This window comes from Ictalurus furcatus, chromosome 10 (genome assembly GCF_023375685.1).
Source record: "Ictalurus furcatus strain D&B chromosome 10, Billie_1.0, whole genome shotgun sequence".
NCBI lineage: Eukaryota > Metazoa > Chordata > Actinopteri > Siluriformes > Ictaluridae > Ictalurus > Ictalurus furcatus.
In genome coordinates this window covers 16871422-17159779 of record NC_071264.1, presented here as the reverse complement: position 1 = coordinate 17159779, position 288358 = coordinate 16871422, and the positions used below count along the sequence as shown (strand labels likewise).

At 38.4% G+C, this 288358-nt stretch overlaps 11 protein-coding genes across 21 annotated transcripts in view; 6 read left to right on the top strand and 5 right to left on the bottom strand.

Annotated features, from left to right (window-relative positions):
• Window positions 1-43840, top strand: part of impact (impact RWD domain protein) — a 55455-nt gene extending 11615 nt beyond the window's left edge. The window contains exons 6-11 of one of the 3 annotated variants that reach the window (XM_053634294.1): window positions 16474-16608; window positions 16849-16952; window positions 25596-25669; window positions 30247-30337; window positions 33394-33528; window positions 42671-43840. In XM_053634294.1, coding sequence (XP_053490269.1) covers window positions 16474-16608; window positions 16849-16952; window positions 25596-25669; window positions 30247-30337; window positions 33394-33528; window positions 42671-42730 — 599 coding nt within the window. In that variant the 3' untranslated portion in view covers window positions 42731-43840. The remainder of the gene's footprint in view (window positions 1-16473; window positions 16609-16848; window positions 16953-25595; window positions 25670-30246; window positions 30338-33393; window positions 33529-42670) is intronic. The other 2 variants (XM_053634296.1, XM_053634295.1) reach the window with 2 other exon arrangements.
• Window positions 43841-60668: 16828 nt separating this feature from the next.
• Window positions 60669-82447, top strand: LOC128614123 (histamine H3 receptor). Its single transcript, XM_053635423.1, has 3 exons — window positions 60669-60987; window positions 62778-62944; window positions 80578-82447. Exons 1-3 carry the CDS (start codon window positions 60744-60746, stop codon window positions 81445-81447), a joined length of 1281 nt encoding a protein of 426 aa, XP_053491398.1. The 5' UTR covers window positions 60669-60743; the 3' UTR covers window positions 81448-82447.
• Window positions 82448-88051: 5604 nt separating this feature from the next.
• On the bottom strand, window positions 88052-109866 carry lmnb2 (lamin B2). Its single transcript, XM_053634270.1, has 12 exons — window positions 108956-109866; window positions 106404-106540; window positions 102204-102360; window positions 101966-102091; window positions 101503-101673; window positions 101202-101327; window positions 98980-99200; window positions 96811-97039; window positions 95817-95924; window positions 95122-95241; window positions 92517-92615; window positions 88052-91862 (listed from the first exon to the last, which is right to left on the bottom strand). The coding sequence occupies exons 1-12, from the start codon at window positions 109178-109180 to the stop codon at window positions 91821-91823; spliced, it is 1761 nt and encodes a 586-aa protein (XP_053490245.1). The 5' UTR covers window positions 109181-109866; the 3' UTR covers window positions 88052-91820.
• A 275-nt stretch (window positions 109867-110141) lies between these two features.
• Window positions 110142-113191, top strand: rpl36 (ribosomal protein L36). Its single transcript, XM_053634271.1, has 4 exons — window positions 110142-110235; window positions 110830-110924; window positions 112007-112141; window positions 113062-113191. The coding sequence occupies exons 2-4, from the start codon at window positions 110832-110834 to the stop codon at window positions 113149-113151; spliced, it is 318 nt and encodes a 105-aa protein (XP_053490246.1). The 5' UTR covers window positions 110142-110235; window positions 110830-110831; the 3' UTR covers window positions 113152-113191.
• Window positions 113192-114484: 1293 nt separating this feature from the next.
• Window positions 114485-127987, bottom strand: lonp1 (lon peptidase 1, mitochondrial). The gene is made up of 18 exons (XM_053634268.1): window positions 127419-127987; window positions 126226-126314; window positions 126008-126127; window positions 124805-125069; window positions 124371-124432; window positions 123467-123596; window positions 123292-123375; window positions 121818-122038; window positions 120375-120513; window positions 120101-120279; window positions 119939-120026; window positions 119730-119852; window positions 119506-119622; window positions 118824-118964; window positions 118166-118331; window positions 117088-117308; window positions 115680-115844; window positions 114485-114814 (listed from the first exon to the last, which is right to left on the bottom strand). Exons 1-18 carry the CDS (start codon window positions 127974-127976, stop codon window positions 114665-114667), a joined length of 3018 nt encoding a protein of 1005 aa, XP_053490243.1. The 5' UTR covers window positions 127977-127987; the 3' UTR covers window positions 114485-114664.
• Window positions 127988-128832: 845 nt separating this feature from the next.
• Window positions 128833-141578, top strand: ftsj3 (FtsJ RNA 2'-O-methyltransferase 3). Its single transcript, XM_053635164.1, has 21 exons — window positions 128833-129278; window positions 130510-130615; window positions 131371-131417; window positions 131512-131591; window positions 131679-131778; window positions 132749-132943; window positions 133771-133886; window positions 133984-134088; window positions 136111-136211; window positions 136337-136423; window positions 136502-136663; window positions 137295-137430; window positions 137684-137871; window positions 137989-138109; window positions 138998-139088; window positions 139400-139544; window positions 139640-139728; window positions 140035-140137; window positions 140239-140422; window positions 140574-140668; window positions 141136-141578. The coding sequence occupies exons 1-21, from the start codon at window positions 129212-129214 to the stop codon at window positions 141467-141469; spliced, it is 2652 nt and encodes an 883-aa protein (XP_053491139.1). The 5' UTR covers window positions 128833-129211; the 3' UTR covers window positions 141470-141578.
• Window positions 141579-142213: 635 nt separating this feature from the next.
• lim2.2 (lens intrinsic membrane protein 2.2) lies at window positions 142214-149848 on the top strand. Of its 3 annotated transcripts, none has more exons than XM_053635165.1 (4): window positions 142214-143208; window positions 147335-147475; window positions 148360-148494; window positions 149333-149848. In XM_053635165.1, exons 1-4 carry the CDS (start codon window positions 142992-142994, stop codon window positions 149419-149421), a joined length of 582 nt encoding a protein of 193 aa, XP_053491140.1. In that variant the 5' UTR covers window positions 142214-142991; the 3' UTR covers window positions 149422-149848. The 3 variants fall into 3 exon arrangements, with proteins under 3 accessions (XP_053491140.1, XP_053491142.1, XP_053491141.1); XM_053635167.1 differs by lacking the exon at window positions 142214-143208 and adding an exon at window positions 146551-146728; XM_053635166.1 differs by lacking the exons at window positions 142214-143208; window positions 149333-149848 and adding an exon at window positions 146551-146728 and having other exon boundaries at window positions 148360-148728.
• Window positions 149849-153035: 3187 nt separating this feature from the next.
• Window positions 153036-171903, bottom strand: si:zfos-943e10.1 (GRAM domain-containing protein 2B). Of its 4 annotated transcripts, none has more exons than XM_053635147.1 (12): window positions 171675-171903; window positions 160673-160825; window positions 160424-160478; window positions 159842-159914; window positions 159385-159488; window positions 158310-158408; window positions 157814-157954; window positions 157612-157708; window positions 157302-157379; window positions 157112-157211; window positions 156058-156226; window positions 153036-155516 (listed from the first exon to the last, which is right to left on the bottom strand). In XM_053635147.1, the coding sequence occupies exons 1-12, from the start codon at window positions 171764-171766 to the stop codon at window positions 155448-155450; spliced, it is 1230 nt and encodes a 409-aa protein (XP_053491122.1). In that variant the 5' UTR covers window positions 171767-171903; the 3' UTR covers window positions 153036-155447. The 4 variants fall into 4 exon arrangements, with proteins under 4 accessions (XP_053491122.1, XP_053491125.1, XP_053491123.1 ...); XM_053635150.1 differs by having other exon boundaries at window positions 156119-156226; XM_053635148.1 differs by lacking the exon at window positions 171675-171903 and adding an exon at window positions 165915-168457.
• Window positions 171904-178285: 6382 nt separating this feature from the next.
• gipc3 (GIPC PDZ domain containing family, member 3) lies at window positions 178286-194868 on the top strand. Its single transcript, XM_053635525.1, has 6 exons — window positions 178286-179165; window positions 183394-183579; window positions 184572-184752; window positions 190422-190531; window positions 190634-190715; window positions 192197-194868. The coding sequence occupies exons 1-6, from the start codon at window positions 178857-178859 to the stop codon at window positions 192346-192348; spliced, it is 1020 nt and encodes a 339-aa protein (XP_053491500.1). The 5' UTR covers window positions 178286-178856; the 3' UTR covers window positions 192349-194868.
• A 2128-nt stretch (window positions 194869-196996) lies between these two features.
• On the bottom strand, window positions 196997-216048 carry tbxa2r (thromboxane A2 receptor). 2 transcript variants are annotated; one of them, XM_053635020.1, is made up of 4 exons: window positions 215552-216048; window positions 210654-211557; window positions 205493-205626; window positions 200072-200339 (listed from the first exon to the last, which is right to left on the bottom strand). In XM_053635020.1, the coding sequence occupies exons 2-4, from the start codon at window positions 211461-211463 to the stop codon at window positions 200207-200209; spliced, it is 1077 nt and encodes a 358-aa protein (XP_053490995.1). In that variant the 5' UTR covers window positions 211464-211557; window positions 215552-216048; the 3' UTR covers window positions 200072-200206. The 2 variants fall into 2 exon arrangements, with proteins under 2 accessions (XP_053490994.1, XP_053490995.1); XM_053635019.1 differs by lacking the exon at window positions 205493-205626 and having other exon boundaries at window positions 196997-200339; window positions 215552-216041.
• A 26333-nt stretch (window positions 216049-242381) lies between these two features.
• The window catches only part of ptprsa (protein tyrosine phosphatase receptor type Sa), a 269659-nt gene continuing 223682 nt past the window's right edge, over window positions 242382-288358 (bottom strand). For all 3 annotated transcript variants that reach the window (XM_053634470.1, XM_053634471.1, XM_053634472.1), the window contains 13 exons: window positions 282613-282660; window positions 279228-279325; window positions 273562-273685; window positions 269658-269833; window positions 266074-266193; window positions 263626-263780; window positions 261945-262230; window positions 252937-253115; window positions 252234-252360; window positions 251305-251430; window positions 249031-249185; window positions 246973-247108; window positions 242382-245794 (listed from right to left, as the gene is read on the bottom strand). In XM_053634470.1, coding sequence (XP_053490445.1) covers window positions 245726-245794; window positions 246973-247108; window positions 249031-249185; window positions 251305-251430; window positions 252234-252360; window positions 252937-253115; window positions 261945-262230; window positions 263626-263780; window positions 266074-266193; window positions 269658-269833; window positions 273562-273685; window positions 279228-279325; window positions 282613-282660 — 1799 coding nt within the window. In that variant the 3' untranslated portion in view covers window positions 242382-245725. The remainder of the gene's footprint in view (window positions 245795-246972; window positions 247109-249030; window positions 249186-251304; window positions 251431-252233; window positions 252361-252936; window positions 253116-261944; window positions 262231-263625; window positions 263781-266073; window positions 266194-269657; window positions 269834-273561; window positions 273686-279227; window positions 279326-282612; window positions 282661-288358) is intronic.

Here is a 288358-nt window from a genome sequence, read left to right as displayed (position 1 = left end):
GGTCTAAAATATATCAGGGTAGTTCAAACCTGAAATCCACCCCTTTATCTCTGCCTCTGGGTTGCACATGTAGACAATAAGATTTTCAGTTTTCCTACATTGCAATTTTTGCACGTTATATCTGCTTGTATCTGAATTAGTTTCTGTGATATAGATCCTTTAAAATGACATCTAGTACTAGACAACAGTTTCATGCATCTTAGCATGAATAGTTCAAAAGTAATGACTTTTACAGGTAACTTTTTTTTACAGGGCCACACTCCCTTGATAAAACCTCTTTTATCTCAGAAGCTAATGGAGATGCAAGCCTGAATTTCTGCACACTATTTACCTGGAATACTGACAATAATACTGAATATATAAAGCAAATCTGAGATGGGCACTCAGGAACATTTTTTAAAAAACTGGTGAGGTGCGGTGGATTCACCCATTTAACAAAATGCACTGGGAGTTGAAGCCTTTGCCTGAAAGTATCTTAGGGTTCCTGGTGGCATCAGATACAATCATGTGCAGGAAATCAACAATGGGTAAACTGCCAAGCTAAATAGTGGAGTTTATTCAAATGTACTAAAGTCCTTTGGGTCAATTTCTGCAAAACATGACTGAGTCGACAGTCATAATGAGCGTCCTCTGTGAGAAAAATGGAAATGTGATAAATTGAGTCATTTTCATTCTGTCCTTTATTTAAATTAGCAGTGACTGCTGCATATTAATCAAATTATTCAGAAAAGCTGTCATCATTTAGTACACTGACTGGCCTGTAAACTCATCCCCTAAAACGTCACAGCTTTAATTTGAATTTGATTGAACTTTATTCTCAGTATATTTATACACAGTTGTTAATTCTTATGAAATGCTGTGTATTCATTATAATGAAAATAGGGGAAAAACTTTAGGTACGTCTATAAAGTATAAGAAGCAAATCTTATATTTATATTTAAGTCAGAAGAGTTCAGTGATTCAATCAATCAGTAAATATAGTATTAATTTTAAACACAAACACTAAGATTATTTTGATGCTAAAACTTCCAGTACATTATATATCAATCAGATTGGAGAAGGTAATCTTACATTAATGGCTGACATTAAGCTATAGTTTTTTCACTTGGACAGATAGGGACACAGGCCACACCTCCATCATCAGGACTGACAGACATGAAGGCCACATCTGCTTTAGCTTTATTTGCAAGTACACAAGCCATGACTTCTTCACTGGGGCTGACAACCACAGTAGCCACACCTTCACTAGCTTTATTGACAGCTACACAGGCCACACCTCCTTCACTGGGACTGACAGGTACAGAAGTCATAATTTCCTTACTAGGACTGATGTGCACACAGGCAGCACCTCCATCACGTGATTGGCAAGCACAGAGGCCACGCCTTCTTCACTGTAACCCTCACGCAAAAAGGCCAAGCCTCTTAAACTGAGAAAGGCAAGAACATAGGCCACGCCTACTTAACAGTTATTTGATTAATGGGAACAGAGGCTTCATTTCTTTCAGTGTGATTGACAGGCACAAATAAAGTTTACAGGCTGTTTGATGTCTCCAGAGTTGACAGTGGCCTGATGCTTGCTGTTTTCCCTTTGATTCTCGTCCAGTTGTTTTGCGTTACTCTTCCATATGGCCTGCTATAAATTCCACTCATTTGATCCTTCATTCATTAGTCTAAGACTGTGGCAACTGTTGCTATGAATCAGTCTGTTCTAGGCTTATAAAAGTGGCCATAAATGCTCAAAATCTTTTCTTTTTATTTCTCTTTTACTATTTTAGAATTGTTCTGTTTTGATGCTGTTTGTTGGTTATTTATTTTATGTTCTTAATTTGATGTTAAGGTTTGCTTTTATGTACCAACTATAGTTTGATTGGATTGCCATGCATAGGAATACCATGAGTTAAAAAATGGTCAATACAAATTTCTCAAAAAAAAAAAGTCTTAACATGTTTAACATTCAGATCTAAAAAAAATTAAAGTTTTAAATTTAAAATTTATAGAAAATATATTTTTTGTTTGTTTTTTTAAACAAAATATAACAGTTTTCCTGACATATACTAAATATATGCAGTTTAGGACTGTTGCATGATACACCTGTAGTCAGATGTATTTTTTAAAAAGCTAAGACGTTCATAGGAGTCTAATCAAAATATATTTTTTCACTGAATTAGCTATTTTTTTTTTTTTTTAGAACATTTGTAAAGATATGATAGAGCCATGCTGCACTGAGAATGGCAAAGTATCTAGAGAGCAACAGAAATCACGATAATGATTTAAGTTAATTACACTACAGGTCTTGGGTGATTCAAAGGTGGTTAATATCTTATATTTTCTTAAAAAGAGCCTTAAATCGATTGTAAATAAGTGTGGACACTGTGCAAGAAAGGGCTAAAAGGCTTAATATCCTCTATAGAAATTCTCCCTTGCAGTGTACTCAGTCGCAAATAAAATATCCTACTTACGTTAATTAAACAGTGATTTGGATAAAGGTAAACCTCTGACACAAGAGATTTTGTGTTGGGGATTTTATGTAATTGATCTGGGTTTACAGGTCTCTCAGAAAGGATTACAACCTAAGCTGTGTAATAGAGTCAAAGCTCACAAACAAACTGCATGTTTTTTTTTGACCTAGCAAATACATTTTGTATTTTCAAGTCATTATTTTGTAGTGAGGCCTTATTGTTGTTTTCATTAGTATATGTGTGTATAGTAGCAGTTAGTGTGTAAAAACCTATACGAATGAAGAGTGTATATGATACATGTACTCAAAATCTCCACACTTTAGCGTTTTGACTGGCTCATTTGTATTACCTCATGTTTTATCAGATTTTGGTGTTTTTACTTATTCAACTGCTTGAAGCATCTGGTATGTTTATAAACCATGCAGTAATCTCCCAGCTCTCTGAATATTTCACACATTTCCATGTTTATAGCTGAAATCCATATTCTTGGCTCTGTGCCTGGTTTACGACTCATTGAGCCTTATGGTAAAGCTACAATGCACAGGATTTCATTTGTTGAAAAAAAAAAACATAATTAATGAGTCATGAGAGAAAACACTTTATATCATGATGTTTCTGTGCTGAGAGTCTCCCTGACAGTCCTGTTGTCATGTATCAGAGAAGGAACGCTGAACTACAGTTCCCAGTAGCCACTACACCACACCGTCATGTCACATGATCACTTGCACCTGAACTTCATTCATGTTAACGAACACTCGTGTGTATATAGCCACAGTTTGCACTGCACTCCTTCTCTTACGTTTGTCTTTCTTTGCCGTCGTTTCTGTTGCTGTGTTTATGGTCTTTGGTTTATGTTTATTCTTTGCCTTAGTGTTTTTGTCACAAGTACTATAGATACTGTTTTGTTTGTATTGTTATTAAACCTAATCTGCACTTGCATCCGTCTCCGTCCCCAAATCATCCATCCATCTATCCATCTTCTACCGCTTACTCCTTCTTCAGGGTCGCGGGGGAACCTGGAGCCTATCCTAGGGAACATCGGGCACAGGGCGGGGTACACCCTGGACAGGGTGCCAGTTCCCAAATCATGATATCTGTAATAGTACTCCACAGTTAGATCTGTGTAAACAGTGGAACTGGCTGGAAATTTGTATGCATATGTTATATGCCAACTCTGATATGTAAAACATAATCTCTGCCTAATTTCAGACACAAAAGAAGTCTGGATATACAGGGACAGGCAGGAACTGCAGCCAATCATGAGAGAGAAAACATGAGAGTGTGTGAGTGGGAGAGTGAAAGAGTCTGATATTATTCTATAAGAGAAAACAGGATTCAGGACTGATGAAGTTCTCTAGCTCAACACCTTCTCAACTGGGTTCCAATACAAAATTCAACTGAGTATAAATCTATTATCATTCACTAGCTTCCCAACAAATTAGTAAACAGAAAATGAAACTCAAGAAAAAAGTTCAAACTGACTTCTTTTTCTTCTTATATAGTGTAATATCAGACTCTTTCTGTACTAGTATTTTGGAAGATCTGTATTTTACTTAAGTGTTATTAAAATTGAATGCTTGGACTCATGCTCAAGTAAATTTATAAGAGAAAAACATTTATTTCCCTCCTTACATTTTTATTTTGACCTTCAAAGTACTCATTAAAAATCTCAAATTCCATGAGGATTTGCGAATTTTTTTCTATTTTTCTCTTGCCCAACTGTTATCACTTTTTAAATTCAAATTTGCATCAAACTTCAAAATATCAAACTGCTCATAACTGTGCTAATTTGTTTTTGAAGTCCATTTGTATTAACATTTAAAGAACCATGTCTCCACAAAGTTAACTTTAAGTATGGTAAGTTTGTTAACTAGTGTTGTTTTGTTGTTAATGCCAAATTCGCATTCATTCCATCGGTATGGAAATGTAAATGAATTAAAAATTATTTTCTGAATTGTTCATTTTGATCAGTTAAAAAGATTTATTTTTATTCTTGAATACTTGTATGCTTAAATGTCTACTCTCTCACTTTTACTCAAGCAGATTTTTGGCTCCATACTTTTAATTCATTTGTTAGTCGCTTTGGACAAAAGTGTCTGCTAAGTGAATAAATGTAAATGTAATGTAATGAGTGAAATTTATTTTTGACACAGTACCAATACTTCTACTCAATTATAGTTTCTTTGTTTTCTTTCCACCCCTGGTAGTCTGGCATTGTTTGTTACTGAAGTTGTGGCTTGATTTCTTTTGACATATAAGACCTGGCATATGACGTATGCTTACAAATGTCCGGCAAAATCTGATCTGACACCACTGACCGACTGATAAAATACTGGGAATTTATAGTGCATCCATTTGAATGTTTGTCTTTCCAGAAGCATCTGTTTTGATTATTTTCTTTCCTTCCTTGGAACATAGTATTCTTGTATAAAATGATGACCAAGGTTGTGTGGTAAAAGTTGGCGGTACTGCAACAGTTCCATAATTTTTTGCAGTTAGTACTGTATAAACTATATGTGTGAATGTAATCGGTATTTTAATATGCAATATATTAATATATTAATATATCAATTATCAATATATCAATCAATATAAAAATATATAAATTTTTATGGTACAAAACAGCAGTTATGGTGAACAGAGGCAAAGCTGAAAAGGCCTGACATGCTTCAAGCTGCCCTTTTCTACTGACTAACACAGATCTAATCGGGATCGATGAAAGGCCTTGTCAAGAATGGTTAATCTTTTTCAGCCCTCTCAAAGGCTCTGTGATATGGGTGGCAAGTTCAAGATCAATGTGTATCGCTTTACCGCTCTGCTTTCCTCCAACTCCAGACAAAATCCCCCAGTTCTTTTCCACACCAGATTATGATTTGGGTTTTCCTAATCTACATTTTTAATTATCTCACACACTTCGTTAGCAAGTGAGTATAGTAGCACAAGTAAAAAAAAAAAACTCTCACAAATGAAGATTACACGTTAGTGTTTTGTTTTTTTTAACAAACGATAGGTATTGGTAGATTTAATCAAGTTTAATCAAGTCTATGACAGTTAACTATAGTGAGCTAAACTTTATCTTACAAATGCTACGGTGATGCTTTTTGACCATTTTTAGTTACACTTAGTGTTGTGGAATGTCCGCAAGACAGGTTAGTTGTCGTTATCACTTACATCATAACATTTATAAACAGTCGCTCCTTCACCAGCGTTTATTTGTTTCTCTCCCTTGAAGTTAATGAGACAGCTTGTCATGTTACTGAAAAACCAGAAAGTGCTCTGTAATTGCACTATCCTTTCATGACACTGGCAACAACAGAGTCCATAAATGTTCAATAAACATCTCCTTCAACCAAGTCAGTGAATTTTTCTTTGTTAAATATCAACCAATATTTTGAATCATTTTATTGGTCTTAGATTATGGTAATTATATTACCATAAAAGTCCCAGTGAATTAGTTGTTACCGTACAAAATATACTACATTAGAGCAAGCTAAGCTAATGAAGATTGTGGTACTGAGTTAGTTGAGCTTACAAATGCTGTGGTGATAAAACAGCAAGTCTGAGTTGATCTAACAAAGGCTAAGGTACCAACTAAGTGAGCAAAGCCATTAAGATCTATGATGGTAACCAAAGGCTGTCAAAATTAATTTGGATGTTGTTGTGAATTTTTCAGTTCATGTTGTTTCTTAGCGTTTTGGGCATGGTCACCGTTGCAGCTTGTTTTGTCTTAATAATAGGTCATTTTTTTTAAGTCACTTGCTAACAGACTGGTGCTATTACTGTGCAAGATGACTGTATTCATTTGATTTCGATTTCAAAACTTCTCCATGAAATAAGGACCATAATATGCACTTTATTTGTAATATCTCAGCCATTTCACAGATCACCATTTTGTCAACGCCCCCCAGCAACTGTTGACTACCGTTTCATTATCAAATCTTACAGCTACATTTTTTTGCACATTCTTGCTGTGTTATTTGTATTGGTTTTAGCACTTGTTATAACAACCATGTAGAAGACCACCGTCTTTTCTCGTTTATTTCTTTCCTTGCGTGTAGTTAGTGCCATAGAACGACCATATGGGTATGCAGTTGACTTTTAATATGCAGATTTAATTTGCATAAAGTACAAAATGGCAGTTGGATTAAAAGGATGAAAGACAACATTGAAAAGCCTTGAGTTGCATCAAGCTGCTCTATTCATGAACTTGCAGTTTGGATGCCATATATCACCACCTGAGCTGCATTCAAGCACAGGAATTATTTCTTATGACCAAGGTGTGAGAGTGTAGCATCTCTAGCAGCCTATATTAAAATCAAATTAATATGAAAATGATGTTCCTGGGAAGGAGGTGTGAGAAGGAAGAGAGGTGTGAGAATGCTCAGTGTTTATATCCAGCTCTTGCCTTCACTGCTGGATTTTTTTCCTGGCTAGTTACTGCTATATTGTGACAACAGATAATCAAGCAGAAAGAAGCACTATAGTGCCTAAAATGCAGCTGATATTTAACACTACTTCAGATAAAAATGGGTCTCTGCTGGGGTGCACTCTATAAATCTAGGGTATAAAATCTACACACGGGTTCGCAGATGGCTTCGATTTTCAGGTGATTGTATATGACCTAAAGAAATAGCAGCACAGCAGTGGAATTTGTGGAAGCCAGACATTTTCTTATATGAAAAGGAACATGATTGCAGTGCATTATGAGGCCAGCTACTACTTTCCTGTATATCTCCTGTATATCTGATGACCATGGTTACCATTGTTTTTGGAGGTGTGCAAATAAAAATGGTTTAGCCCTAGTTTTACCATGGTTACTGTGGTTTGGATCAGGGGTGTCCAAAGTTCTGCCCCAGGGCCAAATGTGGCTGGTAGACAGATATTAAGTGGCCCGTGGCTTCTCTATTATTGTCTGACTACACCTGCATATATATTTACAAAATGATTATTTAGTCATGGTTACAGACAAAAAACACCTTTAACACTGAGAAGAAGCAGTTTCAAAAGAGCTGGAAACCACTAAGCATGGAAAACCTTTTGTGAAGTCCTTAACTAAAATTGATTTGCAACCAAGTACTAAAATGTCAATTTAATTATGATTATACTTTATTATATATTTTCCAAATACTTTTGGTCCCAAAAAAAGGGGCCCACATGGACTTTTGGACACACCTGTTTTAGCCATTTTTTACATGATTACTATGATATAACTTTGATTTAAACATGGTTATTATGGTTTGACCATAATTTTATCATGGTTACTATGGTTTTATCATGGTTTTACCATAGTTACAACAATATAGTCATGGTTTTAAAGCCATATTTTTTCACACTGATAAAAAATAATCTTGGTAAACATCTTCCCATTTTTTAATTAATAGATTTAATGTTGCTCTGCAGGGTGTTCAAAGTTTGGGATATATAGTTGCAATCAAAATTATTCAACCCCCATTGCAAATCAGGTTTATTGTCAAAATTTACAGACTTTCAGCTGTTTGCAATGAACAAATCAAACAAAAGCAGTTGAAATAGTTCAACACATCGAATGCTTTAAGTGGTTTCCCCAAAATCAACTGAAAATGCAACTTATAATGATTTCAGTATCAAAATTATTCAACCCCTTCATGGTAAGCATCTTTAGTATTTAGCAGAGCACGCTTTTGCTGATATGACCTGCTGCAAACGAGATGCATAGCTTCTGGCAGCATTCCTGAGGAATCTTAGCCCATTCCTCATGAGCAATGGCCTCCAGTTCAGTAATATTCTTGGGTTTGCGTGCTGCAACCGCCTTCTTCAAATCCCACCAGAGATTTTCTATGGGGTAAAAGTCAGGTGACTGTGATGGCCCTGTAGAATCTTCCAGGACTTCTTCTAAAACCAAGCCTTGGTTGAATTTGAGGTATGCTAGGGATCATTGTCCTATTGGAAGGTCCAATGACGCCCAAGCTTCAGCTTCCTCACAGATGGCATGAAGTTTTCTCTTCAATGATTTGATGTTTTGATACTTCTATGAATCCATCTTACCTTCCACACGCTGCAGGTTTCCAGTTCCAGAGGATGCAAAGCAGCCAATTGCTGTCCCCACACTATGTTCCAAATAGTACAGCCTTGTATTAATGGCTTTCAAAAATGCTGACTAGCTAGACAGCCTCATTTCAAATGGAACATGGGGGGAGTGACGGCAAAATGAAGCATCCTTAACAGCAGTGTTTTTCTCAGTAGAAAAACATTGTGTGCCAACACAAGCTGTACAACTACACAGCCAAGGCAGGCATCTGCTTGAAATAATAAAACCAGGTTGGATTAGGTGATGGATTGTGATAAATAAAATGCACTTTTATTAATGAACAGCATTGAGAGTTTTTCATTCACAGACTCTGCACAAAAATCAAGGTCTTCTATGAAAATATAGACAGTACAGACAATCGATCAGAAGATGTCTTTTAAAAATCTTTTTTTTTTTTTTTTTAGAATAGCTAGCAGCAGAAGCAGATCAAAATGCTTTTTAAAGTTATCATTTAAAGCTGCAGCACTGAACTTTTGCCTCTTTGTCGCCATTTCTGTTTAAAACATACAATTGCAAGTTACTTGGGGAGTTTTTGTTTTGTTTTGTTTTTTTAGGTGGGTTGTGCCTCGGTACTGCTCCTCTGCGCAGATTAATCTGATGGTTTGAGGTATACATATGGGCTGTATATTAGCTCTAATACTTGACAACGAAGGTGGTGCAGATACGGTTTTCTTGGGGTAGAGGCAAATTTCTCTCTCTCATAGCTAGCAGAAAATAAGTACAATTTACCACACTGACCAAAGCAAAACAAACGAACACGAAAAACAATAATAAGAAAATTGATACCTAGTTGAATTAAGCGAACAAATGAGCTAATGTAAGCTAGCTACCTACTGAGCCACTGAAATGTCTTACCTGTTCAGCAGAAAAACAGCCATCTCTGCATTAGTCTTCAGATCCTTCAGATCTCTGAGTTTTTGCCAGCTATCAAAAGCCATGTCGATATTTATTCTCATTTTAGCACAGGCTCTGTCACTTTTCATTTTTGACTGCAGGCTCTCCGCAGTTTGAGGCTTCTTGGATTTGACAACAGGTGATTCCCCAGATGTTGTAGCCGGCTCTTCTTCTTTCTGTTTACAGACGTGATGTAACCATGCAAAGATGAATTACGTCAAACTGACAGTTCCTGCAAAAAATCAAACCCGATAGCTCAAATGATAAATCATTATTATAAGCCTACCATTGCGAATTGGGGTAAGGTAAGGAGACAGTTTTGAGCACTGATTTTTTTTATATACTTGCTCAATAAATTATTATTGTTTTTGTTTGTTTTTTAACCAAAAAAGTTCAGTACTGTATATTTAAGCAGTATTCATGCTGTTCATTTCTAAAATTAGTGTTTGTAATAAATTGTGTCTTCTATAATAAAACTCTCACATCCCGTCTTTTCTAAATGAACACGAGCAGCATGAGCCATATAGTGTCACATGTTTGCGTTATTCATGGTGATAAGATCACATTCTTGTATCTTAAATTTACCTACAGAAAGCTACAATCCTGATAATGTGATATCAAGAATGAAAGGAATAAGGAGTAAAACACTTGGAAACATGGTGTTATAGGAAATAATCAAAAGGGTGATGTGTTGTGGCCCCAATTTTTTTTTCCATGAGACACGCTTGATAGACATTTTAAAATTGTGGTGCACTTTTTAATTATGCCTATAGACGCAGGTCATAACATGGAGAAAAAATATCCAGATTAATACATTCTAACATTGGCTAACTATTCTCAAATATCCCATGATATTTGGTGTTTATATAACAGTTTGTCTGCAATGTATTTGGTTCCTATTCATGCTGTGTTACTCTAGAACATGGTTTTAATAATCCATTAAGCTGAGCTGCATTTGGCCTTTTATTCAGTCCACGATATCTAACTATCTTAATATTACCCTTAAGTATCTGACTAGGAACAGGAAGAGCAGATTAGCTGAGCAGTCACTGGTGCAGTATTTAATGTTTTCTTCTTATCCCTGCTTAAATAAATGGCATAATTATGACAATGTCATGAAAAATGGCACCTCACTTTCCATAAAGCAAGCATTATAGTAATGAGATGCCTCTATCAGTGGGCTCTGCAGATCTCCCCAGGAGATCAAAAGGATGGACTCATGAATATTCACTACATAAGGCACTGACAGGATTGGGCAAAGTTGGGCTGGGGAATGGGAGATGGTCGTAGGTTACTGTAGCATGAATGTGACAACCCATCATTAACTATGATTAACTGCAGAAATTGCTTTGCTCCAGCCTGAATTGTATGATTACATCTATTTATTTATTTATTTATTTTGTTTGTGTGATTTTAGTGTTACAAGTGTTTTCTCAATTCATATCGTCTCAGCTCGGCATGCATATTTATTTAATATTTAATTAATACTGCATCTAGTTAATTCATGGCCTCAGTATTATATGGTTTTGATTTGACACTCAGTCTTAACCCAGGTAATATTATGTTCACAAATGATTATCTTTGTATTGGATATACACTATGGATATCTAACAATCCTGCAATATATAAATGAGCATTCATTGAGGTTCCAAACAAGTTTTCTGTGAGTGTTTTGATAAATTGTGTCATTGGTCTGATTAACCCAATTAATTTTGGTTAAATTCATTAATTAATGGGTTCAGCAGATGGTTAAATAAATTTCAAGGATGGAAATCTTTCGGGTATTGAAAATATGATTCTGTTTTGATCCAAGGGCCCACAATGCAACTATAAATCAATTATTAATGCATCTTGCAGCTTTAATGTATCAATTTCTCCATATCCTATAATGTCTATATTTCTTCTAGTATAACCACTTTGTTTTTAATAGATTTAATTTTATTTAATCAAGAAAACTAATGTCATGCTGTTATGCCAGAGCCAATATCATTCAATGTTTGATGAATAAATAAATATTTGAAGGCAAAAACGACCATTTTTTCAGTTTACAAAAATAAAATGGATGCCATTTATGGCAAACTTATACAGTATTTTACTTATAAGGTTTTAATTGAATATAAATAAAGAGCAAAAGTAAACATGTTTCCTAAACATAATATTAGGTTCTATGTCATGAGTTCATTTCACAGAGACATTTTATGTCATGCTTTTCTTGTGCCGAATCTCAGGCAGATTCTATTCAAATGTCATTTTGTTATGTATTATGTAGTGAGCACATACAATTAATCAGTGAACTAATTTGTGTAAAATTGTGTGTGAAAAACATATTTAAAATGGTAGATAAATGAGTTAAATGAGTTTAAATAAGTCCTGGTTTGCCTAAAGAAGCCTAAAATCTAGCTAAATACCAGGTACTGGAAGACATTATTGTGGACAAATAAGTAAAAAGATATCAGAATCTATAGTTTACAGTTTATGATGAAAACATTATTTTGCCTCCAGATTTTCTTTTGCTTTTATGTGACATGAACACAGTTAGCACAAGCCAGTTAATTATTGTAGAATGTTAGAGCTATAGACTATAGTGGTTATTTTCCATCACTTGGGTGGTACTATTGACATTTTGTAGTACTAAGGCGCTAGAAAGTTTAACACTTCTTAATGGTGCACTTTGCAACTGAAGCGCCTCGCAACCAGTCAGAGCTCCCCTTACACATGCTTTTCACAGAACGTAATTGGTCATAGCATGTCTATAAGTTTAACTGCATTTCAAATATTAATTTAGAAGCATCGTTCCCTGTAAATGAAGCAGCTTAAATCAAGAGACCGTAAATACTTGACTTTGTAGCAGAGACAAACACTACGTTGATTTATTTTCTAAGAGCATAATGATTATCTCCGCTAATCAGTCATCAAAATAGTTTAAGAAGTTAGTCACTTGAAGCTGATTTTTCATTTTAGTGTCATCTCATTGGAGCTGTTTATAAGGAATCAGTGTTTAGGGACTTGTAACTTAACCTCTAACTGCATTTTAAAATTAGGTTGCTCATTCAAGTGTGAATCATAATAGAGAACAAGTTGGAGGAGAGTCATACAAGTGTTCTGCTTTGATCGAGTTCGGAGAAATGAATAAAAGCCTTGAATCTTGTTTTCAAATAAAGTGTGATTCTGTCTAATATTCCTCATGTGAAAGTGCAGCAAAAATGGCAACATCTTCATTTCAGTCAAAATGCTGCCAATTAATTTGGACAGACAATGATAAATCATTTGGTTTCTTATATCACATTGCTGTTTGTGGTCCGTTCCATTGTGTCTGATTGATTAGTTGAGTACCTCTTACTGTTCAGAAAGAATATAAAAGGTCAGAAGTTTGTTTTGGTTGGCTCTCAGAAGCAGTTCTACAGTAACTAAGCCTAATGAGATATTAAACCCATGAAAAAGTGTAATTATATCCTGATTGTTTATTGACGCTCATGAGAGAATCGTAAATATAGGAATATAATCACAATATTCTACATTTATCCATATCATGTACTGCTAATTTTACAATCAGAATTTAAAATTTCAACTGTTCAATCTTGTATATTTAAAGCAATCTTAGGTAATTGCCATTCTATCATTTTATTTTTACTAAGGGTTAAAGTGAATCTCAGTTTCCTGCACAGGGTCAAGAGTGGTGTTTTTGGGGCTGATTAGCATGGTTCTGGTGGAATTCAAATCAATCCCTCAGTCTCAACAGGACCCGGGTCTTTGACCTTTCCTGCCTCTTGCTAGTCTCTCTCGATTGTGAGCATTGATTGCATCTATTACATGCTTAATGAAAACTTGGAAGATAATTCTATGTTGAGTTGGGTGGAATTCTGTGTTGTGTTAGCTAATGATAATGAGAGCATTGTTCTGGAGCATGGTGTGTTTCATAAGATGGATGATGCTGCAGCACGACTCTGACGCTGTGTCTGCGTTCAAATTAACCTCCAACAAAACCTCCTGAGATCTATAAGACTGTTGATGGCAAAGTTATTGTAGAGGATGAGTTACTTAATTTTCTTGCTGTAAAAATCAAGACATTAAGCCAGGATGAGACTGTCCTATTGGCTATAAACTGTTTTGAGTGGATTGAGACATCGAAGAAAGTTTTGTTTTAACTTGGCCCTACTTTGTTTTCAACAAAGGGCCACAGGAAGACATTAACAATTTAAAAAGTTGACTTAAAGTGATGAATGAGTGTGGGGATAATACTTCGAGATTTGTTTCTCATTATCTGGATGAGCTGCCGCTAGTAACGTTTACTAATATGGATGTCTCTAGCTTGCTTGGGAGAATGCAGCAGCTGAGTGCTGAGCTTTGTTCCATGAAACATGCAATGCAGCTACAGGCCAGTGTATGTTTTTGGCCATTGTCAGGGAGCCGAGAATGTTGTTGCTAAATCAATTTACTGTCACTCCCAGGCAGAAAAAGAAGTCTGGTAGTGTCATGTCTATTTTTGGCACTGGAGCTATGGGTAACATCAAAGTGGTCAAGACAGAGTTTGCACCAGACTTAGATGCTGGAACTTTATCTGAGTATCTGAAAGATAAACTTGGCCGTGAGGTCATTTGTCAGAAGACTGATACTGTGCACAGGCAATACAGCTCATTTAAAGTATCCGCTAAATGTAATGAGGTTAGTGAAATGTACAATCTGGAGCTCTGGCCAGACACACTGGTACTTTTTAGGCATTATTATGAGCCACACAATGCGGGAGTTATCGGGTCTAATACTGCACATGCTGCTGAGGGAATGAGTGTGCCTGCTGGCAGTGTAAACACTCACTAGTGGAGGTATATGGACATTCATGTCTTGCCATACAATTGTCGCGGGCTGCGTGTGGGCCAATCTGCGGGGGATAAAACACGCCGAATCGTGGTTGATAAGCTCCAGGAGAACTGTGACATTTTATGCTTGCAAGAGACATTTCTTATGAAGGAGGACTTGGAAAAACTGAATTCTGTTAATGATCATTTTCATGGGGCTGGGGAGTCTACGACGGGTAATGGCATGGAAATAGTCAGAGGTAGGATACCAGGGGGTGTGACTATCCTGTGGAATAAAAAGCTTGACAGTTTAATTAATGTGATTAGACTTGATGTCAACTGGTGTATTACAATACAGTTTACTTATAAGGACAAGGAATTTGTCATTTTAAATGTGTATACACCTTACGAATGTCATCAGAATGAGGATGAGTATTTAAATAGACTTGCCTTCGTTAATTCTTTTATTGAAAGTAATACTTCGTCAAGTGTATATTAACTTGGTGATATGAATGCTGACATTTCAGATTATTTGCCAATCTTATTGCTCAGTATTTTCAAGATAATAATTACATATTGTCAAGTGAAGTGCTTTTGCCTGTAGATAGTTATACATACATTAGTGAGGCCTGGAACATGTATGTCATGGCTGGATCATTGTATCAGTACATCTGATGCACATGCCTCACTAGAGGGTATGAGTATTTTATATGGGGCAGCAACGGCTGATTGTATACGTGTTGCTAGGACAATAAATGTTGGGCATTTCACTGCACTATCTAGTAATGATAGCAATGCCAATACAATAAAACTGGACTGGTCAATTCGCACAAAGGAAGACATGTTAGCTTAATATGTTGATACAGACAAGCTCTTGAGCAATATTTATTTACCTAGGGATGCAATAATGTGCAGTGATGTGAACTGTAAAGATGTGAAGCATGGGAGAGATTTCTGCTCTATGTCTAATGATATAGTGTGTGCCCTGGATGATTGTAGTAAGCTCTGCTGTAAGCTTAAAAATAAGTTTCAGAATATCAGGCCAGTCTGGAGTAAGCAAGTAGCTGAGAACCATGCTGAAGCTCGAGAAGCTACTAAATCATGGGTTATGGCAGGTAGACCCAGACAAGGGCCTGCGCTTGAGTACAAGAGTACAAATGCAAGATACAAGTATGCCATTCGTTTCATCTATAAAAAATAAGCAAGCACTGAGGGCTGATTTTATGGCTAAGAAGTTTTTAAATAACAATATTACTGATTTTTGGAAAGAAGTGAGAACTCTGAACAACAGTAGAATATCTATTCCATGTACAGTTGATGGAGTCTCTGGTGCTGATAGTATTGTAGAGTTGATGACAGCATTATTGCAATTTGCACATGAGGTGCACCAAGCTGTAAACAAGCTGTCTAGACCATATCTCTGTTGAACAGCTTAAATATGGAAGTAAGAGGATAGCCCCTCTTTCAGTTATATGTTTTACTGGTTTTAAGATACATGGTTTATTACCAGACTCAATGTTGTCTGTATTGTTAGTGCCAGTTATTAAGGACAAAGTTGGTAAGGTGAGTGGCATAGATAATTATAGGCCCATTGTTTGAGCCAGTATTTTGTCAAAAGTTTTAGAAAAGATTTTGCTGGATAAGATAACAGTCTGAAAAGAATGTTGTGTGCAGGTAAAATATCTTGGACATTTTATTACTTTGAAATTGACGTTGAAAGGCAACGCCGCATGATGTATACACAGGCTAACATACTTTTACACATGTTTAGTGTATGTACAGATGGAGTGAAGATATCTTTGTCTAAAGCATATTGTACACCTCTCTACACTGCAGATTTGTGGTCAAACTATAGGATAGCAAGCTTATAGAGACTTCAAGTAGCTTATAATGATCCAATGAGAATTTTATTAAAGAAACCTAGATGGCATAGTGCGAGGAGTTAATACTTTTTTTCGTGCTGTTTTAAGAAATTTTATTTGTAAGTTCATATGCTGGCTCAACAAGTCTGAAAATGAAATCACTGTGGGCTTATCGAATATAAGGGTCAGTACTATACGATACCAATCCAAGCTGTGGAGACATTGGTACTGTTGTATCTTTGTAACACACCGATTTATATGAATTATAATTTTCTTTTCTTTTTTTTCTTTTTTTATGTATGCTGTTCATTTTATGTATTGTCTTTTATTTTAATTGGACCTTGATTCTGAGTCAATCAAGTTTTGATTTGATCAATTACAAACTTTCTGTTTGTTAGCAGATGGACTGGAGCTATGGCATGCAAAGAAGACAGAAGAACAGCATGACGACTGGGATGAGGCTGAAGTTCCAGATTATGGTGTCCTGAGGCTCAGCACTGAGCAGACGCACCTTGTCTCCGTCTTCTCCTCAGGCAAGTCGGGTCTTCAAACCAGCATTTGCAATTGCAGACTTTCCTTTCCAGCCTGGTCATGCCAAGTATAATCCGATTACCATTTGTATTGTAACAGTTTGATGTAGCTCCAGAGAATTTACATTTAATTACCTTCCTTAGACAGCGCTTAGGTTATGATGTCACTGAGATCATCCTTATAATCTCCTGGCTTGTTATAGTGTACACCTTGAGAGAAAATGTATATGTGTTTGTGTTTAGTAGATTCAGATGAGGAACTCCCAGTGATTAAACATGGCGAGGCAATCACAGACAGACGCAGCACATTCCAGCCTCATTTAGCTCGCATAGTGACACCTAAACAGGTACGGAGTATTTACATTTACCTAACAACCAAAGACTAGTTTAAAATTTATATAATACCATGTCTTAGGATTTACTCAATTAATTATCATGGGAACAAAATATATACGTTTAATGTGTCTCTTTTACCTGGAAAGGTGCATATAGTTTACCTTTATATAGCTTTAGTCAAAATGGTCCAATCATGTACCTTAAATAATTTTTAAAGGCACACTATATCCACGTTTCCAGGTGAAAGATGCACAGACCTGCCAGCATTTACACATTTTGTGCAAGAGCTCTCCTTTTTTTATTGGAGTTTGGTGCAATGAGTTGCCACTCAATAACAGTAAAACAGGAGATGAGCCAATCAATATGTGAATCTGGATTCAGGTGTTTTGAACTCTGCAGTATTAACTGCCCCCTTCTCATCTCTCGTCTAGACACAGACCCCTTGTTTTCCTTCAAAGTAAATAGTGAATGTTCTGATTTCATTAATGTGAAATATGTGTATTTAGTAAACATGTATTTAGTTAACGTCAATTAAATACCGTATATTTATTGGAATGGCAAATGACAAACCCCACTTTGTGCAGTGCCCCAGTATAGTAGTACCCTTTTTTTTCTGCAGTTAGAGATTGTGAAGTTTTTGCATTTAAATGTGCTAATCTGTCAGAGGTTTTATCCAAGCTTAGAGCTGTTAAAAGAGCAAAGACTTAACCAAACGATCCGAAACAAGTGCAAAATAGTTTCAGAGGTTCAGGATTAAAAGTTGCAGAATTTCTACACAACAATCACAAAGCAGTCAGTCAGTGTATAATGACTCGTCTTGATGCATAAAACCCGCTGGTAACAATAATTGAGTAAGATGAGTAACCCTGAGGGCTCTCACCTCACCATATAACAGCATGGCACAAGGGAACACATGTAGATACACACACACACACAAATACAAATGCAGTCCCAAGGGCAGTGCACAGTTTTATATTTTCCTCACTCTAGTACACCTGGCTCAGGTTGAGGGATAGGTAATGAAATGAGGAAAACTTGAAATTGTCAGTGTATATATTAAAGACCCAAGCTAGCTCGTGCTGTATTTTACCAAGGGCAAGGTGAGTTTCTGCCAGCAGAACCCTCCGCTCACTGGATGTTTTTGTTTTTCACACAATTCTGTCTGTGTGAAAATCGCAGGTGGTCAGCAGTTTCTGAAATACTCAAACCAGCTCATCGGTCAGCAGCAACCAAGCCACAGTTAAAGTCACTGAAATTACATTGTTTCCCCATTCTGATGTTTGTTGTTTATGCATGGTGCTGCTGCCACATGATTGGATAATTGGATAATTGGATAAGTGGCCGGTGAGTAAGGACGCAAGGTTTTAAGGGATATGTGTTAAATGGGTTTAAAGCCATCTTTGGATAATGTGGTGGACAAAAATAGTACATAAATAGTATTTATTATTACTATTATTATTATTTATTCTATAAAATTCAATAAATAGTAGGATAATAGATTTTTTTTTTATTACAACGTATTATGCGTTTTATCTTACAATCTGAAAAATGATTGACTTGATCAACAGCAGTTGTACCTGTATTGTCTTACCCTCAGACTTGGTCTCAGGGAACGAAACGTTGTGTGTTCAAATCCCATGACGGCCACTGAGCTACTGTTTCTCCCTTAAACTTCTACTATTAAGTTCTCTCCATGGATTGAAATCTGCTTCACTTATAAATCGCTTTGGAAAAAAGGGCCATGAATAAATGAAGAAAAGGGAATGGAAATATGCAGTCTCTCCACCGGGATTGGGATTGAGATTCACAGTATTCCTAGACTTAAAAGATTGCCAGTGGCCAGTCCCTGCTGACTATTTACGGTTATGTGGAAAACAAGCCTCTAGTGTCTTTAAGGAGTATTTCACACACCTTGCCCGCACTAAGAAAAGTGCTTCATGCTTATTCCTTGTGGATTGAAGTGAGGTGTCAAGCTGTTCAGAAATTCCTCTTGATTCGCTCCAATGTGAGTCTGAACAATTTATGTTTGGGCTTCCCTGAAGCAAAAAAACCCTCTTACCAGATTCTTCCGGATTTATCTATCCAACAGCAGGTAACTTATTGACGCCTGCCCTGTGGATCACTGCTGTTTACCTATATGGATCTGTTCTCAGGTTTCTGTTCATCCTGTCAGAGGAGGAGATGAGTTCCTTACTCAAGAGAAATGTCAGTATTTCTGTCTTGGTTATCATTTGACAGCTTGTTGAGAGAAAAACACCAACCAGAATATATATTTACAGCTTTAGCAAAAAAAAAAAAAAAAGGCCTCCTAATATTTGTTGCATTCTGGATTTGCTAGAGATATCAAAGTTAACAAGCTTGATCTTTCTTAAATCAGTGGGAAGTGGATCGATCAGGGCTGAGCTGTGCTGTTGGGAGTAAAAAAGACAGGTTTGTGCATGTGTATCTAAAATGGTTTGAAATTATTTTTCTTTTGACTAGCATATTTTTTGCAGGAAAAGAAGTGAGGAAAACAAGAATGTGTACACCTTAAATGCCTGGGAAGTGGAACAAATACAAGTCTACTGACTGGCCACCCCCACTTTACATTTACATTTACATTTATTCATTTAGCAGATGCTTTTATCCAAAGCTACTTTCAAATGAGGAAATTAACTTAATGAACTTTATCCGTTGTGCTGGAGAGATTTTGACTGAGTGCTTAGCAACACAAATTGCTAGCTTGGAATTGTACCTAGCTACATATGTAGTTAAATTATATAAGCAGTGTTAACAGAAATATGATTTGCCTCTCAGTTATGATGTGCCTTTCCATACTGTTTTCTCATAGCCTCTTACTGAGCAACCAAAATACTTTTTGCATCCAAGTGACCTTTACTTTTGATCAAAAGAAAATTGGTCGCATTCATTGCATTAATATTGCTGCATAATATATAAATCAAGAGTTGAGGATATTGTTGCATGTCTAATTTTAGCCACAAATGGCATATGGAGCTGAATCCTGAGCTGAATTCTAGATAATGGTCTTTAAACGCTTACAAGTTTACACCATTGCTGGCTATTCTGTCATTCCAACATGGAAATGAGCAACACATGGACATAATGAGGCTCTACAGTATAAGGCAGGATATATTCATTACAAATTACAAATCTGTAGCATAATATTCATACCATAGCTGCTTCTTGTGTTTGTTTGTGTGTCTCCTTTGGTCTTGGAGGCTTCATGTTCCACTGCTGAGGAATAGATGTGTAATTGGTATTCAGCGCACACGTTTGTTCATTGTACGGACAAGACTCGAGGGATGTGAATATTGGGGATGCAGACAGTTATTAGTGCGTTTTTGCCAGGCTGTCTCTGGACATCACTTTGTTTGAGCTGTGTCTTTGGCACAGTGTAGGCGAACGATGCCACAACAAGCCTAATGAGCTGTGTCTCACTATGCGCACCCACTTCTCTTGGGGTTTAAAGACTTCTGGAGCAGAGCATAGATACAGAGTTGCCATTTTATCAGCTACACCTATGATATAGGTCACTTTGTAGGTATTAGGGGTGGGGTCTAACATAATGACACTGTATTTGTTTAGTGCACCAAATATCTGAATTTGTATTAAAACCCGAAGTGGGTGGGTTTCTTTCTTTCTTTTTTTCCTCCTATTAAACATGAACCTTTCTACTATGCCATCAGAAATACCGGAAACACTGAGAAGTGGAAATGGCAGCCATGTCAACATGGTGTGTGAATTCTGGCTCTGACAGTTCCTCAAACTCAGCTAGTGATGTGCAGCAGTCTCAACTAGAGATGTGCACAAGACACATTTTTGTTTGTACCTGCCAACGATATTTTCTAATGACATTTATATGGTTGTGTTTTCCAAATTCTAAACAAATTAGTAGCCTTATTTAAACCACTGCAACAGGAAGTTAATAAACTGTAAGAAATGTAATATTCAACTCATTGTACTATATAAATGCTTATTATTATTGTTGTTGTTGTTGTTGTTGTTGTTGTTCTGTAATCTACCTTTCTAATTGCATAAATACTTGTGTTTCTTTGAAAACAATAGAACAGTAAAACCAGTTCATGCTGCTCTTGTAAACACGCCCTGCTGTATGCACAGGATGTTTTTAATTTCCAGTTTGAAGATGCATTTGGCTGTGAGATTAGAATATTTAGTTTCGTGTTATAATGTTGACAAATTGCATTCTTTAATGCACTGTCTCTTTTGTTACAACAAAATAACATCGGATTATCTCCACTGAGAACAAACAAGCACTTCCACCTCTCATCAAATTGTCTTCACATTCCACTGGCATTTCTTTCTTTCTTTCTTTCTTTCTTTCTTTACTTGTTTGTTTGTTTATTTTGTACATCTCTGTAGGCATTGTTGCTGATTGCGGATATGTAACTGAAACTCTGTTCAGACTGAGTATTGACCTACATCTTGTTTATTTGAAAACCCAGACCACCTTTTGGAGGTGGGCAGGGATGCCTGTTGCCACCTAATATTTGTAGTGTGAACACCATAAATCCTGTATGTCTGATGCACCCTGACAATGAGAGTCAAAATATTTCTTAAGTAAAACACACTGTGCTTTAAGTAAAAGTCATTTTCCAAACTTGAGAGTAAGAGTAGGGAAGTATCTCCTGGGAGAACAAAAGAAACTAATCAAGTAGTACTTGTTACTACTACTATTAGTAGTAGACACTATGTGAGACAGGTAGCATTACACTATGTGTTAATATCACATAAACTATGGAAGGTAAAAATTCTTACAAAAAGAACATCACAAGAAAGCATATATAATAATGTGGTATGTTTCAGATTAGATTTTTATTTGCCAAGAGTAATCTGCCATCTTCTGCTGGTTTTCACACAGGAATATATTTTTTATTAAAGTTACTTGAAGACACTGTTACACTAAATCCCATATGGCTTCCTGTTCACTACGTGTGCTCATTTCATACGGTGTAGCAGAATATCATTCCAGAACTAGCTCACTATATGAAGTACTTTAAAAGAAGATTAAAAGAAAGTTCAGTTTATACAAAGTTACAAAGTTACCAAATTGAAGGTACCAAGGTAAATGAAGCACTGGCCCACAAGGAACACAATCATTCCACTTATCGGCACTTAATGGCCAAAATCATTGGAAGTATGCAGCCCAATTATTGACTATTACTATTTCCACCTCAAATGTTAGGTACCTTTGCATTATCATTTCCCCAAAGTTATCAAAATATCACACGGTTGTTAAAAACAATTGAAAAACGCTGAATAAACTTCTTTTTTCAAAATGAAAATCACCCTTGTAAACATATATTATTAAATATTATTAAACATATAGATATTTCATATCTATATTATGGACTGAGTATTAATAGGAAACACGTACTGATGCACATTTAAAGATTACAAGTTCATACTATTTCAATAATTAGAAGAGAAGCAAGGTTTTGGGGGGAAAGACACGATTTTGAATACAGTTGAAATCCTTCATCATTGACACATACATAATGATATAATATCCCTCCCAATGGAAAAATTGGGAAAAGATTTGGCAATTTGTCACAATCAACCCTTCTAGACATAACTAGCCAACTTTCAATGACAAAAATACAGTGCTGTTAAAAAGTATTTGCCCATCCTGTTTTCTTCTGTTTTTGTGTATATCTAATGCTAAATAGTTGTAGATCTTCAAATGAAATACAACATAAAATAAATTCAACCTGAATAAACACACAATACAGTTTTTATTTTTAATTTTTTAAAGCAAAAACAAATTATCCAACTCCTATCACCCATGTGAAAAACTTATTGCCCCCTTAAACTTAAAATCTGGTTGAGCAGCAACTGCTCCGATAACTGGAGATCAGTCTTTCACTTAATTCTAGGGCTAGGATTTACTCCTGTGTTTTGGATCATTCTCTTGCTGCATAATCCAGTTGAATTATGCAGTTAAAAAAACTGAAGACCGGACATTCTCCTTTAGGATTTATTGGTAGAGAGCAGAATTTATGTTTTCCTCAATTACTGCAAGTTGCCCAGGCCCTGAAGCAGCAAAGCATCCCCACACCATCACACTGCCCGTAGGTATGATGTTCTTTTTGTGGAATTCTGTGTTTGGTTTACGCCAGATGTAATGGGACCCCTGTCTTCCAAACAGTTCCACTTTCAACACATTGATCGACAGGACATTCTCCCTAAAAGTTTGAGGTGTGTTTTGTGTGTGTGTGTGTTTTGGCAAAATTAAGATGAGCCTTAATGTTCTTCTGGGTTAGCAGTGGTTTTCACATTGCCACTCTTCCATGGATGCCATTTTTGCCCAGTGTTTTTCTGATAGTGGAGTCATGAACAGTATCCTTTATTGATGAAAGAGAGGCCTGTAGTTCCTTTGATGTTGTCTGTGGCTCTTTTGTGACTTACTGGATGAGTAGTTGCTGTGCACTTGGAGGAAATTTGGAAGGTTGGCCACTTCTGGGAAGGTTCACTACTGTGCCGAGTTTTTCCATTTTGAGATAATGGCTCTCACTGTGGTTCTTTGGAGTCCCAGAGCCTTTGAAATAGCTTTGTAACCTTTCCCAAATCGATGTATTTCAATCACCTTCTTCCTCATGATTTCTGGAATTTCTTTCCATTTTGGCATAGTGCGTTACTGGGTAAGACCTTTTAACCAACGTCATGCTGCTGAAAAAGTTCTATTTAAGTGTTGATTTGATTGAACAGGGTTTGCAGTATTCAGGCCTGGTTGTGTCTAGTCCAGCTGAACCCCATTATGAATGCAGTTTCATAGATTTGGGAAATTAGTAACTACAGGGGAAATACATTACCACACAGGCCCAATTGGTATTAGATAACTTTTTTGCTTCAATAAATAACATTATCATTTAAAAACTGTATTTTGTGTTTACTCAGATTGCCTTTGTTTTATCTTAGATTTTGTTTTCATTTCTGAAACAATTTAGTATAAGATATACACAAAACCAGAAGAAATGGGGATGGGGCAAATACTTTTTCACAGCACTGTACCAGTTTACATCTAATTCAGTATAAGGTAAATCACAGTTATTAGCCAAGACAAAAATGCATAAAACAGACTTATCAGACACAATCATCTGCATGCACTGCACAAAGAATACACCAGAAACCTATTTCCACACCATCTGGTCATGCGCCGCCACACACTCTCTCAGGAAAACAGTCACTGACCACATTTCACACTGTCTGAACTGTTCCATCGCAGCATCTCCATTACTCTGTGACCTCTCAGTCTTTTCACTCCAACTTTTAACTCTACAGAATGTAACATCATTAAATGTTTTGTTGATCGTTGCCAAGAAAACTTTTCTTTTTAATTAAAACGCAAGTGACTTTGTTGCTAGATTTGGTAACATTTAGATGCCTTTAGTGACACCATTGTTCCCAGTGACCAATCAATGATTACCACTGTTCCCAACAACTAATCACTGATCACATTGTTCCTGATGACCAGTAACTGATGACCATCGTTCACAATGGCCAGTCATCACTATTGTTCCCAATGATGAATCACTGATCACCACAGTTCCCATTGACCAACCACTGATCACCATTGTTTCCAACAACCAATCACTGGTAACCAATGTTCCAGAAAAATGTAAAGGAGGAGAGGTTGGTCTGGGACATTTTTTTTAAAATTAGTAAATAACTAGCTTCTTAAAAAAAATAAAAAAATATAATAATAATAATAATAATAATAATAATAATAATAAATAATGGTATAGTCCGGACTGTTTCATTATGACTTTTTGTTCATGAATGCCAAATAAAATGAAACTTCTAGCTCTTTTAACATCACTGCACAGTTTTTTGGTTGGTGGACTGTTTTTTAATCCTGTAGTGACATTGTGGTGTTTAAAACCCCCAGTATTGGTGCTGTGTGTGATACACTGCACCATATACACTGCACCCAGCATAGAGTTTGAATTGAACTCAGCAGGGTGGTACATATAAAGGTGCTGGGTTGGACGTCCCTGTCCGAATTAACAGTTTGCTGAGTGCACTTTTTTCCCTTATTTTGGTTGGTGTTTTTTTTAATCCTCTTGTACCAAATGTTGAATGTAATGTTTCATGTTGATGTAGGCTACTTAAAGGTTAGGTTTATGCACAGTCCATTATTCTGTTACTGGTTTATACAGGCAAGGCTTTTGTGTGTGCATGGATGGGCATTTTTTAATAAAGTAGTTAGGACTAAAAGTACTTACAAAAAATAGGAATATCTGACAGTTTGGGCCTTGTGAGGACATTTGGCTGGTCAAACCACTTTTTTTTTTTTTTTAAATATTTTTATTTTAAAAACTAAAAGTGCCAAAAGGTTTCCTTTTTGTTACTGAGGTTAAGCATGGGGTTTAGTTTAGGTGTGGAATAGCAATAATTAGGTGCATTAATAATTATGAAGTGGAAGGTCTGCACAAGAATAGTAAGACAAACGTGTGTATGTGCCTGCATGGGGTCATTGCCAAAAAGGTGGTGTTACAGATCATTTCAAAGTGTTTAATTCACAACCACATGAAACATGAGCTTTAAACCTTATTTTGATTTATATGAATAAATTTGACACATTTGAGAAATACCTCTGATTTATTGGACATGTTTTTCTGATGGGATTGTTGCAGGTCCAGAGGGTGCTAGACAAACTGTATGAAAACAAGAAAATTGCAAGTGCCACCCACAACATATACGCATACAGGTATGTATTTGCCCGCATGAATCGTGTAGGTGAGATTGTGTGGGTGTGCAAAGTGTGTGTGTTCTCACATTTCTGTCTTTTTTTTAATTCAAACTCTGTTAGATTTTGCAAACACCAATCACTGAGACAGTTTAAATTTCCATGGTTTTAGTTTGTCAGTTCAGATGTGCTGTTATCGCACTTTCAAACAAAGACACTATTTGAACAAATAATAAATAAAGAAATAAATAAAAATAAATAAAGATGTATCTTTTCTTGTTACTTGTATTGTCAGACGATGCTGTAGTTCCTCCTCTTGATATTTTCACAGAGAAAAGTTTGCAGTCTGCTTTAATTTGATTGTCATTAATTGTGAAGTAGCCAGATCAGCATAATTTTGTGACGTCTATTCATTAGCACAACGATGTACATTGTCACATACTGACATACACTCCGTAATATCATAAGCTATTATCGAGGCTTTTTTTTTTAAATTTACCATTGTATTAGACCGATACCTGTTACCAGTATTGTTATTGATGCATGCCTAATAATAATTATGCCAATGGAAGGTCCTCACAAAGATAGAAAACTGTGTGTGTGTGTATGTGTGTGTGTGTGTGTGAGGGAGAGAATATCTCCTGTGGGGCATTCTGTGAGTATAAACTTAATGATATACTGTAGATAAGAAGCATGTCATCTGGTAGAGATTAACCTACAGGTGATATTGACATTGCGAGTGTTTGTAATACTCAAATTATATTGTGCTGAATAGCTGATGGAGACAGACCGCTGTCCTCGACCCATTTCATTCAGAAAACACTGACACTACAGCTCAGACAACTCAAAGGAAAAATCCACCTCTCGATACTTGTGTTTGCAGAGCCAAGGACAGTTGTAAGGCCTTGATACTAGCATTATTTACTGCATCAGTTAACACTGACAAAGTTCAGGACGAATAAACCAAAAAAAGTTAACAAACTAATCAGTGTTTATATTAGAGCCTAAACAGGCCAGGTCATTAACACCTGCATTATTTTGTTTTATTTCATCCTTAAACTAAAAACAGATCCACAACAACCAATATGAATTAAAGGCATAATTCATGTGCTTATGATGGTTAATTGGTAAAATTCATTAGTGAGGCTGAATGATGGGGGTCAGTAAACATTGGCCTGATTGTCAACATTTAATAATGTTCTTCATTAATTTATTCTAATTTATGTAGATGTAAAATTACAGTATCTCAGTATTAGAGTATTCTCAGGGGAGTATTGTAGAGCTAGAAACAGAATATTACACAGTCACTATGAAAGAATTATTATCTTTTCATTCTGAAGTATTCTCATTCTGTGATGATTAATGTTAACTGGGAAATTAAGCCATTCCTAGTAATGCAGTAGTACGCACAAGGGATATCAATTTTGGATTTAAATTTGATTCAATTTAAATTTAAAAGACTTAGTATTCAAATACAGTCAGAAAGTCTATATAGTCTTTATAGTGCCACAGAGAGAACTCTATGTGCATGTGTTTGTAATGCATAAATCATGCAAGATGAAAATTGTCACTTTCTTAAAGCAGTATTATAATTTTACCAGCAACTTTAATGTTTTCAATCTGCTGTTCTAGGTATATACAGACATATGATGCATAGCCTTAAAGGAAAAACCAACATAGCGTCTTAGTAAGGTTTTATTGGAGCACCACAAACCTCCAGAACAGCTTCAGTGTGCCTTGGCATAAACTCTGTATGTGCCTGTATCTGTGCTTGAGTGATAAACACTGTTATTTCAAAACTCTCAGTTGATATTTTGGTGATGGTGGTGGGAACACTGTATAACACATTGTTCCAAAATCTCTAAGAGGTGTTCAGTTGGTTTGAGATCTGTTGAGTATGAAGGCCATAACATCACTGATCGTTATTTGCATAATAACACTCCTGTAAAATTAGACTAAAATGCCTATCCAAGGCATACCCAAAGTAAAATTAAAGCTGTTCTTTAACCATTTGGCGTACATGCATGGTTTTGGTCTTTGGTCTTCTGATGTTGTCAGAATCACTGTAAGCACTGCTGGTATTGTGTAAAAGAATTTTGAACACACTGGAATAGAAGGGGTTTTTTTGTTTGTTTGTTTGTTTTTGCATACAAATGCCTGCAGATGACTACAGCTGGGAGCTATTAGCCAGAAAACACAAATGGACCACAGCATAGTCCAAGTTCAAATTTGATAACAATACCAAAGCAAATTAATATTTTACACGTTTTTCTAAGGGTATGTCCAGGCGTTTTTTTAACCAAAATCACCTTTTGGAGACTCCGAAGGACCCTTGGTAACCATGGAGACCTTCCTAGAATAAAAACACTACTACTCTTGATTTTTCTCATAATTTTGGACACTAATAAAAGGTGACACTAAGAGCTGTCATATCACATACCGTCTACAAAATGTATATTTATATGTATATTAATAATTGAAACCTTTGCGTGCTTTTACATGCAGAAAAACGAAACATTTGCCACTGGTTACGCAGCTTTACACACAGACTTTTAAATCAAAGTGTTGAAACTCACCCCAAAAGCACATATCATATTTTTCAGAATTTCATTGGCTATACGATGCGCCAGTCATCCACACAATCAGCTGCAATAGGCTCGTGGTTTTCACGAAGGAAAGGGGGAAGGCACTTCCCTTCAGCACTATTATTTCTGAGAATACGTGAAAGATTAGGCACATCTGCCAGCAAGTTGAAATGACGCAGCAACAGTCCGTGAGTATTTATTGATGTAATAATGTGTTTTGAACTAAATATTTTTACATTGATTGGCTCGATTGGCCAATGTAACAAGACTGTTTTTGTCAGGATGTTATGGATCAGTGGACTACTATGAGGCTTCATATGTGAGTTGCCTCAGTTTTGTAAGTGTTTGTTTGCATGTTGGTGGTCTGACACAGACGTTGATTTTAGCTGCTATTGTGATTGTATCTTGAAACGGTTTATATCAGTCGAATTACAAGAATCAGCTTTCCAAAGATATATCGCATGACTACAAAAAGAAGCTGTGTACATATCATAGTTTTGCACTTAACAACGCAGTGGCTGGTGGAATTTTAACAGGATAATTCCTGGGCAGAGTCTTCCTGTACAAGAGACCATGGCTGCATCGGAAACAACGTACTACCCTAGTGCACTGTAGGTGAAAAGCAGTACATCAGAGGGGTAGTATGTCCGAATTCTCAGTAGGTGAGAAACAGTAGGTGAGAAATTACTGGATGGCTTATTGTTTCTGGTGAGATTTTGCAGTATGCAACTGATGGACATTACGTGAGTCAAAAATCCTATAATGCAATGGGACTGGTGCGGACAAGCTCAGAAAAAAATGGCGGAGGACAGCGTGTTGGCTCTTTTTAAGTATTAAACCTTGGTTAAACAGGACTTGTTTAACAATACCCGAATAAATAATATTGAATAAACTTATTGAAGGTTTAAACAAGAAAACAGTTAAAGCTTTTGAAACCTTATTTTGATCTCCTTCATGCTTTAGCCGGCAAAGATAAAGGTAATGAACTGACCTCAGCCTGTTAACACTAACCGCATTAAATTACTAATTCAGTTAACTTTCCTGATGTGCATTTTGCCAGTTGCTTTAATCTGGTGGTCCCTGTAAGATTTTAGTGTTTATGGTGACATCATGACAGTGCCAACATGGCGGATGTAGTATGTCTGGGATTGTATTCATACTACACGCACATACTGAGTAGTACATACTGTTTCAACAGCAGTGCAGTAGGTACTCGATACAGTACACGATATCAGACACAGCCCATGCCTATCAGCATAGAAATGGTTCAAAATAGGATAAAGGTGATCAGTTCGATTTGTAGTGAATCATCAGTCTAAGTGGAACCAAACCAAAATAAATAAATGCTTCCACAGCATAACAGAGCCAACGTTTTTTCCCCTTTGATTTGTCACTTATCTGTATTTGGGTGAACTAGAGCAGACATTTCACAATATTAAATATAACTATAAACAGGGTAAAAAGTATGATATATCATCCTTTAATTAATAAAAAGTTGTAATCGGTGGCAAATTGCTGTGGTGTAAAAGGAATTAAACGTTTTGGTTCATGCTGTTATTGGAAAATAATCAAGTTCTGGATGATAACAGTAACTCCACTTCATCACATCACCCCATAGTTAATGATTTTTTTTTTAATAACAGTACACAAGTGTTTTTTTCCTTGCATAATGCAGTTAATATATATATATATATATATATATATATATATATATATATATATATATATATATATATATATAATCTCTATGAAACTAGAATGATACAGCCATTTACTCGATAGTTCACCACTTTTACCAATCTCCCAGTTGGATATCTGAAATTTAAGGAGCTGTAAAAGAGGATCATTACTTGACCATTAACTCCAGTACAGTTTAATATTGTAGTGAGCAGCGCTGATCAACACTGGCTTATCCATTAAATCGTTGTATGACAGCAAAAGTAGCAAAAGCAGAACTACTCCGACAGCTTCCTGATTGCTTTTTTCTGCACTGTCCACTCTACAATCCAACAGGATATACTGCGAAGACAAAAACACGTTCCTCCAGGATTGTGAGGACGATGGAGAGACGGCTGCTGGTGGGAGACTGCTTCATCTACTGCAGGTGTGTGTATGTGTGAGAGACTTCCAAATTACCATCCTATCTGTGTGCATATGGATTTATTGGACCAGGAGCAGTCAGTCCTGGAAGGTTTCAATGCAAGTCCAATATAACACACCTCCAGCATTTTCAGCAGGGTCAGAAGATAGGAAAGAAATGTGTTAAATTACGGTTGGTGTAAGGTGGTACATATCTTCAAGGGCAGGAAAAAATAAAAATAAATAGGTGAATCAGTGGTGCCAAACACAGAATTTGCTTTAATTAATCATCACTGATTGATGCATAGTGCTTTGTTGCTATTTATGAAAAGCAATTTATCTTTTAATTAGTCGTTCAGATCATTAATAGCAAAAATCTGGTGATGAATTATTCATATTGTGCAGTTCAATAAAAAATACTTGAGATTATTTATATATCTTTCCATCTCAGTTGAATTTTCATATTGTGATAATTACTTCAATGTTTTTTAAATGTCTGCCATCTTCTACTGTGCTGACATTCATTGCACAATACAGGTCAGTGAGAAAAAATGCCTTAAGCTGGCACACTAGGCAATCTAGTGAACACTAACACATCAATGAGGAATTACTCCTCAGTATGACTGACAGTTCTGTCCACCATGTTCACGGAAAGCGTATGTGAATTAAAGGATTGCCTTAAGGGAAAATGCAATGTTGCCTTCAAATTTCCCAAAATTTGGAGTCTTAGAGACTAGTTTCAATTCAGTTCAGTCTTATTTGTATAGCGCTAACAGTGGATATTGTTCCAAAACAGTTTTGCAGAAATATATAAATTCAGGATATAAATTTTAAATGTATGAATTTATTCCTAATGAGCAAGCCATGGGCGACGGTGGCAAGGTAAAAATCTCCCTGAGATGATAAGAAGAAACCTTGAGAGGAACCAGACTCAAAAGGGAACCCATCCTCATCTGGGTAACAACCGATTATTACGGTATTACGATACCATTTATAAATAAATTCCTTCTATAACTGTGTACTACATGGTCAAGTAATGCAATTATGTAACCAGGAACTTCATTACAGTTTTCACATGAAGTCTGTTTTGTTGAGCTTGTCTGCATCAGTGAACAGTGGACTTGAGTGCAAAACTGTTTGTAGTCCTAAAGCTATAATAGCATAACTGTTCATATGAATTATAGTCCAAAGCCATATTCGTGATTTTTAAGTGGTACCATTCTCAGTAACCATGCCTTCAAATCAGAATAGAGTTTATATAAAGAGTACAACTGCTGCCTAAAAATGCTGCCTACTTCTCTGAAATGTAACACAGCCCGAGTGATAATATTGCATGTGTTGATTCTCACCATATATAATCGTGATGTATTCAAATGCAATTTGTGAATTCATGCGTTTGAGTTTCGACACAGGAAGGTGAACACATGATACTCTTGCTGTAAGCGGTTAGAAAACTGTTACTAGGCAACTGGGTAAACTAAACTGAACTGGCTAATTTCTAAGGCTGACACTTTGTGTAGCTGGAACATGGATATTAATATTTTTTAAAAATATAAACAATGTAATGGTAAAGACAGAATGACAGTGAAAACAAGACAGAACCGTCCAGGATATCAACATTTTCCCTCAGATATGTTTGTAAAACATGCAGAAAAGACTTTTGGCTAAAATCACACTGTAATTACCCTTAGCGTTGATCACTAAGTAAAATTTCATATCATCACTCTGAGAAACATCAATATTGCTTCACAACATAATAGTTTTTTAGCTGTTGACTAGTTTTGACTTCTGAAGTAATAAATATTACAAAAGCATTTTGTTAAACATAGTGAAAATATGACCATATTTAGCATGTGGTGTATAGAGCCATAAATTCATTGACAGTTAGCAAACTATTTGGTTATTTCAAGTGGGTTAAGTGTTGAATCAATCTTCTAAACTTGGCTCTGGGTTCTAATGAAATAGCAATGAGCCAAGTCAAGCTCAATTTCCAGTCAGGTTTACAGAATAAAGTGTCTTGACCTCAGGGACCTCTTGGAGACAGCGAATGAATATCTGGCCCTCTCTCTGTGAACCCTCTCTTCAGACGTTGCACATGGGTGCATCGCTCATCCATAAACTCCTGTTTATCACACTTACTCTCTGTGTACTCATCCAAGACCTGCAAGAGAGCGTGTGAAATCGATGTACCATTTTAATCAAAACCCAATTTCACTTTCAATCATGTCGACTTGTGGGAGCTCAACCACTAAAACCTGTGGGCAGTCTGGGAACTTTTCCAGTGGTGCATCATTAGCAGTAGCACATTCCTGTCATTGTTTAGTACATCAGTATCTGTAACGTACTTCACAACAAATTTGTTAGTACATTAGCGCAATAGACTTCACACCTGTGCTCTTTCTCTATTGAGTGCTTCAAGCACATCTATTCTGACATGAAATTCCTCTCACACACTCTCTCTTTTTTATAATTACACACTCTCTATTTAGGGAAATAGATGTGAATTCAAATATAGACAAGTATTAGGCTATGCAGGTGGCGCAGACCCCCCTACCCCTCAGGCAGTTTGCCAAGCGTGCCCCTGAGGAAGCATTCGAAATGTGACTGACAGCTTGAACAGGCAGGTGACAGTTAGCATTTGTCACAAAGAAACATTAGATCTGTTAAATCTTAGGGGATAGTGTGTGTTTTCCCTCAGATAAAAAAAACAAAAACACATGATTCACTTAGATTTAACACCCCTCTCACATCCCTAAGAAATAAATAAATTACTGAACTTGTTTACCGCAACATTATGCGTTGCATAGGTATTACATATTCTGTGTGGCTCTTTGATTGCCCGCAAGTAATAAAATAGAAATGTGTTTGTGCAATGAATTGTCTTTTCACTTGAAATTAATCATTCATCATTCAGTCATTCATAACCATGACTCAGTATACACTTTTGGGCTAGAATCAAAAAAGCAAACAAATGTATGAATATGACAAAGCTGTTTTCTGCAGTTCTCTAATTGACCTGTTTTAATAAAGAATTTATAAGAAACACAGTTTGTATGTATGATGTGTCTTTTGTGTCTGCAGATTCTGGATGTGAGGAACGTGCTAGTGGTGGTGTCCCGATGGTATGGTGGTATCCTGCTCGGCCCTGACCGCTTCAAACACATCAACAACTGCGCTAGGAACATCCTCGTCCAAGAGGGCTACACTGAAATTTCGGTATGGTGCTGTAATTATACTTCAGTCTTCTGTAAGCACTTTATCGTGGTCAGGGTTGAGGTGGATCTGGAGCCTATGACTATTGCTCTGTAGGTTTAAAAAATTGCACAGAGGAGAATTATTAATACATGGGGGGAACCGAAGTCAGAGTCAAACCGAGAATAATTAAACACTCAGGCTTAATGTAAGATACAGAAGATACTGTAATTAAAAACTGGTGCCGTTACAACCTCACACAATGCTCTGTGTAGAATCTGTAGGTTTATTGCTCACATTAATGTGGGTGCCGTGCTGTAAAACTCATTAAGTAAACAGTCTCATGGAATTGCAAGTTAGGAGTTCTAAATTAAATTGTATAAACTGGTAATAATAATAATTAGTAACTCAAACTCTGAAGGCTGGATTTTTACTCTTCACAATATCTGAGTGATGATAAGAAAACGCTACAGGATTCAACTACTGATAATTATTCTTGAGCACACAATCCCAGTCAAACCCAAACACTGGATGAATAACTTAATATAAGTGATCAGAATTTCCTACCTAACTAGGATCCACAGCTAAGGGCACTTTCACACCTAATAGTTTGATTGCTGGATCTGACATTTTATTTATTTTTTTTGCAGCTCTGTAGCAGCTCACATCTACAGATAAATTGTTGCCACAAGCCAAAATACATGATTGGTTTACTTCCTGCCGTTTTGTTGATTTAAAGTTGAATCACTTTCTCACTGCAATCAAACTGCACTAGAGTTTGATAGGAACTCACACCCGCTCACGCCTGAGTGTGATTGCTGTGTTCTCACCTGTCTAAAGAACCACACTGAGGTGGAGAGCACACCAGGGTTCTGTTCAAATGGACTAACACTGTATAAGTGAAAGCAGCCTTAGACTAGACAAAGGAGGAGGGTGCTATACAACGTCCTGCTGGTTTATGAACATGTTTCTGTGACTATATCTGTTCTATATAACCACATTGTATGGAGTGGTCTATTTTGTTTAGTTTAGATGGAGAACACAGTGTAGTGTTGCTGTCTCACAGTTCCAGGGTCCCTGGTTCAGTCCTCAGCTTGGGTTCATGTCTTGTTATCCCCATGTCTGTGTGAGTTTATTCTCCAGTTTCCACCTATCTCCAAAAAAAACGTGCTGGTAGGTGGCTTGGCAATTCTCAATTGCTCTTAGTTCTGAAAGAATGTGTGTATGGTGCCCTGAGATTGACCAGCATCCCATCAAGGGTGTTTTCCTACCTCATGCCTGAGTTTTCCTCGGATAAGCTCTGGATCCACTTTGACCCTGATTAGGATAAAGCGCATACTGACGTGCAAAATTTTGAGAAAATCAGTCTAAGATTTTGATCATTTGATCCCGAATACACTTGCTTCCCTAGGTTCATTCTTCTTCTGATTTTCTGTTTTGTGTGTGACATGAAAAGCACTCAAAATACTTTAGTAGAACCGATCAACGTATGAAAACAGGCCATCGTTCAGTGACTCCAGTTATTTAAACATGAAACATTTGAGGTTTCTGTAGCAGGTCCTCTGTTGTGGCTTATCACATGTAAACTGAATAAATGAATTAATGTAAATTATTTTGTTTAAGGCAGTTCATCAAGAAAGGAAAGCGGTTTCATAGACTTTAATAGATTTTTATTTCATTTACCCACATGGCGTGTTAAAATAGATAATGAAAACAGAATGTTTCAAATGTATAAGTGGTAATGTAAAGCTTAACATAACCACTAATTTATATCCAAATAATCAATTATTGCATGGTAATTTAATTGTAATTGCAAAGATCCATAAATTATAGAAAACCCCTTGCTTACAAAGATCTGAATAAGTGACTAACATGACTAAATGACAAGTTACCTTAAATAATATTTAGCCATTAGTGATTGGTTCATGGTTATAAATTACAGAATTTAAAGTCGATATGTTTTGTTTCATATGATGTTACCATAGACAGAGGAGACATGTTTTAAATTTGACACAGGTAGAATTACCTTGTCGCTTGTCTTTCACAAGTTTAATACCCCTGCTTTAATGTGTCACATTGTCAAGCCTCGTAGCTGGAGGATGTGGAGGGTGAATTAAATTTGAGAAGTATTTCAGATAAGAAGATCAAATGATAAAAGGAAAGACAGCAGAAGAGAGTGTTGAGCGAGAAGATCAAAGAAGCTCGAGTTCCTTCAATCCATTTAATTGAAGATAATTTACAGGGACAAATTCAGTCCTAAACATTAGCGGTAGTAAAGATCACTGAATACAGTGATGAAACGATAAGAGGGAACTGCTGCAGGTAGATGTGGAGTCGTAGTTTGAATTTCATGCACATTTACCAGTGTGTGGAAAAGATTGTAGTTCATGGGCTGATGATCAGAATGATCAGTGCATCCTGGGGTATTAGAAATCCTTCCTGAGCTATTATCAGTCTCTCTCAATCTGCTGGTTGATTTTGTATTAGAGAAGCCATATTTAAATTGCTGACTTAAATTGCTGACGCATATTTAAATTGTGTTGTACAATTGGAATGAATTTGCAGGTGTAAAAGTAATAACTGGGTCATAGTTTAATTGTTTTGGGTTTTTTTTTTGTAAAGCTGAGGTGCAACCAAAGCTGCTGGTTTTCTATTGCTGAGCCACATTAGCGTTGCTTGCCAGAAAGGAAGATCAGTTATTAGACCCTGCTTAGTGACTGCAGGTGGAACCTGTCTTATTTATACCCCTTTCATATCTAGTGTCTGGTGTTCCGTTTGTTACTGAGGTGTGTGGTGTCATCATGCCGAGATCTAAAGAGTTCTAAAGTGTAAGGCCTTCAGAAAAAAGGTTGTAGATGCCTATGAGTCTGGCAAGGGATTAAAATAGATCTGCAAATTATTTGAACTATGTCATTCCACTGTAAGGAAAATCATCTACAAATGGCGCAGATTTCAAATGATTGCCAATTTGTCCAGGACTGGCCGTTCCAGCAAATTCAGCCCAAGCAGACCGTTCCTCTCAAATGGAAGAGCTACTGTAGAACAAATTGCTGAAAAGGTTAATGATGGCTATGATAGAAAGGCGTAAGAACACACAGTGCATTGCAGCTAGCTGCATATGGAGCTGCGTAGCTGAAGACCGGTCAGAGTGCCCATGCTGACCCCTGCCCACCACCAAAAGCACCTACAATGAGCATGTGAGCATCAGAACTGGACTTTTTTTCAAGAAATAGAGATAGATACATATTAATGGTTCATTTCCCTGATTTTTTAAGTTTGCTTTTATTTATTTGTTTGTTCTTATGTATGTTTTTTTTTCTTTTTTCCCTGTCTTTTACAACAGAGTGTCCTTTCTCATTCTGGATGTATTTAAAGAACTGCTCACCTTTGGCTCACCTTTGGAGTGTGTATCACAGATATTAAACCAGTGTGCCCAGTTTTTAGGTCATACATGTCACAAAATTCAAGGATTATGAAGAGGTTTACACAGAGAGGCCAACTTCTGAGATTCATGTGTTGCTTTCTTTCCTTTCATTTCTGTGCAAATAAGGACATGTGAGCAGCTGCAGGATTGCCATGGTTACGAGGGTGACCGGGACCTTCTGGGTTTTCACTGAGGTTCCCTGAGACCTGCACCCTAAGCCCTAAGATTTCTCTGTTTTGTGTGCACTCACAAGTAACACTGTTTAGAAACATGCCCATGCTAATGAGCGGGAATTGCCAAAAACAGTGGCGAGTAGGACTGACCGCCAAATTGGCTTCACCTTTATTTTATTTTATTTATTTAATTTACTTTTCCAAAAAAATCATCATGGAGCTAGAGAGGAAAAGTGAAATCTGTGTAATTTGCATAGTGTCAACAGAGTGAGTGGAGTGCAATTGTTAATCCTACACACTTTTTGAAAAGCATAGCATGTTTAAGTGAATAGAGAGCATTCAGTAATCAAAACATCTTCAGACTGATCTCAATGACTAGTCGCAGTTTTTATGGCAATTCTTTATTTTTGTAAAAGGAAACATTGTATAGTACCATTCAGTACAATCGAGTGAGATTTTAAAAAAAAGAAAATGTTATTACACTTAAATACATTGGGAGAAAATATCAAGTTTACCTAATGTGCAAAAAAGCCTACATAGAGTGCAAATTGCACAGATAGGAGGTTGATTTTACAGATATTTTGGCATTCATCAGAAATTGCATTGATATGCACTGCTGGGTTGCTGTAGGCGTGCTTATGGGCAGTGATCTGCTTTTTTGCCACTTGACCATGAACCTCATTCAGAAATGGATGCTCATTACCAAAAATCACTAGTATTTATTATCATAGAAGTTTTCATATATACTCAATAGAAGAAATTGAAAAAGATCCATACAGTCCCCTCTGAAAGTATAGGAACAGCAAGGCCAATTCTTTTGTTCTTGCTGTACGCTGAAAACATTTGAGTTTGCGATCAAAAGATGACTATGCGATGGCAGATCTGAATTTCAGTTTTATTTCATGATATTTACATAAGTGCTAAACAACTTGGAACACCTTTGGCACCTTTGCAGCTTCTTTCAGTTGTTGTTGGTTTTGAGGCGTTTCTCCCTTCAGTCTCCTCTTCAGGAGGTGAAATGCTGCTCAATTGGGTTAAGGTCTGGTGATTGACTTGACCAATCTAAAACTTTCCACTACCCCCCCGATAAAGTCCTTGTTGAGTTGGCAGTGTGTTTTGGATCATTGTTTTGCTGCATGATGAAGTTCCTCCCAATTAGACTGGATGCAGTTCTCTGTAAATTGGCAGACAAAATGTTTCTGTACACTTCTAAATTAATTCTGCTGCTAATATCATGAGTTACATCATCAATAATGATTAGTGAGTCTGTTCCAGAAGTAGCCATGCAAACCCAAGTCATGACACTACCTCCACCATGCTTGACCATTGAGCTTGTATGTTTTGAATCATGAGCAGATCCTTTTTTTTTTTCTCCACACTTTGGCCTTTCCATCACTTTGGCAGAGGTTCATCTTGGTTTCAGAACTTTTGTGGCTCATGTTTGTATTTCTTTGCTAATTCCAATCTGACTTTCCGATTCATACTGCTCAAGAGTGGTTTGTATCTTGCATCATTTTTTTTTTTTTTTGGGGGGGGGGGGGGGGTTATTGTATTGACTATGCCCAGTGCTTGCAATGGCTCTGACAGATTTTCTGACTCTTTTCACAGGTTCAAAATTACTTGCTTTTCTCCCACAGACAGCTCTCTTTTCTTCATGATGGTTTGTTATTTTTAACAACAAATGCAGTCTGCATAGGTGAAACTCAGGGCTCAAACCAAGCGTAGACATTCAGAGCTATTAAGTGTTTAAACAATCAATTTAACATGGCACACCTGGGCAACAATAACCATGTCAGTCACGTGTTCCAAAATTTTTGATAACTTTAAAATGGGTGTGTTCAAACAAAAGCTGCCATGTTCTAAGTTGTTTAACACATCTAGATGTAAATATTAGGAAATTAATGCTGAAGTTCTGATCTATCATGTCACATTCATCTTGTGATCTCAAACCCAAATGTCTTCAGTGTATGGCAAAAAAAAAATTTTAATTGGCCTTGCTGTTTTCAATACATTCAGAGGGGAGTGTATATATTCAAATGTACAGGTTATCATCTAAGCACGTTTGCACTTGTTTTGAAAGCTAATTTTGAACATCATCCAGGTAACAGACTTCTCCTCCCCTCTGAACATTATTGTTTGAGGTTTGCTTCAAGGAAAGCCAGGTGTAACATGAATAATATAATTAGTTGGTGCTTGGCACTTGGCTTGAGGGTGAAACTTTATATTTTGACAAGTCATCTTCAACCATTTCTGCTGCACAAACGTTTACCTGGAGAGATTCCAGAGGAAGTACAGCTGATCCCCAAATCCCACTTACTCACGAAAATAAACATAAGAGCTGTCTATTGTCTATGTGAGTTATTTATTACCGAAACAAGAAAAAAGAGAAATTGTGGAGGAAATATTGGTTGTGGAGACATTTCCAGCAGACCTACAAGGATTGTCTCTTGTGCAAACAGAACTGAAGGTATAGTGAAAAAAAACAGCTATTTTTATACAAGTGATCATGTAGTGTTTGTTTTTGTTTTTGCATTTTTTTATGACATGGCAAATAATTTCTTATAGAAGCATTATTTTTGGGCTTACGTTTTTGCCCTCACACGCCCACACAAATGGATGATAAACTGACTTGTCGTACATGTGCGCATAGTAAAAAATCGCAGAGAATTTCAAACATGCTCGAATATATTGGTGCATCTGCGACAACTTGCAGACTGGAGAAAATGACAAAATCAGGTCACATTTTTATTATTATTTTTTAAAAGTATAATTGTTGTTGTTACTGTTAGTATTACTATTATTATTATTAATATTGTTGTTGTCACATCTGAATTATGGTGGCAGGATTATTAATACACTGAATGATGATTATGATGACTGACGATGACTGATAATGACTGATGAGGATGATGAAGATGATGACAGCAGTCTGCCAGCATGCATGTTTTGTTCCATATGTATGCAGGAAGTGTTCTTCCTATGAAATGCACAGATGCTGAATATCATTGCTACCCCACTGTGCAAATTAACTGAGTCACTCATTTTCCCAAATATGACAGAAGTCTGCTTAACAAACAAGTCAGCCCTTCTTTGAAAACAGGCTGCTGATGGAATTCACTGGGACTTCATTAGTCTAAAAAGGGGAAATGTTTTAAAAGGCCAGCTTGGGAAGACATTTTGGTGACTGTTATGCTGCTATTAGCCATCTTTGCCCTCCTGGCCACAATATTTTCTACTGACTGTAATAGGGTGTCGTTTCAGGTCATTTTGAAGTAGGGTTAGGGTTAGTTAATGCCAACAAACAGCCTTACATATAAGGTCTGAGTTGCTAGTTTACTGGGTGCACTTATGGGTTAAAATGACACGGAAAGATTCTAAACGGTGTTACGGCACCCTCAGGAGCTAGGAGGGGTTAAAAAAAATTTGTAACTTGTATATGCAGTGTTTTCAAGATTTATTTTCAAGATAATTGAACTGTTGATTTTCATGGATATTTTCCAAGCTGTATATTTTACACTTCTAAAATACTAATTCATTATGACATATTGTAATTAAATTGTGTGTGTGAGTGATATCAAATATAAATCTCATTATTAGAAATATGAAGATATAAAATGTTGTCTTTATGAACAGCCCAAAAGCACAAATTAGAACGGGGCAAAGCGATCCCATGGTCCCGAGCAGCTTCAGCAACAGCTGTGCTGCAAACCAGTTTTTCTATATGTGGTTTGAGACCTCTTCCCCAATCACTATCAGAGTTCAGCCTCCTTTCAAATTTCACTTAAACCTCTAGATATGCCTATTCAGTAACTGCATTTTGTAAATGTAACACCGTTTAGAATCTTTCCGTGTCATTTTAACCCATAAGTTATTGAGCATAGCCCATCTTGCTAGACTCAGTTTCTATACACAGTATGCTATACACCCCATGTGCTACACTGGTGAGTCTACAAGGTACAGCACTAACATATCACTAACATAATGTACCTAGCTAGTTACCTAGCTAATGTTCAGAAACAACTACTACTTAATGTTCATAATAATAGCTAACTTCTTACCAAATCATACTGTACATTAGCTACTGTATCTAAGAAAATGCAAGCTTACCTAACTATTATATTCCTACAAATATAGCTAGCTAACTATCATAGCTAACATTGTTGACCAACATTGTAATGTTAGCTTCCATTCTCCATGCCAGAAGATAGTAATTAGATAAGCTTGCATGTTCATGATGATAGCTAACTTGTTAACATATCAAAGTCCCTTAGCTGTTGTATCTAAGAACATGCAATCTTCTTTAACCGCTATATTCGTAGCTAGCTATATAGTTAGCTAGCTAACTATCATAGCATAACTTTGCTGACTAACAAGGTAATGTTAGTTTCCATTCTCCCTGCCAGTGCTAAATACATAACTAGTACCTAGTAACATTTGTTAGCTGTACAAAAGTACAAGATGATAATAATTATATTTCAGTAAGAAGAATGAGAACAAAAATGTTTTGGCCCCTTTAAATGGATGAAGGTTGATCATGTTTAAACACCAAAATATTATTATAAGAAATAATATTATTGCTATTTATTTTAATTACATTACAGTGTTGAACACTAAATGCACTGTTATTTCTACTACTGGTAAAGCTGTTATAGCTGAAGCAAATTGCAATTGTAATAAAAGAAAAGAAACAAAACGTGCTGTTAATATGATAAAAAAAATGTTTCAAGTTAACATTTTAACACCATGGAAAAGGTTTTTGTTTTCTGCGTGGCGAGGTCAGGAATAACATGCCTAAATGTTTGGGGAAAAAAATGTACCTAGTGTATCTGATATTTATGAGTCTGTGTTGCTATGATAAAGGGGTCTGAGGATTTATTTTTACATTGGAAGTGGTCCCTAGCTCTGAACACTTTGAGGTCCCCTGCCTTACCATGATTGCAGGGCTGGCTATGTAGATATCTTAAGCTGAAATAAAATCACTACCACAGGCATCTCTGCATATTGCTTGCCAGCAGAGATGACTTCTGTTAGTCTGAAAAAGGAAAACGTGGGGGAAGGTGGTTCAAAACTGTTTTTGAACATTCATCTAATGACCTGCAGTACTAAAGCACAGCACCATATTTATACCAGAGAAATACAAGCAAATATCTGTTATTTCTTAGTAATTGTTCTTATTGCATTATTCTTTCTCTTCCTTTATATTTCACTGTATTTTTATTTATTCTGTTGTAAGGTGCTTTGAGATGCAACGCTATAGAAATTTTTTTTTATTATTATTATTATACTCCATTTATTGCTTTACATTCTGGGAACTGGTTTGCGCATCTGACGTCGAGTTTCTTTGTGACATCAGTACCGTCACAGGAGGATTGCGTAGTTTCATTGTACAAACGATCAGCACTGAAAGAAAGAGATCTGGTTTTATTGCTGTCTGTCATATCAAATGTTCATGTGTCAAGTTGTTTTGCTACTCAGGCTTCATGTTTGAAGTAAGTGGATTTCCGCTCACACACCTTGTATTCTCTCACCTTTTCTCTTTTCTCTTTCTCTTACCTTTTTTCCTCCACAGGACGAAGCATCAAAATCAGGGGGAAAGAGCAAGAAGCCCAAAAGCAAGAAGATGAAGTGAAGTCGTGTGTATGTGTGTACCTCAGTGTTTAGTGTCTCAGGGATGTGTGTGTCACCAGGCAGGTGTGAGTGGATAAGGAGATAAACCTTTAAAACAGCAGAAGAAAAAAAAGCCTTGATTGAAGTATGACAACAAGGACATTGACAGTTTTGTATAACATAAATTTGTCAAATGTGTCAACATTAAAATATTGTATGTGAAAACTGAATTTACATCATTTGTCTTTTAGAATTAAAACTGCCCAAGGACATTCCTGCAAGCTTCATGAGTCTATGAGTTGGGATTTGCATAGTGATTTGCAAATCAAGGCATAATTGTCTTTTATGTGTGTTTGTTAGCATGAAGCATTGTCTCCCGTGTGTGTGCGTTTGTGTGTGTGTTTGCAGGGGTGTTAATGCTGGCAGCAAGGTGATGTGTCAAAGCCTCTGTTTCTCACCATCCTTTTGTAACAGATAGATAGTCGCCGTCATTAGAACATTTTCAGCGAGCTTTGATGACAGCCCTTCCATTGTTTTCAGTTGCTCAACTATGTATTCAAATGCTTAATCACAGACACTTTTAATCTCCTGTGCCCCTAAAAGTTGTTTTAATCCGAATTGAAAAGGTTGCTTTGACCTCCATCTCTGAACACTGGCGTGCTTCTGTTAGTAATAACAGAGGAGATAACATCAAATACCAGACTGAGAAGACTTAGATACGACTATTACACAGAAATGTTTATGATGTTCTATTATTTTTTGCTTGATTTGGTGTGACTTGTAAATGACCTTAATTAAAAAAAACAAGGACACCAATCTTTGAGATTTAAAACATGCAGGAACTCTGTGTGAATATTCATGTGATTACAGACAGTCCACCACACACACTTTGGAGATATAAAATAAGGAATAAAAATCTTGGGGATATGCTGTTATAGGAAAATAAGCAATGACAGGGTGGTGTGAAGCGGCCTGATTCAAAGCATCTGTTAACACCCTGAAATTTATTCTTTTTTCAATAAGAGCAAATCCTGAAGTTTTTTACTCTTTTTATATCACAGCAATTTGCCAATGATTATAATGTTATATTTATCACATATTTTTTATCCATTTATAGTTACATTAAATATTGAAAAATGTCCATAAACAAATTCCTTACATGATCCCTAACGTAATTCCTCACTTATGTTGTAGCCGCTTTAAACCGTTGTTCCCTCACTTTTTAAGAAAAAAATGGGAAGGAAAATGTAGCTTTTTACTGAGAAACCATAATGTCCTCCATCCTGAAGACATGGCTGTGGCAGAAAACTCAAAGTGGTACAAAGTGGTAATACTGGACTCTCCTTTGATAAAATATTATATAAACATCTCCTTGCAGAAAACTTCACCATATGAACTATTATACACTTTTCTTTGTTCTTAGCTTATGTGGAGCATCCATCATACAAGTCTCTATGTGAGCTGCTGCCAGAAACGATAATGTATTAGAATGAGCACATTAATATACAACTGCTGCTGTTATAAAAAACATTGTAAACACCTTCTGAATCAGAATCGAGAATTCAACAGCACTGTGGTATTTCTCAGATTTGGGACATCATAAAAAAAGTTCACATTGTGAAATGAATAACTAATCTTACTTAAGAGCATGTATAATTGTTGTTTTGATTCACTTCTGGACAGTTGGCCTTTTGCTGTGTCTCCCTTTACTCTTAAGTGAACACGTTTCTTGATGAGCTTCACAATTATAATTCCATTCCCTTTATGCTTCCCTGTTCTCAACCCCTCTCCCTCTGTCTCTCTGTCCAATGAATATTAATGCACCTTTTGACTGTTGCCACGACCCTTTCTGATTAAATTCTAGATGTCTTCCTCTCAAGGGGCATTGCTAAATATTATCATAGACCGTCATGTCAGGTGCTTCCTCATGTGAAAAGACAAACATGATCTGCATAGGAAAACACTCAACCTTACTTGTTCAAGGACATTGTGTCAAAACAAAGGACGCACGAGTGCAAACAATGTACTTGAAGTTGATTTAACACAAAAAAATTAATGTGTTCAATCATTTTCAAAAGCTTTTTTTGTTTGTTAGATATACAGTTCCATGGTGGCCAAGGTGCCTCAGAAATCTAAATAAGCTCACCGGCCACTTTATTAGGAACACCGGTACCCCTGCTCATTTGTGTAATTGTCCAGCCAATTATCAACCAATCGTGGATGACATGAACATTAAGCTCTTGACCTCTATCTGCATGATTTTATGCACTAATCATGCAGATAGAGGTCAAGAACTTAATGTTCATGTCAAACATCAAAATATAGAAAAAACACAATCATAGTGACTTTGACCATGGCATGATTGTTGGGCTGGTTTGGTTCAAATACAATAGTCTCTAGAGTTTACACAGAATGGTGCGGAAAACATCCTATGAGTGGCGAGCCTGATGGTAGAAACGCCTTGTTGATGTGAGAAGTCTGTCACGAGTTCCCCTTTAAGCAGCGCGCTGTGGAGCATGTGAGCGTGCGTGCACGAGCAGGTGCGCGAGCACTAGCTTTTCCCTTGTTGACAATCGTGACATTTCGACTCGTGCATTTGTTTATGTTTCTGTTATGTCTCCTCCCCGTTCTGTCATTGGTTGTTGTTTCATATGTGTCTGAATTGCCCTCAGCCGTCAGCCATTACGAGGCTGATTATGTTTGTATATATACCGCGTGCCTCCCAGCACACGGCGAGGAATATTGAGTTAGAATAGATAAGAAATTATGATAGATAACCACAGTCACAGGTTTCATGGTTCAAGTCATAGTCATAGTCATAGTCATAGTCATAGTTCATGTTTAGGTTCGTTAGTTTAGTTCACGCTGGTTTCTCCGCTACCAGTCCGTCGCTGTAGGTTATGTTTCATGTTTTGTATCTCGACCCTATTCTCCGTGACCACGACCTTGATTCCTGCCTAGCCCTGTGTATGCCTGTTTGCCGATCGCCTGACGTTTTGCCTGTTTTTGGATTACGTTTTGGATCACGTTTTGGATTTGTCTGCCTGTCTCTCTCCTAAATAAAACCTGTTCATACTGCGCTTGCATCCGTCTGAACTTCCTCACGTCACGAAACGTGACAGAATATTCTGCCCATCATGGATGCAGCAGGAGAACGGAGAGGACGCAGAACCCGGAAGTCCACGCCAATCATGCCCTCCTTGGACTCGATACAGTTTCCACAAGAGACTTTTGTGGACCTTCCCAATCGGTATGATGGGTTCTTTGGCTACCCGGACTATTTTTTGGTAGACTGTCAGTTCTATTTCTCCAGCCTGTTTGACCCGAAGCCAGAGGAGAAGCAATGGATAAGGTTCATGGTGTGCCGGTTTTTTGGCCCAGCTTGCAATTGGGCGCAGCGATTAGCAGCCATGAGATCCCGGGAACTGGAGAACAGTAGGCAATTTATGAACCTGTTTTTGAAGGAGTTTGGAGAACCAGGGCAGAGCTACAACCTGGATAAGCTGTTGAAGGGAGTCAATGTGGCGAACAAGGCTGACCTGCCGTTCCACATGCGTTATGAGTCGGTGAACCACCAAGTGTATGTTATCACGGACAACCAAGCTCTGCTCACGCCCCAGTCTACTGACCCAGTTGACCAAGTACCGCTCATGTCCAAGCCTGCTGACCCGGCCGACCAAGTTCTGTTCATGTCCAAGCCTGCTGACCCGGCCGACCAAGTTCCACTCACGTCCAAGCCTGCCGACCCGGCCGACCAAGTTCCGCTCACGTCCAAGTCTACAGACACGGCCAATCAAGTTCTGCCCACGCCCAAGTCTACCGACACGGCCGACCGAGGTCTGCCCACGCCCAAGTCTACCGACACGGCCGACCAAGCTCTGCTCACGCCCAAGTCTACCGACACGGCCGACCAAGCTCTGCTCACGCCCAAGTCTACCGACACGGCCGACCAAGCTCTGCTCACGCCCAAGTCTACCGACCCAGCCGCCCAAGCTCTGCTCACACCCAAGTCTACCGTCACGGCCAACCAAGTTCTGCTCATGCCCAAGTCTGCCGCCACGGCCGACCAAGCTCCGCTCAAGCCCAAGTCTACCGACACGGCCGACCAAGATCCGCTCAAGCCTGAGGTTAACCTGGTGACCTCAGTGCCCCCGTATGAGGTCATCTCCCACCCTCCCTCCCCTGTAATGGATCTCGTTCGGTCTGCCCGCTCTGCTGAGGATGCTGCTCGGCACTCCTGTTGAGGTCATCTCCCACCCTCCCTCCCCTGTAATGGATCTCGTTCGGTCTGCCCGCTCTGCTGAGGATGCTGCTCGGCACTCCTGTTCAGCCAAGAGCGTCGCTCAGCACTCCTGCACCACTGGGTACGGCGCTCTGTTTCCCTGCTCGGCTGAGGTCGTCGCTCTGCCTTCCTGCTCGGCTGAGGTCGTCGCTCTGCCTTCCTGCTCGGCTGAGGTCGTCTCTATGCCATCCTGCTTCGCAGAGGACGTTGCTCTGCCTCTATGCCTCTAGCTCCGCTGAAGACGTCGTTCCTCTTTGTTGCTGCACGCCGTGTGTCACTCCCCCTTCCTGCTCCACGGAGAGCTTCGTCCCTCCCTTTGGCCTCGCAGAGACCCACGCTCCTCTCCCTGGCTTCGCGGAGACCCACGCTCCTCTCCCTGGCCTCGCAGGGGACCTCGCTTCGCTTTCTTGCACCGCTGAGTACAGCGCTCTGTTTCCCTGCTCTGCTGAGGACTTCGCTCGGCCTGCCTGCTCGGTTGTGGTCGTCGCTCTGCCTTCCTGTTTCGTCAGGGACGTCGCTCCGCTTTCCTGTTCCGCCACGGACGTCACTATGCTTTCATGCTCCGCCGAGGATGTTGCTCTGCTTTCCTGCTCCGATGAGGATGTCGCTCTGCTTCCCTGCTCTGCCGTGTACGTCGCTCTGCTTTTTTTTTTTTGCCAAGAACGCCGTGCGGTCTCCTGGCTCAGCTTGGGACATTCTGCCCAGGGGGCCAGGGCCGCCAATGGAGATGGATGTTTCATGGCACTCCGGGAGGAGTGCCTTTGGGGGGGGTTCTGTCACGAGTTCCCCTTTAAGCAGCGCACTGTGGAGCATGTGAGCGCGTGCACGAGTAGGTGCGCGAGCAGCTGCTTTTCCCTTGTTGACAATCGTGACATTTCGACTCGTGCATTTGTTTGTTTCTATGTCTCCTCCCCGTTCTGTCATTGGTTGTTTCACGTGTGTCTGAATTGCCCTCAGCCGTCAGCCATTACGAGGCTGATTATGTTTGTATATATACCGCGCGCCTCCCAGCACACGGCGCGGAATATTGAGTTAGAATAGATAAGAAATTACGATAGATAACCACAGTCACAGTTCATAGTTTCATGTTTCATGTTTAAATTCATAGTCATAGTCATAGTTCATGTCATGTTTCATGTTTAGGTTCATTAGTTTAGTTCACGATGGTTTCTCCGCTACCAGTCCCTCGCTGTAGCTTATGTTTCATGTTTTGTATCTCGACCCTATTTTCCATGACCACGACCTTGATTCCTGCCTAGCCCTGTGTATGCCTGTTTGCAGATCGCCTGACCTTTTGCCTGTTTTTGGATTACGTTTTGGATTTGTCTGCCTGTCTCTCTCCTAAATAAAACCTGTTTGTACTGCGCTTGCATCCGTCTGAACTTCCTCACGTCACGAAACGTGACAAAGTCCATGGAGAATAACCACTCTTTACAACTGTGGTCATCAGAAAATGCGTAGTTTATATTAAATAAACTCTAATGCTTCCAACTAACTAATATGCTTATAATCAAAAACACTCATATCAGATAAGTCATATCTTCATATCTGCTTGGTTACAAAGAGAGATGACTGCAACACATGTTGCATCATGAATCTCGGCAGTCGTCCAGATTAATGCCGCCTTTATAACAGAGAAAGACGAAAGTTTTTGTTTTTTTTTAAATAACATGCCAGGGTTCCATAGTGGCACAACAATAAAGCCTTCACCCTATCATTGGGATGATGCCATAACCGTCTGTAGCAAGGAGTCGAAGAGAGCATAATTAGTCCTCCCTTTTTCCCTGTCAGTGTGAGAAATTGTAGCCAATCGTGAGCAGTGAGGATAGAACAGTTATGTCTCTGCTCTATGCTCAGTTAATGCTCCCATAATTTCACACGAGCATCAGTTTGGAGGAAGCATGTGTCACCCTTTGTCCTCTCTGGTTAGCGAGAGCTGTTATGCGATAAAGGGGACCTATCTAGTGGGTGGGAAATGACCATGAGTAACCTGGGAAGAAAAATGGAGTAAAACTGCATGTTATAATAAGTGTCCTTAAGCGATTAATATTTGTACAAATAGTGATACTAATGGAATAGAAATGTGGCCAGCATTAATTTCTTTACATTAGAATGCCATAATTGCAAAGTAATTTTGTGTGAAAAAAAGTAGAGAAAAATACATTGAGCTGATTCATCTCTGCCATTTTGGAAATTATACCTTGAATGAGATACTTAAACAGCACCACAAGTTACAGTTTAAATGCCATAGTAACCTTCTAGGTAGTCTCGTAAGCCACGTGTTAGTAGTAATATAGCCAAGAACTACCAGATTTCTCCGAAATTTGAGTGATATTGAGTGAAATATGACCATCAACAGTCCTTCTTCATCATTCTGTGAGTAAATGTGTGAGATTCTTGGTTTTACTCACCACTATTTGCTTTAAACAAAACACTTTAATAAACTTTAAGAATAGGATTATGTGATTTATTTTCAGTCCAGAGACTATATCTTGCTCTGAAAATCTGTCATGTTATTAAAACTTATGTGTGCTGGTTTTCAGCAGGAAAACATACACAGAAAAGTACACAAAGCCAATCAGATTGTAAGCGTCATAATTCTGAAGCTTGTGGCCAGAAAAGTGTACAAACTCTGAGGCTATCTCACATTAATGCCTTGTAAATTCAAAGGATGCTATTTGTACTGTGGTGTTTCAGAAGCACCTAATATATATTGCACAAACAAGTTAATTCGGCAGCTTGAGAGCAAAGTATAGTTTCCTGGCAAACACAGTAAGCCCAGATCTTTTCATTTGTAAACAAATGTTGACACACTGGCATTAGCATTGCATGAAGGTATTAATTTGCATTGTTGCTGAGGATGGTATTAACTGAATAAAATTAATTGGAGAAATCAAATCAGCCAATTAAACGTGCCCCGGTGGGGCCTTGGGGTAAAAGGAAAGCAGGGAGCAATGGTAATGCATGCTGTTTTTTTCTATCTGAAGTGGGTCTCTTAGATGGCTACTGTTGTTTACTCAAACAAGGGTCCAGGCCCTTCATCTGAGGAGATCAAACATCACAGGGCTGCTGCAGAAAGCAACTGTCTCTTATCCTTTTTTGAAGGAGGTGGACCACACTGGGACAAAAGGTTTCAGTCTGTCACACTAGGCCATTTCTTATTCACCCCCAGCTGCTGCAGTCACAAAAAATGTATAGAAATGCTTTGGAAGTAGGCCCTCACAGGTTTTCCCTTGCAGTTTTTTTTTTCTGCACATGTGGAAGGTCAGAATGATTATGTGAAAACATGGCTAATGCAGACTAATAGTCAGACCTGACATCCTGAATGGACCATGTTTGACCCCCCCATGCATAGACAGTAATATTAGAGAACAAGTCGTATATGAAAAATTACAATAAATGATCACCCACATTTTGTCAGTATTTCCGTTGTCAAGTGAGACTGCTAATTAAGTTCCCATGCTCAATTTGGTGACCATTATTGGCAAAAAAGACATACACCATTCAGCCATAACATTAAAACCACCTGCCTCATATTGTGTAGGTCCCCCTTGTGCCGCCAAAACAGCTCAGACCCATTGAGGCATGGACTCCACAAGACCTCTGAAGGTGTGCTGTGGTATCTAGCACCAATAAGTTAGCAGTAGATCATTTAAGTCCTGTAAGGTGGGGTCTCCAAGGATTAGACTTGTTTGTCCAGTATATCCCACAGATGCCTGATCAGATTGAGATCTGGGGAATTTGGAAGTCAACACCTTGAACTCTTTGTCATGTTCTTCAAACCATTCCTGAACAGGAACAGGCATTATCCTACTGAAAGAGGCCACTGCCATTAGGGAATACTGTTGCCATGAAGGGGTGTACTTGATCTGCAGCAATGTTTAGGTAGGTGGTACATGTCAAAGTAACATCCACATGAATGCCAGGACCCAGTGTTTCCCAGCTGACCACATGATGTAAAAGAAAATGTTACTCATCAGACCAGGTCACCTTCTTCCTTTGCTCCATGGTCCAGTTATGATGCTCACATGCTTATTGTAGGCACTCTGACCGGCCTGCCACTATGCAGCAAGCAGCGATGCACTGTGTGTCCTGGCACCTTTATCTCATAGCCACCATTAACTTTTTCAGCAATTTGTGTTACGGTAGCTCTTCTGTGGGATCACACCAGACCGGCAGGCCTTCGCTCCCTATGCACATCAGTGAGCCTTGGATACACATGACCCAGTTGCCAGTTCACCAGTCGTTCTTTCTCGGACCACATTTGGTACTTAATAACCACTGCATACCGGGAACACCCCACATGACCTGCTGTTTTGGAGATGCCATGACCCAGTCGTCTAGCCATCACAATTTGGCCCTTGTCAAAGTCACTCAGATCCTTATGTTTGCCCATTTTTCCTCCTTCCAACACATCAACTTTGAGAACTGACTATTCACTTGCTGCCTAATATATTCCACCCCTTGACAGGTGCCATTGCAATGAGATTATCACTTCACCTGTCTGTGGTTTTAATGTTAAGGCTGATCTGTGTATATCATTAATTGACTATTTATTTATTTATTTATTTATTTATTTATATATCTGAACCTGGGTATTGGATTGGTGCCACTGTTTTCTTGTCAAATGGCTTTCTATTTACTATACTTATTCCATAGGGTATATCATAATTGTGTTTTAGAACATATGTAGTGCAAAATGTATGTAGGATATAATTCATGACTCTTTGTAATTATATTGCTTTTTAAAGTTATATTGTAGTATTCATTTAACATTTTCACTCAACATGGTCACATGTCTTTGTACTTTCATGGTTACAATTACTGTATAGTTCTGGATTTGGTCCAGTGGAAACTGTTTTGTGTTTTTTTGGCTCTGCTAGGTTAGCACCAACTCTGAACCGTCTTTGAATCTCATTAACTCTTCAAAAAGGCTGAACAGTTGGCAAAAGATGAGCCACATTTGGTGGGGCAAAAGGACCATGACACAAAGAGAGTAACAGCAGATGTGCCCACTACACCTCCTAGGTATGTCTGTAATCCATAACCAACAATCTTCTAGTATTTTTTTATCTGCTGTCTCAAACATAAAAAATCACTAATGTTTCCTTGGATTTGTAGATGTATGTGCTGGGATTAGTACAATTAAATTTGGATAAGTAACTTACTTTGAATTTCAGGTATGTTACCCCTGCAGCACTCTATATATGCCATAAAAAATCCCATAGTGCCAGTGGTCTCAATGTTAACGGCCTTCAGAACAAAATTGTACAACCCCAATTCCAGACAAGTTGGGATGCTGTGTAAAACATAAATAAAAACAGAATGCAATGATTTTCCAAATCTCATAAACCCTTATGTTATTCACAATAGAACATAGAAACATATCAAATGTTTAAACTGAGTAAATGTGCCATTTTAAGAAAAAAATAAAGTAATTTTGAATTTGATGGCCATAACCCATCTCAAAAAAGTTGGGACGGGGCAACAAAAGGTTAGTAAAAGAAAGTGTTACTAAAAAGAAACACCTGGAGGGACATTTTGTAACTAATTAGGTTAATTGGCAACAGATCAGTAACATGACTGGGTATAAAAGATCTTAGAGGGGCAGAGTCTCTCAGAAGTAAAGATGGGATGGAATCTAGATGGAAGCCTATGTTACTCTAAAACCTGTATATACCTTTCAGTATTGATAGTGCCTTTCCAGATGTGCAAGCTGCCCATACCATAGGGCACATGCACCACAAAACCATCAGACCCTTGCCTCTTTAGTCCTCTTTAGTTTAGAGTACGTGGCTTCCATGGTTTCCAAAAAGTGTTTAAAATTTCGATTCGTCTGACCACAGAACAGTTTTCCACTTTGCCTCAGTCCATTTTAAATTAGCTTTGGCCCAGAGAAGACTGCAGGGTGCATGTTCACATATGGCTTCTTCTTTGCATGATAGAGTTTTAACCAGCATTTGTGTATGGCACGGCGAACTGTGCTCACAGATAATGAGTTCTGGAGGTGTTTCTGAGCCCATGCAGGAATTTCCATTACAGAATCATGCCTGTTTTTAATGCAGTACCGCCTGAGGGCCCGAAGATCACGGGCATGCAATATTGATTTTCACCCGTGTCCTTTGCACACAGAGATTTCTCCAGATTCTCAGAATATTATGTACTGTAGATGATGAGATATTCATAGTCTTCACAATTTGACATTGAGGAACATTATTATGAAATTGCTCCACAAATTGTAGATGCAGTGTTTTCACAGATTTGTGAACTTCTGCCCATCTTTACTTCTGAGAGACTCTGCCTCTCTAAGATACTCTTTTTATACCCAATCATGTAACTGACCTGAGCTGTTTCTTTTTAGTCACATTTACTTTTCAAGTTTAAACATTTGATATGTTTTCTATGTTCTATTGTGAATAAAATATGGGTTTATGATATTTGCAAATCATTAAATTCTGTTTTTATTTACATTTTACACAGCATCCCAACTTTTTTGGAATTGGGATTATAATAATTGAAAATTATTGACAAAGGGTTATTTATCCCTGCTGAAAAAACAATAGAAACCATCACAGAAATGCCAATGGGTTCCACAGCAAATGCCATTAAAACCATTGCTATTACCATTATTGTTCCTTAATGGTATCCACTAGACATAACATGCCACCAACAGAAGGCAACAAATTACCTTCTTGGGGTGGCTGTGGTACCCCAGATGGTAGAGCAGGTTGTCCACTAATCATAGGGTTGGTGGTTCAATTCCCGGCCCATGTGACTCCACATACCAAAGTGTCCTTGGGCAAGACACTGAACCCCTAGTTGCTCCCGATGTTAGCGCCTTGCATGGCAGCTCTGCAACCATTAGTGTGTGAGTGTGTGTGTGTGTGAATAGGTGAATGAGATACAGTGAAAAGCGCTTTGGATAAAAGTACTATATAAGTGCAGACCATTTACCAGTAGAGACCCACAGGGACCATTACAGTTTCTAGTAAAACCAATACAATTCCCATTATAACCATTACAAATTCTATGGATATTCCAAGGATAAGCATTTAAAATTCCTTATAAACCTGTGTTTGGCATGTCAGTCTGTGATATAAATATTTTGAATATGAATATGCATTAGCTAGCTATTTGTTTGGTGCAGCAGGGATCTGTTTTTGAAAAAAAAAATGAAACAAAAAAGTCTGCCATCGATCACAGAGTTTTCTCTGTCTCGTTGCACATAGACTTCAACCAATGAATATATACAAATTTTTATAAAACATGGCTGGCAATGTCATTTTTAACAAAAACAAAAAAATGTGCCAGCTTGGTCCCTTGTAATGTTGCTTAGAATGGGAGAATATTTGCACCAACTGTGAAACTATAGCAAGGTGTTTTTGTCTCACATTTACATGTAATGGGGAGCTGGCACATCACATGCTTTCCCCTGGTGTTCCTGGCAGCCGTGCCTTCTGGCCATTCTCTCTGTGAAGACTCAGTTTGAATAGAAAGAGAGGGGACAAGGAAGAAATCCGGACAGAAAGGGGTTTTTCCAGTGGTGTCACAGTGAGTCATCCGACTAGAGTTTCTTCGTTTAAAAATAATGAAGCTTCTGAAATACACCCAGCTTGACTATGACCCTTCACAAAGGATTAGTATTCTGGAAGAATGACAGGTTTTAATGAACTTCATCCAACCACTTCACATCTACCTAATAAATCTACGCAAGGATGCAAAACACAAAACCTCTTTTATCTTTAGGAGGTGTGGGAGGATAAAATTGACATTTTGCATTATATTCTTTCAGACTTGCTTTGAACTGAAAGCACAAATGTTGGTGACATCCAGTGTCCAGTTACCATGATGTTTAAATCCTCACTTTTTTTTATTATCCCCCAATTTTCACCTGCCAATTCCCAACCACCAGCCAGCTCTCCACATCACATGACAGCTGCCAACCGGGGAGAGTGAATGCTTCCTCCAAGACTTCTCATACTGCATCACAAGATGGCATAACACATTTGGAGGAAAGGGCTATCTGCCCTCTTCTGCATGAACTCACAGACACACACGATTGACTAGTGTCACTGTGATTGACAGGGGAGAGAGAATTTGCCATCTCGCCTACCTGAAGTGTACAGCCAGTTCAGGCTATCTGCCAGTTCAGGCTATCTGCCCTCTTCTGCATGAACTCACAGACACACACGATTGACTAGTGTCACTGTGATTGACAGGGGAGAGAGAGTTTACCACCTCCCCTACCTAAAGTGTACAGCCAGTTCAGTTCTCTAGGACTCCCGGCCACAGCATCGTTGGGATTCCAACTTGCGATCTCCCAATTAGGTAGGACACTTTTCTCTTTTGCCACTTGGAACCAGAAACCCTCACATCGTCCATCATACACTTAACACTCAGAAATAAAGGTACTTTTCCTTGTCACTGTGATGATGTAATTAAAACAGTACATTGTTTTTATGTGTAGTAAGTTGCGGTATTTTTTATTGGAAACAGGAATATAGTATAGTATATTAGACCTTAATAGCCTCTGAGATAGGTTAATGTTTTGCACCTTCTCAAGTAAAAGATACATACTAAAGGCACAAAAGATGTACCCTTGTTGGTTCCACCCCAGTGACAAGCAAACACACAGTGTGGTACCTTCCTTTTTTGATAGTCCATTGGCAGCATTTGACTTGTTGCTCCAGAGCCTGTTTAGCTACACAAACTCATATCCCTATGATATTGGTCAAACAATTTATGTTTATAAATGTTATATGTGTGCTCTCAAGGATCAAGCAAGCAACTATTAGGAAGATAAGACTTATTTGTCAGATAGCCTGTTAAATGGTGGAGCAGAACTGATATATTCTGCATATAAGAACATGGGGCTAACGGTCTAAGCTTGCCAAAGGAGACATTTTGGGGAGCTTCCTTGGACCCCAAAACACATCAAACATTTTCTTCTTTTTGTACCAGAGAGGAAGTGAGCCACTCTATAATAGAATACTCAACCTGTTATAATTATACAAGCTCATCTTTATCAAGATGACATGGAGACAAGTGATCATTTCCTAAAATAGAACAGTGAAATGTAGTTTCATATCTGAGAGTTTTTGCATTTAATACCATGTTGAATTCTCGAATCTGATTGGTTAGCAGGTGTTGATTAATTTTCTCTGACAATGGTGTCGGCTGTAATTCAAATAATTCACTGGGACTTGTATGACAGATGAAAGGTACGTAATATAAAGCTAATAAAACAGATTAAATAAAAAATATTTTAACATACAAAACAAAAATGTCTCCAGCATTAGTGTTTTGTAATGGTCAGTAAGTTTTCCACTGTGGGAAAGTCTTCAGGGCAGACCCCAATTTTATTATTCCTTACAATATTCCTAGTGTGACGCAAAATTGACACTCATTGACAGCAGTATTTAACACAAATGACCATGATAAATACTTCAACCTCTTAGAATGTTCCTTAAGGGTTGGTTAATAATTCTACCTTTCTAAAAGGAACTTGGAACCTCTGGTAAAAGTGAAATCCTCCATTTCAGAGTTAACCACGCCTTAAGTAAATAGATTAAACCATTTTTTCTACAAATGAATACACAGTTAACAGCCTACTTTATTATGCAGATAGATTACTGGAGACAAATCATTGTCTTGTTATCCGGGGATTCACATCTAACAGTGCTCTTAACCTTTTCTTACCAATGTAGATATTGGACCTGACGCAGAAAGCTTAAGTGCATGGGTAATTAACACTTCCCAATTACTTGAAAATGAGATTCTAAAAGACAGAAAACAGTTGGAATAAAACCTGAAGACGCAAATAAATTAAGAACAAATGTAGTTCCCTACCTATGATATTGACCTAATTCTTCAGATCAGTCCACACTGAGTTATAGGAGTTTTAAATAGATTTGTTCATACTTATGATAGGCAGTGTACCAACTGCACAGTGTGCCTAGGACTTGTATGCCATGTATAATGGTGCATCATTTCTTCTCTATTGTTTCAAATTGCTCTTTTTTCAGCAAGGAAGCGAGTCTCACCTGCTGACAGCGTATAATTACGCAAGTTCTTTATCAAGATAGTACGAGACTGTGTGCATAATGCATACATTAATTTCCTACACTATGACACTCAATTGTACTTTCATATCTCAGAGCAAGAAAATATAGGTAGATAGTGATCTTTTAATACCATGGGATTTTGCTGCGTGCCGTATGGACATCTGTCTAGTAATTTCTGCCATAGAGTGACTGCATGAACCTCTGCTGTGGTGTATAAAGATTAGAATCATACAGCAGGAATCATGTTTTCAATCTCTTTCTTTATAATGTGGCATGCTTTTTCTTGGCACTGATCCCAAATCATGTTTTGAATCTTTTTCCTTTCTTGCAGTCTATGGCACTGATCCTAAATGAGGCAATTCATCAACACAACATCTCCTGCAGGTGGAATGAGTGAATTTTTTCCTTGCCAAAACCATATATAAACAAAGAATCCAGGACTAATTGAGTATAATTTGGTTACAATTTACTTACACAGATTTTTAAACAAATGGAACTATAACCAAACATTTACCTGGGTTGAACACAACAAACTTAATAAAAGTTGTATCTTGGTTGATACACTGGTGTATTTTTCTTTTCCTTAGTATAAAGTAAAGACACCCTCAAAGGTATAGCAGTGGTCTTTAGGATCCAAATACGTATCCTGTTGTAGAAAAATAAGTAATGCTATATTGCTATTTATACAACAGTTAGTTCTGGTCCACTAATATAATTTGATAAGTGACATGCCAAGACTGCTGATATTTAGTATAACAGCACTGGTACATGTCACTCTTTGTATCACTCTGCTTATTTATGTTACTACATAAAATTTCATTTCTAGTAATAGTTCATTACACTGAAACCGTTACTACACTTACTATGGGCTGTCAGACAGTCTGCGTGCTGCATGGCAACATACAATGCTCAATCAAGCTGTGGCTTTTTTTGTTGACGAAGCAAAAATAAACAAAATGTTTGGAGATATTGTGCCTGAAATGTCAGTTATTCTATATTAATTTCTTGTTCATAGAACTGTTGTATAAAAACAATATCACACTCTCAATTTTGCTGTTGTATTGAAAATCAGCACGGCTGTGATTCGGCCATAGACTCCAGGGGTTTATCATTTGAGAAAACATACAATTCACTTAAGTATTGGATCATAAATGTATTGTGTCATTCAATGCATTAGTTATGAACCTGATGTGATATCCTGTTTGGTTTTGAAGAACATCATCACATGGTTTGGGCTCCATTTTAGCTGTCGTACAAGTAAAGTCGAACTGCTGATCTTCATTTGCCAAAATGACTTTTGTGACTGGACAGGATTCAAAAAGCCAATAGTAAATAAAAAAGTTGATGTTCTGGATAAACCAGGAACTCTTTTTCTAACAGAGCAAACATGTATAGCCTAAACATTGCTGTGGATGCAAATTCAAAGATAAAACCCTGAAATCATAAAAGATCATAAAAACCCTTGTGCTCATAATGTACATACTTTCAACAGACTCAGTACTGTTTGGCCTTATAATATATACACTATATGGCCCAATGTGGATACCTGACACTCATATGTGCTTTTTGAAGATCCCGTTCCACATTTAATTTGCTGTTATTCTAACCTCTGCTCTTCTGGGAAGGCTTTCCACTAGATTCTGGAGCATGGCTGTGGGGATTTGCCCATTCATCCACAAGAGCATTAATGAGGTTAGGCACTGATGTCAAGCGATGAGGCCTGGGGCACAGTCAGCATTCCAGTTCATCCCAAATGTGTTCAGTGGGGTTGAGGTCATGGCTCTATGCTGGCCACTCAAGTTCTTCCACACCAACTTTGGCAAAGCATTTCTTCATAGACCTTGCTATAACCCTGTGCACAGGGGTATTGTCATGCTGGAACAGATTCGGGCCTCTTAGTTCCAGTGAAGAGAAAGCTTAAAGCTACAGCACACAAAGACATTCTGTGCATTTGTGCACTTCCAACTTTGTGGCAACAGTTTGGGGGAGACCCACATACGGGTGTGATGGTCAGGTATCCACATATTTTTGGCCATGTAATGTTGGTTATGGAAGAGTAAGGACTTAAAATCGCATTTTAACCTGGCGTCACCCAGAAGAGGATGGGTTCCCTCTTGAGTCTGATTCCTCTCAAAGTTTCTTTGTCATGTCATCTTAGGGAGGTTTTTCCTCTTCACTGTCGCCTCTGGCTTGCTCATTAATGATCTAAATATACTCATCAACACTCTAGATTTCTGTAAAGCTCCATTGTTTAAAATGTCCAATGTCCATAATATCACTATATGCATTTTTAAAATTGAATTAAATTGTGTATTGTGCTCCCATAGGTGATCATAAATCTGATTTGGTATTAACTGATTTTGAAAATCACCACATAGTTCGATATAGAAGTGAGTCGACATATGTGGTCTTCACTGTTGTTTTAAGATCAGCACATTTTAATTGGTTTCCAGGGGTGTGGCCAGATATTTACAGTGGTAAATGGCTTTATTGGGGTGGCAATCTAAGGTGGGATCAACTTCTGTGTTAGCTAACTAAACTAGCTTGCTCCTTGCCAGTGAACAAAATAAAATGAACTTTCTAATTTTCCAGATATATTCCAGAATTGTTGCAGTAGGCATTCCATTATTATTCAAGCTAGCTTATCATAGCGAGACTTACCACGTCATTCAGTTTAGCATTCGTAACCGCACTCACCACCACCACCAACTATTATTATTATTACTATTATGATTATGATGATGATATTGATGATGATTATTATGTCTAACTAGTGCTCCCTGACGTGTGGCCATACTTCACGCTGGGCTGGCACTGGCCACCTCTTAGCTATGCCCATGCTGGTTTCTAAATAAAAATGACATTATCTTTATTCACTTTATTCACACAAATAAAATGGGTGGCTTGGCAAACCCAAATAATAGGGTGTTGGTTTCAAAAAGTTTTTTTTTTTTTTTTTTAATTCTGGAATAATTTTTAACTAAGTATGGGTTTTTTTCCCCCCTCCACACAGGTAACCTTCACACTTCAGAATTGTGCTTTATTTCTTTCTCAGAATCCGCGTTCCAAATCCCATTCTAGTGTACTTAACACAATGTTACTATAAGCACGTCTTGACAGTAGGTTACCATAGTTACCAATCTGGAGGCGTTCTACGTAAAGGGATAGTACGCAGGTTTGGGACGCAGCCTTTGGTGCCTTCGGGAGGGTGGCGCGAAGAATTTTACTCACGCGCTGTCCAAGCGCGAGCTCAGTGGTCGAGCTGTTGGTTTATCACCTCAGCTCTCCCGTCACATCACCTCTTCAAAAATCGAAAAAGGTGTTATTTCTTATATATAATCATTTTCCAATACATATTCATATATATATATATATATATATAATTCTCGAATGGAGTTCTGCGCAGGGAATAAACGCTTCTCGATACTTTACCACTAGGAAAATGAATTATTTGTCTACATTTTCTAACATTCTGACTTTTTTGCGACAGTAAACTATATTAGCATGTACTGGTGAACTTTTTTTAATTTTTTTTTTTTTAACGGTAGCGATAAACAACATTTAAAAATAAATTCGGAAGCTTCATCCTCTTCGGTGAAAGGAAGAAAGGACACTTCGACGTGTTTAAAACAAGAACAACAAGAACAACAAGAACAACAACGAACAATGTGTGTAAAGTCGCCTCATCTATGTGGGTTAACGGCAGCACGGAGTTGACCATGCTAACCTGCTTCTCTGGACACAGTAACTCCAGTGCTGGACATGCGGGTATCGGCGGCGCTACCGTGCTCCTGGCCGCCTTAATGATGACCCTGGTGGTCGTGGTGGTCGTGGGAAACGCGCTGGTCATCTTTGCCTTTGTCGTGGACAAGAGCCTCCGAAATCAGAGCAACTACTTCTTCCTTAACTTGGCCATATCTGATTTCCTGGTCGGTAGGTAGTCCGTTTGGTTTTGGGTGCCTGTGCGTTATTACAATTATAGACACTTTACATAATTGTGTAAACTAAACCCCAAGGATTATTATTTACTAACAACCTGGACATTCTTCTTCTTCTTCTTCTTCTTCTTCTTCTTCTTCTTCTTCTTCTTATTATTATTAATAAGATATTACATTGTAAGAGGGAGAACAAGTGCAGGGAATCGTTCAAGTACAAAACTCCACTTATTTCACGTCTTTGCTTAACCTAGTGTTTTTAAACTGACCATATGCATTTACAGTACTGTCAAAGCATACTAGATAAGACAAAAACCGAAAAACAAACACATGTAGTTATGTCGGTGTGCATATAGAGGATAATAAATGTCCTGCTATTGCCATTCATTTTTTTTTGTGATGCTCTGTGATTCCCATTGGACAGTCCGGTTCTCCAGTGCAATTTCTATCACTAGGACTGTTCGACTGAGCTGAGGACGTTTCTTCTCCACCTCTCCACTGCGATCTTCAAAGCTATGCGAAGACTCATTTGCCTACGATTACATGGTCATTGTTGTATTGTCACTTGTGCATCACTGCCTCCCACACAAACGCCTGAGTGTTCTGTCTAACTCTGAGACTAAATATTCTGTCTTGTCGCCTCAATGATCCAGTTTATTCCTCCTTGCAATCAGAGCACTGAAAGTGATAGAACAAACAACCGAAACTGGTTTTGTTCTGCTAAAAACACTCCAGAATAGCCATTCCTATCATCTTCTCACAGCACACACACACACACACACACACACACACACACACGCACACACACACACAGACACACACGCACACACACATGCACACGCAGACGCGCACACAGACACACACACATGCGCAGGCACACACACGCACACACATACACTGACAGGTGCATCATGAGTGGTTTGTGCAAAAGCCTATAGTTATAACTCTTAGCGTTTTTTTTGTATTCTCTCTATTCTTTATAAATGGCTTTGATTTTTTTAGCAGCTGACACTTAGGTTTGAATCCTCGTGGATGATGAGAAATGGATGTTAGTAGCATGCTTTCCAATGGGTTTTGGTACTGTCACATCGTATTAGTTATCATGAGCACGAGTGAAAGCCTGTCATTGATTTTATTTGAAGTCTTGCAAGTGTCTTACTGAAGTGCCGATTTGGGCATTTGAAATCTTGCCTGTGTTAGACATTGAAACATTCTGTTTAATAGCTGTCAGAGCTGTGGAAGAGTTGCTCAAAGTGGCCGATTCACACACTGAAGAGAATTTAGACTGAGACAGAGTTAAAGCTCTGACTGGTTGGTGATCGCTTAAAGAATTCTTACAGAGATACAAAATGGCAGGGGATGATGAGTTTTCCTTTGTCCTGAAATTGCCCCCTCACCCTCACCCCCTCAATAAGCCTACCTAGGGGTGAATGCCAGCGCATCCTCCAAGGATGAGGACTTAATGAGGTTTTTTGTATTCAGTTGTGAAAGAGCACTCTCAAATACACAAGCTGTGCGACTCATTTTCATCTGCTGTGGAAGCAGTTGTGGGACATGTCACTTTCTTTTCTTCTCGATGTGATATGTTTGACTGCAGAGATGAGAGATGCTTTGTGCCTTTGAACAGCTTCTGCTCTGTATTGAAAGCCATGCTTCAGATGATCTCTAGGAAATAGATGAAAAGCGTTCATTATTTGAATGTGAGAATGAAATGCTGAAGACTGAATCATTTAGACTCTTCATTATTTCAAGTAATTGTGTTATGTATTGTCATTATTGTTTGTTCAGGAGCATTCTGTATCCCCGTGTACATGCCCTACATCTTGACAGGCCGATGGATGCTGGGCCGTGGTCTCTGCAAGCTGTGGCTCGTGATGGACTATCTACTCTGTACTGCCTCCGTCTTCAACATAGTGTTAATCAGCTACGACCGCTTCCTGTCTGTCACCAGAGCTGTACGTACTAATTTCAACCACATACACATCGCAGTAATTTCCCGAGTCACAGTTCTTTCCACCACGATTTTAAAAACAAAATCATTTTGGCGAAGTAACTGTTTCTATTTTCCCTATGTTAAATATTGCAGGTTTGGACAAATCCCTGTTAGTTTTTTATTCCTAATTGCCTGATCGAAATAGGTTTGGTATTTGTGTAGTTAAGAGTTGGATAATAATAGGTTTTTGAGAAAGCAATTACCAGCCTCTTTTCTCCTATTCAGTGACCTGACAAAGAAAAAAAAACACCCTATTGACTTTTGGAGTCAATATTGACCCTATTGGAACATGGTGGCTTAGTGGTTAGCACGTTCGCCTCCAGGGTCTGGGGTTCGAGTCCTGCTGGGGCCATGTGTGTGCGGAGTTTGCGTGTTCTCCCTGTGCTGCGGGGGGTTTCCTCCAGATACTCCGGTTTCCAAAGACATGTGTGGTAGGCTGATTGGCATGTCCAAAGTGTCCATAGTGTATGAATGGGTGTGTGAGTGTGTATGTGATTGTGCCCTGCGATGGACTGACACCCTGTACCCCGCCTTGTTCCCGATGCTCCCTGGGATAGGCTCCAGATTTCCCTGTGACCCTGAGAAGGAGCAAGCGGTAGAAGATGGATGGATGGATATTCACACATATACACACATAGTGTCTTTTTACTTTCTACTTATAAACCCGAACAAAAAAGTATTCATAAGCATAAACAAACATATGTTTAAAAAAACCTAATTTCATATGGAAGAAAGTATTTGGATATCACAAATGGCCAATATTAGTACTTTGTTGCAAAGCTGTTATTGGCATTTTCAGCTTTGAGATGTCTACAGTAAGAATACATTTTTTGCTTTTTGCAGCATTGTGGTTCAATTTTGGCCCACTCCTCTTGGCAAACCAATTACCCAAGGTTATGAGGATCTCTCTGATGCACTTGCAATTTCAAAATCCTCTATAAATTTTCAGTGGGATTCAAGTCAGGAGATGCAAGGCATTCTTCGTTGTTTTGGCTGTATGTTTGGGGTCATTGTCTTGTTAAAATGTCAATCTTCTCCTCAGATTCAGTTTCTTGGCCGATGATATTAAATCCTCCTCTGATATGTCCAGGTACATTGCTCCATTCATGTTTCCTTCCATGTTATTGCCGTGTAATAATGTTGTACCATTTGCAGAGAAGCAACCCCATATTGTGACACTCCCACCCCTGTACTTAATTGTGGCTATGGTGTTTTTGGACCCTTCTTTCTCCAAATATGACAAGCTGAATGTTTCTGTAAACTGAATTCTGCTGTGCCAGAAGCAGCCATGCAAGCCCAAGCCATGACACTACCTCCACTATGCTTGACTGATGAGCTTGTATGTTTTGGATCATGAGCAGATCTTTTCTTTCTCCTCACTTTGGCCTTTCCATCACTTTGGTAGAGGTTAATCTTGCTTCCAGAACTTTTGTGGCTCATCTCTGTATTTCTGTGCAAATTCCAATCTGGCTGTCTGATATTTACTGCTGATGAGTGGGCTGCATCTTGTGGTGTGGCCTCTATATTTCTGCTGTCAAAGTCTTCTTCAAACAATGGATTGTGACACCTTCACCCCTGCCCTGTGTTAGTTGTTGGTGATTTCACTGACTGTTGTTTTTGGGTTTTTCTCATAATGTTTCTGTCATCAGCTGTTGTTGTATTTCTTGACCGACCCATTCGGTGTCTGTTGCTCAGTGGTTTCTTTCTTTTTCAGGACATTCCAAATCATTGTATTGGCTATGCCCAATGTTTTTGCAATACCTCTGACTGAGTGTCCTGCTTTTTTCCCATAGACAGCTCTCTAATCCTCATTTTGGTTTATCCTTTTTAACAACAAATGCAGTCTTCACAGGTGAAACCCAAGGCTAAAACCAAGAGTAGATGTTCAGCACTATTTATTGTTTAAAAAAATCAATCTAACAGGCCACACCAGGGTAACAAGAAACACTTGTCAGTCACATGCTGCAGTATTTATGCCCGCCTACAGATTGGGTGGTCTGATACAAAATGTGCCATGTTCTATGTTGTTGAACAAATCTACATATATAAACCAGGAAATCAGAGCTGAAATACTAAACTCTCTTCTCATATTCATCTTTTGATCTCAAAACTAAATGTCTTCAGTCTACAGCAAAAGCAAATGAATTTGTCTTGCCGTTCCAATAGATTTGTAAGGGACTGTATATTAAATAACAAAAACAGAAGTGTCTGAATAGTTGTTTCCCCTCACTGTATGTTTAAATGTAACACATTCTAAGTACTTAATGTTTCATGGCAGAAAGACACGATTCTTAAAAGAACTTACAGACCACAAAGTAACAACCTGGACAGCAGCCATGATAAACTAAGGCCTAGCACAATTTGCATGTGCAGAATGACCCTGTGGTATCAGTGTTTTCAAAAATCTATGTTTTTCCAGTCTACTGTGAAAACAGTATTTTAAAATTTGTCCTTCAACAAAAAGCTTTCTTTTCAGTGACCCAAAACAGCGTCTTTGAGTGGACTAGATGCCAAAACGCATAGAAAAAAACAAAGTTTTCAAAAATATCCATATACGTGTGAACAGGGCCTCAGATTTGTCCATCCCTGTAGTGAGATGTGTTGTGTTACCAGTGATTGATTACATGCATATTAAAAACCTGCTTTTTGTCCACTTTCAAACAACACAAAATGTTGCATGCTGTTGCTTTAGGTAGAGTATTTCCTAGCATCATTATTAAAAAAAAACTAATAATTTCCATAAATTTTCACTTCATCTACAGAATAATTGTTACAGACATTTTATCACTCTGCATGTGATTCAACACAAAATGCCAACACAATGTTAAAAAATGAATAAATGAATAAATTGTTCAGTATAACACAAGAGAAAGGGGCAGCTTTTATTCTGTGCACCCCAAAGTGTTTATTTGGTTTATGATGTTTTTTGTCTGAAACTGTTGAGAGAATACAGATTGCACAAACATAAAAATAGCACAGTTTTCATACATGACACATCACAGTAACAAGCCGGTCCCCTCTCACTGACCTTTCCATCCTGCTTGTGTTTGTTGAGCGTGGATTCTCATGCTAACCCCAAATCTAAAAGTCATGGCTAAATGAAGAAAACTAAGTGATGTATTTTCACAGAGTATAGTTTTAAACTCCCTAATATGTAGTAAAATGAGGCTGGATGTAAGTGAGCCCTTATGTAACATTCTTCACCATCATGAAAAAGGCCCATACCAAAAATAAGCACACCAAACAAGATGGGAGCAATGATACAAAGTGACAAGGAAATATTACCGAGGGAAAAATTAGTGATCAAAACAGGAAATAGTATGTTACAGCTGCTTTTCACTCATGTTTTTAAATAGAGTACTCAACAAATACTGTTTTCCTGTGATTATTAGGGGCATGGTATAACACAGGAATAACTAGAAAAGAGACATGGTCTTAGGTACGTAGAAATGAATAATGTAACAAGGTGTGGGGTACAGCGCATAAAAGGATTGACACTGGCATTCATATTTGAAAAGAGCAAAATTTTTTACCATCTCAACCTCATCTGAATGCTGAAGTTCAGAGGATCGTCTTTCTCCATGTAGTTGCAGCTGACGTAGACATTTACTGATAATTACTGATAGATAATATTGCATCCATACATTAGCCTCAGAGTCCAGCTGACACAATAACTTTAATACATTGATAAGATATTTTTTTTCTCTACTCAATCACTGCATTGGATATGATTGAAAAACAAGGAAGGTATTCACAGGGTTCGTACAATGTGCTTGAAGTGCTTGAAGTACTTGAATTTGGCTTTTTAAAATTTAAGTACTGGAAAACTAGCCTAGTTTTAACCTTTTTTTTGTCTAGTGGTGCTTAAAAAGTGCTTGAATTATAAAAAGTCAATTAATACAAAATCACTAAAAACTTTAAACTGTTTATTTTTAGACAAACCTTAGCTACTTTCCGTAGAAGAGAGCCGCCAGTATTGGCCGCGTGTGCAAGGTCTTGCTTTACCACCGCAGGTGCACCTCTCTCTGCGGCTACTCTGTTCAGTGAGGGGCAGAGAGGAGCAGCACATTCAGTGTGAAAGAAAAAATAAGAAAGACATTCTGTTGCTTCTAACTTTCTCTCTGAGTGATTACTTTACATGTAAATATAGCCGACATAACAGCACAGGCATTGTCTTTAACTCTTTACTGCATGGTGTTGCCATATGGCAACAATTCATTTATCTCCAATTATTGATAGGCAATAATACAAAATTACTATTTTCCTATGTAAATGGAAAAACGGGGCTTTAACTTTGACATAACAAAAAAGAACGTGCCATGTCATACATTTTGTGTTATTTCTGTGTTATTTATATGCTATGCTATTTATATATATGTATATATATATATATATATATATATATATATATATATATATATATATATATATATATATATATAATTTCCACCATTGCACATTTACCAGATACCCCACCTAAACATTTTTTTTCAAAATGTTTTTATATATTTATATTACTTAAACTAATTCAAGTAATACAAATACATAAAAACATATATTTATATTATGAAGATGTAATAACTCATGCAGTAGAGGGGAACTTATATGTATGGTGATTTAGTCAGACGATGTCCCGGTTATAAAATCAGGATTTCAGCAGTGCAGAGCAGCAGATTGGAAGTGGCTTGTAAGTGACTGCTGGTTAACATGTGGTTTTAATGCACTACGTTTCTATTTCATACTCATTCCATTGTCTGACAACAGAAAAATCGGCTGTGATCGGCTTTGTTAAATACAGTATGTGAGCACATAGAGTTTTAAAAGAATTTAAAAAGAAGAAATAAAGAATGTTTGAATGACAGCTCATGAAAAAAATAAAAGTGCTTGAAAACTCCTTGAAAGTCCCGGAATTTTATTTTATTTTATGAAGCATCTGTACGAACCCTATATTCAAACAAGAGCCATTTCTCAATATGCTTTCTTATGCGAACTTGTGCCCTTGTGAGATCATCATTTCAATTCCAATATTCAAGAACACAAGTACCGGGGGCACATGAAATTACGCGGATGTGTTCTTGATATAGAGGATACATCGGATACAGACTTGAGTGCACTGTACCCGCTTGAAGTCCCAGAAGTTATTGCGGCAAAACAATGACTGATGATAGAAGCCTGAGCCTAATGACTAAATTTTAACGTCTTTTTAACAACAAAAATCTAAATATGCATCTAAAAAGAATATATGATTTAGATTGAAATATATATGAGGTTGTTGAAAATTCAAATTAATCCCTAATTTAAACTATGCTAGCTTTAGGTAACGGTAAACTCGTTAGCTTAGTTTTTAGTTAACATGAGGTCGCAGGTGTAATATAGAGCTTATTACTTATTACTGGTTAATCAGCCATTTAACAGTAAATCTGTTTACCAGCTGAATCATATTACTTTGGGAGTACCGAAGAGATGATGGCCCTATCCTGCTACTAGAAATGTAGTGGGACGGCCCATTGCGCACCAGGAAGATCGCAGAATATCTCAGTTCTCGCAAAGATGTGTTCTATGTCCTCCTGTCCTTCCGAGTTTGTTCTTCCAAGATAGCCTGTCAAGACTGGTCTTCACGAGAACGCAAGTCGGTTCTTTGAATTCTTCCACTGCACAACCGAGAGATTAATCTATTATTGTAAAATCAATTATACCCATTGTTAAGTAGTGAACAGTTCTTCCATTGCTAACAGTGAACAGTTCATCCAATGCTAACAGTGAACATTTAATTCATTACTTATAGTGAACATTAGTTATAGTTAACAGTACAATCATTGTTAAGTAGTGAACAGTTCATCCATTACTTACAGTGAACAGTACAGCCATTGCTAAGTAGCAAAGACAAGGGCAAGTAATATCTATCATTAGGTTTATCAAATGAAATTCACATACTTCAGAAAGGAGAGAATCAAATTTGTCTGAAAATTATTTGTCAAAGAAAGTGAACAGAATAGACATCTTGACTTAGATATGATTGCTAGCTGTTTAATTAGCTAGCTAAAACCACTTCCTAAGGTGCTTACTGCTGGTAAGGGCAGAACTTTCTGCTTATAGGCCAGCAATGGGAGCCAGCAAGATAACAGAATAATTCATTCTGCACTAAATTCTTACAGGAGACTATTTATGCATGATGATAAGCATTTTCAAAAGCTCTTTGGGGAGTTTGTAGTAGAGAGTTAAAAATGTTTCATATCAATCAAAACCTCTAGTGATAATACAGTGTCACTTCTGAATAAATATGGATATTAGATATAAAAATGATAGTGTCTAAAAGGCATAGTAAGTAATACACCAGGGAAGCTTGAATACTTGTTGAATGTACTTTCATTAAAAAGGCAAATGAGTAAAAAGTGGTTCTGGAAGTCTGTAACAATACAGCTGTGAGCTGGATGAATATAATTTAGGAAGTTCTTTTATTCACTATTATTGCAAAGTCCATTGAACCCAAGTGAACGGGCTCACCCTGAATATCTCTCTAGAGTGCTGTGGAAGTCATCTGAGGCATGGGATGCATATCTAATAATTTCCTGTTAAGCTGAAATCCATCCTGTTTAAGAGGAAGTGAAGCCCAGCTGTGAGCCAGTAAAGTAAAGCAATGCAATCTTTTTAAACAGCATTCAGATTTGAAAAGCCTGAATGATTCCTTGCCATCAGAAAGGTTTGAAATAATTCAGCCAATATTCATCAAGCTGTCAGTAGCTGCAAAAGGAGCAAGCAAAATACCTGAAGTGTCCTAGATGCTAAACGTTCACTGAAATCTCAACATTGTATTACAATTCACCCAGTGACTTACCCAACTCAAATACATGTCATATTCAGTCATTCATCATCATGGGGAAGATTAGAGAATACACAAATGCAATAACAAAAGTATGCTGACCTTCCTAAATCAGGCAGTAGCTATAATAAATAGTTACACGTCTGCTTTTAAAAAAATATATTTTTAATCAGGGTCTTTTATTTATTTATTTATTTATTATTTTTTTTAGAATAAATATTTACTTCAATTAAATGTTAGATTTCTTTCATATTTTTGTGTGAGATTACACTAACCACAAAAACATTTTATCATAACATTTTTACCCCTTTACTTTTGATACCATATTGACAGCCTATTAGGGGGCCAAGCACAGAAGGTGCAAACCACCTATTGTTTTTCTATGGATTCTATTTATTAGAATCGATAAATAGCCTGCATCTTTTGATCTAAGTAGGCGTGGCGGATCATATAAAACCAAAAGGTCGCTTAGATATTGTGGCGCGAGACTGTTTAGTGCTTTATAGGTTAATAAAAGTATTTTATAGTTAATGCGAGATTTTACTGGGAGCCAATGCAGTATTGATAATATTGGTGTGATATGGTCGTATCTTCTAGTTCTAGTTAGGACTCTAGCAGCTGCATTCTGGACTAACTGGAGCTTATTTATATTCCTACTGGAACATCCAGACAGTAAGGCATTACAGTAATCTAATCTAGAGGTGACGAATGCATGAACTAGTATTTCCGCATCATGTAGTGACAATATGTTTCTTATCTTAGAAATATTTCTGAGATGAAAGAAAGCTGTCCTAGTAATATTATCTACATGAGCATCAAATGATAGGCTGGAGTCAATAATCACTCCAAGGTATTTAACTGCTGTACATGATGAAACAGAAAGACCATCCAGAGTAACCATGTGATCAGAAAGATTACTTCTAGCTACACGTGGGCCTAATAAAAGTATTTCTGTTTTATCAGAATTAAGTAAAAGGAAGTTAGTTAACATCCATTGTCTAATGTCCTTTACACAATCCTCAACTTTACTAAGCTTCTGTCTGTCCTCTGGCTTCGCTGAAACATACAACTGTGTATCATCAGCATAACAGTGGAAGCTAATTCCATGTTTATGAATAATTTGTCCTAGGGGTAGCATATATAAAGTAAAGAGCAGTGGGCCTAAAACAGAACCCTGTGGAACTCCAAAAGTAAGATCAGTACGCATGGAGAAATCACCATTTACATCTACGAACTGATAACGATCGGTCAGATAAGACCTGAGCCAGGAGAGGACTGTTCCCTTAATGCCAACAACATTTTCTAATCTATCAAGGAGAATAGTGTGATCTATAGTATCAAAAGCTGCACTAAGGTCGAGTAACACAAGCAGCGAGACACAACCCTGATCAGAGGTCAGTAGAAGGTCATTTATTACTTTAACTAACGCTGTCTCTGTGCTATGATGAGGTCTAAATCCTGACTGATACATTTCATGAATGTTATTCCTATCTAAGTACAAGCATAACTGCTTTGCTACAACCTTTTCTAAAATCTTAGAGATGAAGGGGAGATTTGATATTGGTCTATAGCTGGACAGTTGAGACGGGTCAAGGTCAGAAATGGCTAGGGTGTCTATGGCAGCCCATAGAACAGTCTGGTAAAAAGTCATTTCTGTTATTACCACTGCCATGACCTGGTATAACCATTTATTTTGTTTTAGGCAGGCACAGAATGTTGTACGTAGATATCAGACCTGCAAAGCTGCACATTTAAACATCACTGCTACAAGTTATCACCCAAAAATTCATTTTCTTTATTTAGCAAATATTGCAATATTAACTGACATCCTGGAAGCCTTGTCCCCTTCCCCACCACACATTAGTCAGTAATCTGTGTTCAAGTGCAACTTTTCAGGAGGCTATCATCAGTAAGGTGTATTTGTGCCCTCTGATTGTTGTTTGAGCTTCCAAATGAAAGTGTTGCTAAAACAGTTTCAAATAATCAAACTTATGTAACTCAACTAAAACTAACTAGTTTGAATTAATAATAATAATTATGTAAAATAATCTTCACCATAATTTTTATGTTGCTTGCTCAAATCTGATATCTATCTGCATAAAATATCTCAAGTTACAATTTACTTCCTTTTTTTGACATTTCAAGGATTCAGTTATTTTATTAGAAAATTAAACTAGAAAAAAATAAAGTATGTGGTCAGTTAGATTTATACTATGTATAGATATCAAAACGTGATTTAATTGCCTATACTAAATTTAATTTAAATAAGAATCCAATCTACTAGTTTGAATTTTGTGAGTGTTATTAATTAATTTAGTTTAATGTGATCCTGTTATGTTATAAAATCTCGGGGATGTTGGGGACGTAATGTTGCTGCCTCCTGATGTTATGCTCCTGGGATGATCCTGCGCTTGAGTGACTGTGTGGAGTTTGATTTTATTCCAGGGCTTTGAATATACATGATCAGATCATGTTGGATGTGCAAAAACAAATTGAGTAAATACAGCTCAACTTATTCACGTGGAACCAAGGTACACATTTGAATTAAGTAAATTCTGAACTTTTTTCCCCAGTGTATGCTAGAATATTTTTAAATGGATCACTTGGATCACTTTCCTTTCAGACCTATGCATAAATAGTTGTTGGGAATAAGTAGCTCATCCTGCTTTAAATATATTGTAACATATTTCAAGAGATGTGCACACCTAGAAGTAACATTAACCTTCTAGCATTTTTATTTCCAGATTTCCTTATCATAGTACACAGTATTACTTATTTGCTCTATCACACTGTGGCCATATTGCATAAATGACTACCCATCTGGATAAAAACACAATTTGCTCAGTGCAGTCTTGCCCTAGCAGATTGTCAAGAACCATAAAATGTCTGTGAGAAAAGCTGCTCATGTAATTGCTTATAATGACTTTGCTCAGCTTCACATACTGCTCACAGAATGGAAGAAATAAATTTGTGTCTCTATGGCCGTCTATGGTTTTAAGAGAAATGTACAAAATCCTACTCTGAGATGGTAATATCTTTATTCCTAGAAAGAAGTTTTTATAATTATTTGGAACAACGCTACTACTTTTTTTTACTTGTTCACCAGCAGAGCAAAGTGTTAATGATTTCCAAAAATAATTACCCACCCACAGGAAGCAGTTCTGTTGCTAATTGCTATTGTTAGATTAAGCCTCATTTAATGAGATGCAGAGATAAAGAAATAATTAATGTATTTCTTTCCTTCACTGTGTTGTCAGACATTTAAATATTATTTAATAAAATACTATGTAATCTATATTTTTTAACATAGAAGTAGTGGTGGAGGTGGTTGTGGTGGTATCCTGTATTTTGCCTGTCATCTTCATTCTCAGGAACTGTCTCTAAAAAACTGTTTCTAAGAAAATTTGAAAAAAAGGGGTTGACAGTTAAAATATACTTTTGGAGATATACCATTCGTATTTTAATAGCACTTTCTCCATTGCTGCTCACTGTTTAGACATTATAAGAGAACATAAGTATAAAAGTGATTGCATACACCACATCTTAAATATTTGATTTACGATTCAGCTGTTTGATAATGGTCTAGTACTCAATGTACAGTACAAATATTCAGGAGTGTCTTTCCAGATCTCTTGTGCTGATTACAACATAGCACCACATCAGAGCAGTTCCAGTATTGAAGTCAATCACAATTTCACATTGAACTGTTCCTGTACAATTTGTACAAATGTGGTCAGTGAGCTCAAAATTATTTTTGCGCTTCCAACACCGGGAGGTGGCATACAGTTTTAAGAAATGACCTCCTTTATTCAGAAGGTTGGGGGTTCAAGCCCAAGCCCTGCCAAGTTGCCACTGTTGGGCCCTTGAGCAAGGCCCTTAACCCTCCCTGCTCATGGCTGACCCTACGCTCTGACCCTGCGCTCTGACCCCAACATCCTAACAAGCTGGGATATGCACAGAAAAGACTTTCACTGTGCTATAACGTATATATGACAAATAAAGGCTTCTTCTTTTTCTTCTTCTAATTCTCCATGGAGGAAAAAACCCTGATCGCTAAGCATCTTTGCCTTTTATAAAACGGAGGGCAGAGTGGCGTCCTGTTTTTCTAAAAGCAAATACACACTTGCAGCTATTACAGTATCAAAAGCATATTCTGCCATTTGATACATAATGAGTTTTTTGTGTGAGTCCTGAATAGATATTTAATCCAGTTTTCTTAAAGAACATTACTGCATCCAGTTTATCACATCAATAGTTATTTATTTCTTTAATTCCTTTTAAAAGAGCAAGTGTGTTCCATCAGTCATTAATCAACTATTAGTGTAAACCTTTAACATTTCAGAAGAGTTGAGCCTCAAAAGAAGTGTTCCTTGTATGTTGAATGTTTCTCTGACATTTCTAGGGAAATACTGAACAAGTGGAGAGTTGAACTGACATGAACACAGGGTTTCATCATGCTACCTTTTGTATAAAATAGCATTTGAACCTTTCAGCCATTGAACTTGCATAAAAGAGACATAGGCAAAACGCATCCTGTCAGAACTGGAATGAAAAAAGAAATGTGTAAATTTGCAAACAAACCAAGGTTTTATGTGATCTCTGAATTCACAGCTGTGAGGCGTGAAATGCTCTAATAAAAGTTAGGAAGAGCTGTGGGCCAGAACACTCATGCCACTTTCCCCCGAGGCAACTTTTATTTCCAGTTGTAGTGAAAGAAAAATATATCGCGAAAATACACCTTAAAGACTTGCACTTGTACACTGCCAAACAGAAGCAGTTGATTGCTTTTCACTGCCTCAGTCTCGTTTGTCATCTTTTGAAAAGGAAGAAGCCATTGCACTTTCTCTCTGGCTGGACCCGGGAGCATTACCTACTGTAAGCTCGCACAGTAACACCACTGCCATCCATCACTAGATGAAAGGTGCCTTCACTACTCTAGGATCTACAAAACCAGGAGTATTGGAGCAAAACAAAAATATAGAACTTGATTTTCATTTATAGCCATTTCATGGGTTTGAAGTGCTACAATTGCATACAATGCTAAAAATGATTACATGACAAAAACGTCCACTAATTTTACTGCAAGATGATTAACGCTACTTCATAAGTAAGGAATAAAACAAGACGGAGCATGCTGTTATAAAAAATAATGCATGATGGGGTGGTTTGATGTCTGAAGTTGTGAGATGTTTTATTCATCTTATACCACAGTAATTTGCCACTTATTTTATTTATTAATGAACACATCATACATTTTAACCATTTATAGTTACATTTAATGTTGTCAAATGTCCATGAAACAAGTTACAGTAAAATCATAAAGCACCAACACTTCTGTCCTATAGACTTTCTCGTGTTAAAAGGTCTCCTTATAGAAGATTTCACAATATCAACGATTATGTGTTAAATAACAGCACATTTTTAACATGTATATTATGAGACTTTGTGTACTTTATTATGTAGCTCTTCTGCTTTACATGTGATACAAACCTATGATGTGAATGACCCTAAGTCGTTCATGTTGTTTGCAGATGTGGGAGTGGAGCAAGTGCTACTGGTATCGCTCGTGGGGGTGTACGGTCCGTCCAGCGTTTTTTAACTCTAATATTTTAATAAAGTGAAACAAGTGTGGAAAATTTGTTATTTGATGTACATTACATGTCAGGCTTCATATTATTAGCTTCATTAGCAGTACAGTCTTACTGTACTAGCTACATGCACTCAACAGTGGCACCAACCGCATACCTATATATATATATATATATTTATATCTTCTTGTAACTAGTAAAACACAAATTATGTACTAATTGGTGTGAAAACTTGTTGATTTACACGTTATGTGCCAAACATGATATTAGCTATTAGCAGCACAAGTTAACTGTTCTAGCTAGTAGCTACAAACATTCTCCAGGAAAACACTCATGCTTTCTGCTATTTTCTCCCAAGCTTTATTTTTCTTTTTAATATTTTGATACACATTTAATATTTTGATACACATTTAATGAGATGTTGTATATGACAGGATAAGAGGAAGCTACAGTTTATTCCATTTTCTTTCTTGAGTTAAGCAGTACATAGAAACTAATTGCAAGTAAGACCTAAAGTTGTGAGAAGGGGAATGAAAAAATGCTATATGACAACTGCCAAAAAAATTGGTCTATGGAATTAATCGAGACAGTTATTTGGATTTGTCACTTTACTGCATCGTAACCTAGTTTACATAAAGTTGAGAATATCTCAATTCTCATGTCACACTGTTGCTGAAATCGAGGCATTGTGATATGCGTATACTCAGAAAATGAATGGTTGCCTGTCGCTCGCTAGTGTGAACGTAACTTTTACAGCTTGAATTACTGCTAGCTGCTGTTATAGAATATTAATCAACACCTACAGACAGATACAAGAATTCAATAGCAATTCTGTGGTAGAAATGACAATCATATTATAACTAGTACACATATTCTCCACATAGACACCGGCTCTCACTCTCAGACCCGGGCATTTCTAATGTTCAGATGATCAGACCCTGTGTGATCTGACTCAGGTGTTAACATTAGGGGAAATGTAAAATGTGCAGAAACTTATAATATCAAGGATTTCTTAAAACTGCTTGACATAGATGTTTGTTTTAGCGTTCATTTCAGTTAATAGTTTTAAAAGTGCTATTTAATTGTGTCACTAAATTTTTAGTAGCTGGTCACAGATAAATATAAAAAAAATATAACAGACCTGGTTCTGGTTTCTCTCCGACCCATCAGTCACAGGAGTGTCCGTCCCCAGTCTGTGCCTTACATTTTGAGAAAGCCTAACAAGGGGTGTATTATCTGAAACTAGAGGATACAGTTACTCTGTATTGGCTACCGGTTTCATTTCACATTAAATATAAAATAATCCTGCTCACATTTAAATCACTTCACAGTTTGGCACTTTTCTATCATAGTGCACTGCTTCTCCCCTACAACCCGACCCGCTCTCTCAGGTCCTCTGGACTCGGACTTCTCTCTGTCCCTAGATCTCGTCTCTCAGCCATGGGTGGAAGGTCTTTCAGTGTTGTAGCACATAAAATCTGTAATTCTCTCCCTCTCACTCTTCACAGCATCACATCCATCTCTGAGTTCAAATAACAATTAAATTAATCTGTTTTCTCAGTGTTATCTGTCCCAATTGGTTATAGTGCATTTTCTCAGTGACTGTACTGTGTATTTCTTTTCTGTGTTTGGTTGCAATTTGGTTATGTATCATTGCATTGTAAAGCGTCCTTGAGCTCTGGAAAGGCGCTATATAAATTAAACATATTATTATTACTCTACTGTTGTCTACACTTAGGTACCGGCTGTAAAGCAAAGCTGCATACACAGCAATAAACTGTGTTAAAGCAGAGGACATTCCCAACAGTTCAATTAAACAAGCAATTTTACACACACACACACACACACAAACACACACACACACACACACAGGAGGTGCATTAAATCGGTTTGATTAATATCTCAAGGAAACCCAAGACAGATTCATAAAGTAATGCTGTGGTAACTTATTGTCACTGCAAATATTAAATATGTAGGGGTGTACCAGGGGTTATTTATTGTATGTCACAACCCCCTACTTCGGTTAAAGAACAAATTGTAGAGAACAAAGGGCTCTTGTGTGTTGTTCAGTTGCTGGTGATTGATTCTGGGGGCAAAGAGAGCAAAGAACTGGAATACTGCTCTTAATAAGTTGATACTTTCCTATGTACTTTTATTTGCCAAACAAACATGCAGTTGAAGACATTTAATTTATAACATGATAGCACAAGTTGGTTTCTCAGACGTTTCTTCATTAACTCACAGAACTACATGGTCAAGTGCAGACTTGTATAGTCAACACGTCACATAATTTGGTGAGGTTTTCTGTGAGGTGATGTTTTATTCAGATTTATGAAAGGCGTCAGGGTCAGTGCTTTGTAACAGCCAGAGCCATGGGAAAGTCTGCCACGTGAAAACAGACCATTTTCCCATTTCTCTGCAACATGAATTATTGCATTTTTGTCTTATTAACTTCAAGAGAAAGAAAAAAAAGAGAGGCTGGTGAGGGAACAATTGTTTATAGTTGCTATAACGTAAGTGATAACAGGAACTAACCTGTTTTGAGGATGATCCACAATGTTAAATGTAACTATATATAGATAAAAGTATACATTGTTCGATAAATAAATAAATAATTGGAACCATTGGTAAAATGCTGTGGTATAAGAAAGAACAAACACATTAGAGTGGGTATTCTTTTATAGGAAAATAATCAACTTCAGGGTGGTAACTGTTGCTGATTATTTTCCTGTCACAGCACACCCCCAAGTGTTTTCATTCTTACATATTGAAACAATTTAGATGATCATAGTTGATCTTTTTCTGAGTGTCATCTAAATATTATAGAACTTTTATTCTCTGATCAAAATGTGCTCATTTTTTATCTTTTCAAACCATTGTCTTGATTTTAATGTTTGAATTGGGTTGTTTAGCATTTACATTTCTTGGGATTATTTATTTATTTATTTATTTATTTATTATAGCTGTATGACTTGTGAAATAGATGTATATTTCACCTACAAACCATGGAGTATTCAAACCTCCACACTCATGTGTACCAGCAAGGCAGAATCTAATCCAAGTGTAAAGCCCAGAGCAGTTGACGGATAAGATCATTGCTCAAGGGCCCAATGGTGTCAGTCCAGTCCTTCTAGTCATTAGCACAGAACTTAAACTGCTGCACTAACAGGCCATTTGAGAGAACTGCACAGAACCATGTAACGGTGTGGCTCACAGATAACATCATTATCCCAGTGAACCTTCTACTTCTCTTATTTTTACACTGAGCAATATTATGCTACAGACTTGGGACCTATTCCCAAAACATTTTAATTTGGTGAAAATAGCAGACTTTTGTTAAGCACAACATAATCAATATCAATAGACCACTGTATCAAACCATTTACATTAGTTAATTTAATGAAAATAAACATTTTGCAAACACCCACAAAATGACTTTACTGGCTACAAGAAAAAAAGCATAAACCTTAAGGCTGTGCAGTGAACATATTACAGCAAGATATAAGCAGTCGGGCCAGTTTCTTTGTGTCTTTATACGAGATGGCTTGATATTAGGGGTGTAACAATCGGATGATTTGGAATAAATGAATCAATTTAAAAGGTAAAGACTAAAATTATTCAATGGAGCAATCATATTTAGATGATCAATTCTAATTGATTATAAATAATTTTTTTTAAAAAGACAACTGATGTTTAAAAATATTTTTTTAATGATGTCTGAATAATTAACATTCGTATTGTATTTAAACTAACACATTTAAAAAACTACATAATAAAGTAGGCTATTTGTCATTAAAATTTCACTTACAGTCCCATCTGAGACTATTAGAACGGCAAGGCCAATTCATTTGCTTTTGCTGTAGACTGAAAACATTTGGGTTCGAGATCAAAAGATGAATATGAGAAAAGAGTTTAGCTTTTATTTCCTGGTTAATGTAGATTTGTTAAATGACACAGAACATGGCGCATTTTGTTTCAGACCACCCAGGTGAGCAAAAATATTGGAACATGTGACTGACAGGTGTTTCTTGTTACCCAGGTGTGATTGATTGTTTAAACAATAAATAGCTCTGAACATCTACTCTTGGTTTTAGCCTTGAGTTTCACCTGTGAAAACTGAATTTGTCGTTAAAAAGGATAAGCCAAAATGAAGATGAGCGAGCTGTCTATGGGGAAAAAAGCAGGAAAAGCATTGCATAATCATTGGGCATAGCCAATACAACAATTTGGAATGTCCTGAAAAAGAAAGAAACCACTGAGACAAAGACACCGAATGGGTCGGCCAAGAAAAACAACAGCTGATGACAGAAACATTATGAGAGCTGTGAAGAAAAACTTAAAAACATCAAAATTAATCGAGAGGAACATTATCATGCAGAAAGACAATGACCCAAAACACACTGCCAACTCAACAAAAGACTTTATCAGGGGCAAAAAGTGGAAGGTTTTAGACTGACCAAGTCAATCACCAGACTTTAACCCAATTGAGTTGCATTTCACCTCCTGAAGAGGAGACTGAAGGGAGAAACGCCTCAAAACCAACAACAACTGAAAGAGGCTCCAGTAAAAGCATCAAAAAAGAAGACCCCAACAATTTGATGACGTCAGTGAGACACAGGCTTGATGCAGTTATTTGTAAGCCAGGGATACGCAACCGAATATTAAGTGTTCTTTACTTTCATTTACTCAACTAAAAATTGGGTGGTCTCATACAAAAGCTTCTATGTTTTATGTTGTTTTCTGTCTAGATGTAAGTTGCAAAGATTGAGAAAAAGAAGAAAAAAAGCGTCTCCCATTTCCAATGCCTATATTGCTTGGCCTTCGTGTGTGTTTTTGAGAAGTAGTTGAGTTGGGAATTTTGTGAGACCTAGCAACCCTGCACACCAGTGAAAGCTGGGCCAGAGAGCAAATGTTTAATTAGCCATGTTTGATTGTGTTATATTCTAATTCACAGCTTTTGGTTTGTTATATGCTGGTAAGGGTCCGAATGAACCCCACAAACTTTCTCATTATTAAGGTTTAATTATTGCGAAATAACAAAATTACTATGACAATGCTTTCCATATTCAGGTGCATTTGTTTGCTGTATGGAAAATACATTGTATAGAAACAATATTGTATCAAATAAAAATTTTGTGTATCGTTACAACCCTACTGATTATACCTCTTGTCTACTTGATTTCCCAGGTGAGGTACAGAGCACAGCAGGGAATGACTCGGCACGCTGTGGGAAAGATGCTGGCAGTGTGGCTGCTGGCTTTTCTCCTCTACGGCCCGGCCATTATCTTTTGGGAGGATGTAGCTGGCGAGAGCATCGTTCCAGCCGACGAGTGCTTTGCAGAGTTCTACTGCACATGGTACTTCCTGCTTAGTGCATCTACCTTTGAGTTCTTCTCACCATTCATCTCAGTGACCTTCTTCAACCTCAGCATCTACCTCAACATCCAGCGGCGGAACAAGAGCCGCGCAGCTCACCGCGGTGCAGAGAAAGAGGATGGCTGGAGGGTGGTGGACGGTGGTGCGTCACCCTCATCCGCAGTGTTCTTTGTCAGGACACGCAAAGTCTCCTCCAGTGAACCAGCAGCTGTTTCGGCTGTGATCGAGGGAGACCTGGAGATTTCTCCGTCCTCCAGCGGAGACCCCAGCTGCAGCCACTCGGTCTCTCTCTCTCTGAAGACGGTCAATAAGAAGAAAGGAGCATTGAGCTGTTGGTTAAAGACACGCATGATCCAGTCACAGGCACCCATGAGGAATGGGGAGCATTCGCGCCTTTCGCGGGACAAGAAGATCGCCAAATCTTTGGCAGTAATAGTGTGTGTTTTCGGCGTGTGCTGGGCTCCGTACACCTTGCTCATGATCATTCGTGCAGTCTGTAGCGGCACATGTATAGAACATCACTGGTACGAAGTCACATTCTGGCTTCTCTGGCTCAATTCAGCAATCAACCCTTTCCTGTACCCACTGTGTCACAGCAGCTTTCGCAGGGCCTTTGCTAAGATCCTTTGCTCGAAACGGCAATCTGTCAGGCCGCACGAGGACACCCCATCCTGCCAGTGACAGCAGATAAGATTTCACACAGTCTGCAATTGTGAGTGGGGATTATGTGTGAATGTTGAGGCAGCAGCCTGTAAGATGCTCGTGTCTGAGAAAATCAATGAGAACACAGGTAGCTTAATTGCGCGGAGTGAAAGCGGTTTTTAAATGTCCCATAGAGAAAACATTTTCATTTTGGATTGCCCGTTTTCGTTTTTCAGAAATCCACATTGACCATGAACGATAACGATGTTAGCTGGTGAATTTTTTTAATGCATGAGCATGTATAGTCCATTCCTTCATCCTCTGATTATCCTCTATAACAGTGATGTGCATTCAGCTAGACAGCATTTAGGGTGTAATAATGCCAAGGAAAGCAGAGAAGAAAAAAAACAAAAAACAAAACAGTTTTCTGGAGACTTTCTCTGCGTCTCTTTGCAGCACTCTGAATGTAGTCTGGTGTTGTTTCTGAATGTGAGATAAACTGGTGTTAGGTTTTTTTTCCCGTGTTTTCACAGGTTTGATTTATAATTTGGAATGACAGCAGAACTTGAGCAACTGTTCTGTTGTTTTAATCTGTCGTATTAACAAATAATGACAAATGGGATCTCAATTCGAGTGTGTGTGGATGTCTGGACCCACACATGGTGTGTGATTGTATTGTTGGCACTTAAATAATGAATTGTGACTTAGTCAAAAAAAAAAAAAAAAAAAAAAAAAAAAAAGAAGTTTTTAGAAACAATCAAAGGGTGATTTTTAAAAAAAAAATAATCCTTGTACATAGTTATATTTCCTCTGCTTCTCAATTGATTTGTTGTTTGCATAAAATAAACTTGACATTTGTGACCACTTTAAAATGCCATGCAGTAACAAACGCACTACAGGTGTCCGTTATAAGCAATTAGCCCTAATGTCTAGTTATCTTTAGTACTACCTGAAACAATGACTAGACCTTTATCCAACTGCAAAATGCGAACACAATTTTCTGAGCAAACAGAATGTCTCATAAATGTCATGTAACTGTCCCTTCTGTCTCGCACAGAAATTTATTTGATTTATTTGTCCAATGCAGTGCAAATCTCATATTACGACTTGGATCCAGTGCAGAGTGCTACAGTGAACTGCTCCATTCCACTCCACACTTTAAAAAGTAAAAGCTATTTTTCCTGATATGCTCAAGAGCACTCGTGTCTTAATAGGTCAGATTCAAGCAAAGGCTAATTAAACATCACTAGCATCCTCTGCAAACCTAAGGTCTGTTAAAACAGCCATTTCATCAATGTTATGTGTTAAAGAAAACAGCAAATTAAGCTGAATGAGGTAAAATAAATAAATAAATAAATAAAGGCAAAGGAGTGAAAGGTATGGGACATTTTCATAGATGTAAAAAGCATTTTGATTGGTGAATAATATTTTTTTCTGAAAATAAAAGGCATGGAGTTTCATTATATTCACATACAACATAAGTGTTCTACACAAATCAGTATTCAAACTAAGTTCCTCGTATTCACTGACTGTTTTAATGAGATTTCTCTCATAGGTAATGGAGAAAATATATGGGCCAAAATCTGTGGATGTGTCATTAATTCCACTGACAACATGGCATAAAACTCGGTGAAGTATAGTGTATTGGAAATATCTTTTATATGTGGAGAATATTAATTAGGCCAGATTCCTGAAGTTATCTTGTGACTACACGTCTTGATGAAACAGGAAATCAGGTCAAAAATCCTCAAAACCTTCACCACATTTGTCACTGCCACAGTACTGCGTTAAGAGCGCTGCTCTAATGTGTGATCTCTCTTTTTCATTTCCAAATGCACTTTTCCTTTTTGGACTCGATTATGATGTAGGCCTACTACCAATAGCCTATCCTCATAACGTAGCTAGAAATCAAACAGCTATTGCACGTCTTCACAGCCACCTTTAATATTCTCTTGTTAGATTGTGGGTGAAGACAAAACAGAAAGAGACTCATTAAAGAGCTGGGAACAGCGTCAACACACTTCCACTTTAGGCTGCGCTGCAGTTTAAATCGTGGCAGAATGATCCAGTGCCCAAGGGCAAAGCCGATGTGGAAGGCAGGCACAAACTCATTTAAGAGTGTTATCTCATCCACGCTGCAGCTCCAGTAGCCTGAGAGCTTAATGAACTGCTTTACACACTCATACACATGTTGTGCCTCACACAGCTGCTGATAATGCTCATATCGATCGCTGGCTTGTAGTTTACAAGGAACCCGAGCATGAGATTAATCCAGTCCCAATTAATCGTTAGACCTCTTGAGAGATGATTTGTTTTGGATGGTGGGTTTTTATTAACGCGTGTATTAAAACTAGGGATGCACCGATAGTTTTTTAGAACGTGTACGAGATCATGTTTTGTGAGTACTTATTATTACACAATCAGGGGAGCGTCGAGGAACGTTTTATTTAGCTCTGTGTTGATTGTGGCCACGTAGCAGTGAACTCCATGTGCGTTATGTTTGAGATGTTGTGGTGTTTAAACAGTGTCTTTAATAGCAAGCACGGGGACAGCAGACCTGAGCAGACTGAGCAGCATCAGTGAGCGTAGTCGTTCAAATGGAGTGCCGTAAATTGGATCTTGAAAAGGAAAGGAAGTGCCTGTGGCTCAGTTCTCACAGAAGTGATGTGCTCTCTCTCTCATGCAACATTTCTCAGCACACTTGCTCACTGCTCCTCCCTCGAATACCTTCGTGAGCACAATTCATGGCATGTTGCTTTCATATTTCACGCCTTGTGATACTGCTCTGCAGGTTCATGTCTTCCGTCCTTGTGCCCTCTAAAAATTAGCCACACAAACCACATGATGCTTATGTCGCATAGTACTGCCTGGTCCTGGAGCATCTTTATGAACATCAGATTGATGCATCCCTATTAAAAATCTGCTCATGGTATTTACTCTTTCACTACTAGTAAACAAAACATCTAAGAGAAGCTTTGAACTCTTTCAGAACCGGATGCAGAAACGGTCTAAACAATTATCATCATGAGCATGTTACCGACCCTATAGGGCAATGAGGCTGAAGAGAAGAGCCTGTGGAAATAGTGATGTGAGTTTTGTCTGCACACACACTAGATGAAAGCGGGTGGTGGGTGAGGACGGTGCTGGCAGATGGTCAGTGGGTGGATGTTGTACATTTGCATTGTTGTGACAAAAGCAAGATAATAAATGAGCCCCACTGTACCGAATGCTGCTGCCACCACAACCATTTTTCTTCAAAAACATTTTGGACTTTGAACAAGAATAGAAGGGGAAACAACAAGCTAGAAAATACAGCTGTACATTTTAAAACAGAACCCAAGATGATGTTCCAAGCACAGAATCACATCCCATTCAGATGCTGACTGACTTGGAAAAGCGAACACTGCAAACTGATTATAATGAAGGATAATAGGTACTGCAACCTGCATGATGCAACTGATGATGTTTAGTTGAGACTCAGAGACAGAGATCCGTACCTGCCAAGGTATTCCAAAAGGAAAGTCAGGCATCGAGAGTCGGCTGGCAGCTGGTCAAACCGCATGAACAGAATTCGAATGGCTGAGAAGAAGAGCACATGCAATATGCATGGCTCGACCAGAGGAAACAATGAATGTTTGCAAGACTCAAGTGTGAGAGGAAAGTGATGGCGCTGTAATAAGTCTGATTTGGCAGTTAGACGACTAGATGAGAGGAGGCAGCGAAGTCCAATAACAAAATGGTGTAGCAAGACGAGTTTTTGTTTGTCCGAGAGAGACATTTTTAAAGCAAAGCCTGTGCCGCTGCAAGAATGTTCAATTTTCCCATGATAACAGGTTGGGGTCTGATGTGTTAAAACTACCAAAACAATTCAACACTGCAGTCTTGAAGAGCTTCAACTCAGGAACAAGCAATTTTCATCATGTAAACAAGCGCACACACACACACAAATACAACTTATAAGCCATCTGTTACATTTATCTTGAGAGAAGCACTGTAGATTAACCTTCATAAATACCTGACAAACAAATTCCCTACACAAATACCCAAACTCACCCTGACAATCTGTGCTACCAATAACTTGTCATGATTTCTTCTAAATATCTTCACTGCCTGCTACATACCATTTGGAGGGAGACTCTACGTATACATTTTTTTTTTTTTTTTTTTTTTTAATTGTTTGCTTTTTGTAGGAGATAAATGTCTTCCCATTGGAAGGAACAATTCAAGCACAGTATTGCACATGTTCTTATTGGAGAATCTTAAAATTTCACATCACATTCTCCATGGTTTATTAATATCACAATGCTGTATTGTAAGGATTCAGTCTGCCAAATCTCAATGTGCTGAACAGAATGTTATCATGAGACCATGAATAATCCATGCACTTATTATCCAGGGATGTGCATGCAGGATTAAAAAAAAAAAAAGTCACAATCTTTATTTGAGACCAGTGATAGAGTGATGTACAGTCCCCCCCCGAAACTATTTATATAATATATATATTTATATATTTTATATATTTATATAATATATAATTTATGTGTTTGTGCTATACACCAAAGGCATTTGGGTTTGAGATCAAATGATGGATACAAGTTTTATGTTAAACAACATAAAACATGAAACAGAACTTGTGTATCAGACCACCCAAATTTTAGTCGAGCCAAAGTATAGGAACAGATCAGTCTTGAAGTAAATTAAAGTAAATAACACTTAATATTTGGTTGCCTATCCCTTGCTTGCAATAACTGCATCAAGCCTGTGACTCACGGACATCACCAAACTGTTGCTTTCTTCTTTTGTGTTGCTTTTCCAGGCTTTTACTGCAGCATCTTTCAGTTGTCGTTGATTTCGGAGGTATGGGGGGGGGGGGTATGTTTCTCTCTTCAGTGTGTTTTGGACCATTGTCTTGCTGAATGATAAAGCTCCTCCTGATTAATTTGGATGCATTACTCTGCAAATTGGCAGAGAAACCACCATGCTTGGATGAGGAGCTTGTATGTTTTGGATCATGAGCAGATCCTTTCTTTCTCCTCACTTTGGCCTTTCTATCACTTGGTTAAAGGTTAATCTTGCTTCCAGAACTTTTGTGGCTCATCTCTGTATTTCTTTGCAAATTCTAATCTGGCTTTCTGATATTTACTGCTGATGAGTGGGCTGCATCTTGTGGTGTGGCCTCTATATTTCTGCTGTCAAAAGTCTTCTTCAAACAATGGATTGTGACACCTTCACCCCTGCCCTGTGGAAGTTGTTGGTGATTTCACTGACTGTTGTTTTTGGGTTTTGCTTCACAGCTCTCACAATGCACAATGTTTGTAATCAGCTGCTGTTGTTTTCCTTGGCTGACCCATTCGGTCTGTTTCTCAGTACATCAGTGGTTTATTTCTTTTTCAGGACATTCCGAATTGTTGTATTACCTCTGATTTTTCCTGCTTTTCTCCCATAGACAGCTCTCTAATCCTCATTTTGGCTTATCCTTTAATAACAACAAATGCAGTCTTCATAGGTGAAACCCAAGAATAGATGTTCAGAGCTATTTATTGTTTAAACAATCAATCAATCAAACAGGCCACACCAGGGTAACAAACACTCGTCAGTCACATGTTCCAGTATTTTTGCTCGCCTACAGATTGGGTGGTCTGATACAAAATGTGCCATGTTCTGTCGTTTAACACATCTACATAAATAAACCAGGAAACAAAAGCTGAAATACTAAACTCTCTTCTCATATTCATTTTTTGATCTCAAACCCAAATGTATTCCGTCAACAGCAAAAAAAAAAAAAAAAAATTATTTGGCCTTGCCATCCTCAGAGGACTGTAGCTGTAGCCAGAAATTCCACAGATACAGATACAGATATTTGGAGCATTTAACAGATACAGCAGCATGTTACTCTGCTATTAATAATAAAGTCCAAACAAAACTAGTTACTGTTTGTACTTGTGATCACCACCTCATCACCACAATGGATTGTGTTCATGTGGGTTTCCCATCACTTCCTGAATACAGAGAAGTAGGTGGATTGGCTAAGATAACTTGATCCTAGGTGTGAATGTGTGTGTGCATGCACTGTGCCCATGGTGCATAGGCATCCAATCCAGAGTGCAATCCCACCTCATGGACAGTGTTCCTAGGATAGGCTCCAAATCTATGATGATACTGACCAGAATAAAGCTCTTAGTGAAAGTGATTGAGTGAGAAAGATCAAGAAATCTGATAATACTATGCAAAACATTTATTGTATTATGCATACAAAACAATTCAAATCACACAAGTAAAAAGTTGTGAGAAATTGGGCCTGCTTGCTCTGCGTTCATTCCTCAGATGATCTCGATACTTCCCCCTACCCCGCCCTGGTCAATTCAAATTTCATTCCTTTCACATTTTAAATGGCTCAAACTTACCCGATGAGTGTGTAGCTCATCATTGCTATTTAAGATCAGCTTTACAGTAGATTATTACTGTATCTAATATCCTGCACTGTTGCTCAGAAAACACAGGAAGTGCTTGTCATCTGTTACACATCACAGTCATGTCTATTAAAACCTGAAGAAGAAAAAAAAAAAGAAATCTCTGGCCAACAGTGTTAAGTTCTACAAAATAAGCTCAGATTTCTATTCACAGATGTGGAGTGTTTTTAAAAAAAAAAAAAAAAAAAAAAAAAAAAAAAAAAAAAACCTTAAAAAGTGATGATTTTATTAGTTCAGAGGACCTGCAGCAAATGCATACATGTTCACTCATCCTAATGAAATCTGTACAGTGAGTTAAATCAGTGATCTTAGCTCATGATCACGTATTCAATTTAAAAGGAAAATACACATTGTAAAATAAAAATGTAAACCTGATTTCCAAACTCCCATTAAAATGATCCAATATGCAAAGTGCTCTACTGAGCAGCCTAATGATAATAATAAAACCAGCTCCCCTGGCCAATATTAGAATGATAAAAGGTTGCATCTGATATCACCTGCAGCTAATAGTTTACGCCATGTTTAATAATTCATCTTGCATTCAAATGCATATGAAGTCCACCTCAGCACCGCTGGGATTCCCCTCCTGTGCACAGGGGATGAATTCAGAGGGTTATAACTGTCCTGGGAAACTTCTAAAATGACTAGAGGTGCAACGGACCACAAATCTCACGGTTCGGATCACATGATGGTTTTTGTGTCACGGAGCGGATCAGCAAAAAAATAAAAAATTACATTTCTGCCTCTAATGGCAGCTTTGACATCTCTAGTAATGGTGCTGTCCTCCTCATTTGCAGCCATGGATTGTAGAATCCTGGTTTTCAGAGGTTATGGACACAGAGAGTGCATTTTCAGTGCTCAATAGGGTTGTGACTGTTTTGAGAGGTTTCAGCAGCTGCAGGACCTCCTCTGCCACTTTCACATCATCAGCAGACAAGGTGATAATGTCTCTGAAATTTTTTTTCCAGTGTCTTCTCTGTCAGTGCAGAGTACATAGCTGCCTGCTGCTCCAGATAGTGCTCCAACGTGCCATAAGTGGATTTCCATCTTGTTGTGACATCATGTATGAGCTTGTGGGCTGGTAATTGTAGTATTTCTTGCTTGGTCTTAAGCACATGCAGTCCATCTAGTTCACGGAGATTCCCCTTTGGGATGCTAAATTTATCACATGTGCAAAGCAAGCGATCTGTGGTCCCAGTCCAGCTTCTATCACTGCATTACTTGGCTCTTGGCATTATCTGTAGTCACTGGTATATTGCTACATATATTGTGCCTCTTTAACTTCCACTCTGTTACTTCTATCAGTACCTGCGCTAGAGTTGTGCTTGTGTCACTCTCATAGAAGGGGCATGTCTGTAGCACCAGACTTCAAATCTCCCACTCTACTGTGATGTAGTGAGCAGTCACAGTTACGTAGCTTTCTGTAGCCCTTGATATCCACCTGTCTGTGGTGATCGCAATAGAGAATGCATCAGATAAGTCCGCGATCATTTTGATTTTTTCCTGTTCATAAAGGTCTGATTCTGCTGTAAAGGGCTGCTTAAGTGCAGTGGTGAGAAGCTGCTGTGTTTTGAATCCTGTCATTGGCACACCAGGGTGATGTCACTTCAGATGTGTGGCCATACTCGATGTATTGCCACTTTAATATGGCTCTCTCATGCCACAGTGCCTACATACTATAACAGTTTTGTCCACCACCCTTCTTTAGTAATCATTCTGTTTTACAGGGAAGTCAAAATGCTCCTGTACATGCGATTTGAATGATCCAGGAGGCTTTTCAAGTTCTTCTGCTCCTCCACTAGCCATTGCTGACTGATTAACCTGCCACGTTCACGTGAACACGTGACTGCTCTGTATAGTTTCACTGCAACTCGGCATCGAGTTTTAAGAAAGAAATTACTTAAAAAGCATAGGTAGTAAAACGGTCCTTTGCTCTGCGGTCGTTATACAATTAGGATTAATCTGCGCAATTAATCCGCAGGTCTCGTGTGTGCCGAACCGTGGGTCGTGATCCATATGGATCGTGGATCATCTGCGATCTGTTGCACCCATAAAAATGACAATTTTTAAAAAATTTGCTGCTGGTGGACATTTGGCTAATTTCAGCCTCCCTCAATGTTGCCAGTGCACAACAGCTGGTGCTGAGAGCGGTTGGTTTATTTGCAGCCCCATACCCTTGGATTAAAACTGTAGAAAAATATTAACAGGTGTCCTAATTGTTTGAAAAACCTCATTTTAACATTTACAATAATGTAAAAAATTATATATAACAGAGCTTTTACAAATCATAATGTATAACAGCTGCATTTGAATGAACAGGGTGGAAAAGTACCAACATTTAATATTTGGCAGTGGCTTAAAATCTGAACTATACCTTAAGCAATGACATAAAAATCTAACCATCGCTTAAAAACTGTTTGGCAGATTTCATAACATCTTAGGGAAAGAATTTTTGCATTATACTACATGGGTTTTGACTGATCAAATCTGACTGGTCAGACGGTGTCAATTTACTTTCTCTAGCAGCAGCTCTGGTAGTTTTCTCTGGTCACAAATTACACAGGGATTTGTATGGTGGACACTCCATGAATTTACAATTAAAAAACAAATCACTGACTTTGTTTACTGTAAGATGTTTCATTTAACATCTATGGAAGGAGTCTCCATTGTCAATACTTTGTAAAAGTCAGTTTTCCACCATGGGCCAGAGGAGTTTACACTTTGTGGCTTTGGTTTAAGAGGAATAAAGCACTTAAGGGTGTGCTGTTTTAGGAAAATCAATTCAGGATGGTAACAGATCATTGATCATTTTCTCATAACAGCATACCCTGCTGTATCAGATTCCATATGTAAACGTTTGTTCATTTGTAAGTCGCTTTGGATAAAAGCGTCTGCTAAGTGAATAAACGTAAATGTTTGCTTGAAAATCACTGTAAACTGGAGTGCATTATAATTAAAATGTGTGGTCTGGATGTTATAATCAAGATTCAGCTCAATATTAATATCAATTCAGAACTTTCTGAACACTTCTCACCCATCAGCTCAGTTTCAGCTGTGATGTCATGAATCGTAACATCTTTTATCTGCTCTAATCAGTCCCTGAAGCCCAGTCCTACTGAGATTCCCAATCTCTGCAGCACAAAAGCGGATTAGTTTGCATGATTTCAGAGGATGCTTAGGAAAAAAAGAAGCCAGGTACCCAGTTACATGATAAAAAAACCTCCACCAAAACTAAACACCCTATTAGACTATGGAGATCCCTAAAATGCCCAAAAGTTTCAATTATTCACTTTCAATGATCAGTGTCACATGATTTTGCTCATCATTATTTAAGAAAGAAAAAAACCCCACCAAAATGGTGTTTAGTCATCATTTCTGTGAATCTCCCATCATTCCTTTTCCACCCTGTTTATCCATACAACGATGCAGTAAACGAAAAATACACAAGCTAAGCAGCAGCTGTCAGTTTCAACAGAGTAAACTGCATGATGAAGCGAAGCGTCTCAAAACATTTCTCATCCTACCTAACAAACCATCTGGTGACACACATTACTGTATCACCATGCAGGATCTTTTACCTTCTACTACACTTCTATTTTTTTTTTTTTTAATACATCAAGTCATGTCCTGCTGTTATATTGTGAAGACCTCTATTATGGGGAGGTGAGGCATGTATTTGGAAGCTGTCCAACTTCCATTTGATGCTTATCAAAAAGATAAAAAGAAAAACATTTTAGACTGCAATTTAAAAAACAACAACATTCTTTGATACACAGTTCATGGTTATCTGGCTTTAAAAAACGAGGTCTGTAAAAACTGTATGCCAGCAACACTCTGGCAGTAAGGGAGGGAACTATTTTAAGGATTTGTGATTGAAGAATATGAAAATTAGTGGCTCTGAGGGAACAATCAGGGGAAAATACTGGGGTGAATGAAGCTTCCTCACATGACGGCACATTCTCTGGATCGGGTCTTCGGATCTCCCTGAAAAAGAAACAATTTGGGGGGAAGAAAAATAATTATTTATTTTATATATATATATATATATATATATATATATATATATATATATATATATATATATATATATATATATATTTTTAAATCATCAAAAGGTACAGTCAAGTAACTCCAATAAAATATAATAATGAAACAAATACTGCTTATAACTAGCACATACAGTCACTGTCCACTTTGAAAGGAACACCTGTACATTCATACAGTTATCTAAAATCAGCCAATAATGTGGCAGCAGAGCAATGCAATTCATGCAGATAGAAGTCAAGAGCTTCAATTGATGTTCACTTCAAACATCAGAATGAAGAAAAAGTGTGCTCTCTGTGACTTTAACTGTGGAATGGATGTTGGTACCAGATGGGCTGGTTTGAGTATCAACAGTCTCTAGAGTTTACACAGAATGCTGTGAAAAACAAACAAACAAAAAACCATCATGTGAGCAGAGGGTCTGCAGGATGAAACGCCTTGTTGATGAGAGAGATCAGAGGAGAATCACCAGACTGGTCTGAGCTGACAGGAAGTCTACAGTAACTGTATAGCCACATGATTGTCTGATTGGATAAATGAGCAGGTATGCAGGTGTTCCTATTAAAGTGTTCAGTGAGTGTAAATGCAGCTCACCTGCTGGTGAAAAAGATCTTCATTTCCAAAATCTCCATTCTCATCATCTCCATTCTCCATCTCTACCACACTTTTGGTGACCATTCGCTTTGCCACCTCCTGCAGAACCAGACATGATTTTAATCCGTGGCAGTTCCTACCTCATGAATAAACTATGTAGCCATTTCATTCTGGATTTAAATGAATTTTAATAAGTCTGTCAAGTAAATAGGCTTGGGAGGACCCGTGCTATTTATTTCTCCAAGAGAAGGTTAAATGTTTAACTTCAGTCCTGAAGCACTTACTAGCTAAATCCAGAGCTCTTCATTTCAGGTGTTTAAAATAAATAAATAAATAAATAAATAAATAAATAATCCCAGTAAGCACTTCACTATGGTAGTACTTCAGGACTGGGAAAAACAATGAACTACACAGCTGTGAGCATGTAGAACAGGGCTTTTCAACCTGTGTGAGGAGGCATGAGTGCTTCTCAAGGGTTGCATGAGATTGCACAAGATTACACAATAAAGTCAAGGCACATGAGTACAGTAATCATTAACAATTCATTATTCATCCAGAGGGGGTTCAGCTGTCACACTAATAACCTCCCGGGGCTCTACAGTGTGACCATTTCAGTCGCAAAAGTACTTTGTGCAACCATGAAAAAATATTTATTCGCACCAGTGCGAGTGACCTGTTTGAAGTATATAATACAATCAGAATAAAAACTGCAACTCCAAAATGCATCTACACCACACAACAGTTACTTTCACACCGCTTTTCATCACCCGAGACTGAACATTGAGGTTTATTGTATTTGTTTACAAGGTGGAACAGGTTAGTAGTTGGTTTTTGTATACATTCTGTAAAATTAACTGAAAATATTAAATTTAGTTTATCAGAAGGTAAATTAATTTGACAAGGCTCACACAATGTTCCTAAATTCTGTCATAATTGACAAGCTCATGCCTACTTGTGTTATATTGTAGCACATTAACGTTACCACCTCTTTTTAAAAAAAAAAACAACAAAAAAAACCCCAAAAAAACCCCACACTAAACTTCAACTGTGCTCCTAAATTTTTGTGATTATTAACACAAGTGCTCCTAAAAAGAGTCCCATCACCCTGAATAAGCAATACACTTGTTTACATGAGACACAAAAGCATAAAGCGCCATTTCTCCATAAAGCTTTACATTTGCTTTTCTGAACATTATGGTTAGGTTTATTTGATCAGCGTTCATGGGCACCCAGGATCCCTGAAGTACGATCATAACCACACCCCCGAGTATTATGCTGTGTTGAACTTGATTCCCAACCTCCGACCAGCAAGGTTCAACTCAACTCAAAAATCCTACTCATGAACTCAGGGCAGACTTCTCAATTATGAGTTCAGCGAGTGACGTCACATCAACACGGCTGCTTACAACATCAAAAGTAAACAAAGTAGTACTTCATTAAATGTGCTATGCTGTATGTACACAACAGTAGTATTTGCTTTAGATCAGTCAACATACATACAGACATAATAGCTTGCTACATATTTTACACTGACTTAAAGAGTTTACTCTTTTGAGGAGGTAAATATACATCACTCATCACAGTTAACTGGCTAGACTGTTGCTAACAAAAGATGAACACAGAGGCATCCATGATCTCCCCCCTGACTTTGTACGTCAAATACAAGGAGAAAAGAAAGAAAGAAGGAAGAAAAAAACCCCCATAATTCCAAGCTCAGACTTCTCACTTCTGAGATAAGCTGAAGGCTGCACGAGTGTTAAGGTTTGAAATTTTAACAGCATGATACCCTAGTCTAAAAATCATGGTATTAATTAATTTAAAGAAATATTTATTACAAGAGCTTTGTTTAAAAGTCTTAAAGTGTATGAAAGTGCTGATCGTGGTCTCTGCTGCACATATAACAAAAACTAAAAGGAAACAAAATCAAATCCCCTAACTGTTCTTTCATTAGTAGGTCACATGAAAATAGAATGACTGTAAGCTGTACCTGTACTAGGACTGAATAAGTCACCTAAAACCCCCGGAAGCGTCGCTTCTCAGACACACTGTCTATATTTTATTGTTCCGGATTTAAAACCTGATCAGAACTGAACAGAAAAAGGTGCAAAAATCTTTTCCCCAGAGGATATGAGATTCTTTACTAAACGATATTTTTGAAAATGACATTTCCACAAAATCTCCTACACTGTCAGTATTTATTAATGTCATTACAAGATGAAAAGGAAAGAGGCATGCTAAGCCAATAAATGCATTTTAATGATTGACTAGCTGTGACACCACAAACACTCTCGAGCATTTACATCTCTGTGGAGCACAATTCCTGTACACTCCTTTATGGAAATCCAATTGAAAGTCTCTGTTTTCTGTCATGCGTTAAGCATTTAACTCTTAAAAAAAGACTTGTTTTTCACCAAAAACATCAACCGAAATATGATCAGTTAAACAAAACAAAAAACATTTTGCTTTTCAGTGTGATGTGCTATATTACGAGATGGAGAATGAGGGTGGGGCGATGAAAAAATTCCTGAAGGCATTTCAAGAAAACACGATATGTAACAAGATGTACAGTTTTTTTCTGAATTATGAAGCACTTGGTGGTGTGTACCTCTCCATCTGAATTGACCAGCAGAGTAACTGTTTCATCTCCACTGCCCCAGTTGCTCTGACTCTTCCACAACAAGTCTGAGGGAGGACTGTGAGCCACGCCCGCATCTGCAGCCCACACCTGTGCGCAACAACAAAACCAAACTTCAACCAAGGTAACCAACACAACGCTCTCAATGTGAGGATATCAAAGAAACAGATACTGTGTGTGTGTGTGTGTGTATATATCGACATATATATAAATTTCATGGCTGAAAGGTCTTTGCTTAAACAGCGGAGCATCTGTGAAGCATCATCTCTCAGTTCACCTCTTTTCTAGGTGCTACCAGTCTGCCATCAGTAACTAAACAGATCCTCTCCTTCTATAGACTCTCTAAGAAACTATTTACTGAAACCAATATAAAACAGTGAGATCTTAATCACTTTTAATTAAACCCTTGTAGCACACAGTAGTCTTACAGTTAATACCAACACTATTCACATTTATTCATTCTTTTATCTACAACTGGTTTACCCCCAAATGAACCTGCCTTTTATAAAAAACACTTTAAAAAAATATTTAGTTATTTGTTGGATTACTTGATTTACTCCTTGCTGAATTGCCAATCCGAATGGCACTAATGGTGATTTAATAAAATATACAACACACAACAACAAAAAAAGGCAGTTGGAAAAAATGAAGAGAAAAATCCTTACTGTAACAGTCTGTCCTGCTTTAAGGACAAACTTAGGGCTGAATTTGTAGGCTCTCTCATCTCCCTCTCCAACTCGCCTCTTTAGCCTCCAACTACCCAGAGACTGATCCTGAAAGAGAAGACATGAAAACACTGCTCAATAAAATATTCAGATGAACATCATGCAATGCTAGACATAGCCATCATTATCCTCAAATTCTAATTTTCCATGCCTCAACATGTAAGTGAGATATTAAGATTCAAAATTAGATTAAAGTTTAAACAAGAGTTATCTGTGAATTCAAGAGGTCATAAAACAGGCTTTCAGTTTCAAAGGCTTCTAACGCTCTATGCTACATATATCATAATAAACAGTATTGCAGAGTTATATTAGTAGTGTCTCATTAACATTATTTAATAAGGAACAATAGAGGAAAACTAAACCAAGCAACTCGTAAAGTCAGCCATTTGTTCATGTGATTAATAATGAAGTTGGTTTCTTGGAGTTGGACATTGAGTCTCCGTAAAGTCTATAGTGACATCATCAATATCATCTGAAGCTTTTTAAGCTTTAATATCCAGATGCAGACGCTTTAAACATTCAATGTCTACAGTAACTGCATTCCTACCCCACAAAATCAGGCACCTATTTACTATGAGGTTGAGTCAAATTAAAACATTAATGCTTATTTTTTCTTTTTCATTTGCATTGTCAATTACAAATAGGGGTCACAAAAGTGCATCAGGTTTAAGGTAGCAGTAGGAGGGAATATCGAGAAACTGGATCAGTAGTACATTTTTACTGCAACTACAAATTTAATGTACTGTTTCTATAATTTATGTTGCACTTTTAAGTTTACATTTGAGACACCCTCATACATGTGTGGCTGCCTCAGAAAACCCTTTACACACATATATGTACACACACATTTAGCCTTGCTTCTATACACATTATATAGTTGCTTTCTAAAACTCAAGTCTGCTTTACGAAATGGAAAGTGTGAGAAGTATGGCACCTTATTGGAGTTATTTTTGAGGGTAACACTCTTGCCCTCGAGGTCAAGCTCCTCAATACTGATTGAGCCTGTTGCCTCAGCTTGCTGGCTGACACGAAAACTGGGAGCGCTCGCCGTCTCGTCTTCCACCTCCACACGCTTCCTCTTAGCACGGGAGGAGCGGGAGGAGCTGCTGCTAGCGACCACACTTCGGGTGACCCGAGAGGGGGGGCTGGGGGACAGCTTCAGCCTGTGTAGGAACACACACACATACACTTGATTTGAAACAAATACAGTTTAGAGTTGTCTTTTCACTTTAAAATTCATGTTGTAAACTAAACCCTTTTCATGATTCATGGTTGCATAGGTGCAATTGCAATTACAATAAAAAAACAAAAACACTGTTTTGGGAGACCCTGGGGCTAATTCTGCACCAACACAATGTGGTGACGAACACTGCCATCTAGGGACGCCATTAAACATGCTTCACTTGCACCCACTACACAGGAGAATCTTACACACCACAAATGATACATGTAGATTATATAATACTGGAATTGAATTAAGCAGGTACATTCCCTACCTCGGGAATGTGGTTGTTGCTTAATCACCAATTATTCACATTTTATGAAGCATATGATGAGCCCATAAAACTAAATCAATATGACACAATCACAGATTTAGGTTTCTTTTCAGGTTTAAGCCACATGAACAATTATATAAATCTATAAGGGAAAAATTGTTTTAGAAGGACGCGAGTGCATCATATAACCGTGTAGCTCTAAAGTCCAGATGATACAATGTGCTGTGATTTTGTACAGTGGTGTCTGTTCTTTCCTTCCTTCATTTCAATTCTGACTGATCTACTGGTCTGTAGCCTCGAGTGAGGTGAGGTGAGCTGATTACCTCTTTCATCATTTCCAGCAGCTCTGCAGCCTAAAGTCATCTGCAATTTCCCTCACTCCCTAGTCTTTCAGTACTCTGCTCAAGCATAAAGGACAACAATCAACTACTCTGACACACTGCTATCATCTGGCTCACATGAGAGGAAAAAACACACACAAGTATGGCTGCATATGAGGAAAGCAAACTGACATCCTGTGAAACCAATGAACTAGAAACATATTAATCAAGACTTGTTTCATTCCCATAAACATGACTTGGGAAATGTGTTCATGCTTACATAACTGACAGATAGTCATGCTTAATTTAGTCTGAATGTGCACAAATAAGCTCAAATGTCTGGAATGATTTGAACCACATGCTCTCATCCTGGATAAGAACTTCATTCTTTCGAGTGATTACAACCATTACAGACAGCATACCTACTCCTTCTTCTGCAGATCTGCTACACAGTAGAGTTTAATGCTAAACTCTTATGCATTTAACCTAAAAAAACAAATGAAATACCCAGTACTGGCAGATTTTGGATCGGATATATTGTTTTGTTGTTGCAAGTACAATACAAGGACAAGTAGGTTGAACAACCAGAGCAAGAAAACTAAAAAACCCTACTCCTTATTGACTTTCACAAAATAAAAGGTTTTGATATGGTATGCAGGCTATGTCTAAATGAAAAGCACTTCGCAGTGATAAGCCTCGATGCTGCAACTATTGCGTACACGACACATTGAGAGTCTAAATGCTGCACTACACACATGAGCCAAGGCATGACCTGGATGACTGTAGAACGATTGGTACTAGATGGATTAATTAACATGCACACATGACAGAATCTTTTCAGAGTCAAGAACATGCAGGTATGTAAGAACCAGGGGGGGGGGGTCCAATCCTATCTAATCCTAAATCTAAATCCTACCGAAAACCTGTGGAATGACTTGAAGGGGACTGAGCACAGGAGATTCCCTCATAATGACAGATCTGGAGCATTTTTGCAAGGAAGAGTGGAATATAATTGACTAATTAAGCTGTGCCAAGTTGGAAGACTCTTACCCAAAAAGACTGAGTGCTATATTACGAGCAAACGGTGCTTTAACAAACTATTAGTTAAAGGGTCCACACAGCAGGTTAAGTTTGTTCTTTTTTTCCCCCTAAAATGTTTATCATCGGAATTCTGTTGGCTGCTTGATCACATTAAAGGTGACATGATTCTTTTACATCACAAATTTAAAAAACCTGCAATTTTAACAGAAGTGTGTAGACTTTGTATATCCAGTGTATTTTGCTCACCTGTCCTCCTCTCCCTCCAGCAGCTTCCTGTAGGCATGGATCTCCATGTCCAAGGCCAGCTTTACATCCAGCAGCTCTTGGTACTCGTTGAGCTGCATCTGCATGCGGTCCCTCATCTCGGCCATCTCCCGATCCTTGCCATCCACTATTCTGCGGTGTTTATCACGCTCGCTGTTCAGCATGTCCTCCAGCTCACGCATGCGCTCCTCTGCTGCTGCTGCCTGCAAGGTGCAGTGTACACAAACATCGTTTTGCACTGAAGAGGGAAAAGTGAAGATAAAGAAAGTGACCAACAAAGTGTACACAAGAGACCATGAGTCTCAAGTGAGGCGTCTGATGTTTAAGCAAGAGACCTGCAATTTATCATGTCAAGTTTTTTGAGCAAGAGAATGGTTCTTCATGATTGATTAATGGTCTTCAATTGAACTGCCTTTGACACAGAGCCTGACCAAATCATTTAAATCTTAATTTAAAAAAAAGAAAAGTGAGAAGCGTTTAAGACATTAGGCTACTGAAGCTGCTAATGTTGGGCTTTGAGCAAAACTACTGACTACTCTTAAATCCTGTCTAAATTGTAAGTTGCTTTGGATAAAAGCGTCTGCCAAATGAACAAATGTAAAATGTTATGCCTCCACCCTTTATCCAGATGTTTCACATGTTTTTTGCTGTCCCAATTCCCTACTAGGGATGGGTGATATCTTATCGTTTGTGATATACCGGTAGAAATTCTCCCCACAATAAGAATTAGTCTTCCCGTGATAACGATAAAGCCTAGTTGATGACGCTTTTCTGTGTGCGACAGTCTGCGACTCATTTGCAGCTCACGTGCAGAGTGAAAACAAGTACGGCAGAAAGTGGACGTGAAGCTGAGGAGTTTATCGCTAAATGAGGAGCTACCTCTACAATCTGGAACTAGTTTTATTACAGAAAATCAGTTTTACTTTTAAATCAATGTTTGTGTTTCTGAGCCTCTCAAGATCACAGCTATGACTTGTAGCCAAAAACAGTGGTGCATGGAACTAAATTTATATAATCACTGATATTGTTATCACAATAAATACCAGAAAATATCATGATATAGTTTTAAGTCATATCGCCCATCCCTATACCCTAATAGGGCTGCACGATTATGGCCAAAATGATAATCCCGATTATTTTGATCAATATTGAGATCTCAATTATTCATTGATTTTAGGGACAACATATTTTTATTGCACTTTCACTTTTAAATAAACAGACCACTGCTTTCACCTCCATGTTTTGCTACATTCCTGCTAATATACAAATCTTTGCATCAAATTAGACTGGTCCTTAAAGTGTATCATCTCGTAGAAGCAAAATATAAATAAAATTGCAAAGTTTTTTCCTGTTCGGCGTGATGAGGTTTAATGTCCCAGACATCCTCTGTAGTGCCATTTAGCATCATGATTTCCCCTCGCGCAAGCACTGGAGCTCGCAGCGAAACTGACTGCTCGAGCGCTAAAATGCCAAACCCGTTTCCGGGCTTGGCATTACAAAATGACGTCATCCCTGTGCCGCTCTATGTGATTGGCTGTAAGTTTAGAAAGCGCTTGATTTGATCTGCAGCGGAGTTTTCTATGAGCGGAGGACGAACTTTAAACGTCAATATCGCAGTCCATCATATTTATGTAATCGTGGGCAGTCAAAATCATAATCGCGATCGATATTAATTGTGCAGCCCTATACCCTACCCAACAAAACCAAGTAATCAAGAACTTATATTTAGTGTTCAGGTGTTGGGGATGTCAGGAGCAAACAGGTGTCCACCTCTGCAAGCCCCTGACGACTAGGTTAAAAAATCTTCTCATGTAGTGATTACCATCAGCTTTTTCAACATTGCCAGATCAGGCAATATTCCCAACCTTTGTGCTATTCTTGATCATCCTGAGTCAAGAAAAAGGCCCTCAGCTGGTAGTTGTAACTTGTCAACATTGAAAATGCAAGGATATTTACTCACACATTATCCTTTCATCTTGTCACACTCAATACAGGGTATGTGCATGGTTTTAAATTAAGCGTGATTCAAAATCATAAATAAAATGCAAGACACAATTAATTTGTGCAACTGTAATGGTCTAATGTTCTGAAATTAGGTTAAGGACAAAATTTTTATTACTGTACCTGACAGGTTGCAAACTAAGGACAGGATGAAGCTGTCACAAGCTGCTAAACAGATAGCAGGTGTGAGAGGGAAGGTCTACCTGTTTCTGGAGTGCAGAGAGCTGATAAGTCAGTCCCTCGATACGGACACGAGCCTCCTGCAGCTCTTCCCGTGCTGTGTTCACTGCCTTATCATTGACGTCAGAGGACACCTTGGCATTCTCCAGCTACACAGAGGGACAGAAAAAAGGAACTCTGTATCTGATTAAACATCCTAGAGCAGCCTCGAAACAGGGTCGACATGTCCAGCTATGACAATTACAAAAATTCCATACAGCCAACGAGCATTTTTCTACTTCGAGAGTAATATTAATGAGACCATGAAAAAAAATAATGTAGTACCTTGGCCTGGAAGGTTTGCTCAAGCTCAGTCTTGTAGAAGTTGACCTGCTCCTCATGTTCCTTGCGTAGGTCTTGCAGAGCCTGGGCCAGTTTGTATTCATACTCCATCTTACCTCCACTGTCCACCTCCACCATCCGCTTCTCATGGCGCTTCCTCGTCCCACGCACCTCCTACATAAAGCACACAGAAGGTAAGTGCTCGAACTTAGGTTATCGCCACAATATCTTTTAGACTAACTTAAGAAACGTGTTAGTATTGTCTTAGATGTAACTGATATAAAATGCAAAAGCAGAACAATTCATTGTTTTCCCCCAAACCACTACATCAGGGGTTTGGGGGGGGGACACAATGAATTGTTCTGCTTTTGCATTTTACATCAGTCTTTTCAATGTTTAAATGGGCTCTAAAAACACAGACTGCCCCTATTACCTACTAACACAAAGAAGGAAAGATAAAACCCACTTCCTCGAACATGCTCTTCCTAAACTCAAGTTCCTCAGACAGGCTTTGACAGCGGTTCTCCACATCCACTCGGATCAGTGTTTCGGTCTCCAGCTGCTTTTTAGCAACAGCATGAGCATCCTCAGCCTGAAAGGGACCAACTTCTCAGTGAAAGTCAACCTTAAACATTCTTCGCTAAAGGAACGAACTTGTTGTACAAGTAAAAGTAAAGTAAGTGAAATGAAGTAAGAAGACCAACCTTAGCGAGCTGGTTCTTCAGGTCAGTGATCTCTGCACAGAGAGCTGTGTTCTCACTGAGAGCTGTAGCGAGTGATGCTTCGCTCTGGTTATACTGAGACTCCAGCTCCTTGATACGGGCCTGAGCTAAAGCCAGGTCACCATCCCTCTTCTTAAAGCTGCAAAACACAACAAAACAGCTACCTGTGTAAATCAGCTACCCAATACCAACAGAAAAGACCACTAGGACAAACTGAGAAACACTGTGGTAGCCTAGTCATATTATGTACAGTGTACACATAGTTGACATACAGTATTGTAGAAGAGCAGGATTACTTCCAAAAATGAAAATCAGTCCCTCCAGGATTTTGCAATCGCAGAAATCACACAAACTCTGTAATATTCGGAGAAGCTTGCAATTTTTTTAAATTACCTGAGATTTTCCACAGATTTGGGCCAAGGTGCATCATGTGATATCACAACGCACAAAATTTGCTGTGAAAGACTGTGCAAAACAATTTCATGCAAGTGCAATTTCAACAATTCAAGTAAATTGCATCGCAAAATTTGAAAAAAGCCGCAGCAAAATTTTTTGGCCTCAACAATCACAAACAAAATTTTGCGAAAACCTGTATGGACTGGAAAATACTGGCCAGGAAACACAGACAAAAATTTTACTCTACTGTTGGCCATGTAAAATGCAGTCTAGAAAACAATCGGTCCAGTAAAAGAACAAAAAAAGAAGAAGAAGAAGAAGAAAAAAGGAACGCATGTTGAAGAGTAAAATAGACAAATGGCATTTCCGTTGTGGTCAAAGCATCATGAAAGTGTTCATAGGCACAAAGCCACAGACTTCCTGTTCCCTTGTGTTAACTAGCAACGAGAGTAAACCAAAGAAAACAAGAGACCCAAAGGGGGTGGGGGTGGAGAAATCAGGCAAGTGAAATGAACTGGTTTCTAAAAATGACAGGTGGCAGTAGTGCTGGGCAATTTTCATGATTAATTCAAATTAACGTTTTAACACGATTTTCTCAAATTGTTCAAATCGAGATGCATGTACAGTGCTGTGGAAAAAGTATTTGTCCCATCCTGATTTCTTCTGTTTTTGTGTATACCTCAAATAGTTTTAGAACTTCAAACCAAATACAACATAAAACAAAAGCAACCTGATTAAACATGCAATACAGTTTTTATTGTAATACCCATCACCAATGTGGAAAAAGCCCTTAAACTTCATCTGTTTGTGCCACCTTTAGCAGCAATAACTGCAACCAAACGCTTCGGATAACTGGAGATCAGATCACTTACTTCTAGGACTTACTCCTATGCTTTGGATCATTGTCTTGCTGCATAATCCAGCTGCGCTTGAGTTTCAACTTACGGACTGATTTTCTAGTAGAGAGCACAATTAATGTTTCCCTCAATTACTGCAAGTTTCCTAGGCCCTGAAGTTGCAAAGCATCCCCACACCATTAAATTTCCACCACCATTCCTGACCGTAGGTATGATGTTCTTTTTGTGGAATTCTGTAGTTGGTTTATGCCAGATGTACTTGTCTTCCAAACAATTCCACTTTCAACTCAACAATCCACAGAACATTATCCCAGAAGGTTTGAGGATGTTTTGGCATAATTCAGACGAGCCTTAATGTTCTACTGGGTTAGCAGTGGTTTTCACCTCTCCACTCTTCCATGGATGCCATTTTTGCCCAGTGTCTTTCTGATAGTGGAGTCATGAACAGTGTCCTTTATTGATGCAAGAGAGGCCTGTAGGTCCTTTGATGTTGTCTGTGGCTCTTTTGTGACTTACTGGATGAGTAGTTGCTGTGCACTTGGAGGAATTGTAGAAAGTTGGACACTTCTGGGAAGGTTCACTACTGTGCTGAGTTTTTCCATTTGGAGATAATGGCTCTCACTGTGGTCCTTTGGAGTCCCAGAGCCTTTGAAATAGCTTTGTAACCCTTCCCAGTCTGAATTATTTCAATCACCTTCTTCGTGATTTCTGGAATTTCTTTCAATTTTGGCATAGTGTATTACTGTGTGAGACCTTTTAACCAACTTCATGCTGTTGAAAAAGTTCGATTTAAGTGTTAATTTGATTGAACAGGGTTTGCAGTAATCAGGCATGGTTGTGTCTAGTCCAGCTGAACCTCATTATGAATGCAGTTTCATAGATTTGGGGAATTAGTAACTACAAGGGCAAATACATTTTCACACAGTTGGTATTGGATAACTTTTTTTGCTTCAATAAATAACTATCATTTAAAAAACTGTATTTTAATGTATTTTGTGTTTACTCAGGTTGCCTTTGTTTTAATTTCTGATACAATTTAGTGTGAGATGTACACAAAAACGGAAGAAATCTTTCACAGCACTGAATGTTAACATATACACATTAAATTTTTTTTAAATGTATAAATGCTCAACATTTTAAACCAGCATGAAGCAAAAACAGCCTTCTTAACATGATAAATACATGTAGCTATAAACACTGTATAGCAAACAAAAGATAGAAATACCACTTCAGAGATATGATAAAGTTCATGTAAAATATAATACTATGTTCTACTTACCTCACAAGTGGTAATTCACCACTAAACAGCTAAAGCATATAAAAGTTGCACTGTAGGTGCTGACCTTTGATCTAACATGCCCAGTGGACACTACACAACTTTCAAAAGCTCTGAATCACTTGTACCACTCACACTCTTATGACTTTGTTGTTTTGTGGACTTAGGGGTGTGCACACAAGCTACATGAGCATCCACATAGGAGGCTTGCACGTCAAACATACATCTTTCACCTGGAAAGATCCCTGACAAAGTATGCCTGATCCCCAAATCCTGCTTTGGATCAAGAGCTGTCAATCATGTGACACTGCAAAAATGGAGCCTGAGCTGGTTGATGCCGATACCCAAAATTAGACTTAGGCAATTAAAATTTAAATTAGGCAAAGAACTCCGGGCTGAAATCGTGTAGTATGAATTTGGCATAAGCAGTTTCATACCTCACTCATTCATACAGCGCAGGCAATGACATTTCTTTATCCTGAATCAGGTCTAAAACTGCTTGGATGGAACAAAACCACCGCTGCGCTCATCCACCATCTTTTTTCACATCGCAGAGATTCATATGGAGAGCATGAGATTGAAGGGAAGAGACAAATCCTAGCAACTGCAGTTTAAACCTTCAATACACTCTGCAAATTCTGAGAGGTTATGAAAAGACTGGGAATGACACCCTCCTTTTTTTTTTTTGGTAAATGGTGACTGAAAATTCATGAAGCACACACTAAATGACTGGTGATCACACTTTACCACAGTGAATTCAAACAAAACAAAAAAAATAAAAATACACCTTCCCATCACTAGGAGATGGTGATAAACACGGGGGTGTCTGCAGCTGCTACAGCAAAAAGCAAAACACACGTGATCAAGTTGTGAGTAGAGATTTTTTTCTCTTCAATTTATGTTGCACAAAATGTAGTCTATCCTTCATCGGGGAGAGCTGATGCATTTGTTAGTGTCAGCTGGTCATCTAATGCATTTATTTATTTATTTTTTACTCTGGATTTTCATTGTCTATTGATATTGGTTCAGAATTAACATTGTAGACCATCATATACACGAAAGTGCCAAAATTACTAACAAGGAAATCCTGGCAGATAGAATTTTACCACAAAAAAGAAAATAATAATAATAATAATAATAATGTGCTGGTGGAAAAGGCGGCTGTTTTTACAGATATGCACCAAGGAACAGTAAGAAATCAGTGAGAAAATAATACTAAATAATAAGTATCTCCTCCATTTGTTTTTTAACCAAAGAGCCCACAGTTCAATAGTTTTCTGGATCTTAAGATGAAGGCTTTTGAAAGCAAATGTGCATTTTTCATGTTCCGTGTCTTTTTCCTTTCAGTGAACTGACTTTTCAACCAGGTGACTTTTATTCATGCATGATCTGACCTCTGCTTTAAAAGCAGAAAAGCATAGTTTTCAGGTGTCTCCTACTACTAGATTCAGAGGCAAGAAAGAATCCTTCACATATTTCTTTTATTTCCATGTGAATTGTTGAAACCCAACAAAATGTGCAGTACCAGCACAGAATTATAAATGACTGCTTCAGTTAGAGTAAAAGTTGTATAAAGTACAGTGTATACAGTCATTTAAACACACACTTGTATCTGTTTGACGGTGTTGTTTTTCCTAAATCATTATAACTTACCTCTTCGTGACCTCCTCTAGCTCAGAGTTGACCTTGCCCAGATCGATCTGGAGTTTTGCTCTCTCTCTTGCAGTCTCATCAAGGACACGTCTGGCATCCGCCAGTTCTGCCTCATACAGAGATTTAATCCCGGTCACCTTACAGAAGATACACAGACATGGTTAGAGACAAAAACACAGACACATGACTGCTATTATGATATCATAACAGTTTCTGTCTTTTAATAATTACAAACTAATTCAAAGTTTGTAATTTTATAAAATTTTCTGTGAATCAATAGAACGCTCTAAACCTATTGGATATTTCCCCACACACTGCTGTATGAAGACATGGTCAAAAAGTAAAAGCTGATCAGACACAGGCAAAGACAAATGCATTATGATAGACGATTAGAGAAAAACAGGAATTTGGGCTTTAAATGGCAAGTTTTATTTACTTATTTAAGTTATCTTTAACTGTTTCATAACTGAAATAATAATAAATAAACTAAGAATGAGAATCTAGCCTCAGTCATACTGATGACATTAGCATTTATTAGTAATCTGTATTCAACGCTCTCATTTTTAAATAACACTGTAGTGAGAAAATCGTTTTGCATTAATAATGCACCCTTGCTAGTGGAATGACATACAAGAAAGTCCATAGTCTGATCCACTTTAGTTTAATATTAACTAATTTGCTTGAAAGGGTTCTTTTGTTATTTATTCATGCCCATGCTTTTGGGAATTTTTTTTTTAAACAAAAATTAACATTTGTATATATCCATTTGATTTTATTTTAATGGGAAATAATTCATATGAAATTAACGTAGATTTTTTAACTGAAGGTTTTTTTTAGTGATGCTCTTTTTTAACGTATGCATGCTTTGTTACATCTTAATGGATTTTATTATTTATCATAATTTCCCAGTCTTATTGAAACCGCTCCAAACTTTGTATTAGTTTCATTTGTTATTTACACGCAGAAACGCTGTGAACAATACAAAAGAGAAAATGAAAGTTAAAAAAACAACTCTTTGTTCCTTAGTCCCTTTGTTGAAAACAGCACAGTGTAGATGGTTAAAACATGATGTGTGGGGAAAATCCTTTAACTTAGGATCTTAAAACAATAAATTATTAAAATCAAACACACAAAAACCTAGAATTTAAATAATAATAATAATAATAATAAAAAAGAGTTTAATTGAATTAAAATAGAGTTTTAATACAAGGCATTTTAAGTGTTTTTGTTCAGTACTTCCTTTTTTAAGTACAGGCAGAAATTTGTCATGTTAATTATGTCTACATAATGTACATCTATAACATGTTTTCTCAAACTGAAGTAAAACAAATATGAAAACATTGTTTTGTCCACTCACAATCACATTATCTGAAACATGGCAACTTTCATGAATGATTTGTGTCATTATGATAACTAACCAGAATAGAAATACACAAAATAAGATTGTATTACAACTGTTAAAACCATGTTTCCCCAAAAATATATTTTATTCGAGAGCCAGATAAATATAGCTCAGTTTCTAGATGATTTGCATTCATGAAATGTTACATGTTCATTCCTATTTCCAATTGGAAGGATACTGCGGATGAATTTCCCATCATTTATTATTGGATTTAAGTTCAATTTTATACTGAATATTAAAAGGTATTTAAAAAAAAAACTATATTCCATGAACTTTTCTGTAAGAGTAGTGTAATGCCTTGCCTTAAGGAACATGGATTAAAAGTGTGATACAATACAATCATGTTACAAACCACAACGGCTACTGAACTACCATGAACAGAACAAGACAAAAAAGACCCAAGAACTATAAATACGCCTGAAAGTACCTTTTTTATTGAGAAGCTTGACATTTGTATGGAATTGCCCTTAAGCAAAATGACTTAAGCAAAAGGACTATTCACTATTCAACCTGCTGGGTTCTAGTGCATTAACATAAAGCTGTGTTGGAGTTTGTTGAGAGCTGGACGTTGGGAATAAGAGAAAGGCGTGCTCGGCCACTCCCATGTTTCAGTTAGGAGGGAGCGGGAGATTTTACACATCTGTTTGTAAACATTCAAAATACACGTTTTGTCTTTCATGCAGCAACTGAATATTAATTTTATCTCTCAGTATTAAAAAAAAATACTTCTACATCTGGCTGCCATCTGTACTGCTTTATTTGTCGTGCAAAAATATTTCTATGCATGCGGCACGCCTGTTTATTTAATTTAATGATACGGTGACAGCGCAACGTGTTTTAATATATATACACAATTGGCTAACGTTGCTAAGAAACAAGAATTGACCCCAGTTGTATAAGTAGTCAGACAACTCGCTAATTAATGTACTCAGAATGCAATTTGTTATGCTAATGACAGCGCTACTACCACAACTACTAACCAGATGAAAACTAATATAAATCCGACTTTCTGATCAAGTTGATGATTAAAGACACCACGTGGCCTTTATTCCAAGCTACATCTAAATATTTACACTACTAGTTAGTTAGCATGAGCTTGCGCTAAATTGTTAGCTAGTATGCTAACACTAAAACAAACATTCAAATTTACCTCTCTGGTTGTGACCTCCTCCTTCTCCGAGACCTTCAGCGAGAGCCTGTCGTTCTCCAGTTCCAAAGACCGGACGCGATCGATATACACGGCCAGTCTGTCGTTCAGGTGCCGCAGGTCCTCTTTCTCCTGTAAGCGGGAGATGCGGGTCGGGGAGAGCGGCGTCGAGGCAGCAGTCGCCCGGCTAGATTCGGCGGCAGCGCGGCTTGGGGTTTGGGTCGCCATATCTTCACGCGAGAGACCGCAACTTATTTGTGCTTTTTGTCCCCAAGCGGTTCTGTTTCAATCCTATAACAGAACAAACCGGTGAAAGTTGTTAAGTAAATCCAAACGTAAAATATACTACCTTCCGGAATTACTCGCTGACGTTTTGAATGAAAAGTCTGGCACAATTGTTCGTGTTTGAACCCGTAGCTGGTTGGCTAGCTTTGAAAGAATTGTAAAAAAAAAAAAAAAAAAATGGCCGACGCTAACGTAAAAACCCGCCAAAAGCTGCCTGACTGAGGAGATGATACCGGGAGTTGTAGTTTTTTAACATTACATTGTAATTGTAGTTCTTTTTAACGTTCCATTGGTTCTCTCTCTCTCTCTCTCCAAAATATCAGTGGTGTACTCCACTTCCGGTAGATTTTACTTTTCTATCAGTTCAACCATGTTTCCATGTTAAAGTTATGTTTTAAATCCACAAGCTAATTTCGTGCTATTTTTGTTTATATAAAGAAGGAGGTAGCTTATATTAAAAAAAAAATTAAGCAGGTTTGTAATATATGAATGCCCTCGTTTGTTTGATATTACTGACTTATCCTCCTGAATGTGTGGAATTTTACTTATTAGACTAATGTAAACCTCAACTTAATCAACTTCAAATAATACAAGATATTTCTAACATGACAATGAACTCTTTAAGGATTACATTATACCTTTAGTTGCCCTTTCATAATTTGTGAGCTATAGCGCTTTTTGTGTTTAACTAACAATTAGATTATGAAAAATACTTAGGCAACTTAATTAATTTCCCACAACCTTGCATATTTCATATAAATAAATGACACTGGTATTTTGTATATGCACTTACAACTGAACTGAATGAAATGAACGTCCAACAAAATGTTGAGTTTGTAGGAAAATTGCTAATAATTAAAAAAAAAATGCTTTATTAAAAGTGACCGGAAGATGACGCTGTGTTTATTTCAGGTAGATTTTCACGCGATCGGAACTTTGAAAGTTCTACTTCCGCTCTGTAACAGTCCTTCCGGTTTGGACGCCATTAGAAAACGCAGGTAGGAATCATTTGAGCGTAATAGTATTTGTAATCTTTAAAATATCGTTGCCATCTTAACGTTAATAATAATATTTATTGCTCCTTCTACAGTTGAAATACACATAGAACAGAGTCGTGTCTCCATTGTGGTTAGTTTGAAAGGCTTTTTGAGTTTAGATGGTTGTTGAAGGAACACGGAGTGTACACCACTTAAGTGGATATGTTTGAACAGAGTTCGTAATTCAGTTGAGATTAAAGCACGTTTAAGGACCGAACACTACAAAAAAAAGTGTGAAATACTGATACATCTTATAAATAACCAGAGTTGGGTAAAAAGCGTGGTTTAGGAACTGGAACAAAACCCTTCATCAATCTCCAGTAATGTTAAACACCGCCTGTGTCCCAATTCCTCACACACTGACTTGTACACACTACACTGTGAGTTTTTCTAGGGAATAGGATGTCATTGGTGTTCAGCCAGTGTCTGCAATTGTTATGTGTGATTTATTTAGGTTGCTTTCCCCCTTCAAATCAAAACCATTCAGTATTATCTTGAAAATGTGTGCCTCAGACTTCTGTATCTGATTCATAAAAACTTTTTTGTTCTCCACAGAAATGGCTATTCGGTATCCAATGGCAGTTGGCCTTAAAAAGGGCCACCCTGTCACCAAGAACGTGGCGAAGCCCAAGCACAGCCGCAGGAGAGGGGTAAGAATGTGTTGGAAAATACTGGCGATATATATATATTTTAAAGTGCTGTATTCTGCATGACACTTTGAGTTGTTTTGTAAAGGTTGGCTGTACCATGATATTTCGAGGCTTTACTATGATGCATGTTATGTATCATGTTAAATAGGTTTGGGAACCAACTGTCAAACTCGTCTATAGTGTGTACAATAAGCAAATGCTTTTCAAATGAAAAGCATAAGGATATCTCAGTGTATTGTGACACAGTTCATCATGAGATCAATTTTATATCATGTTGCCCAACCCTTGTTGCTTGGACCTGCACCCACATTAGGTCCTCCACACACACACAGTCAGGCACTTTTTGGTCATTGTTTTCTGTTTTAACACACCTGATTATCAAGAAATCACCAAACTTCTGAACTGCATAGACACGATTGGCTCCTGATATGTAGACTGTTGAACTGTTTTAGGATCATTGGACTGATCAAGTCATCATTGGATTTAAAAACTTGAACTTCATGCACAATAACTTCAGTGTGTTCATTGTTGTATTATTTTTACAGTGCATATGTGCAAAATATTTAGGGTTGCTATCAGAAGAGGAGTTTTACATTTAATCATTTTAAAAAGAGGATTTTTATGTTGCCTACACAAGTGCACATGATCAGCAACTTGTAACTAGAGACAACACTAGTCTGATACCAATTTTAAAAAAAAACATCTAGAGGATTGGATATCAGATCCTTTAACAAAAGATTGGTCTTGAATTTGGAAAATAAATTTTTACTTTGAAGTTTGTTAACAAAAAAACTATTTTTTAAAGAACATTTTGAGTATTGACTGATTTTCAAGATTTCCATATCTGAAAAGATAAGTGGTATTGTACCATCTCTAGTTGTATTAAGATTAATGTATTTGATAGTAGAGAAGTATATTGCAGTATAACGTAGTGTCATGTTCGTAGCATATTGTCATATTGCCCACCCCGTTGGTAATGAGAACCGTGTAAGAGGTTCCCACAGTAGTATGAAATTCAAATGTGTGCCGATGGGGACTGTTTTTGGACCATTTCAGATCATCTGTGTCTTTTCTGTCCCCAGCGTTTGACCAAGCACAGCAAGTTTGTGCGCGACATGATCCGCGAGGTGTGTGGCTTCGCCCCCTATGAAAGGCGTGCTATGGAGTTGCTGAAGGTGTCCAAAGACAAGCGTGCCCTCAAGTTCATTAAGAAAAGGGTAAGTCTTGATTTATACCTCGCTTTAAATGTTCAAGTCAGTTGTTAGAAATAATCAGTGGTTGTGTGTTGGTAGTTGTTGTTGATTTCCTGCTCAATCAGATTAGTACTAATTATATTTTGCAAAGGAAGTAACCTTGGTCTAATGTAGTCGGGTTACAGTTTAGTTTAAGTTTGTGAAATGTCACTGCATCACAGAAGTGCAGGAATTTTTGGCATCCTCGCTAACTGTCATGGTAAATGGCAATAATTTATTAATTAATATGAAGTAATATCTATTAACACGTTTCCCTTGGCTGACATTAGACAAGTATATAGTGCACAGTGGTTGAGTATATATATTAGGCATGTCACTAAACTTTCAGTCAAAATGCCGATTTTTTTTTTTTTCTGGCCAGAAGAGATAAATGGCAGTTTTACAGAAAATCTTATTCTGCACTTTGGATTTGGCAGGTCTGCATGTGTGTAAATTTAGAGATTTAGCTCAGTGGTTAAGGGTGTGTACAACAGACCAGCAGGTTGTAATTTTAAATGGAAAATTTACCAAAGTAGCAACTGGTCCTTTAGTCCTCAACTGCTCAGGTCTTATGAGATAAAATTCATCCTGCTTGAATAAATGCTTTACACAAAATACAACAGTTGATGGTGAAGTACACTGACATTATTAATTCCCACTCATAGTCTCTAGTGTGTGTGCAAAACCTGAAAAGTCTGAGCTGCAGATGTTTTTGAACCACTGTTTATTTGTCCTGTTTAAGTGATTGAGCATATCTCTACTTTCAATGTAATAAATCTGTTAAATACAGCATTTATGTTTACAGAATTTGGCTGCATGAACAGTGTAGTACGAGTTCATTGAGCTACAAGTGTGCTATAGGTTTATTGTATTACCGTAAGCACTGATGTGTTTGTGTTCTCCAGGTGGGAACTCACATCCGTGCCAAGAGAAAGAGGGAAGAGCTCAGCAACATTTTGGCTGCAATGAGAAAGGCTGCTGCCAAGAAGGAGTAACCTGTATTATTGGACAAATAAATTTGTATTCACAAATCTACAGTTTTGCCTGTGTTTTCTTTACAATTTTTATCACTGCATGTCAGGCTTTTCTGATTAGTGATGCTGACAGCAGTCAGTTCATTTAGTGATGGTGCCTTTTTTTTTTCTGAGATGTTATTAATGGTAGTTAATTATTACAATTCTGGTTTACATGACTGGAGCTTGGAAAAAATGTAATAAATATGCAGCCCGGTTCAAAGAAGCTGCATGTGAGCATGCCGACCCAAACCAGCTCTTAGTTTACACAGTAATACTGGGCTTGAAGAGGAAGAAGAGAATGGACCTGAGCAGGGGTGTTGGACATGAGGCTTGTGTCACTCCAAAATTAAAGTCTCTCTCATCAGTCACTGGTACTCTGGCACATTTTAAAGGTGAGCTGGTATGTCTTAAAGGTGGTGACATCTGATTTCCTAGTCACAGACTGAAGGATGTAGAAGACAGATGTAGGCATCAATCATTACTACAGCATTGGGATTTGAGCATACTGGATATTCTCCACAACTATGAATACAAATTCAGCAACTGAACTTATTTAACCGTCTGTCATTAAGAAATGAACACTGGGTGGTAGGTTTAAAAATGATTAATGAAGTTACTAATAGGCAATGGGTTATGTAATAGGTAACATGATGCCTTCATGTAAATGCCACAATCTGATTGCCAATTCAGATTAAAACAATATTTTGATTCCCACCCCTGGAATATGCCCATTTTAATCAGAAATCTGTTGCATGTAAAACACCTTACTCAGAAAATCCAATGAAAGGAGATGTGTGCATACTTTGCAAGGAATTGTGGGTGCTAACAGATGTTTAACAGTAGGCTAGGTATTTATGGACGGAAACTCGGGCAATTAAAGGGTATTTAATGTACATATGAAAGTAGTGATCGTGGAAAATGCTCAAAGGTCATATCGGCGATCTTGCTCTATCCTCAAATTTCAACTCCTTGGTTCTGTGCTCAGAGCGGATTCTACTTTACTTTGGATTACAATCACAAGTTCCCAAGTCTGGTCCTGGAGAACATCCTGTCCTGCTAATTAGGTATGGGAATTTCTACCAGCAAGAAAAGGAAAAAAAAATGGGGAACCTGTGGATTAAATGATCTGAGAGATGGATAAATGTTAATTAATTTAATAAAACTACTTTAAGGAAAAAAAGAAACATTGCAGGTTGAGATATATTTTTTTCTTCCATTACAATAGAACATGGGACAAAACAAGGTGGTTTAATGGCTGCGTAGCAGCAATAACGCAATCCCAGTGTCTTGTAGTACATATTTGGAATTTACGGATAGGTCAGTGTTCAGTTGCCACCATTCTGACACCGAAGACGAGAATGTGAAGTCTACATCAGGCACACTGCTGGTAGAACAAACCTTGGTGGGCATCAGTGTGCCACTGCACTCTGAAGATGGTGGACAAATATCAGGAACTTAATTATAGCGGATTCAATAACAGTTCAGATGTTCTTCATTGGCCTGTGAACACAATCTTGTAGATTTCTTGGTAATGTTCAACAAAGTGCACCTCCAGGCCCTCTGTGATGTACTCGGCCAGGTCTGAGAAATCTTTCTTGTTTTCAGCAGGGAGGATGATGCAATCCACTCCAGCTCTCTTTGCCTGTTGGAAAATATAATAAGGGATTACAGGAAGTACTGTATTGTCTGGACTAACAGGTTATAAGGTTAACTTATACAACAAAGGCATGTACATCACTCTATCCATCTATTTTCTGTACCACTTATCCTACACAGGGTCGCAGGGAGACTGGAGCCTATTCCAGGGGACTCGGGGCACAAGGCGGGGGACACCCTGGATGGGGTGCCAACCCAACACAGCACACACACACTCATGCACCCATTCACAATTTGGAAATGCCAATCAGCCCACACAGGGTGGAATCAAATCCCCAACCCCGGAGATGTGAAGCAAACATGCTAGCCACTAAGCCACTATGCCCTTCAATTAACCTAAATGTAAGCATAGCTAGGCTATGAAAAATGTGACAATCTTAACAACTTAAGGCATGAGTATATAATTCAATTATTTATAATTATACCACAGTTTTATTTTAGTCTTGAATCTGATTGGTCAGAAGGTGTTAGTTCTTTTTCTACAGCATTTATATAATAACAGCTCATTCATACCGACTGGTTTGTCAGAAAATGTGCCCTCTGTGGTGCTTTTATAGAAAAAACAAATTAATGCCCACCAGGTGCCCTTTTATATTTTCTGCCCCTGCCCCTCAAACAGCCTGTGTCCACCCTTAAATGAAATACTTGGGGACATGCTTTTATTGGAAAATAATCAATTTCAGAGTGGTAACAAGAGCTTCACTTTCAGCTGCATCATACCATCCTGTCACTGATTATTTTACCATGGTCCTAAAGTGTCTTACTCTTTATGCATATTATTCTGTAGCTTTTGTAGCATGGGTACTAAATGTCTGTCTATAAAAATTCCCCCTTTAATCCTTGAAACTCACAGCAATAGTTTTTTCCTTGATTCCTCCGACAGGAAGGATCTTCCCAGTCAGGGACACTTCTCCTGTCATGGCCACATTCTGCCGCACCGGCGTGTTGGTGGCCAAGGACAGCAGAGCTGTGATTATAGTGCAGCCTGCACTGGGTCCGTCTTTAGGAGTGGCACCCTGAACACAACCAGAAGAATCAGACATGAAATACAACATACACTGAGACAAAATTCATCAATAAAATAGCTGAATTGTAGCAACAATAATCAACATTTCTTTACATTAATTCATCTAGCATCTTTACATCGTTTTTATGTTTCAAAACTGAGGAGTGCTGAATCTAAAATAACCACAGACCTAACAGAGTTAAAGTTAAATCATGAGACAATTCAATCAAATTTACATGACATACTCTAAATATAGTCAAGTCAATATGCTAAGACACAGTTCCTAACCCTGGTCCTTGAGAACCTTCTGTCCTGCACATTTTAGTGTTTTCCCCACTCTAACACACCTGATCCAAGTAATCAGCTCATTAACAGCACTTCTTGAGTTGGTGTTGTTAGAGCAGGAAAAACACTAAAGGTGTAGGACAACAGGTTCTCCAGGAGCAAGTTTGGGACACGACATAGAGCTATGAGGTAAATATAGTTTACCATCTTCTATACTGCTTATCCTTCTTCATTGTCACAGGGAAACCTGGAGCCTATCCCAGGAAGCATCGGGCACAAGGTGGGGTACACCCTGGACAGGGTGCCAATCCATCGCAGGGCACAATCACATACACATTCACACACCCATTCATACACTACGGACACTTTGGACATGCCAATCAGCCTACCATGCATGTCTTTGGACTGGGGGAGGAAACCGGAGTACCCGGAGGGAACCCCGGCAGCACGGGGAGAACATGCAAACTCCACATACACAGGGCCACAGTGGGAATCGAACCCCCGACCCTGGAGGTGTGAGGCGAACGTGCTAACCACTAAGCGCCCTATATTATATTATATTACACATATGTCTGAAAGAGGTTTGTTCCTGTCTCCTCAGCAATATATCAGAATTTAATTTGGTTATTTATTAAAGAATGACACTTTTCCAGTGCTGACACTGAAGACTACTTCCATAAATGCTATATAAACATCTCTTCAAAGAACATTGTGGAACGTCTGCCATACAAGTCCCTGTGTAAGTTGTTACTATAGAAACGATAACATTTTAGAATAAGTATATTAATATAAACCTGTGACTTACCTTGCTACTTTCTGACCAGTTAGAACTGAGAATTCAACAGGGCTGTAGTATCCATTAAATCAGGTAACTTATATATAAATAATTACTTAACACATGGATCAAACAAATCTGAAAACAGAAGTGATGAGAATTTGACATCTTTATTTTAATGTTATCGTCTCACTTCTGGCACATGCAGGTGGAGGTGGGAGCCCACGAGGAAGTCGTTCTCCGGCTGTTGCCTCATGAGGAAGGAGCGAGCGAAGGTGTAGGCAATTTTAGCGCTCTCCTTCATCACGTCTCCCAGCAGCCCCGTCACCTCTAGAGAGCCTTCTGCAGGTGCGTCTTTTTCCTTTGCGGTCTTCGGACGCCTCAAAGATGTCTCGATGAACAGCGTGGAGCCACCTTGAGCGGTTAGGGTGAAAAAAGTCAATGTCACGTTTAGGGGAGTAATAATAACTATTAAGAACTGTTAAGAATCTGTTTTGAAAATTCATCTCGTGCTAATACAAAAAAAGATATGTCACACAAAATGTGAAGGAGCAAATAAATGAAGGAAAATAAAAAAAGGTTTTCTTTGACAAATGTATAAACAAGTTCAAGTTGTGTTGAGGTTTTAGGAAGAAGGACAGAAATCTGGCAACAATCCATATGCTAAAAGAGAAATCCACAATCAATCTAATCTGTATAATTCACAAATTGCATATTAGAATTCAAATCTTGCAGTTCACAGATAGTTGAGTTAGAAATGTTCAAAAACTTGCCAATATTATAATACTGCATAACTGAGATTATACTTCTAATTTGAATTTTATTCACTTTCAATGACAACTGCACCAGTTGATGCTTTAGACCTATGAAAGTTACTAGACTGTGTTTATCAGGTGCACAATTAAGTTTGCTTTTTTCCCCCCTCAAGCCATGTGTAACAGAAAAGCTTTCACAATTCATCTACAGATTGCAAGTTCAAATCCCAACAATGCCACAGCCATTCATGTGGCTCTCTCCCTGGTCACTACCAGCGACACTAGCCAATCATGGGTGTCAATTTACCAATTTAACTGTAAAAAATATAAACTGAGATAAAACTATAGAAGTATTATCTCAGTTCTGCAATATTTTAACACCAACAACTGAGTTAAATCATGAGCTTTGCTAAAATGAAAATATCCTGCAAGAGTGATCATGGATTACCAAAAATATTTCAAATGTAAAGAAAAACTTTCAATCATGTTGTTTTGTGTAATATTGCATATTCTCACCCATGGCTGTCCATGCCAGGCCCATGACCACCCCTGGGGGTGTGACATCATACATTCGGTCTACAGTGAACAGGGGTTTTCCGACGTAATCCTGCAGATTGTCAGCCGTCACGCTGACTGCAGCGTTCTCGCCATTAACAATACGGAATGCAGCTTTCCTGAAAACCTGGAAAAATTCAGAGGATGCATCGTAAAAATAAGGGAAAAGGTGATATCTACTAAGAGAACAACTAAACTGTTTCATAGACATTCCACAACATGAAATATAACTATAAATGGATAAAACATATGGCATGTCATTCTTTAATAAATAAAAAAATTGTAATCATTGGCAAATTGCTGTTGTGTAGGAGGAATAAAAACTTCAGGACATGCACACCGTCCTATTGTTGAGTATTTTTTTATAACAGCACAAACCCAGATGTGCATATAGTTAACATTTTATGTATTTATTGGCAGTTATTTAATTTCTAACTACATACACCTCGCACGCCTAAAGGCCACACCCCCTTCCCTAGCATGGACTTTAGTCCAAATTGAAACAGCATCGATATTGAGACCGGTGCATCTTCACGGACGAAAAGGAATTTATAGACCCAAAATATTTTCTCTTATTTCAGCATAATTCTTCTCAGTGTGACTTTAGAACCTGTCTCACCTTCTCCACCTGTTTCTGCAGGTTCCTGACACCACTCTCTCTGCAGTACTGTCTGATAAGAACGTTCAGAGCCTCCGAGGAGATGCTGGCCTTCTGCTCATCCAAACCACAAAGAGTCCGCAACTGGGGCACCAGATACCTCTGCAGGTCCAGAACAGGACGTTACTAACCAACATGTTACACAGTATCAAAGAAAAATACACGATACTGCAATGTTTCTGTTATGCGCGTTTATAGCATAAAAATTTACCTCAGAGAAACAGATAGACGGACATATCACAAAAACATAATTCCTCCACCACTCAGTGGCGGAGGCATAAAAAGTAAATATAGTATTTTAACGTACATCTTACTCTGCTGTGACTTACAGTCTAAAAAAATACAGTAATTTAGTAAACAGTAAGAGTGGTGTGTACAAGATGTTGCTGGAGACACAAAAAACCCCAACACACTAAATGTCTTACTGAAAATGAAAATCTTTAATTTGTTCTAAAGGGATGCAAACTTTTGCATTAAAGTGTATACATTTATTTATTTATTCTTACGTAAGACTTAACTTGGACAGTTTTTAGATGGGTGCATTGTACTCTGCTGTGGTGTATATTACAGAAAATACGGTCATTGAAAAGTGTTATTATGGTAAACAGTAAAAGTGTGTATACAGTATGTTGCTGAATGTTACCTCTGCAATGGCTAGTTTCTCCTGCGCCACATAGCCAGACACATTGATCATTTCCATTCGGTCTCTCAGAGGTTCGGGAATGGTGTCGATCACATTGGCGGTACAAATAAAAAGAACCTGTTCAGAAACCAAAGAATGACAAAAGTGTGATTACATTACAAAGATCACATTTTAATAGATATAAAAGAAAAGACTGAATGAATGAACCCAGCCACACAGTCAACCTTAGACAGATCCACAGGAACATCCAGGTAGTGATCCAGGAAGTTTGCGTTCTGCTCAGGGTCTAAAAGCTCCAGCAGGGCAGAAGATGGATCCCCCTGGTAGCCTCTACCTATTTTATCCACCTGGTTAAAATGCACATGAAGAAAATGCTAGAAGTTTCCTAACCAAATGAGATATTCATTATAAAATCAGCTGTTCACGTGCAAACCTCGTCAATGAGAACTAGCGGGTTTTCTGTTTTCGTCTTCTTCAGACACTGGATGATTTTTCCCGGCATCGCTCCAACATACGTCCTCCTACAACGTACAAAACATGTATTAAAATAAAAATCACAGAAATCCTGCTCATTGCTTAACTCCACATTACCCACCTGTGGCCTTTGATTTCGGCTACGTCGGTCATGCCGCCCACACTGAAGCGGAAGTACTCTCGGTTTAGGGCTCTAGCGATGGAGCGGGCGATGCTGGTCTTTCCCACACCGGGTGGTCCGTAAAAACACAGGATCTTCCCCTGTGTGCTGCCTCTCAGCTGGCTAACTGCAATAAACTCCTGCATGACATAAAAGAAACCTGAATTAGCATAAATTCCTCATGAACCAATCCTCATGAATCAGTCTTATGTTTCTAAACTGAGGGTCAGCTTACGAGAATGCGCTTTTTCACATCCTCCATGCCATAATGATCTTCTTCCAGCACCACGTTGGCTTGAGACAGCTCCAGGTTCTCCACGCTGTTGGTGCCCCATGGCATCGAGGTCAACCAGTCCAAGTAGTTTCTTGTAACACTAGGAGAAAAAGACACAAATGAGCAAGGAACATTATTGATGGCACCTAAAAACGCCGTAAGTACAGATTATAGTCTTATTATACTGCTATATTATTGTAGTAACCTGATCTCACATTGACTATCAGTAACTGAACCATACACCTCTGAAACGTTAGACTGGAATTAAATCAGCCCTCTGACAATTTTTTTAAACATGCCATGAACCTATGTGATGTTAAATAACACTGATTTTCTTCATTACAAACCTTTTAGACAGCTTTTCTAATTATTCGGGGAGTACCAAATCATTTAAAAATGGAATCTGTGCAACCTTTATAGTCACACATTGACTAATAAGTATATGATATAAGCACAGAATAAATCACTTTAGTGTGTGCCGCTACTAGAAAATAATCAATAACTGGGTGTTTTAATCTTCCTATACCATAGCAACTTGCAGATTCCAATTTTGATTAATTAAATAATGAAATATCATACATTTTTATCCATTTATAGTTACAGTTAATGTTGCGGAACATCAACAAAACAAGTTACTTCCTGTTATCACTTATAGAAAAGAAAGAAAACATACTGATTGTTACTAAGTGCTGACACTGAACACTCCTTGCGTAAACATTAAACAAACGTCTCCTGAAATCTTCACCATATCAACAAGTGTAATTTTTTTTGTGAATGAGCTGTTACTATAGAAATGATAACATACTAGTAGGAGTGCATTAATATAAACCTGGGTTTTGCAGCTGGAATTACGGTCAAAGTTTCTGTAATAGAAAATAAATCAATACCATTTGTCCAATCATAATAGAGAATTCAACAGCTTGATCATGTAGATAAAATAAAAAAGATGGAACAATTTTTTTTTGTTATACATGTTATTATGTCCAGCCTAATATCATGCTTTTATTATCTGCTTAAAATTTTACATTTTTAACCAAGATGACATTAAATGCCATGTCATTCTCTGACTGTAGTGCGAGTGTTTAACATTCAGTTGGTGAACCTGCTAGAACTTTCTTTGAAGCAGACTGTTCTTAGACTGTATTACTTTTTAAACAATGTAGAATCTTTTTTTAAACCTCTTCTAAAAGATTTTCATGTCACAGAAGTACCATACTTCATTACACCCCAAATAATAATTCCTAAATTGTTATGTAATATATTAGACATGCTCTCTCATGCTGCCAGCGCCATTACATCATTTTAATTATTATCTGTAATAATTATCATGCTACAGTATGATGCAGTGACACAGTATGATGCAGTGACACAGTATGATGCAGTGACGTATCTCACAGAACTCACTTGAACTCCGAGGAGTGATTATCCAGAAGACTGAGCTTGTTCAGCTCCTCATTAATGACCTCCATGATGTGTTGGGGTACAATGCGCTCCTTCAGTCTCTCTCTGAACTTCTCCTCGATAGCATCCTTATCCTCCTTCTCCAGGCCCAGCTCTTTCTTGATGATCTTCAGCTGTTCCTGCAGGAGGTACTTCCTGTGCGTCTGTTTGATTTTCTCCTCCACCTACAGCAGGAACATGCACGGTTAAACGATTCCACAGTTACACTGACCACTGTGACGTGGAGAATAATATGATGGATACAAATGAATTTATTAATGAATTATTTCCAGGACCATTTATATGAAAATGAAAATTTCATTCATCAAACAATCGGATACTGAAAGAGCTCCTGAGTTCGTATAAACCTATGTGTAAATAGACTCACTAATGTAAACCCAGATTAATCGCCTTCAAATCCTGTAATTACTGCAATTTTATTTACATATTACGCTTATTTATTTAATTTGCACCCACAAATTAAAGGAATATTTTGAAATTCAGCTGTTTCATATTAATGACTTGAAAGAAAGCAACACAAATGCATATATTTAGACAATTAAAACAAGCCATTCAGTTAGGGCAAAATTAATGGCACCCTATTTAAAAATAAAAAAATAAAAAAAAGGGAAGATTTAGTACATGTCTATGGTAGCCGATGCTCTGCAATAGCTGAACTGCATTACTGGAAGATTTAGCGCAAACATATTTAAGAGGCACTATTTTACCGTTTAGTCGCCATTTTGTTGTTTTCAGCTCTGAGTCCCAAGCTTTGCCTTTCCTAAGTATTTTTATGGTGTCGCTAAATGTAAATCAGCTGTCCTGTGAATTCGCTTGGTAATTTATGACAAGACTTCTTGGCATTTATGGACATACACATGTGAGTACAAAGAAAATCACTTTTGTAAATCTAGTGGGAAATTTTTGTTTGGTTTGACAAATGAAATCATTTACATGCAACTTTAATAAAAGATTGATTAAGGAGATGCTTTATGTGTGTATGAAATTTTAGGACTATTTATGATCGTGCTATGTATTTCCTTGAAGTGCTTTCATTGTGCCTTTGAATTGTCAATAGAGAGTCTACTTTAGAGGCACTCATTTTCAAGCAGTTTTTATTTCCAATTCACTTAATTATTATACATGTGAATTAAACAATTAACAATCTACCAAAAAAGGAGGGCTATGAAGACGATTAAGAATGTTCAAAAATAAAGATAAACTCTTGTCCTGTAGAGCAAAAAAAAAAGGAGTTTGATTAACATTTTTATTTCAGCTGGATTTTTGCACACATGTATAGAAAGGGAAAAGTAAAAGTTTTGAATTAACATTTTAATCTTAACTGTGGCGGAAAAGACCGCCCACAACATTGAATACATTTTGATGGGAGTTGTACATGTATACGTTTGAATACATGGTGTTATCAGACGGTACTCACCTCCCTGCCGAGGCGCTGCTGCAGTTTACTCAACTCGTACTCCTTCTTCAGCAGAGACAGAGCCTTGTACAACCGTTTGGGGATCTGCAAAATCAAAATGCATGTCAAACATCATCAGAAAGCTAACAAAAAATATTATATGTATTGATAGATTTTTTTTCGATTGGAGACCCACACTGGTTTCCTCCAGAATGTCCTGTAGCTCGTGTGACTCTGCGCCGGTCAGAGCAGCGCCCATGTCACTCAGGTAAATGGGGTTGTCGACTACTCTCTGTCCTGCCTGCATCATCTGCAGAACTGATTCTCTACACAACAAAACACAACACACACTCAGTAAAATCATTCAGTCATGGATTGAAAGAAAAAGATACAAAATAAGTGATGTGCTGAACAACTAAATGTCCATTTATTTTTTATGTATAAAGATATTTCATGCATGACAATCAATAAATTGATCACGACTGTTTATGTTCAATATCACACAATAAAATCATGGTTAATTATCACTATTCTTCAGCTGATTTCATTAAAAATGATTTATTATTACATATTTAAAATTACAACATAATAATCCAATACTCTATATCAAACTATATAAATATATATATTTAATCAAAATAAGACAGATCACATTAACTAAGCATTTCTTTGAAAGCTGAATATGAACAACAATTTAACTAAAAATAATAATGTTAAATATGCCACCACAATATGATACAAACTATTTAATGGGGTCAAACAAAAAAATTAGGTAAATATTAACTCGTTATTATTATTATATATCATAATTCTTAACCCATTATGATTCAGGTTATGCTGTTTTAGGTAAATGAACTATGCCTCTAATACCACTGTAATTTTCCAATTTCTATTTTTTTATTTTATTAATGAAAAACATGTCATGATTTTTATCCATTTATAGCTACATTTAATGCTGTGAAACATCTGCGAGACAAGGTAGCTCCTGTTATCCTGTTTTTCACACATACACTATAGATACAGTACAAAACAGCTTTAATGTTAAACACTCCAACAAGAATAGGCTTATTTTCTATAAAAAGGAAAATTAGGAAAATTACCTGTAAAGAGGGTTCAGGGCAATGATGTCACGGATGGTCTTAACAATCTCAGCTGTCAGAGCCTAAACCCAAACAGCTGATTAAATTCAAACTCATACCATGTGCAGCAAATGATTTTTAAGACCAAGTATAAAAATGTAATATAAAAGATATAAACGATAGATGTCAGAAAAGATATGAACTACATGTAGAATAAAGTGCAGATATATGCAGTTACTGTATATGTGCAATACAATGCTGTGCAACATCGTGCTGAGGTAGCTGCAGTGAAAAAGCTAGCAATATAATAAGTATTTATGAATATCTGAAATGCTGTGTATATTAGCAGGAATGTAGGGTTTGTATTTATATGTCTATGTTTAAATAGTTCTAGGTTAATCTTAAACACAAGGAAGACAAGAGTAACTACAGCAGAGCAAGGAAAGAGTCAGTACCTTAACCTCCTCTGTGACCTGGAACTCCTCGTGTATGACGTTGTCGACCTCCACCATGAGTACCTCATTGCTCTTCGGTAAAGCAACAGCCTCCACCACAAACTCTGTTTCCTTCACTCTCTCCACCATCTCCTCAGCCAGAGACGCAGGGTCCTTCCGAACACGTTTATTTTTTCTCCGCTGAGCTTTGGACTGCTCTGCATCTGACTCCAGTGCGGAGAACGCTTCCTCGGCCTCAACTTCCAGCTGGTTATTGATCCGAATCCTGATTGTTCAAATACAAAAGAAAGAGATGGTAAATTACAGACTGCTCCAGATAATGTCCAGCATTCTCCATTCTGAACACGTTCTTTACAGAACAGGAGTTTAAGATCTCTTTACAGAAATCTTCACCATATCACCGGTCATACACTATGCTTCATTAAATAATACAAAATTGTTTAATTTGTTTATTATGAGATTTTGATTATGTTCAGTGTCATGTACATGTCTCTGTAAATGAGCTGTTACTATAGAAACAATAGCGTATTAGAATGAACACATTAATACATACTAGTGTTAGATTTGATACCGAGAGTCTGAGGCGTGATTCGAGTACGCAGATGAAATTCCACTGAGGCTTGTATCATTTTCAGAGAATCAGGTAATCATGACGCTTCCCGTCCAATCAAATACCCATTTCGTTTTGTGTGTCCGAAGGTTCAAACCTCACCTTACTTCAGGGGATGTAGACCAGCAACTTGGAAAGTTCGAGTGCCGGGACTTTGAAATTTTGCTGAGCTGTACCACTAGTTAAACATTATTTTATCACATTGGCAATGATATTGACTCATTTACTATTTATTGCCACACTAGTAAGTAAGTAAAAGACCTTATCAGAAGATGCTTCTATTTGTGCACATTGGACTGAAAGCCTACATCAAACAGTCTTGAGTTTATCATTGTTGTAGTTGTTACAAACCACAAGATGTCGCTGTTTTTGATACGCCGAGCATTCAGAGCATTTCCCAGCACAACCAGGGAAAAAGCCTCAAACCTTTGCAAAGCTTCATGCACCCAACCCTAATATAGACCCGTCATTTGCATCTGCACTACTGTCAGAGATGCTGTTATAGAAAATTAATCAGAATCGAGAATTCAGCAGTGCTGTGCTATAAACTAAACCACTGAATTTGAAATGAAATGAGAAAAACCTTGTGTTACCTTCGGTGTCCCATCACGATCATGCGCAGTTTGTCTCCGAGATCTTGCATCTCATGGATCTGAACAAAAGTCCCCGTGTTGTAAACAGCATCCAAACTTTCCACAACATCCGACTCGTCACTGAAAAAATACAGAAAGCAAGAGTGCTCAAACACACACACACACACACACACACACGAGAACAGCGACTTTATCTAAAACCTTGATTTAATCCTTACTTATCATCCTTCTTGAGGAAGACGCCAGCGTAGGGCTGAGCAAGTCGCACTTTTCTCCTCAGCAGATCCATCAGCTGCTTATTCTTCACCTGGAGACAGATGAAATTACAGCTGTCTTTAGTCTCATTTTAGACTGTTTTCAGATGTTTAAATGGGGTTCAAATACTTTTACAATTTTTAAATCTTAGTTGTGTAATGTTTTACTTATAGTTTAGTTTATAATGTTTCACTGATAGTTGCTTTCTAATTGGTGCATAAAAACACTGTTACTTAACTCATGGAAATGGACAATACCACTAAGTGTTGGGAGGAGGGAGCATAATAAAGACGAAAGGCAAATAAAACAGAAAATTGTAACATGTATGCAACTTCAACATCAGTATGTATAATTTAAATGGTTTTATAAACCATTTAAATTCTATTTTAGAGAAATGTTTACATTACTGGTCAATAGTATGTGAAGGTCATAGAAAGGAGGGAGGGGGGCAGACATTTAGAAAGGGCTACAGGGATGATAAAATCTCCAGTAACAACTAATGTAAATACATTCATTCTTTAATTTGTATTGATATATATTTATTAATCTTACCTATGAATCTACAGTATTGCTTAAGTAGAAAAACAGAACATGTTACATATTGACTGTGATACGCTCATAAACAAATATTCTGTAAAAGATCATATTTCTTTAATTAACAATGTAAGGAATAAAACACTTGGAGGTGTGCTGTTATAGGAAAATAAAGGAGAATATTCCACAACTGGGTGGTGTGGTGAAGCAGAGTTAATGTTACCACCATGTAGTGAATTATTCTCCTTTAATAGCATGTCTCAAAGTGTTTTATTCCTTTTATACCACAGCAATTTCCAAACAATAACAATTTTTCATTTATGAATGAACATGTAAAGCTTTTTAATCCATTTATAGTTATAAATGAGATCAGTCGCTCATTCTCCATTTTCTCTCTCTCTCTCTCTCTCTCTCAACTCGTTTTTCTGTTAAATATCAGTGCATCTTTGCTTCTTATTAGACACAGATTATGTGGCGCGAATGAACTGTTTGAATGAACTTATTGGAAAGAGCGCATAAATATACACCTTGCAGCCGGAACTACTGTCAACACCTTCTGACCAATCAGATTCGAGAATTCAACGGCGCTGTAATATAATGACTTACAAAACAACATTACTACCTCGATGATCTTGATGAAGCGTGGGAAAACCGGGTTTCTGGTCACGGCGATGAGCGGCACGTTGGGAAACACTTCCGGCACCATCATTGGAGTGAGAGCGGTGATGTGCGGGGGAGCAGACCCGGACTCAGCTCCATCTCCACCAGGGTCATCGTCATTAGGACTACTGCTTTCAGCTCCATCCTCTCCCGGGAGGCCGCTGCCCCTGTTGCCGAACAGGTATCTCCTCTGGTCGTGGTTCATAAACAAGCCAGGTCCTACACTTCCCCTGCCAGGTGGAAAAACACCGGCGATTCTGGCCCATTTTCTCAGATCTGTCACGCGCGCAGATCCTGTCACTGATGTAATAGTGCCGAAGGTGCCACTACATAACGGTGACTTTTTACACGAAATATAAGAATGTGATTGGTTTGCAGTGAATCCGCTCCGGCAGAGAGACTCTCCCTGATCAAATCCATTAATCTCAGCACCAAACTTTTTAGTGTACTTGCTACAGAAGACGGTCCCGTTTTTATACGCCTGCCTGTATCTACTCCACATCCTCACGTACGCAGCCATGTTACTCTCGAGTGTTCTACGAACAGCCTCCCCACTTCCGGCCATCTGTGATGACGACATTTTGTATTTTTTTTTATTTCGTTTATTTTACACGTTTTATGTATTTGTAAGAATGTTGTCAATGTATTTATTTTATTTAACATTGTGGCTTTTTTTTGTTTGTATTTTTGCATTTTTTTTAATATTGAAAATGACATTTCTTAAGAAAGGTTTATACGCGTTCTACATTGTTTTTGCCAATAGCGGAATATTCATGTAAAACTTAGTTTGGAAAAATTTACATTTACAGTTTTACAGTATTTTGTAACTTGGAATTTTTGTACTTTTTTTTTGCTTTTTGAAAAGTAAAAATAGCTATAAGATTCTTTCTACAATATCTGACACTTTTTATTGTGGAATTAGTGTGCTTGGTTTTTTTTTTTCCTCTTCTAATTGTGATATTGATCGCTTATAAACTTTCATTAAAGCACATATAATAAGAAGAAAATACTACAGTATTTAAACTCTGTTCATTACTCTTATGTTGTTACACTGTATTTAAAAATAATTGCAAAAAAGTACAGGATCCATACATTCAGCATAAGCAATAACTAAAAAAATAAGAAAACGAATTAAAGAAAAAAAAACTCGTCTATAATATAGCAGTATGATATGGTGATAAGATATCATTTATAATCCATGCTTTGCATACATTGCTAAAATTGCATACTTTTGAATTTAAATGCAACATAAGTCAATTCACAAACAGATAACAAGTTATGGCTATCAAAAAGGAAAAAGGCATAGCAGAAATGCAATCTAATCTATATTTATAAAAGAAGGGGAAAATAATGATGTGACATTTATAATAGCTTCAAATTTTAACAGCTCTTTAGACCTAACATTTAAAGGCACTTGTCAAACAATACATTTCAAAATAAAAAGAAAAGGTCGTTTCAATGTTCTGTACAATAAAACATGACGAGAAAAGAGGCAAAAACAAGCCAAATGAGAAATATATTTTGGCACCAAATTAAACAACAAAAGGAGCAACTGACATCAAAATCCTTTAAAATTTTCTGGAAAAAAACAACCTTTACATGGATAGTATCGATGAATGATTTCATATTGGCTGACATTGTATACGCCGAGTGGTGATGTCATATGTCTGCGCCGCAATAGTGCACGTGTGGGAAGTCGGACCTGTTTAGAAGTGCTGCGCATTTATCTCTTAGCTAACACATAATCTATCCAAAATGGGGAAAAAGTTGAAAGTCGGAAAGACTCGTAAAGATAAATTTTATCATTTGGCAAAGGAAACAGGTGAGTCAGTTTATTTTTTATCTCTTTGTTTGTTTTGCTGCATGCAAGTTAGCTAGTTCATAGCGGTAGCTAACAGCCCATATGATGCGTGGATTCATTTTAAAATGGCTTCCACTATATTGTATAAGTGCAGTTCATAGAAGGTAAAATAGGCAGTCTTACATCATGTGTGTTCATCATGTATAACTATATGTACAGTAAAGACTGCTGACACTTTTTAAATGTTTAATTAGCGACAAACGTGTTGTGGGGTAGAAAGAAGAAAATTATAGCGTGTGTGTGTGTCACTAGTAAGAAGCTTTTGTGTAATGTAACTGTGTGACATTTAATCAATGTTACCAAGCCTTTTCAGGGGAAAGTAGCTAATCCATGCTCAAAAACTCACTAGAAGTCGCCAGATGGAGTCATGAGCTAATTTGCATATTCATAGAATCGTCATGATCTATAGTGTCATTTATATTTATTTGTTTGACATGTTTATCTAAAAGCGATTTACAGTTGAACTGGGCAGTTGAGGGTTAAGGTTTTTGCTCGAGGTTGGGAATACTGGAATATGATTTAACACCCTTCTAATCTAATCTAGATTATAATCTAATCTCCACTGCCTCTCAAACACAAGAGCTTCACACTGTATCACTCAAAATCATGGCTTCAGTCCATGCTTATAGAACACCATTTACATTTTACTCATTGGCTGACAGCGTTTCGTCCTTCCGATCAGTAGCTCAAAGCCTTAACCACCAAGTTACACCATTACATTTATGGCATTTGGCAGATGCCCTTATTCAGTGCGAGTTATATTGATATCATTTATACATTTGAGCAGTTTAGGGTCAAGGCCCAGCAGTGGCAGCTTGGTGGTGCTTGGATTTAAACTCCCGACCGTCCGGTCAGAAGTCCGACCTCTTAACAATTGAACTACCACAATGCCAGCTCATTTGCATATCTCAATGTGACAGTATAGAATAAAATACAAAAGAGTAAAGTTTGATCAGAATAGAACATTTTAGATTATAGCTTCTTTGTTATTGAAAGAAGTCGTCTCTGGTCACAGTGCCACATGCCAAATGTTTACTTGTTTGTTTCCCAAAATTCCATAATTTCTATCAAATTGAAGCAGCTGTAGTGAAGAGTCAGCAAGTAGACTCAAAGGAAATGGTTACAGATGAAATAAATATTAAAAGCAGCTTTGGTGTGAAGTGAACCTCGTTGTTGTTGTTGTTGTTTTCAGGCTACAGATCCCGTTCGTCGTTTAAGCTAATCCAGCTGAATCGTAAGTTCCAGTTTTTGCAGAAGGCCCGGGCTCTGCTGGACCTGTGTGCTGCTCCAGGAGGATGGTAAGTTTCTGCAGCATCTGTCCTGACACGTGAGCATTTGTGCAGTTTAACTCTACATTCACACTAGCAAGCAAAAAGACAAAAAGGTGTTTTGTCTCTTGTAGGCATGACCCGTCCAGCATTTTTAATTTTTTTTAGTTCTGATGAGAAGCGATATATATGAGATATATACCGGTTCTAAATCTAAGTATTAAACAATGAAATAATGCACTAATTAGTGTGAAGATTTGTAGTTTGATTAATATGGTGTGTTTTTTTTGTACTGATTTTTTGTTGCAAGATTAGCAGCAAAGAAATCTAACAGTACTAGCTATGTACACTCACCAGAGACACCAATGATCACTGCTACTTCAAACCAAGCTTTATTTTTCTTCATAATCCCTATATATACATTTATATATGACAGAATAAGATTAAATCACTGTTATTGCTGGTAGGAATGTAAGTTGCGAGTGGGGAACTGGAGAAAAGACAGACCATCCGCACCATAGGATTGCTCTGAGGAATCCGTTCATTTGTCAGTTCATCACATTGTATTTAATTTGTATAGAATTGAAGAAAAAAAAACCTCAATTCAGATGTTGTCATGGTGTCACTTTGTTACTATCTGCTGTGACTGAAATCCAAGCTCTGTGTTGCACACGTATGTAAAAAATTGAGTGTTTGTATGTCACTTTGTCACTTCCTATTGTGAAAGTACAGTAATCGCTTCTTAGTGCCATCCCACATTTACATAACCTTTTCACCCCATACAGGTTACAAGTAGCATCCAAGTTCATGCCCGTGTCCAGTCTGATCATCGGTGAGTCCAGGTTTCATGTTCGAGTCATTATGATGTTTCAGTGTTGTTTCTTTGTACCATACTTTCTTACTCTTCACCCTCTCCTCATGATCAGGAGTGGACCTGGTGCCCATCAGACCCATCCCCAACGTAGTCACCCTGCAGGAGGACATCACCACGGACAAGTGCAGACAGGTCTCTGTGGTGTTCGATACACACAGTGGGCTTCTAGACTTTTTACATTAACGGCGTGTTGGTCATTGACCCGTCTCTCTGTTCCAGGCTCTCAAGAAAGAGCTGCAGATGTGGAAAGTGGACGTGGTGCTGAATGACGGTGCCCCAAACGTCGGAGCTAACTGGCAGCATGACGCTTTCTCACAGGGTTTGTACCAAAATAAATATAAAAAAAACCCATAGACATCAGTGAGGGACAGCAACGCACAGGGTTCAGTATTATAACCTCAGCTGAATTCATTATTATTCAGCTTTAATTAGCCAAAGAGTAAAATGATGATAAAATAGCTGTTCATCCATCTAGGAGTCTTACAGCTAAGCTGTCTGTTAAAGTTTACATCAGATACATCAAATTTCCAAATCCAACAAAACAAAAGATGGGGAAAAGGCGCTTTTGCTCCTCCCTCCCTTATGATTGCATTTTCCTTACTTACTTCCTTACCTGCTTGCATTATATCTCACACTATCCCCCTTCTTTTTCTCCACTCTCTTTATTTTTCTTTTATTTAATCTTCCTCTCATTCTCTTCCCTCCTTCCTTCTTCCATATTTCTTTCCTTCCTTCCTTCACTCAATAAACTAGAATTTGAATGGCTGTGTATTTTAATTTAATATCCGTTTAAAAACACTTCTTTTTACTCTGAACATCAGTTGGTCAGCACGTTTGCCTTGCACCTCCGGGGTTGGGGGTTCGAATCCCACCTCTACCTTGTGTGTGCGGAGTTTGCATGTTCTCCTCGTGCTTTGGGGGTTTCCTCCAGGTATTCTGGTTTCCTCCCCCAGTCCAAAGACATGCGTTGTAAGCTGATTGGCATCTCTAAAATGTCCATAGTGTGTGAGATTGTACCCTGTGAGGGATTGGCACCCTGTCCAGGGTGTCCCCTGTTTTTTGCCCCAAGTCCCCCGGGATAGGTTCCTCCAGGTTCCCCGTGACCCAGTAAGGATACGCGATACAGAAAATGGATGAATGGATAATTCTAGTCTGTTTGCGTTTCATTAAATTATTGTATTGGTTTAAATAATTGTTAGCTGAACACTAACAGCACTGTAATGAAACAAAGGTAATGTGTAGTAATGAAACTGTAACGAGACACATGAGTTTGTGTTTCTCGTCCTCAGCTCACTTGACCCTGATGGCTCTGAGGCTCGCCTGTGAGTTTCTCAACAAAGGAGGAACTTTCATCACCAAAGTTTTTCGCTCCAAAGACTACCAGCCGCTCATGTGGATCTTCCAGCAGTTCTTTAAGAAAGTGCAGGCCACCAAACCACAGGCATCCCGTAACGAGTCCGCTGAAATCTTTGTCGTCTGCCAAGGTAACAGCTTTGGGTCTGTTAGCTTATTAACGGAGTCTGACTTTTGAGTAATGTCATTGTGATAGTTGTGGGTGGGATTAAAAAAAAAAGTAACCAGTCAGCAAAGATGTATTGAGATACCAGTTGTAATAAGCAAGTCCTGACAAGCAAATATGCCTCTTTACTCAGACATCACTTCAGGTTGCAAAAAGGAAAACATGTTTGATTTTCCATTTCACATCATCTTTAAGGTTGTTTTCACAGAGAACTCCATTACTAAACTAGTCTGAATGAGTACTGTGCAGTTCCTGGAATTCACCATGTTTCAGAAATCTTCTGAATTCCAGAAATATTTTGAATTAGAACTGCACATTTCCTGAAATTTAAAATGTTCCCTAACGTTCTCAATTCTCAAACTATTGTGAATAGGAATTACACATTTCCTGTAATTCTGATGGTTCTGAAACCGTCTGAATTCCAGAACTATTCTGAATGAGAAGTCTACAGTTCCTGACCCAGCAACACAATAATCATGGAGGAGATTTATACTGAAATAGTGTGTTGTTTGTGTCTTTTTATTTATTTATTTATTTATTTAACTGTGTTATGCAGATGTGATGTTGCCCCGAGACATGTACACAATGCAATTGTAATGTTTTTGACATTTTTGAGATTCAGATCAAGAAGCTTCACCCCTGTAGTTACTGCAGCGCATGAGCTAAAAATCATTCCTCGTTGACTCGGTGGAAATGCATCTAAAATTCCTGCATTCCTGAAGAAGAGAAATGCATTTGAATGACCAAATCTCCCATACACTTATTTTTGAACTCTCTTTTCTTGCTTACCAGGTTTTCTGGCCCCTGACAAAATCGATAACAAATTTTTCGACCCTAAGCATGCCTTCAAAGAGGTGGAGGTCCAAGTAAAGACAGTAAAGGAGTTAACCACGTCGAAGAAGCCTAAAGTAAGTGATTAAAACTGAGTGTATGCTGGAGTCCAGGATCCCATGGCTTGTTGTTTTTGTTTTTTGAATTGTGTGCATGTGTATGTGTGTTTAATAGGCAGAAGGCTACGCTGATGGGGACCTGATCCAGTATCACACATTCTCAGTTACTGCATTTTTACGAGCTGAGAACCCAGTGGACTTCCTGAGCAAAGCTAGCGAGGTAAGAATTTCTTCATATTAATCATTCCTGTGTTTTATAATAATTGTTAGAAGAGGATCATCTGAGGCTGAGACTATTGCTTTTGTAGTCCAGAGCAGTTTTTAATTCCTCTGTCAAGCCTGGAAAATATCTCTTTTTATATCCATCCTTTTAATGAAGCCAGTATAGTAACTGGTAGATACTGGGTCCTGTAACTGGTAGAGTATCACAACTTACTTGTGTAAAAACACAAGTTGGGACAAACTTGATATCTATTTATCTGTAAAGTGCATCATGTATTATTGCATTTTATACGTCAGCATCATTCAATTCTTAAATCTGTTTAGTCAGACGATGCGGATTCATTTTCTGTAACAGCAGTGTGTGATAGAAATCAGATCAACTCTAATGTGTTGTCATTCCTATAGTAGCAACTTATTCACAGTTACTTGTGTGGTGGATGCTCTGTGTAATCTGAGGATAATAATAATAATCAAGTTTTTAAAATGTGTTGCGATGAGCAAACACAATTAAGTGAAATGCATAATCGTTGATATGTTAATTTTCTGTAAAGAGATTTTTAATGCTTAAAGTTGGGGTTTTGTGGTTTCTTTGTAGTAAGACCTGCTACATTATTTCCTATTAACTTTGAGAAAAAGAAAGAGGGAAAAAAGTGTTATTACACTATATGTGGCCAAAGGTATGTGAACACCGACCATAATACCCATATGTGGGTCTTCCCCAAACTGTTGCCACAAACAAAGGTCCATGAAGACATGGTTTGCCAACGTTGGAGTGGAAGAACTTGAATGGCCTGCACAGCCCCCTGAACTCAATCTTTCTGAACACCTTTTGGGATGAACTGCACCCCAGGTCTCCTCACTTGACATCAGTGCCTGACCTTACTCATGCTCTTCTAGTTGAATGAGCAAATTCACGCTCCAAAATCTAGTGGAAAGCCTTCCCAGAAGAGTGGAGACTCTATAGCAGCAAAGTGGGGACTGACTTTGGAGTGGGATGTTTAATAGGCACATATGGGTGTGATGGTGGGGTGTCCCCACACTTTTGGCCATATAGTGTAGTTGCTATAACATAAGTGATTACAGGAACTAACACTGGGCAAAGTGTTGACATTAGAGGAATGAAAGTAGAGATCGACCGATATAGATTTTTTAAAAAAAAATAACCGATACCAATTTTTTGCATGTTTATGTGCCCGATAACCGATATGCGGAACTGATATTTATTTATTTATTTATTTATTTATTTATTGTTTTACTTCTGTTTTTGACACAATGATACCACCACCACTGAACTGAACAAACTGTTGTATTTAGCACAATTTCACTTCCTCCTTGCATACAAAACAAAACTCTTACGCATACACCAATAAATAGATGATTCTGAAAGAGTGCAAAAAATAGTGACTGACTTTTTAAATTTTTTTAAAGTAAAAGCTTCGATGAGGTAAACTGTGACTTTCTCTCTTTCTTAGCGCCAAGCTGCTTAAACAACATATCAAGCATTTATGTAGCACATCTAATTTGTACATTAATGGCTGTTATGTGTACGTTTATTAATTAAAGCAAAGCAAGTATACTTTACCTGTGCACACCGTTGTTCACTGGTCTTCCTTAGATTTAGCGCTGCAATACCGCTCCTGTGCGCAATTCTCAAAACGCCCACAAGATGGCGCCATCTTTCTCTTTTATATTTCAGTTATTCCTAAATTACAAAACCGATTATGGACAAATGCTTAAATATCGGGTGAAATAACGGTAAAACTGATCATCGGTCGATCTCTACATAGAACAATTCAGGGATTGTGTTGATGGAAAATAATCAACAGCAGGATGGTAACAGTAAACCCCCGTGTCATCACACCTCTCGTTTTTTATTATTTTCACATCCCTCAAGTGTTTTATTCCTTACTTACATGTGCAAATAAAAACTGAATAATGATCCCATCGAATGACATCTATACAGTGCTATAATAACAAAGTACTAATCTAATCCCATTTTTTAATTCCTGTTGTCGCTCAGATCACTTTTGATGATCCAGTGATGGAGTTACACACAGCCACATCTTCTGAAATTAAAGAATGCTGTAAAGATATCAAGGTTCTTGGAAGAAAAGAACTGCGGTAGGTCACACATTACACTGTTTACACTACGATTTTGAGTAACGTGTTTGATTTTGATTCATTTAGTGTATATGATTCATATGTTTTATTTAATAGTGGCTAAAGAGTTTATTTCTGTGTTTCAGTCTCTTGCTGTCATGGAGATCCAAGCTGAGGAAGTATTTAGCCAGAAAGCTGAAAGAAGAAGCAAAGCACTTGGACCAAGAGATCAGGTACTAGGTGTTTGCATTGTGACAGGAATATGCTCAGCTTTTCTGTCATGCAGTCACTAATCTGTCTCTTCGGTTCAGTCTGAGCTCTAGTGATGATGAAATCGATGCAGAGAAACCCAGCAAGAAGAAGGAGGTGGTGGATAAGAAAGAAGATGATGAGGCTGAAGATGAGGACGAGGACGAGGAGATGGAGAAGCAGCTGGCTGAGGTGAAGGCAGAGGAGATTGCGGAGCTGAAACGGTACGTTATCAACACGCTGAGTTTTGGTGTGATGTTACACTATATAGTCAAGTGTAAAAATTTGTATGCCCTAGCATCACCACATTTTATGCATTTGTTTCTGAAATGTAAATGAGAAGTGTTTTTTGGTTTCCCTGCAGCATGCACTGAAACAGGAAATTATTATTTTGAAAGTAAATTGTTGACTGGTTTTAATTGTTTTGACATTTTTAACCAGACGAGGTTTAGAAATCAAATATTCATGAACCAAAATATGAAAAAATGCCACTGTAGTTCATTTCAGAGAGAACTGAGTCAACCAGGAAGTAAAGTCAGCTATTCTACAGTCTGTTCTCTGGTTAAGATGAGATATAATCACTATAATCAGTGCACAGTATTGATATAATTCAATAGAAACCTGAGAAAAGTCTGACTCCTTCTGCCCTTTATTCTTATTGGAACACATTGGAAGGTTCCATTTTGGTTAAAGAAGTACATGTTTTTAAAGAAACACTTCAGCCAAGTTCTACAGATGGGTGACCACTAAATGTCTTCCAAGCATTAACTAAAAAAAAATTGGATCTTAATGCTGCAAAGCTAGATGCTAAATTTGGCTTTTGTCCGGGTTTTTTTTTTTTTTTGGTGCTTACAGGAAAAAGAAGAAGCTCCTGAAAGAGCGACGGAAGCAGAGAGAGCGAGTGGAGATGAAGATGGACCTGCCTGGAGTTTCCATCGCTGACGCCGGAGACTCGAGCATGTTCTCCCTTAGCACCATCAGTAAAGCCAAGGTAGCATCAATCACACCTGATTGGAGAACATTAGGAACGTGCTTAGAGGAGAGCGAATACATTCCTAATTTACTAACTTTTGAGAGTGCTTTGTTTTGTTTTAACTCAAATGTATTTGATCATACAAAACCTGTTGGGTGATAAAATCGAAGTTTTCTTTTCTTGAAATTTAAGGTTGCCAGATTGTTAATTAAATGTCATACAACACTGCAGCGGATTTAAATCTCTCTTTGTCTCTGTGCTTTTCCTCCAGGACCTGAATAAGCTTACATTGGGTGATATGACTGGAGCAGACGCCTTGGTGGATGAGGGGGGAGAGGAGGACGTGTACATTTCCGAATCAGAGAGCGACCTCGTCTCTCTGGCATCAGACCTGGATGACGATGACCTCGCTGAGATTGAGGAGAAAGAGAAGCAGCTGAAGAAGCTTCCCAAGAAAAAGTGTGTAGCACAGACTGCTACCTTTTATTTAATAAAGTTCTTTTTGGTATAAATTTTCTAGAAGGCCAGATAGCTGAACTATTTCTGCACTTTATTTCTGTGTTCTGTTTTCTCCAGGGTTTCCTTCGCTACAGTGGAGGAGGATGAGGATGAAGAGGAGCAAGGGAACAAACTGCTGGTGGATTTGGAAGGAAAGAATGAAAAGCAAGACCGACAGACCAGCATGTGGTTTAGCAAGGTGGGTGTAAATGTCAAACCGCTCATCTCTCAACTAAAGTCTCCCTCATATAGAATCGTGGTGTTGATGTGCTTGGAGCCTGAATCACAAGTTCAAATGACCCCAGATAAACACAAGCACAGTGTTTCTCTCTCTCTCTCTCTCTCTGTTTCTTTTCATGGAAGGTGAAAAGTCATCCACTTGGACATATCATCTTAATGGGTTGTAATTCCAAGGTCTCTATTTCCTTCCGGGATAATATGATACACATCCCTCCGTACATGGTGAACAATTTTACGCCGCCTTCTCAGAGGCTAGACCTCCTTCAATGGGAAACACTAATGGTGTGTTCACAGCATGTTGGTATAATATTAATGACCCGTTTCTCTAATTTCTGTAAAAATGGCCATGGCTTCCAAAGTTTCTTCAGTGAGGGCTGTAATATCAGGATGTGTATCACCATGTTCATGAATTTTTTTTTGTATTATTGACTATGTAATAAGTAGTACTACAAATCTCTGTATATCTACAGATCGGTGAAAAACTTAAGTTCTTCTAAGCTTCGACAGGACAAAAAAAAATCAAGTTTGAAGACATGCACAGCTCTGAGAATATCCATCTTGTTTGTCCAGTTACTGTCAGCTAATTTTACGTGAATGCAATTTTGAGCCCCACGCCTCTTTCCCTTGGACTGACCGGTACCGAGGCCACGCCTCCTGCACTGGGACTGACCAGCACCGAGGCCACGCCTCCTGCACTGGGACTGACCGGCACCGAGGCCACTCTTCCTTCACTACTAGTGTTTACTAATCTTGAACTGAGGGCCTGAACTCAGGGATCTAAAGATAATGTTCTGTGACCGTGACGAAGATTATAATTATTATAATGATTAAATGTATGTGCTGTCAGGATATCTTCTCGGAGCTGGACCTCGAGGGAGACGAAGACACACTGAGGGAACTCGAACAGACCCAGTTCCTGCACAGCAAACAGACTGCAGGTAACTCTTCTCCTGCAGGGTGTGTTTATGTATAGCCAGTTCCAGAATTATCTGCCCCCTTGGTCGGGGAAAAATGTTATGAGAAAATGTTTGTGGTTACTTAGCTTCATCCTACTGAAAATGAGAGAAAAACAAACTTTAACTGAAGTAAATGTATTAAGAAACTTAGAAAAATTTTAAAAAGCCCTTATCAAAAACTTCTTTAAGAGAATCACCTATCTGTGCCACGGTGCTAATTATTTTGGAGCTGATCATAAGGGTGTGTGTATTGTACTGGAAGAATGTGGTTTACTAATCACTCTCCTTTTCAGGAAAGGGCAAAAAGAGGAAGGCTGAAGAGGAGCCTGCTCAGGAGGAGGAGGAGGCAACCACGCCCTCTCAGGAAGCAGTAGAGGCAGCAGGAGGTGAGGAGGACAGCGATGATGACTCGGACAGTGACAGCAGCGATGATGAGGAGTAATGACTTCTTCCTCGTGGTCCATTGTACACTGACCTAATAATTGTTCTGTTAGAAATTCTATTTATCGTTACAATTATTTTTTTGTGCACAGAGAAATAGCAAGGATGAAGAAGACCTCTGGGTCTAGTGAATTAGCTGGAGATGATGACGACTTTCAAGAAGTTCCTGTAGAGAGCACAAGTACGTAGTGAGGCATCTGGGGTCCAGGGGGAGCAGTGGTTCTGTGCAAGAAGACATGTATGGTGTCTGAGATTTTCTTACTTAGTTTTGTACTGGAAGCTAATGTTGCTATATAGCCACCAGTTTAGCAGTGTGCAAACTAAAAGTGTTTCTCAGTATGATTTGAAATTAATGTGTGATGATTTAGGCATGCTGTCTACACAATGCTAAACCAGTAGCTGTAAGATTTGCTTAATTACTTGTTCTATTACTTGACTATTTAAAGTTTTGGTTGTAATGTTAAAAAGTGGTGGTGTTTTGTTTCAGGTAAGCGTGCTCGGATCTTGGACGCTGAGGGTCTGGCTCTCGGTGCTCAGATTGCCACGTCCAAGAAGAGACGCAGGGACCTGATAAATGAGTCCTTCCACAGGTCAGCCGTTCTGCCGTGATACCACACATTAGCTTTTTTTGTTTAGTAGAACCTCTTTATTGCAGAGGATAACTCGGCGCTGTGCTTGGTTCTTCATCTAGGTTCTCCAGTTCTCAGGAGACTGGCGAGATTCCAGTGTGGTTCTTAGACGACGAAAGGAAGCACAGGAAGAAACCCATCCCGCTCACGCAAGAGATGGTGGAGGAGTACAAGCAGAAGTGGAAGGAGATCAACGCACGTCCAATTAAGAGACTAGCAGAGGCCAAAGCTCGCAAGAAGAGAAGGGTGAGGGAGATAGAGACTGAAGGGGAGAGACGGAGGGAGGGAGGGAGAGAGAGAAAGAGAGAGAGACATGCAGGGAGGGGATGGATGGAAGGAAGAATCTGATGACGTATGTGAAGGCAAGACACGTGACACTTTGTGTGTATTGTTGTAGATGCTGAAGAAGATGGAGCAGGCCAAGAAGAAGGCTGAAGCTGTGGTCAACACAGTGGACATCTCAGAGAGAGAGAAGATGGCACAGCTCCGAGGGTCAGAGTTTACATCAGCTCACACACTCACTCTCCCACTCTGTCTGAGTGTGTCTCTCTGTCTCTGTTTCTCTGTCTGCCTTTCTGCCTGTCTTTTTCTTGGTCTTTATCTGTTTCTCATTCTTTCTCTGTCTATTTCTCTTTCTCTCTCTCTCTTTCTCTCTCTCTCTCTCTCTCTCTCTCTCTCTCTCTCTCTCTCTCTCTCAAGATTTAGAGAAACCAAACACAAATAGGAACTTGTAGTACTAAACGAAGATCAAGAAAACTGCCAAATGATTGGTCTGTGGAATTGACTGGAGTTTGATTTTTAAGTGGTTTGAAGTCCCTAAATAAAAATGAGAATTTCTGTTGCTCATCAGTGAAATTCCACTTCATCACTTATACACTTTTTATTTTTATTTTTTGTTATTGACTGAAGTGTATGTGGTTTTTTTTTTTTTTTTTTTTTCTTTTTTGTTTCTTCTCCAGCATCTACAAGAAGGCTGGTGTGGGTAAGGAGAAGAGGGAAGTGACCTACGTCGTGGCCAAAAAGGGTGCTGGGCGTAAAATCCGCCGTCCCCCAGGAGTGAAGGGTGTCTTCCGCGTGGTGGACGGACGGATGAAGAAAGATCTCCGTGGCAAGCAGAACAAGGATCAAAGAGACAAGGGGAAAGGGGGCAGGAAGGGAGGGAAGGGCGGAAGAGGGGGAATGGCAGGGAAGGGCGGAAGAGGGGGAATGGCAGGGAAGGGCGGAAGAGGGGGAATGGCAGGGAAGGGTGGAAGAGGGGGAAAGGCAGGTAAGGGGCGTCCAAACAGGAAGTGAGGGAGTGAAACATGACCATGAACTTCTCATCACACTCAGCTGGGACTGCTGTTAAAGAGCTGAGCTGTGCTAACTCCAGGCTACATGGACTTAGTGGACAGGATGATACCACACATGCCTGGATTTACTGTGTATGTGGTGATGTCATCACAGAATATGCATTTTGTGCTGATCATTGGTCAGTTTTGTGTTTTCTCTAATGAGTGACTGTTTCCCAATCAAAACCCTTAATCCGGCTGAACTGCACATTTTAATGTTTTCCTGCTTGACCACTCCTGATCATTTTGTCATTATAGGTACCTGTCATATGGGAACATGGGCCAACATTTACGGAATAGCCGTAGCATTTCATTTTTTTATAGATTTATTGTTAAATTATGTCAGAATTTATGATTGTGTAATATCTGCAGAGGTGCTATCATTTACGGTTTAGCTGTAGTATTTAGGGTTTAGCTGATACAGTAGATAGACAACTTTTCTGCTTTTTCAGTTAAAATAGCCATCGCAAATCATTATTGCAGGAAAACATGAAAATGTGCTTCAGCTGATTTAAAGACACATTGGTAATAATAAATAATTTTTTTTTCCCCACCTGATGCCTCGAAGCCTCCTGATTGGAGGACTATTGATTGTTGTATAATATTTTGTCTAAAATGTATTTTGGGTTTTTGAGTCATTTGAACTGTACATTCAGTTTCATGTTAATATTTTCAATTAAATAAAGTATTATTCGTATAATTTTTATACAACAGTTCTGTTGTATAAACTGAAAGGTGATTAGTTTCCTATAATAGTAGCTCTGACTGTAGTTTTACTCAAATGGTTTGTTAATGTGCATTCTAATACGTTATTGTTTCTATAATAACCTGTTCGCAGGGATTTATGTATGGTGGACAGTCCACATAATCTAAGTGTAAGATCTTTAGAAAATGTTTTCTTTAATGAACGACATCATGTAACTCTTGATTTGGTCCAGTTTCTTCCTAAGGAACTCCCTGATGTATTGTATGTATGATCAATAATGCATTTTGACATCTGAGGAAAAATAAGTTGTGATCTAATGAATGTTATCTTCAGATGAAAGAGAAAAAAATAACTCCTGGCCTTTCTGGACTTTTGTAAATGACTGTTTATAACTGCTATAATGTCTGTAATAACAGGAAGTAACTTCTCATGGCCGTTCCATAATTGTAAACGTAACTGTAAGTGGCTAAAATACGTGTCATTAATTGTTGCGGATGTTAGAGGAATAAAACACTATATAGGAAAATGATCACCTTCAGGGTGTGACCACATCACACCACTCTTCATTCTGAATTGTGAAATGTCCAGGGTAAGGTTTTCTTTCCTAAAAAATATTTTGTATTCTTGATCTTGAATACATGTGAGTGGTTGCAGCTGGGATTTTTCCTCAGCCAAACATGATATTGAAGGAGTGGGAGAGAAATGTTCGTCAGAGAAAGACATGGCACGTCAGTGAAGCAGAGGCAATAGACTGGCGTGATTGTGCATGAGACGCTGAATGACCGAGTGTGCGAGAGAGGGGTATTATCTCAGATCTCACATGTTGCTCTGGATCATTCCCTCCTTTGTGGCTGAAACAATGACGGCTGAGGGTAGAAGGCTTAAAACGGTGAGGACGGGACTCAAACGCAACCACACAGCACTGGGACGCACAACACTCTTCCAAAAAAGTGTTTTGATATCAGTAAAGGAAAGAGGTGGACATTACAGACACAGTGAGTACTGACTTTATCCTGCAGTAGTGATGATGCTGAGTATGGAATTAGACATCAGTGTGTGCTGTTATAGGAAACTAAAAGAATGACTGAGTGGTGTCATGCCAAACATGAAGTGAATTTACTGTTAGTACTCTAGATTTTATTATTTTCCTGTAAAAGCATGTCCTGAAGTGTTTTGCTCACAGCAATGTGCCAACAATTATGAGTTTTAATCTATTAATGAACAATGCTGCTTTTTCATGACAAAAAGACACCAGTTGTCATTTTAGTGAGAGTGCAGTCATATATCCGATCAGAGCTGCTGTTATAGAATATCGATGAACACCTTCTGACCAATCAGAATCAAGAATTCAACAGCGCTGTGGCATAATGTGACTAAAGTTTGTTTATTCAGTTTTGCACCTGAATTACACAGCTTGTGAAGCTAAGTGATAAGGCTAGCTTATTGTTTATTAGCACTTCATGAGTTTGCAAGTCTAAATTATCACAACACACGATATTGGACTCAGTCACACCACTTGTGCATAAACTGTTTCGTAAAAAGTAGATATAATAATTAAATAAAATAGAAGTGTTTTATTGTAGAAATGGTGTTACTGAGCCAGACAGACAGTGTGTTGTGATGATGGTGTAATATGATTTGCAAAATGATGAACTGGTTAAAAAAAAAAAAAAAAAAGTAGTAGTTAGCTTCATAGGCCATGTAATTAGGGTGTTAAACTTAAGAAGCAAACTTTAGTCACGAAGCACATCTTCTTATTGACTTCTTTTGTATTAAATTCTAAGTCATTTCTTGCTAAACTACTTCTTTAGCTATATAAGAATCCTTATGTTCTGGAAAAGTTTGAAAACTATAGTTTAAAGATGCTAGGTTGTTTATTAGACATGAAAGAAAAAAAAACAGAATATCCAGGTCCATTTGTCTTTTTGGAAAAAGTATGGATGATATACATTTTGATTTCTGTTGTAAGAAAACAACACCATGGTTGTAAATCTGCTGTCGTATAATTATGTTCTCTATTTTCTATAATACAGTTAATGACCTTTAAAAATAAGCTTGACAACACAACATGGACACTTTCAGTAAGCAATCTGGGAGAAAAGTTTTTTAAATGATGTTATACAAGATAAAGGCACGAATCTTGATGCACTTCTCCCTTTAAAGTTTGGGCTTTACCCGAGCCAGAAGCTGGCGTGGAGTGACACCAAGCTGGCACACACATCCTGAGGAGGAAAGTGATTTGAATTTAAGATGTAGTTACATCTCTTTAACTCTGATGGGTTTTCTTTTGTTCATTTCTATGCATAACCGTGTGTGTGTGTGTCAGAAATAACATCAAGACTGAGACGATGAACAACTCGAGGTCCGGTGTATGACTAAAATTAAGATCAGATTTGCAGCAGCGTTTGACATAATGCCATAAAAGTGTGTGTCATTCAGGCACAAAGGCCCGATTTATCCCCTTTGCACTTGCACCCTTTTGTGACGACTTTCTCTGAGCTTCTACATGAATAGACCTGTTATTTTACAGAAGAATGTTGAATTGTAATATTCAGTACAGTGGTTGTGACGTACACGACTATTTGCTGTGTGTGTGAGCGAGTGAGTCCAGTATTTGGGTGTTAAAATGTGCTGAGTGAGAGTGTGCTGTGTAGACAGCTCACATTCACTGGCACTATCTGCATTTAAAAAAGATTGAATGCACCAGCTGATCAGATTAAATGCTGACTGAACAGCTCGGGTTCGCCTTGGGTTGAGCTCTGGCGCATCTGAGTTACAGTACTTTATACCACAGGACTGCTGAAATCTCAGTCTGACTGGTCAGAAATATATTGATTCATTTTCTATAACAGCTGCTCTGACAATAATGCAAATCACAGGTTTGTGCAGTTGCTCTAATGCGTTATTGTTTCTATAGTAATAGTTCATTCTCAGGGACTTGTATACTGGACGATTCACATAAACCAATTTTAAAGAAATCATTGATGTGATGAAGTTGTCTGTGAGCAGACGTTTTTATCTAACATTTATGGAAGCAGTCTCCAGTGTCAGAGGTGCAGCTATAACTTTGTTTTCCGACACGTGAAACTCGCCAGGACAGAGGAGTTTGCGGAGTTTTTGTTTCATTAACTTTAATTAACTAAAAGAGAGGCTGGTGATGGAACGACCGTTTATAGCTGCTATAAGATAAGTGATAACTAACCTGTTTTGTGGACGTTTCAACAATGCAGGATGTACAGTTATAGGAAAAGAATCAACATCGGGATGTAAGGAGTAACTCCGCTTCACATCACTTCACTGCGATGTTGATTATTTTCCTATAACAGAACCACTCCAAATGTTTTATTCCCTCTGTGGAATTCAGTGCATAGCCCATCTGTTGTTAAGGACAATGTGTTGTCCCCCCTTTCTGCCCCCTTTCTGTCTGGACACTGATGAAAGCACAACTGCTGATGGATTATCACACAGTGTGTATGTTTAGTCTCTAACACGTCAACTACAAGGTATTAAAGCGCAGTGAATATTCCACAATATTTAAAAGCTCAAAAACACTGCTGTAGCTGGTCCACTTATAACAGCACCACACACACTACATTCTTACGTTTCCTCTGTGGAAAGCCTAAAATCTTCTATGTATAAACATACAGAGTATAAACAAAGTGTTTTCCTTTCAGAAAGGAGTAGAGGATTTTAACCATATGCTAAGGTAGTCCAGCTAAATGTTCTAGGTATTAAGAAGAAAATATTTACCATTAATTTGGAGTTTGTACCACTCCTATCCAATTAATACATACGGTATATTCTTATAAATTAAGGGTTCATTGGTTAATTTAGGGTTCATAGCTTTCAAATCAGGGTTCCACTTGGAATCTGTTCTAAAAGAAAACCCTTTGTTGAATTTTTAAAGGTGTACCATGTCAGTGTCGCTGTTGTTCTGAGAATAAACCACCATCCATATAATCTCTGCTCAGTGGTAGGCCCTTTTCATAGACAGGTGGGCTACAGGAAGTAATTATATACCTATGAAGCAGTGATTTACTGCTTACGTCTTTTCCTCTGAGTTTGGCTTTATAATTTTCCATAAACTAAAGCATCTGGTTTTATACTTCGCACCACATGGTGGTTTCACCAGCCGTCATTCACTTAGTAACTGGATGATCTGAAACCTTGGCATTAATCAGTGGCTCCATATGAAAATAAGACAGAAATATTGAACTTTTGAAGAGACCATTAATATGTGTCATGAAAACAGAAGAATAAAGCTATCTTGTCCTGCAGGAGGATTGTGTGTGTGTTTTCTCAGAGTGTGTTAGGACTCTGTCCTGGGCCCATCCTCCATGCTTTACACGCTGGCAGGAGGAGGCATGCTGAGTGGCGCCGCTGCCCTCGTGCTCCTTATCGTTTCCACAGCCACTGACTTCTGGATGCAGTATCGCTACTCAGGAAACTTTGCCAATCAGGGCCTCTGGAGGTTCTGCATCAACAAGAAGTGCCATGCTCACACGCTCACTGTGGGTAAGCGACACATTCTGATGACAAACTCTTAAAGGTTTTTGTCAAATTCAATAGAATCGTGTTTTTCCAGTTTTCCAATTAATAGAATCAGGATTTCTTGATGAAGGTTTGTTTCTCCATCGAATGGAACTGCCACGTTAAGCAATTTATTGTTCTGTATAGAACAAATTAGATTTTATGGTAACTTTAAAATTCTCCTGATTAATTCTTTCTTTCTTTCAAGATGAGGATTAGATCTAAGTGAATTAAAGTTGTATAAACTGTATTCATCCCAAACAAGCAACTGATTTCGGAGCATATCAACTATCAACAAAGTAGAAAAGACAAAATCAGCATCAGACATCAGGGAAAATAAAGCAGCAGTAATGTGAATAAAGAGAAAGTGGTGGAGAGAAAATAAAATAAATTACATGATAATAAAAGACACGTGCAAATTCTCATAAAATACATATATATTATAGATCCATGTCCATGTAAAGCCACTAGGTGCTGCTTTACATATCTCAGTGAGTACTAGTAAGAGATGATTAATGAATGTTAATCTATTCGTGTAGCAGTGTATCAGATGAGCTGAGTTTTGTGAAATGTGTTTGTTGTGTACCACAGCCTTCTGGGATGCCACGCGAGCCTTCATGCTGCTGTCTGTGCTGAGCTGCTTCGCTGGTGTGGTGCTGGGCCTCAGTGCCTTCTCCAACAGAACCAAAAACACGAGGGTGAGAACTGCAGGAATCACTCTACTGCTGTCTGGTGGGATATCTCTCTCTCTCTCTCTCTCACACACACACACACACACACACACACACACACACACACACACACACACACACACACACACACACACACACACACACACACAATCCTACAGTGATATTTCTGTGTTTTCACTGCTCTAACCTCATACCAGTCACTGGTTGGAATTTATCCACGACATGATGGATGCATCACCAGTTTCTGTTTTTAAAGCATGAAAAACCCTAGGCTTACTGTATTAGCATGAGCATTTCTCTTATGTTTGAATATCTGGTTAAGTAAGGAATAATTGACAGTGTGGTGTGATGTGGCCTGATGAAAAACAAGGTGTTACTGTAACCACACAGAAGTGTGCAAAAGACTGCAATTTTTTTTTATTTATTAAAGAATGACACGTCATTGTGGAATGTCCATGAAAAAAAGTTTTTTTTAGTTACTTAGACAAAAATCACACCTTGTTATGTTACTGAGAAACTTAAAATTTTCTTCATGCTGAAGACTTTCCCATGTCAGGAAATGTAAGGTTTGAGCTTTACCCCTGACAGTTACAAAACACTGCCACAGAAGACTCCTTCCATAAAAGAAACTTTTCCTCACAGAAAACTGCACCATATCACCCTGTACACACATTTTCAATCTGTTTATGTGGAGCGTCCACCATACAAGTCCATTACTAGCCATTACTATTGGAACAATAACATATTAGTACAGGCATGTTAATGCAACTATTGTCAGAGCAGCTGTTAGATAAAATTAAGCAACACCACCTGTCCAATCAGAAACCAAAATTCAGTGGCATTATAGTATAAAATTTATAATCTGTTCTCATTTTTCTTCTTCTTCTTGTCCTCCCTGGTTTTAATCCCAGTTTTATGTTGTAGGTTTCTTTGCTCTGTTAGCTTTGGCAATCTACACTGGTGTGACTGTGAACTTCTTTGGCAAGCGCTACATTGAGTGGAGGTTCTCATGGTCCTACATCCTTGGCTGGGTCGGCATCATTCTGACTATAACAGCTGGTAACTATCTCACTCTCTCTCACACACACACACACACACACACACACACACTCACTCACTCACTCACTCACTTTCTCTCTCTCTCTCTCATCTCTGTAATAGGGTTTTAAACCAGAGAGCAGCCAGTGCTGTTAGGTGGTGTTATGCACTTTTTTGAACCATGAGTCTGTGTAAGGTGTACTTAGATTCTATTGATGGATGTAACTAGCTATGAGGACATGTAATCACCAGGCACTTGAGGGGAAAAATCTACCACTCATCTGTTCAATCCAGCTTTACATTTTTAAATAGTGTAAATCAGTGGTCCTCAATTTTTTTCAGCGTGAAGCCTGTCTTGTGTAGGGCGCATCCCTTTGTGGCCCCCTAGAATTGTCTAATTTTCACAATTTAGTTTTTTTTCGCAATAGGCCCTTCTGTATTAACTTTCTCATCTAAGAGACTACATCCTCTATCTAAAAACATATCCATTTTAAATAGTCTTAGGCTTTATCAGCATATGCCTAACAGCACTGCACACTAGTATATCAATGGATGTCTCTGTTTGGTGACGTTTCAGCTTTGTGTGCTGTGTATAATTGATTTATTAATATTTAAAATTTTTATGTACATCTTAGTTCAAAGGTTGACAATCCCGACTTACATATAGGTAAAATACATTTTAAAGGATAATTTCTATGCGGCCCCCCAGTTTGAGAACTGTAAATATATAAAAAATAATGAAGATGAACTTGATTTCACTAAGTGTGTAAAATCAAGAAAGATATTAATCTAAATGAAATACAGGACTATGTTTTAGTTCTGGTTGTATATTAAGCAGCATATACTGTGAACATTTCAGGCATCCTCCAAATTTGTGGCTACAAGAGGAGCACTGCTGAACCAGCGCCTCAAAATCCTACAGACAGCTGGATTTCTCCTGACCAGTAACCTTTAGGCTGAGTTTCAACTATTGCAAGATGACTCTTTAAAACATTCACATTCTTGCAATAGCAACATATGATCTGGTTGAAATAAAGTATTTTTTTTTTTGCACTATTCGGATGCTAAGTTAATTCAGTTGTGTGTGTTGGTGGATTGTTTGGTGGCATAATATCCTCATAGCGTGCTCTTAACACACTGTGTGTAGTCCAGCAGAGGGCAGCAGTGAGAATCCCGGGTCACGTAAGAGATTATAAACGTACTACGTCCACAGCACAGAACTACACACAGGCACATAAAAATATATAAAATAATAGTGATGGGGAATTCGGATCATTTTACTGACCCGGATCTTTGAATCTCGTTCAGCAAAATGAGCGAATCTTTTTTCGAGTCATTTCGTTAATTTCAGCAGAATATAATTAAAATATTACATGTTAAATTCACATCTAGTACTTATTAAACTATATATATATATATATATATATATATATATATATATATATATATATATATATATATATATATATATATATAACTCTATAGATTAATGCAACCAATGCCGAATTATGATAAACGGAAATTATTAATTAATAGTTTAGCTGGTGTTTGCAGGACTTTAGGCGAGGCAGTCTGTTCGCTCACCTCCCGATCCGAGTCGATCGTTCTTCTCGTTTCCGGTATTGCATGGTTACTCTGGTAACCGCCGCATAGGCGATGTACCATGCAATACCGGAAACGAGAAGAACGAACGACTCGAACCTGAAGCTTGAGAGGTGAGCTAATCATTTCTGTTTCCGGTACAGAACCTATGAATATGTTTTAGCGCATGCGCGGTCAAATATGGACGAATCATTCTCTGAGACAACTCGTTGTTCCCGAGTCATATTAAAGATTCGTTCAAAATGAACGACACATCACTAGTACATAGACATTTTGTCTTGCTAGCCGTAAGAATGCGCAGTACCATGGATGTGAAGCCCTTGGACAGATGTTAACAGGCCCTCGATTTCTGGTTTAGAATATTAATAGGTGGCATGCAGGCAACACATTGCAATTTTTCCTTTCACCTGACAGTGGCAGCAGACTGTATATAATACGGTTAGTTACATCGCAAGAGCCATTTTTTCTCTGACTACACCTGCGAAATTAATTCATGGAACAGTATTTAGTCATTTAGTAGTGTACAGTGAGTACAGCTCACTGCAAAAAAAAGGTTAAAGAGGTCAGGAATTCTTGAAAGAGTCCTGAACTAAAGTGGATTTGCATCCAAGTTTTAAAAATGACAATTTATGATTGTTAGTTTATCCAGTTCCCCGAAAGCGTCATGAAACACTAAACTACATTTTCTGAGATTTTATCAGAGGCGTTCGTGTCGCACATCATAAAAGACAATGTTAGCATCCGTTCATTTTAATTGTATAAACCAAACTGGTTCATTTAGAGCTTATTTCCCGCTATTTTCGTCTTCCGGGTTTAAAATCTACATCGTGTCAAACGTCACATCCAGTGACGTAGAAATGTACGCACGTGATGTCATGGTAGGCGGAACTCGCCGCGGTCACGCCCACTGAGTGGCAAAAAGACTGAGCGGCAGCATTAATGTAGCCTACAGCATGAATTCCCCGAAAACACAGGAAAAACGCATGTAAAATGGGTAAAAGCTGTTGTGTGATCGACTGTGCTAACAGATTCAACAAGAATTCTGACCTATCTTTTACATAGTGCCAAAAAACCATTCAGACCTTTATTTACTAAGTGGAGCAGTGTAAGTTGTTTTGGCATGTGGTATTCATGTTGTACAATGATGAAACATTTGCTACATATTTCTTTGTAAACGCTGCCTATTTCCATTGATGAATAACAGGGGCTCATTCATTCTCTGACTGTGTTTTACCAATATTTTGTCTAATTAAATTCAAAAGAGAGAGAGAGAGAAGAAAGGTTAGCAAGGGAACAGTTTTTATAGCTGCTATAATGCAAGCGAGATCATGAACTAACTTGTTTCACAACTTTAAATGTACATCCATGCCGCAGGTGTCTTATGAGTCTTATTCATGAGACTGCATGTTCTTATCCTATGAGAAGACGCTGTCTCTTAATTATTCATGAGAGTACTTGGTGCTTGGGTACACTGGTAAGGCAGAGGAGGAGGTGTTGTCCTGTATGTAAATAAAGGTTGGTGTACAGACACTGTCCTTACTGAGACACTTTGCTCTGTTAATGTTGAGTACCTCATTATTAAGTGTAGACCCTCCTATCTACCACATGAGTTTACATGCACCATAATCACTGCTGTGCTAAAGCTAATCTAGCCATGAAAGATCTCTGGGCTACAAACAGATCATCCAGACAGTGCCGTTATTATTGCTGGCGATTTCAATTACGTTAACCTAAGGATTACACTTACCACATTTTCCCCCCAAAATGTCTCCTGTCCCACAAGAGTTGACAGTACTTTGGATCATGTCTACATTAATGTTACTGAAGCGTATAAAGTCATCATCCTCCCCCACCTTCGTCAGTCTGATCACTTATCCCTGCTGCTACTCCTGAAGTATACCATCATCATGAAACGTGTTAAAACATAATTTATAGTGTGTATATAAAAATGTATACATTAATAATAATCATAATAAGTATATGTACATTTATATGTATACAATTATACAAAATTATGATTAAGCTAATATATGTAACCGGGCATTCAGTTATTTTTAAGGGAAAAAATGTATTGCATTGGACTTTCCTTTGCCAGCTATAAAAATCTTAATTCCTCACACTTTACCTCTGATTTTTAGTGGGAGTCGGCATGGGCCACTGACATGACAGCTGCTCGCCCCCCTATTCCCCCCTGCCTTGCAACGCCCCCTCCCCCCTCCCTTTTTTCTCACAGCTATCCACATTGCATTTTTCAAAAAGATTGTGAGGTGGACTTGAGCTGAAAGGGGGGGGTTATATGATCCTTTAAATTAGGGGGACCTCATATAAAAAGTGCTGTAATTATGTAGTTCCAAAATAATATATTGGTGACCGACCCTTGGGTATTTTGACGCAGTCTAATCTGGCTTCCTTTAAAAAAAAAGTTTGGACACCCCTGTTTTGGAAATGTCCACAAGTTTGTTAGTTCTTCTCACTCTTGAATAAGACAAAATTGCAGCTCGTCATGTTACAGAGAACGTTACGGAGTCCTTAAGATGTCAAAATGCTAAATAAACATCTTACAGAAAACATCATAATGTTTTTTCCTTGTTAAATTATACATTAAAATTTGTTTATTATTAGTCTAGTCCATCATACAAGGCTCTTTGTTAAGTAGCTGTTACCACAGAAACGATTATGTATAAGATCAAGCATATTAATAAAAACATATCATTTGAATTATAGCCAAAATACTGTCAGATATGCTGTTAGAAAAAATACAACCAACACCAGATTTGAGAGTTGTGGTATAATTAAGTAACTGCTACTAGCATACGCAGTCCAGTGAGCTGAACTTGAACACACATTTGAACTGATGATCACCGGATAGATGAGCCAGTAAGTCATCTCACCTGATAACACATCCAATAAAACTAACCGTAATTACCCTTACTCATTTGACAAATACAAATGACACCACATGCACTTATCTTTTGATTTATTCAAATATCAAAGCCGGTCTCACAGAGATCACTTTGCCTTACAGAAAACGCAATAAATAAATCAGTGGGGACTCGTTTAAAGACAAATCAATACAAAATAATATTTACATGCCCTTCAATAGTGCACACAGAAATGATACACTCATTGAATTCCTGCATTGTTGTTATTGAAAGTGAATTAGAGCTCAGAGTGAGTCAAGTACAATACCTTTAGTCTCTGTGCAACACTTCTTTCCTTGTTACTAGATGAAAATAAAATGATCCAGTCAGGAAATCATAATGAACTGATTGGAGCCTGAAATACCCCAGCGGGATGATCAACATGCACCTTGTATTGGGGGTATAGATAGATAGATTTTAAATAAATAGAAACAGACCATCCTGGTGTTACACAGACATTGTAATTAGTAATCAACACAACTGGAGTTAGCGTTGTGCTACTCTGATAAAGGAACAGCAGATGAGAGAGGTTGGAGAGGAAATCCCAGAGATGAAGTCAACATGTTCTTTCCATGCTATAACACACTTTACTTAAATTATTAGCTAATTCTTTATGAGCTGAGCTGCGAACGCGCAGATGTACACTGTAAGGGATTGCAAGAAACAGGGCGCTGAGTGCGAGAAGCCCTGAGTAAAAGACTCTTTAGCACCATCTGGAGCCGGCATTGTACTCCGTTTCAGCTACACGCACCGTTATCTGTGTGCAAGATGGCTGACCTTTGCTTGTGGACTTCCACAGGATGCACGGCTGACATTAAGCAGTGTAGCGAGCTTATGATAAACTAGTCTACAAAATGACGCCGTAACAACCATATCTGCATGATGATATTCAAGTTGCTCTGGCTGGTGTGAACTCGCCAACATTTTACAGGTCAACTGTAAAATGTAAACCTGTCAACCAGAGATGAGCTCAAATCTACCCCCCTTTAGTGGCTAGAGATTGAAAGACAAAGTGCACCAGAGTGTCCACACATCTGAGACTACTTATAGTACAAATCCAAGGCCAAAGTCTAATATGTCCAAGAGCTTAGGCTATTCCAAATCGGGCATGATTGACTTAGTTTTCTCATGTGAATCGGTTTTGAAAATATTTGATACTGGATAATACCAGGGTCACTTGTACCAGACGAGTGTGTTAAATCAAGGTCAGTGTTAGCTTCCTACTATTGGGCTAGGATTTGGGGAAATGGAAATTCAATAATTTTCATTCTTGCCGCTTAAAACATCTGTCCGAATATAGAGAACAAAAAAATAGCATATTAAAGCTTTAAACGCACTAACACGTTTAGTCTTTTTCTTAACGCAAAATACATATAATTCAAGTATGTTCCTTATGTGCAAATGTTTTAATATTTTCTATATATATATAACAGTTGTCTGAAACATTGTAACTAGAATGTAAAAGTGTATACCTGTGGACACCCTGACACACAGTAAAGCACAAGTATGTGCAGGTGGAATGAAGCATAATGCCGGAATATTACTCCAGATCCGGATGATGATAGCAGACTTCCTCGTTGTACAGTTTGATGCCTGTGTACTATCCACACACATTAAAGTGCACTGATTCACTTCAAGTCTCTTATTCTACAATCGTATGTACACTCACACCAACCATGCATATATTGGACCTTGTCAAAGGTTTGTCAGGTTTTGAAATGTGACAAGTATGTGTCTCTCTCTCTTTTTTTCTTTGGCAGTTTCGCTCAGAGTCTTTTTGTGTGGTGAATCTCAAAAACTTCCCGTCTGGGCTGCACAGTGCCTCTAGATCTTTTTAACAGTTCATCTGATTAGAAACGGCCATCGACTACTTTGTTCTACCAAAGTACAAAACAGACAGACAAACAAAAGAGGCTAAAAATACCTGATCGGGAGATTTTGTGCATAGAAGATGCATACATCCATAAATTACGGAGAGAAAAAAAAACAGAGAAGGGAAAAGATAGGCCACTGAGCAAGAAATGTTCATGAATTTCTGAATCATGCCAAAGCAAGGTAGAATACTGCCACCTGGTGATTCGAAAGAGAGAAAAATCATCTTCACTAGAGGAGCTTGAACAGAAAGGATGAGAGCCTCAATCATCAATCAAGTTGAGAGGAAAAGGAGGAAAAGCCTGAAACAAAGTGTAAACGGGTTACACTAGCAGACAGCCATTCTTTGGAAACTGCTTGGTTTCTGTTTTCGCTGTCGTTAGAGCGCCGCCCTGCCGTCCGGCTCAGAGCAGAGTCTTTGGTTCGTCGGGAGGAAAAACGTCACAAGACTCCTGGTAGGATGCGGAGTCACAGAGCGCTTTGGTTTTCTTCTTGCTGAGAGTGAATAATACTCACAGCACTTTGGCTCTACTGGGGTCTGAGAAATGCTGAAATATGGACAGACACCATCAGAAACCGTCAATCCTCCTCACGGTCATCAGATAAATAAGTCTCTCCTTTCACCGGCATGTTTATGTGTCCTTGTACCTGTAGGCATGAGAGACAGAGGAATTTGGTTAGAAAAATCGAGTAGCTGTGGCATTTTCCAGGGCACAGGACACACCTGATGCAATGACTAATACCTTGTCAGTGTTTTTGTGACAGATGTGCAACTCAAACCAGTAAAAGATGGTTATGGGATGCTGCACGTTCGATACACTACTCTGAATGTAACATAGCCTTGCTAGCAAAAAATAGTATGATCATACCAGCAACGCTTTGGAAAAACACAAATTTCAGCACTAAAGTGCTGTATAACGACTTCTCACAGGCCAGACAGATTAAAAGTGCAGTCCGTAATGTTTAAAAAGTGAACCTATTTAATTTGTACAAGTTTTAAATATTTTGTAGATACTTCAGAAAATCTGTGATTCATAATATTGCAACTCAATAGCTGAAATAGATTTCAGGCTGCTGTTTACATTTTTCCAGCCTGGAAATTTAACCAGAAAATGTCCAAATTCATTAAAAAGGTTGTACAGGAGGTAGGTTTGGTTTGGAGAAAACAGGAAGACATTGCAAGACAAACCTTTGAGATAAGACCTAGGTGTGTCTTATACCCCAGAGAACAGGGTCTGAGTGCATCGTACCCGCTGTGTAGGGTGAATTCAGGCAAGGCTCCTAGAGTGGTCAGCTGTTCCTCCAGAGCCACAATACGCAGGCCGATATACCCAGAGGACAACACAAGCAGCACCACCCTACACACACACACACACACACACACACACACACACACACACACACACGTTATAACATTGCATCACACACAGCTGCAAACAGTCTTGATGAACCAAAAGTAATTTGTCAACACGCAATAAATCACTTTCATTCCAAACCCCTTGCAAATTAAGTTCACTTGAAATGAAGCACAATCCTGAAAAACAGCATACCAGCTGTTTGATGCATATATACACTGGTGAATTTTGTATACGATTGCTCTCCCTTCAGAATGTTTCATTTTAGCAGCAAGAAAACTGGTTTGTTGTCAAAAGTGGAATGTTAGTTGCGCCACCCATGTTAAAATGGCAACCAGCAGTAGGAATGCCTACCTGCGACTTCATAGTACAGAGACTGGCGACTTGCAGCGATAAATTCGCTGTGTGTGTGATGTACCGTAATACTGGCACTGGGCATACCTGACCAGTTATTTAGTCAATTTGGGTGTAAATATTTGCATAGGCCAAACCAGTTGTGCCTGCATGATTTTCAAGTTTTGCTGAAATTAATTTTCTTCACACTCGCGTGCATAGTTTGGCAAATGCCAATCATTAATTACCAAGTGTGTTCACGGAACAGCTGAGTAACTTTAGTGACTGTCACAAAACCCCATAGAGTGATGAAAGCAACAAAACTGTGACTAAACGATAAAAGAGCATCCCTTTAATGTGGTGTTTGCTAAATCTTCCAGTATTGCAGCTCAGACAGTGCAGGGAGTAGACAAAAACAGACACACACACCATCTCTTCCTCCTTTTATAGGTAGTCATTCATTTTGTCCTAACTGAATGGCTAATCTTATTCATTGTAATTTATAGATTTGTTTGGACACAGCTAGATAACTTTGTTCCACTGTGTGTAACTTACAGCATTAAGTAAATGAGCAGCAGGGTGTTGAAGTTGGTGGCTCCTCTCTGGATGAGCAGTGATCTGGCTCCGTCAGTCACACTCCAGATCCATGAGCCCCCTACACACACACATACACACACTTACATTAATATCCAGTCCAATAACCATCCATATGTGTCTGTATGTGTATAATATGTATGTGCTTTACCTGTGTGCTCCTCTGTCGGACTCTCATCATCTCTGCGAGGACTTCTTAAATTTGAAGGACTTCCATTCGAGATTGGGGCTATGAACAAAACACACACTTGATTCAAAAACTATACACTACACATTTTGTTTTTACACATATGAATCCATTTTGTTTGCTTTGTATTCTATGAAGAGGATTTCTTCATGCGGATAATTATATGATAGGGTAATTGGACATGGACACACAGGGGTGGGCGATATGACAAAATATCACATCATGATTCTCAAAGGAATATATAACGATATGTAATGCATAATGTGTGTCTTACCTCCGTGAAGTATAGTAGGAGAAGGTTGCAGTAAGAGTCCAGAAACTGTTCCATCAAGCTCCTCGCAGGCATCAGTCAGGCTCGACTGGCTTGAATTCTGCAAACACACACATACTCATGCACTCAGCCACTAACAAACACAGAGAAACTAAAGCAGAGTGTGTGTGTGTGTGTGTATGTGTGTGACGGCTGATCTACTCACCACCAGTTTGCCCTGATCGAAGCTGTTCTCGGCGGACGAGAAAAGAGGGCTGCTGTTGGGGCTGCCATCCTCCAGATGTAAGCAAACAGCGCGCAGCAGCCTGTAGCAGCCTTCGCGGTTCCGCAGAGACACGAACAAATACTACAATACACACACAAAAAAAAGCAGCACTGAAATCTTCACATCACACTAAAGTTACATTTATGTTAAAAAAAATTATATTTTGAAAAAAAAAAAAATAGAATAATAAATTGCTCCACACAGATGTCAGCACAAAAGCACCTTTTTTTTTGCATAATTAGGAAATTCAGAAAATTTTATGAATACTTTAATTAGAAACATCCACATGCCAAACTAAAGCAGTGTTTTGTTTAATTCATGCACTTTTTAACTCATTTTCCAGGCATTTGTCACTCAAACATGTTCCAAATCTCAGAAAGATGACCTTAAATACTTTAAGCAAACCCTGTATAATGTACACAAGTTTGAGGCTGACCTTTTCTCCCAGGTTGCTGCGGATGGACAGAGCGTTTGGCACCAGCAGCGCTGTGTTCTGCTTCTTCAGCACAGTGATATTAGACACGGGGATCACCACCTGTTCCACCCACACAGAAACACTTAGAATTAATATAATACAGCTGATCCCACTGAACTATTAAACACACAGTACTGCTAATATTACTTATATACAGTTGAACACACAAGTGCTTTATTTATTTATTTTTTTTGCAAAGTATTATTAAGTGTCAAATTCTAATGATTCCTCTGATCAATTATATTGCGTAGTCATGCTTCAAATGTTTAGTTCCTAATTGCTTTTGGTTTGTAAGAACCTCATTTTCAACTGAAATGGCCTGGATTACAGTAAAACGAATGTTATGGAGTACCGGTTTCAGTATGAATAATAAACAATAGAAAGCAGTCAAGCAAGCTTCATTGTTACTAACTAAAAGCTTCACAATGTGCCATACAGCTGAATGAAAATGGTTGCATGCCTTATGGTTTCCGGGTGGGGAAATAAAAGAAATTCACTTTTATTTAATTTATCAGCTGAAACGGTTTAAAAAGAAGGTTTGGTATGACCTGAATTTCTTGTGTTGAAAAAATGCTACAAAGCACTGGAGATAAATACAAATCTACTCAGAGAAAATGTCACCATATCAAAGATTAGTAACTTCTTAGTAATCGTGTTAGTAACGTAATACAAGCGCATATAACCATGCGGTCTGCAGCAGCACTACTATCAGAGCTGCTGTCATAGAAAATGAATCAACAGCTTCGGACTAACCAGAATCAAGAATTTTATAGCACTGTGGTCTAAATGTACATTATTTGACCATTTTTAAAATTTGTGATAATGACAAAATGGTGACTGTATATCTGTCCATCTAAAGAGATTTCGGTTTAAAGATGCAGAAATAGGAAATGTGTTCAGGCTTATCATGAATCACAACCAGAAAGGACAAGTTGCATGAAGGCAGGGTTAAGTGAGGAGCTGTGTTAAAGGTATAAGTGTTTTCTTGTAGCTAAGTTTGACTGGTTTACAGTCTCAAAGGTCAGTTCTATATTACCTTGGTGGCCTTGAGAAGCACAGAGGAGTGAAAGCACACGTTGTTTTCTGTGATATAGAGACGACCATGGTATGGTACCTCTCTCTGCAGAGCACAGATGTAGGCTGTAGAAAAACAAACACACACACACACACACACACAAAAGCGTTACACAGCAGTCCTGGAAGTGTGCCGTCACTACATTTTACAAGCTTCCCATCAGCAGCTGCTTTGCTTGACCCCTCCTTTTCAGTTTCAAAGCTTCAGACGATTAAGCTAAAGGTCGGTACCACCTCAGCAAACAAACCCGAGAATACGAGCAGTGCGATGTCTGCGTATTGTTCAGATAAGTAATGACAGACGTAAACGCATATGCACAGGAAAGTCAATATTGCATGACAGCAAAGATATATGACCACGATATGATACAAGTTAAAGTAAATATTGCATTATATGCAATATGCATTATATCTCTCACCGTGTAATAAGTCTTCGCTCTCAGGGATGTCTGGAAAGAGTTTGTGGAAAGTTTTGTTGTGCTTCATGAAGCTCTGTGAGGGGGAACAGAAAGAAGATTTAATTTATTTAGTTTATAGCGGTAGATCTCTTAACTAGTTAGGTTTTTGCAGCAAAGGGACCCTTCAAGTATAAACATGGATGTCTTTGGTCTAGATTCATTTCAGGAACATAATTTAAATGTGTACAATAATATTTTGTCCATCTATTAGAGAGACTTCAAATTGTTCAGAAGGTTTGGATTAAACCCATTGAATTAAACAAACCAGTCAAATAGGAAAATAACTATCAGAACCCAATAATAAAGATAACAACTTTGATAATGGTGGGTTGTGATTATACACACTGTAACTAAATTAAGAAATCACAAACCGAAAATGGGATTAACCATTAGCTAAAATAACTCAAAATAATAAAAATAAATAAATAAATAAGTACTACATTCTGAATTGGATAAATTATTGTGCTGTATATAAATAACCATTTTGATTTCATCTACAGTGCAGCTTTTATCATGCAGCTAGTGATGACAAAGTACACATACACTTCTTGAGTTCATGCTGTCGTTCCTTTCCAAAGGTCCTCCGATTGTCTGAGACCTGAGAAAATAAATTGCACAATTGTAAAAACATTTAAAAAATGTTTAAGCAGACTCGCAGCAATGCTCTCTCATAAATAACTTATAGCACTCATGCCTTCGTGGTATGTGCTTCAGGATTAGGTGGTGACTCAGAAGTGCCTTGACGGGAAACGGGAAGTAAGCAAAAAATTTTTACAGTAAAAGGTGCTGTACCTGGGCAGGGCCGGCCTGCTCTGGCACTTGCTCTGCTGCTCCATCTCGAGCTGAGCTTCCTCCAGACTGAAGGCTTTCTTTTGTTCCAGCTTCTTTTTCACCATCTTCTCCTTCTTGGCTTTCATGAGGAGAGTCCCGCTCTCCACTGGGTAGCTGCATGAGGTAAAACAAAAAGAAAGAGGGAGGTTAAGAAAGTGAAATGTAGCATTGTATGTAGCAAAGGCTATGCAATCGTCAGACAGCTTTGAAATCCGGTAAAAAGAAATAGGAGGCAGACATATTGCACAACTTTACAGGAGATTAATCTGGAGCTTGTGATTGTTGTCCTCATCACTCACATGTTTTTACTTGTATCTTTTTCCACAATTGCTCAGACTTTAATGAGATGGGAAGATCAGATATCTACGCCTTAATCAAGACTAATCCACCAGAAATGAACATGTCTAACTTTATAAGCTGTATAAAGAATCCTTCAGATTCACAATGAGAACAAAGCCATGAGACATTTACAACGTTCAAAAGGCCCCCCCCCCCCAGTCATGTAGTCTGTGGCCAAGGGTGACAATAATAAACGATAAACCTGCCAATTTCTGATATAATCAACAGCACTTCTTTTATTACATGTACAATTCCAGGAAACTTAACTGTATTTATAGTCTTGGTTATTACATTTCTGTCCATATTATTAGCCACTGTTCTTAACATTAACAAAAATCTTTTTAAAAAATATATAAAAATAAATATTTGATTATTATTTTAAAAAAAATAGTTCAATGCTGAGCTGTACCCTTATTTCTAATCCTACTTACCTGTAATCATGTAGTACTTTGGATAATCTCAAACTGAGAGATCTATGCATCATAATCGTTTCAAGTAGTAACCAAATCCGTAGTTTCAAGCCATTCCTTTGTAAATTACACTAATTTGGTATAATCCATAAAAAACCCCAGATGCATCTAGTAATCAAAAAAAGCAACAACCCAAAAACCCAACACTGTGTATTGTCACAACACAAAAACAGAGTGCACGATCTAAGCCAGCTCCTCTCAGTGAACACAAATTCTTAAAAGAGGTGGGTCCTGGCCAAAAAAGGTGCAACACCCCATCGCGCGATGAAATGAACCACCTCCAACATTGCACACAATGCAGCATACGCAAGCATGCAGGTACACACTTGCCTGGATCAGACAGGAATCCACCCTAATTGTTCCTAGTTCCTTCTTCAGAACGAAACTCAAAACTCTGTCACTCTAACCACGCTCAGAGCAGTTTCAGAAAATAAATACTTTAACTATAAAGAGCTTTGAAATGAAAGTACACAGATTGTCAAAGAATGTGCCTGGGAGTAAAATTACTAAGAGACAGAATGCAAGGAGTAGGAGTCCACGTCAGCTTGCTGAGTCGGTTCTTATTTGTGTGGAAGCCCTCAATTCTGTGTGTGATGGTGAAGATGTTAAGACTTCCTGATTTATGATTTTCCCTTCAGCATCACAAGTACAGGTTTAAGGGGCATTTCCTTAAAACACAAGGTCTGGTTTCCTTACAGCATGACATAAATTGCACATTATGCAAAGTGGGAAGGAAAATTGTAGTGGCAGATGCACCATGATGATTAACTTAACCCATTTAATCCCCCATTTCCATCTCTGTAAGTACATGAATTTTAGTCCTTCTGGTAAAGTGTGTCCACTCGGTGACCATCTTTGCGATTTTTTTTTTTAGCTAAAAATTGTAGTAGGAGGGTACAATCCTTTACATCATTCCAAACTTTTAAAGTGGCTTATCAATATTTTAAATAAATGCTAATTAGCATTTAAACAGCCAATTATCTATTCACAATGAACCTACTGTGATTCATGTTTGTCTCTTTTGAAGGTGATAAATTTTAGGGAAAACATTTATTTTAAAACCTTTAAAAGATTATATTATACCAACTATAGTGCTTGTGTCTATATTATATTTTACCTAGTTCCTCTTAAATCTTTTTTACTTGGTTGAAAGAAATTGTGTTTCCATTCCAGTGTTGTTTTGGCTGAAGGTCATTGTTGTGTTTAAAGGTGAACTGTCGCCCCAGTCTGAGTTTACATGTGCTCTGGAGGAGGTTTTCTTCAAGGATGTTCCTGTCTTTGGCTGCATTCATCTATTCATCAAATTGTTACCAGGCTTGCTGTCCCTGCCGCTGAGAAACACCTCCACAGCATGATGCTGACAACACCATGTTTCACCAGAGGGATGGTATTAGCCAGGTGATGTGTAAAGCCTGTTTTTTTGCCATGGTGCTTGCTGTCCTGCCCAAAGAGTTAAATTTTCACTTCATTGGACCAGAAAATCATTTTTCACATGTTGCCAGAATCCTTTATCTGGTCATATGCCTTTTACTCAATAGTGGCTTCAGTCTTGCTACTCTGCCATGAAGAACTGATTTATGGAGTGCTACAGAGATAGTTGTCCATCCAACAGATTCTCCCATCACTGCACAGGACTTTTGGAGCTCTTTTAGAGTGACTGTTGGATTCTTTCTTACATCCCTGACCAAGGCCCTTCTTTCCTGGATGCCCAATTTGGCTGGACGGCCAACTCTAGGAAGGTTCAAGGTTGTGCCAATCTTCTTCCATTTCAAAATTATTGAGGCCACTGTGGTCCTGGGACCACTTGAAGCCTTAGAAATTGTTTTATATCCTTTTCTTGATCTATGCCTTGCCACAATTTGATCTCAGAGATCCACAGACCAGTTTCATGGACTTCATAGCTTGGTTTTTGTCCTGACAATGTAGTGTGAGTTGTGGGCCCTTATAGACCCTGGTGTGTGCCATTCCAAACTATGTCCAATCAATTCCAATTGCAACAGGTGTACTCCAATTAAGTTCTATATACAACAAGGATAATTAAAGCAAACAGGATGCACACGAGCACAATTTGGAGTATCACAGTAAAGAGTCTGAATACTTTTGTGAATAAGAGATTTGAGTTTTTAATTTTCTAATTCATTTTTGGAAGTCTCTAAAAATATGTTTTCACTTCGTCATTATGGACAATCATGTGTAGATTGATAGGTAAAATATCCATCCACAACACAAGTATGCAACAAGTAAAGGGGTCTGAATCCACTGTATATATGTGCGTGTGTGTGCGCTCAGCTGTATTTATAGACTGTGTTCTTCCTCATTAAAGTGTCTGTGAAGCCCATGCTCTGATTACATCACTATGCTGATGTCTCTTCCTGCTGCTACTGGAAGTCCCAGTTGTCTGATAATCCTTAAAAGGTCCCCAACTGTGTGTCTTTTCCATCTAGGGAGCACTGTGAAGCAGTGTGTGTACGAGTTTGTGCCAGCTGCATTGACTGCTCTCATTCAGAATCTGTAAATGGATAAAACAACTAGGAAGCCAGTCCAATCCTAAGTGTATTGGGAGTGAGCCTTTGTTTAACCCACAGACCAGTTAGGAAGTAGCAGGAATCAGATTACTTCATGTCCATAGGTGCGTTTCAAATCAGCACAGAATCAGGCCATGGCTGTTTACTTTTGAAGGATTACTGGAAGGAGGTGCCTCATTGCACAGAAGAAATGCTGTACACATACAGTACATTTCTAAAATGGCTAGGACATCCAAGCAAAACATGATAGCGCTGGGCTGTTCCCATTTCAACTTGCTGCTGTTTGAACTTGGCAAGAAATTGGATGAGGAGTTGTCAGGAACAAGTGTGGGAAAATAAAGTCATCTCTGCAGCCTGGCCAATCGCACAATGATAACCCTGGGTTAAGTGAGCACATCAGGCTTCAGATTATTTTCTGTGCATATGAGTGAACAATAAGAAACTTGCTCATTAATTGCCCGGTAGTGACAGTGCTCACATGAATATGCTGATTTCAAAAACAGCATGCCCGATGGAGGCTTTAGGAACTGGTGCATGACCACAATGTACCAAACAGAATATGACAGCCAACTCAAGCCATTACTGTCCGTACTTGGCAAGAGTTAAAGAGAACAGATACGTTTCTCTGCCACTACTAAACGTTTACAGGAAACTAGGTCGCTGTGGCTTTCAGCGCTGTAGCCTAGCCACATTCAGAACAAAATGCTAACCACAACAGTAGCGTGAGTATGAGAGACTGAGAATGTGCCAACTCTGAGTATAAACGCTACAGTTCACAGGAAGAAATGTTTTAATTTTCATAAAGTTCTGCTGAAGACCAGCAGGAAGTGTACAGTGTATGTGTGAAGGACAAATTTAACTTGATGTGGTAATGCAATACAAACTAATATAGTTAGCCATAAAATGACTCAATCCTACAACTACATTAAGCCATGTCTGATAAAAGCTAAACAGGTGATCTAAATCTACGATCTCATATCCTGTTAAAAACAAAAAAAAAACGAAATGAGGGGGGAAAAAATCCACATTTTCTACATAGCAATTCTACATTTAAAATAAATAAATAAAATAAAAATAAAAAAGATGCCATGATATCCACAATATCTCAAAGCGTATCGTGGAATCATTTATCCAGCAATAGATATTGTATCATCCTATAGCCTGGATTATATCTGCTTTAAAAGGCGCATTTCGTCCTTCAGTGATGAAGAGTCAGCCATTTTGATACCTAATCAAAATGTGGCACACTAATCTGATTTCTGCTGCACAAAACGGCTTATAAGGACATGCACAGCAAAACAGCCAGAACATGATTGCTGATCGAAGCTTCCTCTTCTTTTTGTTTTTTTTACATTTTCATAAATAAGTCATCAAATGAAAAACCAGTGTACCCAGCTGTATCAAGATTGCTACGGGTAATGTCTTCTGCGTTGATGCAAATCAGGAAGAATTTCTTTTTATCATCACATTAAGCAAGTCCTTGAACTTTTGTCTTCTATCTGGGGCATGGTTCACTTGATGTCGTGAATCTTTTCAGCAATTCCAGAAGGAGCAGAAGATATGCAGAAGCGTTGGTGTTCAAAACAATACGGACCAAAACATTTAAATTCCTTTGTATAAATGTTTGACAATCATTAAATCCTCTTTTACAGTCACTGAATCTTTTATTTTCTTAATGACACACCATAGAAAATTCACCCGAACACTGCATTTTTATTTGTATTAAACTACACATAGAACAATTTCCAACACCAATTCACCACAATAAATATTCTAAGCCTACCAACTGTTCCTCGTCAATTCCCAGAGCGACTCAACACCGACGACCAAAGCTGTGAAAACCAAACAGTGACGTGAAAGCTACCCTACCTCACCACGTCTTCTCCCTCCACAGCATCGGCTCTCTCCAAAAGGCTTGGGCGCTTTTCACGCTCCATGATGAACAGAGATTGTGAGTCCTTGTTAGTTTAGACTGAAGAAGAAACCTCGACCTGTTACCTCACATTCAGACATTGAGATACGACGTTGGGTCTAAAGGTCTCTTTTTATAGCCGCTGCTCTTGCACAAACAAATCTATAGCTTTCCAGTGAGAGAAAGAGAGGGAGGAATTTTTACCCATAAGGCACTACCTCCAACTGTGCAGTTTCCTTGGCAACAAGGGGGCTGCGCTGTGATTGGTGGGTGGTGGAAAACGATGCAGTGTCGTTCCGCTTTCTCCTTTAAATTCCACCAAAGACAAAGTGGTGGAATGAAAGGTGCACATGGCTGGAGCAGAGCGAGACAATGGGAAGCCTTACAAAAGGGCCTGGTAAAGCTCAGAGTACTCTCAAAAGAAAACATAACAGGGCTCTGGGTTATTCCAAACAACATGACTGCCTGGATTGAAGGTCCTAAAATAATCGGTCCTGACTGAACTGTATATTACACAGGGTATTGAGATAATGGTTAACCTGTAGCACTACAATGTCTAGAGATACTGAACTAGTGGTTTTCATTTGTGTAGCGCTGCACAGAAAAATCTTATTAAAATTGTTATCGCAAATGTCCTAGCTATAGTATTACATAATTATATATAGGCTCAGTGGTTAAGACGTTGGACTACTGATCAGAAGGTCGTCAGTTCAAATACCAACACTGCCAAGCTTCCACTTAACCCTCAAATGCTCAGTTGTATAAATGAAAGTCACTCTGGATAAGGGCTTCTGCCAAATGCAGTAAATGTAAGACTCATGATCTCAACTCTAAGCCAAAATAAACATGAGTAATATTTAACTAATAGTGTAGCTCCAGTAGTATCCCATCATGATGTTTGTGGCAGTCACTGCTACAATCATCCTGATACTTCTTATTAGTGTGGTTCTCACTGTTCAGCAGACTTCATACTTGTCCCACCTCTTGCCTCTAACAAGGTGTTTTTACAGACCGTTTCCTCTACAGAATGCTGTCACTCTTGCTGCTCTGTTGTAACCCAGTAGGTTTACAACATTTGGGATTTGGGGCTTGATGACATAATGGTGGAAAATTATGCTACATAGGATTACCCATGTCACTACTGAGATAAACAGTTTAATCAATCCAGTACAAGCCAAACCAGCCTGCACTGTTTTCTGATCAGAGGCTAGACCGTGCGAGATACAGCTCTGATGAGTAAGCCAGTCCAGGAACCAATCGTTCTTTCTGGTGCTTTTCTAATGATGTTGTATAATCCGCTCAGGTGTTACGCAACCCGGGCATCTCCTCCTTTATAACGTATATTAATGAAACGCGAGTACAGCAGGGCCTGAAATGAGCAACAGGAAGCCAGGAATAAAATACTGAGTACTATTCAAGATTGAAGGAGGGAACAGAAGTAGCACTGATTTCTTTATTTTTGTTTGATCAGATTTGATTAAATACATTAAGGAAGCAAAGTCTGGATTGTAGGGCAGGGAGATCTGTAGCTATGCTACTGACAGTTTAGTGAAAGCTATAAAAAAAGAAAACATAACCATGTTTTAATTAATGGAAAATGTTTAATCGATTGAAAATTGAAACCTAAGACACATATACTTGTGTATATTATTGAGACACTACTGTATCCTATTGCATCAGAAGAATATTCAGCTCAGGAGCTGAGGATTTAATGCACCAACAAATGTCAATATAAAAAAATTAAATATATAAAATCTAATTTCTGTTAAATAATTTAAAAAAAAAAACCTGCCTTCAATTACCACCTAATGGTATGGACTGTCCAGTCCGATCTCTCACTAGATAAAGTTCCAAAAAATAATAAATTTTCTGCACTGCGTCCCACACATTTCTGATGAAATAAAATATTGTCATAGTATTGCTATTTCAACATTAGATACTATGTGTACTATCTAAAAGATGGAAAAGTGAGCCTGAAAGCGAGTTAACTTCTAGAGGCCATATGCAGAAGAACCAACAGTTCAGTCACGAGCCAATGAGTAAATGCCACTGTGCTGGGCTGTGCTTTAACCCAGTGCAGTGGTCAGATCAGCCTGAACGCCAATCGCCGAGATGCCACACAACAATGGGCTGCTTGTGAGTGGGCCCAACGCCTCAGTGTTGGAGTCATGTGGCTCGATCCATCACACGGACTTCCTCTGACTGACTTGCCACACAGAGGAAGCCTTTCTAACTACTGGTCAACACGACTGGCAAAGTACTGCATAGAAAACCCGCCTGAGACTCACATGATTCTGAAATGGTGCAGCTGATGGGAAATCAGGGTGGGACGAAATGGAGCATGACAATCAAACTGGCAAATATCATGTGCCACATTGTTACTGTAATAAAAAAATATTTAATAAAAGAAACAAAAGAATATTGTCGATATCATTGGTACTTTTATCATTGGTACTATTATACTCGTTTATTCCTCATTTACTCGCAATAACATCTGAAGCATTCGAGGAAGTTAAAATCCTTTTTTTGCTGTTGAGAACATACAGTTTTCCACTGAGACATTTGTGATACGTGGTGTGATATGTGTATCTGTCATACTGCACATCACTGACATATCAATAACACTAGCTGTCAAGGTGATCAAGTATTTGCTTAGATAATCTGATAGATTTATTTTTTATGAACTCCAAGTCCATGTTTTTACAACATTGTTGTACATTTCAAAGGAAATGTCACACATCATGACATAATAGTGATAATTTTCATTACTGAGATCTATAACTGTGACAATGTCACTACTAAATAGTTTAGATTATCTGATACAAGGCCAAACCAGTGGATCACACACTTAATGTAGAAGAAGCATGGAAATGGGTGGCTGGTGTGCAATTTTGTGTTTCTCAGAAGCAACCAACACAAAGAATGTGAGAAAAACAAAAATGTGACAAAGGCGAGCTTCTCAAATGACTTGTGTGGTATTTACTGAGATCAATAAACGATGTCTCGGCTCAGCACCCTGGAGAGAACTTGTTAACGTGTCTCTGAGAAGCAAAGTCAAGGTGTGTCCACATGTGGCCCTTTAAAGTCACGCATATACGTAGGTCTGTAATTTTGGTGTCATTATGTAATTACGGTTGGCTTTCCTCCTCTCTCTCTAGCCAGCTGGGCTGCAAGTAGACATGTCTACTATACATGACTTGCATCATGATTTATAGGTTTGCTCACAAGCTGCCAGCAACACTGTAGTTAACTTAAATTATATGATCATTTTGCAGACAGTAGAAATGTTATCAAAATCGTCTTCCGGAATCATTATCAGTGACATCCCAGATAAGTGCATCATGATAATTTGCCATAATATCGAAACTATAATTGCCACATTGCCCAGCTCTAGCTGTGAGAACACTTGGTTTGAGATCTGAGCTTTTGCTTTATACACTCACTGCTGTACGATGTCATCATAACAACCCACATCCACCCCATGGCACATGCTCCCACAGGGGGACTATGGAAAGCACAAGCTATCAGCTCATCAGCTTCTTTTCTGAGTACTGGAGATTGGATTGTGACTTCTTTTGGAAGCAGCATTAGCTCAGACAGGCTGTGAAGAACTCAACTCTTGGCACAGCACCTATAACTGACCTACACATGGCGGGTAAAAATAGCACGACAAACACCAAACAAATGGCCTACACACCAAATACAGCAATCGCGTGAATGCGTACCTGTTAATCAAAAAGCTTACTGCACATTAAACTACTTCAAATTGGGAGACTGAAATGATCATGGCAAACAATTTGTTTTCCTGCAAATACACCCCCCCCCAAAAAAAATACAGTTAAAAATGCATATAGTTTGGAAAATGATTGAAAAATTTAAAATTGTGATTGCATAACTACTCACATCTGTTGTAAAATCCTTAAATCAGGTCTGGTGCAACTGGTTACCATCAGAAGTCAGATAATTAGTTGAAATGAGTCAACCGGTGTGTGATTAAAGTGTCACATGATTTCGGCTATGAATACACCTGTTCCTGGAAAAGCTTGCACTGTCAAAGATTTTTGCCCCAATTTCTAACATAAATCATACACAGTAAAAGATTTCTTGAGATTGTTGGTCTTAGAAACAAATAATAAAAATCTCAAAGTTTGAGCGCTGCTAAAAGGCTCATCTAAAAGCCGTAAACGACTACAAATATGGTAATGGAAAAACAAAGGAAATATGCTATCGCACAGAAAAAATACCCCCAACCAATGTAGCAATTTTCTTTAATTGCAGGTATATCATTAGACGACCTTCATTGTATAAAACGACATGGAGAAGGCGTTTTGAGACAGGATTTTTTAGGATCATTTACAGTGTGATAAATAGGAATAATAATCTTAAAAACGCGTGTAAATGAACAGTGAAAAACCAGCGGAAGGGTCCAGAGTTTGTTAGAGAACACACCCAAACAAACAGCACCATGAAGACCGATGAGCTTACAAAGCAAGAGTGGGACAAAGTTCTGGAAAACAGAGTTGGTATTGTCATTTTTCTTTATGAATGTCCCAAACATCCTATTGTGCACCATTAGATTAATTATGCAGTGCCTGGTGTAATCAGACTAAAGGCAACGATTTGGGGTAAGTGTCGTTTAAAACAGACAATTGAGTCATGCTTGGTGAATAGATAACCATTTGCACGAGTACAACTCAAAGCACAACAGACAACTGGCTTTAATTAGTACTTGACACCTTTAATGGTCAGGAATTCCCACCTTTTGGGTGATTACTCAGTGATAAACACAACATCCTTCAGCTTGATATCTGATATCTTGAATGTTCACTTGTGGATTAATAGCACCAATGTGACGATATGATGATATTTTGTAAATGAAGCATTTTCCATGGCTTAAAATAAGCACCGGAAAGCATACAGCATGTAATATAAAACAACTTGAACACAAGCCAAAGCTAAATGTAGTGGCTATAAATCCCCAAGGTGAGAAGATTACAATGAAGGGAAGGCCACACTGCCATGAAACAAACGCAACAGCTCAGGAACAATCAATATTTGTGTGTGTGTGTATGTATATATATATATATATATATATATATATATATATATATATATATATAATTATGCTCTATACTAGAAATCAGTGCATCCAGTTCATCGTTTGGGGAAATGCCAGCTGATCCGCCCATGACAGGGTAATGATAGGGTGGATTATAACGTTTACAACCAAAACATCAATATTTTGATGGTCAACTTTTACTGTTTCAATAAATTAAACAAATTTTTGAAGAAAATACTTTTTAAAAAACACACATATATGCATCAGGTCCCATAAGTTAACGAACCTAGTAATTACAATATAATAAAATAACAGATGTGAGGAATGAACAGAGAAAGCTAATGCAACTAAGTAAAATAACAATTAAGGTTTAAGTAAAGTCGCATTTTGTATTTGATATCCAAAAAACAAATAAAAATATTAAATTGATTCACTGGTTAATGCTTCTGATAAAAGTAGATATACACAATATATTATCATATATAATTAAAATATTAACGCTCTAAAGATTATAAAGAAGTAATACATAATATATGTGAGATATATTCGAAATTTATAAATAATAAAATCCACATCAATATGTTTAGAATGAATATTTCTGAATGAACTGTTCGCCGGTGCTAGCTTTAAAAACTAGCGGCTTAGCTAACGGACTCACCTTTCCTTCATTAAATGCTTGATTCCGAAGATAGCTTTCTCGTCAATTTTTCTCAAAAACGTTTTCAGTCTCTCTCTTTTATTTTCAAGCATCCTTTCTCCCGACCGGTGCCGAATTCTAACACCCTTTTCCTTCCCGAGTTTTAACTCCGCTCCGCTGTTCCTCCACGGATGTGCTGAAACGAATCTCCCTTTCCGCTAAGCCATTCAGTCAGATATACGCCATTCCCCTTCTCAACACTATGTGGCACACAAACCCCGCCTTCTGTGCCAGGATTGGCTAAGAGCTCACACCACGCGGAACACTGTCCAATCAAAACTGGAGTTACTTTCACGCGCCGCTACCCAATCCTTGTACGCGAGGCGGAATACAACTAGCCAATCAGACCGTACAAAGGCGGAACCCTCAGCCAATCCTTGTAAAATAGCGGGATGAACCGGATATGTAGGTGGGGAAAAACAACACCTCCCCCATATATGCTAATTAAATGATACAAAATCGAACCAAAGGGTTTTGACCAATGAAATCAAGCGCGTGTTAAAAAAATAATCGCATGTCATGATTAACTACCAATAAGACTGCAGCTCTCACGTTCTGGCTCCACCCACACCCTTTTACGGACACTAGCGTGGCGATTTGGGAGGGGAATGTGAAATATAGGTCTTGTTTTGTAGAGTTGAGAGGTTTTTGGTGAATACATTACGGTGCACTTGTGTTTTTCCCCCCACTCACATGGTCTGTTACGATAACATCTTATGATTCGTGTGGTACATTTTATTATTGTATTGTCACGCTGTCTTCGACAGCCTACGTGCTTATTTATGACCTTGGAGAGTCAGGAGAAATGACACACTCATATAGTGAATGGAATTTATTTATCCATCTATCCATCCATCCATCGATCCATTTTCTGTACCGCTTATCCTTACTGGGTTTCGGGGAACCTGGAGCAAAGAAGGCTGTGAATTTTTATTTTTAATGTTTAACCTTTTGATCTTTTGTTAAAATAAATCACAAAAATACTCTGCTCTCATGGATATCAAACAGTTGCAATCACAACACTGGTTTATCACATAAAAACAATTATTGGCACCCCGTTGAATTAATATGAGAAAAATATATTTGAAGTATATTCCCATTGATATTTTACATTTTGTTAGTACAGCTGGGTGACTAGGAACAGGAAATTATTCAACCATGACTACCTGTTTCACAGGGGTATAAATATGAGGTAACACGTAAGCCAAGGAATATAGCTGTGATGTGCGGCAAAAGGTTGTTGAGCTTCAGAAAATGGGAAGTGGCTATAAGAAAATAGCATAAGCATTGAAAATGCCCATTTCCACCATCAGGGCAATAATTAAGAAGTTCCAGTCAACTGGAAATGTTATGAATCAACCTGGAATAAGATATGAGTCTATATTGTCTCAACGCACTGATGCAGTAACTCGTGCAAAAGTAGCCCTGACCAAGTCTTGAGTGCATAAATTAACATATTTTTCAGATACATACATTTCTGTATTATAAATTCTTTATTCTAATATTTTGAGATACTGGATTTTTGATTTTCACGAGCTGTAAGTTGTAATCATCAAGATTAAAACAAAAAAAGGCTTGAAATATTTCACTTTATGTGTAATGAATCTAGAATACATGAAAGTTCAACTTTTTGAATTCAATTACAGAAAAAAAAGAACTTTTCAACATTTTAAACATTTTTTTAGATGCACACGTATGGCTGTGCCATATCGTTCAACAGTATTGCCACCATGAATTAGTTAATGAACATAACAATTAATATTTGTCAAAATGAAGCTTCCCATGTAGAGAATAAAAGTACTGCTTTGTGTAATGTTTAACAAGGTTGTAGTGGATTTTGGACAATTCCTGTATACAGAAAATCTTTTAAGCTCCTTTACATATTCCGGTTTGCACAAAAGGTTTTTTTAGTTTGTTTTTTATCAATAAGTTAAAATAAGTAAAAAATCTAAAAACTAAGATTGTCATTGTATATTTAACATGGAATAAAATATGACAAAAAGTGCTGTTATAGGAAGATAATCAATAACAGGGTTGTGAGTTATGGTGAAGTGTAGTTACTGCTATCACACCGAAATTTATTATGTTCTTATAACAGCATGTCCTGAAGTGTTTTATTCCTCTTATAGCACAGTAATTTGTTAACGAGTACAATTTTTAATTTGTTAATGAACGTCATGCTTTTTATCAATTTAGACATATATTTAGCCTAATATTGTGTAATATCCATGAAACAATCCTGCCCTCACCAGTCTGTTATATAAGGAATACCACACAACAACCTGTGCTATTATACAAAAATAATGCTCGCTGGTGTGTTGAGGTGGAAGCCGAGTGCGACTACCCCCCTGTCATTTCTCATCCTGCACTGCGGCCTACGAACATGGCCGCCATGGACCGCACTTCCCTGAACACTCAGCTTCATTCTAATTATGCACACCTGCATCCAATTCACAGCACAATCACAACCACAGTTTAAAAGGACTTTCAATGCATTCACTCTTTGTGAAGTTTTATGATAGTTTCTGTTTACCAAGCCGGTGGTCATCGTGTTTTGTGTCCACGTTTCTCGATTCTTGGTTTGCCTAGATTGTGCATGTTGGCAATCGCCTGATCCATTGCCTGTTTTTTGACCACGCTACTGTCTCATGATTTGGATTTTTATGCCTGTCTCTCTTTACTAAAAGCTGTTATCTACACTTGCATCCGTCCTAACCTCCAGAATGTGACACCCTCGAAGTTATGTTCAACATAAGCCCAAATGTTTACCTGTTTCAGAAAATCATGATCGGAATGATTTCACTTTCCAGGAAATGTGCATAATCTTCCCCAAATTATCCAAAAAAGGTAAATAATTTTGTGTAATGTTTATTTTATACTGAGGGGCATGATGGCTTAGTGGTTAGCTGTTTTGCCTCACACCTTCAGGGTTCAATTCCTGCCGGGAATTGTTTGTGAATATGTGAATATTGCTGCTTGCATAGCAGTTGCGTGCGCTTATGTACACATGGTGAGAATGTTGCTTGTATTATTCTATGTCAAACAGTGAACTCTGGAAAGATGCTATTAAGCTAATTCTGATTTTTTACTATTAATGTGTATTATCCACTTATAAGATGTTGTTGCTGCCTGTCAAATATATAGAGCTGGACCATAAGGGCAATTAGCATTAGTTAGATAGCAGTATAACAGCACTGGAACAGGATATTTCCATCATTAACTGCTTATGTAGCATTATAGGGCAGGTACTCACACTTTGGCCCTGGTTTATTAAAGATTAACGTGTATAAAACACGTGCAAACGTGATAACATCCACAAAAACTTGCAAGCTGATTTTCTAATAGAGTCTATGGAGTATTTCAAATTAACAAAATAACTTGTGAGGCGAAGTGGATGGCATTGCGGCTTTACAGTTCCAGGTTTCGCAGTTCAATCCTAAACCTGGGTTACTGTCTGTATGGAGTTTTGCATGTTCTCCTGGATTTCCTCCATTTTCCCCAGTTTGCGCCCACCTCCCAAAAATGTGCCAGAAGGTGTATTTTACTATATTCTAAATTGCCCCTAGGTGTTAATGAGTGTAGGAATGTGTGAGTACCTGCAGTGGACTGGTGTACCCACCTCATATCCCACACCCGGTCCTCCTGGGGTATGCTTTGGATGTGCTATGATCCTGACCATACAGTATGTTGTCACTTGCATGTTTGCTTTAATGAAAATGCAATTTGGGGCATTTCTACCACTTTGGGAGGGGAAGCATGACTTTATACACTACCATTCAAACGTTAAGACACACTCATTCATTATTTTTATTTTTTCCCCACATTTTAGAATTATAATGAAGTTATCAAAACCTCTCAAATAACACATCAAACTATGGGAATTATATTGTGACAAAAAAAATCCAAAATAAATCAAAATAATTTAGTATTTTCGCATCTTCAATGTAGACACCCTTTTTGCCTAGAATTTCCAGAAATGTATTCTTGGCATTTTCTCAACCAATATCTTGAGGAATCCCTCTGAGATGATTTTTAAACAGTATTAAAGGAATTCCCACCTATGCTGGACACTTATTGGCTGCTTTTCTGAATATTTCACTCCAAGTAATCCATTTAAAAAAAAAAGTTTTTGTAAATAAAATGTTCGTTTTCGAATGAAATAAATTAATATGTTGGCACAATTATATTTTTGTCAACAACACAGATTTCAAACATTTAATCATACACCTTCAGATCAAAAGATTTTTAAGATCATGAGAAACATTTCAGACTTTTGACCGGTAGTGTATATGAAAATTAATACACACGTAGAGCATGTATTAAATTTGTGTGTATTAAGTTTTACCACTCACAAGGTTATAATAATAATAATAATTATTATTATTATAATAATACAGTAAGGTCTCAAATGATTAAAAAAGTTTCTTAAAATAATGCCAATATAACCGCTGCAAAGTTTTTTTTTTTCACATTAGATATTCACCAAACATTTACATGATGTAACTCATGCGATTATTCACCTGCAATATGTCCAATTTTTTCTCTCGTGATTTATCTCTTTGTACATGCAAATTAGAATGTGTTATTTGGGATATTAGTACATCAGGACCTAACGGCCCTATTCTGTATGCATGAGCTAGAGTCACAACTACATGACATCTGACCTGAATCTCTAAAGCTAAAAGTAATGCAAAGTGTCTTTATATGTGTTTTATGTCCAGTATATGAATTTTAATAGTTAAATATAAAATTGTGTTGAACAGCAGGATAAAACATGAAGCAGAGTTGTTGTAAAAAGTCATTGCTGATTACACATTAAAGTTACAGCCATATTTTATGGCTCAGTGTCCTTTACAGGTGTGTTCAAGGCTGTCAAATGTGATAATGTGTCTCATTCAGGGTTTCTTAGGCACTATCTGACTCACCTTGATGACAGCTTTACAGAACGGATACCTTGAACAGGATTCGTTGAGCTTGTTTGATTAAAAAAAAGAGAAAATGCAACATTTAAGTAAAAAGGCATCATTTATATCTTTTAAAATAGTATATCCCACTGGTAATATGCATTATGTGCATATCCATAATGTGCAATATACTGTATGCACTCACACACACTAATGTAGGTGATATTAAATATAGTTGAATTCCCACAAACTAACTGATTTGTAAAATCTTTTACATTGAAGGATTACAAATCTTCATGTTGAAATCTTTGTTGGAAATTGCAAAAAATAATACATTTTAGACAGTCATATTTGCATGTTTCTAGACACTGAAATAAATGCCACTTTGTTATAGCCTTAAGCTCTGCTTGTTATGCATTTATCACTGACTAGGTAAAGATACAGCCCACAGGGATGGAGTCTGTTCTATCAGTTCAGGGTCAAACCAGGAGATAAAATCAATTCATAAGGTGAAGAGATTAATGAATTATCTGGAAATATCTGTTAACAAAGATATCATTAACAATTCCAAGCAACACCTTCAAAGAAAACACACAGAATACCTGAAAATAGTTTTAAAAAAAGGGAATTGGAAAATTTAGATATTTCTTCTAATTTTTCTGAACCTTTGAGTGGCAAACGAGTATTTGTGTTTGTGATGTGCAGACATTATTCACTTCAAAACCCTTTCTGACTCTCAATCTTTGCTATATATATTACAGTAGAAATTGCTCTGAGTGTCATAGACATACTGATGCACTTACACTTTGGCATTTAGTGGAAAAATGTTTATATTTATTCAGATTATGTGTTAGAAAATAAGAGTTTTATAGCCATGGAGTATTTTAAATTATTTCAGTCTGGCAACTCTGTAATTTACTTTCGTGTCTACTCCTCCTCCTCTGCCTGAAATTGTTCCTAGAGCGAGCATGGGACAGGAAAAATCTTGCATTTTGTTAGCATTTGTTGCAGTTCCCATTTTTGACCACTAGGTATAATTATAACCGTATGGAAGTGTGGCTACCATGTGTTCTGCCACACAACATCTAGAAATGTGAGCAAATCAATGGAAAATCGGCTTATATCTTTCAAATGACAACTTTTTTAAATTGTTGGTGAATCAAAAGAGGTAATTAGTATTTCAATGAAATCAGGGCTTTTTGAACATTAATATTTGTTGAATGTCTGATATAAATGCCCCTATAGACGTGCCACCATGGATTATACATGAAATTAGCTGATATTTGTCACTTAAGGCTGACTTGGAGTGAATAGGAACTAACCCCTTGAAGCCAACTTGGAATCATTTGGAACTGGATAAGTGGGCTTGGAGTGATTTAAAATTTACCTCTTAAAACCAACTTGGAGTGATTCAGAACTGGCCCATTGCAATTCACTTGGAGTGGATTGGAAATGGTCCCTTGAAGAGGACTTGGACAGAGCTCATTGACATTGACTTGGAGTGATTTGAAACTAGCCCCTTGAAACTGACTTGCAACAAATTGTACCTCGACCTGGCTTGGAAAGAATTGGAAATGGACCTTTGAAGCTGATGATGAGTCAGTTGTTAATGGCCTCTTGAAGATGATTTGGAGAAAAATAGAACTAAACCTGTGAAGTTGCCTTGGAGTGAATTAAAACTGGGCCTTGATGATTTAGAGTAAATTTTTATTGGACCCTTGAAGCTGACTTGAAATCAATTTGAATTGGCCAATTGAAGCTGACTTGGAATGAATTGAAACAAGCCCCTTGAAGTTGACTTGAGGAAAACTGGAAATGGTCCCTTGAAGCTGAATTGGAGTAAATTGCAACTGGCCCCTTGAAGTTGACTTGGAATGAACTGAAATTCAACTCTTAAAACAAATTTTTTCTTCATATTGGAGTAATCTGTGAAAACTGTCTTTTTTCCACTAACCACCAACTTCCTCCTTGCTTTTTTCTTCTCTCTTCCCAGGTGTAAACACCTTCTCTTCTGCCACATGGGAATAATGACAGTCAGACTCAGTATTCTCTAGGTGCGTGGCTGGTTGTTGTGAGTTTGTTGTCCTGCTCTCGTCTCCTATATCAATAATAAGAGCCTTTGGCTGAAGTGGTGTCACGTTTCTCTTTAGCCAAGCAAATAGCACTCACCTGTTCCTGTTACCTGGTTACCCTCATCACTAATTCAACATCAGACCCAGTACTGGGCAGCTGTGTGTGTATGTTCAGACCAGACAGCATGCAGAGGGGCTTGGGGAAAAAGTGTGAAGACAAACTGATGCAGGACGGAGACGCCATGAGCCCACAAACGCAGGACTCCAAGAGCTCTACTGGGGAGGACGAAAGCAGTGTGGTGCCCTCTGCACCACCATTACCTACTTCACCTCCTTCTCCACCGTGCCAGAGACCGAAATTGATATTTCACACTCAGCTTGCTCATGGAAGTCCTACAGGCCGCATTCATGGCTTCACCAATGTTAAAGAGCTCTATGCCAAGATCGCAGAGGTTTTCAACATTTCTCCCTCTGAGGTAAGCCACAGTTTAATAGAAATGAGCAAAACATGTACCTTTGAGGCCACATGAGACAGAATGGTGTTATTCATAATGGACCAAAACCAACATAGGCCTACTAATTATAATAAGGTCAGTGTGAGATTAAATGGTCTATTAGTCAAGTAGTAAGGGTGATATTAAGAATCATTCCTTATATCTGCAATCCCAGTATTTGCTATACATGCCTTCTATTTAAAGGTGCAGTTTGTATCTAAACCTATAACAAATGCATTGTTTCAAACATACAGTACTGTGCAAAAGTTTTAGGCACATGCAAAGAAATGCTGTAGAGCAAAGATGCCTTCAAAATAAAGAAATGTTAAATGTTTCTACATTTTAACAAAATACTGTAAAGAGCAGTAAACAGTAGTAAATGAAACAAAGTCAATATTTGGTGTGACAAAAAAATAAAAACAAAAATTAAAAGAGTAGTTTCCGGTACAATTTGTGCAGTTTTATAAGGAAATGAGATGTAAGTTTTATTGAGCATCTTGCAGAACCAGCCACAGTTCTTCTGGAGACTTTGACTGTCACACTTGATTCTTATTTTTGCAGCAAAACCCAGCAGCCTTCATTGTGTTTTTTTGTCTGAACAGTGGTCTCTCATGTAATATGCTGCTTTCTTAAATGACCTACAAAGATTTTTCTGTAACATTTAATTTTGTGCTAGAAAACTAATGTTTGGGAATCTAAAATGTTTTTTGTACTGACTTGATAATGTAAAAGTACAAAGTTTGTACAAAAAAAAAAAAAGGGTACCTAAAACGTTTGTACAGTACTGTACATCAGAAAAATGCAGTGTACAGCACTGACATGCGATACACTTAACTAGTCACTATATTCCAGGTTTTTCTATAAATTCCCCAGCCAAAATAAGAACCAGAACATACAAATAATAAAATCAAAATAGGTTCACCTACAGGGTGAAAATGTAGAGTATTATAATTGTAACTATCAACATGCATGTATGTACATACTAATTATATATAAAGAACAATACAAAGTTTTGCAGTGACCCTATTGACCCTACCTGTCTGTTATATAGTTTTATCAAAGTCATAAAAGTTACTTTAGAAAAATCAAAAAAGTTATGAAAAGTGATTTAAAAAAGCACAAAAACACAAAAGCAAAAAATATCTATCTATCTATCTATCTATCTATCGAAAACAGATTATAGAGTGTATATATATATAATGATAGGGGAGGCGGGGGGGCTTTAGTTACAAAAGGTTGAGAACCTCTGGTCTAAATGTATAAAGCTATACTGTAATTTTAATATATGTACATACATTTGTCCACATAAGTGATTTTGTCCTAAAACAGACCTGCAGAAATACCATGCATAACAAAGAACAGTGTCTGTACAACTGACATAATTAATGTCCAAGCTCATGTAACAAACCTGTTGACTTCACAAAACACAATAAAACTGCACATGTCCTTGAAAAGATCTCTTATCTACAGTCCTTTCTAACTATCCTAGTTAAGTTTCCATGCCAGGAAATGTGTTTATCTCCTCCAGGTCCAAGTGCTAATGTGTAGACTCAAGCCAGAGTGTTTTCAGGAAAAGCACAAATATGTTCAAGTATAAATGGACACATAGGCTGAAATATTTTTGGTATTTAGGTCACTCCACTGGTATCTATAAGTTAGGAATAAAAGACAGTGTGCTGTTATAGGAAAATATGGGTGCTGTCATGAAGCAGACAGTATGATCATCCAACAGCTGATAATTTTCCAATAACAGCATGCTCCAAAGTGTTTTATTGCTCTTATACTACAACAGTTTGCCAATGATTACACTATTTAATTTATTAATCAATGAGTCATGCTTTTATCTGTATATAGTTACATTTAATGTTATAGAACATCTGCAAGACAAGTTATCACTTTTCTCTCTTTTTTGATGTTTGTCCGGTTACCACGAAAACAGAAAGTGCAATCTCTTCTGTCTTGACCACGACACTGGAGACTACTTCCATAAATGTTAAATAAACAACTCCTTGCAGAAAGTTTCACCATATCAATAATTATACACGAAAACACAAATCCCTGTAAATGAGTTGTTACCTTAGCAACAATATAATGTATTAGAACAAAACTGCATAGTGTTTTGAAGACTGATGCATGTAACACGTTGGGTCAGAAGCAATTTAGGACTGATAGCGTTGTGACAAGTTGAAATAAGAAGGTGATGTGAAACAGGTGAAGCAATCGTCTAATCCTAGTATTTAAGGAGCCTAAAAAAAAGGCTTAGTCCTTCAAGAGCAATGTTGGGTCGAGGCTCATCAGACACTTCTGTGTGAAGTATCTAGGGTGGGGCCCTCGAGAGGTCTGACTGTGCGCATTGGGAACGCCATACAATTAGGCAGCTCCGCTCGCGGCTCGCTCTCTTCTCGGCCGAAGGGAGTTGGGTTTCAGAACCTCGCGGATCCGAGGCAGACCGCCGGCTCAGGTCATGTGCAGATCTCATATGAATGTGGAAGAGGAACCGGAGACGAGCGCTGCTCTATCTCTTGCTCTGTCTTCCGGGTCCAGCTCTTCGTCGGATTTTGGAGCTCGCGTCGCGACTCCTACTTCCGCTATGGAAAGCCAAAAAATAAAAATCCTCTCTGACTCCAAGGAACCAGAAAGGTGTGCCAAAAACGTAGAGCAGCTTTCAAGCATATAAAGAGCTGCTTGAAGTGATTACTAAGGCTGGATGAGCTTTTTTCTCCCAAGCGAAAATAAATCTCCCTCACACCACAGAAAACTCCCTTTCTTGGGAAAACCATATGTAAACCCTGTTTATAACCCCGCGATGTCAGATAATTCGTCCATTGTGGGGAATGAACGGCATGGCTATTTAGCTATGCTGAAGGTGGAGGAGACGCTTGCGAGCTACCTCTCTCCATAAGGTAATTTAGGGTGGCCGGCTTTGTCATCCAAGTCATGTAAGGCCAACTTGGTGCTGGTGAGCAAGGCCTATGCGGCAGTGCGTCACTACATACAATGGCAGTGTTGCAGGCCTACCAAGCACACCTGTTGAGTGAGCTTGACATATGGCAGTATTCAGCCCTGTAGTGTTGAGTTCTCACGGGCATCCACGAGTTGAGCAGCCTGCTAATAGGGCTGATCAGAGAATGGTTATAAAGGCCAAGCAGACAAATGAGGAACCATACTCTTCAGACATACAGGTTCAAGATGCTGACACTCAAACTTATCGTTCCACATATTCAGTTTGAGGACTGGTTCATGACGATAGATCTAAAAGATTCATATTTCCACATAGAACTATCGCCCTGTCACAGGAAGTTCCTGAGGTTCACGTTTGGAGGCAACGCGTACCAATATTCGGTTCTTCCCATCAGGCTAGCTTTATCCCCTTGCACCTTCAAGAAGTGCATGGATGCTGTTCTGGCTCCCTTGCGACTCCAGGGCATCTGTGTACTAAACTACCTGGATGACTGGTTAATTCTAACACGATCCAAAGAACTGGCGATTAAACACTGAGATGTTGTTCTCCCCACTTGAAGAGCTTGGGGCTCAGGTTGAACCTCAAGAAAAGTATGCTTTCTCCAGTGCAGAGGACATCTTTTCTAGCGGTTATATGGGTTTCTACTATGATAAGGGTGTTTCTATCTCCAACATGCGTAGGGTAAATCCTATCAACATTGAGCAAGATAAAGCTGGATCTGGGCATCCTCCCCAGTCTCTATGAGAGACTGTTGGGGCATATGGCAGCAGCAGCCAATGTCATACCATTTGGGACTATTGCACATGACACCATTTCAGTGGTGGCTGAAAAGTCGGGGGTTCAGTGCTTGGACGAAACCTCTGAGAGTAATCAGCATCATGCGGCGATGCCTACGTACTCTGAGAATTTGGAGGTGACCCTGGTTTCTAACCTTGGGTCACACTCTAGGGTCGTCTCCTTATCGCAACAATGTAATACATTTTATTACACATTTTGATATTGAACATTTTGATTTCAAATGATGCCATTTTATGGCAGAAATCTCACAAACTAATATGTATTACAAGTATTACTTTGAGTATATAGAGTATAAGTATTATAACGTAATAATGAGTACTGTACTCTAGTAGTCCATGGACACACACTGCTCACTACTCTGCTCTCTACAGTTTCTCTATGCTCTTTACTCTCTCTCTCTCTCTCTTTCTCTTTCTCACCCCTCCCCATTATCTCTCCCCATTTACCCAGATCCTCTTCTGTACTTTAAACTCACACAAAGTGGACATGCAGAAGTTGTTGGGGGGGCAGATCGGCCTTGAGGACTTCATCTTTGCTCACGTCCGAGGAGAAACCAAAGAGGTGGAGGTCACTAAAACGGAGGACGCCCTTGGCTTGACCATCACTGATAATGGCGCAGGATACGCTTTCATTAAGGTCACACACACACACACACACACACGTACACACACGCACAGGTTTCATTGACTTCTGTGTTACAGTAACTAAAGAAGGCCATGTCTACCCCTACCTCTAACCTCATTAAGTAAGGAGATAGGTGGATGGATGGAGGAGAGACAGACAGACAAATAGAAGGACAGACAGATAGGAATATAGACATAGGTGAAGGAATGGAGGACAGACAGACAGACAGTTAGGTGGATGGATAGAGGATAGACAGACAGTTAGGTGGATGGACAGGTGATAGACAGACAGACATGTGGACAAATGGAGGACAGCCAGCCAGCCAGCTAGCTGGATAGACGGAGGACCAACAGACATATATCAGGACAGAAGGACAGACAGACAGAAATTAAATGGACAGAGGACAGACAGGCAGACAGAAAGTGGATGGATGGAGGACAGGCAAACAGATACAATTGTGTGCATAATGTGCAGGACCTGGAGGATTTATTTTTTGAAGAACAGTGGGCAGTTTAACTGCTCAGGACAAACAAGGGACTCATGAACAATTATCACAAAACATAAAACCAGTCATTGATCATCCAGGTAACAACACACAGTATTAAGAATCAAGCATATTTAAACTTTTGAACTGGATCATTTCTGTAAATTAAATTATTATTTTGTCTTGAAGACTATATGTAAACATCTGTTATGTAAAATAGTTTATTCAGTGCAGTGCTATATAAAAAACAGAATGCAATTTTTATGATTTCTCTTATCTTTAAAAAATTAGTAGCATTTTGCAGATTCTGCTATGGGTATGTAAATTTATGAACAGAACTGTAGATGGACAGAGGACAGACAGATAAGTGGAAATATATATATATATATATATATATATATATATATATATATATATATATATATATATATATATATATATATATATATATAATATAGCGATAGATAGATAGATAGATGTTAGAATTTATCCAGTTACTTAACATTGTCCTTCCTGATAGAGGATAAAGGAGGGCAGTACCATTGACCGGCTGAAAAATGTGTGTGTTGGTGATCACATTGAGGCTATTAATGACCAGAGCATTGTGGGATGTCGTCATTATGAAGTGGCCAAGATGCTGAAGGAGCAACCGCGAGGAGAGCCGTTCACTCTCAGACTGGTGGGACCAAAAAAAGCATTTGGTGAGTCATCATCTCCTCCATGTTTTTCATCGTTGTCACCTCTGTGTGTGTGTGTGTGTCTGTCTGTCTGTCATCATCATCATCACCATGCTGCACTACTCTCATCATTCAGTGCTTGGCTTTTACTCATGAACAAACATAAATCTTTTAATTGTCGCATTTATACATGAATTTATACATAAATTTTGGCTGTGAAATTCTTTTCTTTTTGTTTTATTACATGAGCTTATTACTTTTAGGTAACGTTGTAGTTTTGATTTTAAAATTGTATTTGATAAATTTATCAAATAAAGGTAAGCCATACTGATACTACTGTTTCATTGGAGCATTGCATATTATCTACTATAAATAAAATAATATAGCCAATTAAATCACAATCAATGCCATATAAACAGATTGTGTAAAAAAAAAACAAAAAAACTTATGTGTAAGAGAAAACACATGCACAAATAAATAAATAAATATATATATATAATATTATATTAGTTTAACGTAGAATTAAATTAAATAAATGAAACAAAGAAATGTAATTAAAATATTAAATGTAGAGGTATTAAAAGAAATAAATTAAATAGTTAATTTAAAAATATCCCTGCTACAAATAGTAAAGACTATTATTGTTATAGGCCGAGTGAAAATAATTGAATGACTAAATGATTAACGAGCATAATTCAAAAAGCTGAGAATCCTTTCATTTCCTCTATAAAGATAGAAAGACACAAATGAAGTCATTCAGCACGAATCTGTTTGAAGACGGAGAAACACTGCCACCATGTGGTCAGATCTCGTATTAGCATCAACTCCATCATGTTTCACACACACACACACGCGTCATTGTGTCATTACGTTTACAAAATTATTATTTTTATTATTAATGCAGATAATTACTACTATGCTACACCTAACCCTAACCTTCACCCCACTAACCAAAAGGAAATTTTCTGGCTCTTTTAATTTTCTAAAGTTTTCTATTTTTTCTCAAATAAAAATCAGATATTCCTATCCTTGACACGAAAACATTTCTCACACACTGGTACATAGGAATAAACACACATACCCTGTACAGTTCAACGTTCCAGTGAGTTACTCATATTTGCGTGCTTATACAAAGTAAATCCTTGTCTTGAAGTGGGCCAGGGAGGAAACTAACACTTCAGTCTCATGTACAAAGAGCTGGGAATCGTGCAGTTTGGAGTGTTTTGTGTTTTGAAAGGTAATGAAAGTCTGTCATATAAGAATGGAGAAATATTTCCATTACAAGTGGATCATACAGTGGATTAGTGTGGAAGAAGGAAAAGGAAGTTCACTTCTAATGGAAATATCCTGTTAATGAGGTATTGCACTGATGAAACCAAGATAAATCATATCAGATTTCCCTCCACCTTTAATGTGATATAGCAACCAACAAAATACCAGTGAAAAACAAAGATTTTAGGGGAAAAACATCTTTTATATATATATATATATATATATATATATATATATATATATATATATATATATATATATATACATCTTGGTTCCATCCGACTGTTGAAGCTATGGTCTGCAAAGAGTTTACAAATTACAAATTATGTATCAAAAGCAATTTGACCGATCTGGAACATTTTTGCAAAGAAGAATGGAATAAAATGACCAAAAACCTGCAGTTTTACAAGTGATGTATAGACTTTTAAGATCAACAAGATAGATAAATGATGAGGCCACTTTGAAATAACAACCCTGTTACCCAAATTATAGATTGAAAAGAAATTATTAATACCATTTTAGTAAATCATTAAAGTGTCCTTAACGTTCTTATGCCATTTTCATGGATGCTAATTAACCACATTTTGTGTATTTGCTAATTCTATGCTTAAAAACTTAAAATACAGCCTGTCAGCAAAGAAACCTCACAAAAATGAGATACTCTTGCCGGAGATGGGTTAAGATGTTTTTGTTCAAACGCATGCTGAAAAATGGATTAACAAAATGTTACAAGGGCTAAATGGCCCCGTAATTGTAATGTACTATCTCTTAAATACTAAGCTGGAGCTAGATTAGCTTTCTAGCTCAACTGCAAGACAATAATCTTTTAATCGCAACCTTCTTTAATGATAGTGATACATAAAGTGCAGTCAGTAATGATAATGATCTGGCTATTTATAATTTCAGGGGTTAAAGACACGAATGCTATTGAGATGGAACAGCTCTAATCTCTTTTAGCATGGAAATCATTCGGCTGTAGTGTGGAGACTAAGCAAGTGCAGAATTAGTTTTAATATGCATACGGTGAAAATGAGTATGCCTATTCCCCCTCTCCCTCTCCGACAGAAAATTACTGTTAATAATTGAAGGGCCTTTGATTATCATTATACCATTAGCTAAATGGATGTTTGAAAATGATGGATTACCATTCATGGGCACAATGCATGTAATTACGCTTATCTTACAGTATGCAACAAGTGAGAAGCACAAGCACAGCTAAGCCAGATGGGACAAAATGGCCACCATACACTTCCACTCAGACTAAACTGATGTCTTATTTAGCAGGGATTGAGCCACATTGTCCCTTACAGACTCAATACAGGGACTTGATATGGCTCTGCTCAGTTAGTGGCATTAATAATGAAACAAACCAAAGTAGATGTTTTATTATATTAACAATTATGGAAAAATACAATATGAACGCACAGGGCTGTGTTCCCTTTGTCAGATCCCCTCAATAAAAAGCCTTAAAGAGGCTGATAATGAGTGAGACAGGCCTCCCAGGTCCCTGACAACATTGCACATATCAGCTTCTCAGTCTGAAACATTCTTCTAAACCACATAGCATTGTTTATTCCTGACGTGACACTGGTTATTAGTCATAAGAGTCACAAGTCATAAAGATGGACTGAGTTCATAACTAGGTCCTTGAGCAAAGGCCTCAAGCTCTTAAGGAGTCCAGGAGCACTTAAAAAGTGCTGACTCTGTACTCTCACCTGTACTTGCTTTTGTGTGAGATGCTAGATATAAAGCTACTCAAGGTCATAATACAAAATCTAGTATATCATGCATTTTTCTTATTTTCACTGTAAAACTCACTGTATAGGTTCCTGAGTAGTGCAACAGAAAAGTGTTCACCCTATCGTTGGGATATCACAATTGTAAATCCTGACAAAACTACTTTCCCCAGCTCTCTGGGTGGGAGGGATGGCATACTCTCTCTCACCTGTCAATCACAGTGACACTAGCCAATAATGGATGTATGCGAGGTCAAGTATGCATCCTATAACTGCCCGGTGACATAGCTTGAACCCTCATATGCTTCAGTTGTAAGTCACTTTGGATAAAAGCATCACACAATTGAGTAAAGTGAGCAAGGATAGTGGATTATATTTTATTTTATATTGTACATTTTACTTTGTATACCCTAATTATATGTACAAGTATTTAATATGGTAAATACACTCTACTGCCATTAAATTTCTATAAAATCATCTGGAAATATACAGTGATATACTGTAAAAAGCACAGTAATTACCTATAAATATATTACAGTACTTACCTCTAAACCATTTACAGTTCTGCTCCCGGTATCTTACTGTTTGTTGTTTATGTTTGTTGTCATGGTTATATAGTATCAGGAGCACTGATGTAGAACTGTGATTGAATTTTTGATGTACAATACAGGTGTGCTGATAAAAGAAGGGTCATTCTATCTCAAGTGGTCCAATGGAGGTTGTTTGACTATTTTTAATTTTGACAGTTTGTTTTTGAGTGAATACATCTATGTATTGGCATTGCAAGCACACCAATTATTTAGTTTTATTTTACTTTGTTTAACTACAACGGCCATCTTTGTGTCATGGCACACAACAAATATTGGTTATGCAGTTGTTTACGGAAACTTCAATATCTTGGCTTATGATGGTCCTAGCTCCCTGGAACACATTACAAGGTGGAAGTACATATATAAACATTTTGAACATTCTTGTTCCTTAGACTTAGAATTTAAGTCCAAATGTAATGCTCAAGATTGCTCACAGTTCCACATTTAGGGTCACTTTATCATGGCAAGGGTTCGAGTCTCAGTTCTTCTCTTATATTTTTTTATGGGGGTGAGAAAGTGCATTAAAAACGCCACTCACTTTCAGGTTGAATATCTTTGGTGGAGGACAAGATACGAACCTGAAATTTTCACAGAAATAAGTCCCCTCTAGTAGCATTCTGTTTTAAAAATTGTGAGTTTGAGTTTGGAGGTAAACTCTGCTAGAGAGTGGACTTCGCCGGCCAGATTTGAAGAACCAGCCTGATCTATCATGTTGGTACAGGTATACAGTTGTTATTCATGAATAGAATTAATCCATATATGAAATTACAGTGTTCAGTTGGGTGTTTAATAAATGAACAGTGTCATAAACAGAGTTGTGGTGTTGTTTCTCCTCTGATAAAAGCAGTAAGTGAATTCTGAGCTGTAGTTAACTGTAGTACTGTGTGTTGTAACTCTGAATGTTTGAATCCATAGAAATGGCTTGTTGGTTATTTAAATAGATAAGTAAAACAGCAACTAAAATGGCTGTGTTTGTAAAATCTATCTTCCAAGGATGAAGGATGAAATTAGTTCATTTTCATTATGTGATGTAGCATCTAAATCTAACCTTAACCAGTAACCAAAATGAAACCTTTTGGGTCTTTTGGTAAAACCACAGAAGTATAAATTAAGTGCAATCTTAAGTCTTGTGGTATAAAACTCACTCAAAGGGATTTTATATACAATTCCGGAAAAGGAAACATTAGGAGTTTTAGGAGTAATGTAACTGCTTGTGAGGTCCATAATTTCAAATGTGATACATGAAGAATTTACTACAATAACAAAATAATTTTTTTTTGTCAAATAATAAACATATAAACTTTGTTGTTTTTATAATTGGGATCAAAGACCTTAGTCATGCTGTTAAGAAGAAAATAAAAAGCAGACATGTGAAAGTTCAGCATGACAATGTCCTTGATTAGATTATGTACATTTTTTCAGAGTAGTGTAATTGTGTTGCAATGCCAAAAAAAGAAACAGTGAAGAAATGTGTTCTTTTCTGAGTAGCATTTAATGAAAAGAATTGTCTTTTCAGAATTGTTTATTTAGATTTATTTCAATATTTATTATAAGCCAATCATCTTCTTTTATCAGAAGAATGACACATTTGATTTTTTTTTTAATTTCCCCATAATCTTATTAAATCTTTCTAATTATGATTTACAGTGATTTTGGACAGCAGGACATAAATCTGTGAGATCATCCCCACTGAGCTGAATTATAAAAAGTCATTCAATTTCACACACATTGTTCCTCTTTTTAATTGGGAGATTTTTTTTTTTAAAATAAGCTAATTAAACAGTAGTACAAGTACACAAGCCTTTGTGTAAATGTACATTTCTTTTATCTTTATCTGAGATAAATGGAAGATTTTATGAAGAAAGCTCCCAACTTTTTAAGCACTCATCCTCATGTCATTAGCTGGCATTAATTTTTGAAAGAATTGGTTTTAAACAGTTCTGTCCTCTGTGATCTGTATGATCATTTATGCTATTGATCCCAGAGCAGGTGGTAATATGATTACTTCATCAGTTAATTCTGCATTTTTTTTACTTGAGAAAACTTATAATTGCATAGAAATTTGATCCAAGTCTGTTTGTGCATCTCCATTGAGACATGATTGGTCAGAGGACACGAGCACCAAAATGCAGTGAGGGCAAAATGGTCAGTGGGAAAGAAACTCTGCGTCTGCGCTCGAAAGGAACGGCAACCGTTCAGGAAGTGGTGAGTTACTGATCAAGTTGCCATGGTGATGTGAAAACACGCTGAATGCCTTAAACCCAAGTCATTCCTCTCTTGTATCTCTTCCTCCTTTCTTCCCATCAGCCCAGTGAATATGAAGAGAAGGCCATCAAGATGGTTGATGATCTTCTCGAGAGCTACATGGGCATACGGGATCCTGAACTTGGTGAGATGTGGTTTTGCTTGAATATGTCATATCCTCTCTAAAAAATTCCCTAAAGCAGTTGATATTGCGTAAGTCAAGCCTCAGCGCATCAATAATAAACACAGAACACATTCCAGTTTCCGTCAGCGGTACGGAAAATGGATGGATAATTAAATTGAATGAGGGAAGGAGATCATTAAGTTGTGGCTACTACTAAGTAGTACTACGAGGTCATGTGATCCACGTGTTAATAGGGTGTGATTATTGTTATGCGCTCCCAACAGATGTGTGTGTGTGTGTGTGTGTGTGTGTGTGTGTGTGTGTGTGTGTGTATATATATATATATATATATATATATATATATATATATATATATATACAGGGTTTTTACGGAAACTACCACATGCTTTGGAAAACAAGCATCTGTTTTGGTTAAGATATAGAGACTAGAAAGGTTTACATGCACAATTGATTTTTATTTACTGAACTTTTTTTTCTTTCTAGAATCAAACTAGAATATTTCTAGTAGGATATTCATTTTGCACAAGTTTCTTCAAATAAAGCAACCAATGTTTATAATACACAAAACAATGAATGTCTCAGTTCTATAATTTGCAAGTAGATAAAATAGACAATATCATAATGGTAAGAGTTATAGTCTTATGTTTAATAATATTTAGTTAGGGTTAGTTCACTGTGACAATTCCAAAAACGAAGCAAGTAAAAATAAAATCTTTACTAAAGATACTGTATGTCTTCAGTTTTAATGTTGATAAAAAGTTAAGTTTCAATAAAATTTCAATATTAAAATTCCAATGGCATAGAGCTCTTATCATTACTACATCTTCTATTTTATCTAGTTATTGCAAATTATAGAATGGAGATGTTCAGTTGTAGGGATGTCACCAGCAGTGCTCATTAAAAGCAGAGTTTATAATAAGATCTAATAGTCATAATTGAGATTAGACAAAAAATAAGTGGAACTGCATTTTGCCTTTATATAGCAGTATACAGCACAGCATAGTGACCCATAGTGACTACTTCTACCATTAATGTCCTTTTACACTCAGTTATCTTGAGCTTTGGGAATAGAACAAATTCCAATATGTCAGAATCTTGGTTTAAATGTGGAGCATTCTCAGGAAATTCATTTTACAGTGGGAACAAGTTTCAATCTCTTGAGTCTAACCAGGCCCTTGATGATGTCTTGTTACACAGACATTGTGAAGAGTGTGAGTATATGTTCTTCACAGTTCTTTGCAGACTGAACAATAGAACTGTGGGTCAAAACGTAGTACAATATTATGCAAATCCCTTAGAAATGCATGGAAACATGCAGATTGATACAGTGCAGATGCGTTTGTGACACATGGTTGTAAACTGACATTATTTAACCTCAATTTAAGTTTAATATACCTTTTAGAAAACATAATGTTTTGTTCCAGAGAGATACAGTGTCATTTTGTTCTTCTAAAACAGTTCAACTTTGTGTTTCTTTGCAGCAACCACCATTGTAGAAGCTGCCAAAGACAAGCAAAATCCAGATGATTTTGCTGAGGCTCTAGACTCTGTTCTAGGGGATTTTGCCTTCCCTGACGTATTTCTGTTTGACATCTGGGGAGCTCTAGGGGATGTAAAAAATGGCAGAGTTTAGGCCAATGGCCAATTTTTCAATCTGGCTGTGTCTCCCGGTATTCTTACACTCAGATTTTGGTATTATCACAGTATTCTCGTGTCAGATGTAGCTGCTTTTAAAAAAAAAATTCTTGGCTGCAACTGGCTGTCCATTATTCAACAAGAGATTTAGAGCTGTCACTTCAATTTCACATGTATATTATTATACTCTGACAGTTCACAACCTTAGCTGCAGAGCTCTCACGGCCCCAGCAAACCCCTGAGTGCAAAGACCAGAAGTGTGCCGTGTCATTAACCCGTTTTTGAAGCAAAAAATCTCAGAAGACCTCATCACGGAAAGCAGTGATTGTGAGATTATAAAAAATATATATAAGTTTTGTATCTAATATTTGCTACTTTATCAAAGATTGAAAATTTCATTGATTTGTTAAGCCATATATAAAATCAATTGGTAATTATAATAAAACACAACTAGCTCTAAACATAGTTGGTGCAACTCACCCTTACATTTGAAAATAATTACTATTCCTTTTACTTTACAGAACTGTTTATTGGAAAGTGAAATCACAAAAGCTTAATCTAATTTGAGGTTATATACTGTATGAAAAAGATTTTGGGTGAGATTTATATGTCCTGGCACAACTATTTGGGCCAAGTGTAAACCTATTTTCACGGATATATTAATTTTGATTTAATAATCAGCAAATGTACACCATGTGTTCAGTGTAAAACACTGAATGCTTAAAAAACAAAATGCATTATTTAAAGTTCAGCATCTGGAAGTGTTTTTCAGACCTGACTGAAACTAATTATTACTAAATAGCTTTTCGGAACATATTTGAGTCATAACATGATGCACATGCTCCAAATATTCAGTTACTGTTTATCTTTATTTGTCTTGAAAGAGCATTTGCTGATGAACACACTATTTATACTGTGGTATCTGCCCATGTAAAGGTCACTTCATTATATGTCATAAAAGATCAGGTCACTTTATAACCACAGCTTTATGGGAGCTGACCTGAATTGGGAAGCCTTGACATGATACTCTTCAGTTTGAGCTTTTGGCCTATGATGTCTCTCATACTATCTAATGTTTGCTTACAAATGAAGGTCTTCTTTTCATGTGCAGATATTTATTGTGGTGTGTATATATGAAATATGACATGAACTACTGCAGTAATGTTTATCTGCATTAAAGACTCATTGTAGTACACAGAGGCCTGGACTTCTTCAAATGTTTTAAAGGGGAACAGTCATGTCTGGTTATTTTAAAGAGTGGAAAATACTGGGCTACTCATAGATTTAAAAAGGAACCATGATATATACCATTAAAGCCATTTTACTGAAATAAGTCATTGGACTCAACTCCCAAGAAGAAATACATGTCATGGCATACATGGTGGCATATTAATATTGCTTATTATATAAAAAGTGGTAATACAAACCTGAAATATAGAACATAGTTGCTATATCTATCTGTGTTCGGAATGGCATAGAGCTATAATGCAATGTCACTGTCTGTATCTGTTTTGTGCTCCAAATATCCATAACTTTATTGGGATTTAAACCCTAGATGGGTGTGGCCTAAACCAGAAGACTTAGTCCACTGTCAGCATAGTCATGTGGCTGTGACAGTTCCTCAACCTCACCTACATGACCCCAGTTCAAAATTGGTCTCAACTAGCGATGACATTTTTTTAAAATTCAGCTCATGCAGTTATTATTTTTAAATGCAAGAATTCTCACAGAAATGAAAATTACCTTATACTGTTTCACTGTTATACTTTTTATAATATCCCTGGAAATTCCCTACACAGTAGCATTGTGTAATACTTATGTGGGGCTTAGTATAAGTACTATGCAAGTACACCCAAAGAAATCTGGAATAAAATAATAAAACAATTCTGTATTTGTAAATCTATATTTCAAAATGTCATATGATTTTTAACAAATATTTCCTCAAAATTGGTGTAGTTGGACTTGATCACATCACTGTTTGACTGAGTGACTGTTCCCGTTCAAATGTAATTTGGATCATGTATACTGCATCTTGGAAATCACCTTAATTTCCTTACCATATATTTATCACAAACAATTGTGTAGATGTGTATGTGATTGTGACCTGCGATGGATTGGCACCCCTTCCAGGCTATACCCCACCATGTGCCCCATGCTCCCTAGATTATTCTCAAGGCTCCCTGTGACCCTGTAGGATAAGTGGTATAGAAAATGGATGGATGGATGGATGAAATTGTGTAGATTTGTCTTATCGTGTTGTATTTATACACTGTGTGGACAGCTTGTATTATTTTCAAAGTGAAGACCTGACAATGTATAGCATCTTGGAAATTTATTTCATGAAGTTACCAATAAAACCTTGTATGCACTACTTTTTAAACTGTTTAGTTATTATAATAAGTGTGTAATTGGGACTTTAGTTGAGGGTCTCTTGTATTTTCAGTGCTTTATTCAACATTATACCACAGCACTGTTGAATTCTCGAATCTGGTTTTTGATTCATTTTCTACAGCAGCTCTGAGAGGTGTTCCAGCTGTGCTTCAAATCACAGGGACTTGTATGGTGAACACACAACATGATAAACAGATTGAAAATGTCATTGTTATTTACCAAAGAAAAACATACATTTTTGGAATGAGTCTCTTTGGAACAGTTAGAAAGTCTTCTGGACAGATGTGTTTGAGCTTTCTGGGTTCTCAGTAACATGACAAGCTGCATTTTTAAAAATTAACTTCAATAATCCATTCTTATATCATGTAAATGATAACAGAGCTAACAGAGTGTCATGGAAATTACAAAAAATTACATGCAAATATAAACTGATAAAAAATATGAATTTTTGTTCATAAATTAAAAATAATAATTCTTGACAAATTGCTGTGGTATAAGAGGAACAAAACTTTAGGATGTGCTGTTATAGGAAAATAATTAATAACACCCTTGATTATTTTTCTACAACCACACACCCCAGAGTGTTTTACACCTTATGTAGAAAAAAAAAACCTTTCAAAAATAAGATCTGTAGGTGTCAGATCTTCCTCAATCCTTTGACGCAGTTGGTCCAAAGCAGTCATGAAACATCTTCAGTTTTTTTTTACAGAAGTACTGAGAAGGTCTGGTTTCTCTCAGGTTTTTTTTAAATCTAAAGTTACAATACTTTAAAAAAGCTTTTAAAACTGTTAAATATGAGTCAATGATTCTTTACTGGACTACGAAATGAGTATGGAACTACTTGAGGACAGTGACGGAAATCAGGACGTTCATTCTTTCCAGAAAGACACAGGACACAGTGTGTCCAAAGCCATTCAAACAGGAGGATTGTTCCACAGCAGGCTGATATTTGGCTGAACAGGCATGGTGATATGTACACATATTTATATTATATATAAATATATGACAAAGAACGACCATTTGTTCTCAGTGTGTTTACCACCAATGCTAAACAGCAAAATGTCACACTATTCAGAGTTCAGAGAGAGCTGGATTTGTTTTTATATTAAAAAAACTTGCCATTTACTTTTGTGCCAGTAGGCATGTGGAGTGTTTTCAGTCCTGGGATCAAAGCCACAGTTGTGTACCAATAGGACTGACATGGCAGAGACCACCATGGAGATATTTTGTGCCAGAAACATCATGCTAAATTCTAAGACCAGCAAGTAGTCATTTAGTACAGCATTCAGTGTTCAGTAGTTTATGCTTTAAGAAGGTTTCATGTCTATAAAATGCATATGCCAAGCACAAAACGAATCCCTTGTGCATATTTAGTCAGTGACGGCTGGTGGTGATGTTAGATGGGAGACTAAAATGTAATATTTTATTAATAACTCAACTATTAGTAATTATAAAGACTGAGCAATGCAGTATTCCACAGTTTCTCATTGATGGTATAATAAGAATGACATGGGGCTAACTATTACACACATTTAAAGGCTGATAAAGACAGCTACATTCATGATTCTTTTTCAGTGTTTGAAGTTCATGATCCAGGTCCAGATTCAGAGTGATCCAGATTGGCCTTGTCCAGTTAGATCTTCATTTGTCTCCAATACAACAAAAATCACAAACTTTTCTTAGTTCAGTTATATCTATTTCTTATTTTAGATTTTCTAATTTTAGAGCATGGCTTCTCAAAATAAAAAAAGACCCCTTTTCTGTAAAATAAATCCCATGGATTTCCTCAGTACAGATTTATTTTACAAACATAATTCAGTTAGGCTCATTATTTACTTGTGTAAGTAATAACATTATAGGCTATTTTTTTTTTTTAGCTATAAAGCTTTTTATTCCTGAACATTTCACTCACAGAACACATTTCTATTTTATTTGTAAAGGTGACATTAAACAATAGGGATTATTGACATATATTCCATTATTTGTATTTGTTTAATCATTGAATTTTTGTGAGGGTACATCAAATGAAAGTAATAATAATAAAAATATTTTGCTTTGTTTTTTTGTAACTAGGTGTCACAAAGTGTTATCAGGTTTAAGGTAGCAGTAGAAGGGGCTACTGAGACCAATGGATCAGTAGTATATTTTTACTTACAACTACAAATTGAATGTACTGTTTCTCTAATTTATTTGACATTTTTAAGGTTTTAATTTGAGTCACCTTCATATGAAATATTTACATGACCAGTCAAACAGAATAAAAAGTGTATGTGTGTGTGTGTGTGTGTGTGTGTGTGTATATATATATATACACATACACTCCTGTGGAATTACATTTTATTTATACTTTATTTTAATTGTGTGCACCTAGACATGTGTTAATTTGAGTTTTGCATCAAACATTTTAATCATCATCATGATTTTACTTTTGCGTATAAGAAGACTGTTAATGAATTTCCGTTTCTAGCTTTTCCCCAAATAGTTCACTGCAGCAAACTCTCTCTCTCTCACACACACAACATAATTGTTACCTATTTCCACCACTGTAACAATACTTTAAAATATCTATTTCTTATTTTAGCATTTTGAAGCATTTAACTTCAACTCTTCAGTTTCACCAAAAATGTTAATAGAGTGTGAAAATTTTTAACTGCCAGTGTATAAAATGTTTTCATTTTCTCATGGATTTTCATTCCACATCTCAAAACAGCAGAAACTCATCTGATAAGTAAAACAAGCATTTCTCATATACGCTCACTCTCAGTGTGACGTCCATTAGAAAACATCTGCAGTTCTCATTATTTTTTAAGAAATAAGGTCACAACATGCTTTTAAAAAAAATCCATTTATAGCTATTGATGTTGTGGAAAGTCTGCAAAACAAGTTCCTACTGTACTACTTCCCTCAAAGCAGTTATAAACATATATTCCCTCACCAGTCTCTATTTTTCTCTCTCTTGTTAGGAAATGACAAAAAGACAAAATTTGCTGACACTGGAGACTCCTTCAGAAAATAGTGAATAAAAGCATCTGTGCAGAAGACTTCATGACAGCAACAATTATATGTTTTTCTTTGTTAAATAATAACACTTTTTTTTCAAATTTTTTTTGTTTATTATTAGTCTTAGATTAAGTGGCATGTCCACCATACAAGTCCCATGAATGAGCTGTAACTATAGAAACAATAACGTATTAAAACATGTGCATTAATATACAATTCTTAAAAAAAAATTAAGCAGCTGCTATAGAATATAAATCAACACATTCTGGCCAGGGTGCATGGTGGCTTAGTGGTTAGCCTCACACCACCAGGGTTGGGGGTTCGATTCCCCCGCTGCCCTGTGTGTGCGGAGTTTGCATGTTCTCCCCGTGCTGCGGGGGTTTTCTCCGGGTACTCCGGTTTCCTCCCCCAAAGACATGCATGGAAGGCTGATTGGCATGTCCAAAGTGTCCGTAGTGTATGAATGTGTGAATATGTATGTGAGTGTGTGCCCTGTGATGGATTGGCACCCTGTCTAGGGTGTACCCTGCCTTGTGCCCCATGCTCCCTGGGATAGGCTCCAGGTTTCCCCGCGACCCTGAAAAAGGATAAGCGGTATAGAAGATGGAATCTAATCTAATATAATGTTGTATGAAACAAAAGAAATAGCGTTTATGGGAACAAATCCAACAGAACAAAAGGCTCAAAACTGCGGCCAAAAAACACAAACAAGACTGAAATGAGTGAATAAATACATATGCTAATTAACTACAGCTGTGTGAGATTAGCAAACCTGTGAATCTGAATGAAGCTGAGTGAAAGAGATTGGGGAAGTGAGAATGGATGGATGCTGGGAGATGAATTGATATTAAATATGATTAAATATGATCAATTTTTGTGCTTTAATTTTTCCAAGGGTAACGTGAGAATAACCAACACATTTTCGTGGAATTTTTTTTAATGAATATGTTAAAATAATGTTATGCAAAAAAGGCTATTTTCAGTTTCTGTCCTCTTGGGTGTTTTTGTTCAAGAGTGCAGCAGAAGAGGTTGTTTCATGATAAACACTATAACGCATACAGTTTATCAGGAAAATATCTAACAACATCCTTTGTGCCATCATTTTGGAATTGTAAACTTAGACTATTTTACTAAATTATCCTATCAACACACTACACCTGTAGTCTCATTTAAAATGCCAAGAACTATGAATATACAGCTCTGAAAAAAAATTATCTGCAAAATTATCAGTTTCTTTGGGTTTAATATTTATAGGTATGTGTTTTGGTAAAATGAACATTTTTGTTTTATTCTATAAACTACTGAAAACATTTCTCACAAATTGCTTACAAAAATATTGTCATTTAGAGAATTTATTTACAGAAAATGACAACTGGTCAAAATAACAACAAAAAAGTGTTTTCAGACACAAAATAATGACAAATAATGCAAAAAGTTTTTTTTTTTTAAAAATGTACTTTTCCTGGTTAAATAAAATTTGGTTTAAGTTTTCAGTGCCTCGTTAAGTAGAATGAGGCATGTTTGTGTTGGAATTCAACAGATACTGGAATGGAATGGCTGCCATACATGTAGGGATGCTGATTTAAGAAAAATTTGGAGTGATCTCTTAATTTTTTCCAGAGCTATACACAAATATGCAAATTAAAATCCTGCTTAATGTCCTTCTGCCATTTCGAATAGACTATCATCAACATTAGATGTATTAGGTAGCAGAAAACTAGCTCACATTTATCACAGATCGACACGAGTATGGTTTCACTATCGAGTCTTGATTTCTCCATTTTCACAATGATTTATTTAACAGCCAAACTTGTCAGAATATACTCATGGCAACAAACAGCACTTTGTTTTTCATCGCTAACATTGGCTAACCTAGCTAGTTGGCTAGTTAACTGTTAGGAAACTAGCCTACATTGGTCACAGAATCACAAAATCACAAGTCACTTTTCTGTAGAAACACAGAGAAAGATTGGTTTCTCTCAAGCTTTCTTTCTCATGTCACCTCAGGGATTACTTCCTTGCCAAGGATTTGGATCTACATGTGAATTTCTGTAAAGCTGCGTTACATAAAATTAAATGGCACTAAATGAAAAGTCTCTGTTGGAAAAGGGAATGTTAACAAAAGTGACCCAAATATTAATGTATGCAGTTTTTTCATCCATGAAAGAAGAATAAACCATTTTAAAAATCATGTTATTAGGTTTTGGAGTATGTTAACAAAATAGACTTTTCATAAACATAAATGACTGACCAAATCGTTAAACTGAAGGTGCCGAATGTTGATTAAGAAGGAGGAGAGACACTCCGCATTGACATTAATTCATGTTCCTGCTTTGGTTCATCGGAGATTTGCTCCCTGAGACTGACAGGGCGCCCTATAGAGGAATGAGTGAGTCTGCGCATAGAGGTTGAGTAGAGGCTGGCGATGGAGCCACGAGACCAGTCCATGCGAGGATAAATACGTTTCAGTATGGAACGACGGAAGAGGATGTAGACCCAGGGATCCAGGATCTGGTTCCAGGTGGCAAAGCGAATGTAGAGCAACAGTTTGGGGATGTCCAGCTTTGATGCAGACAATACTGTCTGTGCAATAAACACCTACATACATAGAGACACAGGTAAAGCAAAAAGGGAGAAAGAGATAATGAAAGTTAGATTACACAATTACAATTAAAACAGAATACACTCCTATACAGTCTTTAAGTACATTCATGCAGACTAACTACACAAAAATAAACATACATGCATGCATACAAATCAATACAGCAAACACACATGCACACTCTGTTGCACCTAAAACTCTCTCCACACACATCATTCAGGTTGAGATATGATTTTCCTTAAACTGTGCTTGCTATGTAATTCCTGACAGCAGACAGCTGCTATCCACAGCATGAAATAACAAGGACACACTTGCAGTCATGGGAACATGTTTACCACATTCAAGTTGAAGGATAAATCTTAGCTGCTCTTTAATAAGCTTTCTTAGACACCACGACCATATGATGCTTCTCATGTAGTGAATAAGGAGCTGCATGGCCATCAGGTATTCAGACACACTTATTCACATCTAGGCACAATTTTGAGTAACCAGTCCTCATACTGGCATGATTTTTGAAAGTGGAAGGGGAACCTGAGTACCTGGAGGAAACCCATGCAGACACATGCAGAATATGTGAATAACCCAAGCTCAGGATCAAACCAGGGACCCTGGAGCTGTGAGCCACCAATGCTACCTGCTGTACCTTTGTGCTGCCCTTCATTTTTATATAAAGGATTGAAATTTCAAAGTGGTAGTATGTTAATTGTCCACATCACTTTCTGCGATAACTGAACCTTTAGACTTTGGGAGGCGGGGTTTAGGGGGTGGAACGATACTAGGAAGGAAAAATGCCGGATTTGTTACAGCTACACAGGGATTTGATTTATGTATAAGGCGTTCCTCACCGATAGGAAAACGCTATCGCAAGGGATTCACAAAAAATAATGTTTCATAGCGTGTTGTGTTTTGTGTGACGGTGACACTGGAGAGCTAGCAGTCTAGTTAACGAAAACATGTAGAACAAAACTAAAAAGGTGGTCACTTTGAGTGGGTGTAGTTTCATTATTAGTGTTCTCTTTGTATTTTTCTACCTGTGTAGAATGGTGCGGGAGGAGTGAGGGCAAACCACAGCAGGCAGTGTGTTGTCTCCTCGGAGGCGAACACATCCACTTCCACTTGGCAGAACCTCCGCCATATGGCATCCACCACTTGGTGGAGCCTCCAACCCCCGGGCCTCAGCCCCTGCCTTGACAGGATGTCTGCACCTACATTCCGGCTGCCCGCAATGTACATTGCACTCACTGACAAGAACCTTCCCTCTGCCCAGAGAAGAATTAGTTGTGCCTGCCTGAACAAGGGGCGTGAATGTAACCCTCCCTAGTGGTTGATATATGAGACCACCGCTGTGTTGTCTGTCACAACTAACACATGGTGACCTCTTAATTGAGGAAGAAAGAACTTCAGTGCTAGAAATACGGCCCGCATCTCAAGGCAATTTATATGACACTCCAGATGAGGGCCGCTCCAAAGACCATGAGCTGGACAGCCATCTAAGACCGCACCCCAGCCCATGGGGGAGGCATCTGTCATTACTGTCTTGCGATAAGGAGACGACCCTAGAGTGTGACCTGAGGCTAGAAACTGGGGACACCTCCAAATACTCAGAGCACATAGGCATCGCCGAGTGACACTGATTACTCGCAGAGGTTTCATCCTCGGACGAAACCCCCGACTTTTCAGTCACCACTGAAACGGTCTCATGTGCAAAAGGCCCAACGGTATGATGTTGGCTGCTGCTGCCATAAGCCCCAACAGTCTCTCGTATAGACTGGAGGGGATGCCCAGACCCACCTTTATCTTGCTCAATGTTGATAGGTTCGATCCTGCGCATGTTAGGGATAGAAACGCCCTCATCGTAGTAGAATCCCATATAACCTCTAGAAAAGTTGTTCTCTGCACTGGAGAAAGCATACTTTTCTTGAGGTTCAACCTGAGACCCAAGCTCCTCATGTGGGCGAGCACAACATCTCAGTGTTGAAGTACGAGTTCCCTGGATTGTGCTAGAATTAACTAGTCATCCAGGAAGTTTAGTACATGGATGCTCTGGACTCGCAAGGGAGCCAGAACAGCATCCATGCACTTTGTGAAGATGTGAGGGGATAGAGCTAACCCGAAGGGAAGAACCTGATATTGGTATGCGTTGTCTCTGAATTTCCTGTGCCTGGGCAATATTCGTATGTGGAAATAAGCATCTTTCAGATCTATCGTCACAAACCAGTCCTCGAACTGAATCTGTGGCACGATAAGTTTGAGCGTCAGGATCTTGAACCTGTATGTCCGAAGAGTATGGTTCAGATGACGGAGATCTTAAATACGCCGCATACTCCCATCTTTTTCACGGACCAGGAAATAACGGCTGTAAAAATCTCCCTCCCTTAGGGAACGGGGTACATGTTCTATGGCCCCTTTTTCCAAGAGGGATCTTACTTCCTGTGCTAACGTTGAGCTCTGCTCTGTGCTGAATACTGCGGTGAGTACACCTCTGAACCGGGGGGGTCGAGCTCTGAACTGGAGCCGGTAACTCTTTTCTATGGTAGACACATTTGGCAGTAGTTTCCATGCTGCCAGATGGTCTTTTAGTGATGTTAACTTTTCCACATTCTGTTGGAGGGAGAGCATCAGATTTTCATTGCCCTGTGACAGCTCACTGACCAGAGAACGATGAAAACTTGGGACAGCCTTGGCTAAGGAAGGCCCTACAGTAGCACTGGGGGCTATCTGCCCTAACAACCTCGTGTCCCCTGATATGTCCCTCCGTGGCCCATCAGGACCACTCCTTCCTTGCCTGCTTGGCTTTTATGATCATTCTTAAATCAGACCTATTAGCAGGCTGTGGCTGTGGCCACCCGGTCCCCGTGGCTCTCAGCGGGTGGAGGTGGGCCGCCATACACTTGCTTTCTGTGCCTCCCCCGCACTAGCGCTGGCCCGGGCTCCACTCATGGATGCCTGGGTGAACTCCACATGATGGGGATGGAATTGGCTGAACGCTGCCGTTTGCTCTTTTGCCTCGCAAAACCTGTCGGCGATGGCATTAACCGCGCCCCCAAACAGGCCAGAAGGTTTAACAGGGGCATCCAGCAAGGAGACCTTATCTCCCATCCCTGAGAGGGAAAGCCATAGGTGCCTTTTTGCCAGAACCAAGCTACACGTTGAACGGCTGATATGACAGGCCATTTGCTTGGTCGCCCGGAGAACGCAGCTCTGCCACTGCCTTGGGCCCAATTCCCTCCTGAGTGCCGAGCTCACTCAGCAGGTCTGCTTGGTAGGCCTGCAACACTGCCATTGTATGCAGTGACCCACAAGCAAGAGCTGCTGCCGCATAGGCTTTGCCCAACAACACCGAAGTGGGCATACATGGCTTGGAAGGCAAAGCTGGCCCCCCTAAATTACCTGCCATCGATGGAGAGAGGTGGCTCGCAAGTGCCTCCTCCACCTTCAGCATAGCTAAATAGACGTGCTGCTCACTCCCCATGATGGCTGAGTAATCAAACGTTGCGGGGTTATAAACACGGCTAGTGTATGGTTTTCCCCAGAAGCGTGATATTTCATCATGCACTTCTGGAAAAAAGGGGAGTTTTCTGTGGTGTGAGGGAGATTTATTTTCACTGGAGAGGAAGCGCTCATCCAGCCTGCTACGAGCCACTTCCTCTTCCCCAGGCCAGTCTATATTCAGCTTTCCAACTGCCCTAGTAGTCACCTCAAGCAGCTCTTTATATGCTTGAGAGCTGCTCTTGGTTTGTGGTGCAATGGCAAAGTGGGTGTTTTGGCTTTCCATAGAGAAAGGAGGAGTCGCAACGCGAGCTCCAAAGTCAGGCAGAGAGCTGGACCCAGAAGACAAAGCAAGAGATATAGCTGTGCTCTTTCACATCAAGATCAATATGAAATCCCAGGACCTGAGCCGGCTGGCTGCCACGGCAGTGGCTGGCCCAGATCCGCGAGGCTTCCTTCGGCCGAGAAGAGAGCTAGTCACGAGCGGAGCTGCCTAATTGTAAAGCATTCACAATGCTCACAGTCAGACCCCTTGAGGGCTACTGTGGCATGCTCAACCCCTAAACACTTCACACAGAAAGTGTGTCCGTCTCCCCCCGTGATGAAACGGGAGCAAGGTGTAACACACTTTCTGAAATCTCTCTCGCTCATTCTTTTTTTTTTGCTTCTCTTTTTTTTTTAAAGGGATGGAAAAGTCCAGAGATTTTGAGAAAAGATAGAGAGGAAATTAAGCGTCTTTTTTGTTTTGTTATAGAAACGACCGACATGCAGTGTCTCTGAAGATAATAAGGCTGACGGCACGGTGCCATATATATATCAGGCGGCATGCTTAATTGCCACGTCACCTGATCACGGCAGGCATATAAATAGGCATGCTGTTACACAAGCTTCAGATGCCGGTCGCGCGAGAGGGCGCTCCCACAGCATTATGCTAAATGCAACGTGGAGTTCCGTTTGAAAAGGAACTTCCCTGCAACATTAAGGACTAGATCTGATTTTTTTGTGCTGAGGTCAATTTAAACTGTTTGCTACATTAACCTTGTAGTTCTAGTACAAATCTAAAGAAGCAAACTTCAGACTCCAAACATGTTTCACCTGAATGCATTTGATGTAAATTATTATTTTTTTTTGTCACAGATTTCTTTTATCATTGTAAACCAGTGAGTCACTCTACCTAAAAGAGCTGATTTCCTGAACAGCACACACACACACACACACACACACACACACACACACACACACAAAAGCATTATGAGTTATAAAAATGAGTTATGAAGTATTGTATGAGATGCTTTCAGAAACTTTTTAAGCCATGGAAGCTCAAGTGCACAATCTACTATGAGGCACTACAGCCTAGCCAAGGGGTCTTCATTGTTCTCCACAAAGGGCCGGTGTGGCTGCAGGTTTTCATTCCAACCGAGTAGGAGCCACACCTGATTCCACTTGTTTAATCAGGTCATCTTGGTCTCCAAGCAACTATCAATTGTACTTCCTATTTGGCTGGTATGAAAACCTGCAGCCATACTGGGGATTTGAAGACCCTTGGCCTAGCCAGCTAGCAAGGGAGCCATTGTGATTTGCCTCAGTGCGTTTTATCTCAGTCCAGTCATTTACTCAGGAATCAGTGCTAGTTGTTGTTAATCTGGATTAATCTACTCGCCTCAGTCTAGACTCTTGACAGAGGATGTAAATCCAGGGGTCGCATATCTGATTGATGGTGGCCATTCGAAGGCAGAACAGAATAAAATGGTTGTCGACAGCATCAGTGGATAAAACAGTCTTCAGAATGTAGATCTGTCCGGGGGAAACATGGTTAGTCAATGCCAGGAAAATCCCCACATGGGGTTTGGACTCTTGGACACATTTCCTGATGTCCTGATGTAAAGGTTACAGACAGCTTTCTTTCAGTCAGCAGTTTTAACCACAACACGTACAAAAAGGTGAAAGGACATCAGTGTGATGAAAATGAGTTGGATCAGAATACAATATTTTTATATTATACTGTGTAATTATAATAAGACAAATTTGTGAAACATTTGTGATGTGCGCAGAAATCTCCTGAAAACACACTGGTGAAGCCCTGAGGTGAAAAATTTGTCATTATTTTAACTAAAATTATTTCCATTTGTTGGATCATTTTAATGCTGTGATTCATCCAAACACACAGATGTGGCTGATTTATTTACTGTATAATAAACAAATAAAGACAAAACTGAAATTGTAACTTATGAAAACAGTAAAAAGAAAAATTCACAAGGGGGAAATTCACATTTTCACCTTCCAGTGGCTGTGTAAAATGATATATTTTTTAATATTCAAATGCATATTAATATTCAAATGCATTTTAAGTAGTTGCAGTTCAAATGCATTAAAGACTTTGACAACACTAATTTGGATAAATTATTAATAAAACAATTAGCTGTTAGTTCGTAGACTGATTTATATAGCAGTGCCATAACTACAACCATTTTGTAATGTTTAACAAACAGGATGTACTGAGCAGCTCCACTCCTCTATCCCCATATTTATTTTAGAATTTTGCCTTTTATATTCAATGGAATACATTTATATGAAGATAATTATTTGATTACAGATTTGATTACCAATTTTAGTCCTACACATTTTAAATACATTTAGACGATTTGACATGTAGCATGAGAGCTGCATATATAGGGATTACAGAGGACGACTTCCTGTGCCACCGGACATGATTCTTCCAGAGGTGGCTTATCAGCATGCAACACGGTTATGTCACAGAGCACAGTGCATTTCCTGAAAACTGCCTTCTCACAAAGTGCTGCTCGAGGAGAACCTAAGGAGCCAAAACCACTCCAAACTTAATTTAAAGCAATCATCATTGTGTTGATTTATGTGAAATATCCTTGTATTGTACACAGTTTAAATGATTAAGAAACACACAGTTTACACCATTGTTGCACCGTGGATGCAAATACAAATTCCTGACTGAAAAAAGATATTTTAGTCTTTCCTCAGGTCCAAATCAAGAATGTGCCCACAGTAAACTGTGAATAAAAAAGTATTTGTACAACAGTGTGAAGCCTCTGAATCTAATCAATGAAATATTATAAAGTACAACCAAAATCCAACAAAAAACTTTCTTCTCCCAGGTTGCATTGTATTTCAGAGTATACCCTTATCATAATCTAATTATTACAGTAAATCAATTTCATGGCAAACCCCCCCCAAAAACTACACAATTTCACCCTCACCCCAAATGTAGCTGGTCAGGTGGTATCTTCTTATTTTTGCACTGGAGCTAATACACTAATATAGCTAACACATAAGTCATTCTCACCCCCAAAAAATCTAATTTATCAACAACAACCTGTGAAGCTGAATGATGTAGCATTATAGTGTGGCCATCTTGGACAATAGAAATCACTTTTGTCCTCAGTGAAATTTGGTCGAAGTCTGCCCACTTTCCACAGGCTCTGCCTTCTGAAGTTTGATGATTCAATGATGCCGATTCCACTTTGACATTAAATTTGAAATATGGACTTGCATACTCCTAGGGAAATTGGAGATACTACAATATGTACTTTTAAGGGAAAACAAACTAATATTTGTTACTAATATTGTAACAGTTTTAATAAGTTGGTACGCAAGCATTAATCTATTAATTACCATAGAATAATAGACCAAACACAATGATACAGCATAGCAATTAAACAAGGAAAGTAAATCTTTGTGGAACTTATTAACTGCTTGTTCTCAGATCCTAAAGGGAGTGTAAATGATTGCTTTTTTATTTGGACTTTCTCCCTGATTTAGTCTTGGCCAAGTACTACCCACAAGCCAACTCTCCCATAACATGACAGTGACTAGCCAGGGACAGGAAACTTCTGAAGCCAGCTGACTGCATCTTTTTGCTGTGGTGTAACATCGCTCCTAACATCTTGGACTCCCAGTCACAGATGGCTGCAGTATCAGATTTGAACTCATGATCTCTGAAGGATGGGGCAAAAACATTTTTGTTGCACCACTCAGGAGCCCAATGACTGCTTTATAAAAATTTAAATTCTTGTAGCTCCAGTGTAAAAATAATGAAGCAAACCTCAAATGTGTTTTCTCATCAACTGCATTTGGAGTAAAAAGAAATTGGGCACACTGAGCCTTTAGTTATGAATCTTTTACTAAAGTTGTGTATAAATGTTTGTGTAAGACTAAAAAAAAATCTGCTGGATTTATGAAAGTTTTGGAAATGCCGATCTTTTTAGTACCTGTGCATGTATATTGCACCCTTGAAGTGCAGGGTACGTTCCCAACACACCTTATTTGCATGTGGTAACACCCAGAAAACTCCATAAAAGTTCAAGTGCACAGACAGCTGTGAGCACGAAATGAACGATGAAAGTAAAGGCTGACGTGCAAGTTATTTTGACCAGAAATGAACGATGAAGGTAAACGGTGAAAGGAAGAAGTGGAAGTTATTTTGACACACTTCTATGCCAATTAACTAATTTAATATTGAATAATATATAATATTATTAATAATAAGTGAGGATTAAATCTTCCATCAGATGAGGCATTTGTTTATGGCTTTGCGCAGACAAACCTGCCTGTCCTCCTTTTGTAAAGAGGCATTTCTTTCCTCATAATTAAAAGATTAGTTTTATATAGCATTTGTTTTGGCTTGCTTTCTGTATTTTTCATATTCTTTAATGCCAATAAAAAAATGTCCAGTTTTCATAAAACTTTCTTAGTCTCTGACCTAATGAACTAGAATGAGGATGATGTATAGTGCCCTCCACTAATATTGGCACCCTTGGTAAATATGAGCAAAGAAGGCTCTGAAAAATCGTCTTTATTGTTTAACCTTTTGATATTTTGTTAAAAAAAATCACAAAAATACTCTCTCATCTATATCAAACAATTGCAAACACAACACGGGTTTATATAAAAAAAATCGTTGTTAAATATATATGTGCAACAATTATTGGCACCCCTATGAATTCATATGAGAAAAATATCTTTGAAGTATATTCTCATTGATATTTTACATATTTTAGTATACCTGGGTGACTAGGAACAGGAAATTGTTCAAGCATGACTTCCTATTTCACAGGGGTACAAACATGAGGTAACACATATTGGCCAAATTCCCATAGTCATTCATAACAATGGGTAAGACCAAGGAATATAACTGTGATGTGCGGCAAAAGGTTGTTGAGCTTCACAAAATGGGAAGTGGCTATAAGAAAACAGCAGATGCATTGAAAATGCCCATTTCCACCATCAGGGCAATAATTAAGAAGTTCCGGTCAACTGGAAATGTTATGAATCAACCTGGAATAGGACACGAGTCTATATTGTCTCAACATACTGTGAAGAGGATGGTTCGAGTAGCCAAAAAATTTCCAAGTATCACAGCTGGAGAATTACAGAAAATAGTTGCGTCTTGGGGTCAGAAATTCTCCAAAACTACAATCCGAAGTCACCGACATCACCACAAGTTGTTTGGAAGGGTTTCAAGAAAAAAGCCTCTACTCTCATCCAAAAACAAACTTAAGCATCTTCAGTTTGCCAGACACTACTGGATCTTCAAATGGGATTGGGTTCTAGGGTCAGATGAAACCAAAATAAACACCTTTTTGGCAATAAACACCAGAGGTGGTTTTGGTGCACACAGAGAGATAGCCATATGAAAAAGTACCTCTCACCCACGGTTAAATATGGTGGTGGCTCTTTAATGTTTTGGGGCTGTTTTTCTGCCAGAGGACCTGGACATTTTGTTAGGATACATGGCATCATGGACTATCAAATATCAACAGATATTAAATGAAAACCTGACTGTCTGTTGGATCTTCCAGCAGGACAATGATCCAAAACATAAAACAAAATCAACACAAAAATGTTTTACTGACCACAAAATCAAGGTGCTGCCATGACCATCCCAGTCCCCTGACTTGAAAGCCATGGAAAACCTGTGGGGTGAACTGAAGAGGAGAGTCCACCAGCGTGGACCTCGAAATATGATGGATCTGGAGAGATTCTGTATGGAGGAATGGTCTCAGATCACTTGCCATCTATTCTCCAACTTCATCAGCCATTATAGGAGAAGATTCAGAGCTGTTATCTTGGCAAAGGGAGGTAGCACAAAGTATTGACTAAAAGGGTGCCAATAATTGTTGCACACCTATATTTAACAATTGTTTTGATAAATTTGACAATTTGTTTGTGCTTAAGATTTTTTTTTACAAACCTGTGTTTAGTTTACAATTGTTTGATATCCATGAGAGAGAGTATTTTTGTGAATTATTTGAACAAAAGATCAAAAGGTTAAACAATAAAGACAATTTTTACCAAGGGTGCCAATATTAGTTGAGGGCACTGTAATTTGAAGTTGATCAGGTTGAGGTTTATATTAGTTAGTGTTCTTATGTGTAAATTTCCACACACTCAAGAGCAGGATATGAAGAAGATATGTTTTACCTGAATTTAGGGGATTTTCATGAATACCAAATTTCTTGTGCAAATACTTATATTTACGAATAAATTCAGCATAATAAATGAAGCCAATTGCGTTGATTTTTTACTGAACCCTTACTATGAGACAGCACTGTATACATTACAAATTACCCTTGAGATATCCCAATTTATTTTTTATGAACTGGGGCCTCACTAGTTATATTTAAGTCACTTCTTTGAGAAATTCATGGGATTCCTCTGATTCCCCAACAATCACTCCTCTCCTATTTCCTGTCCAACACCAGAGACAGTTTTAGTTCTTGTGCATAATGGAAAACTTTATTTGATAAACCAAGACTCCACATATTCATATTACATAGCCACACACTTACCAGCAGTGGATACCAGCAGATGGATGCAATGACCATGATAAGGATGAGCTGCACCATCATCTCCACCTCATAGTCTCTCCGGCGCTGGGTGGAGTCCTGTCCACAGCAGACCCTCAGCAAAGTGACCACGCTCACTGTGTTCAAGATGAAGGACACGGCCAGAGACGTCAGCCCGACCAGTGAGAACACCAGGCAGAAGGCCATATCCAGGGGCATAGAGCTGATGTTCAGGAAGCACCACGAACCTGGGATCTGGAGGTGGTAGCTACCCAGACCGAACAGAGGCAACAGGCTGATACACCCAGCCGCCACCCACACGCTGGCCATTATGGTGCACACTCGGCTCTTTGACATGTTTGTGGAGCGGGCAAAAGGCCGGGTGATGCCTACAAATCGTTCCACAGCCATTGTAGCACCCAAAAGAAGTGGGCACAGGCCATAGAAAACCATGGACATGCCCATGAAGTTGCAGAAGTGACAGTAGGGGTCCAGTTTCATCCAGTTGAAATGTGTGATGTGGAAAGTGACCACGATGGCTCCAGTGACCAGCAGGCCCATGAAGTCAGTCACCACCAGGCCGCATAGGAAGAGAAGAAAGGATGAGCGAGAGCGGCTGTGTGTTTGCTTGAAGGACTTGACCAGCACCACAAATGCAAACAGGTTGGAGCTGAGGCCCAGCACACAGAACACAACCGAGAAATAGGCTGAGGCGATGGTGTGGCTGATTTGGAATGGGGGTTTGTTGATGGAAAAGCAGAAGGACTGATTTAATGCCTCTTGGCTTGTGTTGTTTGAGTGAAATGGCATCATGGTGGCACACTTGCTTTATTTGATTTTTCTTCAAATTAGTCCTTTTGGTTGGGTAATAGGGTCATCCTGTGGGCCTCACTCCAGATCTGCCAAACTAATCAAAACACATAATAATAATAAAAAAGTGCTTATATATGACCAGCTGCTTAACAGGTCTATATTCACTCATTGGCCACTTCATTAGGGAACCCTGTACACCTGATCATTCATGCAATAATCCAATCAGCCAGTCATGTGGCAGCAATACAATGCATCAAATTAGCTTAACATCATATCAGAATGGGGAAAAAAAATTGTGATTTCAGTGACTTTGAATGAGGCATAGTTGTTGGTGTCAGATGGGCTGGTTTAAGTAGACTGGAAGACCTGATGAAGTATTTCCAATCTTCTAACTGCCCAATTTCGGTGAGCCTGTGCCCATTGTATGTTCAGTATTCTGTTCTTGGCTGGCAGGAATCTGATGTTGTTCCACATCAGGTGTTCCTATTTAAATGGCCAATGAGAGTAGGGCTGCAACAACTAATTCGATAAAATCGATAATTAAAATAATCAACAACGAATTTCATTATGGATTATTTGGGTCTGTGACGTCACTGTGGATAACCCCGTCAGAGACGTCACTTCGCAATGGTGAAAAACGCATTTCTATGAATAAAACACCTCTGAAAAAACAGTGGAGTTCACAGAGTGAGCTGCTGCGGGAAAAGTGCACGATCCAGGTCGTCCAAGACATGAGAATGTTTTATATTAAGCGCTTCAAACAAACTTGTAAGTGTATTAACGTGGCTTGTTGTGACAGATAGGTTTCTTCAGACATGTTTTCTTCAGCGCAGAAATGACATTTTTACCTTTATATCCTTATCTGTAAATGTTAGAAATTCACGCCAGTATTTCCATTTTACATAAAGTCTCGTCCTTACAGCAGGCAAGTCTCCATTAAACTTCACTGAATGAGCACGAATCCGCGCATGCACATCAATCAAACAGCATGCAATAGAAAGGAAGCGCAATAACTCTGTCTAAAATATACATTTTGATCAAACATGTTGTTTGATGCTATATTTAGCGATATTTAGAAACAAAAGTAATTGTGTTTTTTATGAGAGCGGTAACTGTAATGGGGCTATAAAATGTAATTGTATATAAATGTAAGTGTCATACATTTACAGAATAAAGTATCCTTACAGTGTTCAAATGAGTGAATATGTGTGTTACTGCAGAACATTCAACCTCTTACCAGTTAACACTTAGTTTGTGCTTTTGTTTTTCTTTTTTTAGTATTTTAATATAGTGATTTAACTTCTGCTTTAAAGCTTGTGGACAATCAGTTGATTTTTTTTGTTTTCAAACTATAATGTTAATATTGAAAAAAAAATCCTTTGCACAATGTATAGCATAACCCACATAGATACATTTAATACATTTTTCATTGCCTTCAATTTGCACAATGTTTGAACACAACATCGGGCCGAATGTGAAATAACATGTTTTTTCGAAGAAAAAAAAATACAGATAATAAGACATCTTTTAATCCAACTAATCGATTAATCGAAGAAATAATAAACAGATTAATCGAATATCAAAATAATCATTAGCTGCAGCCCTAAATGAGAATATGTTGTATGCTACAAGGGCCTAATGGGCTACTTGCACAAACACATTACATTATATAAAAAAACTGCACTTTTGTTTCCAGCTTGTCTGCTATAATGAATATAGTGCTATTTCACGCCAGATGTCTGCAGGAGCTATGTAAAATAAACGTCAGTGACGTTCATCATACAGTATATGTAAGAACACTTGCAAAGCTAATTTTAGAAAGCTGCAGAAAGGTGTCAGACTGTATGCTTCATCCTACATAAACTATGAAGGTAAGAAACTACCCATAGAAACAAACACCCAAGCTAAATTTAGCCCAATACTATGACTTTATTATAAGACTGAATGTTAGATGTTGCTGTCTCACTGTATTGCTGAATGTAAACAGTGCTAATGGAGACACGAGATTTGTGCTATTTCAAAAAGCAAATATGCTATAGCTTTGAGTGCAAATATCCGATTAGAATGAACCAGATCAGACTCTTCCACTTACATTAAAATTTTTCTTTTAATCACAAACATTTCTCAGTTCACTTATATATAATATCTTACTTACTGATATACTGTATATAAATAAATAAATAAATACTGAAAAAAATTCAACTATACAATAAAGGAAGGAAGTTCCATTAAAGTATCGAACCCTTTGATTCAACATGAAGCAGAGCAGCTTAAGTATATGTCCAAATATCTATGGCTTTGAGAAAAATTTGGGGTCATTGAAACTTTTTTAAAAAATCAAAAACTTTCCTGGAAATGCGTCTCACTATGAGTGTGTATTTGTGATTTGCTGCAATAGTCTGGTTTACTTTACACACTAAACAAAAACAGTGTAGAGACTTATTGGAATAGTTTGACCAAAAAGTAAATGCACACACTAATACTTCTTAGTAAAATTAGTATCATGGCTCCATGATATTAGAAAGGCAAATGACACACTCCCAATATGTCACGGCTCACGGACTGCACAAAAGTTAGAGGAAATTATTCAAAATATTGGTAGAGTGACTGGAATAAGGAATGGAATGACTATCATTTGTAATGTTTATTTGGAATTAAATATTTATTATTAAGATTTTTTTCCTTTTTTGGGTAACTCTCTCCACAAGATCGAGAACCTTCTCTGTTTACAGGACATAAATGGATTTTGGCACCAGGCAGCCCTTTTAATGACTGATCTTTTTGTCAAAACAGCATGCTCAGAATAAAGACTTGCAAAAACAAATGAGTCAAAGACAAAAATGGAGCTCATGTTTGATCAGATTCAAGCCAGTTCCTAAACAGATGATGATTGAAGTGTCTTGGCCATAATTCAGCATCGTATAGCTGCATTGCATTCTGAGATGTTGAGTCCAGCATTTGAGCCAACATCTCTACTGCCTCTATATTGGATATATACATATATGTATATATATGGATATATATATATATATATATATATATATATATATATATATATATATATATATATATATATATAATTATTACTGCACATATATATATATATAATGTGTATATATATATATATATATAATTATTACTGCACATATATATATATAATGTGTATATATATATATATATATATATATATATATATACACACATATATATTTATATATATATACACATACATACACACACACACATACATACACATACATATATGTGTGTGTGTGTGTGTGTATACACACACATATATGTATGTGTATGTATGTATATATATGCAGTAATAAAATACATGGCAATATTTATATATGATTTAATAGCTTATTTTGTTAAATATCAAAAATCTAAAACGTGTGCATTATAGCTGACACCTAGATGAACACTTTACAGTTGGTTATATGACTGTAAGTCATTCCCTTCAAATGCTATTGAAGTTAGAAACGTGTTTAACAAAGTCGTATATAACTTTAGAGACGTTCCTTAAATTTCCGCATATCTGCGAATGTCGACCGTCCCACGTCCAACCAACTTTATTACAGTTTACAACCAACTTTACTACAAACTTATGGGCGCAGAAAGCCATTTGGTACACAGTCTGACATCAATAGAAAAGGAAAACTCAAAACTGAAAGTAATTATATAGAACATTTTTGTGACTTAGATTTCAAGAAACACTTATAAACTATGAGCTAAACACTACAAAAAATGTTTTCATCGTGTGATTTCATCTGTTCTTCAGCCGTCACAACTGTTTTTTGATGCCCAACATAACGCAGCTTCTTTAGTTCACTTTTATAGACTGTTTCAATAAAGCCTATCATTTATTTTTATTCTTGAGTACATATTCATATAACATGTGTGTATCCTAGCTCTTTTTTACGCAGAAAGTTGAAATACAACAGGAATATTTAGGACCAAATGTATTAAATTACAATAGGAAAAACTATTCCTTCGTTCAGAAACACTTCAGCCAGTAGGGTTTTGCAGATCCGTAAATATTAAAATTAAATAGCTAAATAAGAGTGCATCAGGATCATTATTACCTTACGGATGTTTCTTCATACTTCCAGAGTATTAGTTTGGTGGCTCGTTTCTCCTCATGTTGTCTATAAAGTGTCTACCGTGTCCCAGTTTGGGCGTCTCACATGAGGGATCTGTATGGAAGGCCAACAGTATCATAGACACAGCAAATATTTACTAACCCAGCTAACACGGAACAAGTTCTCTCAAAGTGATTTAAAAAACGTTTTTGCAGTAACGTTAGTAGGATGTTTTTTTTTTTCAAAGTTACATGTTTTTGGTAAACGTTCTTAAAACATTAGCATAAAACGTTATTCTTACATTGTGTTAAAATCATTACTACATAAAAAAAAATGTCTTGACAAAATTAGTCATAGTATTAGAAAATTTGTAAAAAAAAAAAACCAAACAAACAAACAAAAAACAACAACAACAACAACAACAAAAAACACCCAGATGTATAGTAGAGTAATGCAATTGATTAATAAATAAATAAAACAAAAATCACAGTTAGTTATTATTGTATACTTATTTGTACATTATGTAAAAACATAAACAAGGCTATAGGAAAATTTAAAAAAATTAGGGGCTTTAAAAAAATCTGTTAAAAAACATCAGTATAATAACATTTGCGATCACAGTGAATGAGTAAATACACAATGTAAAGTGGAGTCTTTTTTTTTTAATCATCCCTACATCCCTATTCGAATTCATTTCTACAGTTTAGCACAGGGGTGGGCCCTGAAAGGGCCGGTGTGGGTGCAGGTTTTCATTCCAACCAAGCAGAAGCCACACCTGAGTCTACTGAAAGCCAAGATCAACTGATTAAAACAGGTGGAATCAGGTGTGGGTCCTGCTTGGTTGGAATGAAAACCTGCACCCACACCGGCCCTTTCCAGTTCAGATTGGACACCCCTGGTTTAGCATAATCAGTTGTGTGTGGTTTTGGGGTGCGCTTGCGCGCCAATCAAACACAGTGGAACGGGTCGACCATTGACAAACTCACTCAGCGAGACAGCAGCTTTCAGGTAAGTTGAGTGACTTTTGTTGGTAGTATGAATAAAATACTTTTATAATCACAATGCTGATTAGCTTAAATTTGCAGCAGATGCTTATTTTTATTAGTATCCTCTAGTTCTCTCTTTCAATGTAGCAAAAATGATTTTCATGAGAACGCCTTTGTAGAACTGAGATTCACTTCAAGTAAATCGGCTGGCTAGATTAGCTTGGAATGTCTCGTGCCCGCGCAGTTTTACCTCCAGTTTTCTGCTTGATGTGTTGGTCAGTCCGTCACAATGAAATCCATATTTAAAAATTTGTCTTGTCAGTCGACCACAGTGATTGCAATTTTTACATGTTAGACAAGCTCCTTTTGAAAGTGGATATCACGGTGATAGATCCTGCGGCTCATCTCAAATTTGCTGTTTATGACAACAGTCATATGACAGTGAGAAATAATTCTGCTACAGTTCCTATGAATAAAAACTAAAGAGTCTCAAACTCTTTTTTATGAGTTCCATCAGAGTTCGTACAAGGAGCTTAAAGTACTTGAATTTGGCTCTTTGAAATGTAAGTACTGGAAAACCTTGAAAAAATGTTATCCAGAGGTGCTTAAAAAGTGCTTGAGTCATAAAAAGTCAATAAATGCAAAATCATTAAATATTTTTAAAGTGCTTATTTTTTGATAGAAGACGAATACAATCCTTTCACTCAATATATGACTCCCCGCTGCAGCCCTTCCCTCTCCTCCCGCTATGCACTCACTCATTTCAATAGAAACAGTTCCAGTCCACTTCTCAGCCCTGTGAGTGCAAGGTCCTGCTTTCCCCCAGGAGCCACACCTCTCTCTGCGGCTACTCTGTTGAGTGAGGGACAGAGAGGAGCAGCACATTCAGTGTGAGAGAAAAAATAAGAAAGATATTCTGTCGCTTCTAACTTTCTCTCTGAGTGATCGTTTTACAATCGTTTACAACCGTTGTGTTTAACTTATTTGTATAGTGATTTTGTCAGATGACATTGTGGCTACAAATCAAGAGTTTAGCAGTGCAGAGCAGCAGCTTAGAAACGGCTTGTACTGTAAGTGACAGCTGGTTGACATGTAGTCTTAATGCGCCACGTTTCAGTCACTAACCATAGATCTCTAGTGAATTTGTACAAATGTTATTTAAAAAATAAATTCTTAATAGATATTTACATAATTAAAAGAAATTGAAATTAATGTTATAAGTTATATAGAAATGTTATATAGATTATAATTTCAAATTAATTTTGTCAAGTAAAGTGGACGAGCTTTCCTGTGACAGACCCTTCAAACTGAGAGATCACATACAGTAGTTGAGATACTCGTTCCCGAGTCGAGGTGTTTCCTGGTGTAAAGGCCCATTCACTCTAGAGTTTGAGAGTTGGCTTTCCCCAAGGTCATCGTTCCTGTGTAGTGATTGCATTTCTGCATGGTATAAATTCTCTTCCATAGACACAAGTCTTTGAAACAAATGCAATCCTTCCATATTGTGTGTAACTGGTAGACTCCTTGAGTATAACCAATCAAACGGCTTCTATTTGTCAGTAAATGTCGCAAAATAACAGTCTTAAAAGTTATTAAAAATGCAACAGCATGTTCATATATTATTGATGTAGAGTAGAGATGAAAATTGCTGTGCATTTATTTGTGCTATCACAGGATATGTGTGGATCAGAAGACATTGTTGTGTTGTCTCCCCTCTACCCCCTCCACTCAGCAGATTACCACCTACTTTTCTAGCATTTTTCAAAACTGTGATGAGAACTAACCGGTGCTGAATAGGGCACTTATGTTGTAGATGGATGTAAGATTAGATTTGAGTAATATTGGCACAATAATCTGTTTATTAAAAAACATTATTCCATTATTTGCTTGATTTTCTAGACTAGTGTTATAAAAGAACAAAATTATTTTGAATTTGAAGAAGGTACTATCCATTTGTTATGATTGTGTGGTCTCTTGAGTGCATCTGAGATGCTTGGCTTTGATGTTCTGTGCAAACAGAAGTACTGTCTACAATAAGCTGAGAGGTAAAAGGTATAAGCTAAGACAAAGATTTTATTAAACTGTGACTAAATGTTTTTCTCGCCAGTGCAACTTAATTATATGAATAGAGCATATCATTCTATCGCTGGATATGTTATTGTACCAAAATCGCACACAGTGAACCCACGGTACGATAAGTGAACAAACTGTTCTTGTTAACATTCATTGTTTTAGTCATGAAGGATTCAGTGTTTTAACTAATCAGCTTGAGTCGATGATTCAGCGACTTGCTCACAACATGAAAGACATTTGGATATTTGACATTTTGGACATTGTCATTTGTGCCACCACCTACTAATTTAAATATCTAATCTCCAGAAATTGTCACTAGACAATTGGATGAACAAAATTGTATGAACAAAGTAATGAATCAAAATCCCCACCATTTGGAAACCATAAACATTTGACAGTTTTTATACTTATTCTATTTTATGTAAAACTCACCACACTTTAACACAACACAGTCTTCTTTTCTCACTGCAGTCTCTCCCCAGATCCTCTCAAATTTCTCTCCAGCCTGATGGCCCAGTATCTGAATCTGACATATTACAGAGAGGCATAATAGACCCCAGCATTTAAAAAGATTGTATTTATAACCAGTAATGTGAAAAATTAAGTAAACCCCATGGAAAATGTTGCCTTTTTTGACATACTCTTCCATGCAATATTCTTTCAGTTGGAAGATGTTTGAGGGTTTTCTTGCATGTACTGCCCTTTTCAAAATACCCCCCCCCCCCCCCAACATTTCAATGGGATTCAAATTCGGGCTTTGACTAGGCCATTAGGCCACAGATCATTATCCTGTAGAAAAGTCCACTTTCGGTTCAACTTCAACTTTTGGACAGATGGCCTCACATTATCTTCAAGCACTCTTTGATATGATGCAGAATTAATCAATGAAATCCATGAAAGGTATCTTGGGTCTGCACCAACCATGTCTGCTGTTACTGTGGCCAAACAACTCTATCTTTGATTCGTCTTTCCAAAGCACATTATTCCAAAAGGCCTGGTCTTTGCCTATATGGTCATAGGCAAATGGTAGACAGCAAATGCTTTTTCCTGACACTCTGCCCATGCAGGTCAAATTTGTGCAATCTCTTTCTGATTGTAGAAGCATGCATTTTGACACCAACAATTTCAAGACTTACTAGCAGATCCTGTGATGAAATGCTGGGGTTCTTGGTGACTTCTTTTTGCATCAGACGGTCTGCTCTTGGGCTGAATTTGCTGGTCCTGGACTAATTGGCAATTGTTGGAAATCAGTGCCATTTGTAGATTATTTTCCTTACAGTGGTATGATGTATTTCAAATAATTTGGAGATCTTTTTGAATCCCTTGCCAGACTCATAGGCATCCACAACCTTTTTTCTGAAGGCCTTACAGAACTCTTTAGATCTTGGCATGATGACACCACACACCTCAATAGCCAAGGGAACACCAGACACTAGATATGAGAGAGGTATAAATAACACAGGTTCCACCTGCACTCCCTAAGCAGGGTCTAATCATTGGCACCCAATCTTGAATACCTTGAATACCTTTTATGTGTCGTTTGATAGAGTTTACCAACTTTATTAATAGGCACTGTGACCAAATGTTTTCTTAAATACAGTGCCCTCCACGAATATTGGCACCCTTGATAAATATGAGCAAAGAAGGCTGTGAAAAATTTTCTTTATTGTTTAACATTTTGATCTTTTGTTAAACAAATTCACAAAAATACTCTGCTCTCTACTCTAGTCAGGTGTCCACAAACATTTGGCCAAGTGTACATACAGACTAACTTTAATTGTTTTCATTTATGGATTTGTTTTGGATTGCTTTTCCTTCAAGTCATTAACATGAAACAAATGAAAATATTTTAATATTTTATATAAATAAAAAATATTTACTAAATTGGTGTTTGCAGTTGAAATAAATAAATGATTTAAACTTGTCAGCATAATCCATATATAAAAATGCAGTAACTGATCACCAATTATATTATTTGAATCCGAACAATCGAGATTCAAATTAGTGAGTTTCCTTATACATAAATTTACAAAACCTTATGAATAAATGTATTCATATCCAGTTTGATTAATGTAGCCCACTGTTAGGCTAAAAAAATTACTAAATTACTTCAATCTGTTCTCTGAGTTTAGGCCACGCCTCCTCTCTGTGTCTGACACCAAACTATGTGCTGAGGATGAATGTGATTCAACTTCATGACTATTTTTCTAGCTATTGGTGTGAGTCCAGAAAGTAATTAAATTGAAAAAGATTTGAAATTGCAATTGTAAACTCAACACTGAGCTGTTAAATTAATATCTTAACATTTACAAACCAATGGCAACATAAATATAACAAAAATACCATTATTACATCTTGCCATGGCCATTTAATATTTTTATTTCATGTCATTGGCCTCAACTAGTTTCCTATCAAAAAATGGTTTAAAAAAATGGATATAGCGGTAGAACTTAATTATATTACAAGTATATGAAAATACAAATGAACCTGTTGTGTTACTGTATCACACTATATTGTGTCCTCCATTTCGAGTTGACATTTCAGTGATTTGATGCGTCTCCCCCACAGTTATGTAGGCTGAGAGAGACCGAGAGAGAGAGAGAGAGAGAGAGAAAGAGAGAGAGAGAGAGAGAGAGAGAGAGAGTACAGAGTAGAGTTACATTTAGCAGCATGTCATAACCTAAAGAATCATGCTTTATTACTGCTTTGAATCTGTCTATGAATGACAACAAACTCATTTCTGAACACAGCATTGTTCTTGTAACTTTTTTCATTTTAATTCCTAAAATGAAAAATAAAAATCCCTATCAGTGCGGTTTATGATATTTACTATATTAAGAAGAACATTTCACATTTTCCGTGAAATTCAAGACTGGAATCACCAAATGCTAATGTTTAGGGGTGGGCAATATGACTACAATCTTATTTCACAATAACAATATGTTTTCTCAGGTAGGTCTATCAGTAGTATTCAAGTAAGAAATGCTATGGAAATTGAACAAAGCATTTAAATGTCAAATAAAATAGACATATTAGACTTATTACTTAAATAGACTTGATCCTTATTAAATTTACAGAAGTTATTCAGTCAAATGAGTGAGTGAGTGATTTTCTCTTAGTCTTTTGATGTTTGATTAACATTAATGACATAGACAGCAGTAGGTTTATTAGACTGCTGTCATTTTAAGACCTAATGCACAGATCCAATCTACTGTATTGACACACATCCGATTTTCCCCCAACTGTTTACATTCACTTTAAGATATAATTGACTGTGTTTGCATGAATACAAACATTGCCCAGACCTGCCCAGACCTGCATTTTGACATGATGTGTGTGTATTTATTTGACTGTCTAAGCATTATTAGCTGCTAAAGAAAACTCAATTCAGCACTCCCACGATGAGGCGGCCCCCTGGTCAGGCAGGGAGACATTCATTAACTTCATGTTATCTTACTTTTATGTTATTATTTATTTTTTATCTTTCTTTTCATGTTACACATGACGCGGACTCGACTGTACTCTGAAACATTTCAGAGTCCAAAATGTCAGAGTCCATGTCAAGTTCGAGTACAAATTTAACCGAGTGCGTTACAAGTCCAAGTTTGTTCATAATTGGAATCAAGTACGATCCCGAGTCCGAGATCGTGTATCCCGACTCTACTTTTTAGCATCACTGGCCTAAATGTTTCAGTGCTATAGTGCAAATCAAAAAAGATGCTGATCCTATCTTGGCTATAAACAGAGAGGAGGTGGAGAGTGTTAATGACATTAAGATCCAGAGTCTACATAACAAAAGATCTCACATGTTCTGTCAATACCTCCTACTTGGTGAAGAAAGCACAACAAAGGCTATTCTTCTTGCGGAAACTTAAGCAGGCCAGACTTCCTGCCAGCTCTTAGTGAACTACAACTGCAGCACCATAGAAAGCATACTCACCTATGGTATCACAGTGTGGTATGCTGGCTGCACTGGGGAAAACTGCACAGATTTGTTCCGGATAGTTAAAACAGCACAGTGGATTATAGGCTCTGACCTCCCGAACTTGGATGTTGTGTATGCTAGCCGATTACACACAAAGGCTAGCAACATCATCAAAGACTCCACCAACCCAGAACACAGAATGTTTTTCCCCTTGCCATTGGGGAAGACGTACAGGGTCAGCAAGTCCCACAGAAAAGTGCAGTTTCTTCCCCAGAGCTGTAGCTGCCATCACCCTCAGTACCTGCCCAATCCCCTATGGCTGTTAAGGACTGAGGGCTACTTCAAACCTATCTTAAAAACACTGTGCTATAAAAACATAAATGCATTACAATACACTCTTTCACTTCTTATCAACGTGCAATATACCTCCAATGGTTTTATATCAATGTGCAATATATAAATTTCAATAATCAAGTGCAATATACTCATGTGCAATATTTGTATATATTTTACAGTGTACTTCATTTTACTTATTCTTAAGTCACTATTTTTAAAACCCATTCATTTTAAGTGTAATGTTTAAGAGTCCTTTGTTGCTCTCTGAGAGTTGCCACACTAAATATCATTGTATTGTATACAATGACAATAAACTATCATACTCAGTCTTACATTAGATCACTATTCCTTTAAGACTGATTAGTCTCCTGCAGCACTAGATTTGAGACAGTAATTAACTCTGGTACTTTGGAAAATACAAAAGTGAATGCTGCCAATTGGCATGTCAATAAAACCCAACAACTGTAGCTCACCACAGCCATGGCAGTCATCCAAACTGAGTTTCTCGAGGTCTACAGCAGCAGCCATTTTGTTGCTTCACCCATGAGTGTTATGTATGTGAAGAGGCGATCCTATCCTGTTCAGCATTTGCTAACTGCACATATAGACTGTGTACGTTCTCCTTCACTCTCAAACACATCCTTATAAGGGGCTCTGCTTTTCCCCTTGAGGCAAGCTACTGAATGTCTTCAAAGAGATTCCACTTCTGGAAAGAATTAATGGGATATAATAAAGCTGCGTATTCTTAACATCTCAAGCACAGCAAGGAGCTTTAAGGTTTTAAGAAGCCCTCCATTGCTGTCATGAATATTTCTGATTTATTAACTGAGATCAATGCAAAACCAGAGATGTGCAGGATCTATCCTCAACACTAAGTCTCTCTCTCTCTCTCTCTCTCTCTCTCTCTCTGTCTCACACACACACACACACACATTCCTGTGGAAGGTCTGCACAGATGGCTTATCACCATAAGGAATTTGGTCTTTAGGTAGAACCCATATGACACATATATACTGTAGATGCAAGAATGACAATACTGAAATTTTCCCCAAGGGTATTTTTTTATGGATATAATCCATGTTTTCAAAATTATGCATGTTAAGGAAATACAAAAGAAAGTCTGATAATTGAAGTTCTAGCCACTGGTTTTCAGTTTATACTACAGTGCTGTTGAATTCTCGATTCTGATTGCTCAGATGGTGTTGATTATTTTTCTACAACAGGTTTCTCAGGTTTATATTAATGAGCTCATTCTAATACTTTGTTTCCTTAGTAACAATGTACACATAAAGTAATTAAAAAGTATATGTAATTGTTGCTCTGATGATGTTTCCTGTGAGGTGGTTTATTTAAACTTTGTGGAAGGAGGCTCCAGTCTCAGCTGGTTGTAACAGTGAGCGGTAAAGCTGTAACTTTGCGTTTTCTGACATGGGAAAATCTTCAGTGTCACAATCAATTAAACAGTTGCAGTTCAATGTTTTGTTTTGTTTTTACTGGAGATTGTCAAAATATCTTGTAAAGTAGCAGTAGTATATACAATATATTATGAAGTAGCACAACTCCCTGCCAAGGAATGTTCTCTCCTGGCAAACGTGTTTGAACTCTTTCTCTGTCGCAGTACCCAGATAAAGCCTGACAGAGACCCTGTACGCATTCTGCCACTGCTTTCCAGTAGTTCAGTTTTATTTATTTGTTTTTACCCATAAACACACCATAATCATCTTTGAGAGAGTCATTCAAGAAAATTTGCCTGTACTTCCTTTGGGAGTGCAGGCTGTAAACATACTGTGCCAACATGTTCTAATGCTATTTTTCTAATTCTATTGCATCAAATCATTAAATTTATCCAATAAACCATCACATCAGTGATCTTTGATTAGCAAAGGATGACTATCAGCCCAAAATATCTAATATACCCAAAATATATACATAAAAAAAGACCATATTTTTATTATATGTATTGAAGGAAAAAAGGAACAAAGAGATTCAAGGTTTTTACATCAAAGATGAAATGGTTACTGAAGCTGAATTAATAATGGTAATTAAATTAGTAATAAATTATATAAGTTAAAATCTGTTAAATTAGTTTTTTTTAAAACAATTCCTGGTAATGTCCATCCATCCATCCATCCACCCTAATTCTATACCGCTTATCCTTTTCAGGGTCACGGGAACCTGGACCCTATCCCAGGGAGCATCGGGCACAAGGCGGGGTACACCCTGAACAGGGTCCTGGTAATGAATATAGTTGTTTAATCCATATTTAGTTGATATACGATTAAAAAAAAAAACCCAAAATATTTAACGTATGATGTACAATGGCAATAATATTTTCTTTTATGTTTATTCAGTGTATAATGACCCCATGGTGTGTATAGGCAGTAAATCATGAAAATTATCCAATAAATAAACACATCACTGATCCGAGATCAGCAGGGGGTGACCATCAGTCCAAATGTAAATAAGTACAAGGGTATATTTTCAAAACTCATTGATGCTTCCTTGTTTTATACCATGGCCTGGAAATTGATGAACGTCCACCATCTTCTGTCACTTGAAAGTAGCAAAGAACAAAGGTATTGGATGCTTCTAGATCAAGGATACAGAGGCTCTTCCTAAAAGTTTTTTTTTTTTTTTTTTTTTTACTGTAGCCTATGATAATGACACCATAGTGCATATATGCAGTAGTGCTGTAGTCAAGACAAGTCCAAAACCAACTAGCTGAGTCCAGATCTTTTTCAAGGCCAAGACTTTTACTTCAATTAATTTCATTTGTACATTTCTAGAAGAAGGAACTATTTCTCAACAAACTTTGTGCATGAAAAAAGAAAATACAACAAAACACAAACTTTTTCCACACCCGCTGCTTTGCCTCTTCGGGCCTGTCGGTACCTTACAATTGCTTCCGGAGTCCTCCAGGATAACACATCCCAAAATGCTTCCTTCTTCAGTCGGACGGCTTCCCTGACCACCGGTGTCCACCAGGATGTTCGAGGATTACCGCCCTTTGAGGCACCTAAGACCTTGAGACCACAGCTCTCCGCCGCAGCTTCAGCAATGGAGGCTTTGAACATTGCCCACTCAGGTTCAATGCCCCCAACCTCCACAGGGGTGCCAGAAAAACTCCGCCGGAGGTGTGAGTTGAAGATCTTGCGGACAGGGGCCTCCTCCAGACGTTCCCAGTTCACCAGCACTACCCGTTTGGGCTTTCCAGGTCTGTCCAGAGTCCTCCCCGACCCCTTGACCCAACTCACCACCAGATGGTGATCAGTTGACAACTCTGCCCCTCTCTTCACCTGAGTGTCCAGAACATGCGGCCTCAGATCAGATGATACGATTTCAAAATCGATCATCGACCTTCGGCCTAGGGTGCTCTGGTACCACGTACACTTATGAGCCTTCTTATGTTCGAACATGGTATTTGTTATAGACAGTCCATGACTAGCACAGAAGTCCAACAACAAACGCCCGCTTGGGTTTAGGTCAGGGAGGCCGTTCCTCCCAATCACGCCTCTCCAGGTATCTCCATCATTGCCCACGTGTGCGTTGAAGTCTCCCAGAAGAACTATGGAGTCCCCTGCTGGTGCTCCATACAGGTCTCCGTGCAGGGTCTCCAAGAAGGCCGAGTACTCTGAACTGGTGTTCGGTGCATATGCACAGACAACAGTCAGAGTTTCCCCCCCCACAACCCGTAGGCGTAAGGAGGCGACCCTCTCATCCACCGGTGTAAACTCCAACGTAATGGCGCTCAACCGGGGACTTGTGAGTATCCCCACACCCGCCGGGCACCTCACACCCTGGTCAACTCCAGAGTAGGACAGAGTCCATCTCCTATCCAGGAGTACGGTTCCAGAACTGAGACTGTGTGTAGAGGTAAGCCCCACCAGATCTAACTGGTAGCGCTCCACCTCCCGCACAAGTTCCAGTTCCTTCCCCCACAGAGAGGTAACGTTCCATGTCCCCAGAGCCAGCCTCTGCCGCCCAAGTCTGGTCTGTTGAGGCCCATGACCTTCACTGCCACCCTTGTAGCAACACACCCGACCCCCATGGTTCACCCCACGAGTGGTGGGCCCATAGGATGGAGAGGGGGGTGCCACGTTGCTTTCTCAGGCTATGCCCGGCTGGGCTCCGTGGCAAACCCAGCCACCAGGCGCTTGCAGTCGGGCCCTCCCTCTGGGCCTGGCTCCAGACGGGGGCCCCGGGCTTTCTCTGGGCAGGGTAACTCCTCCTCTCTTTGTTTTCTTCATGAGGGTGTCTTTGAATTATATATATATATATATATATATATATATATATATATATATATATATATATATATATATATATATATATATATATTTTACTAGTGGTTGTCTTTGGGAAATAGACGTATGAGTGCTGCTAGCATTGCTGCAGAGGTTGAATGGGTGTGGGCTCAGCCTGTCAGTGCTCACACCATACACCGCACACTGCATCAAATTGGTCTGCATGGCAGTCGTCCCAGAAGGAAGCCTCTTCTAAAGATGATGCACAAGAAAGCCTGCAAACAGTTTGCTGAAGACAAGCAGACTAAGGACATGCATTACTGGAACCATGTCCTGTGGTCTGATGAGACCAAGATAAACTTATTTGGTTCAGATGGTGTAAAGCGTGTGTGGTGGCAACCAGGTGAGGAGTACAAAGACAAGTATGTCTTGCCTACAGTCAAGCATGGTGGTGGGAGTGTCATGGTCTGGGGCTACATGAGTGCTGCCGGCTCTGGGGAGCTACAGTTCATTGAGGGAACCATGAGTGCCAACATGTACTGTGACATACTGAAGCAGAGCATGATCAGTATGCAGTATTCCAGCATGATAACGACCCCAAACACACCTCTAAGACAACCACTGCCTTGCTAAAGAAGCTGAGGATGAAGGTGATGGACTGGCCAAGACTTAAACCCTATTGAGCATCTGCGGGGCATCCTCAAATGGAAGGTGGACGAGCACAAGGTCTCTAACATCCACCAGCTCCATGATGTCCTCATGGAGGAGTGGAAGAGTACTCCAGTGGCAACCTGTGAAGCTCTGGTGAACTCCATGCCCAAGAGGGTTAAGCCGGTGCTGGAAAATAATGGTGGCCACAAAAAATATTGACACTTTGGGCCCAATTTGGACATTTTCACTTAGGGGTGTACTCACTTTTGTTGCCAGTGGTTTAGACATTAATGGCTGTGTGTTGAGTTATTTTGAGGGGACAGCAAATTTACACTGTTACACAAGTTGTACACTCACTACTTTACATTATAGAAAAGTGTCATTTCTTCAGTGTTGTCACATGAAAAGATATAATCAAATATATTCAAAAATGTGAGGGGTGTACTCACTTTTGTGAGATACTGTATCTATTCCTTTATTCAAGTTATCTTAATTTTCTAAGATTTTTTGCAGGGTCAAGTCCAACAGGCCTAATATGCAGATTCATTATGCATCAGTGTTATGCAACAGTGACTGAGGACATCTGAGAAATAGGTTTGCTGTCAATTCTATCAGTCTGCCTTCCCATGTCTCGCTTCCTCAGTAGCTAAGAACCAAGGAAAGGAAACGTGGTGGTGCAATCAGCGAAGCAAGAAACCCATAGTTATGATAACAGTAAATTCCAAATCTCCCAAGAGAGGAACAATAGCTGGTAACAACAAACAAACTGAAGATTAAGATATCATGTTGAGAGATCTGGAATAAGACAGAAACCATATGCAAAAGACACGTTTAGCCGCAACACAGAGAGTATGTGTAAACAAATAGAGTGGTAAAGTTTTTTTTCACTACTCCAGCACTGGCGCCAAAACAGGAAGAACCACTTTTCCGGGCCGTGATTGTGCTCCATATGCAGAGATTGTTATTTTTGTAGGCAGTAAGAAATGAAACACAAGAGAATGAATTGATACACTAAATTCAATGTTGTGACACCAGTAACACAATATAGGCTGCTGAAATGCTCATCTAAAAGCCGCAATTCTAAATAAATAAATAAAGCTTATGAGGTTCCTTTTTTATGAGGTTATTTTTGACTAAAATCTAGACAGAGCTGTATAATACTTAGGTCACCATTTGCATGTTGAATAAATGAGCCAAATGCATTGTCAAACTATAATAATAACAATAAAGCATTAAATTGAATTAGAGTTATTGCAGTTACACTAAAACAACAAAACAGAAATGAGCTGAAAAGAAACAGCACTGTGAGTCTGGTGGCCTTTTGCAGAGAACAGCACACTGGTTCTGGTTCATTTAACCTCAAGTCAGTGACTGTGTGTAATTGAATTAAGAGGCTGTCAGTCGAGGCTGCTGGGCCGCTTGTCATATTGTCTGATTAACTGGCAGCAGGCACATGTAGTGTGAATGCCAACACCTCAGTGCCCATGTGGCTTTCCTAACACACAACACTAAGTCAAGGATGAGTTATAATTTATTTCCACGTCTATTTGTGGCATTGGATAGTCACTCAAAGTGTGTATCATCTTCATCACATTAGCACTCTTTTTTTAACACAATGAGGGAGGTTGTAGCAGGGATGGATTTTTATATACATGTACTTAAAAGAACAAAGTAGTTGGAAGAAGCAGTGCATTCCTCTTTTCAGTCATTCCTCTTTTTAGTTACCTATCTATCTTGCCAACTAGCTAACATAATAAAATAACTATATTGTTAACATACAGTTGCAATCAAAATTATTCAACCCCCATTGCAATCAGGTTTATTGTCAAAATTGATTTGATTTGCAGTGAACAAATCAAACAAAAGCAATTGAAATATTTCAACACAACAAATGCTTCAAGTGGTTTCCCCAAATTCAACTGAAAATGCAAATTATAATGACTTCTCCAGTTTCAGAATGATTCAACCCCCTGAATAGAATCTCTCACAACAGCACAAATATGCAAAACAGGTGTTGTCTCAATTACACCTGATACAACTAATCAAGGGCTTCGTTAGTTGCACACATGAAATACCTGAACTGGCTATGGGCAGAAAATACTTGAAATAATATTACTGAACTATAATTTGTAATGACAATTGTTGTATAATTTTTTTTTTTTTTAAATGAATGCAAAATACACGAATTTTAACTAGTGTCCTCAGACTTTTGGACCCCACTTAATAGTACATGAACAGGATATGAATGTTATAACCGAGGAAGGATATCTAGAATTTGGTGAGGGGTTCCCTGGTGGTGTGCAGGTGAAACATACTTGACGAATGTGACAATTAAAGGGGTCATATGATGATTTTAAAAGTTTATTATTTTGTTTATTGGGTGTAATAGAATAGGTTAACATGCTTTAACGTTCAAAAAGCACATTATTTTTCATACACTGCACATTATTACAGTACCTATATTCCTAGTCTGCCTGAAATGCTCTGATTGAGGTCAGGTTTCTCCAAAGCCCCTCCTTCCAAAAAGCCCAGAGTGCTCTGATTGGCCATCTGACCCATTGCATTGTGATTGGCCAGAAACCTCAAGTGTGTGTCGGAAATTTGACGCCCCTTACAATAATTGCGAGGTTCAGCATCCAAGGCTTCTAAAGCAATTATAAACACAGTTAATAATGCCGTCGGATTTAACGTATCAGTTCGAGCCCGAGTCAGATTCTGAAAATGCAGATGATCAAGCAGCTCATTCGGAACCACCTTTGCAAGCACGACTTGTGCAGAACGTTTCACAGTGGTAAGTTTTTATTTTATAACTCTCTTAACTTTCAGATACTATGTTAAAATGGTTTAATTTGTCTTCTTCACTGTAACAACTTTATATCCTGAAGTGACAACACAAAATACAGATTAAAAAAATAAAATTAAATAAATTGAAAAAAAAATTATGGTGGCATTATGCTGATATTTCAAATTATGACCTAGATATTTGTGGAAGTAATATCTGGGCTTCGATTGAGGCGTTTTAGGCAGGTCTGGAGCAGTGTTCTCTCTTACATAGAATAAATCCCTTTGTGGGAGACTATGAGCTTTGTAACTTTGCAGATCTTATACAAGCACAAACAGATACATTACAGACTAAATGAAAAGGAAAACATTAAAAAGCATCATATGACCCTTTTAAGGCTTGATTATACTTGTCAGTATATTCTTATTCAAATATTCTTGTCATACTTGTGCATGCTTGCACATGCAGAAGCAGTGGCAATGTGAGTGGCATTGTTCACACACTCACCTTATGCACTGCAGGAGAATTAAAAGTGACATCAACTAGATGGCATGTCAAAACCACAACATCCCCTGTTATACTGGTTTAGCGACTTCATGCACAGTGATTTTAAATGGACGGTTAAGCGCTATCTCTTTTTTCTTTCAGCCTTTACACTTAGGTTCAACAGGGTGTCAATGAACAACAGGTTCATTGACAAAATTTCTGCAGCTTTTTTCACTTTCTTCAGGGGATTTATATTAAAAAGCTATATTAGTGTTGCAACACAACTGTAGCCTGAACCCCTTTGATATTTTCCTTGTTGCTGCTTTTGTCACATGATGTAATGATGCCACCATCATGCAGCTCATGTAATTTCTAACAGGAACTCAACCAGGAGAATTATAGTTCTCATACAGGAGAGCTCCCCCAAAGTTAACATGCTTATACCAAACACATCATAGCATTCCTAGTTTCTCCAGACAGAAACCTGTGCTAAAGCAGTCAACCTTATTCACACCTCAGTATAGTTAAATGTGAAAGATTTTCATAATTTGGAAGGCGGCACTGCCCCGTGTTTGAACTCTCACGGTAGCCGAGACTCGTTATTGAACCACACACTCACCCTGACACTGACACTCTGAGACAGGATCACTAACACCTGTCTGAGTCCATGTAAACATGTGCCCTTGACACATCACACCACAGAGCAGTGATGGAAAAACAGATGGCACTTCTGTAATTCACTCTAAAATTAAAAAGACATGATAGAGATATAGATATGCAAGGAATTATCTTTTCAGCTTAAATATATGGGACGCACTGTATACACTTATTTAAAGACAATGTTCTTTAATAAAACATTTACAATAAATTATGAACATTTATTTTTATTTTATTTTATTATTTTTATTATTTATTTTAAACTTTAAATATAGTTTTCCACTTAAATTTTGTTGGTAGGTGATAAATTTGAAAAAAGACATGATTTATCTTGGTTTCATTAATTTTTTATTTATTTATTTATTTTTTTACAAGACTTCTTTTTGTATCAGATGGCCTGGACTAATTGGTAGTCATTGGAAATCTGTGCCATTTGTAGATGATTTACCTTACTGTGGAATGATGTATTTCAAATAATTTGTAGCTCTTTTTAAATCTCTTTAAAAAAAATTCTGAAGGCCTTACAGAACTCTTTAGATCTTGAAACACCTCAATAACAAAGGGAACACCAGACACTAGATATGAGAGGGGTATAAATAAGACAGGTTTCACCTGCACTCACTAAGCAGGTTCTAATCACTGGCACCCCATCTTCAACACCTGATTCTAATTTTATGGATTTGAAGGTGTGATAAATATAGGGGTGTACTTATTCAATATGGCTTATCTGTTTTTTTGTTCATATAAATTGTGAAAATGACTACAAAATGTCAATTTTATGAGTCATTTGATAATAGAGATGATCACCTTCATTAATAGGCATTGTTTCAAAGATGATCAAATGTTTGCTTGACCAAATATGTTATTTGTATTTGCCCTCAGGAGGGTACACAATTTTATTTTACTTTATATATTTCATTTTCGGGGTCGATTTAAAGGAAGTGTTTTATCTTCGGCCATAAGAGGGCAGCAGAGACATTCAGATTTACGACAACCTGAGCCTGAGCCTCGTCTCTATTCACAGCACATGGGGCTGAATAATTACCTCCATTTGAATAAGAAATAACGCTCCAGTTAATTGCGTGCCTGAAACAGAATGAGAGAGAGAGAGAGAGAGAGAGAGAGATGGTAGGGGATTTGTGAAATTATACTCCAAATTCTACATGATGCAAACAATTAGAAAGTAATGACAAGTACTTAAGAGTAAAAAAAGGAGTGAGAATCAGAGAGGAAGTGAGGTAGAGAGAGAATGCAATATAGAGTGAACACAGGAGCTAATTGTGTCCTTTGTTTCACCAGGTTATTATTATGATCCCAGGAATTTGGCTTCTATTCACTACAAACAGGATTGAATAACTTTATTCAGAATATCTGAGTCAGTGCTGAATAAAATACCTGAGCTCTCGCAACCTCTCACTGACTTTCTCAGTGGTTGGGATATGCAAGGCTGACTTTTATTGTACTGCCAATCAAAGGAAGCCATTTTCTGAGTTCTCCTTTCAGACCATATTTGCATATTGCATCATTCTATCTGATTTTCTCTTTGAAGGTGTCTTTAAAAACTTAAGTGTTTTGAGGAAGGTATTTATGTAGAGGTTTTCTTATAAAAAGTAGCCTTGTAGCTCCAGTTTATAAAAGTAAAGAAACACCGAACATGTCTTGGTGCAACAGAAGAGTGTTTGCCCTATCGTCCAGAGAGCATTAACCCTGAAATCACAGCCATCCAAGTGTCCAAGAGAGCAAAACTGGCCATGCTCTCTGGGTGGGAGAGATGGCATACTCTCGCTCCCCTGTCAATCTCAGAGAGACTAGCTAATCATGGACTTCTATAAACTCAGTTATACAGAAGAGAGCTGTGCAGCAGTTCAGAAAGGTGCAGTTGGCTGTATTCTCCTGTCTTGGGGGAAGGATGTGTTAGCCTCCACCCAATGTGGTAATACAAATTTGTTGGCAAATTGCTGTGGTTTAAGAGAAAATATAAACACTTCAGGACATGCTGTTACAGGAAAATAATCCATTTTGGGTGGTTTATCCTTTAGACTCTCAGCCCAGTGAAACTGAAGACACACACACACACACACACACACACACACACACACACTGCAGTAATCCATACTTATGACTTATGAAAATGGTGGCATGCCGACTGCTGTACGGTTTCATTTACATCATAAACCCCATGAAGACACAAAGCTCAAGGCTATGCTAAATTGCTAACATTAGCCTCTGAGAAACCTCAAGAGATTGCATAAGCATTAGAGATTGTAATTGTGAACCAAACGCTCATTTAAGGCATAAAGAGGGGTTGGAAACCTCCAGAACATATTAGACTGTAGGGCCTTTTTGCATCATTTACATCCTTTTGCTAAAGAAACATCATGGTAACCATTAGCAGTGTGTAATATAGCAAATTACTGAAAACATAACTATTTAGGTTTGATAAAGTTACAGCAAAACCAGTCCCATTTAAAGGTACTTTAAAATATGGTTTTAATTACATTGTATTTTTCATTACAAAAAATGGTACAACTGGTACAAACATGTTTTGTAGATTTTAAGATTTAATCATCTACACAATTGCACAAAAGGTAAACTGTGTCATAGTTTATCCCCAGATTGCAATAATAAGATCACATTCCACATGGAAAGCCAAAAATTTATGGATTTATGGAAAGCCAAAAATAAATAAATAAATAAAGTCCTCTCTGATTCCAAGGAGCCAGAAGGGTGTGCTAAAAATGGAGAGCAGCTCTCCAGCATATAAAGAGCTGCTTGAAGTGATTCTCCCAAGTGAAAATAAGTCTCCCTCACCCCACAGAAAACTCCCCTTTTTTTCCAGAAGTGCATGAAAAAATATCACGCTTCTGGGGGAACACCATACATATGCTGTATTTATAACTGATGTCGGATTATTCGGCCATGGTGGGGACTGAACGGGTTGGCTATTTAGCTATGCTGAAGGTGGAGGAGGCGCTTGTGAGCTACCTCTCTCCATCGACGGCAGGTAATTTAGGGGGGGCCGGCTTTGCCATCCAAGCCATGTAAGACCACCTTGGTGCTGGTGAGCAAGGCCTATGCAGTAGAGGGTCGTGCTTGTGGGCCACTACATACAATGACAGTATTGCAGGCCTACCAAGCAGACCTGCTGAGTGAGCTCAACATACGGCGTTCCGCCAGTTCCTTCCCCGTTGTGTTGATTTCGCTAGCGATAGTGAGAGGGAGGCACAGAAGGTGAGTGTGGCGGCTTGTCTCCCCCTGTGAAGAGCCATGGTAACCGGGTGGCCACAGTCGCAGCCTGCTAATAGGCCTGATCTGAGAATGGACATAAAGGCCAAGCAGACAAAGAAAGAGTGGTCCTGAGGGGCCATGGAGGGACGTATCAGGGGACATGAGGTTGTTAGAGCAGTTAGCCCCCAGTACTACTGTAGGGCCTCCCCTAACCAAGGCTGTCTCAAGTTTTCAGTGTTCTCTGGTCAGCGAGCTGTCATAGGGCAGTGGAAATCTGATGCTTTACCTCCAATAGAATGTGGAAAAGTTAACATCACTAAAGGTTTATCTGGCAATGTGTAAACTACTGCCAAATGTGTCTCCATGGGTTCTGTCTACCTTAGAAAAGGGTTACCAGGTCCAGTTCAGATCTCAACCCCCCGGTTCAGAGGTGTGCTCAACACAGTAGTCAGCACAGAACAGAGCCCGACATTAGTGCAGGAAGTAGGATCCCTCCTGGAAAAGAGGCCATAGAACACGTACCCCGTTCCCTGAGGATTTACTACCATTATTTCCTGGTCCATAAAAAAGATGTGGCCAATTTTACATCTGCATCATCTGAACCATACTCTTCAGACATACAGATTCAAGATGCTGACACTCAAACTTATTGTTCCATAGATTCAGTTCGAGGACAGGTTCATGACGATAGATCTAAAAGATTCATATTTCCACATAGAAATATCACCCTGTCACAGGAAGTTCCTGAGGTTCACATTTGGAGACAACATATACCAATATTGGGTTCTTCCCATCAGGCTGGCTTTAGTCCCTTGCACCTTCACAAAGTGCGTGGATGCCGTTCTGGCTCGCTTGTGACTCCAGGGCATCTGTGTATTAAACTACCTGGATGACTGGTTAATTCTAGCACGATCCAGGGTACTGCCGATTCAACATTGAGATGATGTTCTCACCCAAATGAAGAGCTTGGGGCTCAGGTTGAACCTCAAGAAAAGTATGCTTTCTCCAGTGCAGAGGACAACTTTTCTAGGGGTTATATGGGATTCTACAACAATAAGGGCATTTCTATCCCCAACATGCATAGGGTCAATCCTATCAACATTGAGCAAGATAAAGCTGGGTCTGGGCATCCCCTCAAGTTTCTATTAGAGACTGTTGGGGCTTATGGCAGCAGCAGCCAACATCATACCGTTGGGCCTTTTGCACATGAGACCATTTCAGTGGTGGCTGAAAAGTCCTTGGACGAAACCTCTGAGAGTAATCAGTGTCACTCAGCCATGCCTATGTGCTCTGAGAATTTGGAGGTGTCCCCGGTTTCTAACCTTGGGTCACACTCTAGGGGCGTCTCCTTATCGCAAGACGGTAATGACAAACGCCTCCCTCATGTATTGGGGTGCGGTCTTAGATGGCTGTCATCTGGAGTGGTATATAAATTGTCTAGAAATGCAAGCCATATTTATAGCACTGAAATTGTTTCTTCCTCAATTAAGAGGTCACCATATGTTCGCTGTGACAAACAACACAGCGGTGGTCTCATATATCAACCACCAGGGAGGGCTACGTCAATACCCCCGTTCAAGGGCATAAAGTAAAATAATTCTTCCCTGGGCAGAGGGAAAGTTCTTGTCAGTGAGTGCAATGTACATTCCGGGCAACCGGAAACTGGGGGCAGACATCCTGTCGAGGCAGGGGCTGAGGCCTGGGGGTTGGAGGCTCCATCTTCAAGTGGTGGAGTACATATGGCAGAGTTTCGGCCAAGTGGAAGTGGATGTGTTTGCCTCTGAGGAAACAACACACTGCCCGCTGTAGTTCGCCCTCTCTCCTCCCGCACAATTGGGGCTGGATGCCATCGTGCACATGTGGCCGAGGTCACATCTGTATGCTTTTTCCCCGATCGCTTTGCTCCCACAAGTTCTAGCGAGAGTTCACCTAGACTGTCTACGTCTGCTGCGAGTAGCACCTTATTGGCCAGCTTGAATATGGTTCTCAGAGATAATATCCCTGCTAGACGGCACTTCATGGGAGATTCCCATCTGCAGGGATCTACTGTCTTAGGCCAGATGACTGATTTATCACCCTTTGTCAGAGCTATGGAAACTGTGGGTCTGGCCCCTGAGGGGCACCAGCTCATAGATTCTGGTCTCACAACTGAGGTTGTAGAGACCATGTTGAATGCTACAGCACCATCCACGAGGAGCTTGTATGTGCTGAAGTGGTGATTTTTTTGTCTCGTGGTGTGAGGAACGTCAGCTAGACCTAGTGAACTGCACAATAGCTACAATCCTGGAGTTCTTACAAGGACATTTCTCAGCAAGGTTGGCTCCTTCTACAATCAAGGTCTACGTGGCCGCCATTTCGGCCAGCTACAACCCTGTTGATGGAGCCTCTGTGGGGCAACATCCCCTAACTTTGAGGTTTGCGTGTGGTGTCAGGCATCTGCAGACCACTCATACCTTCCTGGGATCTTTCGGTGGTCCTGGAAGGTCTGTCAGGTGCCCCATTTGAGCCCTTCGAGTCAGCCTCAGAGAAGCTTCTGACTAAAGGTGGCTCTTCTGCTGGCCCTGACATCTCTCAAGTGAGTAGAAGATCTACAAGCTCTCTCTGTTGCCCCTTCCTGCCTTGACTTTGCCCCTGGATTAGCCAAGGCCTTCCTATATCCTGGGCCGGATTATATTCCTAAAGTGCCTATGTCTGCTGCCCAGCCAGTAGTGTTGCAGGCTTTCTGCCCTCCTCCATTCCTCACACCGGTACAAGAGAAATTGCACTTACTGTGTCCAGTAAGGGCTCTCTGTACTTATGTCCACCACTCCGGCCAGGGCCGTAAGTCAGAGCAGCTGCTGGTCTGCTTTGGTGGCGACAGTAGTGGAGATGCTATGTCAAAGCAGGGCATCACTAATTGGATAGTGGAGGCAATCTCTATCGCTTATGAGGTGCGCAGTCTCGCTACGCCTGGGGGTGCAGAAGTGCTCTACTAGGGGGGTCGCCTCCTCAAAGGTTTTGTCCAAAGGTTTCGTACCCTTACAGGATTCATGTGGTGCAGCGGGGTGGTGTACGATGCACACATTCATTCGATATTACAACTTGGATTTACGTTCCACCCCAGGCTCCAGTGTCTTGCTGTGACCCTCGGGCTTGGACCATTTGAACAGGCCATGCCCTCAGTATGACGGAGTGGGTATTCTCGTTCCCACAGCGTGGAGCTCACGCAATGTTGAGTTCCTTTTGAAAGGGAATGTCTGGGTTAACCCTGTTCCCTGAGAAGGGAACAAGACTTTGTGTAGCTTTGTCATATTGGGCATGCCTCTGAATTGCGTCTTCGCTTCAGATAATAGAGGCTGATGGCATGGTTCACAGGTGCAGTTTTTATATCACGTGATGCGCTCAATTGCCATGTCACCTGATCTCAGCAGGCCTATAAATAGGCGTGATGTTACACTAGCTTCAGATACCGGTCACGCGTGAGGGCGCTTCCCACAGCATGGAGCTCAAGCAAACGTCTCGTTCCCTTCTCACGGAACAGGGTTACATGCGTAACCCAGACGGTTTCTGTATTGAAATCACTATGTAAATGGAAGAGTTATCATAACCACCCCAGAGCTGATTATTTTCCTATTACAACACATCCTGAAATGTGTTATTTATCTTATACTAAAGCAACTTGCAAACAATAACAGTATTTATTTATTGAAGAGCCAAACATAATATTTTATCCATGTATAGTTACAGTTACAGATTTTTTTTTCTCTCAAAGTTGATAAAACAAAATTTGAGCTTTTCATCATCTGTAGAAAGTGAATATTTCATGTCCTGAAGTTGTCTAAAACTTAAAGTTACAGCTTTACCACTGACTAGAGCCAACACTGGAGACTCCTTCCAAAATGTTAAATAAACAACACCTTAGAGAAAACAAAACTTAAAATATTATACTCAACTTTTACATGTTTTTAAAAAATTTGTTTATATGAAGCGTTCCAACATACAAATCCTGGTTACTGTAGAAACTATAGAAATTAATATCTGAACTATTGTCAGAGGTGCTATTATAGAAAATTAATCAACACTTAGTGACCAATCGGATTCAAAAATTCAACAGCACTGTGGTATAACACAAATGAATTCATACAGCTACATATATCCTGGATCTGTGTCTGAAGGAAGAATAACTGAACTTGTAGAAACCATTAAAAACATTAAATACTGTTAGGACCAAGTTTCATGGAAACCATTTGGTTCCATGCATGTGTCACTAAAGAAGATTGTTCTTCATTCAAAAGCTCCTTGGTATAAAGAGCTGTGGAAAAGCTGAGAAACCATGGCTAACATGCATGCACTCGAGGCTATCGTTTTTACCCATCCCCCATCCAAATGGTTTTATCCATATCTAAATGGCCTTGATATGATCGATATGCCAGTTGCACTCAAGCGCTGCCACAGGCTGCAGATAATCACACGCATTGCTTTGCCATTTATTACAAATTCCTGTGGCTTTTGGGTGCTCTGTCACAAACTCCACTTTGATGTCCTGCTTAGCCAAGCGCTAATGAGCTAGCGCCTGCCTCTGAGCATAATTAAGCCCACATCCTCGTGCTTCGCCCTTCCTTTCCCCAATAATAAATGAGCAACTCTGTTTTTTCCCACTTCTGCCTCTTTAGTCAAAGAGGATGTGCTGGATGGAGGATGTGATTAGCAGAATGCTAGCGCCATGTGCTCAGCCCAGGGGAGACAGGAGCGTAAATAGCAACAGGTGATGGGTTGAGCGTGAGCAGCAGGGCCCCTGGCATTTGGACAGCTTCACACTGAGCTTACTGACTGGGAAGTAATATTAGCTTGTGCAGTGTTCCCAGTGAAAGCAAGAGAACAGACATTTGGTTTTTAATATCACACTAACAGAGAACAGAATAGAATTACTCCCAGCGTAATATGAGGATGCTGTGATTTTAATTAATGTGGGCGAAAACCTGGAGGCTTTAGCTACTGGCAATAAATTTAACTGGCCTTTGTACTCTCTACTCTAAACTAATGGGCCATGTGATAGGCAATAACATAAACAGTGACAGGTGTGGGTTTCATCCTCATGGGCGTTTTAATCCCAGCTATTGTGTATCGACATGCTGATTAGACCGGATCCACAAGCAATTTAGATGCTCGTGAAAGTAAAGATGAAAATTCTTATTTAGTTTCCATGAAGAGACTGCATGCCTTCGGCTGATTCCCGGTTATATAAGAAAAAAATCTGAATATGAAACGTGCATTCAATGTGTCCAAAACGTTTAGGAAAATCAGAGAGAAGGCAGAGTGAGTGGGAGGTGTGTGTGTGTTTGTGTGTAGTGTAATGAAGATGCCATCAGTTTCTACCCCGAGTGAAATTTTGACATAGCTAAGATTGTTCTGTCAAGGTGCCAGATTTCATTATAGCTGTTTTTGGAAGCCTGTGGCTAAAAACGAATGGTTTTATTACCATCCTTCTGTCTAAATGAACTGTATGTTTGATCACATCACATTGTGTAACGAAACCCAGCTTTGTACATTTACATCAGTTATTTAGCTGTTTTTTTTTTTATGCAAAGACTTACAAGACTTGTCTATAGAGCCCTGTTATTTATATCAGCCATTGAACAAATATTAGAACAAATCTTCCCAACTCCATGCATTTTAAAATCAGCTGAAATACTAATTACCTCTTTTGAGTGATGGATAATTTTTTAAATATATAAGCCATTGTGTCATTTGTGCTCACCTTTCCACATGTTGTGCTATCTTGCGGTAAGGTGCTCGCTGCCCAAATTTATTGTTATTATAAGTGCAGCATTATTATGGCACCTAGTGGTCAAAAATTGGAACTGCAACAAGCACTTAAAGAGAGCCATTAGGGCAGGGATCATGTTGCCACCATACTTGGGGAAGGAGCAGCAGACAGACTGGTAATGACATGGTTATCAGGGTTGTGGTTATTACACCAAATTGTGTTATTTTAAATATACTCCCTAGCCACCAATATCTTGTTTCATAGCAAATCACAGGAATTAAATCCAACAAATTTCCACAAACATTGTGTAAGTGCAGACAGTGTGACTATGATGCACAGAACCATTTCTACTACAAGATATATTGCAAAGACTCCGAGAGGGAAAGGGCGGATTATGGAGTCGATAATGTTTGCACATCAGAAATGTGTGCAAATCATAGTGACCTTGTTTCCCATGCAAAGGTTGAGAAAAAGAAGAAAATGGTGTGTCCCTTTATCAATGTACAAATTTGTGGGCTAGTTTATTTCTATAGTATGGTTTTTGAGATGTACTTGGGATGGACATTTTGCTGAAACCAGGCAACCCTGGTTTATGATATTAGCTCTTCGATGGGCATTAAAACACACCTACTGTATCAAACACAGATGAACAAAGGTTAATCTAAAAATAATAAAAAACAAGCTGCTAGACTGGATGCTGGATGACTGTATGTTGTTGACTCTGCTGTCTATTATGGGATAAATTCAATAGATATATATAACTGTAGCATAAGAGCTCTCAGCTTCATTTTGCTTTAGGCTATGTCACTATTAAAGTTTTCTTGCCTCACACCAAAATCTATAGTAACAAGCTGCTGCTGCTTACAATGGAAATGAGCAGGTGAGGGTTAAGGACCTAATAATAGTGGCTCTCTGGCTGTCTTGGTCAACAGTCAATAGCACAGTAACTTAACATGACGGTTTGCCCCCCCAAAAAATATTTTACACAATTTAATTTTGCTGGGTAGCTGACATGTAGAAGATCAGATCATCACATTGTTGTCATATAAATTAGACACCTAATCATAAAGTGGAACATTGTGTAAAGTTTAAATCTAATTTGGCTGAACAGTTGCTTTAACTGCTGAACTGAACTGCCGAAGCACGAAAAAGTGACTCAATTCTTTACTCAAGTTGCAATTAATCATCTAAATAAACACTCTGCAAAAAGTTGAACAACTTTTAATTCTTCATGAAGTTAAAGTAGAAAAGTATAAACTCTTCAATATGCACATAAGAAAGTTTCACAAACGAAATAGCCGCCGAAGAGCACACTGATTTTAGTTACTGATGGTAAATTAGCTATCTGTTGCTTTTTTGAGGATGACTGTTGTTTTACATTAAGTAAGATTAACCATGTCTTTATAAGAGCAGTTTTGTAATAGAAAAACAAAATCTCTTTATCTACATTTTATTTTGGGAGAAGAATAAGCTGCACAATAAATTGGCATCACAGTTGATTTTCATCAAAGAGCTTCAATGGTCTTAACTATTTTTTCTTAGTAAATTGTAGGTTAGCTAGCTACTTTATCAAAAACCACAACAACCTAAAACTAACAGATAATTAAGTAACACACTTACAGTATGCTAATAAAATAATTGTTGCCAGTTACTTTGTTTCTGAACTCTGCCAATAGCAAAATGTCTGATGTAGAGGGTAAATAACTGATAAAACAAAGATTCAGACAACATTTCTTTAATACAAAGTCAACATATCTACATACACAGTGGTTTTTAAACCAATTATTGTTTCCGTTAGAAGTAACAGTTTGAAAGCAGTGTCACTTGGCTTTCGTACAAAGACAAACATTTTCACTTTTGAATTTTGGCTTTTCTTCTTTTTTTGTCAATACACTCGCTTTTATATGTGTAGTGGAGTGGGAGTCGGTATTTTCCCTAATCAATCTGAAGTTTCATGTCAGTCATTTGGCTGATGTTGTCAGAGATCAAGGATCGAAACACTAGGTCAAAAAATCCCAACATTCCTTAAACCTCCAAATTTTTATCAGGAGCTCCAGAGATATGTGTGTCCTTTTGTATAGAAGAGGGTCTCGTGGAGAAAGCGCTGGAATTCCCAGATTCCAGAATTCTCCCTCCTTCCAAACTTTAGCAAGAAATAAAGATTTCCAAGAAAAAGAATAATAATAAAAAAGAAATTCAAGCATTATAGTACAGACTGAAATCTCAGTAAATCAGCCTGCAGTGGTTAAAATGGAAGAATGAAGAAAATGGGCAGTGCTGAGAGACTAGTCCCAATAAACCGATCTGTGATGTGATCCCACACACCAGTGAATTCACATTCGTTCAAAGGTGAATTTGTGCAGTCAGTCCATTATGTCTTCATGTTCGAGTGTATGCACCAAGCACACAAGCCCTTCCCAGATTCATTATCCAAACATAATTTATTTTATTCAAAGGGGAACAGAAATTTGTTACTGCATTGTAGGATCAGCTTCAAGCAGTTATCACTGAGAAAAAAGAAACTTCATGACTGCTGAGCTCGCTGGGATGGACACTCAGAGCTCATTTGAAAAGAAAAAAAAGAAGAAAATATAACAAAAAAAAGAGTGAAAGTGAAAGGATCAGGGATGAAGAAGTTACTACAACATCAAATTCCTCAGAGAAAGCTGGATAGCTTGTTTGTTTGTTTGTTTCATTTTTAAATTCATAATTGTACAGACAGAAAAGGTGTGGGTCAAATTATACAAATACATATCATCTAGATTTGTTTATTTACACATCATATTCAGGATCACTGTTCGTACATAACAAGCTGATGATCAGTCTTGTGATTTTAAAAGTAAAAAACAACGATAATGTCAAATAAAAAAAGTAAAAATGACATTTTCACAAGAGAAGTGAAACATTGGATACAGTTCATGAATATTAAAAATGTTGAAATAAAAAGTCAATGTTCAAGTCCATGTTTAGAAATCCTACTCCTTTTTTAAAAAAAAAAAAAAAAGGCAAAAAAAATGCAAATTAATACTTTTAGCTCATACTACACACTACTAATGATGATAATAAGAATAAAGATCAAACCTATGAGTTCACACCTTTCTGAATAATAAGAACGAGGCCAAGCTGCATTTCTCCAGATCATGATAAAAAAAAACAACAAAAAAACAAAAAAAAAAAAACGTCATAGAAATGAATATATGTTCATGAGTGAAATAAAAATACAGGAAAAATTCTATCCATACTAAGATTTAGATACATCTTTGTATTTTGCATTTAAATATACTGTGTATGTGAGTGTGTATGCATAAATATCCACACACAACCACATTGCACATTTCTATAGTGAAAAAATAGAATGTCTTTTAACATAATATGAACAAAACCAGCTCTTTCTCTCCTCCTATTTAAACAGAAGAAAAAAAATGAGTACAGTATCTGTATCTGTTACAAAACTAAACAGATAAAGTGAAATTATGTTAATTGTAATAATAATAATAATAATACAACAATGTCATTTTGTATAATGTTACAACAACGATAAGGCTTTTTTGGAAATAAGAAAAGACTACACACGGCTCTTCCACTGCGCAATCAATATCTTCCGTTGCACACTAATCTGAAAGCTCTGCTGTTCAAGCATTCTCCAGCACACACACACACACACACAAACACACACACATACACACCATTTTGACCTATGCAGAGAGTGGAGGAAGAGAAGATTCCTCTGTTCCTTTCACACACATATATGTTCAAGTCTTAGTTAAAAGTTCTGAGATGCGAACGTTAAGTCGTACCGCTATTTTTCTGGGTGATGATGCTGTTCAGATTTATTGTGATTGGTCAATGAAGCCGTGATGAAACGACGGGCCTTAAAAGTGTTCAGGGAGCCCTGAGAGCAGCCACTGTGGTGTGGACTGTCTTCAGGAACGTCTGAGAACTTTCGTTGTTGGGTTGGTCACACAAGGCAAGAGTTCGTCTTTCTTGTCTAAGGAAAAGCCTTTCCAGATTCAAGGCAATGAATCATGGTGAATGTTGGTCATTGGCGTACCAATCCCATGATTCCATGCGTGTGGTGGTGGTGGTCCACGTCTACCAGGTTCTGAACCACACGGCACTCGGCAGTGGGAAAACCAGTCATAGGTAACGTATACTACAATCCAGAGAAAACTCAGAGGAGAATCGTTTGGTCCTGGCTGAAGATACTGTCAGGGTCACGCTCCAGTCGCCTCCATACGGTTTCAAGACGAAGCTACATTGGCGTATTGTGAAGACATTGGCTAGCTTGTCCCAAAAAGCACCGAAACAACTTCTGGAGAATGAACTCTTTTTATAAGATGAACACGAGTTGCCTTGATGTCTTGAAATGGATGAGATTGTAGAGACTTTAGATAAAAATCCTGCCTATTTCACTAACTATTCCCCTGAAACACCTTCTGCTGCCATCACCATGATCCAACTAGTTGAGAAACATCCGGAATTGGCAAGTGCCCACTGTAAACACTGAAGGATCTCAGCTCAATCACCTCACCACTCATCAGTGCGATCACGTCCCCATCAATCATTCGCTGAAGCACACATGTAGGCATGTCCTGAACTTTAGCTCCTCCTTCACTTGCTGATTATTTTTGTTGTATCTTTACAGGATTGGTTTGGAGATATACTTCTGGAGATAGATTAATAATATCCTCCATATCAGAACACTTGAGGTAAAGTTAGTGGTCCGACTTACAGATCATTCCCACCCCGCGGCCTGAGCCAATACTTTTGGGTCCGTCTCATGATTGAAGATGTACAGGGAGTTGGTTTCTGAACGGATCCTTCCATCTGCCTCGGTATGGGCTCTGGCCAATTAGCATTGCACTTTTTTGATGATGGTTCTGGAATCCGCCACTAAATACACGCTGTAGTTTTGTTTTTATTTCACAACAGGGTTTCTTTCTTTTTTTATGTTGGGTGGGTTTTTGTTTGTATAGTTGTCACTGTTTCAATTGTTTCAAGCAGGTTCCTATGGCTCAGGAGGCTGTAGAGGGGCGCTGGGCAGGGGGGAAGGAGATGGCTTTTTACGTTGCATAGTGATCAAAGCTTCCTAGGTACTCAAGAGCTGCCTGATAGCAAAACTGGTACTCGTCCTGTAGAAACAGCAAAATGAAAGAGAATTGCCCATAAACATATTACACAATAGATTTGGGTTAGAAACTTGTACTGCCTTTATGGTAGTATACTAATCATTCATAAAATAATAAAATAAAAATTTGACATTTTAAACTATATATAGGTCTAAAAACTTTTCTGAACCTGTTTGTATTTTTGCATTCATCTCCCACAAAATATAGTTCCAACAGTTTAAGAGAGAAAAAAGGGTACTAAACATTACTCTTCCTTATCGCTGGGGTGATAGCATCAAGCATACAAATCTTTTATCTTAAGTAAGATGCATATGCAGGGTGTCCCAAAATTCTCCATACAGATGGGAAATTAACATGTTTGTCTTCCAAAGTTTCTCATACTTAGTTTATATTATATATATATATTTTTTCAGATAGGCTTTAAGAACGCCTTTGACAAGTGAAGAAAGCATTGAAATCATTCTCACACACGACATTGCTGCCAAACTTATTAACAAATTCAAAAGGTCTGGAAGTTCTGCGGACCGACCGGGAAGTGGACGTCCACGAACAACCACTGACGAAGGAACAACAACATGGTGCTGGTAAATATAGTCCATTTGCATGGAGACTTTTAGGACACCGTGTAGTTTACCTGTAAAGTTTTACTCTAAAAAGTAATTGCAGTCAAATTATGTAGCTTAAAACGTTTTTTAAATATACACAATATCCACATATTCAGGTGAAAGATGCATATTAAAGCTACAAAGCATATAGGTACCACCTAGCGTACAGATGAGTACCCCTTTTTCTGAAAGTCTTTTACTGCAAGTGTGTGTGAATTTGATTTGATTATGTCTGTTTCCAATCCAAGATTAGACAGTAATTTAGAATTGTGGCAAAAGCCTGACTGGTAAGTCTTTTTTTGGTTGCTTTTTGGCAGAATTCAGCCACAGCGACATCCAATGGGTTTTCCCAGACTTTTCAGAAAATTTTGCCATGAAATCGAGAAGATGAATTCACAGTTATCCCGTTCCCGCCATCTCTTCTCTGGCTTCAGCAGGCAGATCCCCCCAAAATGGGACTTTTTAGGCTAGAAAGCCCTCATGAAGATATATTAGGGATATTTGATCAATATTATGTTAATTAAAAATATATCTAGACATGGTTTGGTCTTCTGTCATGTCACCAGTGTCTCTCACCTCAGTCTGCACCATGGCTGGCCGCTGGGTTCTCAGCATTTTGACCGTCTGGAAGATGTCCACCACTCCCTCGTAGCGCATCCGCTCCAGCACGATACTGAGTGTGATGAACACTCCGGTCCGGCCCACACCAGCACTGCATCATGGAACAGAGGAACATAAAACAATGACAGTTTACATGTACAAAAGAATCTGATAAATGCAATAAAAGGACAGTTTTTAGCAATAATTCATTTGACACATTTACAAGCTTTTTACAAATAATTTGAAAAATACTAGTGAACATGGTTTTGACACTAACTCACTGCAGTGCATTGTGGGATTTTATGAGTAAACTGGATATTCTCCACTATGCATTCAGATGCAGACTGACAAAGAGTACACTATAAAGTGAACAGGGAGTGATTTGGGTGCTACACATGGCCTATTTACTCCCAGCAGTGGGATATGAATACGGCGGAGTTTCGTATTAAAGATGTCAGTAATGACTTGCAGTGAACCAGGAACCCTGCGAGGATTATCGAAGAAATAATCATGATGAACTCCAAGTATCAATTCTACAGGGAGGCACATTGAGGCATAACCAATGACACACACAGAGGCACACACACAGGCACACACACACACACAAATTAGACATATCTTATACCTGATCCTGTAACACTCCAGGGTTCTGTTTTGTTTGTCGTTTGCCTCTCTCTCTCTCTCTCTCTTTGTCTTTCTGACTGTCTCACTCTCTCTCTAACTCCGACTTCAGCTGTGGAGCAATAGCTGATATAACAAGAGATTTATTTTGCTCCCCTTCCACTCGCTGAGGCTGAAAATGGTGCATAAAAAATGTCGGACTTAGAGAACATAACCTTCGCTTGCTGCGAATTCATTGTCACACGTCATGAATCATAATGACTCAGGTTAAACATCGTTGGCCGTAACGATGCTACGTAAAAACCACTGTTTAATAAAACCACCGTGTTCGCCTGGCACCTGCGCAGCTGTTTGTCCTGGAAGCCACACGCACACATCCTCGAAACCTGTTTAACACGTGTCGGGTTTGAAACATGACAGGCTCGATGAACAAAAAGATTTATGCCCCCGTTTCACTGAACTCACTCAGCCAATTAATGACCAGTGGCTCTATTAGATATGATATTTTGGGGGGCGATGAGGCGAGATGAGAAGAAATGAACAGGAAGAAAAGAACGAGTGAGGCAGCTGAAGATTAATAGAGATGCGTGAGAAGTAGAAAAATTGAGTGAAAGAAATACAGTGGATTGAGGAAGGAAGGGAAAAATGAGACATGAGCCACCTGAGCCAGAGTAAACAAAGAGATGTGTGTGTGTGTGTGTGTGTATGTGTGTGTGTGTGTGTGTGTGAGCAAAAAGGTATGGGTTGAGAGATCATCTTTTTGTGATCAAATACACCCTCAGAAACACACTTCAGAGTGTGTATCACATTGTCCAGTTGACTGACAGATAAAATCAGAGCCCTCGAGCAATGAGACACCACACACAAACGTGATCCTTCAACTGCACTCAACACAAGTAACAGAAAGTGTTACATTAGATATCAAAACTGTGCCTGAATTATGTATTTACTCATATTTGTGTGAGTCTGACCATCTCACTGGCTTAATTATAGATGTGAAATTTAAAAACCAGTCTGGCACACAGCTCTAGTTTGGGTTCACATACTACAGTGTTTTATCGGCAACGTTATTTCCAGACATCGGAGGGTTGGTTGTGTGAGAGAGGCGCAAAGGGATGGAGAGGGATGGAGTGTGTGATTATAATAGTAAAGTAGGCTGTGTAGTGCTGTTTTGCATGTGAAATTGTGCTGCTATAGAGAGTTAGATCTTATACAGAATAAAAAGAGAGGCTGCTGAAGGCTAATGGGCTGGAAGTGTGAGAATCACGTCTGATGATGCCATTAACAGATTTAAAGCATGCTGATGAGAAGTGTGTGTGGGAGTGTGTACTCAACACTCGAGCCTTCAGCGCGAGTCATGATCATCAGTCTGAGCTTATAAGCTTATCCTGTGTGTGTGTGTGTGTGTCGTACCTGCAGTGGACAGATATGGGACCGTCCTGACCAAACTGCTCCTTGGTTTTATGCACTTGGCCGATGAAGTCGATGAAACCTTCCCCGGATTTGGGGACTCCCTGCTCTGGCCAATCAGTGAACTGGAACTGCCGCACAGTCCGAGACTGTCCGTCCTGAGAGAGAGGGATAGAAAGATGGAGAGAAAAAATTAGAAGGGAAGATATATAGAGAGTACAAAGATTTAACTTCAAAAAGCAGTATGAAATGTCAATATTAAAGGAGGTCGTTCATGTAATAATTCTTCTATAATATATCTCAGAAACACCCATCTGTCTGGTTCAGACATGCCCATCTGTCTGGCTCAGACACGCCCATCTGTCCCGATCAGACATGCCCATCTGTCCCGATCAGACACGCCCATCTGTCCCACTCAGATACGGCCACTTTTACAAAGCCCAGCTTGATAGTGGGGCAGTGGTGGCTTGACGGTTAAGGCCCTGGTCTTAATTACTGATCTTACTGATCGGAAGTTCAGCCCTAAAACCACTGTTGGGGCCCTTGAGCAAGACCCTTAACCCTCTCTACTCCAGGGGCGCTGTATCATGGCTAATCCTGCGCTTTGACCCCAAACTCCTAACAAGCTGGGATACGTGAAGAAAAAGAATTTCACATGTGCTGAGCATCACCATGTGACCAATAAAGACTCATTATCATTATCATCATCTGTTCCGCTCCGACACGCCCATCGGTCCCACTCAGACATGCCCATCTTTACAACACCCATCTGTCCCACTTAGTCATGCATGGAAAGAGAGAGAGAATTACAGAGTTTAAGAAAGCGTAATATCTTTGAACTCTCTCCCAAAACTATGTTTGGAATAGTTCTGGCAGAAGAAGGTTCATGAAGGATGTGTGAGCTGCTCACTCTCCCCACAGAGCGCCCGAGTTCAGCTGGTCCATCAAACACTCACTGCTCTAATCACATCCCAGTCACAACACACTCTTTCTCTTCCCTTCATCTCACCCACTCATCCCTTCTCCCTCATTCTCTCACTCTCTCTCCTCCATTCTTCATCTCACCCACTCATCCCTTCTGCCTCATTCTCTCACTCTCTCCTACATTCTTCATCTCACCCACTCTTCCCTTCATCTCAGCCAATCATCCCTTCTCCCTTACAGTCCCTCTCACTCCCTCACTCTCCCTGTACATCACTCTTGCTCTCCCCATTCTCCCTCTCTCTATCCTTCACACTCCCGCTCTCTCTCCCTTACTCTCATTCACAAAGCTCTCCCTCCCTCATTCTCACTCTCCCTTGCTCTCACTTATTCTCCCTTTCTCACTCTATCCCACTATCCCTCACGTGCTCTCCTTCATTCTCACTCTGCCTCATTCTCTCTCACTCTCCCCTTCTTCATCTCACTCCTCTTACCTTCTCATACACACTACCCCATAATGCATCACTCTCCCCACTCTTTCTCCCTCCTTCATTCTTCCTTCATCAGCTGTGTAGCAACAGCGACCCTCTCATCTTCCCCTCTCTCTCTCTCTCGCTCTCTCTCTCTCACTCCCACCCACACTTTAATGAGCAAATGTAATGAAGTGAATTTTGGACAGAGTGTGCCAAATCATGTGATTAAATACGTTACTAGGTCTCAGCTATATAGCTGCAGTGACCCTCTCTCTCTTTCTTCATCTCCCCTCTCCAGCCTGGACCTTTTCCTGTCTTAAACACAGTGGTGTCATGCTGCTACCAGCTTGGCTTTGATGGTCCAATCCCAATTAAACCACTGGCTACAACTCTCGCGTTCTGCACCGCTCACCTTTCTCTGTGTGGAAGCGTGTGAATCTCATGCCCACTGCTTCCCAACAGAAAAAAATACTGCAGTGTCTGTAAATGCCTCACGATTATAATTCAGGAAAATTCATTTACAGGCATGCTTTATTATCCAAGTTTGTTTGTCATGCTGAGTGATTTAAATTAGCACATTGAATGAAACATATTAGCTGTTTATCTTAAAACTGAAAGTGTGGTGAAGTAGCTGCTGTTTTAATACTTTCGACTCTAAGCCACACATCACATTAATCACGTTAACACATGTTTCACATTAATATGCTACCCAAAAGTAATTAATAAAATATGCAAAATGATGGAGCTACTCTACTGTGCATAAGGGCTTGGGAAAATATGAGGGTCTGCATGCTGAGTGTGTGTTTGTGTGTGTGTGTGAGAGAGAGAGAGAGAGACGGAGAGAGAGAGCGAGTCTGTACTGTATGTATGCTGCATTACTCACCCTTGCGTCTGTAACTTTAAACTCTCGGAGGATGTACTGGGGCATGTTGTACTCAGCCATGGGGTCTACCACAAAGTACTGATACCGAGCGGAGCGCTCTGCTGGCCAGTACTGATGGCACTTTTCCTGTTTGCATGTGCACACACACACACACACGCACACACACATTAATCTCAGCATCTTGTCTCATAAACACACATGCACACAAACTGTGATTTTGAATTCGCAATTCTGATTGGTAAGAAGGTTAATTTATTAATACACTTGTTTTAATATATTATGGTTTCTATAGTAACAACTGCTCACTGTTGATATGGTAAAGTTTCTGTGTGGAGGTGTGTATTTAACAATTACGGAGTCTTTAGTGTCAGCGCTTTCTTCCACTCAACATTAAATGTATAAAAAGTATTTAATTCTTTAACTACAAAACAATTGTTAGTGTTGAAAACTGTAATAAATAATAAAATAAAACAAACAAATACGTAAATAAAAAGAATAAAACAGTTTGGGCTCGCTGTTATAGAAAAATAATCCACTTCAGGATGGTAACACTAACTTCGCTTTATCATACCACGTTGTTGTAGATTATTTTCCTAAAACTGCACACCCCCAAGTGTTTTATTCCTTCCTTACACAGATACTTGTACAAATTATACTTATTACTTCAACTGGTATAGCAAAGCGTGACTACCGAATTGCTACTTATGCTGGTTGCCATGAAAACCTCCAATGAGGTGTTTCGGGGTTTTACAATAACAAACCTCTATCAGCCAATCAAAATCAAATATTATGAGTAGCCATTGGGAAAATGACACTGGAATTAAACTGCTGAGATTTGATTGCTTAGAACATGTAGCATTAGTACTAGCTTTTTTTTTAGTTTAGTTTCTATAGCAGAGCCATGACTCCTGGCACACACACACACTTACTCTGCCCATCTCCCTCAGCTTGGTGAGCATCACCACAATGGTGGAGTTGTTCTCCCACAGCATGCGCCAGAAGTCCTCTGTGGTCTCAGCTAATGGGCCCTGGGTGGCTATGTAGGCCTTCTGCTGCCTGCACGCACACACACACACACACACACACACACACACACAAGCACGTGAACTAAATGTATTTATGTTAGGTAGTTCATTTTGTACATAAAGTTTCTCCAACAAGCCAAACTCCAACTCTTGCTGCATTCATAGCAGATCCTGCTGAGATGCCACACTAAGCCAAATGTAAAGTGCACAGGAGTGTGAACATAACTACTGAGAATAACTAAAGTGTGATATGAAAATCTCATGTTTGCCTGAAAGCTAAAAATGACTGTAATAAAGCTACCAAATACAAAGCACAGCAAGTATTAACACATACGCAAACCTATAACTACATATTTTCTTAAAATACCACGAGCTTGCAAAGTCCTGCATGTTTGTTGTTAGTGCACTTTGTTTTTTGTTTTGCTTTCTAGGTTTTTGCCTGGATTTTATTACCCCAATTAAGCTTTGCAATGGCATCCTCACCTTACTCTAGATAGAAAGACAGAGGCTGAAGTCACCAAAACAAATGAAGGTCTATAGCTAGAGAATTCTCATATATGACAGAGAGAGACTAGTAAAAAATAAAGACAAGGCGCCTCTTGTGTACCTATATCCATCGATGAAGCTGGAGTTGATGTAGTCTGAGCCTTCTAGCCCTCTGATTGGCTGAAGGCACACTCGGGTAGTCTCATACGGCATGATATTCACCAGGCGGTTCTTGAACTTGTTACAGGGCAGGTTGGCACTTATAAACCTAGACGTGTGGGCCTTAGAGTTGGCCAGTCTCTGCAGAGATGAAGACAACAGCATGAGCAAATACAATAGATATACAAATTAAACAGATAGACAGTAGACAGCTCTATAATCTATACACAGCAACGTTTATTGCTGTTTCCTCTCCATGTTATGAACAGAGCATCATCAATTAATTCAAGCCACCATTTTCTGCTGTTATACCCAGGTAATGAGTAGAGCTCGACCGATTGATTGGTTTTGTTGATTAACTGCCACCATTAACCGATTGTTGGAACGCTCGGTTATCGTCAAAAATCCACACCAATAGTTTTTCTCTGTTGCATCCGTCTATCACTAAAAAACTATCACTGACAAATTTTGTTGTGCTATTTGAAGTGTTAAAAAAAAAAAAAAAAAAATCATGTTGGATGTCTCTATTTTTATTTGTTATTTGGAGTGTTACATTAGTTCAGTTCGGATGTATATCTTTTATTTACTTTAATATTTATTAACAGTTAATATATATTAATATTTATGTACTTATTTCATTAAAAAAAGTACAGTACATTTTGATGGTACAGTCAGTACTGTTTATTTTTATAATAAAGGTCAGCAATATTTTACTTTGAATGATGTGTTTTCATGCGGTATAAATTTTAAAAACTATCGGTTGATTAATTGGTTATCGGCAGGTACTGCCCAACTTAGTTATCTGTATCGGTAAAATCCACTATCGCTCGACGTCTAATACCGATCCTGGGTATCTGACTGCTTCCATGTCTATGTAAGATAACTAACATTCCTGCAATATTCTGTAAATATAGTCACCCAGGTTAGACAACAACATTAGTAACATTCTGGAGATTCTTATGTTAACATTGTTGAATATTTTTAGCATTACTGTAGGAACATTTATAAAGGTGAACCTTTTCAGAACAAAAACCCTGAAAGATTAAACATTCTAGAAACAAACAAACAAACAAACAAATAAATAATGTGGTCTGGGAAAAGCAATTCTAGCAAACAGCCCAAAATGACGTCAAATTGTGTTTGGATAAGTATGTACCCTGTTATGCTCTGTAATATGTATATATATCTATGAAACTTATACGTATGAAGAGCTCAAGTGACTTTAAAAGCTTATAATCGGAGCAGTCTGGTTTTAATCACATGTCTGTTCCAGCTGCTTGGCTGTGAGTGATAAAGGTGTGTTGGCCCAGTTCCTCTGAGCACCTGTTCCATCCATCACACACAGTCATCTCTGAAACAATGGTAGAGTTGGTGAAATGGGTCACTGTCATGTCTAATATATGAAAATATGCTTGATTTCACTTTCTCTCTCTCTCTCTCTCTCTCTCTCTCACACACACACACACACACACACACACACACACAGCATCTGCCCCATAAGGTTGTAATGGTATAATCCTTCTCTGTTTCTAGGTCATCTGTCTGAGAGAATCTTCTTATGGGATGAGTGACATCCACTAACTCTTATTCCCAGTCTCTCTCTCTGTCTTTCTGTTCTCTCTCACTTCACACAGCTGCTTCTAGATATACTGTAGAGTGGGTTAGCTCTGGTGGATAGATTGTGTGTGTGTGTGTGGATAGATTGTGTGTGTGTATGTGTGCAACTGGCTGGGTGCCTACTCTTCAAAAGAAGCACCTGGAAAAGCATGAAGAAGCAGAGAGCCATGCAGCTGGCTGATAGAATTTTAAAACACACACACATGCATACATCAGCGCGCACACACACACACACACACAGTTTAGGAACTACATGACCAAGCAATTTATTGCAACAACTCCACTACAACAACTCCACCAGTTAAGTAAAAAAAAAAAAATAACCACACACCCATGCACACAGCTCTTAGTCTGGATTAAAGAAAAAATAAAATGTAAAGTTCACACTATTTTCCCTTCCACAGTCGAGACGTGTTCAGCATCTGACATTTGCTTCTTTGGAAATATTCGATTCTAATTCTGCACTGAAGCTATAACGCTAATATAACTGAGTAATGGAAGTTAATCTTTAATGTTAATATTCACCTCAAACCCATATCCAGTTCTTCAGTGACATTACTCGGGCTTAAAGATGTTGTTTAGGACACAGTTTCACTTCCTGTCCTCTATAAACATGAACAAAACTTCACAGTGTAACTGAAAGCTTGAATGTTAACATGGATGGCTGGGAAAGAATCACTTCTTCCCTTAAAGCAGTTTAGGAGAGTTAAAAAAATCTTTTTAAAAAGTTATTTAACAAAGAAGAATATATAATAACTGAAATGGTTTTCTGCAAGGAGACATCTATTTAACATTTATGGAAGTTACCAGTGTCAGTGGTCTGTAACTCTCAGTAAGTTTTCCGTCTTCAAGACAGAGCAGTTTCCTGGTTTCTTGGTAACATGATAAGGCTGTGTTTATCTGTCTTATTAACTTAAAAAATGACTGTTTATAGCTACTATAATGTTAGTGGTAATGAGAACTTTGTGGACATTTCACAACATTAACGTACAGTGCCCTTAACTAATATTGGCACCCTTGGTAACCATGGGCGTGAGGTACTTTTCCATATGGCTACCTCTCTGTGTGTGCCAAAATCACCTCTGGTGTTCATTGCCAAAAAGGTGTTTATTTTGGTTTCATCTGTCCATAGAACCCAATCGCATTTGAAGTTCCAGTAGTGTCTGGCAAACTGAAGATAGTTGAATTGGATGAGAGTAGAGCCTTTTTTCTTGAAACCTTTCCAAACAGCTTGTGGTGATGTAGATGACTTTGGATTGTAGTTTTGGAGAATATCTGACCCCAAGACACAACTAACTTCTGCAATTATCCACCTGTGATACTTGGACATTTTTTTGGATATTTACAGTGAGGGAAAAAAGTATTTGATCCCCTGCTGATTTTGTACGTTTGCCCACTGACAAAGAAATGATCAGTCTATAATTTTAATGGTAGATTTATTTGAACAGTGAGAGACAGAATAACTACAAGAAAATCCAGACAAACGCATGTCAAAAATTTTATAAATTGATTTGCATTTTAATGAGGGAAATAAGTATTTGACCCCCTCTCAATCAGAAAGATTTCTGGCTCCCAGGTGTCTTTTATACATGTAACGAGCTGAGATTAGGAGCACAATATTAAAGGGAGTGCTCCTAATCTCAGCTCGTTACCTGTATAAAAGACACCTGTCCACAGAAGCAATCAATCAATCAGATTCCAAACTCTCCACCATGGCCAAGACCAAAGAGCTCTCCAAGGATGTCAGGGACAAGACTGTAGACCTACACAAGTCTGGAATGGGCTACAAGACCATTGCCAAGCAGCTAAGGTGAGAAGGTGACAACAGTTGGTGCGATTATTCGCAAATGGAAGAAACACAAAAGAACTGTCAATCTCCCTTGGCCTGGGGCTCCATGCAAGATCTCACCTCGTGGAGTTGCAATGATCATGAGAACAGTGAGGAATCAGCCCAGAACTACACAGGAGGATCTTGTCAATGATCTCAAGGCAGCTGGGACCATAGTCACCAAGAAAACAATTGGTAACACACTACGCCGTGAAGGACTGAAATCCTGCAGCGCCCGCAAGGTCCGCTGCTCAAGAAAGCACATATACATGCCCGTCTGAAGTTTGCCAGTGAATATCTGAATGATTCGGAGGATCTGGGTGAAAGTGTTGTGGTCAGATGAGACCAAAATGGAGTTCTTTGGCATCAACTCAACTAGCCGTGTTTGTAGTAGGAGGAATGCCGCCTATGACCCCAAGAACACCATCCCCACCGTCAAACATGGAGGTGGAAACATTATGCTTTGGGGTGTTTTTCTGCTAAGGGGACAGGACAACTTCACCGCATCAAAGGGACGATGGATCCTCAAATCTCGGGTGAGAACCTCCTTCCCTCAGCCAGGGCACTGAAAATGGGTCGTGGAGGGGTATTCCAGCATGACAATGACCCAAAACACACGGCCAAGGCAACAAAGGAGTGGCTCAAGAAGAAGCACATTAAGGTCCTGGAGTGGCCTAGCCAGTCTCCAGACCTTAATCCCATAGAAAATCTGTGGAGGGAGCTGAAGGTTCGAGTTGCCAAACGTCAGCCTCGAAACCTTAATGACTTGGAGAAGATCTGCAAAGAGGAGTGGGACAAAATCCCTCCTGAGATGTGTGCAAACCTGGTGGCCAGCTACAAGAAACGTCTGACCTCTGTGAATGCCAACAAGGATTTTGCCACCAAGTACTAAGTCATGTTTTGCAGAGGGGTCAAATACTTATTTCCCTCATTAAAATGCAAATCAATTTATAACATTTTTGACATGCGTTTTTCTGGATTTTCTTGTTGTTATTCTGTCTCTCACTGTTCAAATAAATCTACCATTAAAATTATAGACTGATCATTTCTTTGTCAGGGGGCAAACGTACAAAATCAGCAGGGGATCAAATACTTTTTTCCCTCACTGTAACTATTGTCCTGATGGTGGAAATGGGCATTTTCAATGCTTGTGCTAGTTACAGCCACTTCCCATTTTGTGAAGCTCAACAACATTTTGCCGCACATCACAGTTATATTCCTTGGTCTTTTTGGTCTTCCATTGTGATGAATGACTAAGGGAATTTGGCCTATGTGTTACCTCATATTTATACCCTTGTGAAACAGAAAGTCATGCTTGAACAATTTCCTGTTCCCAGTTACCCAAGTGTACTAAAACAAAGTTAAAATATCAATGGAAATATACTTCAAATATATTTTTCTCATATGAATTCATAGGGGTGCCAATAATTATTGCACACCTATATTTAACAAAGATTTTTTTTTTGATAAACCTGTGTTGTGTTTGCAATTGTTTGATATCCATGAGAGCAGAGTATTTTTGTGAACAATAAAGACGATTTTTCACAGCCTTCTTTGCTCATATTTACCAAGGGTGCCAATATTAGTGGAGGGCACTGTAACTACAAACAGATAAATAGTATGATGTGTTGTTCATTAGTAAATAATAATTTGATTGTTGTCGTATAATAACATGTCTCAAAATGTTTTATTTCTTATGTAAGATGTGGCCATGAATTTTTATATATAGAGTCGCCACAAAATACTTAAATTGTGGCAACTACTGTATTTTAAAAAGAGAGTTTAATTAGATGGAAATGACTGATAATATACACTTTACTTCAATCTTGGAATGATGCATAGAGACATACTGTATTGGAGTCACTGGCATTGGACATACCAATAACTTGTCTCACCTTTCTCAAAGTAAATACACTTTTTCACCAATTCTTGCCAAATAATTAAGTGGAGGCAATGTATTAAGTACAAACTTCCCATAACATATTAAATCATGGGCTCAAGTTACACAATTCATGGCCATGACTTTGATATTTCATGGCCACCACATAATAATAAATGGCCATAAGATACTTAACTTGTGACCTCAATATACATAGCTGTACGTATACAATATATAATTGTAGCCACACCTTATTAAAAATAACCACCATGTCACCTCGGTGGCTCTGCAAAAAGCAGAGATGTGATTAGGATGATAATACATTTTTAATTAAATGTGTAAATGTGGTCAATTGTTGCTAATTTGCAGATTTTTTTTTTTTTTAAATGAGCTCAATAATGTAACTCAGTATAATTGTAAGCATGTATAGACTTTGGGTGCAATTCCATTACTTGTTAGCTATGTTAGATAGAGAGCACTTGCCATATCACAACAAACCAGTGACTCCATTTCCCAGGATGCACCATGAACTACAGAAGAGGACTACACTTCCCACACACGCACGTGTTCGCCTTCTCCGGAGTTCTTATCACACACAACTGTTACCAATCTCACACACTCACTCCACAGTATATATAGACTGTTTCAACACAATGACTTTGTGAAGTATTACGCTCAGTTGATTTGGATTTGTCTGCCTATATCTCCTATAATAAAACTCTTATCTGCATTTGCATCCATCCTCAACCTCCTTACGTGACAGTATTTTATTGATCTCCAAGGGGAAAATTTGGTGTCACAACAGCCACAACACAAAAGCAACATGGAGGACAAACACTTACTGTAACAATTCACAAGACTTTAAAAATGCACAAAATATCACAAATAAGAGGGAATAAAAAACTATACATAGTCTCTCATTTATGATCTAGACTCATCAATTACACTTGACACTTTAAATAAAGCAAATCAGATTTTTTTTCCAGAAACATTTATTTAGGAGCAGAAACTGCAGGAAAGATGCTCTCTCTCTCTCTGTCTCTCCTGTGTCTATTCATCATCATCAGCTAATAATTAAAGCCTCCTGTAGTTCTCACACTCCTATTAATAACTCAGCTGAATCTCAGTCCTCTGCCGTGCTGCTAGAGTTACATCATTTGCATGGACTGCGGCGAGAGCGTCTTCCCAGGAGATGAGGAGCGTCGCTGTTCTTTGCCCGACAGATGCGTCTCTCCATTGCGGAGGGTAATTTAACAAACGATTACAGGCTGTAGTGCAATACGGTGCGCGCAATTAGGTCAAGAGCTGCCTGGAAATGAGTGGGCTTTAATGGGTTTTAGTCACGTAGCATACCACGGGATGTCAACAGTACTTCAGTGAAACACAGTCTATCAAAAGTCTTTCGCAAGCTCAGCCTATAACGCCAACATCTCTTACGGTTTCCATATAAGCTAACAAAGGTAGATTAAAGTCGGATATGCGCAGTCACTAGATTCAGATTAAAGCAGCCATTACTATGGATACCAGAGCAAAAGACTCTGCCATGTAAGTGCGTTCACCTTAAAATAGATGCTTCAGCTGCATGTTGTTGAATGCAGTGCTAATATAATTCTCCATCTACCATTCTCTCCATCAGTGTCAGTGATCAGAGGCTAAATCAGACGCTACATTTCTATTGGATTAGATCTGTGCCAAAAGTATTGAAATAACTTTTCAAGAAACGATTTTATTTTATATATCTATATATCTATATCTATCTATCTATCTATCATATATATATATGCAATGAGAAAGAAAAAAGACTCAGTGGCAAAATTTTTACATGGTCTTCAAATAAACAGCATTCTTTGTTTACAGTTTTCTAAGCTTCATTTTCGCTAATCATGGTTTATGAATGCTCTGCCAAAGTTTTTATTTACATTTTCGAAGTTTTCATTTACGTCCCGCAAGTTTACATTCACCATTCTGGCTCAAATCTTATGTATGGGCGGGGCTTAACAGCGCTTTACTCTCATTGGCTAATGAGATTTGGATCCACAGCTCCCTGACCAGGAAGTAGAGACAGTAAAGGCTCTGGTATACCTCGGATTTTTTTTTACGCGTAAGCTAGCGTATCCACACAGTCGTAGCCTTTCAATGTATACTCCATTTGACATGTACATGTACATAAACGGTCGATGCATGTGCATTATGACAACTTGCACTACCCCTCCTGGCCTACAAGAGTCAGTACAGAGCAGTAAAGCAGGTCTTCTTGTGTGAAGGACAAGAACAAAGAAGAATCACAACAACATGAAGAACAATGCTCAGGCAATCTCTCGCCATGATTAGTACCCATATACAAATCCTTATACTCTTTAAGAGTATTTTTTCAAGATGAGCTCTCAGAAGCGGTACGGAGCATTGTCATCCTCCTCCTCCTCGATTTGAGCTGTCTATCCAAATCTCACTAGCCAATTAGACTAAATCGCTGTTAAGCCCGCCCACACGAGAGGTTTGTGCCAGAATGGCGAACGTACACTTGCAAAGTGTAAATAAAAACATTCAGAAACCATGACTAATGAAAGCGAAGCTTATGAAACTGTTAACAAAGAATGCTGTTTAGTTGAAGGCCACGTTAAATTATTGCCACTGAGTTCACTGTTTTCAGTTTCAGAGTGTTTTCCTTCTTTCTCACTGTATATTTTTGTTCGTTTCTTGAAATGTTACGTTCTTTTAGCCCAAATTTAATCTCATACATTTCTTTAATAGCCATGTTTCTTAAATTCATGTCGATCTGTCCTGATTAGTGAATCTGTTCTGGGCCTGTTATAGTGCACCCATAGTCACAGTGAAATTTGCGCTACTAATTTGTTAGTTTAGTTTTGTTATATTTTCAGTAACAGAAACAAAAATAACTGGGTGAACAAGATAAAAAAAAAAACAAACAAACAAAAACTTCAAGTTTAAACCCAGATCCAGATAGTGTCACTGTGTTACACCCTGGTGTATTTTAGATGAATAAAGTTCATGGTGTGTGATTTGTGACAGAGCCCGTCTGTGCATGATGAAGGAATCAGTATTTAATGTCAATCCTTCAGTACCTGCAAATGCGTGTTACTTGTGGAATTAGTGTCCTGTAACGACATTCTGGATCTGATGAGAGATATCTGGAGGAAACACTTCCTTGAGCAAATGGTTGTTTTGAACCTTTTGCACCTCTGGCTTTTGTATATTTTAAAATCTTTCAAAAGTTTAAAGCGTAAAGTTTGTTCTCACCACAGTTCCTATTCTTTGTTGCTCAGAGTGACACAAAAGAGCAAGCAGTTCTAATTTAGTAAAAAGGATTTAAGAGTTTACATGATCATTAATGGTGCATAAAATTATTTTAAATGATTATCATTATTAACTGAATGCAACTCTTCTGATCCTGGAATTGAAATTTAATTTGGATTACGCTGATCTGATTAATTCCAATTTAGGTGTATTTGAAGGATTTTATATTCAGATTGGATTATTTAATCAGATTATTAATGGATTAAGAGCTGCGTGCAAAGATCTGCTGCATTTCCCTGCACTCATCTTTTTACCAAACACAGAATGTGATGTTTGAGGCATACAGGTTCATTTCAGGAAGCACTGAAGTTGATCTGTATTAGTGTGCTACCTTGAACTCCAGCTCCATGCCTGTGACGTGCTCTCCAATCTCCACCTGAGCCAGTTTCTGGATGTAGGAGAAGAGGCTGCGGGCGGGGACCTCAGTGTTGCCGCAGGCGACGGCCTCCAGCAGGGCATCATGGATGAAGCTGTACTGATCCTCCGTCTGCACCATGTAGTTCCTCTGGGCGCGCATCAGCGTCACGTGACCATAGATGTCCACCGTCTTCTCGTGCTTGATGCGCTCCAGCATGGCGTCGATGACTATGAAACAGCCGGTGCGGCCCACGCCGGCACTAAACACACACAAACAGTGGAGAGTGAGGAGTGACGTCTGAGCTGAACCACACAGCTGGCAAGAAATTTAGTGAAAAACTAGCCCACATTTTTACGCATTAAGGATTCATTTTATCATTATAAATGCCCAGTAGGCACGCGATGGAATGGGATAAATTTAGACTGTCGGTCTAGATGCTAGGTGCAGGTGTGGAGTTTATAGTGGGTCACAAGTCAGAGCCAATTCTCCAAATTTAGCTTTGATCTATCACATAGGCGAGGTGAGACTTAGCATATAAATGGACTTAGATGAGAAAAAAACTCTCTCAGCTCTCCTGCACTGTCTCCCTGTTACTGTAACTCTGCAGCTGAAGGTTAGAGAGGTTTTAGATCCAAAATCTAACCTGCCCATAGCCACAAAATCCTGTCTGAACCCCAGCAACAACAACTGGAGACCAAATAAAACTTGGTTGCCTTGAAGTGACATCAAATCCATCATCATCGGCAACCAATCAAAATGGATAATTAATAATTCACATCAGTCGAACATTAAGTGTGGAAGAAAACTAATATGGGGGAACGCAGGTCAAAACCTATTATAGTGATATATTTTCAGACTCGCAAGCCAGCCATATATGACGTCCCTAACTGATTAATATTAAGGAGCTTACTCATTTTGGTATCGGTATCAACAAGTACCAAACACTAACTAATGCTTTGAAAAAATGGTAGTGATGCATGCCTACTACAGACCACTCACAATATGAGAAAAAGCCAATTCTTGCAATACAGAATCTTTAATGGTGGCTTCGAGAAAGCCAAACATGAATTTTGAGCCTGACTTCAGAGAAATGTTTGAGAAACTGACATAAAGTAAAGCATCGGGTCCAACTGGGTTGCATAAGCGACCTCAAGATTTAGCATTAAATGTGTGTCTCACCCTCCTGAGTGGCTGAACAGAAATGATGCCACAGACATTTGTAGCCAGGAGTCAAGAGAGCAAAACTGGCCATGCTGTCTGGATGGGAGGGATCTTGTTACTCTCTCCCCCTGTCAATCACAGTGACACTAGCCAATCGTGGGGCATCTGTGAGCTCATGTATGCAGAAGAGGGCAGATAGCAGATAGGAGTGTTACACTGCCATGTGATGGAGCATGAGCAGCAGTTGGTAAATAATGCAGTTGGCTGGCTTCGTGAGTCTCAGAGGAAACACATACTGTATTTGCTTGTATTCTCTCATTTGTAAGTCACTTTGGATAAAAGCATCTGCTAAATGAATAAATGTAAATATAAATGTAAATATTAGCCTTCACCTTCCTTGGCTGTAGCCTGCGTATGGATGCCCGGTGGAAATTGGAAGGTGTCCAAATGCAGAAAAAAAGAAAATGAGAAAAATGGGGGGAAAGTGTCTGACCTGCAGTGGGTGATGATGGGCCCTGCGTCAGGTGGGTTGCAGGTCTTTACCCTCCTCAGGAATGCCAGGAAGGGCGTCGGGTACTCGGGCACGCCATGATCCGGCCACGCTGTGAACTGGAACTGACGTACCTCACGCTTTTCACTAGAACCATTCTGTAGAGCCAGAGAGAGAGAGAGAGACAGAGAGAGAGAGAGAGCACAGTATGTAACTACACAGTACACACGCACTATACAAGGTGTCTACTCCTGTCTCCATCATGTCCACTGTGCGCACACACACAAAGACATTGGCTGGACTGAAGGCTGCCATGGAGAGAAGAAAGGATCTCAGTGAGCACGAATGAGAGAAAGAACGAGACAACAAAGATTTTATTTTAGCATCTGTTTAGTTTTTTTTTACTGTTAGATTTAACATTTTAGTGCCTGACAGAAGCTCCTCTGAATATATGAATAAATAAAAGAAGTAATTAAATCACCTTGCCCTAGTTTTGCTTTACACTCTTCTGCAGCGCTGGGTAATTATGTGAAAGTACACATGACTTTGTATTATCCTTCTGAGGACATTCCACTGGGATATTTGTTAATGCAGCTAATTAATGCTATGCTACACCTAAATCTAACCCGAATCTTAACCTCAGCAAACAAAAAGAGACCTTTTGGCTCTTTTATTATTAGAAAAAGGTTCATAAACAAAAACAGTTTTCCTCATCGGGACTTGCTAAATGTCCCCACAAAATGTAAACTGACAAGATATTCCTCTATTGAGGGACATTTGATAAAAAACATACACATACATTTAAGGTTTTCGAATCAGACAGCAGCTACCTTAGACCAAAAAAGGTCCAAAATTCCTACCTTCCACTAGCACAAAAATACATATTTGTCTGCAGCATAAAAACCTTTACTGTGCATTTGTATTCAGCTCCACTGTGAGTGTAAAACCCAGTGCCACCCCTTTCACTCCCTGTCTACTCGACCGCTAAGCGTTTGCAACGTAGCAGGCTGCCAATTACCTCCTGAGCATGTTTCTCAGAACAGAGAAGCAGCACAAAGGTTACATCTCTCTCTCTGTCTGTGTGAGCATGCGCGTGTGTGTGTGAAAGACGTACATAGATGGAAGAAGGGGAGGAAGCCTTTAGGCACGCCTCACCTCTTCACATCTAGCCTTCCTGTTTATTTCTCCCTAATCTACAGACTGAGTGTTTCGAGCCCCCTGCAGAGCAATGTGTCCAGCTCCTGAGGGAAAGTGCTGAGCGAGTGCATGTAGGAGAGATAGAGAGAGAGGCACAAGGCTTTTGTTGCTTATAAAGCTAATAACCAGCTTTTGGCCTGCTGGATATAAGCAAGGAGGAAGTTATTTCTGTTGCATGTCCATCTTTGCCACTGGTTCGTGTCCACTTTCTTTCACAGAAAAGCTTTATACTTAAATCAAATGCTGTTTAATTACAGCCTAATTGTGGAAGATCTAGTAGCTTTGGGGTATGCATGAACAATATTTCTTCCAACAAAGCTGCTGAGCAGTTTTCAGTAAACAAGATAAAGCTAACAGATGTAATAACCATGAATGCCATGAATTAATGTTAATTGTTAACTAATTATCAAACACCAACATTAACTAACATTTATTAAATCAATGACTTGAAGTAATTCCACAATAATGACCAAGGACAAACACCTGAATGAACAGATTCTTGATGGTTAATTCAGAAAACGGTTCTTATACAGTATTATTTCCTTGTGCATGATGATTGAAGGCTCACTTATAATGCTAATGCTAATCAGTTGAATTCTGTTGAATTAATATTAGTGTTAATTGCAGATCTGATCATGTATTAAAAACGTCTCCCATTATGTTTAATATGCAGTGTGGAAATCAGGACATACATGTATAAACAGTTTCATTTGTTCAGTGCAGCTTTGACAAAATAGAAACAAATGAAACTAATGTGATATGCAAGTATTAATTTTAAATTCATTCAATGCTGCTTCAGTATATATTAAAAGCACTTTAAACCACAGCGCTGTTGATTTCTCAATTCTGATTGGTCAACAGTTCTTGGTAACATGACAAACTGAGTTTTTTTTGTTTTATTAATTTTTTAAGAGAATAAAAGAGAGGCCGGTGAGCGAATGATAGATTATAGCTGCTATGATGATGTGATAAGTGATTACAGGAACTAACTTGTCTCTTGGACTTTCCACAACATTAAATATATATGTATGGATAAAAAAGTATCAAAAGTATTTTTTATAAGTACTTTTGATATATTTATTTTTTTTAATCAAAGTTGGTGTGAAATAAGAGGATTCAAACAGTTGCTGTTATAGGAGAATAATCAGCTGTGGAGTGGTAACCCAACACACCACCCCGTCATGGATTATTTTCCTATAACAGCATGCCTTCATGTGTTTTACTCCTTATTTCAGGTTTAGTGCTCAGTCCTACCTTGTGTAAGGAGAAGGTGCGTACGCAGAAGGTGGCCAGCTCGATGGTGTCCAGCAAGGTGACCTGGGTCATGCCGTATGTCTCTGTCCCTCGGCTTGGCCAGTACTGATCGCACTTAATCTGAATATACAAACATGATGAAAACATGAATATGAATGACAATAGGATTACGAATATGAAACAGGGTCACAGTACAGAGTCCAGTGAGTTTACCCAGAGTTCCTAGAACCTCATTTACCTGACTAAAAAATTAGGCTAAAATCAGTATAAAAACAACAACAACAACAACAACAACAAAAAGATCACCAGAAATATGGTTGTAAAGCTTAGATATGAAACATCCAGATCTTCCTGTACCCACACAGAGGCTAAAAAGACTCAGACTTGATCAGACACTGATGGATGAGCTGAATGACCAGCATCTGGATGAATCAGTCAGTGTCTGTGTGTCCTCACTTCTAACCAGCTTCAGTCACACATGATCCTCAAATGAAATCTTCAGAACAGAGGAGTTTACACTCCATAACATGACAAGCTACATTTGTTTTGTCTTATTAACTTTGAGAAAAAAAGAGAGGCTGTTGAGGGTTTATAATGATGGTTTATAGCTGCTATAATGTAAGTGATAACAGGAACTACCTTGTTTCACAAACATTTCACGACACTGAATGTAACTGTAAACAGATAAAAAGTATGCTGTTCTTTAATTAATAAAAATGTAATTGTTGGCAAATTGCTGTGGTATAATGGGAATAAAACACCTAGAGACATGCTGTTATTTAACAATTAACATTTAAGGAAGGATTCTCCAGTGTCTGTGCTTTGTAACAGTCAGGGGCAAAGCTGTAACTCGATATTTTTCAACACAGGAAAATCTTTGGGACAGAAGACGGAGTTTATGCACTGTGGTTTCTCAGTCACATGACAAGATGCAATTTTTTTGTCTTTTAACTTCACAAGAATGATAAAAAGAGGGGCTGTTGAGGAAACAACTGTGCTTTAATGATAGTGATTCTGTGTTTCATGGACATTTCATTACATTAAATGTAACTGTAAAGACAAGGCTGGATTATCCATATATGGGATTGGGCGAGTGCCTTGGGTCACCAGCCAATGGGGGGCACCAAATGACCTTTAAAATATGTCCGCTGCTGTGCATCTCTGCTGAATTCAGCTGTTGATATGGTTGCGTGCAACAGTCTTTCATGGTCCTGCCTTATTTGGTATACAGTCATGTGATGTCAATTTTATGTCATTTGACAAGAGTGTATTGACTTTATTAATAGGCAGTTTCAAAGATGATCAAATGTTTGTTTGTCCAAATATGTCAAAAAAGAAAACAACTTCCATGGGGTGTACTTATTTTTTCACATACATGAATGATTTCAGTGATTTATTTTAGGCATACTCTGTAATGGTTTTGCATGTAGTCCTCATACAGGCCATTATGAAATAATGATATTTATCATGACATGTTGCATTGGCATGTGAGTTGCATTCAGATTTGAGCATCAGTGTAAAGGCTAGAATGGCATTGGTAGGCCCATGGCTATCTAGCGTGTCAGATTTTTTGGTGGGTTTTACAGTTTTCCGTAGTATGTGTGGTAAGCCAATACTTTAGCTATAAGTTCATGTAAATCTATGGTTTTTACAGCCATAGTAAATTTCACTAGGCGGCGCCTAGTGAATCCGCGCCTGTGTAAAAATATAATCCACTTCTGCGTGGTAACAATAACTTCATTGTACCACCCTAGCATTGATTATTTTCCTATAACAGCCCACCGTTTGTCCAAAGTGCTTTATTTCAAACAGTAATGTCTTACATAATATTATCATCTGTTATCTTCAGGCTCAAATTAAGGTCAACCAGACTGGAAAAGTTTCTCATGCACTGACAGACCCCGATATGAGTGATGTGTTCCAGGCCTCCTGTGGAATAATTTTAGCCCATTCCGAGCAGGTTGTAATTAATGCTCTCTGTGAAGGAGCGGGATTGGGTATCAGGCAAATGAGGTGTCGAAGGTGCTGGGATTCTGGATGGTTGAGTTTGGTGAAAGAAAAGCCTCCCACTGAGGGATTCTCCTCTCACCACTTCTCTCTCTGTCACTTACTCTGTCTTCCTCTGTATTTGCTAAATGGTCCTTGCTAGCCGGGCGGAAGTGAGAGATAATTGTCGACTACGATCTTCCTCTTCTTGTCCACACCATTTTTTTTTTTAACGCGCTCAGCCAGAGCTGACATTTCATCACAGATTATGTCTGTCCATGTGTGATGTGAAGCGCACAGTGCTGCTTTTCACAAGACACTTATCATTGAAAGTACTTGCACAAAAACTATAAGACACTAACTCGCTCAAATGCTTAAACAGTTTCTGACCAGCTGTCTCTGGAAACAGAGTATTATCGTCATACAAGAGATAGATGTCAACAAGTTCTGCTATTATCCATGACAGGGCAGAAAACGCTGAATTCTAGTGGCTTTCTCTCTTTCTGAGATGATACATTTCAAATTTTACACCTATATAAAAGAGAGGTGGCACGATAAATACATAGCTACAGTAATAACAGACCAGGACTTGTATGATAGACGATCCACATAAACAGATTTAAATGAAGTTTACTGTGAGGAGGCATTTATTTAACATTTACAGGGGGGAGTCTTCAGTGTCAGCACGTTTCTGACATGGGAAAGTCTTCAAGACAGAATAGTTTGCGGTTTGTGTTAGCATGACTGTCGCCATCTTCTCCAACGTGGGTGCCAGTGTTTCTGCAGGAAGCAAACAATTCTCCACGATTCACTACACTGATGACTAGTGTCCAAAGTTTTATTCCAACCCAAGGATGCGGTTTCACTCGGAAATATGTCTCATTGCAAGAAAGAAATGTGTTTAATATTCTATTTCACACTGAGCTTTCCCTTCCAGTATTCTTGCCCTTTCCTTGTGAAAGAAATTCCAAACTCTTTCCATATTTTTACCATGTTGATTATTTAAGCCTTCAAAATTGTCATGTTCAGTTTTAGGTAGAGATAAAATTGGGCTGATACCAGCAACAAATTATGGTTTCAATATCAGAGAAAAAAAGAACTAATTCGATCCAGTCCTGGAACAAACTGAAAAGATTAGAACTGGGAAAAATAATCTTGGAACTGTAAATGTTTACATATAAAAGAGACATGAATGTATTTTTTGTTATGATTGATTTTATTATATTTATACTTTATTATATTAATTATATTTACCATGAATCCCCCCCCCTGTATTTTCAAATGAAGTATTCAGTAGTTTCTTTTACTCAATGCTTCTGTATCAGTATTGGGAAAAAGAAAAACTGGCGTCATGCCATCTCTAGTTTTATGTGATTGCCTCTTTAAGAACAAGACAAGAATGTGTTATAAGGGAAAGTCTTTCACCAGTCAATTCTGTGATGTATATTAATGAAACACATCTTTAAAAATCATGCAAGTCCAGGGGACACTTACTTTTGGATGGCATGCACCAGCGGAGTGGTGGTTTTAACAGTGCTCACCTGTCTAAGGCTCTCATACGGATATTAATGCACTATACAGTCTTTTACGAATCTTACCCGTGACTTCTCCTCTAACCGAGTCATCATGACCACGGTAGCTGCTCTCTGCTCCCACACCATCCTCCAGAAATCCCCGAATGTCTCTGGCAGTGGGCCCTGTGTGGCGATGTAGGCGTTCTGCTTCCTGTAGCCGTCAATGTAGTTAGCGTTGATGTAGTCGCTGCCTGCGATGCCTGGGAATGCAGAGTAGGAAGAAAAAAAAACAAAGGCGGATGGTCTGGTTAGACACACTTGTGCCAAAACAACTGAGCTGGGACTGAAACAGTAGCTGTGGTTACTGTGTTATTCTGGGAGCGGGTGAGAAACCGAGGTTTGGGCTGCACTGACATGACGCTGAGGCAGTGTTATTCATTATAGAAAATAATTCCTACGATGACAAGCCATCAAGCCCGAGTCTCTCCGTCTCTCCGTTTCTTTCTCTCTCTCTCTCTCTCTCTCTCTCATCTGGTGGCCCGTGGCATATTGTGGTGTGATTTAGTGCCTGATTCAGATGGTGCTACAAGCTGGAATTAAACAAGGCTCTGTGCCATGGCAGACTGTCACCTCCAGCTAGCTGTAAATTTCCCCTAAAGCAGCTTCTCTTCTTTCCCTGGCTTATGCTACAGAACTCTATACATGAAAGGAATGTCACAATGATCCAGGACCAGCGCAAAAATATATGATGCTTTACTTGCAGTTGTAGCCTCATAATGCATACAAGTGATTTTATTCATTAATGTTTACATCTTGAATTTCGGCACGGTTGTGCCGTACTTATTCCTCATTGCGTATGCATTAATGGGGGGTACTAAATACTAAGCACAGCTTATTGTAATTAAATGTATTCGAATTAATTAAGAGTGAAAGGATGTATTGCCTATAAAAGCAGTGGCGATTATCAGTGCAGATGTAGCTAAAGCTGGTTTCATGCTGTGCAATTATAGATTATACGAGGAAGATCCTCTAATAATAGACCTAATTACTATGTTCTGCTTATGTCATCGATCAGAATTTGCATAAACAGAAACATTCTTTGGAGTGAGCTTGAGGTGATAAGGATAGATTTTCTGTCCATTAGCATAGTTTAGTTTTGTTTCCCAATTACCACCACCATATTTATAGCTGTACTGTGAGTTTCATGTCATCCTGACCTGTCCTCCCACTGGAAGCTTTTAGAGGAGTGTCGCAGAAGCGCTCACACTCAAAAAATCATACAGTACATCTCACACTGCCAGCACAATATAGTCGACTGTCTTTGGTTGCAATGGTGCTAAACCGTCCACAAGTTCATTATTATGTTCTGAGACCATCATCTCATCTCATCCCATTCTTTTATGACGTGCAATTTTTGTGAAAAATAAAGTTTTGTGCAAGTGTAAAGCTGCATTAAAAGATCAACGATTAATCAATAGACCGCTGAAACTGTTTCCTTAACAGCACCTACCAATCAGGAAAAGCAAAAAATATAGTTAAACTAAACAGTTAGGGGGAAAAGGTTCTTTAAGGGATATTTGGATGTTTAAAGGTTTCAGCTTACTGAAGAGGTTCTAACTGAATCTTTTGTGAAAGGGAATCATTCTGTTGTAGGGTTCTAACCTTAAATCTTTCCCCTAGAGTTCCCCTAGTGCAGGGCTTGTCAACTGGAGGACTACGATCCAGATGTAGACCAGTTCAGACCTAGTTCAGTGGACCAAACTGAGAACTCAGTAAATACCACAGGCTGTAGTTCAGCAACTACAGTTTTCTACAACCAGAAAGGCTTCTATAGTAGATCCTCTCATGGAGCTTATCCATTTAAATGCATTTAAGTACATTACATTTTATTCTGATTAGTATTAGTGAAGTGACAACATGACTTGCTTAAAAAAGAAAAATTGCTGATGAAAACAAAAAATTTATTTTTATTCAAAGTTTATTTCAAAAGTCACTAAGCATTAAAAAGACTATTTTTAATATTTTTACTATGTTGCTATCCAGGCATGTTAGCTGCTTGCAAAAAATTGTAAGTAGCTGGATTTTCAGCTGAAGTTGTAGTTGAACATCCCTGTCCTAGAGGGACAAACAGTCTGAATGGTAAATGGTGTGCACTGACATGTGCATCTCAAAAAATTTCATATATTCTAGATTCATTACACATAAAGTGAAATATTTCAAACCTTTATTGTTTTAATCTCGATGATTACGGCTTACAGCTCATGAAAATCAAAAATCCAATATCTCAAAATATTAGAATAAAGAATTTATAATATAGAAATGGTGACCTGAGAAGAGCGCTAATCAGCTAATTAACTCTAAACACCTGCAAAGGTTTCCTGAGCCTTTAATCTCTCAGTCTGGTTCAGTACACACAACCACAATCATGAGGAAATTTTGTTATATTCAATATTTTTCAATACTGCATATAGTGCATTTTAACCTTAGTGATTATACAAAGCGCTTTACATAGTTTCTCATTCACACACGCAAGGGCTAGCCTGCCATCGGGAGCAACTTGGGGTTTAGTGTATTGCCCAATGACACTTCGGCATATGCGCCGGGGATTGAACCGCACAACCCTGCGATTAGTGGACAACCCGCTCTACCACCTGAGCCACAGCCGCCCCAACTGTTTTGGGGTGTAGATTTTGTCTTTATGACACTGTTGTTGCTTGAGCCATGCCTTTAAACGTTTCCTGTAACTGCTGGGATTCGATTCTGCCCCACATTGAAAAAGAACACCTTCCAAATAAATAAATGGGAATGTAATTTAATAACAGACCAAACACATAAAACATTTCAGTGCCTGCTGTTTTCTGGGGTCATCTTCCAATTCAAAACTCTGTAGAATAATATAAGACAGCAACGTAAGACACAGCCAAGTTAATTATACACTCAGCTCCAGCAAACATGGGCCAGACGCTGCCAAATTGTTGTTTTCATGCTTAAACAAAGTGCAATAAAATTCTCGGCTGGGTTCATCTCTCTCGCTCTATGACAACAGTGAAACGGGCAAAAACAATCAATCAGGGAGAAAGAGCGTGGCGTTAAAACACGTCTCCTCTGTCTGACGAAGTGTCGAGGACGCGCACAGCTTTAGTCATAGCTCAGTGAACAAAAGACGAATGTGTGCATGAATCGTTCCACTGCTCCGACTAATGGCAAAACCACTGCGCTGTAAAATAGAAATTTCAAACTTGAGTAATTTATGTATTTACTTGCACTGTCTTTGGGATGATTCCGTTATGTTGTGTTAAGGCTTGGCTTTAATAGGGCTGTCGAGAACTGGGGTGCAAATGAGACTAAAAAATCAAGGCGAAATGAAAATAAGAAACACTGATGAAGAAAAAGAAAACTGAGATGAAGCAAGAGTAAACAGTCTGAGGCATTCAGGGGTTTGAAAATGAGTTTGGAAGCAAAACGCCATTTTGTAACAGAAATGAGCCTTAATCAAAATAGTCATGCAGTCAAATTGTGTTGTGATGAAATGAAGTTCACTAAACAAATGTTTGCATTACTGCATCTGCCAAAGTTGCTTTCCTTTCCTTGGGGTTGGGGTGTGGCTACATCTGCACTGCACACTATATATTTTCCCTGGAATGAGCTGGTATAATTTATTGAAGAAATTAAGGAGTGTGTGTTTCTTCATCCAGTCACAGAACCTCAAGTCCATACATCTCAAAACATCAAAAACATCATCTTCCCCAATGTTTATTTATATTATTTTTTGCTGGTTTGTGATTTGATTGACCTGCAGCTCACTGGATTTGATTAGAAGTTCATTGGATTCGGAAGTTCATTGGTCTAACAGTTCACTAGACTTGATAAGCAACTCACTGGGCATGATTAACAGTTCATTTGACTTGATTAGCAGGTCAAAATTTGTCTGAGTTTCCTATGTAATCCCTGTGAATTTCATGTTAGGTGAAGTTTTGTTGATCCTGACCTTCAATTGGAGCCAGAATGACGCGAGAGTGGTCATAGGCGATGACGTTGGCGTAGCGGTTCTTGGGTTTGTTGACCTCCAGGTTGGAGTGCTCCCAGGTGAACTGCTGTCCTGGATCGATGGACTGCAAGAAGAGAAGGAGAGGAACCACTCAAGGCTATGCTGTACCACAATACCATTAGTGTAAATACAAACCCACAGCACCAGAGAGAGCGATAAACAGGTGACAAAAACATTCTGAGTGGTACTTTAATTAAACGTTAGCCTGCTATGGTCTGACTCACTGTAAACCATCTAGCCAGGTACTTTAAAACAGATCACTCCCTCGACAGTGAATAATAGCAATGGAAATATTGATAAAGGATTCTGCACTTCGCCCAGAGGAGAAAATGAATGAGAGAGGGAAGAGGAGGAGGGGGTTTCTCACTGCCTTGACGCTTGCAAGATAAATGCCATCACATTTCCTATATAAGAATTTCTGCATAAATATTCTATTCCCCATTGGGGTAATTTACTATTCCATTATGATTCTGAGTTTGCACTCTGCCTATGACACACACACACTGTCTCTCTCTCTTTCTCTCTCTCTCTCCTGCCCAGCTTTGGGCCTTGAAGGATGTTTTCTTTTACAGCTGTGGTCATGCAAAATGAAACTGGGGCTAAATAAGGCCCAATATGGGGTTTGATGTAGCAGTTCTCCCCTGTGGGGATTACAGGAGCTTGTTCATGCTTGGACTGTTATCACTCTTACACCCCCCCCCCCCTTCCCCCCGGCTGGGATACGTCACTACAGCGTAACTGTGCAGGATGGAATCAATTTGGCCAAAATAAGGTACAATATTGGGCCTAGAGTAAAAGAGGTACCAGAGGTAACATCCTGTCCAGTTATTCCAATATAAAATAATAATATATAATATAATATTATAAGGTGTGCCCTGCGATGGATTGGCACCCTGTCCAGGGTGTACCCCGCCTTGTGCCCGATGCTCCCTGGGATTGGCTCCAGGTTCCCCCGCGACCCTGAAGAAGGAGTAAGCGGTAGAAGATGGATGGATGGATAATATTATAAGGCTCCTGGCTCTCCGTGACCCTGTGTAGGATAAGGGGTACAGAAAATGGATGGATGGATAATAATATATACAAGGAGAAACGCTTCCTATCTATTATCTCTATTACATCTATTCTTCTGGCTGGCAAATATTTTATTCTATGAACTGACTGCCCTCACATCTCATCTCTCTCTTTTCTTCCTCTTCAAACATCAAGTTAAATCACCAATATCAATCAAATTTAATCAGGTGTTTGAACAGGAATACATAGTTTGAACAACTGGCTCTCCTGGAATGGGATTTCTCACCGCGGCCTTAAGAGGTACAAAGAATAACCACCCTCCTTTTCCTCTCTCTCTCTCATCTTTCTCCTTCACAGCTTGCGACTAAAAACCAATCACTCAGGAACCAGAGAGCTCCGCTTGGCACACTAAGGCGCCCCGATGAGCAGCCATTCATCACGTAAATAACAAAATTAAAATTACACTTCTCCGTTTAATTCGGCCATTTATTTTTCTGGAGGGAGACAGAGAGAGACGGAGAGTCCATACAAGCAATGGCACTGCTTTCTCTGGGCCGTGATGTGCAGCACTGATGTGTTTTTGTGTCTCCTCCAGAGGACGACTTTGTCATTTTACGGCAGTTTTTTATTTTACTGCAGCACTCAAACCTGTGCAGCCAACATTAATGAATCACACCACATTGATTTCTTCATAATGGAAAAAAATGAACTTGATTAATGACGATACTTCATGACGAGGTCGTAAAAACCAACATTTAGGCGCGGTACATGTTCAAATTGTTGAGCTCTACTGAATTAGACTATCCTCTTTATGGGACATGTGTTCACTCTGCCATGAAGATGGAGGACAGTAAGTTCTGTTAGTATAACGTAGTACTGTAAGTTCAGTTGATGGAGAACTAGTGGGGGGTGGGGGGGGGGTCTAACACGACTCATAAAAACAACATGTTAAATCCACAGTGTTTAATTACAGGAATAAAGTGACTCTTACAGTTTTCAATCAAGTCCCTGTTTCTGTTAACTGAACACTGTAGGTGTTAAATTAACAGCTGAATATGAGGGATGCCATTGTGCTGTGCTTATTTACCTGAGTCACACATTTTAGATTTCACTACAGAGCAACACTGAGCTGATGTCCTATCCATTAATCCCATTTGAACCGAACTGTACACATCATTCACTCAATGACTATGTTTACATGGACAGCAGTAATCTAATTATTGACCTTATTCTGAATAAAACAATATTGTGATTAAGGTGTTTACATGAGTTGTTTTTAGGATATTCCTTTCATGTTCCTGTTTTACATGTCATAGTACATAGATCGATTAACGGCACACGTCATTACGTCCCCACGCCACACCGTCTGACGTTCCCTCCAGAATTTCACGTATCGACATACAGTTGGTCTTCGTTAGGGTACCATATACAGTTTTGGGTGTTTTTATTTTTAATTTTACGAACGCTTCCAGTGTGGTTAATTATTTGTCATGCTGTATGTGCAAATAGACAACTGCTTTAAGCCGTGGGCTGCGTGCCAAACCCCGTACTTACCTACTATATAATAGCTGAGATACATGTATTTTGCCTACTATAGGCCTATAGTAGGTAATTATGCGGTTTCGGACGAAGCCATGCTCTCTTGTTTGCCGTCAAACGGTTGAGCACTGCCGTGTGTGATCGGGTCCTGTCGAAAAATGCGGTGAAAACTCCCACACGATGTTAATAGTGTGGTTAAGGTGTTTACATGTCTGTAATACACGTCGATAATGCAACTAAAACAGGAGTACTCCACCTGTCTTAATTCGGTTTGTGTTTACTTTGAGTATGACCTTAATTGGATTAAGGTAATTAAAAATTGCTGTTTACATGGTAGTTTCTTAATCAGAGTATTCTCTTAATTGGGTTAATATTGGAGTATTGTTGTCCATGTAAACGTACTGATTGATCTTCAGAAACCACTTTATCCTGGTCAGGGTCGTGGTGGATCCAGAGCCTTTCCTGGAACCTGGGTGTGAGGCCAGCTTTAGCATAGCTGATCCACCTAGTAGCATGTTTTTGGGAGGTGGGAGATGAACCCAGAGGAAACAAACACAGAAACAAGGAGAACGTGGAGAAACTCCACACAGACAATAACCCAAGCTCAGGATGAAACCAGGAACCCTGGGGCTGTGAGACAGCAACGCGACACGCTGTCATTGTGCCCACATGCACATAAATCACAAGAAAATTATTATTTCGTTTATTATTAGCAATAGCAGTGTTGCTCATATTCAGTTTGGAAAATGCTAGTAAAATGGTCATTTCTTCATCAGACCATTGATTATGAGCTGCCATATTAATTTAGCTCCTGTTCTTCAACAATAATTTCCCCCTCATTCTTATTCACGTTATTTTAATGGTGGCCAGGCGAATAATTAGTACGATCTGTTGTCATGGCGACCCACAAGCCCCTAACATCACTGCTTCTTCGTTTTATACCAGCAATATTTTTGGAGGAAAATCATTTTATTGTATTAAAATTCATGATTAAACAGCACTGATGTAAGACTTCAGGATGAGCCATGAGAGGACAACATGAGCTGTGGATTATGTCAGTGCTTTAGAAAATTAAAAAAAGCTTCAGGTAGAACCAAAAATGTTATATTTTTCTCTGAATAATGACCAAAAGTAATGGTGCTGTTCTATCCTCAAAATAAGATTCCCTTTAAACTAACATCAAATTAACTATAACAGTAATTAATAAACAGGGTTGGGAGGGACACTTTAAAAATGTATTCCATTACAGTTACAAAGCACTTCATAAAACATGTAATCGGAAACGTAATCCAAGTATCACAATATGAAAGTAATGTAATCTGATTATTCTGCCATCATTTACACATTTGAATGACCGTGCTTTATGAAGCCATGTGATAACATGAAATTAAACATTACCTTATAAGGCCATGGGCATAGTTTCTATGCAGGTCATTTGCTGCTATTGTCAAGCAACTGTTTGACGCCGTACACAACAGCACCTTCACGTGCTCGCTGAGAGTAGGCTAATGGTTGAGAGGCAGGAATTTGGCCAGTAGTTGCTGCAAGCCTTTTATAATCGACCAATTGGTGTGCAACAAGGCGGGAATTACAGAGAGGGGTTTAAGCAATACAAATACGCACACACATGAAGTATTAGACCATAAGCACATTATAATGAAACTAAAGCTGAATCCACATTTTCCCGACGAGACGCTTATTTAAGGTCTGATAAAGAGGACGTATGGCCACCCTAACAAAAGCATTTCAGAGAACAATTTGCGTTCATTTCTAACAAATTAACTTTGCGCAAATTTTATTTGTGCATGCACCAGGAGGTTACTCATGTGAGTCTGGCAAGAGAGAACCCGAACTATAATCAAGCAGCTGACTATATTGTGTTATGTCAAAAGATTAATTTCTTTGGTTTTAAATGAAAACAAAAATTGTAATCCTGATAGTATTCTCATTTTTTATAAAATGTACCTGTAATCTGATCACTTTGTTTTTTGACGTAACTGTAACGGATCAGAGTTACCAGTTTTTTGTATCCTGATTATGTAACGCTGTTACATTTATTCCATTACTCCCCAAGCCTGTGTATGACTGAATAAATCAGACATGTTTGGTGTTCTAAGTAAGTAATAGCGTGTTAGACCACAGGATTATACAAGAATAATGCGTGCCAGGGGTGTGATGTGACATGTAGCGGAAGCTGATTGCTGCTACTCCAAGTGCATTATTTTTGTATAACAGCACTGTGTGGAGTGTGTTATTCTGCTTATACCACAGCATTTTTGCCTACGATTACAATGTTTAATTCATTAATGAACGGCACCTCGCACTTTTAAACGGTTTACAGTTAGATTTAATGCTGTGGAAGTTAGTTCCTGTTCTTACCTATGTTATAACTGCGATTCACCAGCCTCTCCCTTTCTCTCTCACTCTCTCTCTCTCTCACACACACACACACACACACACACACACACACACACACACACTCACACACACACACACAAACTGCAGCCTGTCATTTTACTGAGAAAACAGAGGAAACTGACAGTGGTACCGTACAGTGAGTGCTTACAAAACAAGACTCCTTCCGAAAATGTTAAACTTCACCACATCGCAATGATAAAAATTACTTTTTTGTTAAACAAAATTGCGTTTTTAAATCAATTTATTATTAGTATCAGATTATGTGGTGCATCCGCCATATAAGTCCTTGTGTATGAGCTGTTACTATAGAAAAGATAACATTAGAGCGCATTAATAAGAACGCTCATGTTACAGCCAGAACCTTCTGACCAATCAAATTTGAGCATTCAACTGTGCTGTGGTATACGTTTATAACAGAATAACAGAAGCTTGTAGCTGCCTGTTTAATGCTAAAATCATCACACACTGGCCAGTGACATTGTTTGATTCAGCAACATTAAAATTCCACCATAAGAAAACATTAAATGTGCTCAGAATGTTAGTGATTTACGAGATGACGAATGCGACAGCGTTGACGCTGATATTAGAATGGAAGTCTAAGTATTTGGTGTGGGGGAAACGTTATTTTAGGGGCTCACCTCATACTCCTGTGAGAGTTTCAGGTTGTCGTTGGCTTTGAGCAGCTCTGTGTGTTCTGCCAGCTCTGTGATGGGGATGGGTGGATGGTTCATCATTCCTACATCACCACCAACAGATAAAGACACTCAGTCAAATGCAGAACACAGTAAAGAACAGGGGATTGGGGTGTCAGAGTGTGTGTGTGTGAGAGAGTGTGTGTTTGTGTGTGGGAGAGGTTCAGAAAGTCAGTCCAGACATATAAAACATAAAATGGTGGCAGGTTTTAGGCGCTGCTGTCTGACCAGGCCAGAGCTCAGAATTTTTTTTTTCATTCCCAGCTCTCACACACGAAACCCTAGTGCCTTTATCCAAAGGAAATAAAGGAGGGGACCTATGGGTAATTGCTAAGGTGACGGAGAAACCACAGACCAATTACTTCTTAATGCTACCGGGAAAAGTGGCTTTTAATAGCTTCGCAATAGCAGCACAGTGATGAAATTCATTTTTTGGGGCTCTATGATAATAAAAAGAGAGAGAAATAAATAAACGATACCCCAGAGCATGATGGCTGCCCTCTGCACGGCTGATATGTGCAGAATACACAGAGCCATACTTCTCTCCCTGCGCATGCGAAAAAAAAGTCTTTCCTGTTGACAAATACCCTCTTCTCAAACTGATTTAGGGAATCAATGATTTGAAACAAATCCAAAATTGGCTTTGAGAAATATTTCCCACGCTGCAAAGAGCATCTCCCAATCGACTAATGTTTAATGAATGTAATCAAATGTGCGTTCTGAATCAAACTTTTCCGATTTTTTTTCACAGGAGGAGAGATGGAGAGATGTTCTCAAAAGAATGCACTGACTAAATCATTTATCGGATTAAAAAAAAAGAAGAAATAAATTAGTCTGAGTGGCTTGAAACGAGTCAAAAAGACTCCTGTTCCTTTGGGGCTGAACATTTTCTTATTACTTTTTGGCAGCAGAAAGGATTTTTATTGCCTTTTAGTAGGTATTGTGTATATTGTATATGTTTGCATTTTTGCATTAGCCTAATTGTAATAGGGCCATATATATATATATATATAATATAAACTGTTTTTATGGCAGTTCTGCTACTTTAGCACTTTCAGGATTTGGGAAGATTATGGGAAAGTTACAACTTTGTAACTTTGTGCTAACATAATGGTTAAATCCCCATAACCACACATTACAATTTAATATTACTGTAATTCAATTAATTGGATGAAAAATTAATTGGGCTTCTTATAAAATTAATGACAGTGTTACAGCGTAAAACATAAGGAATAACACACTTTGGGGCATGCTGTTATACTGTAGGAAAATAAATATCAATGAAGTAGGGTTACAGTTATCACTCAGAAGATAATTATTTTCCAATAGCAGCACATCTGAAGTATTTTATTCCTCTTATACCACAGCAAACTGCCTGCGATTTCTATTTATTAATGAATGACATATACTTTTTTATCCATTTATAGTTATGTTTAATACTGTGGAACAGTATGCAGGGTGTCTCCTTACATAGGGTACTATGTTTGCCAGCACCACGTCGGTTGTGCCATTGTTAGTGGATGTTCGTGGAAACTAATCAACACCTTCTGACCAATCAGATTCGAGAATTCAACAATGCTGTGGTGTAAGACTACATAGCGACTTCTATATAATGATGGTAAAAGCAAAACACTCTGGTCGGTATTTTTTCAGTAAGCAAACTGAATTTAGTGCAATTTTTGAGTCCAGGTTTCTCTCATTGTGTGTGCAGGAGCCCTGGCCTGGGACAGTTTCAGGGTCACACATTGCATGTGCACATTGCTTCACTTCAGCCAAAGCTAAGCAAGCCGCAGTGTCACCTAAATTCACCCGACCCCTTAAACCATGAGCCCAAGCAGTCATTAGTGCAGATATAATGAACGACACACCCTTACAATCGTTTAACACAAATACAGCATGATATTTCAGCCATGAACCAGAGAGAGGCCAACACCAGCTGAGCATGCTGGGAGTTAATCCCATTACCAGCACAACATTGCCGATGTAAATAGGAAACCAGGGGGAGGAGGCCATTCATCTATTTTGCTATTTATGCAAGTTAATCCTAATATCAACATTTATGGCTGTGCTTTAGTCATTTTTGGCTTTTGCTGAGAGAGAGAGAGAGAGAGAGAGAGAGAGGTCAAAACTTGGCTAAAAGATGACAGCTCTTTTTTTCCCCACGGAAACTTCCTGTGATTTAATTAAGCATGTATAATCTGCATAATCACATTAGCTGTCCTCAATTTCCCATACACTTCGTAGTGCTATGCTTTAAATGCCACATGGTCTCCGGGCTGAGTGACGGAAGCCGCGCAGCATCACATTTCATGCTAAATTTAAAGACGCAGGCAGCATACTAGCAAAACAGAACGACGGTACACACAAATGAACTGATAAACATGCCTCACTGTTAAAGACATATTTATAATGAAAACAGTGTCAATGTAAAAATCCCACATTTGTGTCCTTCTCATACACTTCAATAATAATCATACAATAATTTTTACTCAGTCACGGGCTTCTTTAATTTTTTAATTTCCCTCCAATTTTGCACCTCTTGCATCTTTGAGCCTCTTCTTTCCTCTCAGAGTGGCATTCATTTTTACTCCCTTTGCTTAACACATATTTCCAATTCTCCTCAACTGAGGCACAGCAAATAACAGCTTTCAGCGCTCTTTTTCCCAGAGCTGAGGACTGTGGGTATTTATTTGAAGGATATTGAATATCAGACTGACAGAGCTCGTCTTTTTCAAGGACGAGTTTTAGCCCCCTCATTTTGCCTCAGCATTCTCTCTCACTCTCTCTCTCTGTTCTCAGTCCTCCTTTTATCCCATGTAATCAAGATGCGATCAGTGAACGCAACAGAAACAAACACCCCTCCTAATTACACATTTCACACTCTAGGTTTGGATTTTGATAATCGGAGGAAATGGCTTGATTTCTTGATTTTTTTTTCCTGCCTGGATGCAATTTTTTTTTCTGAACATGTTCATTTACATATAAAAGAGAAAAAGACTTGATTTTTCACTAGTTTTTCCTTGGTTTGTGTGTGTGTTCGTGTGTGTGTGTAAGGAGGGGGCACAGGGGGTGGGGGGTTTGTAAGTGTGGGAGGAGGTGCACTGTGTGATGCACAGACAGGAGTCATGAATAAAAACCCCGTCTTCACACGAGCAGTGACATCAGGGTTCTAACGTGGATTAACAACAGGCAACCCATCAGCCCAGTGAAGGACAAAAACAGCAACCAAAGCCGTGTTACGAAAAAAATTAGTGCTGAATGTGTGAAGGAAAAAAAAAAGATGTATTTAAGCAGGAATAATGCGAAAAGCAGAAACACAGGAGGAACTAACTTTCATAGTCAAAAGCGGCTTCACTTAGAGGGCTGCTCAGACCCGAATCTGTAAAGAACATCACAAAAGAAAGGCAAGAACTCCTCTTAATATGCAAGAAAGTTAAGATAAAATGGATTACAATGATAATAATGCAAAACAATATGCAAACAAGCCACAAAATAGTCATCGTTTCCCTTACGCTAGGACTGAATCGTCTGGTCTGGTCTGCACTTATATAGTGCTTTTTAACCTTAGCGGTTCTACAAAGCACTTTACACTGTTTCTCATTCACCCATTCACACATACACACATACACAATGACTGCAGAGCTGCCATGCAAGGCGCTAGCCTGCCATTGGGAGCAACTTGGGGTTCAGCGTTTTGCCCAAGGATACTTCGGCATGTGGAGGCATGTGGGCTGGGAATCGAACTGCCAACCCTATAGTGAACAACCCACTCTACCACCTGAGTCACAGCTGCCCAATGTGAAGGTTACCCTACGTTCAAAATAGCAAGCTCATATCACTTGTAGCAACCGATAGTGTTGTCGCTTGTGGGCGTAGCATCTTCAGATATCTAGTTTAACACTCCCTCCAGGATTTCACGATTTTGCGATCGCAGAAATGAATGAAATGAATGAAATCAAGAATGAAAATCAAAAAAACTCCACAATATTCACAGGAGCTTGCAATTTTTCAAAATTACTGCTGATTATCCACAGATTTGGGCCAAGACGTGTCGTGTGACATCATCACAACACACTTTCAGCCAAAGCCCTCTTCGATTCACGTGCATCGAACATGAGTACAGCTAAAAGGACAAACGTCACAGAGAAAGACCATCCAAAACAATTCCCTGCAATTCAAGTAGTTTGCCGCAAAAAAAGCACAAAAAACGGTGTGAATTGCACCACAAATTTTGAAAAAGCTAAATCAAGTGATATCCAATTTGCATAGAATTGAAAAACAAAATCTCAATTCAAATGTAATACAGTTGCTTTGCTGCTGAAACTGTGGTTCCATGTTATGCTAATACACAGAAAATGAAGTTTCCTATCGATTTGTTGCTTGCTAGTGTGAACGTAAGGTTATTGCGTGGATATGGTGGAACACTAACTATACACTAAGGAAACTGTAGCCTAAATCATTTAAAGACCTGTTTTAGTGTGTTACAGTATACAAAACCTTTTTTTGATACTAGTCTATAGTGTACAAGCTGAAAACCATGAAGAATAACATTAAGGACATCTGTAAATCCTGTTTCTTCCAAATAAGCCAACAGTAAAGGTCAGAGCTAAAGGAGAAAGGAGCTGAACAGCACTTCATCTAGGAAGAACATGATGACACCTATGTCTAGTGCTTGAATCCCACTTGACACAAGTGACTCAATAGAAAACACTTAGCAACATGTGCTAATCAGATGATAAGACATTCAGATCCAGCACGCTCCATCTGGTGCAATTTGTCCATCAAACCTCAGAAACTACACATCGTTGTTTGAATTGTTCTTCTACCTGAAAGAGTGTAAATGAAGACTTTTGAAAGACAGAAGGTTATTATTGAGCGAGGGAGACAAGCAAGATGAAGACGCTTGTCCTGGTCTCATCTTTGATGAAGAAAAATCACAAATCTCACAAAAAGCTGAAGAGGAAGAGCGACAGCTGCAGACTGAGAGAATAAGGATGAAAAAATAGAGAGAAAAGAGACAAATATGAGAGGAGAGAGACTGTGTATGTGATAGAGAGAGAGAGAGAGAGAGAGAAAGAGAGAGAGGAATCCCTTCATTAGTCAGCCACATCCTCTCATAAAGCCCCAACACAAATGAGCTTAAAGAGAATAATGGTGGACTTTCTCCCAGTGGGATGGCTCATCATCAACACACACACGTCTACACTGCGGATGGACCTCAATATGAAAATGTTATTCTGAACAGATCATGTGCTACATATACAAATACAGAAATGAATTCGGGGTGCTCTATTCATGTATTATTTTTATTTATTTATTTAGAAAGCTTGCCTGAAAGGTTCAGTAAAATCCACCGTGTTGAATTAACACCTACAGTTGTTTGTTCATGTCCAATTGGACACAAAGTAACACTAAATGAATCAATTCAACACTCTAGGTGTTAACTCAACACTGGGGATTTTGCTGTGTGGTTGAGACTAGAGAGCCATTTCTCAATATGCGTTCCTTTGCGAGCTTATGTCCTTGTGTTGTACGTCATCATCCACCTCCAAAATTCAGGATGGATGAATGCAGACTTGAATGCACCGAACCCACTTGAAGTACCAGAAGTCATTGTGGCAAAACAGTGATGGAAGCATGAGCCATAACTAAGTTTTAATGTTTTTTTTTTACTGACAATAATTTAAATATGCATCTACAAAGAATGATTTTGATATATGATTTCGATTGACATATGTATGAGTTTGTTGAAAAGTTGAATTTATCCCTCAGAAGTAAACTATGCTAGCTTCCATCCAGAGGTAATGGTAAACTCGTTAGCTTAGTTTTTAGTTAACGTGAGGTCACAGGTGCAAACAGAGTGCTTACTACATTAAAACATGCTTAATTAAATTTTGGTTAATCAGCCGGTTAACAGTAAATATGTTAATCAGCTGAAACATATTAGGAACATATTAGGAAGAGACGATAGTCCTGTGCGTTCTATGTCCTCCTGTTCTTCTGAGTTCTTCTAAGGTAGCCTGTCGAGACTGGGCTTCACTAGAACGCAAGTCTGTTCATTTCATTCTTAGAATTCAGAAACAACCGAAGGGTGCATCTATACTGAGACCCACAGGTCGCGAAAAAAAAAAAAGGAATGCGAGTTGGAGGTTTTTCAATTTCATGCGGGTGCGAGCGAGCGGTCAGACATGAAAGTCCCGGGACAACAAATGCCATGTTCTTTAACATGAACATACAGCGTTCATTCATTTGTCCTTATTAACGGCTTGGTTTAAATTATACGAGCTTATTTATATTTTGGTAAATAGGATAGATATCAATTCACTAGAAAATATCACAGGCAGATACAAACAGAAGAACAAACAGGAAGAAAGACAGAAAGAAAGAAAGAAACGCAAAGCAGAGTTACTTTTAACACGCCAAGGATGATTATTTTCCTATTAGGTGTTTTATTCCCCCTAAATCAACAATGTGCCAGCGATTACTTCTGTTATGAATTAAAGAATGACATGTGTTACTTTTGATCTGTTTATAGTTACATCTATATGTTGTGGAAGCTCCATGAAACCGGCTCCAGTTATCACTTCTGTTATAGCAGCTACATAAAGTCATTTCCTTACTTGCACTTGAAGTTTATAAGACAAAAAAAAAAATGCAGCTTGTTACCAAGAAGCATAAACTCCTCTGTCCTGAAAATGTCCCAAAAACTTCTAGCTTTACCTCTTACAGTTACAACGCAGAGACGCCTTCCAAAATAAATAAATACATAAACTCTCCTTACAAAAAAATATCACCATATCAACAATTTCTTAAATAACAGCACATTTTTAAATGATGATTAGCTTTGGGTTTTATGGAGCATCTGCCATACAAGTCCCCGTGTAAACTGTTGCTATAGGAACACTAACGTATCAGATGCGTTGCATAAATTACTCCTGTGATTTGCTGTCAGAGAAGTATCCAACTAATATTCTGAACCTGAATAATGTGTGACACAAACTTCTCTTTTTGTCTTCTCTTAAATAAGGATGTTGAGACGAGGCTTTGCAGAAACTCGTAATTTAAAACACACACACACACACACACACAAAAATCACCATGAAAAGCTTAGCTAACGTTCTGAGATAATGTTACTGACTTCTTAACCATTTTTGATACTAAATGCCATACCCCATGCGCGGATATTTGTTTTTTCAGATTACATGTAACGTGTGTGTAAATGGAGATTTGATTCTGTGATGGACTTGTGTTATAAGATGGATGTGTGTGTGTGTGAAGTCTAGTTTGACCAATAACTGCTATTAGCTAACGGAAGCGTCTCCACAACACTCAGGCACTCGGCGTAATTGGCCTAAAACATCCGTTTAAATGAAATCCGCCGTGCACAGAGATAATGACGCTGTTCTGTATGACAGGACACCGCGTGGGCCATAAGGAATGTGACTCGATTAATAAAGTGGAATGTGAAAGTGAGGCTTTAAAAAGGACCGTATTTTTTCATGATGGAGAAGAAAGCAAGAATGGGGCTGAAGAAAAAAAAAGCTAAACAAGATGAAAGCGACGCTGCTCATTTTACAGCCATTAGAAAGAAAGCACCGGATGGAGGGGTGATTACTGAGCCTCCCCCTCCTTTTCCACCCCTCTGTCTTCACCTCTTTTTTTTTCTGTATTCGAGAGAGACACAAGACCGAGCAATATCCGCTGAGTCACTGAGAGCGAAATGAGAGGCACTGATGGACAAAGACTGAAGATGGATATGAGAGAAAGAGAGAGAGAGAGAGAGAGAGAGAAGGGAAGAGGATGGGTGAGACAAAAGAAGTAAAATAAAGAGGAGAGAAGTAAACAGGAAAGGAAAGAGCGACACCAATAAAGACAGAAAGAGAGTGAGAGGCAGATACAAACCGCAAGAGAGATAGAAATAGAGAGAGAGAGACAGAGAGGGAGTGAGAGATAAAACATGAAAAGAAAAAGAGAGAAAACCAGAGAGAGGAAAGACACAGGGAGGGACAGTGGATGAGAAAAAAATAGGACAGAGAAGTGGAGAGAGAGACAAGGATAGAGAGCTAGAAAGAGAAAGCATATATACAGAGAAAGTGATGCAGCATGGGCAAGTGTGAGAAAGACAGAGACAAGGAGAGAGAGAAGGAAACCAGGATGGAGAGGTATCGAGTGAGAGGGTGGGTGATATGGAGGCCCTGTTTACGCTAGTGTGTTTTCATTTTAAAACGGCGTTTTAAAATGAAAACGATCCTCGTTTCCGCTGTGTTTCAGAAACGATCTCCGTCCACACTACACGACCGAATATGCATGTCACATGACCATTCATGCACACTGGACATGCGCATGCAAGTGTAAACAGGAAGTTTATTGCTAGTCACTGGCAGGCACAACAAACCGGCAGTCCATGTAGGGCTTACGCTGCTTGAAATGAGATTTGTTTTTGAATTGCTCTAACCATAGCTTGACTCTTGCGCATGTAGGCAGCTACAGTATTATAAAATACAAAATTTAACTGCACAATGGCTGCTAAGAATGACAACAAAGCCAGCAAAGCTTGTGGATCAGTCTCCGTGTTGTTGTTTATACGATCAAGGTAATGGTCATATGGAGACCCAATCAGGGGGTGAACGTGGGCAAAGCCACGCCTTCGTTTTCAAAAGTTTTTGTTTTGGTCCGTTTACACTGAAACGTGAGCCTGGAGTTTTCAAACTAAAACGGGGTCTTCGGTGTTTCCAAAAGTCTCCGTTTTGAAACACGCCGGAGTAGTGTAGACGACAGGCGTAACCGTAGGAAAAGTTATGCATTTTAAAACAAAAACGCACTCATTTAAAGAGGGCCTTAGTCAGGTCCATAAGTATTAGGATAGTGAATAGACAGACATGAAAATAGAGAGAATGAAAGGATGTTAGGGAGACAGCCAGATGTAGTAACAGATAGAGAGATATGTTAATGCCAATAAAACTTCAAATGAATTACACTGAATTAGGGATCAAAGTGAGTGAGAGAGAGAGAGAGAGAGAGAGAGAGAGAGAGAGAGAGAGAGAGAGAGAGAGAGAGGGGGGTAGACGAAGGGAGAT

Coding starts and splice junctions, on each gene's coding strand:
- lmnb2 (XM_053634270.1), bottom strand. CDS start 109,180: ATGGCGACCCAAACCCCAAGCCGCGCTGCCGCCGAATCTAGCCGGGCG. Junction 95,242..95,816: donor AAGCAGGACAGACTGTTACA/GTAAGGATTTTT, acceptor TGTTGCGCACAG/GTGTGGGCTGCAGATGCGGG. Junction 91,863..92,516: donor AAGATCTTTTTCACCAGCAG/GTGAGCTGCATT, acceptor TTTCTTTTTCAG/GGAGATCCGAAGACCCGATC.
- LOC128614123 (XM_053635423.1), top strand. CDS start 60,744: ATGTGGGTTAACGGCAGCACGGAGTTGACCATGCTAACCTGCTTCTCT. Junction 60,988..62,777: donor CATATCTGATTTCCTGGTCG/GTAGGTAGTCCG, acceptor TTGTTTGTTCAG/GAGCATTCTGTATCCCCGTG. Junction 62,945..80,577: donor TCCTGTCTGTCACCAGAGCT/GTACGTACTAAT, acceptor TTGATTTCCCAG/GTGAGGTACAGAGCACAGCA.
- lonp1 (XM_053634268.1), bottom strand. CDS start 127,976: ATGGCTGCGTACGTGAGGATGTGGAGTAGATACAGGCAGGCGTATAAA. Junction 118,332..118,823: donor TGCAGAAACAGGTGGAGAAG/GTGAGACAGGTT, acceptor GAATTTTTCCAG/GTTTTCAGGAAAGCTGCATT. Junction 115,845..117,087: donor TCCACCTGCATGTGCCAGAA/GTGAGACGATAA, acceptor GGTTGTGTTCAG/GGTGCCACTCCTAAAGACGG.
- gipc3 (XM_053635525.1), top strand. CDS start 178,857: ATGTTCAGACCAGACAGCATGCAGAGGGGCTTGGGGAAAAAGTGTGAA. Junction 190,532..190,633: donor CGGCAACCGTTCAGGAAGTG/GTGAGTTACTGA, acceptor TCTTCCCATCAG/CCCAGTGAATATGAAGAGAA. Junction 190,716..192,196: donor CATACGGGATCCTGAACTTG/GTGAGATGTGGT, acceptor GTTTCTTTGCAG/CAACCACCATTGTAGAAGCT.
- rpl36 (XM_053634271.1), top strand. CDS start 110,832: ATGGCTATTCGGTATCCAATGGCAGTTGGCCTTAAAAAGGGCCACCCT. Junction 110,925..112,006: donor AGCACAGCCGCAGGAGAGGG/GTAAGAATGTGT, acceptor TTCTGTCCCCAG/CGTTTGACCAAGCACAGCAA. Junction 112,142..113,061: donor TCAAGTTCATTAAGAAAAGG/GTAAGTCTTGAT, acceptor TGTGTTCTCCAG/GTGGGAACTCACATCCGTGC.
- ftsj3 (XM_053635164.1), top strand. CDS start 129,212: ATGGGGAAAAAGTTGAAAGTCGGAAAGACTCGTAAAGATAAATTTTAT. Junction 129,279..130,509: donor TCATTTGGCAAAGGAAACAG/GTGAGTCAGTTT, acceptor TGTTGTTTTCAG/GCTACAGATCCCGTTCGTCG. Junction 130,616..131,370: donor TGTGCTGCTCCAGGAGGATG/GTAAGTTTCTGC, acceptor CACCCCATACAG/GTTACAAGTAGCATCCAAGT.
- si:zfos-943e10.1 (XM_053635147.1), bottom strand. CDS start 171,766: ATGCTTGAAAATAAAAGAGAGAGACTGAAAACGTTTTTGAGAAAAATT. Junction 158,409..159,384: donor TGCTTCTCAAGGCCACCAAG/GTAATATAGAAC, acceptor TGGGTGGAACAG/GTGGTGATCCCCGTGTCTAA. Junction 157,955..158,309: donor GCAGCAACCTGGGAGAAAAG/GTCAGCCTCAAA, acceptor TGTGTATTGTAG/TATTTGTTCGTGTCTCTGCG.
- tbxa2r (XM_053635019.1), bottom strand. CDS start 211,463: ATGATGCCATTTCACTCAAACAACACAAGCCAAGAGGCATTAAATCAG. Junction 200,340..210,653: donor TCTGCTGGTATCCACTGCTG/GTAAGTGTGTGG, acceptor CTATGTATGTAG/GTGTTTATTGCACAGACAGT.
- lim2.2 (XM_053635165.1), top strand. CDS start 142,992: ATGACCGAGTGTGCGAGAGAGGGGTATTATCTCAGATCTCACATGTTG. Junction 147,476..148,359: donor AATCACTCTACTGCTGTCTG/GTGGGATATCTC, acceptor TTTATGTTGTAG/GTTTCTTTGCTCTGTTAGCT. Junction 148,495..149,332: donor CATTCTGACTATAACAGCTG/GTAACTATCTCA, acceptor TGAACATTTCAG/GCATCCTCCAAATTTGTGGC.